The sequence below is a fragment of the Neolamprologus brichardi genome, chromosome 14 (assembly GCF_056152115.1).
Source record: "Neolamprologus brichardi isolate AB-2024 chromosome 14, ASM5615211v1, whole genome shotgun sequence".
Classification (NCBI taxonomy): Eukaryota; Metazoa; Chordata; class Actinopteri; order Cichliformes; family Cichlidae; genus Neolamprologus; species Neolamprologus brichardi.
In genome coordinates this window covers 2,634,471-2,922,828 of record NC_142117.1, presented here as the reverse complement: position 1 = coordinate 2,922,828, position 288,358 = coordinate 2,634,471, and the positions used below count along the sequence as shown (strand labels likewise).

At 42.0% G+C, this 288,358-nt stretch overlaps 12 protein-coding genes across 19 annotated transcripts in view; 8 read left to right on the top strand and 4 right to left on the bottom strand.

The window, feature by feature from the left end:
* Nucleotides 1–6,723, top strand: part of exoc3 (exocyst complex component 3) — a 15,673-nt gene extending 8,950 nt beyond the window's left edge. For both annotated transcript variants that reach the window (XM_087850632.1, XM_087850633.1), the window contains exons 12-16: nt 721–862; nt 1,493–1,615; nt 1,739–1,900; nt 3,328–3,449; nt 6,140–6,723. In XM_087850632.1, coding sequence (XP_087706758.1) covers nt 721–862; nt 1,493–1,615; nt 1,739–1,900; nt 3,328–3,449; nt 6,140–6,344 — 754 coding nt within the window. In that variant the 3' untranslated portion in view covers nt 6,345–6,723. The remainder of the gene's footprint in view (nt 1–720; nt 863–1,492; nt 1,616–1,738; nt 1,901–3,327; nt 3,450–6,139) is intronic.
* Nucleotides 6,724–9,637: 2,914 nt separating this feature from the next.
* dnajb6a (DnaJ heat shock protein family (Hsp40) member B6a) lies at nt 9,638–15,426 on the top strand. The gene is made up of 7 exons (XM_006806182.2): nt 9,638–9,744; nt 10,139–10,248; nt 10,417–10,482; nt 12,142–12,252; nt 12,364–12,507; nt 12,619–12,823; nt 14,606–15,426. The coding sequence occupies exons 1-7, from the start codon at nt 9,680–9,682 to the stop codon at nt 14,709–14,711; spliced, it is 807 nt and encodes a 268-aa protein (XP_006806245.1). The 5' UTR covers nt 9,638–9,679; the 3' UTR covers nt 14,712–15,426.
* Nucleotides 15,427–24,525: 9,099 nt separating this feature from the next.
* On the top strand, nt 24,526–46,343 carry kcnb2a (potassium voltage-gated channel subfamily B member 2a). Its single transcript, XM_006806181.2, has 3 exons — nt 24,526–24,764; nt 25,843–26,611; nt 41,086–46,343. Exons 2-3 carry the CDS (start codon nt 26,027–26,029, stop codon nt 43,081–43,083), a joined length of 2,583 nt encoding a protein of 860 aa, XP_006806244.2. The 5' UTR covers nt 24,526–24,764; nt 25,843–26,026; the 3' UTR covers nt 43,084–46,343.
* A 1,176-nt stretch (nt 46,344–47,519) lies between these two features.
* rnf31 (ring finger protein 31) lies at nt 47,520–90,779 on the top strand. The gene is made up of 25 exons (XM_087850630.1): nt 47,520–48,656; nt 50,065–50,263; nt 52,336–52,482; nt 53,678–53,833; nt 57,337–57,393; nt 58,925–59,108; nt 59,452–59,620; nt 60,793–60,926; nt 61,485–61,657; nt 63,841–64,074; nt 64,161–64,346; nt 64,428–64,595; nt 64,671–64,856; nt 66,716–66,922; nt 67,020–67,193; nt 69,979–70,077; nt 72,556–72,645; nt 74,760–74,874; nt 77,732–77,844; nt 78,757–78,867; nt 79,239–79,287; nt 82,758–82,854; nt 86,683–86,848; nt 88,817–88,969; nt 89,150–90,779. Exons 2-24 carry the CDS (start codon nt 50,066–50,068, stop codon nt 88,865–88,867), a joined length of 3,264 nt encoding a protein of 1,087 aa, XP_087706756.1. The 5' UTR covers nt 47,520–48,656; nt 50,065; the 3' UTR covers nt 88,868–88,969; nt 89,150–90,779.
* A 4,632-nt stretch (nt 90,780–95,411) lies between these two features.
* Nucleotides 95,412–117,689, top strand: xkr4 (XK related 4). The gene is made up of 4 exons (XM_087850629.1): nt 95,412–96,513; nt 110,971–111,170; nt 116,068–116,422; nt 116,698–117,689. Exons 1-4 carry the CDS (start codon nt 95,819–95,821, stop codon nt 117,299–117,301), a joined length of 1,854 nt encoding a protein of 617 aa, XP_087706755.1. The 5' UTR covers nt 95,412–95,818; the 3' UTR covers nt 117,302–117,689.
* An 8,606-nt stretch (nt 117,690–126,295) lies between these two features.
* tmem68 (transmembrane protein 68) lies at nt 126,296–144,395 on the bottom strand. 5 transcript variants are annotated; one of them, XR_015719966.1, is made up of 11 exons: nt 144,228–144,395; nt 143,724–143,863; nt 142,808–142,978; nt 134,493–134,592; nt 133,520–133,687; nt 132,011–132,204; nt 131,104–131,164; nt 128,441–128,580; nt 127,785–127,962; nt 127,106–127,191; nt 126,296–126,996 (listed from the first exon to the last, which is right to left on the bottom strand). XR_015719966.1 is itself a non-coding variant. In XM_087850627.1 (9 exons), the coding sequence occupies exons 2-9, from the start codon at nt 143,775–143,777 to the stop codon at nt 127,858–127,860; spliced, it is 993 nt and encodes a 330-aa protein (XP_087706753.1). In that variant the 5' UTR covers nt 143,778–143,863; nt 144,228–144,395; the 3' UTR covers nt 126,296–127,857. The 5 variants fall into 5 exon arrangements, 2 of the variants coding, with proteins under 2 accessions (XP_087706753.1, XP_087706754.1); XR_015719965.1 differs by having other exon boundaries at nt 127,106–127,962; XR_015719964.1 differs by having other exon boundaries at nt 126,296–127,191.
* Nucleotides 144,396–144,786: 391 nt separating this feature from the next.
* Nucleotides 144,787–158,764, top strand: tgs1 (trimethylguanosine synthase 1). 2 transcript variants are annotated; one of them, XM_087850626.1, is made up of 15 exons: nt 144,787–144,991; nt 146,332–146,393; nt 146,532–146,656; nt 146,753–146,822; nt 147,586–147,660; nt 149,186–149,680; nt 151,555–151,681; nt 151,766–151,852; nt 153,474–153,624; nt 153,914–154,220; nt 154,309–154,452; nt 156,465–156,611; nt 156,693–156,911; nt 158,244–158,320; nt 158,532–158,764. In XM_087850626.1, the coding sequence occupies exons 1-15, from the start codon at nt 144,879–144,881 to the stop codon at nt 158,640–158,642; spliced, it is 2,310 nt and encodes a 769-aa protein (XP_087706752.1). In that variant the 5' UTR covers nt 144,787–144,878; the 3' UTR covers nt 158,643–158,764. The 2 variants fall into 2 exon arrangements, with proteins under 2 accessions (XP_087706752.1, XP_087706751.1); XM_087850625.1 differs by having other exon boundaries at nt 153,914–154,229.
* A 1,120-nt stretch (nt 158,765–159,884) lies between these two features.
* On the bottom strand, nt 159,885–206,691 carry cntnap2b (contactin associated protein 2b). The gene is made up of 25 exons (XM_087850624.1): nt 206,259–206,691; nt 196,154–196,264; nt 195,336–195,529; nt 193,697–193,844; nt 189,907–190,110; nt 189,624–189,808; nt 187,195–187,338; nt 185,194–185,452; nt 184,916–185,065; nt 183,674–183,836; nt 183,457–183,563; nt 182,728–182,847; nt 182,209–182,321; nt 181,739–181,823; nt 181,413–181,569; nt 179,616–179,743; nt 179,350–179,520; nt 178,235–178,453; nt 175,352–175,588; nt 175,016–175,249; nt 174,566–174,699; nt 170,673–170,766; nt 168,329–168,556; nt 167,936–168,010; nt 159,885–162,552 (listed from the first exon to the last, which is right to left on the bottom strand). Exons 1-25 carry the CDS (start codon nt 206,335–206,337, stop codon nt 162,353–162,355), a joined length of 3,939 nt encoding a protein of 1,312 aa, XP_087706750.1. The 5' UTR covers nt 206,338–206,691; the 3' UTR covers nt 159,885–162,352.
* A 7,629-nt stretch (nt 206,692–214,320) lies between these two features.
* ccr12a (chemokine (C-C motif) receptor 12a) lies at nt 214,321–220,927 on the bottom strand. Its single transcript, XM_006806178.2, has 2 exons — nt 220,863–220,927; nt 214,321–217,134 (listed from the first exon to the last, which is right to left on the bottom strand). The coding sequence occupies exon 2, from the start codon at nt 217,118–217,120 to the stop codon at nt 216,038–216,040; it is 1,083 nt and encodes a 360-aa protein (XP_006806241.2). The 5' UTR covers nt 217,121–217,134; nt 220,863–220,927; the 3' UTR covers nt 214,321–216,037.
* A 3,371-nt stretch (nt 220,928–224,298) lies between these two features.
* Nucleotides 224,299–237,195, bottom strand: coa1 (cytochrome C oxidase assembly factor 1). The gene is made up of 5 exons (XM_006806177.3): nt 237,089–237,195; nt 234,722–234,829; nt 227,515–227,666; nt 227,188–227,264; nt 224,299–225,479 (listed from the first exon to the last, which is right to left on the bottom strand). Exons 2-5 carry the CDS (start codon nt 234,813–234,815, stop codon nt 225,314–225,316), a joined length of 489 nt encoding a protein of 162 aa, XP_006806240.2. The 5' UTR covers nt 234,816–234,829; nt 237,089–237,195; the 3' UTR covers nt 224,299–225,313.
* A 19,237-nt stretch (nt 237,196–256,432) lies between these two features.
* LOC148098742 (tripartite motif-containing protein 16-like) lies at nt 256,433–258,577 on the top strand. The gene has a single exon (XM_087851453.1). It carries the CDS (start codon nt 256,433–256,435, stop codon nt 258,092–258,094), a length of 1,662 nt encoding a protein of 553 aa, XP_087707579.1. The 3' UTR covers nt 258,095–258,577.
* Nucleotides 258,578–278,321: 19,744 nt separating this feature from the next.
* Nucleotides 278,322–288,358, top strand: part of blvra (biliverdin reductase A) — a 22,725-nt gene continuing 12,688 nt past the window's right edge. Inside the window, exons 1-3 of one of the 2 annotated variants that reach the window (XM_087850622.1) lie at nt 278,322–278,504; nt 286,856–286,975; nt 288,066–288,185. In XM_087850622.1, coding sequence (XP_087706748.1) covers nt 286,857–286,975; nt 288,066–288,185 — 239 coding nt within the window. In that variant the 5' untranslated portion in view covers nt 278,322–278,504; nt 286,856. Of the gene's footprint in view, nt 278,505–286,855; nt 286,976–287,535; nt 287,745–288,065; nt 288,186–288,358 lie in introns of those variants that run through there. The other variant, XM_087850623.1, reaches the window with a different exon arrangement.

Sequence of the window (288,358 nt, the reverse complement as noted above, 5' to 3'; positions counted from 1 at the left end):
ACAGCAGCGGCTAACAGAAGGGACAAAGTGTGTGTCGGGTTTTCAAAATAAAAGCCCTCAGTTTCCTAATAGAAGGAAAATGTGCTTCAGACATTTTTGGCTTTTCAAAATATAAGCCCTTAGTGTTATACAGGAAGTTATTTTGTTGACCACAGGTATGTGTGTTGATTTTCAAAATAAAAGTAATGGGACAGTGATTATAAGAATTTCACAGGATTGTCCCTTTTTCATAATAAAGGCCTCTGCTTATTGGTTGATGCTGTCAGCAATATGTGCTACTCAGTCCTTCGTTTACTCTTTATGAACTGCAGCTGGAAGATGTTGCATTATGTGTTTTTATTGTTGCACAGGTTTTACCCAAATTCAATTTAATTTAATAATTAAATTTAAAAAAATTGTTTCTGCATTTTAGCAATGACTGTACTGTTTAAAAAATTATAAGGTTATATGTCTTTGTATTATTTATTATGTTTTAATTAGTTTTCGAAACTTTGCATACTGTTTTGTTCGTGTTTAAAAAGCATCACAAATTCAGAAGTGGTGTTCTGGAAGTTATGGTGAGGAAACAAAAATATGCCAATATTAATATAAGTCACGAGGGTGTGATATGTTCTGTAAACACAGGCTGGCTCACCGCTGGTGCTGTCTGTCAGTGAAACTGATTCATGGGTCAGTCGTGTTATGAGGATTCATTTGTAAACAGTCCCATCTGTCACTCAGGGAGTCCATCAACAGTCTGAAGAGGAAGTACTCTCAGTCATCAGAGCCCACTGACAGTGACGCTGCCATAGAGAGGACGCTCAATGAGGTGGCAAAGGAGGGTTGCCAGTTCCTGTTAGATGAAGTTTTCCTTGATCTTGAGGTAAAAAAACAAAGTATATTTTTAATAACACTGTAGTTACTACATGTTTATGTTTGTTGTATTTTTAGTTTCATTTTCTATAAAAAAACAAAACTCCAGTCTGATATTGTCATCAGATTTTTATTAAATATATTATAAAAGGATACCAGAGGAAGTACTTTCTCTAGTCTTGCAGCAAAGCATTTAGCTACTATTGTGGTGTCCACTTCAAAGGAATATAGGTGTTTATAATCAAATTTAAATTCATTCTATATTTCCTGTTGATCAATAAGAGACAGATGAATCTGCTGTATGTTAGGTGTTGTTGCTTCGTGTGTCTGTGAGCGAGTAAATGACCGGCCTGCTCTCCTTGCTCACACGTTGTAATAATAATAACACAAAAACTTTACAGATTTATCAGCTGAAAGTGAGTCAAACTGTTATTTAAGACAAATTCTCTTATTATAAGATTTCGAGGGTGCAGTTGAGTTCCTGTGAAACAGCTGCACCAGCTGTTTATGAAACCTCTTAAACTCTGCAATAAAGTAACAAAAAATACAAATGAGGATTTATTTTACGAATGAATAATAAGAATTTCCTCTCAGATGTTTATATACTGATTACAAATGATTCTCTCATTGCATTTTCCAGAGTCACTTGAACGAACTGCTGACCAGGAAGTGGCTGACAGGCTCTCATGCTGTGGATACCATCTGTGTGACGGTGGAGGACTATTTCAATGACTTCAACAAGATTAAGAAACCTTTCAATCAGGTAGAAGTTTTGCAAACAGTCATAGAGTCCAGTGAAAGTGCATAACGATGTTTTCAGCTGTTTCCGTAGCTTCCACAGCTGTAGTGTAACTCTACTCTGAGGCCGAACCTGCTCTGTGTGCAGGAGATGACGAGCGAGGCCCTGCGCAGGGTGGTCGTCGAGTACATTAAAGCAGTGATGCAAAAGAGGATCACTTTTAAAAACCCTGACGAGAGAAAGGAGGGAGCTGAAAGGATGATGAAGGAAGCCGATCAGTTCAAGTTCCTCTTTAGAAAACTGGCTGCGGTAAGTTCACGTGTGCAGTGGTGTTTGGTGTGGAAACATGTGGACAGTGTGTGGTTCTTCTCTCATGTTGATAATTACAGCTTATAGCTCATGAAAATCAAAAATCCAGGATCTCGAATGACTACAATGTTTCAGATTAGGGATGGGTATCGAAAACCGGTTCTTGTTGAGAACCGGTTCCCAGTGTTTCAATTCCTTGGAATCGTTTGCCATTTTTGCAAACGATTCCCTTATCGATTCCAGTCGCCCCGAATGACGTCACCACGTTGCGGAGCGTCATTTACCTGGCAGGAAACACGGCGCCTAAGCGGCTCAAACGCTCAAAAGTTTGGTTTTGCTTTACGAGAACGGATGACAACAGGACAACTTGCAATACTTGCAAAGTAGATATTTCATTTAAGGGAGGAAACACTACGAATATGCAAAAGCATTTGCTTACAAAACACGCGATGACCTTAAATGAATGTCGTGTTTTTAATTCCGCTCCGGACTCGTGAATCTCAACCCAGCAGCAGCGGTAACGTTTGCACGTCCTCTCCCGTTAATGCGGCAGGTAAATAATCAACAACAGTGCATATTATGTTAGCGCGATCTGCCTTATTACAAAACCTGCCATTACTGTGCGTTTAGGTGACCATGATGAGAGACAGAGTCTGGCTCAGATGCTGGCAGTTCTCGCTGCAGTCTACCGGTAGCGTCTCCTTTCAGGCAGGATAGACGAATGTCGCCAAGCAGTGACTCAGTTTGTGGTCAAAGGCTTGCACCCATTTGCCACAGCAGATGATTTTCAGTAAGTGAATGTGTTTAATTGTAGGCAGGGACATTACTGGATATTCTTGTGTAATTGCTACAGAATAATTGATGTTATACTTTGTTATTGCTACAGAAGAATATTTATTTTATTATTTTACATTTACAATTTTTTTTCCTGGGGACCCTGTGACACCCCATTGAAGAGCCGTAGGCTGTGGATCTCTTAAGATCTCACTGTTGGGTTTGTAAGGCCATGTTACTCCTAAATTTCTATCTTGTTCAAAGAGAAGATATAAAACAAAGTTCTAAGCTAATCGACCTTAGTGTTCTCCTTTTTTAAAAAGAATCGATAAAGAATCGAATCGTTAAACAGAATCGAAAATGGAATCGGAATCGTGAAAATCTTATCAATACCCATCCCTATTTCAGATTAATCAAAAAAAAAAACTACAATAATGTCTGAATGTATATTAATTTAACATAATACCTCATTCATTCTTATATTGACCTAAATGAGCTCAGACTTGACTCTTTAAAGTTTTGTTTTCATGTGGATTTTGTACCCAAACTCTAATTAATGTGAAGAGTTTAACAGCCAAGCAGATGATGCACACGATCCTCACGCAGCAGCACATGAAAGTATTCTTGGTTCTCTTTTGTTTTTCACCATGTAGGGTGAGGACACAGACTGGCTCTGTGGTGCCATCACTGCTATTGCAGAAGTGTTCAAGCTGACTGACCCCACGTTGTTGTTCCTGGAGGTCTCCACGCTGGTGTCTAAATATCCTGATATCAGGTACACATGCTAACGCTCACTAGCATTCCAGCTGTCGTCAGCATCATTCCCATATTTGCAGCATGGTACTTTAGACATATACAAGAACTGAAATGATGGGATCATTTTTTTATATGGCACATTTACACGAAACATTTTTTTCTCTCTGCTGCTTTCATGGTCATTTGAGGAAATAGCACAAGCTTTAACTGCAGTAGTTACCCTGAAATAAACGCTACACAAATCGTGTCACCAGTCAGATCTGAGTTTTCCTTAAAATAAGCTTTTTACCCACCACAATGCATTTCTACTGTAGTTGCACAGTGTCACATGACATTTGTGGCCAAGGAGTTGCTGACAATAATTAACAGTTAAAAAAAAAAGCTGTGAAGTCTGCTAGTAAAATGAAACAGGACAGTTTGCACAGAGAGGACTTCCTGCTCTCAAACTGATACAGATGTAACGCTGTCTGTGAAGCTGGATTTATCTGTAAGTATTGAACGTGTCATCAAATTCATTCCTAAAAATCAAAGTACTTATTGTTAGTTTAGTGTAGGAGTAATGCAACATACTCACATTCATATAGTATTCATTTATTTTAAGCTTAACCAACTCTTTATTCTATATATCTACCTTACATCCATTAGAGGTGGGAATCACCATACATCCCACGATACGATATTATTGCAATTTTTAAAAATATTTTGCGATATTCAGATTCTGTACATAAAGGTAAACTTTATCAATATTCATTTTCTCTAATATCAAAGTCTCACACTCAGTCTTTCTCTCATTTCAGTTTGATTGTTGACAAACTGAACGGTTTGTATTACAGTCTAGTCCAACTTAACTGAATCAACCATCTGGTACAATTATAGCTATTCTGAACTATGCAGTTTATGAAAACTATGCAGCCCCTTCAGCAACTGAAGAATTTGAAAGTCAATTAAAACAAAATATAATTTTACATTAAATAAAAAAGTTTTAAACTTAATTAAAATAAAACATGTCTTAAATTAAAATAAGTAAACTGTCATGTTTATTGCTGCCAAAACAAGTTAAACACATTTGGACAGTGAAGGAATGTCAGGATTCTTGCTCAGAAAAAGGATCAACATGCTCTGAAGTCAGAGCACAAAAACCTTTTTGTAACAAAATATCGATTTCTGCTGTCCCTGTATCCATACATTATTAGCAAACAAAATATCACCATACTACACAGTATCCATTTTTCCCCCACCGCTTACATCCATGCACGCCTTTAGACTGTGGGAGGATGTACCACACGCTCACAGGGAGAACATAAAAACCTGACATAGAAAGGCCCCAGCCAGGGTTCAAGACACTTTCGCTGCGTCAGTGCAGCCATTAGACCACCACGAGTGATGACCCAAACGCAGGATGCAGGAAACAGACTTAAAAGAAAGACTCCATGGCAGTTATAAGGAACCACAATGGAGATCCAGACCTGGTGCTAGGAACCAGGGGAAAGAAATCAAGCAGCTTCTAACAAATTTATAGTGGAATAAATATTCAAGTGTTTGCGTCTCGTGTGCAGGTATAGTTTTTTAATTTGATACATTTTAGTTATCAGTTTTCTTGTTCTCGATGTTGTGTGTTCACTGATTTGGAGCTTTAAGTGCACGTTAAGCACTAAGTGTATAAAGCTCATATATTGAGCCCTGCTCTCCAACACTGACAGCTGTAACAGTGTCTGTAGCGGATTTAAGACGTGCTCACATTTTTGAGTGTTTGGCGCCATCTTCTGTCAGCACAGAAGGTTACATCACCAGGTTATAAACTTTAAGCATTTATTTCTTAAATCCAGCTTCAGAGACTGAATCACGTCTGTGTCAGCCTTTGAGAGCAGAGCTCCATGATGTAACATGTAGTGCTTCATGTCCACTTTGAAATGCTTCTGGTTAAAGTGGAAAACATACAAAGTTAAAACAAGAAGAACTGATTAATATTCCACTCTGACTCCAGGTGGGAATTTGCTCCTGACGTCGCAGCATTAGGAAAGAGAGTTTTCACGCAATCTTTTTAAACATCTTGATGAGGGCGTGCACGCTGAATCGTGTTTTCTGTTAAGCATGACCACGCCATGAGAAGAAAGCATTTCAGACTTAGTTTAGAAAGAGAGTGCCTTGGGCTTCACTAATGTTGGAGTGTGCCTGATCACTGAGTGAGCCGTGACGCACGATCTGATATCGTCGTGTTGGTGTTGTTCCCAGATCATCATACTAAAGGTTGTTCCAGGATCAACATTGCAAGTGACCAATCAGAATGTTGTGATGTCATACTTTTGCGACTTCGGGAAAAACCGGCGTAAAACAAAAAACTGTACTTAAGCTGCGAGAAACCGCCTTTGTCCGCCGATCAACGGACCCTAACCCTAACCCTAACCCTTTAATAAACGCTAAGCAGAATTGATATTGTCCTTGCAACATTGGAATTTCATTAATGCACGAATGGGTTGGTGCGCAAAAGAATAACGTCACAATAATGTGATTGGTCACTTGCAATGTTGAACCTGGAACAACATTTTCATGATGATCTGGGAACAACACCAACACGAGGATATCAGATCATCCGAGCCGTGACAGTGCTACCAAGGCCATCAACTGCTACACCGCGCAGAATACAGCATGTGTCTATAACGAGTTTGCCTGTACGTGGCTGAGGTTGTTTGTCCCTCCGGCTCTCTGTAGGGAGGAGCACATCCAGGCGCTGCTTGCCGTGCGTGGCGACGCCAGCAGGGAGATGCGGCAGATGATCATCGGAACGCTCAGCGAGAATAAAGTGTCACATTCTGGTGTCACGCAGTCCATTTTTAAAGACATCGCTGTGCCCACCATTGCCATGACGACCATGACTACAATGACCTCCATGGCAACCTCAAAGCTGCTAAAATAAAGCCTATTTCCATGTCCTGCTCCTTCGGTCACACTAGCATAACAAAGGATACTTTATTTTCACTGGTTCTTGCAGCCTGTTTTCTGTATTCACTCATTTTGTTCCTGATCACACGCCTGCTTAAACAAATACAGTTTGTATTGTATAAATGGACTGCATCACGGCTCTAATTAGAGGTGCAAAGCATCACAAGACTTTATGTCCTCTCCTTTTACTGAACTTCCCTGTGTTACTTTGTTTCTTGTCAGTCATGTTTCTTTACCTTCTGTACAGCATTCAGTTAATTTACAGTTTCATTTTTAATAGCCGATACTTCAAATTACATGTATGGACTGAGCATTAAAGAAATGGAACAAAAGCAGGATACCTTAAGAGAAAATAACTCAAGAGGCCGTGGTATTCAAGTGTTTGTTTTTTAATATATTTCATAGAAAGTTCACATGAAAAACACCTGGATCAAAAAGTTCTGGTAATCACCAGAAGCTAAAACCAACCAGACAAAGGTCCCAGAGAATCAGGTGATGCTCTCCTAGTGTAATTCATTCAGTGTCATATTTCGGCCGGACCCCATCCTAGATGTTATGGGACAAGAGGTGGGGTTCACCATGGACAGGTCACCAATCTGTTGCTGAGAGACAACTGTGCACACCTACAGCCAATGAACCTGACATGCGTGTTCAAGAAGTTTGTGTCCAGTTTCTGTGCAGTGCTGGTGTATAATAATGGCACATTTTAGACACGGAACATGCTGTAAATCCTGACAGTGGGTAAAAGTATACAACAAACTAATTCCCATACGTCTGTTTGGAAATGTTTAATGATTTCCAAGTCGTGATCCTGGACGCTTCCGCTAGTGGTCAGCAGCTATGCCGCCTGTGTCCGGTGGGCGGCGGTAGAGAGACGCTAAGCTTGTTGTTAAGCGTCGTAGCTAAAGAAGACGCGAGGCGGGGAAGAAGAAAGAAACAGGACGTTGTGTTAAATCGGAGAATGTACAGATTGCTGAAGATGAATAAACCTCTTTAGTTTCTGTCACGGGCCGATTATCAGACCGTGTGTCTGCTCGACAAACCGACTGAGAGCGCAGACTGCTGATCCTCCGCTGGGTAAGACTGATAGCGTTCACGATATGGCGACTTTTGTTTACTGCCGGCCAGAGCTAGCTTACTTTAGGTTCGCCAAGCAGCTACTGGTACGAGTAGTATTTCAGTGAGATTGCTTTCTGTTGAATATACTTATGTTTAGTCTTCTCGCTGTTACCATTAGCGGCTCTTTCAGCCCTTGTTAGCCGGGTAGCAGCAGCTACTCTGGGTTCAGAGAAGTGAAGCCCGGAGAGTTTCCGTCCGGTTCAGATGGTAACTGAAAGGCATTCTTCCATTTTACGTTTAAATCTTCTCAGTCTGCCTGTTTTCAGACTAAATATGTAACTGGCAGATAAAAGTGCGAGACACAAGCTGTTGGTGTTCATGTTCAGGCCACACGTCTGCACAGGAGCGGCTCACAGGGCTGAGCTACACCTTCATGTTCAAAATACTGAAAGGTGGAGCTGGAACAATTAAAATCTTTCACAGTTGTTTTTAATTTGAAGAGTGGCGCTGCTTTCAAAAAGTTCAGTTTCTGTTGTAATACCTGCACTGATTTTTCTGAATCACATATGCCCTCCATACTTTAATAACGCTCATATAAAAAGACTAATACTAAGGTTGAAACTAGTAAAGTAACTAAAATGAAACATTTAGAACCAATAAAGCTGAAGCGAGCGAGCCCACTCTCGAAATTAAACTGGATTAAAAAGAAAAAGTCCAAATGAAAACTAACTATAAAGTACAACATTATGACTGATCCACAGAATTAAATTCAAAATGATCAGAAGACCTCATAACCTGCATACGCTGAACCAGAGGGGAGAGTTCCACCTACTGGGCCAGTTACTGTTATTTTAACAAATTCTCACCAGGTGGGACCTTAAAAAACGTTACTACAAAGGTTCTTGTTGATAATGTCATTTTTATTTTAATCCTTTTGTATCAGAGCAGGGCGTCAGCATAGCCTCTGTACTGCTCACTGCACTATCGCTGCCCGTGGTTAAGGTGCAGGACGCCTCAGATAATATCACCACATGAGTGCTGATATTGGAAGAGAAGAAGTCGAAACTGGAAGCAAGGACTTTGCCAAGTTTTTGCAAACTTTTTAAACTGTTCCCCTTTAACTCCTGAGCTGGAATGTCATTAAAATGTCAATAAAAACCAACACGATCGTATCTTCAACCCGGCTGCTGTGGCCATGGCGCAACGTGCCAGGTTACAAAAGTCAAGAGGTCGAAGCACCACAGATGGCACGCACCAGGTGATGTCACGTCACGCTCTGTGTACAGTGAGCATAAAAACACCATATCACACAGTCCCGCCCATTACCCCTGGAAATGCCCCAGTGCCAGAGAAATGCATAAATGTTCATTTTAAAAAGGTTTTCAATTTCAGTTCAATTCTGTTTTATTTCTAAAACATCAAAACACAACAACAGCTTCGTATTGTGGGTAAAGACCCAACAGTCACACAAAAGACGTAGTTTCCATCCTGGAAACCATCAGTGAGCCTGCAGCCTGAGAGCAAACTGCTCTATCAGGCTCATACGGTGCTGTGAGGTTTTCAAGACCTTGTATGTGAGGATCAGGGTTTTAAATTCAGCACTGAATTTAACAGGAAGCCAGTATGAGAAGGATGCTCTCCCTTTCTAGTCCTGGTCAGTACTCTGAGTACAGCTTTTTGGATCAGCTGAAGACTCTTCAGATAATAACGAATTACAGTAATCCACCCTGGAAGTAAATAAATCACGAGGCAGCATGGTGGTGCACTGTTGCCTCACAGCAAGAACATCCTGGGAACCAACGCCACTATTCCTGTGTGGAGTTTCACAGAATTCCCTTCAACTGTTTATACTTTTGAAACATGATTCATCTTTACTTTTATTAAAGCATTCGGTTTCTCTAGAAACGAATGCAACACACGCTTCACTTTGGAAGTGTTGAATGAGGTAATGAAGGAGCCAGTGTAGTTTCTTATCTGCTGTTAAGAGAATCTGATCTAATCTTATTACAGCTGCCACGCAAACACATCTGAGGCACTCGGCTCAGTCTGGAACATTTCTTAACAAATTGGTTGTTTGACTGCGATCCCACAAAAAAACTTCCTGGAATCCAAAGTCTTCCAGAGAGGCGTGAATTCAATATTTCTGCAGACGCAGTGATTTTGATACTTAATGATCAAGCTAATAAGTGGCCGTCTTCACTGTTTCAGGTTCACCAGGCTTTCTGAAGTGTCTCCAGTCATCCACTCATCATGGTGGAATACTACCAGGTTTTAGGAGTACGGAAGGATGCGTCTGCAGATGACATAAAGAAAGCGTGAGTTGAAGTTTTAAATGTGGTCCTAGCTGAGAACCTGCGCAGAGATGCCATCGCCTGCAGTTTTCTCAGGCTCTGTCTGGTTCTTTATTAATAAACTGCTGAAGGAGTTCAAGCTAACAGGTAAATGCTGCAGAGCTGCGTCACATCTGCACCACGTGGGAGCTGAATGATCCTTTATCTGAATTGGGAGTGAGAAGAGTAATAGTTTCCCCTCTGACATGAACATAGCGCTTTGCAGCGTGCTTCGAGGCTTTAGCCGACACATAGCGTCACATTTCACTTTGAAACCTGGTCAGAAAATTCAGATCAGAAGTGCTCATGTTTTGCTCTCTTACATCTGTACTTTTTCATTGTTTTCACTGCAACAGCACCTTTTACTTCTGCTGTGCAGGTACAGAAAGCTGGCCCTGAGGTGGCACCCAGATAAAAACCCGGAGAACAAAGAGGAGGCTGAGAAGAAGTTCAAGGAGTTGTCAGAGGCTTATGAAGTCCTGTCTGATGGTTTGTATCACACCTGTGTGCGACGGTGTGTTTTCATTGAGTCGACTCAGTGAAAACACACAGTTCTGTCTCTTCGGTGATCCTGGTATTTCTGTATTTTATTGCATTTATTACTGTTTTCCCACAGTTTGTTTTCAGCTTTTGAAACTTGTCACTTCCCTGTTTTAGCAAACAAGAGGAGTTTATATGATCGCTATGGCAAAGAGGGGCTGACAGGGAGCAATGGTGGAAGAGGTAAGCATCTCTTTGTAAATGCACCTGTAACTTTGTGAACGTCTTTGTTTGTGTGGTTTGAACACTGGCACTAGAGCATATTTGTAGCATTTTTACGATGTGTGAGGGCGTCATCGCGTCCACTTTAACATTTTCCATGGAGATTGTCAAATCGTGCACATAGGGATGGGAACTTCCACATGCTGTGTTTCAAATGTTTGTGCATGTTGGAGGTGCTTCCCCTCTTTGTTGTGATCAGTTTTGGGCCCATTACTCAAAGTCATTATTGCACATATTACACAACACTTTTCTTAAAAGTAATGCAGTACACTACTTGTTATGTAAAATCATCTGACACACAGGCTGCAGTTGTTCCTGTCCCGCAGTCTCCACGTCACCATCGCGCTCTCATCCTTTTTTATAATAAAAATAAAATGTAGGGATGCAACGATACCAATTTTTTCAAACCGATACGATACCGATACTTGGATCTGAGTACTTGCAGATACAGAGTACAAAAACCGATACTTCTACCACACACACACACACACACAAATGCAATGAATTGGAAGACAGGTTTTATTTTATTCTCTGCCGATAAAAAATAAAATCTTAATAAAAATGACCACAAAAACATTTCAAGTGAAAAATAAGCACTTCTGTTAAATTATTGCAGAGTCTCCACACTGTAATTTAACAAAATATCACTGAACTATTGGCACTGTCTCGAGCTTTCAGAATAATAAATAAACACTTCTGTTTGGAATAAAATAAATACAAATTAGGTTTGAGAATAAAATAAACTTTTAAATTGTTGCAGAGTGTCCATATTGTAAACAAACAAACAAAATAACAAAAGTATTTGGCATTGACGAACTCCTCATCTGCCTGTGGATCATCAGTCCACTGTGCCGTTAAACCAAGGACTGACATCGCGCACACTGCTTGTCTTTACCTCTTCAGAAAGTTTTGGCACCATTATCTCCCTGATGTGTGGGCGGTTGGGAATTTTATATCGCAGCTCGAGTATGCTGAGAAGACGGTGCAATCCTATGTTTTCCACGGCCGGCATTGGCTGGTCATCCAGAGCGATAAAATGAGTCGAGCCTCTGTTATTTTAACTGCCCGTGGATTTTCTCTTGACATTTTTCTTCGCTTTTCCAAAACCTGAGTTAAAGTTGGCTGTTCCACACTGCTGACATTTTGTTTAGCCTAGCTACAGCAGCCTCCAGTTTCTCTTTTTTATCTGGAGCCGCCAGTCTCACTCGCCTAACCCTGTGCCTGTTTAGCGTGGGATGTCCCCCTGGTGGCCAATCTAAAAAACTACAACAAAAATGACAAGCCACCCTCTGATTAATGAAATAAGTTGGTATCGGTTCATGGTATCGGTTAACTCGTAAAAGTTAACCGATTTTACACATTTTACACATTTTACAGTATCGGCCCCGATACCCGATACCAGTATCGGTATCGGTGCATCCCTAATAAAATGAATGTCCACGCTGGAGACTGCGTCACTATTTCCCTCCACCGACACATGAAATCAGCTGATCGTAGCGAGAACTGATAAGCGGCACCGTTAGGCAGGCAGATTTAACGATTCCAAGGAATTGGAATTATTTTCCGCCTCTGGTCAGATGTACACTTCTTACATCACTTTTGACTGACTTGATATTTCAGGGGCGCACTTCCACAATGGAGAGCATTTCCATGAACCTTTCACGTTCCGTAACCCAGAAGATGTTTTCAGGGAATTCTTTGGTGCCAGAGACCCATTTGCAGACTTTTTTGGTAAGACCTCCATTCAGCTGAACAAAGCTGGTACATCAACTGCATGTTTGAAGACTGGGCCTTTGCTGTGGTTCTCAGCTATTCTTGCGCTCTGACTCTTTCTCCTCTCAGGTCCAGATCCATTTAGCGATGACTCGTTTTTCGGTAGTGGCCGGCGGCACCAAGGCCGGGCAAGTCGTAGCCGGTCAGGCGGCCCTTTTTTGGGGGGCTTTGGTTTCCCAGCCTTCGGTGCCGGCTTCTCCCCTTTTGACCCAGGTAAGCTGTTAGCCAGCGTAAAGCACACGCTGCTGCAGAGCGGCTCCACAACTGTTGGCAGTGTTGATCTTTTGCTTAAATGAATTAAACACATCAACTTTTTACTTTTAGCCTTTGGTTCTTTTGGCTCCATGAGCGCCGTGGGTCATATCGGTCACATGGGTCACATGACAACAATGGGCGGTATGGGAGGTGGCGGCTTCACCTCTTTCTCATCAACCTCTTTTGGAGGAGGAGGTGGAGGAAGCATGGGCAACTTTCGATCTGTGTCTACCTCCACCAAGACCGTCAACGGCAGGAAGATCACTACTAAAAGGTACTGACCTACCAGATAGCATGTGACAAAATCTTCACTGCGACTCCCTCATGTGCACAGAGCAGCGATGTGCATCGTACGGTTAATGTATTCTCAGTTATTGTGCACAAATCTTTATTCCATCCCTGCGGTGTCATCAGTGAGCTCAGCCTCCGTGTCGCCCAATTCTAAACCAAACAGTCGCTTTAATTTTAACTTTAATGAAAGATGAACACAATCATCGCGTCCTGGTGTAGCAACACAGTGAGTCCTTTCAATGCATAACCCATCCAATACATCACTTGTCAGGGAAGCAGCTCTTTGAGCTTTTCACAGGTTAAAAATGAAGCGAGAGCAGCTGGCAGATGCCGATTCTCAGAGGAATTCTCAGGAATTTTAGGAATGTCCTCAGCTGGATGTGCTGTATGAAAACTGAATGCTTTTTAATCAGAGCTGAGATCACAGTCAGATTAGGCTGAAGGTTTTCAGCTTTGCAGACGTCGGTTGAGGTTTTGCTTTAGTACAGCGGCGATCTTGTAGTAATAGTCTCATCACATGGCGGCCATCTTTGTAATGTCCATGTGTTCCTGGTCTGTGAGCGGGAAGAAGCCCATAATCTTTATACTTATAGTCACTTTGATGTAAACAAACCGTTCGTTCTGTAACCCAGAAGATTTCCAGTGTTTCCAGTGCAGATAACCTGCTGTGTGCACATGTGGATGTCCAACAACATAACTGTTCTGTTCTGGACCCTTGAGTGGCACATTTGTCACTGATAGTTGTGAACTGCTGTGCAAATCGTATCAATCAGTCAATCAGAAAAAGGTCTAAGCTTTCTGCCACAGGGTTTTCCTGACTGCTATCATGCAGCGTGTACGGATGTTTGCATCGCAAAAGCCAGATGATCGGCGATAATATCAATACATGCTTCATGCTTTCTGCCAGTTTAAGGTCGCCTTGTTACTTACCGTTATTTAACATTTTTTGTTTCTTACCTTTCCACAGAGTCACAGTTTAATCAGACTTGGCTTATTGCATTTTGAATCCCTGATGTTTATAAAATGATCTAAATGTGGTCTGGATAGATGATGGATGATGGATAGTGAATGTTTTAGTCTTACTGTGAATTTAAAATCGAGACTTGGATCAGTCCTGTGCATTTGTGTCTTTAACTCTTCACGGTGTTCCTGTGTACAGGTTAGACCTTCCATACAGGTGCTCACATTCACAGTTTCTTTTTTTATTGGTTTAAATCAATTCCAACTTCTGCCTGCAAACGACACATCGAATCAGTGCATAGCTCTTCTGTGAAGCAGAGGACAAATGGATGGTTTCATTTCAAACTGAACCAACATGAAACATTTGTCAAATTGCAACCTCAGAGTGGAAAAGATCTGTTGCTTGAATCGGTGTATCGAAGCAGCCAGAGGTGTTCTGTAGCTTTGTGTGTCCTTTGTTGATGATTTTTCCAGTGTAATTTTCAGCCCTTTGTTCAGTACAACAGCATCAAGAAGAAAAAGCCAAACACACTTTTGCCATTTAATTTTGAGGGAAGTTTCCAGAAAATCCAGTGTGCAAAAAACAGCTCTTTTTTGAAGTGTAGGCAGGAGTTAAGGAGAGTAGGAAGGAAGTAGGAGGTGAGGCTTAGTTTGACCCATGTTTACACCTGCCTAATCATCATCTCAGCAATATCTCAGCAGACTAAACACTGCACCAGCAGACGAGCGGTACGAACGCTGCTCCCATTACGTGTAAAAGGATTTTCACGATTCAGATGGTGTCAAATGCTCTCTGTTTCTGCAGAATTGTAGAGAACGGCCAGGAGAGAGTTGAGGTGGAAGAGGACGGACGGCTACGCTCGTTAACCATTAATGGCAAAGAGCAGCTGCTGCGACTGGAACACAAGTGAAGACACGCAAACATCCTCCACTGGAGAAGTGTTACCTCAGTACCAAGATCCCAATAAAACTTGAGCTCACAGTGGAATAAACAAAGCAACAAAACGATGTAATAATAGCTGTGTTTCATTAGGTTACTTATGTTGTGCTGTTCCATTCATGTCCTTCCCCTGCTGACTCTCATTTGTTAACCAACACTTTGACTCCAAGGGTTTTCTATGCATTTAGTTGTTGTCTATGAACCGAAGCCGTCCTTTATTTTTGCTCAGGGTGGTGTTATTTTAACATTCGGGACCACAGTATTGTTTTGATGTTCTGATATGACCTTCCCCATTTCAGTACTTTGAGCTTCGCGTCATTCACAACGAGGCGTGACTTTGCTCCTTCATCTGAATCGGGAAAAAAATGATTTTCATTTTGAAACGTGGGTCAGAAGTTTCTATCCCAGCACCCCACGTTTGTTGCTTGTCTACCCGATTCTTAATATTTATTTATTTTTATTAAAAACACAATGCTGGTAGGATGTGTTTTGCAATTTTATATGTTCTAATACCGGTGTGTTTCTGTTTATTTAATGACGCATGTATACCTGTTGATGTCAAGTCTTAATGTCAAAGCTTTTGATGGAAGGCGTTCCATAAATGACAAATGAATATGGAAGGAATTTTGTGTACTTTGTAAACCAATAAATCTTGAGTTTCATCCTGTTTTCAGGATGTTGAAATATTCGCTGCCTCTGGCTTTAAGTTTTCAGGGATTTAGATGAACAGCTTTCAGTGTCCATCGTGGTTAAAAACTCGTTGGTCTCTTTATTTATTCAGTCTGTGTTGAAATACTTCTTCTTTGGCTCTCGGAGGAGGCGGACGCACTTTTTCTCCTCTCCCTTATCTTCTCTGCTTATGTCCTTGTCTAGTCTCGTGTTTTTTGTTGTATTTTCCCTGGAACACTCTCTCTAAAACCTAAAAGAGGAATTATGGATTGGATCAACTGGTCCCTAAATGCTATTGACACCCCTTTCTCAACGAGAAGTCTGGGCTTGGGTGAGCCTGAGTGCTGAAGATATCTACCTATTCTGAACCATGGTAACAGGGTTCTGGCTGATCGGAGTTGGCTTGGCCCTGACTTATCGAAGAATTAAGAAAGTGGAACCGGCTGTTCAAACCCCCACAAGGCTGCCCGCTGGGATTGGAACGATGGGAGAGGCGTGAGTTTCTCAAAATGGGCTCATTGAGTGCAGCACGGATAAGATCTTGGAGAGGCTACGGCTGCTGTGAATACTCAGAATAAGATCTCTGACTGCAGACTGGATACATCTCGGAAGGGCTAGCCCGGAATAACATCTCTGTGTGCAAATTGGATGACATCTCGGGGAGGCACACTGCCGTGAGTTCTCAGAAGTCGGCTCCTTGAGCACAAGAAATGACAACATCACAGAACGCAAGTATGGCGAAGCTCGCGGCTCTCCAACGGGACCAGTGTTGGACTGTAGAACTGCTTTGAAATTCATATGAGCTGTTCGCACTAAAGTAAAAAAAATAACATCACTTCATGTGGATACCCTCTCGGCGCCAGCTGCAAGGCCGGACCTGAACAAAACACCCTGATAACGACTGTTTAGTCTGTTCTTCCCATTCCATGCGAGGCCACCTGGGTTGGCTGGAAGACTGTTTACTTAGCCTGGCAGGGCGAAGGACACTGTCTCAGCTGAACTATGGACACGCACACACATACATATACACTGATAAGCACTCACTGACGCATCACCCTCCCTACCCCGGATCCAACGCCACCTCCAACGCTTACCTTCCCTCTGATGTGGACATCGGGTCAGTTGGAGGCGCAGTCGAAAGATTGCAGCGGTCCCAGATCAGATACACACTGGAACTCTTTCCCATGTTGCTGTCTGTGTTTATTGTGCTGTGGTGTGTTGATATCTGTGCATTCCTGTATTATCCTTTTGTGTTACACATTTCAATGTTTTTTTCCTCGCTACCTAGCCTGACCTGTCTCCCCAATGTGATGTTTGTATTGTATGTACGGTCGGCAAGGTCTGTCATCTCGGTTGTGGGCAAAAGACCTGCAACTGACAAATAAAGGCTATCTCATCTCATCATCAAATGAATAGTTTCTCAGGTGTATCAGTCAGCAGTATTATAGCGGTTGTACCACCATGAAATATTTTACAGTAGTTTAATTCCTTGCTTGCAGATTTAGTGATTTACTCGTAGTTACACCGGCCTGGATTACATCACATCTTTGGCCTGAGAACCGAGGAAAAATGACTCTTCCCATTGAACTTTGTGGTTTCCTTCCTCTTTGGAGCTAAAACAGGCCACAAATTGAGTCTTGCCTGCAGAAGACCAAACCTTAAAGGGGTATTAGTGACCACAGTGAAAACGTACATCAAGTATTTTAATATATTTAATATATTCCCACCACATTTTCTCTTTGAGCTGACTCAGAGTTGACTATTTATTTTATATGTTAGAACTGTTTGCACCAGCACCTTCAGGGGAAGATCATTTTCTTTTAACTGGCACATCAGCAGGTGTCCAGAACTGTCTTCTTCATCGTAAGCATCCTGTGTGACACTGAAAAACATTCAATGCATTGGTCATTATGCATCATCATCCAGGTAAGTAAATCCCACGAGGTCGATTTTGTCTATCTGGACGTCTTCAGTGGGAGAAACGTTTCGTCACTCATCCAAGTGGCTTCTTCAGTCTCAGCTGACTGCAGGTTTCCAACCTTATAACAGCACATTTGCACAACTGGTCCAGCCCACTGAATCAACAATGGGTTGTGAGGTCAGTTTATCATCATTAATATACAAATTGTCATGACCACTGATCAAAGACGATGAGTAGCATTCACAGAGAGTTGGGGAATCACAGCATTGTAGGATGGTGACAGATGGACCCTCGGGTACATCTTCCTCGTTTCAGAGATGGTCTTTCCCTTTTCACGTAAATGGCCTCCTTGATTCCTCACTCAAACCAGCGTTCCTCCCTGTCCAGGATTTGCATATTAATGATCAAGGAACTGACCTCACAGCCTATTGTTCATTCAACATGCCACATTCACCCAAGCACTTTCTTCTATGATTTTAAGTGCTTACTAACATTTGCAGACATTGATACTCTGATGGATGTGTTATGGCCCGTCTAGGCGCGGCCAGACCACAACATAAAGGGTGATCCATCCCCGTCCAACCCCAAGCAGCACGTCACACACTTAATATTTTGTGACAGTGATTTATTTACAATAAGTGCAGTTAAACCAAGGAAGGGAGCATATCGTAACGTCAGGGTGAACCCAAGGCCAAAACAACAAACAAAAGGTAACCTATCTCAGGAATAAACAACTTACCTACCCAAAAAGAACTAAACCAAACGACAATCACTTTCCTCCTTGCCTAACGAAAACAGGAGAAAACTGATCAAACAAAAAGGCGGTCCACCCCTATATGCTCTTACATCGAGTAACATATCAACACAGTGACACAGTGAATGGTCTGCCGGTTGGGTTGGGCTGGGCTGAGGATGAATCACCCTTTATGTTGTGGTCTGGCCGCGCCTAGACGGGCCATAACATAATTGGGGGCTCGCAAGCGAGAATCATACGCCTAGACCAAGATGTATCCCAGAGCAACTTAGGGTTGGTATCTTCCCCAAGGATATTTGGCATGCAGACCAAGAGAGCCAGGGATCACTGATGTCAGACAAGAAACTATTCTCTGGATCTGTGTCTTTTTCAAAGCCCAGTACATTATGGTCTGTTTATTGAAATGATCCCATTTAACATATACATATATTGTTATTGTTGCCAGAGGTGGATGACGTTCTTTCAGACGGTGCCCTGTGATTGTTGTGGTCACGTCAGTTCAGTATTCATCATTCCAGCAGTAGCAGTTTTAGATACGGGCGACACGGGCGGTTGCCCGGGGCGGCATCGTGGTGGGGGGCGGCATCACGGATATCGGCAAAAAAAAAAAATTGCTCGTACTCATGCTGCCCCGACGTCAGCCAGCGCATACTGGGAATGGCATAGGCACCAATCGGTTTTCTATCGCCCATTTGCTGGGAGTAAGGGCGCCCTCCGTTTGCGAGGTGCGCCTGCTGCTTGCGGCACAGGGAGGAGAGGGCGGGGCAGCGGGGGATTCTCTGGCTGGTTTGAGCAGCATCTAATAACCAACTCGCAAAATAAAACAAAATAAAAACAAAACAACAAACACGAAAACACCAGACATCATGATACAGACTCATAATTTGAAATTCGAAATTCTATACAAGAAAAGTGAGCGCGAGAGCCCTCGGTGCGCCTGCTCGCTGCTGAAGTCAAAGTAAACTTTATTGTCATCTCCGCTACATACAGTCCAGTATATAGAGACGAGACGACGAGGCTCCAGTGCAAGTAAACAAACAATAAATATAAGAAGAGTAAGAAAATAAATCTACACTTTAGGACTCGGGGTAAAGGATCAATAACAATTTATAATTTACAGTTTGATGATTTAATCCAGGGGCGATTCTAGGATCAGAGCTTTGGGAGTGCTGAGCACCCAGAGAGCTGCCCATCCAGGCAAGGTAAACTTTACTCATCACAATGAGACTTCTTCCCCCTCTCTGTCAGTCCCTGCATCCCTAAATGTCTCCAGTTGTCCCGAGTTCTCTCTGACTGCCTCCTTGGTGCATTTAAACCCCTGTTCCTCCCTGTCCTCATCATCTGTTGTCTTCATCTCCATTATCAGTCATCATAATTTTACCCTCTCTGTGCAAGTCTGCAAATTTCTTTATTAAATCATAAGTTTCTTAAATTCATCAAGTCTCTCTGTGCCTGGGTCACAAAACATGACATCACTGTTTTGTACATTTTAACACAATTTAATCCCACATTTTTGAAAGAAAAGCAAAACACTTTTTTGAAAAGTCTGTAACAAAACTATCAAATCTGATCAAGGTTATTAAAATGCTGCCAAAGAAGAATGGATTGGAATTAAAAAAAAAATACATATCCTAACCTTAATTACTGGGGAAAATGATGAATGATGCTCATAGTGAGTAAAAAGTAAACTGTGTGCATTTTTTGGACAGAGATTCACTTCTAAAGTGTATGTATAATACAATACAGATACATAAAAAATACACTCCAAAAATAGAAGAGTCCTTGAAATATACAAAATATCATTAGAAAATGGAGACACTTGGCCTTTGGTACAATGTATACAATGTATGAAAAGATCTTTACTGCAGATACTACTATGGCTCTGCAGATTTTTTCTTTTCTTTTAACCTATGTCGCCTCACCTTGAGGTTGGTAAATCTGTCAATCACATTTTGGTGGTCAAGTCTCTCACGCATCTCTTTCTCAACTGACATCACAGCCAGGTGCTGGAGTCTGCTTTGACCCATGGTCCTTCTCAGCCAGGTATGGAGCTGACTCAAGACACTAAAAGACCTTTCACAGCTACAGCTGCTAACTGGGTTTGTTAGGGCAACCTGAATAACAGTTTTCAGTGTGGTGAAGATCTGATTATCCAGAAGATTGTACAATGTTAACATATCTGGAATGGCACCAGCCTCACTCTTGAGCTTTATAAAGTCTTTGGCAACCGTGACTTCCTCTGACTGAAGCTCAATATGGTAATGCAGCGCCAGGGCTGACAACCCAGTTTGTTTTGCAGATTCTGTATAGCAGCTTTAATATAGGCAAGGCAAGTTTATTTGTATAGCACAATTCAACAACAAGGTGATTCAAAGTGCTTTACAGAGACATTAGAAACAAAAACAAATAAAAAGCATGATTTAAAATTGATTAAAACAAGCAAACTAACTAACTAATTAACAAACAAACAAACAAACAAAACAGTATATAGAATCAAAACATAAAATCAGAACAGTAGATAAAATCAGTAGTTAAAATGTAAGTTTTGAGTGCGGATTTGGTGCTTTATTCAAATGCAGCTGAGAACAGGTGAGTCTTCAACCTGGATTTAAATAAACTGAGTGTTTCAGCTGATCTGAGGCTTTCTGGGAGTTTGTTCCAGATATAAGGAGCATAAAAGCTGAATGCAGCTTCTCTGTGTCTGGTTCTGACTCTGGGAACTGATAAAAGACCGGATCCAGATGACCTGAGGGATCTGGAAGGTTCATACTGGGTCAGGAGGTCACTGATGTATTTTGGTCCTAAACCATTCAGAGCTTTATAGACCAGCATCAGAACTTTAAAGTCTATCCTCTGACGGACAGGCAGCCAGTGTAAAGACCTCAGAGCTGGACTATAGGGAGAACACAACTTCCAGATTGTATGAGTTGTTTGTCTTTCTTTTTCTTTGCCAGTTTAACAGTTCCTGTTTTGCCTGTTAGTACTCCCTGTCTGTTTTCTTACCTGGTACTTCCTGATCTTGTACTTTGACCTCATGTTCCCCTCTTTCCTCTCTCCCTCTTTGGACTGACAATCTGTACACACACACACACACACACACACATACACACACACACACAACAGGAGTTATAAGGTTAATGGGCATCCAGTCAGTTAGCTAGTTAGTACCTTGGGTTCAATATCGGCACATATGACAAAATAACCAGTTTCTCTCATTACATTTCAAACAGGACAGTGGTAACAACAGCAGGCTACAGACAATGTTAAGTTTTACATTTTAAATAGGCTGTATACATTTCAATGAGATCAACAGGGCAGTCAAATATCGCTAATTTTACTACGGAGCAAACATCGTCGGAAAACACGTTTTCAACTAGGGCTGCCACAAACGATTATTTTGATAGTCGACTAGTCACTGATTAATTTTGCGATTAGTCGACTAATCAGATCATCATCCATTGGACGTAAAACGTACAGCTTATTGCACCAGCAGCATCTGCTCTTATATAACTATCATTAGCTTACAGCTTGAAGTGTTTAAGGTCTGTGCTAACTAAAAATAAAGACAAGATGATAGTTTATTAAATTTTAATGAAATTTGCAGATTGTTTCGGTGAAGTTTAATAAACTCCTTGCTATCTAAAATATAACAGGACACCGGAGTAAATTCTCGAGCATCTCACACTTCTGATAATCAGCTGTCTGCTTGACGTTTATTCAGCTGTGTAAAAACTATAACTTTAATCTCAGCCAAACCGATTTACTCAGGAACAAATAAAACACTAAAAAAAGGTGGTCTCAGCCACCATCGCTCTGGCAGCAACAGCGCTAGAGCGAGTAGGAGAGAGCCGGGCTGGAACAAACCATTTTGGGAGGGGGGATATCTATACTTTTGTTGTTTAAATGTTCCATCTCAATTAAGTACTGTATGCTTTTTATACTTTTAGTAGTGTGTCCCACAAACAGCAAATATTTTCAAAAAAAGTAAGACGTCTTTGGGGGTGCTTTGATTCATTTTGGGGGTGCTGAAGCACCTCCAAAACTGGGCTAAAATCGCCCCTGATTTAATGTCTCACACACAGCCCTTCGAAAGGGGAGGGGGGCTGGCTGCTTCCAAATAGAGCACATTTCGTTCATAATGATGTAAATCCAAGCCCATTATATATTCATGATTTGAATCCTGGGTTGTGTGAAATCTCAGAAATAAACTAGACAAAGCAAATCTGTGAACTAAGGTGTAGGTGTGTTAGGTCATGTTGTGGTGATCCTCGAGTTGGGGGATTTGTGTTCATACTGGAGTGCAAAATTAAAACCAAGATGGACAAGAAAAGTTCAAAGCCATCAGGTCCTCAGTTTAGAAAAAAGAGAAAAGAAGAGGAGGAGAAACGAGCAAAAGATGCAGGTAATCAGATGTGTGATTGGATAATAGCAGGTCATCCTGAAACAATCAGAATCAGAATCAGAATACTTTATTAATCTCTAAGGAAATGATGTGTGTTACAGTTGCTCCAAGAAGAAATGGTAAAAATAGTAACAGTAACAGACTAAACTCCAAACAATACATTATGTTACAGATTTTAATATTAATGAGTCATTGTTGATTGTTGATTTGTCCTGTTCTCATTGTATGAGGAATTATGATGGCTGTTTGGTAGCTGTTTGCATACAATGCATACTCTCTCAGTATGGTTCCGACAACAGTTTCATGTTAATGTATAATCCTAAATATGTTTTATGTGTGTGTGGGGGGGGGGGGGGGGGGCGCCAGAGGGAGTGTTCGCCCGGGGCGCCAAATGGGCTAGGACCGCCACTGCATTCCAGTATACGATGGACAACATTGTCCAGTTCCTCCATGCGGCTGATGGATCCATTGAGTTTAATGAATACTTCACAGTTTGTGGTTCAACTGTGTTGAATTTTCCCTGTTTCCTGTCCCCAAATATCATTCTTATGTATTTGTAGCAAAAATGTACGTAACTTTGTGTTTGTGTGTGTTTGAGTTCAGAGATCTGATTAGTATCGAGGAGTTCGTCAATATCATCTGCATCACGTTGGCCGTGCTCGGCATTATTTACTGTTAGCACTAACTGGCTTAAGGGTAGATCGCAGAGAAGAGGGCAGCAGTGTGTCAGAGCTCAGCCACAGATTGTTTGCTTTCCAGCTGCTCTCAGGTGAAAGAGAAACTCGCCACGCTTGCATCACACAACTAGTTCAACCACCAGTGCAACGAGCTAACTAGGTAGCTCCTCCAGCTTCAGGAAATCACATCAACATCTTTTGAGGAAGACGTTCATCTCTGTCTGCTGAGCTTCATCCTTTCTGTTAAAAATGTGATGTTCTGTGTGAGTATTCAACATCATCCTACTGGTGGTGATTACATGTCAGTCTTTTGCCATGAATGACCTGTTAATCCGAGTTACTGAAGGAAAGGCTCACCACACACACACACACACACACACGCACACACACACGCACACACACACACACACACACGCACACACACACAGAAATAAACAATAAAAGCTGAGTTTTTTTAGTCAGTCCAAAGAAACTACAGCCCAGACTAAGATGTGATCGTCCTGCATGATTCATGACATAATTAGTGTTGAATGAATGTTCTCGTGTTATGAGATATAGACGCACTGCTGCTTTTTCATGATTAATATTCATTCATTTACCATGAACAGTGAACATGAAACAGTTTTTGAAGCCATACGACACCTCAACCACAACACTTAAACACACACAACACACTCAGAAGCTGCAGCTTCACAAGTACTCTGTTTAATCTGCACTGGTCACTTCACTTTATTGATATTTATATTTATATTTAAAAGTGCAATACTGTAATTTTCTGCTGCTCATTCTTGTGCAATATCCCATCTGCCCTCCCGTCATATTTCTTCTCAAGATTTTCTTATTGAATCACTAGTGTACATATATTTATATTTATAGATACATATATATTTAGTCATCTTTTCTCTTTTACCACGTCTCTCTAATATTTTGCTCCTTACTATTTTTATATTTTATTATATTTTATTATATTTTCTCCTACTGTATCATGCTGCTGAGTGACTGCTGCTCGTCAAACACATTTCATTGCAATGTTGACCCTGTGCTAACTTGCATATGACAAATAAAACTGAAAACTGAAACTGATGAAGTGTTTCTGTGATGTGTGTGTGTTGTAACTTTATTTCGTGGATCCCTTGTGTTTGAGCTTCACGTTCCTGTAGAAAAACCAGCAGCTTCTCCACAGCGTCTCAAACACTGAGAGAAGCTCAGTGACGCTCCGAGCAGCAGTTCAGCTGCAAGCCGTTGATCTGGAGCTGTCCTTGGTGCTGAACACCTCAATCCAATTACCCCACCCCCAACCCCACCCCCCTCCGTCCCTCTATTTCTCCTCCTTCAGTCCGGCGACGCTCGCAGACCGCGCCGCTTCGCGCTCCTATTTGCTGATGCTCCGTGGGCGCTCGGCTGCTCCCCTCCTGCTCTGACGGTGTGTTTTGGGGCAAAATGTGGCCACGGGCCGGTCTGCGTGTTCTCGACGGGATTCACGAATTAACGGCCGGCGGGGACATGAAGCAGCAGCTGGGGTAACTCACAGGGTACTATGGTGGGACCTCCCGGGAAGCCAAAAGTTGGACTTCTCCGCCATGTCAGCTTGCTCCACAGAGGTAAGCTCGTGTTTTATGAGCCATAACTGACACGAGGAGCGCAGTTTGTCTTTCTTTCTGTGCTGTGGAAACTTGCACTCGCGCATAATCGCGAGTTAAGCCTGACAGAAAGGAGCGTCCTCACTTTGGACGTTAACTTTAGCGTCGCGGTGTCCAAGAAAAGGACGAGAAGAAACGGAAGCAGATCAAAGTAGTTTACGTGATCATTAGTGAGCAATCTCATCATTCTAATGAAGTGAGTGTACCGAGCCAAGTGCTTGTTTGCAGACGTCAGCCGGACTCTGGGGGGAAACACGAAAGATGCTCTTCTAGTCGTGACGTAGCAGCTCTGTGTCCTGTGAGCGTCCCAGGAGAAGATCGACGGTCTATAATTAACTAAGGTAGACTTGAGCCAGGGGAGACGAGGCCTTATGCCGCTGCTGGGATTTGTGGAACTCCATTACACAATCAGATAAGAGTCAAAGGACTTCTAATGGCAGCATAAGCTCCACAGACTCGCTGCACAATGGCTCCGTTTACTAAAAAGTGCTGTTTAGATTCCAGATATTCCCCAGAGGTGGATTCAAATCGCTCTTCCCTGTTTACTGATTTTATCAGAGAACTCTTTGTAATTAAACAAGTAAAAGTCCAAACTAGCAAATATTAGATTATGTGATGTGCTTTTCAAAATAAAATATTCTGATTGACTTTAATTTGCTGTAATTTGCGATCTATCTGCTTTCAAACAAAGCAGAAGCATTTACTGGGAGCACATAAGCTGCTAAATTCTACAATCCCACATTACATATGTAACACACAGTGTGTTTTTATTTCAGAGAAGCAATTTTAGATTCCAGCTGACCAGACACGAGATAAAAACAACAGCTCGGCAAAGTGTCTGCAAAACACCTTCAAACCTGGTGCTCCAATTGTTGAGTTGAATGTATATGCACCTAAAAAGCGTGTATTCAATTTTATTTATACTGTGCCACTTCAGAATAATTCTGTATTTATTAATTTAATCTAATCTCCCATGTAGGAGATCTTCTGTAGAATAAGCTGGTCGTCCTTGTCTAATGGCTCGTGTCTCTTTCTCCAGACATGGATCTTACCAGGACTTCTGCTGGCCTGAACACAGAGAGGTGGGCCTGGTGGGCCTGGGCAATCTTCCCCTGACCAGCCGCCGCCATCATCTTATCGAGCTCCACACACACACACACACACTGCAGAAGCCTGTGTTTGAGGCGACCCACCCCCACAGTAAGACAGCAGTCAAAGCAAACATGACAGACAAGGTGAGTTTTAGCACGCCCAAAGTCAACCCCCGACCCGCTGTAGCTCCTTTCCTCCCCCCTGAGCCAGTGGACATCATCCGCACTAAGGCCCGTTCGCGGCGGGTCAGGCTCAACGTCGGCGGGCTCACACACGAAGTGTTATGGAGAACACTCGACCGGTTGCCCCGAACTCGTCTGGGACGGCTACGGGACTGCAACACCCACGAGTCACTGCTGGAGATCTGCGACGACTACACCCTCGCCGAGAACGAATACTTCTTCGACCGGCACCCGGTGGCCTTCTCCTCCATCCTCAACTTCTACAGAACAGGAAAGCTTCACATGATGGAGGAGATGTGCGCTCTGTCTTTCGGACAGGAGCTGGACTATTGGGGCATCGATGAGATCTACTTGGAGTCCTGCTGCCAGGCGCGCTACCATCAGAAGAAGGAGCAGATGAACGAGGAGCTGAGGAGGGAGGCGGAGACGCTGCGGGACAAGGAGGGAGAGGAGGAGGACCAGGGCTGCTGTCCTGACAAGAGGCAGAAGCTGTGGGATCTGCTGGAGAAGCCCAGCTCCTCGATAGCTGCAAAGGTAACGAGCTAAACACAGCCGGCACACGTGATTGGATGCTAGAGCGTGAATGAAACCTGTGATAATGTCTCAGGTCACATCCAGGTTTCCTAAAAGTGCACAAGATGATTTGTCATTTAGCTTCAAAGTCGCTGCACCACACGTGTGCTTCATGTGTCGAGGGAAAGATTTCTGTTTAATCAGTGAGAGCAAAGTTTCAATCGAGCAGATGTTTTTATTAATCTGATGAAAAGATTCAATCATTTGTTTTCAGGAGGTTCACAACTGTGTCTGCGCCGTTTCTGTTCAGTGATGTTGTTCACTGAGTGTTGGACACACTGCAGGTTTACTGTGCCTGTTTTATTGTCTGCAGCAGAGACAGCACATACACAGCTCCTCCAAGCAGAGCTTCAGTTCATTACTAACGATGTGACAGCAGAAAACTGGTCTCTTCTTCAGTTTAAGAAATACAATAAGAGTCCAACAGTTAGGTCTTTATATATTAGGAGACTGACACAAGTTTAGTTTTTTAACCTGTTCACTGAAACATTTTCCAGTTATAGCTCTATAACAGACGTGGACATGATGTGTAGACTCCCAGCTTTCATTTCGAGGGAATCCACATTCAAATTGGATGAAGAGTGGTTAACATGTGGTACGCTCTTTTTAAAAGGACCAAAAGCAACTGGACAATTGGCTCAAAGGCTGTTTCAGGTAGGTGTGGGCAGTTCCTTCGTTATGTCTTTGTGCCTGGAGCTGATTTGAGGTGTGGTGCTTGTATTTGGAGATTTTGCTGTGAACAGACAACATGTGGTCAAAGGAGCTGTCCATGCAGGAAACAAGCCGTCCTGAAGCTGCGAAAACAAACAAAAAGTCCATCAGGGAAAATTCTACAATAGTGGAGTAGGAAAATTTACAATCTGGGACATCCTGAGGAAGAAGGAAAGCTCCAAATGTCTGTGATGATGATGTCTGTGGAAGACAACAGTGCTGGAAGTAGAATAGAAGTAGAATATTCTTGAATGACCAAGTCAGTCACCTGATCTTAACCCAACTGAGCTTTTCACGTGTTGAAGACAGAAACAAACAAACAGCAACTGAGAGCTGCTGCAGTAAAGGGAGAGTCAGGAGGAACCTGGATCTGCTGATGTCCATGAGTTCATGACTTCAGGCTGTCATTGTCAGCAAAGGGTTTTCATCCCAGTATTAGAAATGAACATTTTATTTTTAGTTATTTAATTTGTCTGATTACTTTTGAGCCCCTGAGATGAAGGGTGATGTTAAATAAATGCTTTAGTCTTTTTGTTCAACCCGCTGAATGAAAGCTGAAAGTCTAAAGTTCAACTGTTTCATTTAAAATCGATTGTGCTAATGTGCAGAACCAAGATCAGAAACAACATTGTCTCTGTCCTGATATCTGTGGACCGAACTGTACGTGAACCTGCGAGAAGAAGAGACAAGAACACAACAGAAGAATTAACAGAGATGTTGTAACATCACAGTCACTGTAAGCTTAGGAAAACCCACTCAGTCCAAAATAAAGATATAAAGATGGTGACAGTGGTTCTGCAACACAAATGAGCTGTTGTGGGGTAGTGGTAGGTGAGGTCCATGGAGCAGTAACTCAGCTTGAACCTTTCTGGAAAGACTTCAGATGGAGCCACTCTCACAGCTCGGCCTCTATCAGCGAGTCCACGTCTCTCTGACGTCTGCTACACTTTAAAGTCATCCACACAGCAGCTGGTAGTTTGTCATGACCTGTCTGAGGGTGTTAGGGTGGTGGGGAAAGGATGTTACCTTCACATATGGTGACATACCTCCAACTCTATATTATTATATATATGATCTAACTGTAGGAAAATGGGAAGAAGAAACGGCTGTAAGTGAAGAGGAGCTCACAGGGAGCCAAGAAATCAGGGGGTGGATTTTATTAGTGAGTCCCAGTTTCTGTCTGACTGACTGAAGAGCTTTGCGTGCCAAGAGTGAGCAAGCAGGACAAAGACAGACTTTTCGTAGATACAGCTTCAACAAACTGCTTTATTTGCTTCCGTCAACATGAGCAAACCCAACGTGTACGTCACAGATACGAGGATAGAGACAAGGCGTCGCTGGTTGTCATAGCTGATCAGATTTCCCGTGTTTAGATCGTATCGAGCAGATGGAGATGGCTACTTCTAGCAGATGGTTTCATAGTTGGACTCAGTGAGAACGTCTTTATCCTCCACAGCAGGAGGAGGTCATGATGGAGGCAGTGAGACAGAAACTGTCGTTATAACAGCTGAGTCGCTGTGACACGTGCATTTTACCTGGGAAGACTTTTTGTTTTCATGTTTTTACCCGACAACGAGATTTTGTGCTCATTTTACAAACAGTCTTGTTACTTTTTAAACTGATTTCCATCAATCAAATAAAAGTAACACACATAGTGAGTTATAGCTCACATCACTGATGCAGGACGAAGTGAAAGTTGTTTCATTGCATGGCGATCAAACAAACCAAGCTTTATGTCGCACATGTTTGTGCGGGTGCTAATGGCTGACTGTGCACAAAGCAGCAGCATTAGCAACAATCACAGAGTATTTTAATCTGTGCTCCTCAGTGCTCTGGACGCTCGAGCACTTTCAAAGCACCATCCTCTGTCATGTGGAACAAAAGTGTCTCTATATCACTGCGACCTGGAGCTGCAGCCTCCATAAACAAAATCCAGCCTCAATAATTTGATGATTAACTTTTAGGACCGAACTCTTGTTCTTTTTATTGCCTTCAGTGCAGATATTATATTCAGATCTCACTGCGACATCACAAACGTTTAGCTGATTCGTTTCTGAAGTTTAAGACTTTAGGTTAGGAAACATTTATAGTGACCAAGATAATCTATGAACTGATTATTTCTATTAAATTAAAAGAACAGAAACATTCAATTTAATATCCTCGTATCCTTTTCTACACCATATTTAAGCTGTCTTATATATAATCATTTCCTAATCACCTAACCAAGTTAGTAACAGCTAGTTCTTCCTTCTAAAAATACAACGGCGCTGGCCTTTAGCAGAGCCATGTGACCCGGCTGGAACCGTAGTGTCAGCAGGAGGGAAGCCGCTTAGGCCGCTCTGCAGTGACACCGGCCATGTAGCCGTGATGCAGCAGCGCTTAACCAATAGGAGGGCCTCTTTCCGGTGACGTGAGCGGCTCAGTGCTACTGCTTATTAGAAAAGAAGCATCACCTGGCTATTTGTAAACCACTGCGCACAGTTTGTCGTGTCCAGATGGTCGGCTGTACGTCCACCAACAATAGTTGTACTTTTATTGGATAATATGAGTATTAAATCTTTAAATAATAGAGATTAGTTTCATAAACTTTACATAATCTGTATAATCTTCTTATTTTTGGCAGAGATGTTTTAGCATGTCCTCTTTGCATCCTTTGTTTGACGCACACTCAGGCTGTAGAGTTGGGCTTCCACATGTATTTAAAGCTTTTTGTGCTCCATTGTTATATGATCAGCTGTGCATGCACTTATCCTGCACACAGTTTTCTTACGCATTATTATTAGTCCTTTATTTATCCAGGTAAAACCTCACTGAGATTAAAAGACAGTTATGACAGCACACCTGTAACGCAACTGTCCATGAACATGAATGCAGAGTCTGACTTAGGAGTCTGGCTTAATCTCCTTTGGAGCTTTTACCAGGACTGCTGCTGCTGCAAATAGACTCACTGTTGGCAGGTTGGGTAGTCTGTCCTGTCCACTGTCTGAGCTGCAGTGGGGAAGGTGGTGGAGCTGGATCAGGAGAGCAATGAGACAAAAAAGGCTGCAGGCCGATCATGTATGCAGCACTGAAGTATTGAATGTATGTAATTTTATGCAATTATACAAACGATATAATGTTTTTGCTTGTGCAGTAACGTCACAGACTGAATCTGGCTGCAGTTTCAGCATTCGTCCATTTTCTTCTGCTTGTCCGTTCAGCATCACTGATGACGCTGATGACGCTGAGCGGTGCTCTGCCAGTCTGTCACAGGCTCACACAGATGTAGGCGACCATTCGTTCAGACACGGGAAGGCCTCAGCTAGCCCGTGGATTCAAATCCAAACCTACTCTGGTCTCCAGCCTGACACTCAGAACTGGTTGGATGAAATCCAGTCTAGAAAAACTGATTGATAAGAAGAGCGAGATCTTTTTTGGAGTGGAGAAAATGGTTTGCTCACTTTGTAGTCAGGACATTTACTCATTATCATCAGATAAAGAGACACCGCATGCTGTTTAGGCTAGTGTGTTAATGCTTTACATGCTGGCTTCACCTGTTCACACAATACCTGTCTCTCTGATAAACCACGGGTCCACACCTCAGCACTGTACTTTTTGACCTTTTGCATGCTTGCTGGACCACACAAGGGGAAAGTCTCTGATCCCAAAAGTTTTTTACAACCTTTATGTTCAACAATGACCTTTCACAGTCATGGCCTACTGCAGGGAGCTTCAGTGGGCTCAGCTGTCCAGCCTTCTGCTCGTTTGCCTGCAGAATCACTTTGTGTCACTTTGACTTAAATGTGTTCTTTATTTAGCAAATTTCATGTATTCATGCATTCTCTCACCCCAACCAATCACAGCAGATGGCCCCGCCCCTCCCTGAGCCTGGTTCTGTTGGAGGTTTCTTCCTGTTAAAAGGGAGTTTTTCCTTCCCACTGTCGCCAAAGTGCTGCTCATAGGGGGTCATATGATTGTTGGGTTTTTCTCTGTTTCTATGAAGCGCCTTGAGGCGACTTTTGTTGTGATTTGGCGCTATATAAATAAAATTGAACTGAATTGAATTGAATGTAAAGCTAATTGGTTGCGTGTTATATCTCAGCTTGAAGAGTTGCAGCGTTTCTGCTCAGGACTGATGTGCCTCACTAGCATATCAGCTGTTTATACGTTGTATTGTGTGCAGAGGAGGAAAGTCCGTCGATGATATGACACGGAGGCTTTTTAAGCCGACGGGATCAGAGACAGAATTAAAAGACTGTCCATTAGACTTTTGACAGCTGCTTCCTGCCTCATCTTTGACTGTGTCCTTGTATTTTTCTATTTAAACCTTTAAACTGTGTTTGCTTACATTTAGGTCTCCATTAAGTAGATTATATAATAATAAAAATGATGGGATTAGTGTCTGATCCACATGTCTTAAAGTGAGACAAAGGCTGTAAATCCAGTTCGCTACAAAAGGATGCATTCTACTTCATGGGTTTGTTTGTGTGTTTCTGTGCACACAGTTTGTTAATGATGTGTGGACTCGTGTAAAACGCTGTAGAAGTGCAGGAATAATCCACAACCAGCTGTGAGCTTAAAGAGAAACGAGTCATAACACACTCACAGCCACTTTGCATGGGATACCTGTGTGCATGTAGCAGTTAGTCATCATTTCAACACTTGAATGAAATGTAATATTCACAGTGAAATGCAGGACAACACTGAGTCACTGCTCGTGTGTGTAAAGTGTCTGGTTCAGCTAAATAAGCCTGGCAGCTATAAGCAGCTACTCAGAGGTCTATAGTTTACTGGCCGTGTGCCTTCACGTAGGAGCGGCAGAGTGATGTGTATTCACTAATGTAGCTTTCAGTTTGAAATGCTTCCATTCAGATGGGAATTTATGGCTGTGGCAGCACGGAGCCCAAAAGCCAAAGTGGTTTTTCTTCAGCAAAGTTCAGCCTGTCAGCTGTAAATCTTTGGCACACATCTGCACAGTGAGTGTGCAGAGCTAACGTGCTAGCAGCCTGTTTCTGCAACTGTAGTTTCATCAGTATACAAAAGCCACGAGGCATTACTAATCTGTCCTGTAGTAGTCAGGTCTTTTATTTAGAAATGTTTGGTTTCAAGTAAAAGTACTGCTTACAAAATGTTACTGCAGTACAGAAAAAATAGATCAAAGTACTTCCAGAAGCTTGCTGGATTGTTATTCCGCTTTATTGCACATAATTTATGGACTTTTTTAGATTTAGATTTCTTTGTATGTGTAGACTATTTGGGCCCATTAGAAATCTTTAGATACAGTTTACTGAGAAAATGTTGATGTATTCAGTCCTCATGTTTCCTGCTGTAGAGTCGAGCAGTGAGTTCAGCAGCAGCCTGTTCTGAGATGTGGTTATCACAGTCTGTCATGATGATATGATACGATCCACCAGCTCAAACTAAGATTTACAAATGCATATTTCTGGGTAACAATCTACAGAAACACACACCAAGGAGGACTTTACAAACGCATACATCCAAACCTCGAAACATACGCAGCATATTAAGCTCACCTTCACACGTCTGACATTTTCTCTTTCAAAACACTTTCTGTGTGTACACGTCCAACACGACACCAGAGCTGGGCTAGGACTTTTTTAAAAAACGTAGAACTTTTCATAATGCTGACAAAATAGTAAAAACAAATAAATGAATCCTCTTACAGAAACATGTAGTTTCAAAATGTGGAAAAATGGGAGCTATTTGGGCGACCGTGGCTCAGGGGGTTGGGAAGCGTATCTGTAACCGGAAGGTCGCCGGTTCGATCCCCAGGCTCTCTGTCCTGGTCGTTGTGTCCTTGGGCAAGACACTTCACCTACTGGTGTTGGCCAGAGGGGCCGATGGTGCGATATGGCAGCCTCACTTCTGTCAGTCTGCCCCAGGGCAGCTGTGGCTACAACCGTAGCTGCCTCCACCAGTGTGTGAATGTGAGAGTGAATAGTGGCATTGTAAAGTGCTTTGGGTGCCTTGAAAAGCGCTGTATAAATCCAATCCATTATTATTATTATTATTCCTCTTTCTTGTTACAAAGACAAAGCCGAGACGTTTCTTCAGCCTGAGCTTCATATCTGTGGTCTGACTGGGCTACATTCACATCAGCATCACGGCCAATAAGTAATTATTCCAAAACACCTGAACTGACTTGAGTTCAGTTATGTTAAACGCACAGCACCGTGGTCAACAGTTGCTTTAAATGTAGCTGGTTTGTGGCAGTTTTGACTCTTACTGTTTCACTTATTTAAGATGTCGAGCTGCAGGCTGGACAGGGTGCCTGATGGCGAGAGGCCCCAGATATGAACCTCATGGAGCTGCCCACTGCACAGAGTTTCCCTAAGACGAAATGAAGCATCACTTGTTTGTTCACAAAATCACGTGCAAATAGAAACATTGTTTTTATAGTTTTGGATTTCAAATGTTCAGTAAGACTGAGAAGAATCAAACGAGGGCTGTAGAACATCTCGAGTAATGAACGTGGAAACAATGAAGCTCAGAATCAACTTCAGTGTAACAAGAGATAAAAACAACGTGAGCCATGAAAGCAGCGTCTTTAAATATAAACCCTGTTGACCTCTGCAGAAACAGCCACTATCCAACACATCCTGCGCCTGTTGTTCCACAAATAACTCCACGTATCGATCACAGCTTGGATTTCTCTGCTCAATCACTTTATCCAGTCTTTCACTGCAGCTCGTCTTCTTGTTCTGTAAACTATCAGATTTCCATTTTGGTCACAATCTGAGAGACATTTCTCCTCTTTGTCTCCTCGTTTTTTGTCGACCCCTGCCGTGAACATTTTTCCCTCGGACAAAAATAAAGTAAATGGTCTGTATTTATACAGCGCTTTACACATCCAGTCATCCACCCACAGGTGATGGCAGCTACATTGTAGCCACAGCCACCCTGGGGTGCACTGACAGAGGCGAGGCTGCCGGACACTGGCGCCACCGGGCCCTCTGACCACCACCAGTAGACAACTGGGACTGTCCAAGCCGGGGCTCGAACCAGCAACCTTCCGATTACAAGGCGAACTCCCAACTCTTGAGCCACAATCGCCCAAAAAATCTATGCAGTATTACTGAACGTGTGTCAATTCTGCAGCAGAATTTAGTGATGTCTTCTCATGAAACTGGTCTGGTAATTCTGTTAAAAAGACAATCAAACGGCAATCAACACAGGCTCTTGCCTCGGTGTACGTCTGCTGTTAGAGGGGGAAACGTTAACCGACAGCTGAACGTGCAGCTGAGTATCTGAGTCCATTCACAGTCACTGAGCTCAAATTTGAACTGGAGTCAGAATCTTTTGTCCAGCGTCATTGTGTCCTTTCAAATTATAAATCCTGTTTTGTTTCCTTACTTGGAATCGTTCTTAACAAACAGACTTTTTATCTTTGTGTTTTGTTAGCTTCACAATCATGAACCAAATAGAGATGACATGCAGTACCCATTACACCGACTTTTCATACGTTCACTTAAAGAGATTCATTGTGATGCGTGGAGTCCATTTCTTTGTCAGTTTCTGAGCAACTGAATGTCAAACGTGGAGACTCACTATATGGCTTCTAAAGCAGCTTGTCTGTTCTCGGTACTGCTTAGAATCTTCCCTGAGTGTCAAGGTCGCAGCATTTGGCAGCTACTAAGCCATTAAGACGCTGCAGGGTGGACACCGTTTGATATATCTGCCCTGTGCTTTGTCCCTCTTTGACTTTCTATTCATCTCCTCTTTCTTCTTTCTCAGTGCTTCGTAGTTTATTCCCAGTTTTTACTTTTGTCTAAAATCTGTAGTGATGTAATGCTCGGTGTCTTTTATCGTTACCGTGATTGGCCAGAAGCTCCCCCACTGAAAATAGCTCAGATAATCCATCACATGGTGTCACAGACACCAGGACAGTTGTGGTGGTGGAATAAGAACAAAACTACAGATACAAAGATTAATGATGTTCCTTTTTTAACTGATCATTTCCTGCTCATCAGTCACACAGTGTTAGCTGTCAGTAGAGCGCTCAGTCCATGTTCCAGTGTTTAAATAAATAACTCAGCACGTCTTTAGTCTTAAAATTTGTCTATGTGGCCCACACACTTTTAAGTTTAAAACAACTGCACAAGCATAAAAACTGTTATATTTATCGGGGTTGGAGTGCTGCTGACCTCCGCTGAGTATCTCGTCATGCTTTGGGATTGTCAGGCCTTCCATAGAGGCTTCTCCAAGGTAGTTACAAGATGTGCCCTCGTCCAGGCCCCTGATGAATGAGGCTCGGCCTGACTCTGATAAAACTCTACATGTTGTAGCCTATTCTGGTTAACACACATCACACTGAAGTCACAAACAGTGCAGGAGGATTAATTCAATTCAATTAATTTTATTTATATAGCGCCAAATCACAACAAAAGTCGCCTCAAGGCGCTTCATAGATACAGAGAAAAACCCAACAATCATATGACCCCCTATGAGCAGCACTTTGGCGACAGTGGGAAGGAAAAACTCCCTTTTAACAGGAAGAAACCTCCAGCAGAACCAGGCTCAGGGAGGGGCGGGGCCATCTGCTGTGATTGGTTGGGGTGAGAGAAGAATTAGGCTCTGCAGCCGTCCTGGGAATGTCTGTTTCAGAGTACTGAGAGGAATTCAAGCATCGTTGATAATCAGCATCATTTCCACACACCGTCCAGCTGCAAGGCAAACAGTGCAAGAAGTTTTAAATGTTCCCAAGACAAAGTTTGGTCTTTGCAGAAGCTTGTCTCATTTCAGCACTGTTGCAAGTGATGTTAAACACAAGGATGGATGACAAGCTTCTATTTAATGTACATGTTGCTCATCTTGTTACCAAGCTCACATTAAAGATAGTTTATATGGTCAAATTAAATTTGATCTTTGAAGGACTCTGGTGACACTCAAGCCTGCTCAGGTTTACAGAACTAGTGTGCTAAGCATCTGTGACTCACCATCTTTGTGAGTCGGTGGGTTCCATCATTGACCACTCTCAGAAAACAGCACTGCTATATGGCTGTATCCCAATTCAGGGTCTGCAGCCTTAAAGGTCGCATTTTAAGGCCGATTACGTCACAGCGACGCAACGAAGGCTGTCCCAATTCGAAGGCTGCTCGAAATGCGGCCCTCAAATGCGTCCTTCATTTCCCTGAATTTTAAGGACGTGGCGGTGTAGACTTCGTGGCCCAACATATCCCAGAATGCATAGCGCGGCGGTGGGTGTGGATATAAAAAAAAACTAAAAAGTAACTTTGTAAACTAAGTACTGAATATTATGTCACTTATTTATGTGCAAATGTTTAATAACGAAGAACATTAAAACATTACTGTTGGCCACATGTCGGCAAAGTCATGTGACATTAGTGACGTTTGTACTAACTTGGTTTTAAAGCCTTTACTTTAAAATATACGCCGTTCAATAGCTGAGCTTAATCAGAGAATGATCAAAGCTCATGTAGAAACAAACAAATGAACAAAAGATTTTCTCCTTCATTTCTGTCAAACAAAGCTGTATGAAACATTTCCAGCTGTTAGTATCATGGTTGCTAGGCAACCTGGGCAGCGCAACGGAGGCTAGACCGTCCCATTTCACAAGCCATCGTGAGAGCTGCAGCTCTGTGAGCAGCAACCGTGTGAGTCAATAAAGTTTGCTGCAAAGCATGAACTTCCACCCGGGTCTGCCGTGGTCATTTACAGTGGTGCCGAAACCCAGGAGTGGGCCAGCAGAGGGTGGAGCTGGTGCAAATGGTGGCCGAGCTGGCGGCCACGCAGCAGGAGCAGGCGGCGGTGTGGCGCCGCTGGTGGGAAGAGCTGCAGGACCAGACTGAACACCACCTGCAGAGGATGGAGTATCTGGCGGCGCTGACCCGGTCCTGCCCGACACCGCCGCCACCCCCGCCGGCGCTCCCCCAATGGCGCTGGGGTGGAGGAGATCCAGTCTGTTCAGGCGCCCGTGCCGGCCCCCAGGTTGCGACCGGCCAGGACCCAGCTTGCCATCGCACCCATAGCCGGACTGCCTGGTGGGCCGATGGTTTTTTTTCGTTTTTATTTCCGATGGTTTTGGGGGTTTTTTCCGTAACGCTATAAACAATGAAAGGTGGTGGATTGGCCAGATGCTGGCAGATGTGTAAAAATAACTCAGTTGTTTGGTGGTGGCTATGGCAGAGCTTCCACAGATTCAGTAACATTAGCAAGTGGTGGAGGCCAGCAGGTGCAACATGCTGGCAGGAGGAGCAGAGACCCGAGGTGGTGAACTGAAGAGGGGGTCAGATATGAACCAAGTTTAGGTGAAGTTTATTTTCGTTGACTTTTTACAGTCAGTTACAATAACTCGTACTGTGTACTATAGCATGATGGAGTTTCTATACTGCTGGGCGGGTGCTTTTATTTTATTTATAAGGTTATTAGAGTTTCCAACCGTCCCGTAGAAAAACAGAATCGTCTCGTATTCAGAGAAAATATTGCGCGTTTGGTATTGAGGTGAAAAGGAACAGTTTGTCCCGAACTTCAGCTACAATGAAAAAAGACACAAAGCTGGATTTATTCTGTCTTTGCTGCACAGCTGCCTCTTCTTCTCTCATTCTCTCCTGTTTCTACTTCAATCATGAAACTGATCAATGATCAGCTGATCGTCTCTCTCGTTTGTTTATCGCCCACTTTGCACCAGAAAGAAGAAACCAGCGGATGTCGCGTTAAACAGCAGCAGCGCCTTTAAGCTTGATCAGCTGTTGTTAGAATTGATTTAATATTAATTTCTAGTATCAGCTGATGTTTGCTGGAGCCACAGCTGTAAAGCTGCTGGTCATGATGTCGTTTGGATATGTGGTGAGAGGGAAACATGAAGATGAAACCAGGAGATGTCCTTACTGAATCATCAGAGCTAAACAGGTGATGGAGAAACAGGTTTGCCTTTTAGGTGACATGGATGAGTTGAAGTTATGAACTGTTTCTGAGAGACAAATAACACCAGGATCTTTTTCTAAGTAGCTGACAGCTGGTAACTGTGCAGGGGCGGGTCTAGCAAAGTGTTGCCAGGGGGGCAGGTAGGGCATTAACAGGGAGAGGGGGCACAAAGAAATACTTTCTTATTCTCATTTAAAATTTCTCGCTTTTAACAAATAATTATCTGAATCTTACAACAAACGTTTTCATCTGATGTAAAATGTATAGAAATCCATTATTGTACATAATTTTTTTTAGGGTCCCATCATAATTTCTTCAGAAGTAACTAAGTACTGTACATGATGCCAGTATTTTCCCACATTTTCTAGATACTGCACCAGTACTGTGTGTAAAATGCCATCAAAAAGTCAGTTTTATTCTTTCTCACCTGTCTTTCTGTCTCCTTTCACTTTTTAAAGGTTGCCATGTTAGAAAGAGAATTTTGCCCTGCCATGCTGTTTATTGATGTGGCAAATGAATGGTTTATGAAAATATATCTAAATCTGTCATCAGTAATCAGTAATGATCATGTCTCACCTCTATTTCAGGTTTCCACCATGTGTTGTAGATAGTTCAGGAGGTTAACTCGACCAACAGTCTACTTTCAGGTACTGTTTAAATACCAGAATAGGGAAGATGGTGTAGGTTTAAGTTTATTAGACTGATACATATATACCAAGAAGACAGTGTACATCACTGTGACAACAGTGTTTGTTCTCATTCAAAGGCTTTATGGTTTTTCCTGTAATACCTGGTGGGCTGGTCTCTAGTCAAAATGCCTGGGACGATTTTTTTTGACTCCACTTTTCTGTCACAGTTCTAACAGTTACCGTGTTTATGCTGCATTTTTTATTGTGTTCTGAGTTTGTATGGCTGCTATACTGGCCTCACTGGTCTCCCTGTGAAAGATTTGGTCCCAGTAGAACTCCCTGGTTAAATAAAGGTCAGATAAATGCAGGAGCAGTGTGGGAGTTATTCCAATCTTGGAGCACTTGGAGCAGTGCTTCAGGAGGATGGCTTCTTGGGCTCATTATTACAGGCTGTTGGGTCCCAGTAAAGCCATAGTGAGGGCTGATTCTGATCTGTTTTTTTGGAAGACAGAGTTTCCAGGTACAGGTGGAGGTGTTGGGTTTGGTGGCTTTAGAATCACTTCCTAACTGTTCAAACACACTAACCCTGTCAGTAAATGGACTGGTTCTTCTATAGCGCTTTTCTACATGGTTCATTCACTCGTTCATACAAGCACTTTTTTCCTACACCTCAGTGCTTTCTGTCTGACAGTCACACACATTCGCACTCCAGTGGAGTATGAATTGCAGCACTCTTGGGTTTAGTACCTTGCCTGTACTTAAACATGCTAGCTGCAGCAGCCATGGCTCTGCTGCTGACAAGCGTGGAATGAAATCTTTGTTTTGTTGTGTTTCATTTGGATGCAAATACTTTAAAAGTAATCAGTTTTTTCATGTGACATTTGTATCTTTTGTTGGTTGACCGTTATCTACTCCACTGACACACAATAAGTTTTATGTGTTGAAGCCACGGAAATGTAAGCTAACAGGAAATTGAGTTGTCCCCAGAGAACAGTGCGGTGGTCTTTTGTCAGATGTATTTAAAGACAAATTTTTTTTATCTTGCATCGTCTATTTCCGACTGTTGCTTGATTCTTCCTGTTGGGGGAGGAAAGAATGAGTAACCAATTCCAACCTCTCTCTATCCTTTCTATGTATAGCAGCGCAATCCTATTACAATAAACCTGAAATGTCCTACCAAGGGCTACACTGAGAGGACTCAGCACACACATCCTTCAGCTTCATTACTCTGCTTTCCCAGTTAGAGTTTTTAAATTGGCTATAAGTAATAGTTGAATCTCCTCGGTCACTTTTTCCATTCAGTCATTCTCTGAGAAGAAGGTTTTATCTTTAATCTGAATTAAAAAGGCGACAAAAAGGACAAAATTGTTTCAAAACCAAGTAAATCAAGTGTGAAGCTAAACACGCAAAAACTAACTTTTGTTTCCATTTTCCACTCCAAAAAAGAAAGGCGAGTGTTTTTCGGTGTTACTCACTTTGTTTTGCATCTATAGTAGTGCTTTGTCAGATTTTGGAATCATTTCCAGTTGCAGTTAATGTCTGAAGGTTTGTAGTCTTGTGTGTTTTTGTGTTCTCATTAAAATACAAATCTAACATCATGTGAGCACATCGCCGTGATTTTCTGAAGAGACACAGGAAACACTGTAAAATGTTTTTTGGGGTTCTTTGCAGGTTGAATAAAAGCTGTTGTCTGTTTTGGCAGGTCTCCTACATGACAAGTTCCACGTGAAAGTGTCCGTGCCAGAATTTTTCACAAAGCTGCTTAAAACGTTAAAGTCAGCGTCTGTTTGCTGTAACCTTACAAAGAAAAAAGCAGAAAATGCCAATATATGGTGATGTGTAGATCATAAGAGCTTTTCATTTCTGCTTGGACGTAATGAACAGATGAAAGTTAAGGGCTGACTGTCACTGTGGATGCACAACTTTCAAAGCTAAATCCTCTTAAGGGCCTTAATCAAAGAGGCCTGACCTTTAGTAGCTTTTCAAATAGCACCACCTTCAGGACAAAGTTGGTACCACCATGAAGGGTAACAAAAATGTCTCATTTAGTCTAAGAAACCTTTACTCTAGGATGTACACTTCAGCGATTAGTAGCAACAAACAGGGTTTGTCTTACAGGCACAGAAACAGATGTAATAGACTTTTGTCTGTAGACATGTATGAAGCTAACGCTATGCCCAGCTAATGTAATAACCTGCTTTTGTCTTGCAGATCCTGGCCATGATCTCCATCCTGTTCATCATCATTTCCACAATTTCACTGTCCCTCAACACTCTGCCGGAGCTGCAGGCTGTAGATGAATTTGGCCAGTTCAGCGACAACCCCAGTTTAGCCCACGTCGAAGCCATCTGTATTGCCTGGTTCACCATGGAATACATGTTACGGCTGCTCTCAGCACCCAATAAGTGGGTCTTCATGAAAGCACCACTGAACATTATTGATTTGCTGGCAATACTGCCTTACTATGTGACCCTCTGTCTAACTGAATCTAACAAGAGCGTGCTGCAGTTCCAGAACGTGCGGCGTGTGGTTCAAATCTTCCGTATTATGAGGATCTTGAGGATTCTGAAACTGGCCAGGCACTCGACGGGGCTCCAGTCTTTGGGCTTCACTTTACGAAGGAGCTACAACGAGTTGGGCCTGCTGATCCTGTTTTTAGCCATGGGCATCATGATTTTCTCCAGCTTGGTATTCTTTGCTGAAAAGGATGAAGATGCTACAAAATTCACCAGCATCCCTGCTTCGTTTTGGTGGGCAACCATTACTATGACGACTGTCGGCTATGGTGACATTTACCCACAGACCCTGCTTGGTAAGATTGTCGGAGGGCTTTGCTGCATAGCAGGCGTGCTTGTCATTGCTCTTCCTATTCCAATCATTGTGAACAACTTCTCAGAGTTCTACCGAGAGCAGAAGAGGCAAGAGAAGGCCATCAAGAGGAGGGAAGCTCTAGAAAGAGCGAAACGGAGTGGAAGCATTGTTTCTATTAACCTAAAGGATGCTTTTGCCCGCAGTATGGAATTAACAGATGTGTTGGTAGAAAAAAGAGAGGACAGTAAATGTCCCGTTGAAAATCACCTGTCACCCAGTCGCTGGAGCTACCACAAGCACTACCACAATGCAGAGACAGGTAGCCCTGGCAAGTCTCAACAATACCAAGAAGTGGCCCAGCAGGGCTCCCCAGAGCGATTCAAGCCCACGTCGAATAAAACTACTCCTCAACACCTCAGTGCAAAGCGGCTAGAAGATACTTACAACAAGACAGCAGCCATTCAAGAGCAGCAGGAAAAAATTCAAGAAGAACAGATTGAGATGAAAGAGTTCTCATCCACTCTGGCCCAGCAAACATCACCTAAAGTCAGTCGTTCCAGGGAATCTTCAACGGCAGCGGATAATTTTGCACTGGAAAGAGGGGAACGAAGCTCACTGCTCCCCAGTGTTGAAGGAGGTCAAGCTGGTACTCGACATCAGTGTATTCCACCTCCCTTGGACCTAAGTCAGATCAGCAATATGGAGGTAAAGCAGGGCCCTGATAGCATTCAGCCAATGACATTCATCAAAGAGGGTTTGTATGAGTTCACGTCTAACCCCAAAGGAAGGTTGACTGGGGATCTGAATTTGTTGTCACAGAGTGCAGAAAGCTCTGGGATGACCACAGCTTTGGAAGATCATGGTAGCCCTCAAAACACAAGAGCCCTGAAGCTTGACTTCATTGCATCTAAAGATGATGTCCTCGTGGCAGTGATGACACCTGTGGCGACACCCGTCTCCACTGGCTCTGCAAAGTGTGCTCAACTACTTACTGACGAATTGGTTTCCAGGTTTTCCCCGTCTCCCAGTTCTACAACACAGGAAACGAAGTCTCCGCTGGCTATCCTGCAATCTCCGTCCCTGGCTCAGCAATATATCAGTCCCAGCACCCCCAAGGGGGGAGGTGAAAGCTCAGCAGGCAGGAGCTTAGAAGGTGAAGGGCAGCTCAGTGGCTTAAGCCACCTCGGGAGGAATCACATGGAGACATCTACTGCTGGCTCGGGTGGTGGTGCTAGTCCATTGTCAAAAGCATGCTCACTCAACAGCACCCAAGACCTAGTAAGTAAGGAAGGAGTGGCCGATGGAGGATTAGAGGAAGCAGAACAGAGAGTAGAAAAACGAGAAAATCACATTGTTCTGGATGGAAGCCGAACGCCGCCCTGTGAAACGAACATGTGAGCTTAAATTTAAAGAAAAATGCAGACAGGGCCAAGGCAAAGCAAAGGCTGATGGGATGCTTGACAGGAAGTACCAGGAATAACCTATGACAGATGCTGTGTGTGTGAGCATTGGACTTTTTGACAAAGACTTTAAAGAAATCTATCATAAAAGCTGCAACTCTTCTTGAGTGCAGCGCGTCCGATCTCACGACACATTCGGACGGTCGTTCCTTTTTTGACCTTGGTGCTGCTGTCATGACTTTATTACTGGAGGACATTCACAAGCACACGCATGCCTGACTGGGCACTGTTTGAACTTGAGTTTAAGTGACACCGTGTGGTGTCAGTGTTACTGATTTATTTTGTTTAAATGAGACATGAACAGTGGCAACCTGACCTGTGTTTTAGGCCTTGTCTGAATGATGATATTCGGGACTATCCTGAAGAGTTTCTTTGTACGTCACTGAGTCAGATATTCAGTTTCCTGACACTTGTTTCCCAAGGCCTGATTTGAATGGACGGTTATACCAAGTAAAAACAGACCGTGAAAGGAAATTATATTTTTTATATTTACAAATTTTAAAAATCTATCTTTTGCAAGACTTGCAAGAAAAATCAATGATCAGTCATTATTCTGTGTTGTAGATCTTGCTTACTCATCATTACACTCTTGTAACGGGACAACCACAAGCACATGATACAAGACAAAAGTCCCACATAGTACTGCATTGTCCAAAAGAACATATGTATCTGCTATTGAGCACTGTGATCTATGCTCTAACTTTAAGTATTTCTATATATTTCAGTTTTATGTTGTTTTTGTTCTTGGTTACTTTTTGTTGTATTTTTCTTTTCATTTTTCTTGTTCCTCAATATGTGAAATGGAGATAAAATCTCTACTATATTCACTGATGGAACACTGTTCGCACAAATTTCCATCCATCCATGTTCTACTGCTTGTCGCGGGTGAGAGGTCGGGTATACCCTGGACAGGCCACCAGTCTGTCCCAGGGCTTCCACCAATGTCCAGCATGAAATATCCTAACAATGAACATTAGTCAAAAACAATACAAAGCCATAATGAGACACACGATTTGAGACAGAAAGACAGAAAGGAAAGCTCACACAGACTGTGGGCAGTTTCCATGATTACTCACTCGTGGTTCATCATACACTGCTTTAATTCCCAGTTCCCACACATACTGTGTGTGAAGGTTTGACGAACCTCAGATCTGACTTTGTTTTTGGCTTCTTTATCAACACAGGCGCATAGTGAATTCAGGAAAATGAGTTGTGGAAGTAGTAATAGAGTTCATGAAAAGCAACCATTGTCTTCTTTCTTTATTTTTGTCTCTGTGAGACTAGTGTCTTATCATAACATCAGCCCTATCTAATCGTTTTAATCTCGCTAGTGTACTCACCAAGCTAAGAATGAGATCTGGTAACATGGAGACTTTCATAAAAGAATAAAAAGGCCAACAAGTCAGCCATCAGGAGTCATATTCAATCGCCCTTGTTTACTTACCTAGTCTTAGCATGTTTCAAAGAATGTGTCTGGTTTGAGTGCCGTGCAGCAACAGGCTGTTTCTGGTCACGCTGTTAAAAACTGTTCACAGCAAGCCGGAGTAAAAGCGGCCAAAATGTGACTTAAAGTAAGAATTTAGAAAACTGGAAGCTGTTGGTTTACAGTGAGACGACTCAAATGGCTTGTCTGATAGAAAACACCGTGGCTATTAACCATTTGTTTTCCATGCTTTAATAAATATGACACAAAAAAGCATGTTCCAATACATGGAACAGCATGTCAGAGATAACTAGATATCTTTCTGCAACAGGTCACATTTTGCAGCATGCAAGCTAGCATGCAAGCTAGCATGCTATTTTGACCACACTTCTGAAGATCTCTTGCATCGATGTCAGCATGCTAGCAGAATTCAGCAGCTGTACTCGTCATGTCACGAGTTATACAACAGCTGCCCGAGTAAGACCATGTGGAAGGAGACAAACGAGGTCTTCTTAGTGAGAGGAGGTGCAGGTTCAAGCATCTGGACTTCAGTTATTGCAAAGACACATCACTTTAAACCAAGAATAATTGTAATATGATGAGTGCAGAGAGATAAATAGAGGTGCTGACTGTATTATAAAGGTAGAACAATAGTTCCCTTTGCAGGGAGTCACTTGAGTAAAAAGACCTGACGTCACTTTAAGCATTATCTTTGGGAACCTTTGACATTTTTCTTTTGTGTTTTTAAAGATCAGATTTGCATTCATGTGAATGAACCTGACCGATTCAAATGCACATTTAACTGTGTAAATAGAGCAGCGTGAGCAGGTGGTGATTAGGTCACATGCTAACAGGGGAATGGTACTGTGTTATCTGTGTTCCCTGATGTGCTTATCAGTTGTTTCACATTTTTGTTGTTGGTTAAAACTTTGAGCTGTGTGTTGTTCTTAACATCTCAGTACATGAAGTTTTTAAAAATATGTGCCTTTTCATAAATAGATAATTTATGAGAAGGTGAAAAAAACTGTTAGATGTGGCCCGACTTCTTCTTTGTCTTCTTTTCTCGTGTTGTCTCTTTGTCCTTGTGCAGTAGATATATTTCAATGAAAATCCTCACATTTTCTGGATTTGCGTAACTTTACAACTTTGCATTATTATCTCATCAACGTTATCGCACCCCATAGCTCATAGCTCCAACCTCGCAGTGCCACACTGTCATTTGATTTCATCAGCTGAAAGTAGCACGTTCGGTGTGTGACTCGAGTGCAGCAGCCGATTACTGACGTTGTTGGAAACTGACGTGATATAACATCTAAAAACACGGCTTTTTATGTCGTGCAAGTGGACTCAGCTGGATTTATGTTATGATAAATTGCACAACATTAACTAAATGTTAATTCTTCCCAAATATATATCCAGCCTAACATGGATCAAAACAAACTCAGAGAAGTTTAAAAAGAGCACCGGTTCTAACAAACGTTGGTTTGTCGCTGCTGCAGGTCAGGAAGCATGAGAACAGTGTTATGGCTTTCCACAACCTCATCTCCACTCATTTGAATTGTTATTTATATTTGTTCATTCAGATTGTGTACAGTAAACATACAACTGTAAAGCTTCTCGATCTGTCCTGCCAGCTCCACTCTTCCATCCTCATATACTTTATTGAATTGTAGCCTGTGCAATGATTAGTATGAGTTATTATATATAGCTCAGTGTAATGATAGTAGTTTTGATTCAGTTATCAAAATGCAAAACAAATAAATGTGTTCATGTGACCTCATCTTGTTGTGTGTATTTTTGTGTCTGTATTTGTGAACGCCACATAGCTGCAGCGTTGTCCGGTAGTTTTGCTGATATAACCACTAATCAAAACACTTCAATTTTATTTGCTCAAACATAGTTTTACTTTTAGATTAATTAAATGTTTCTGCAGCATCACACAGTAACTCCTACGGTTTTCATGTGTTGGCTGAGTCTTTCTGAAACGATGAAATAATGTCCTCAAGTTTCTAATCTTTCAGTTTTTATTGTTTGCCAGAAACAGGCCAGACTTTTTGCCTTCCACTAAAATGATCGTTTTCATTACATAACAACAGGTAATTCAATATTCAAAAACAACAAACAAACAAACAAAAGTCAGCTTTCATATATCCTGTACTTTCATTACATGTAAAATTGATTTAGAATTTATTAAATACTACTAAACTAAAATGAATGTTTTAATAATTATATGAGATAACCAGTGTTGGGAAGGTTACTTTTAAAATGTATTCCATTACAGATTACAGATTACATGCCCCAAAATGTATTCTGTAAAGTATTCCGTTACGTTACTCAATGAGAGTAACGTATTCTGAATACTTTGGATTACTTAATATATTATCATGCTGTTTACAACTACATGAATGTACTATTGCTGTGATTTATTACTGTTACTGAAGGTCCGCGGCTCCGAACCGTAGTAAAGGGACCTCTGGCTAATACGGTGGGTTCTGTGTCGGGCTCGTAGCCGAAAACTAGCTTTACTTTGTTGTCTGGGTCAACTTTGCTAGCAGAGACAGAGAGAGGCGTTGAAAGGCTGCTCCAACAGAACTTATTGTTTTTGGAGGAAAACACGAACACGGTGTACAGTCGAGTCTTAATAGCTTACTTACAACTGGGCTCGTCAGGCTCTCTTCTTGGCTGCAGTGGTTATTATTATATTTACATGCTTCCAGCTCCCGTTTCTGCTCGATGACAGCTCGTACTTTTCCTTTTTCTCCCTCCCTCGCTCACAGACACATAACGGGTATGGCAGTCCATTCTCCCTGCAGCACGGACTACACTGCCCATGATGCTACATTCTTTAGAGCTATACCTGTAGCATTCTGCCTGTTAGCTTAGCACAACAACAACAAAAAAAGGCGCTCTTTCACCCTGTAACCATGGCAACCGTAACTGCCGCCTGGAACAACAGAACGTAGCTGTCAAACAAAACCCAAACAGTCCTGACCCGCCACAATATGAAACAGGGAAGTACCGCCGTGTAATCCATTTATTTCAACAAAGTAACTGTATTCTAAATACCACCTTTTTAAACGGTAACTGTAACGGAATACAGTTACTCATATTTTGTATTTTAAATACGTAACGGCGGTACATGTATTCCGTTACTCCCCAACACTGGAGATAATGATCATTAAGACAAAAAAGCGTGGAATAATATGTGGGACACTTTACCAAGAGGCCTGAAAAATGCATCATCACTCTTTTTCCATGTTGGACAAAAAACAAGAAGGAGCCTGAAGCTCTCTGTTTGAGGCCCATACAGCATCGTAGCAAACAGGAGGAGCTGTTGGAGACAGGGCGCCGGAATGATGGTGCTGTCCTTTGGGAAAGTTGAAAATAGATCCACTGCATTATCCTGTTGAAAGGAGCCAGCTGAGGTGTTGGAGCACCTAAATGCCACCTGATACCTCCCTGAGGAAGTACTCCACGTGTATCCAACTGGGAGGAGACAGATGCGCATTCCTTCTGCTCTTTAGGAAGTGGCCAGTGTGAAAGAGGAAGACCAACTGCGCAGAGAAAAATGTAAATAAAGGGAACACTGACCATCCATCGTCTCCGACTCCCATCAACAGGACTGAATATTTAATGTTACATTTTTGCCTTCATGAAAACGCTGATTGTTACATCTTACCGGATCTCATGTTTACAGCCTGGTGCAACAAAAACATTTGACAGGATGATCACTTAACATTTCCTTGTGCAATTATGCAATAACCTGGAGACATCAGGTGCAGTATCCTTAACGTGAATGTGAAAGCGGCTGACGCTGCCGCGTTTGCGCCGCAGAGGGTCCACTGGTGACGTAATCTGCGCCGCTTCCACGCTTTGCCCGAAGAGGGCGGGGGAAAGAGGGAGGCCCTGCCGCTGTGTTTCCAGTACAGCAGTTGCACACCGCGCTGTTGCGGGAGTGTTTTGCCGTTTCTGCGGGGCTTCCTTCGGCGGCACAAACAGACATTTGTGCCGTAACGGTGATTCCACCGCAGTGCAGCTGGACAGCAGCACAGGTAGGAGGCGGGCTCACCGACCCTCGCTAATAACAGGTTTGCTGCTTTAATCGTTAATAATGAATCATCTACAGGACATTGTGCCGCTATGAGCTGATCATAGGCGTACTTGCTGCTTTGCACTGACTACTGGAAATAGCGCATCGTCCTTCTGCGTCTTTATTTTGTAACCAAGAGGTCTGCAATCAGACAAAAAGCTCTTCGAGCAAAGTGCGCTCAATTGTACTGCACGTGAAACAGATTTAGCAGCTCTGCATGTTCAGCGACTTGTTCCAGCTCACGGATGGAGCCGGAGCTCAGGGATGCAGTGAACACCTGCAAACAGAGTCACCTGGAGTCTGATAACATCATGTGAAATATACTTTTATCATCAGGACCGTGTAAAACTCCTAATTTCTTTATATTTAACTAGAAAAATGGGGATTCAGTGATTTACTGAAACGTGTCAACACATAATGCAGCATATAGAGCAAAAGGTTAGTTTGTACAGTTTGAACCATATTAGCGGCTCATAGAAGTTTCTAGGCTTCTTAAACCATATTAACTGATGTGTCTGCCTTTGTTCTGTTCTCTGATCCCACATTGTTTCCACTGTGTGGGCTTTTTCAGTCCATGCATGCTATGAAAGCTGTTCCCAGTAAGAACCTTTCAAGAGGGCAGATTAAAAGTGGACAGTGCTTTTCCTGCATTCATCATTCCATCACATATTTAGACCAGATCTCCAGCACAACCGGTTAAAATGCAGCGCCTGACCATGACAAAGCCTCCACCGTGCTTTACACGTGGCTCTTACTCACTGGTGTATTTGTATACTCAAGATGTGAACCAAAAATTTGACATTTGGATTCATCATTCCAGTTTCTGTGTAAAAAAAATTCCCTTTCTCAAGAATGGTGTCTTGACAGCCACTCTTCCAGTTCAGAGGCTTTAAATAATACAAAAGTGAAAATGGTCAGGTACAAGGTTGGACTGCAATGACTGAAAAAGGCCAAAAGCCTGAAGAACTGTTGCTGAGCAAGTCTGTCTCTTTAGAAGTCAAATATAAAGAAATCAGAGATGAACAGCAACAGCAGAATGTTTGGATTCACATTTCAATGACAAATGTAACTTACTTGGAATAAAGAGTTTTTACTCCATTATCTAAACGACTAAATCGAAAAAGGACTCTTTAGGAACACTCGAGAAAATTAAGTAATCTGATGTGGGCATGGCAGCACAACAGCATTTCAATTACAGTAATTTGTGCTTCCAGAGAAGAGCGTTCCAAAAAAAAGTTCACTTTAAACAAAGCAAAAGTGCCCATTTGTGCAGTAATATGAGACCAAAGGAATTCATATTTCTCGTAGATGTTGAATACACTGATCTGAGATACTGTGCATGCATGTCGTCAGATTTATTTGTTGTTGTTTTAACTAAACGGCATGCATCAACCGTGTGTGTGCAGAATGGCGTCCCTCTCTGAGATGCTGCAGGATGTGCGGAGTCAGGCTGAAGTGTGTCTGTATTCTGGGGGCAGAGTGGTGGATCTGCGGGCTGGCGTAGTGGCCATGGCGAATCTGCCCTTACCACCCTGCTCTAAATACCACCACGTTGCTGCAGAAACGATGGTCATAGAGAACAGCTTTGGCAGAAACAGGAAGGAGGTGAGAAAGATCAAATGCATGTTTATTAGTCCCATCTGGAAATATGTCTAACCTCAATCCAGACTGAGACCAAGATCTTCAGGATTGTAGGTAACATTTGGGTACATCTCACACTCTGTTGTTTGGATCGTGACTTGATCCAAAGTATGGGTGGGTGATATAAACGATATAAATTTGGCCAACGATAGAGATTTTGACTATATCGCTATATCGCGATAGCGCATGTTGATGATGTCATCAAGCTGCGCCTGTTTTGGTTGAAAGCATCGCAGCGGCTAAAACCATTATCATCTGCAGATTATGGCGACAGTCATAGCAAAGAGATGAAGCACTTTTGAAATATGGGGAAAGCCAAAAACCGCGCTTCCTCCACTTCTGTAACATTGATTCATTAATGTTGAATTCTCTCGCAGCTGCTCTGTTCCCATGTTGTTGCAGTATATTAATAACTAACCTTGTATTGTGGATTAATAATCTCAGTTGTTCTCCTGACTGAAGTTTGGCCCGTGTACAGCATCCTGCTATGTGATTGCATTTGTCCCTGACCACCAGAATCCCTCACGTTAACTTTTATCGAGTGGAAAAAAAGTTGGCGTTCATCCTCCAGCTTCACTGTGCTAATGTTATGCTAACATAGCTGTGTCGCTAGCAATCACATAGCACAACATTATATACCAGGTAGTCCAACTTCAGTAACCCTACAAACGTCACTGCTGTTTAGTTTTCTGTCTTCATTTATGTTGGAAGTGGTAGCAGAGCTGTACGTTTTAATTAGTTTCAAGAATCTCTCAGTCAGAACATGGTATGAAATGTTTAGGTGGAAGCTAGCGAGCTAACTTCCTGTTAACTTCTAACTCCGTTAAACTTAATAAATTCTGTTTTCATGGATGCCTGGATGTTAAACTTAATTGTTACACCCGATAAAGCAGCAATTCTGATGATTTAATTAAAGATGAAAGTATTTAGACAGTTTTTAACTCTTAGTGTTCGTTTGACTTTGGGACCTGAAGCTGACGGAGTTTTGGACCCAGATTACTCCGTGAAGCTCCTCACTACGGCAGCCGTAATGCTCTGACAATCCATCATGCAGTGCGGCTTACCAAAGTTGTACTAAAACATTTTTAACAGATTTCTGCAGCCAAAATCGGTTCGAGGTCAGTAAGCACAACCAGAATTCATACATAAGGCACACTCTCGATTTTTGAGAAAATTAAAGGATTCTAAGTGTGCCTTATAGTGTGGAAAATATGTTATACAGAAGAAAAGAATATATCGTGATATATATCATTATCGCACATGGTTCAAATTATATCGCGATATGAATTTTAGGCCATATCGCCCAGCCCTAATCCAAAGAATAGCAGGTAGACAACACGATGAATGAAAAAGAAAGTAATCAAGATGTTGCAATGGCCCAGGCCTCAGCCTGATTGATATGCTGTGGTGGGAGCTTAATAAAAGTTTTGAAAACCTCAGTGAAGGTTGAGGGTGACCAGAGTTCCCCCAACGTGCTGTGAGAGCCTGATAAAGGCATGCACTTCAAATGATTGCTTTCAAAGAGGTTTATACTAAATCATCAGGTTTACTTCTTCACAAGGCCAGAGTCCCAAAAATGAATGTGTCAAAGGTGTCCTGAGATTGTCTATGATTGTATGATCCTGTTGGTTTAATGATGTTCCAGCTGAGCAGCTGAGAGACATACAGACAGCTGGGTTTATGACCTGAACACTCTGAACACTCGACAAAGGCTTCTGGTTTTGACTTCTACCACTCCTATAGCACTTATGTAGCAAAACTGTCCGAGTGACGATGCTCAGTAGTGGTGATGCTGAGTACTGCAACGGCCCCCACACACAGGCAGTTAAAAATGTGATGTAAGGGTCGACAGGAAGATAGATGTTTGAATGTGTTCAGTGTTGTAGTGTGTCACACCAGTACAACTGAAACACTGTGGGTTCAGCTGTATTCTTCTATGACTGGATGTGTAAAGCACTTTGGGATCCTTAGGGACGAATAAAGCGCTGTACAAATACAGGACATATTTCAGATTAAAATTGATGCTTCCTTTGCAGACTCTTGGATCTCTTCAGCGCTTATCTACAGCGCTTAACATCCTCGAAAAGTACGGCTGTAATCTGACAAATCCCAACAGGCCCAAGTACTGGAGGACTGTAAAACACAACAACCCAGTGTTCAGGGCCACAGTTGATGCTATCCAGGTAATGATAAAGTATTATCACTCACTGTCCCTCTTCCCCTCCCTTTCCTATCCCGTCTGTAATAACTGAAAATAAAATAAATAATAACAACAAAGGCTGATCAAATGGACCAAAACGGCGAGGCTGTGCTGATCCACTTTGCAAAGTAAATCCGTTGGGTATCTTTGTTGGCTTTCAGACATTAATTCTGACGGCTAAGAAAGCAAACAGGACAGGCAACAAAAAGGGAAGGAATACAAAGAGCTCATTGGCTGTCAGGCTGCTGTGTGAGACAGATACAGACATTTTTACCCCTCACATGTAAAAGGCTGATGGGGTGGCGAACGGTGTGGTTTCCCGAGTTGGTGAATTAGTTTCAAATCAATACCATCAACAACAAGGTTGAATTACAATGGCCTCGGTTGCCAGGTTTAAAGGTCAGAGGTCAAGTTTTACTGAAAGAGGAGTGAAAATTGGCTGTGGTGAAAAGCTGACAGATCGGTGGAGTAGTCCAGGGAGCATGTGAGAATTAGATGCAAATAATGACGTGGGAAAGTGGCAAAGAGGCAAAACAACATAAAACGTTGATTATTATGTGACCGACAAAGCTTTAGCTTCACTCGGTGACAGGAAACTTGAATGGATGCAACAAGAAACTTGCCAAAGTAGAGCACACGCTCTCAATCACGGAGGGTCAAAGAAGCGAGTATGAGACATATGAGTTACTCCAAAAGGAGAACGAAGAGTTAAGACAAAATCTCCACAGATCAGCAAATAAACACAAACACAAGGAAGCAATTTCAACAATGACCACGGAGATGAGAGTAATGAGCTTCTGAGGGCTGCAGGTGCACATTTTCAAAAGCCAGTCTTTACCTCCTAGTTTCTTGTTGGTGTGTGTGGAGGAGGTGGTTGGAGCCACCCACAGTGAAAGTCCACCACCAAAGATGATGGCAAAACAAGCATTTTTTAAGGTGCAAAACCTCGTCAGCAGGCGCAGTTCCTTCCCCAATCACAGATTAATGGCAGCATCTTTTTCCTTCACCCTCCATCTGTCCTTACTCTTCTTCAATGTAGTGACAGTTCCCGTGCCAACAGACTGCTATGCTAGCTACTGATGCAGACTAGTAGGAAGTGACAGAAATGTTCCAGTTACCGCTGCTGGTACTAACCACTAACATTTCATCACCTTCTGCCCTGTCTGTTATATTCCCAGGGAGGACGCGCTGTACTCTGTCTCTATGGTTACTCTAATCAGCAGCCGGATGGACTCAGTTTCCCTGATGATGTTACAGATCCTGATGTGGGCAGAGTTGCTGCAGTAACTCTGGAAGTGATGAGCCTGAGGATGGAACTAGAAATGCTTATCAAGGTTTGTGTAAACTTTCTGTGTGCGTGTTACTAGTTGTCCCTGTGCCGACGTGAGTTTGCTGCAGAACCAAAGACAGTTTTAAAAGGTTGGCTTTGACCAGATCTGTCAGTGTAGATCAGGTCATCCAGTAATTGGAAGGTTAGCGTTTCGATTACTGGCTGCTCCAGCCTGCATTAAGTTTCCTTGGGCAATGAACCCTCCTCAACCCATCACGGATGCATTCACGGGAGTGTGAATATGTGTGAGTGTTAGATATAAAGTCTGAATGACAATGTTGTAAAAAGAGTGCTGAAGTACATTTGAAAGGCACCAAATATGAACCAGTTTACAGTAGGGCTGCCACATTGATTATTTTGATAGTCAACTAATCAGATCATCATCCATTGGACGTAAAACTACAGCTTATTGCACCAGCAGCATCTGCTCTTATATAACTATCATTAGCTTACAGCTTTAAGTGTTTAAGGTATGTGCTAACTAAAAATAAAGACAAGATGATAGTTTGTTAAATTTTAATGAAATCTGCAGATTGTTTCGGTGAAGTTTAATAAACGCAGCCGTCTGCTCCTTGCTATCTAAAATATAACAGGACACCGGAGTATATATGACCACCGGCTCTAGTTAGCCTAGCCCCCGGCTAGCTATCGAGCTAGTGGGTAACAGACGTCTCCGAAAACGTCGGAGCGCTTTTGAAAATATGTGGTGTCTTGATAAACTGAGCAGATATTTGAGGTTTACACAGCTACATTCTCGCCTGAAAATATGTTAAACGTTTATTTTGTGACCCAGAAAGAATAATAAGAGTCATATTAAAACTAACTAGCTGCCGCCATTGTTGGAAACTGAGCTGGGCTGCGCTATGAATTCTGGGACACAGCTTCTTCTTCTTCGGGTTTAACGGCAGCTGGCATCCTTGTACATGCAGTGCTGCCATCTTCTGTTTCAGTCCGTTATTACACTCTTAAATCCTACTACTTATTCCTGCGTCTTTGGGAGGACCGTCGACTATTAAATCAGTCGTCGACGATTGTCGACTAATCGTGGCAGCCCTAGTTTATATGTAACAAAGTCTCTTGTTGCATTTTCTTGTTTGTGGTCAGTGTGAACTCTTTGCTTTTTCCCTGAGGAAACAGTGAGTGTTCCTAAATATCGGGAAAAGTTGAATGTTGTATATGAATCTGTACTGGGTTTATAATAGGAAAACCTTTATAAATTCTACATTTATAAAACATTTATAAATTCTGCATTCATTGCAGGTAAAGTGAAGTATTTTAAGCCCTTTTTCCCAATTTTTTTCAAACCTCATACTCCACATGTGTAATAAGGGGGCCAATAATGGATCATAGAATCATGCTTAGGTATCAAGTTTCTATGTGGATAAATAGTTTGTGGTGGTCAACAAATTCTAATGCAGTCAAATATTGTCATTGTGATAGAAAGTGGAAAAACTATGTTCATTATTTGAGGTAACAACAACAACAAAAACAAATTCCAGTTTTCGTGTCCTGCAAGAATAATAATGTCACGAGACACTGAATAGAACTCAAACCGATGCCACTGCCAGCACTCTCCATCATCACTCCATCATCAAAACCCTAAATCCTGGGAAGCAAGTCTTGTTCTGATGTTAAGTGTTGCGTGAGATATTCAAAGAGCTTTTTGATCTCGTACTGAGCTGCACCCTCAAAAAGATCATGCATTATATCAAATAAGTTGGAATTACAAACATGGAAATACTTAAGTGTGAATGTTTTTCAAACCATATAAAAACTTCAATTGTGGGTTTTCCTGGAGAGACTGGCAATGAAGGATCATCCTCACTGTATACGGTTTAAGAATCACTCAGTTAAACAAAGGCAACAGAAATGACGGCTCCTGAATGACTCGTTCAAGCCGAGACGTTTGTGTCTCCCTAGATTATCTCCAGTGATCTGTGAGATTGTACCATAGAACTGCTCCCCAGATAATGGAAGACTTAGCTTTTAGCTTTCCAGTGTTTATATCATTGATCAATGGCTCCAGTATAACATAAAAACCGTACTTGTGGAGATCTCACCTGTGAAAAAGTGATCCCAAATGAATGTTATTCAAAACCAAATTAAATTTTGGAGGCAAGTGTCTTACAGCAGAATAAACTCGGCCGTTTTTGTGAATCCCACGTCTGGAGCCGAGAGGACTGGCTCTTTCCAATGTTCAACTCTTAGATGTGAAGTTGACTTCTGACTGTTGGGATACAGACACATGAAACAGGTCACATACATATAACTTCTCACTCACTGCAGGGCTCGCAAATTTCAAAATCCCTGGTAGCCCTTCGGGCAGGCACTCTTCAGCTTTTGGTAGCCAAAATAAATTTAAGTAGCCTAAATTTAAAAAAAGAACAATTTTTTGATTGATGTTTTGTTTCCTTTACAATGTTATACATTAAAGTATAATATTGTAAAGGAAACAAAACACCAATCAAAAAATAGTTAAAACACAAATTACAACAACTGTATAAAAATTACAATCATCAACTCAAATATTTGGTTCTAATTGAACAGAAATTTCTATGAACTTGTAAGAACTGTGTAGAACATGAATCAGTCTGTGTTTATTGTTTATTTTTACTATGTTTTTTGCAATTGTTTTTTGAAAGATGGTTCTGGGAGCATGAGACATGGATTCACCACAGAATCCAGACCTTTACCCCATTGAGGATCTTTGGGATGTGCTGGAGAAGGCTTTGCGCAGCAGTCAGACTCTATCATCCTCAAAGTTCTTGGTGAAAAATTATAGATGGAAATAAATCTTGTAACAGAGCAGAAGCTTATGGAGACAATGCCACAGCGAATGCGCGCCGTAATCACAGCAGAAGTATTAGAGTTTGTGACCTTTTTTTGGCCAGGCAGTGTATATAGCTATGAAGATGACGTAACAAATTATTATAACCACCTTAATATTTGAATTACCTCATAAAAGAGCAGAAGTATATCCATCAATCTTGGCTATCCTGTGGTCACTGACTAAGAGTGACGCGATTAACTGGAAACTGTTGTTATAGTTATGCCAAAAGTCAGTTCAATCTTTCAGAGATGCACAAATCAAACAAATTAAATTGAGGGGAAAAAATCTCATTTCCTATTAATCATATAGTAAAAATCATGAATGAAGCAACTGCACCCAGAATCATGGCAAACACTTCAAAACAAGAAAAAGAAACTTGGTTGTTGACTCGTCACCATCACTTCCTGGAGGACTTTATACTGACTGCATCAAGTGAAGCAACTCTGTGGATGAAATGAACCGCTCGACTCCTTTTATGATGTTTGAGAGTGGCTCGTCATCAGATAGGAGAATGAATGTTCCATCTTTGGGAGAGAATATATTAACAGGACATACTTTCAAATGTCAAGCTATTTCAAACATGTATATGTATATGTATATATATATGTGTACACACAGACTACTGTACATGCGCTGTAGTTTTTTCATTAATTCTGACTTGTCTGGTTTGATCTCAGGAGGCTCATCCCCATCCTGAATTCTATGAGAGAATCATTCCTACACTCAGACACAAGGTGAGTCTCTTCTCTTACATTTAAGTGGTTAAACTGGTGGCTCTCAAACTGCGGGAAATAAAACCGCTTAATAAGCTTAATAATTCGCATTCAAACAAGCAGTGATCAAAAATTATATATGCCAAGACAGCACGAGGCATGTCATTTGGAGCAGGTCGTGACTGGGATCATACCATTATGTGAAAGTGCTGTGTGTGGGCAGGATGTGGACTCAAATGCAGGAGTTAACTGAAAGCCCAGCTTTATTTGCTGGAACACTCTTTGTTAGAAGTAAACTTTACAAAAAACAAACGAAGAACCTCAAACACAAACTAAAACTAGACTCAGGAAACTAGAGCTAGGAAGCATAGACTAGGAGAGCAGAACTGGGAACTAGAACTTCACCAGAACGTGGAGGATGAGACACGGCACGGAGAAGGCGTGGATGACGTTGACGATGTGACACAGACAGAGAGAACCACATGGTTCAAATACAAGAGGATGGAGAACAGGTGATAGCACAGCAGGTACAAATCAAAGCTAATGAGACAGGAAGCAACGCAGACTCAACTCAAGACGCGTAAGACTAACACAAAGACATCAGACATGGCAACAGGGAGGGAACACAGACGTGGGACCAGGGCCGGCACAGAGACACAGAACCACAGGCGCTCAAAACAGAAACCAAACCCTAAGAACAAGAAAACCTTAAGAATGAACCTGAAACATAAGATAATAATAATCAAAACCACTGAGTCAACAGACTCAGGACTGTGATAGAAGGAAGGCAAAAGCCGTAATGATCCACTTGGGAAAATACATTTTTCGGGCATTTATCTTGGCCTTCACACAATATTTCTGATTGCTATAGATCATACATATAGATCATAGATCGAGTTCTAAGAGCATTTGGTGGAAAGTCCCAGATTTTTAAGACCTATTGGGAGTATCCCTAAGAGGGTCGAGAACCCCCATTGTTCCTCTGCCTAATCACACGAGCCAGGAGTGAAAATGGGTGTCTGTTAACTCCTGCATTTAACCAAGATTTCAGGTGAACCCATTGTGAGACCCTGCCCCACCCTATTGTGGTACTGAGATGAAATGTGAGTGGGCTATAATCCAAAATGACAGACAGTTGGTGTCGTAACGACCATCATTAGGCAGAGGAACAATACGGGATCCACGGCCCTCTTAGAGACACTCCCAGTAGGGCTAAAAATCTGTGACTCTCCGCCAACTCCTCTGAGAACTGAAGAAGCTTCTCGGATGAGAGCTGAAACATCTTCAAGAAACTTCCAGACGCTTTTCTTCCCAAGCTCCCAGGACAATCTTGGGGTCTTGTTCACAAGTGAGGGGAGGAATTCTGTCCATACATCCACAGTTTAAATAGACTTTCAGATTTCCAGCTTTATTGGCCTCCTCTTATTATCTACATACGTTGTCTTTATGATTGCATTTTCAATGAAGCCATGTTGATATTAATATACTGTCAGACAGAGTGAACCAGCTCTAGTTTTAAAGCCAGCGTTCAGCCACTTTTCTCTTTTCTTAGGACGTCGGACTCAACACCGATGCTGTGATCTCGTCATGCCGTGCAGACAGCCAGACCAAGTCTCTAGCTTTTTCCCTGTACCGTCGATCCTCCAGGGAGAGCAACCGTAGCCACTCGCTGTCTGCCAACAACCAAAGCCTCAGGTCCATTCAGGTCTTTTCCACCTTCTCAAGCAAACATCCAGGTTAGCTGAGAAACTGATGTCTGACTTCCTCAGTGATGCTAAAGACTCTCAACTTCCATCAATGTGTCATCATAATGTGGATGTGAGTGTGTGACATATGAATGTGGAAATGTAGCTTCAGTCTGTAGGACTAGAAAAGCAGTCCACTTACCCTGAAGGCCAGATGTGCGAATTGAGCCTCAACTTCTGGAAGGAAAGATTCCAATTATTATGAATTTTTATGTTGTATTTTTACACTTTCTAAGTCTAGATTTAACAGTGTATTATGTGCTACATTGTTGCTGTGAGTGGGTACAAATTATAGCAGAAAGCAGTGTTGTGTCATTGTTGTTTTGTTTCACAGAGAACTGCGCTATTTGTGGAATATTTCGCATCTCAGCCCACTGCCTCACCTGCCTCCAGGGGCTGTGCTCAGACTGTGACAGACTGTATCACTCCTACCCTGAGAGAGCCAACCACCATCGAACAGCTGTCACGTCATCAACTTCATCCAAAAACAGGAGCAATGAAAGGTCAGGATAAGCAGTTCTTGGCAAAATGTACTTTGTCTTACAATAGTGCAGTAATCCTCAGAATTTACAACTATATATGTGTGTGTATATATATATATATATATATTAGGGGTGCAACGATACACAAAATTCACGGTTCGGTTCGATACTTTGGTGTCACGGTTCAATATTTTTTCGATACAAAAAAAATGTTCATGCCTTTTTAATTTGTCATTTATTAAAACTATAAATATATATTTTAACTCAAAAGTACAGTTTTTAAATTTAATGTTGCTGAAACAACAAAGTAATAAAAAATTAATCTACCTGATGGAGAAATCACTCATCTTTGGAAAAGAGAGTTTATTACAGAGAAATGTCTCTTTCCAAAATAAAAGCTATACTATACGCTTCTTCTGGGCTATATTCTCAGCAGCATATTAAACATATCAGGTCCCCATAAGGAGAATCATGTGCTAACGGCTGTCTAAATGACTCGGGTAAAGTTTGTAGCATGCATGCTTGTTGTTTTTGTCTGCTTCCACTTGTCTTTGCACTAGGATGATGTCGGAGTAAATGTGCAGTCATATTCGTTGTGTTCCCACTAGTGCTGTCAGCGTTAATCTGAAATGACGTTAACGCCACAACACGGCAAATCTCCGTTAACGAGCTACCACGGATCGCCCCGTGCGTGGGGCTGGACGGCCAACACGTTAACGAGCTAACTGCGCTAACGCACTAGTTCCCACCAATGTAATTGAGCATTGCTGGCACATCCAACATACTGTTTTACTTTAGTCCGTGACGCGCTTACCTTCAGGGTCATACGTCACATGAAAACCAAAATAGTTCCAAACGCCAGATCTGAATGAGGGTGGGGGAGGTTCAATTTGCCATGTTGCAACAGCTTAGCTTGCGCTGCGCTCAGTGAATCTGTGTTCGACTACTCCGCCTAGGCTGCACTGTCGAGCGCAGATCCACTGAGCGCTCAACACAGACAGCATCGTCAGAAGGAAAGTTGATAAAATAAATTAAAAATTTTGTATTGTTCATACATATGCGTACCGAACCGAAAGCACTGTATCGAACGGTTCAATATCGATACGAGTATCGTTGCACCCCTAATACTTATATATACGACTATTGCTGGTTTAACTTTTTTCATCTTAAACTAGATCTTTTTCCTTTTCAAGTTCTTCCACCTGGCGTTGCCTTCACTGCACTAAAGTCAACTCTATCCAGGATGTGCTCTGTGACGAGTGTGAGCAGCCTCGCTTGGAACCCCTCGGCTCTAAAGAAGAGGAATGTCAGCCTGCTACTATCATCGGTCTGTTATCCTTTGGTGTATCTCAGGCTCTAGCAATAGCGTGTTTTTTCCTCAACATAGAAACTGATGGCTGGCACAGTGCTGCACTGTTTCCACATGACACGGAGCTTCTTGGTTTGAACCATAGCCCGGCCAATAGTCAATATATTAGTAACTGCATAGAGGAAACCTCCTTCAACCATGTTACCAGTGTTATTATAACATAGTTTGTCCACCAGGGTGCGCTCTGCAGCCTCCCTGCTGGCAGTTCTGATCCGAGTTGTCGGGCAGAACATAAACAAGTAATCTACGACTTGTTGAAGCAGGAAAACGCCATAATTATTATACTACGTTGTCATTATCTTAGTTGGTATTCATAAAGAACATAAAATATTCATAAAAACTACACATAAGATCTACATGTACATCTGTTTATGTTTAGTGTGTATTAAAAACGTCCATTATTTAATTTGTCGTGATCATTTTTTTTCTTTGTAATTCTCACAAAGGCTTCTGTAAGAATGTTGTTGTAAAGCTCAGTTTGAGTAATAACGTGATGTGTTTGTCGCTGTTTCTTAGAGTGGCAGTGTAAGAGCTGCACTATGGTGAATGCAGCCAGTAGTATTCTGTGTGAGGTTTGTGAACGACCTCGTTTGGCGACGCGACCTCCAGTGACCCCGTCGCACCCACCCATAACCCCACCCAGACCACCAGCACCAGTATTGGGGATGCCCGGTGACCCTGACAGTCAGGTTAGGTGTGTGAGTGTGGTCACATTTCTGCACTTGTCCTGCTAGCTATCTGTTGCTAATAACATTTCATTGCAGCAATTAGTTGCTGTAATTATTACAGGTACTGCGCTGCAGTGGTTTAAGTCATATCTGTTTAATGATGAATGTTTTTATAGTGCCAAATCACAACAGCAGTTGCCTAGAGGCACTTTATGTTGGCCAAGACTCTACAATAATAGAAAGAAAGCCAGAAAAATCACATGACTTGATGAGGACTCCAATTTATTCATCAAATATCAAACCACCAACCTTGCCAGTAGATGACCTGCTGTACCTCCTGAGTTACAGCCACCCCAGTATACCAGTATGAAGTGCCACATGCTCACACTGTAGACATGAGCTTCCCTACTGGGGCCCCACCCAGGCCCCATAGTGGGGCTTCCAGGCAGGCCCCACATTTCATGCCTGTACCGAGACCCACACTACAGTACAATAATTTACATGTACAGAGGTGAGTGATCACTGTCAGGCTTACGTTTTAATTTTGAGGCTTTAATAGTGTGAGTTAGATATGATTATCGTTCCTGATCATAACTCTTCATCAGCCTTTTAATGCTCTGGCTGTTCACCGCATACATGCCAACCCTCCCGATTTTTCTGGGAGAATCCTGAATATCAGTGCCCCTTCCAAAAATTTCCCGGAGCCACCATTCCTCCCGATTTTCCACCGGGACAAGAAAATTAAAAAGCCATATCCCAGATTTCATAGTGCGGTCCAGCCAATTCCGATTTCCAACAATGGCGGCAGCGACTTAGTTTCAATATTACTCTTGTTACTCTTTCTGGGTCGTAAAATAAACTTTTAACAGGTGTGAATGTATCTGTGTAAACTAGGGATGCAACGATACCAATTTTTTCAAACCGATATGATACCGATACTTGGATTTGAGTACTTTCCGATACAGAGTACAAAAACCGATACTTCTACCACACACACACACACACAAATACAATGAATTGGAAGACAGGTTTTATTTATTCTCTGCCGATAATAAATAATATCTTAATAAAAATGACCACAAAAAACTTTCAAGTGAAAAATAAGCACTTCTGTTAAATTATTGCAGAGTCTCCACATTGTAATTTAACAAAATATCACTGAACTATTGGCACTGTCTCGAGCTTTCAGAATAATAAATAAACACTTCTGTTTGGAATAAAATAAATACAAATTAGGTTTGAGAATAAAATAAACTTTTAAATTATTGCAGAGTGTCCATATTGTAAACAAACAAACAAAATAACAAAAGTATTTGGCATTGACGAATTCCTCATCTGCCCGTGGATCATCAGTCCACTGTGCCGTTAAATCAAGGACTGACATCGCGCACACACTGCTTGTCTTTACCTCCTCAGAAAGTTTTGGCACCATTATCTCCCTGATGTGTGGGCGGTTGGGAATTTCATATCGCAGCTCGAGTATGCTGAGAAGACGATGCAATCCTATGTTTTCCACGGCCGGCATTGGCTGGTCATCCAGAGCGATAAAATGAGTCGAGCCTCTGTTATTTTAACTGCCCGTGGAGTTTCTCTTGACATTTTTCATCGCTTTTCCAAAACCTGAGTTAAAGTTGGCTGTTCCACACTGCTGACATTTTGTTTAGCCTAGCTACAGCAGCCTCCAGTTTCTCTTTTTTATCTGGAGCCGCCAGTCTCATTCGTCTAACCCTGTGCCTGTTTAGCGCGGGATGTCCCCCTAGTGGCCAATCTAAAAAACTACAACAGAAATGACAAGCCACCCTCTGATTAATGAAATAAGTTGGTATCGGTTAACTTTTATGAGTATGAGTACACACACATTTTACAGTATCGGCCCCGATACCCGATACCAGTATCAGTATCGGTGCATCCCTAGTGTAAACTTCAAATATCTGAGCCGGAGAGAACAGTGAACTCCCAGCACATCGTTTTCAGACCCCCCGCAGTCTACTCAGGTTAAACATGTATCATCATAACATGTAAGTCACTTAAGATAACTTTAAAAAGTATTTTTAACTTATTTAAGTTATTTTCTCCGATAAATAAACACTGTAAAATTCATATTTTTTATATATATACGCCCCCCTCCCCAATGTCTCCCTAATTCTGAGGTTTCAAGGTTGGTTCACGGTGGTTAGTGACTGTCTCTCTGTAACCTGCTCCAGTGGGTGTGTCAGTTCTGCACATATCTGAACTACTCTCCGGCTATGGTGTGTGAGATGTGTGACCTGGCTCGCCCAGAGCCTGCACCGCTGCCAGTGAGGCTCCGCCCTCCCTCTCCTGTTAGACGCGTCCCTGCTCTGCCCATCAAACCGAAGGAACCTGCTCCTGAAGATCTGGACTCCTGGAGGCAGAATTTGATAAAGGAGGAGGGGCTAAAGCTGATTCAACTAATCAGAGCAAGTCACCGTACTGTCATTATATCATATACAGAATTCTTTTCATGTCTTAACACGAGTTCGTTTGTTCTTCATATCTGCGTCAGCATGGGGAGAAGAAAGGCGTGAGTCCAGAGGAAGTATACACAAGCATGAGGGTAGCTGGGGACAGCAACATCCTGCCCTGCAAGTGGTTAAAGACTGAACTTCCCCTGCTGTTAGACCAGATCAGGATGTTGGTGGCGACATCCTCCCTTCAGTCATTCTCTGATAAGACCCCAACTGAAGACAAAGTCAGTAACCTCCTGTTAAACCTGACAAATCGCTCTGACTATAGTTCTGTTTTCTGAAAGTGAAACTGTCCTGCTGCACAGAATAACATAACACAGGATCTCGCCACGGAGGCTGGCGAAGTGGTCGATCCTGCAGAAACAGAAAGTGTGATCCAGCTTTCCAGAGCAGAAGCTAAGCTAGCCTGGCTCACAGCAGGGGGCGACACAGAGAGAGCTGCCAGACAAGCTCTGAGAGATAGACTCGCCAAGGTGATGTTTGGTCAAACGTTTAGCATTGTTCCCTGTGTAGACATTCAGTTATATTTCTTCATTCTATCCTATCAGGTAAAGGAGCTGTGTGCGCTCGGCTTTAGTGACGAAAGTCGCTGTCATGAGGTTTTACGGCAGAGTGGCGGTGAGGTAAGAGGAGCCTTGGCGTTGCTACAACGACCACTTCTGGAGCCCTTCCACAAACGCATCTGGAGTGAGAAACCTGAGCCTCCTGTCGACATCCACCATCCTGACAAGCAGGTAAAACCACAGACGTGTGATGTCACTCACTGGTTTACGCTGGGGCCAGTTTAAAGCCCAGATCTTTTTATGGCCACATTTTCATTTTGGAATGTGTAGGTTTTTTCCAAATGGGTCATCCTCATTTCTTTATATTTTGCTTCCAAGGAGTCGGGATTTCTTGGCATTTTTTTAAAGTGGTCATTGTCTTTCTGATTTAAAGGTTTTCTTTGGACATTTTCAGTCCTGTCCTTGTTCTTGACCATTTTCAGTGTTAAGGTCCAGTTCAGTTCACTTTCATTTATATAGCTCCAAATCACAACAACATTTGCCTCAAGATGCTTTATATTGTTAGCCAAAGACCCTACAGCAATACAGAGACAGTGGGAAGGAAAAACTCTACAGCGTTTTTTTTGTCTCTATTGTGAGCGCATGTATAAAAAAATGCAAGTGCAAATGTTGTATTTTGAGGAGAAAATTATTTTCAGTGCAGAAAAGTTCAATTCGAGCGAACAAAATTAATTTCTGCCTGCAAGACAATAACAGCCCCTCACACTCAGATCTCTGCTCTGTGCTCACAGACATCTGCAGACCTGCTCTCAGTGTGTCGCTCTCACTCTCAAATATTGATGTGCGAATCATGAACGAATCGTTCAATACTCGAGAATCACTTTACTGACTCGTGAATCATGATTCACAAGCCCAACTGCTCACCGACTCATCGCTGTTGCTGTTAGCAAACTAATTTCATTAGTAGAAATATATCTAGCTTATAATTAAAATTGTGTGGAAAAAAACAGCCAGTTTCTTAACAAAAACATTTCTGCTCTGAACTGGAAGAAAAAACCCTGAGTAGAAGCTCACATCAAGACAAGCTCCTTGGTTCACAGTAGCATCGCTCTGCTAGCATGCTAACAGCACATTTGAGCTACTCACCCCCTCCCTCCTGGCTCACAGCTTCTTCTTCTTCTTGGTTGGCAACCAATGTTCAGGAGCATTACCGCCCCCTGGCTCACAGCTCAGTGGACATTTAGATGAGAAAATGTACACATTTGAGGAAAATACTAATAAAATAAAATTAAAATAAATAAAATAAATGTTCCCTTTAGAAATCTTTTTTATGCTCTATAAAATAGTTGTTTTCTTTTTCAATCATTCATCTTATCAGTAGGGTTTACATGAAAACAGAAACAAATTAAGTTTGAGTGAAAATGTACATTTTTTGCACTCTCTGGTCAACTGACTCAGTGAATCAATTGACTCAAAAATCCGATTCACTTTGGTGAGTGACTCTTTCAAACTCGATTCAGTAAAAAGAATCGAATTTAACATCTCTGCTCCGTGCACGCTCAACTCTCTGTACACCATTATAGGTGTGCCACAAAACGAACCAATCACAGACTTGGATGCAAACAATCTGATTGGCTGTTACAGTCTCCAATCAGCTCGCTAGCTACTGCATTCTGGAAACGCGATCCAGAATGCAGCTAAATCCATTTTCGGTTAGTATGTTTCATTATTTTATTTTAAAATATAGAAGTTTTTAAGACCATTGTTGGCTTTAATCTAGTTTAAACCAAACCACTCCACTGGATTTAGCTGCATCAGTCAGCTGAGACTGAAGAAGTCATTTAACAAATTATTTCTCCCACTGAAAACGTCCAGATAAACAAAATCCACTTTTGGGGATTAGTTATTTAAGACTCCAGATTTAACAGGAAGCCAGTGAAGAGAAGTTGCTGTGCTCACTTTCCCAGCAAAACATACAGAAATGAGGAGTGACTTGCAGCTGTTACACAGTACTTTACAAAGACCCCATGTTTGACATTACTGGTAGAAAATGTGACGTCTATTTTAACGTGATTTTATTGTTTTTTCAGCGTGTATGTCGGTGGCTTCTAGCAGTCTACGATCTACCCAGCTGGGGTCGCTGTGAGCTGGCCCTATCGCTTCTTCTGGAGCACAGCGCCCCCTATTCCCTAGAAGATGTGGTGCAGGCAGTGCAAGAGTCCCACGACAGGGAATTTATCAAGCGAGTGCTCGCTAAAGAATGTCCCATCTGCCTCTCGGTTTTCCCTCACAGCAAAGTTAGGGTTACTTTACAGATGCTTTTGGGTCACTAAATATTTTTCTGAATGATTTCCATCTCTTGATTTTCTGCTTCCTCCCACCTTCCCTTCTCAGATGCAGTCTCTCACGTCGTGTCAGTGCTCTGTGTGCTGTGGTTGTTTTCAGCAGCACTTTACCATCGCTGTAAGGGACAAACACATCAGAGACATGGTGTGTCCAGTCTGTTGGGAGCCTGACATCAATGACCCCGAACACCTCAACAGCTACTTCTCCACCCTGGACATCCAGGTAGGCAAGCAAATACATGAGAATGTCTCCTCTCTCTGCTACATCGTCATCATGTCAGCCTGCCATCACTTACAGTTCAGTGAAACAATTAACTGCATTTTTTTGTTTTTTCTTTGCTCAGTTGTTGTTTCTCTGCAGAGCTTTTCTAAAATGGATTAAATGTCTTGATGTTCTATTAATGAGCAGAACATTGGTTTCACTCTGTCAGCTGTTAGCTGAGCAGGGTAAGATTTAGTGTCTCCACTTCTTTGAGTTTATTTCCAATCCAACAGTTTGGACAATGTACAAAATATACAAGAAGTTAATGTACCAAAATTCTTGTACACAAACTTTTGGTTGCCAGAAAATTCAATTGACAAACAACATGAATTACAGGCTGCTGAGCAGCAGTTTCAAAATGCTGTTTCCTGCAAGTTTGGAGGGACTGATTATGTTTTTTCTCCTGTTTAACAGTAAAACATATTTTCATACCTTTCTCAGATTATTAAATTCAATTTTCAATTCAATTCAATTCAATTCAATGTTATTTATATAGCGCCAAATCACAACAAAAGTTGCCTCAAGGCGCTTCATAGATACAGAGAAAAACTCAACAATCATATGACCCCCTATGAGCAAGCACTTTGGCGACAGTGGGAAGGAAAAACTCCCTTTTAACAGGAAGAAACCTCCGGCAGAACCAGGCTCAGGGAGGGGCGGGGCCATCTGCTGTGATTGGTTGGGGTGAGAGAAGGAAGACAGGATAAAGACATGCTGTGGAAGAGAGACAGAGGTTAATAACAGATATGATTCAATACAGAGAGGTCTGTTAATACATAGTGAGTGAGAAAAGTGACTGGAAAGGAAAAACTCAATGCATCATGGGAATCCCCGGCAGCCTACGTCTATTGCAGCATAACTAAGGGAGGATTCAGGGTCACCTGGTCCAGCCCTAACTATATGCTTTAGCAAAAAGGAAAGTTTTAAGCCTAATCTTAAAAGTAGAGATAGTGTCTGTCTCCTGAATCCAAACTGGAAGCTGGTTCCACAGAAGAGGGGCCTGAAAACTGAAGGCTCTGCCTCCCATTCTACTTTTAAATACTCTAGGAACAACAAGTAGGCCTGCAGAGCGAGAGCGAAGTGCTCTAATAGGGTGGTATGGTATTATTTATGTCATCAATTATCGTTCGGCCCATAAAATATCAAAAACCTGAACATGTGCACGATATGTATCTTTAGTTATTGCAATATTGTTTTTCTAGGCTTACTAATTATACAGAACTTTAATTTTTATTCAGAATGTTTTACATTCATGAGAGTAATATTGTTAGAGAGGGAGGGGTAGTAATCACTTTCATTTCGGTCATATCATTATGTCCTAATGCAGCGCATGTCCAGGTCAGTCTGTGGAGCAGCTGTGTTAGAGTTAGTGTGAGTTTATATTTCTATTACTGCAGACAAAGGGTGAAATGAAGTATTAATATTATATTAATACCTGTGATTGTGACTGTCACCAGTTTTTATTCACAGTGGTGTGAAAAGGTGTTCGGCTCATTCCTGAGGTCCTATTTTTTGTATGTTTGTCACACTGAAATATTTCAGATCATCAAACACATTTAAATATTAGACAAAGATGACACAAGTAAACACAAAATGAGGGTGTTAGTATTATTGTTATGATAATAATAATAATAATTATTATTAAATAATAATAATAATAATTATTATTATTTATTATTTATTATTAAATAAATAATAATAATTATTATTATTATTATTATTATTATTATTATTATTATTATTATTTATTGTTAAATAATAATAAATAATAATAAAAGCACTTTAAGAAATCTCTTAAATAAGACTTAAACAGGACCTGCAGTAGACAGTGGAGCAGACCAAAGATCCTCAAAACCCAGACATCGTGCTGTGATCATCATGCAGGAAATTCAGGAACAAATAAGAACATAAGTAATTGATATCGCTTGTATAAAAAATAAGTATAAAAACATATAAATGGTGAAAACATGGAACAGTGGTGAACCTTTCCAGGAGTGGCCGGCTGACCAAAGTTACACCAGGACTGACCCAATAGGAACATAAAGGCTCGTCTCAGTTTTGCCAGAAAACATCTTGATGATTGATGAATATTCGCTGGACTGACAAAACTTTAACTTTTTGGAAAGTGTGATGTGCCATTTCATCTGGAGTGAAAGTAACACAGCATTTCAGAAAAGGAGCATTATACCAAGAGTATAATATGGTGGTGGTGTGATGGTCTGGGGCTGCCTCAGGACCTGAAGACTTGCAGTGGTAAATGGAACCATGAACTCTGCCGTCTACCAAAACATCCTGGAGGAAAATGTCCAGCCATCTGTTCATGACCTCAAGCTGAAGAGCACTTCTGTTCTGCAGCAGGACAATGATCCGAAACACACCAGCAAGTCCACCTCAGAGTCGCTGAAGAAAAACAAAATGAAGACTTTGGAGTGGCCCAGTCACTGTTCTGATCTGAACACGATTGGGATGCCATGGCACGACCTTAAAAAGGCTCATTCTCAAAAACCTTCCAGTTTGGCTGAATTGCAACAATTTTGCAAAGACAAGTGGGCCGAAATTCCTCCACAGCGCAATGTTTGCAGTAAAACCTGGGAAAGAGTGACCGACACCATACTTGGTGAAGATCTTCCAGAGATCTACTCTGTACAAATGTTTTTACAGGAGGAACAGGACTAGTCGTGACAGGTAAATCAGTCTTTACGTGTACGTTCTGTGAAGTTAACGTTCTAACACTTGGTCTTCACAGCTGCGAGAGTGTCTAGAGCCAGAAGTCTACGAGCTTTTTCACAAGAAGCTGACAGAGCAGGCTTTAATCAAGGACCCCAAATTTCTCTGGTGCTGTCACGTGAGTACAGGATCAATATTTGCAACAAAATCTCAATGAACAAATTACTTAATGTAATTACTTAATTTCTATTTAAAAGTGATGCAAGTTTGAGTACACGTTTGTGGATTATTGATGTGTTAAAGATTCAATTTTCTTTATATGAAACAATAGTGCAGTAAGTAGTTTTGCAAATTTTGAAATTGAATTGGTGACCAGTGAAGAGCTCACTTTTCCCAGATGGAAGCTATAGTCTTTAAGTCTGACGTCGTTAGCCGTGCCTGGGCCCAAACTCTGCTGCAGGTTCAAAAGTCAAACGATAACTGCGGCATCACTGAGAGTTAAAAATGGTCTAAATTCTTCCATCTGTAATAAAAGGATCAGTGTTGCTGCTCTACCAGGTGTAACAGTTTAACATCCAGGCATCCATGAAAACAGAATTTATGACATTTGACAGAGTTAGCAGGAAGTTAGCAGGAAGTTAGCTCGCTAGCTTCCATCTAAATACAACATAGCATGTTCTGATTGAGGGAATTCAGAAACAAATTCAAACGTACAGCTCTGCTATCACTTCCAACATAAATGAAGACATTAAACTAAACAGCAGTGACGTTTGTAGGGTTACTGAAGTTGGGCTAGCTGGTATATAATGATTCGCTACATGATCACTAGCGACACAGCTATGTTAGCCTAGCATAAACACAGTGAAGCTGGAGGATGAACGCTAACTTCAGAGTCTGTGACACAGATGCAAAACAGACCCAACACTCCCATCACAATGGTTCTATATGTAACTCCAGTGCTGGGAAAAATATTTACCCAATTTTCCCCAATTTCACACGTTTTTGCATATTTCTCACACACACGTTTTAGATCATCAAACAAAGTTTAATACTAGACAAAGATAACCTGAGTGAATACAAGATGCAGTTTTTAAATGAGGATTTATTTAATTAAAGGGGAAAAAGCTATCCAAACCTATCTGGTCCTTGTGGAAAAGTAATTGCTCTCCTTATTAAAATCATGAATTAACTAAGTTCATTTTTACTAACACTTGATTACTGCCAGACCTGTTGAATCAAGAAATCACAAAGGCTACGTTCACACTGCAGGTCTTGATGCTCAATCCAGATTTTTTGATCAAATCTGATTTTTTTGTCTGCTCGTTCACACTACAAATAAAATGTGACAGCAAACGCGCTCTAGTGTGAACGCTCAAAGCGGCCGCATGCGCAAAAGAAGACGTCACACACAACGCGCTCTGTTTAGACCCAGAGCAACAGTATTGTTTGACTGATGGCCGTTAATATAAAGACTTCGGACTTCACGTTTCCCAATTTTTGCTTTAAGTTATTTTGTTATTGACATAATAATGTAAATAACCTAATAATGATCCTTATTGCTGTTTTAGAGGAGCGGTGCTTCAAAGGATAGTTGCAGATTTCTGTCAGAATCTGCAGATTATACAGAACAAATAAAATGTTCACATTGTCTTCCCAACAGTTTCACTGACATCTACACGGGATGGCTGGGAAGCGTTCACGATGTCTTCTCCGGCTTGCTGTCTGTCTTGTGTCAGTGACGTAAAAGACTGATTTAATGCGACATGACCATCAAACAGCAGCTTTCTAAAACATCGGATATGTATCTGATTCAGGACCACATACAAAAGTGACCCAGATCGGATTTGAAAATATCGGATTTGGATATGGGTCGCATAGGGTCAAAAAAATCGGATTTGATGCGCTTTCGCCTGCAGTGTGAACGTAGCCTTAAACTGAACCTGTGTGACAAAGTGAAGCCAAAAGCAACACGTTCTCCCGCACATTTATAGAAACAGATTATGATGCAATCTTGAGTAATAACAGAAATGAATGAATAGAGAAAGAAAGAAAAAGATAAACACAAACAATCGGAGTCGATACAGAGTAACATAGAGCTCATCTCGGAAACACAAATGTTGTTTGGCACAACGGTGAATTCAGATCTACTAGACATGACAGGCTTAAAAACGAGAAGCAAAGCAGGTGAGAAACAGTCTGGGACAGGGCGCAGAACCATTTCAGAGGCACTGGGACTCCAGGAAACCATAATGAGAGCCAACATCTACAAATGAAGAAAAATGTTGGCATAACCTTTAAAATGTTAACACACCCCAGTGTGGCTGAAATAAAACAATTCTGCAAAGAGTGGGACAAAATTCTTCCACAACAATATGACTGACTCATTGCCAGTTATTAGTTCAGCAATTTATTTTGAAAAGGCTATAATGAATTAATTAATCTTGCTTGCAGAGTGCTTGGTAACTACATGAGAGTCTGTGCACTCTGTATGTCATGGAGCTTTCAAGATCCACTGAAATGATTGAATTAAAAATACCTTTTTACTTAAACAACTCAAGAAGTCATTTTCATGGACTATGATTGCGTTATAGTGTTATTGTACAATGAAATTTCTATCTTGTCCTCTCCTTTCCCCTCTCGTGTTTGTTCTCCTCAGTGCTCATATGGATTCATCTATGATGGAGACCAGTTGAAGGTCACCTGTTTTCAATGTCGAAACAGTTTCTGTGCTCACTGTAAAAAGCCTGTAAGTGTCTCTTTGTGTTTCTTGTTTTCTTACCACTTTATGCTCAGCCTCTTCCATTTGTTTGGTTTCACTTTTTCTGCAGAGCTGCAGTCTTATCCATTTGTTAAGCCATAAAAATATGACATCCCAAGCACGTCTGCTCTTCACAACTCTTTTAAGAACCTTAACATTAAAGTTATGTCGTAACTGAATAGTCCAAAAATACGAAACTGGAGGAATCATTACATTTCCCCCTCAAAGTGGGGAAAGCGTAATAACCGTGTGCGTCTGGTATGAATAAAGAAAGAAAAACGAATGCTTGGGCCTTGCTAGCATAATGGACGGGTTTTGACGGGGATGAAGCATCATCAAATTTGCTTCCAAGCCAAAGACTATAAAATATGATAAAGCATATCTCGCCTTTGGCTTCACCTGCACAGCAGTGGGTGATGAGGAGAGGCAGCAGTGTGCCGTCTGTCTTAAAGTGCTAGCTTGTGACAGTTTAAAGCCTAACAAGCTAAGATGCCACTTGGAGACAAAACATCCAGAGCACAAAGACAAGTCAGCTGACCTTTTCAGACATAAACTGCTCAACAGTGTCTCGTTACTAAAGCTGCATCTGTGCTGGCAATGCTCAGCTCAGCTCCTATAAAGTTGCCACAGTTGCGGAGGAATTAATACTGTTTGCTGATAACGTACTGTATGTCCGAAGATGAAGATGCTGAGGGAGGAATTGCTTTTCTGCAAACAAGTTCCTGCCAGAGCCAGCGCAGAGAAACTATTCAAACACATCGAGGACTGTGTGGGGATCTGCACAGACGGCAGTGGACGCACTGTAAGACACCGCGAAGCACTAGTGTCTAAACAGCTGAGTCCTGAGCTGAATGACATAATGGGTGATGTCGTCGCCACAGTCAACTGCATCAAAACACGACCTGTGAACCTGGATCGGTTGAAGAAACGGCCACAGTTCTGCATCACAGTGAGCTCCACCTGCTGTTACGTGGGACGGTGCCGTCCAGGCTCTTTGAACTTGGACAGGAGATCTGCATGTTTTTGAATGAAGAAGGCTGTGATCTCACCAACAAATTTAACTGTAACAACGTTTTCATGAAACGGGCATACCTCAGCGACATGTTCCTGAAACTCAATGAACTGAATGTGCAGATGCAGGGCACAAGGATTATCTGATGTCGTCGTGTTGGTGTTGTTCCCGATCATCATGAAAATGTTGTTCCAGGTCCAACATTGCAAGTGACCAATCACATTATTGTGACGTTATTCTTTTGCGCACCAACCCATTCGTGCATTTATGAAATTCCAATGTTGCAAGGACAATATCAATTCTGCTTAGCGTTTATTAAAGGGTTAGGGTCCGTTGATCGGCGGACAAAGGCGGTTTCTCGCAGCTTAAGTACAGTTTTTTGTTTTACGCCGGTTTTTCCCGAAGTCGCAAAAGTATGACATCACAACATTCTGATTGGTCACTTGCAATGTTGATCCTGGAACAACCTTTACTATGATGATCTGGGAACAACACCAACACGACGATATCAGATCGTGCAGGGCACAAACGCTCAGCTCCCACAACTTGAGATGTGGCAGCAGCGAGTGAAAGATGGAAATGTGGACTCATCTGAGAATCTGAAATCATTCACTGAGACAACAAGCTGCAGAACAGTGATCTCATGCACGACGCCTGATTCAAAGTCCTGGCTGTACCACTATACTTACTCCCCCCCTTCCTTCTTCCACCTAATGGTATGATCCCAGTCTGTCTAGGAATGTAATGGGCAGCACGGTGTGCCCATCAAAATAAAGTCTCACCCTTGCCTCCAGGCTGTTAATAACTGACACGTGAAGTGATCTGGTGGGATGTATATATAATTATATCATGGGCTGGATGGGGCTCATAAGTTTGACACCCCTGGGCTAATATTTTATTTTGTGAAGTAGTCCTCGTAGACTTGTGCTTGAGTGCAATCCAAGCCTTTATAAATATTATAAATGTTTATAATTTAAAAGAGAATGAAATATTACATGATTATAAATATCTTTCTATGTAACTTTTACAATACTAATTCATTTTTATATGCTCTGTTGTGTACTCATTGGTAAACATTGTTTGTGTGCAGTGGGAGTCTCAGCATGCTGGTCTGTCCTGTGAACAGTTCCAGTCCTGGAAACGAGAGAATGATCCAGAATATCAGAGACAGGGCCTGGCTGGATACCTCAGAGACAACGGCATCAGTAAGTACACACACACAACCTCTGATTAGTTGTGTAAACATGGAGTCCTCTTCACTAAAGTCCTGTGATGCATGGGCAGCCAAGTTTGTGAATGTGATAACTTGAAAATGAGGCAAGACAATCCTGGTTACCTAAACCTTAAGGTTAAGGGCAGAGGTCAAGTTTTCTAAAAATCTTGCAATAGCAGGCTTTTTGCTGCTGCCGTATCTGGGGGTGTTGGTACTTAAGAGGTTAAGATTAGGGGTGCAACGATACTCGTATCGATATTGAACTGTTCGATACAGTGCTTTTGGTTCGGTACGCATATGTATGAATAATACAACATTTTTAATTTATTTTATCAACTTTTCTTCTAACGATGCTGTCTGTGTTGAGCGCTCAGTGGATCTGCGCTCGACTACTCTGCCTAGGCTGCACTGTCAGCGCAGATCCACTGAGCGCAGCGCAAGCTAGCAAGACACGCACGCACGGGGCGATCCGCGGTAGCTCGTTAACGGAGATTTGCCGTGTTGTGGCGTTAACGTCATTTCAGATTAACGCTGACAGCACTAGTGGGAACACAACCAATATGACTGCACATTTACTCCGACATCATCCTCGTGCAAAGACAAGTGGAAGCAGACAAAAACAACAAGCACGCATGCTACAAACTTTACCCGAGTCATTTAGACAGCCGTTAGCACGTGATTCTCCTTATGGGGACCTGATATGTTTAATATGCTGCTGAGAATATAGCCCAGAAGAAGCGTATAGTAGAGCTTTTATTTTGGAAAGAGACATTTCTCTGTAATAAACTCTCTTTTCCAAAGATGAGGGATTTCTCCATCAGATAGATTTTTTTTATTACTTTGTTGTTTCAGCAACATTAAATTTAAAAACTGTACTTTTGAGTTAAAATATATATTTATAATTTTAATAAATGACAAATTAAAAAAGCATGAACATTTTTTTTGTACCGAAAAAATATCGAACCGTGAATTTTGTGTATCGTTGCACCCCTAGTTAAGATATTTGTATGCTGGGACCACTGCATACTACATATCTTAACGAAAGGGGAGGCATAATTAACCAACTGGCCAGAGCTGAGGCAGTTGAGGTGGTATTGGCATCTGACAAGGATGACTCCTTGTGCCTCCTGGACATGTTCTGGGCGTGTCTCAGTGGGGCCCCAGGGCAAACTCAGGACACAATGGAGAGATTATATCTCTCGGGATTCCCCACCGACGACTGCATCCACCCAGGGTCCTCCATCCACCGTAGTAGTTGGTTGTCCACCAAAGTCACTGCTGCATCAAGGCTCCCTGGCCGATGGCCGAGGACCCATTCTGCTGTCTTCTCAATGAGTTGGTACTTGACGACAAACTCCAGCAGTCACCTTTTCCTCCTTCCCAGGGTGTGACTGCAGCTACCTGGCTGCCATGTCACAGAGCCTCCAAGCGTAGGCAAACGTGTGATCCTTTGCCTCTGACAGCCCTTGAACCGGCGGCGCTGATCTTGTGGAGCAGATGTTTCCAAACTCTCCCCACGAGGGCAACAGCAGCCTCCCCAGAGAGCAGAGAGAGACCCGCAGCCCTGCCCTCAGTCACTGCCATGGCTCGACGTAGCTTTGACACACCTCACAGCGATGCCTGGACTGGCTGTACATGCTGTGGGTCCAACATCTCTCATCGTGTAGTTGATAGCGCCACTATGGCGAGCTTTGTGCTGCTGGTTAACACAACACAGGGGTGGTCACAAACACTTCTTCTGCTGTATCTTTTGTGTTTCCGGGCTGTTTTAGGGTTGTGTCCTTCTTACACACCACTGGTACCAACAAACTACTTAAAGACGGGGAGGCAGCTGCGTTAACCAGCCTCACCTAGAACTGCCCTGAACCCACTGCACCCCCCCTCCTGCAGTGCAGCCACAAACGAAACCCTGCTGCCACACTCAGCTCAAGTCTTTCAAATTGATGCCATGTGTGAACTTCAGTGTTTAGTCCTGGCTTCTGCCAGTGTTTCTCTGATAAAAGTGGAAAACTAGAGCAAAGTTTACAGTTTTATCATTAAAGCATCATAACTACTATATGATGACATGAGCCTGTCACTGTGGGGCATCATTGTGATGTCATAGGATGTTGTATTGAAAAAATAAAATGCAATTTCATATGATATTCATTTGTTTTCACTCATCGTGAAGTTTGTTTCATCCACGACCAAAAACCCATCATGAGAAGCTTTCTGTGGGACGTACAAATCTGAAACCAAACACACAGCTGATCTCTATCTTAGCATTACGATTATGAACAGCCCATAATGCACTCTGTGTTGTGTTGCTGCTCTGCAAACTATGTCTCATGATGTCTATGTATGTTTCAGACAGGTCTGTTGTGTAAGTACACAAACACGCACATTTATGCATGCGTTGTTATCCTCCTGTCAATGCTGTGTAACCGAGTAAGGTTACAGTATATGAACAAAGGTATTGGGCCGCACCTCTGTTTGAATTCAGGTGTGCTCCGTCTGTTGCCACAGGTATATGACACCTAGACATCCAGTTTGCCTTTGTGTTATTCTGAAGAGCTCCCTGCATTTGAGTGTGATGCTGTAACATGATGCCACTGCTGAAACGAGTCAGCTGGTCTCACTTAAATATTCCACACTCAACTTTAAGTTATTATTACAAAATGAAAGCGTTTAGGAGCCAAAGCAGCTCAGCCATATAAACTTACAGAGCAAGCTCATCAAGTGCTGAGATCCGTAACATTAACTGTGTAACAAGTTCAACGTTACCAAGTAAAGTCAACTCATTTATGTCAGACTGAAATGGTTTTCTTGAATGTAATGCTGCCTGTGTGTCCTCTCCTTCCTCCTTCTAGCTTGTCCTAACTGTCGCTTTCAGTATGCGCTGTCTAAAGGAGGCTGCATGCATTTCTGCTGCTCACAGTGTCGTTACCAGTTTTGCAGTGGCTGCAACAACCCTTTCCACACTGTAAGTCTGTCACATACAGTCCTCTTCATGGTGTCGTTTTCCAAGGAGTCATTTGAGCCATGTGATACTCTAGCTAGGATACATGTGTGACCGAGAGGTGTGGGGTAGTCATCTACTAATGCTCAGGCTGGTTTAGTCCCTGGCTGCAATAGTCTGCATGCAAGGTGCTAACCCCGCTGCTCTCCGATGTACACATTAGAGTGTAAATGGGTGAATTAGGGCAGCTCTATAAAGCACTTTGAGTCGTCAGGTAAAGTAGAAAAAGAACCAGTCCACGTCTGATCATTTCACACAGACTGTGGGGAGTGAAAACACGTGTACAACTTCTATTATTATTATTATCCCTAAAAAAGGAGAGCAGCATGTGATCATTAAAACACTGTTTTTGATTTGTTTTGTGTGAAATCTTGAACGACTGAAACAAAAGTAAGCACTTCATAACGATGCAGACGAGGCGTGATCCTCATGTTTGATCTGAGCCACAGCATTTCTTGTTCAGAAGGTGGAACCTTTGACATCAGCAGCTTTGGAAAAGGCTCCGAGATAAATCCACTGATGACACACGAATGCAGCACAGATTTGTTTTCTTGTTTTTGGCTGTTTCACATGAGACAAACAGCTGTTGGCAGCTGTGGTGTTTGTTCAGTTCATTGGTATTTGGTGCAACAGTTCATCAACATCTTTCCAATAAACAGAAACCAGTATTGATGTATTTATTACAATTTAGTTTTGCGTGTATTTCATCACGTGTGAAGTTCAGTTGCACATTTTTATGTCCTGTCTTTTAAAAACAGTATTAGTGTTTAGTGAAAGGTCACAGTTTCCTTTTTTTAAATTTTTACTAATTTCAGTGTTACGTGAGCAGACTGAGGGGAAAAATAAAAATGGCTTTCTCTTCTTATTTCCCATCAGACCTGTGCAGTGGACCAGTGCACGGTGTCTGGACTGCATGCCCATCATCCCAGAGACTGTCTCTTCTATCTGAGAGACTGGGAACCATCCAGGCTGCAGGCTTTGCTCCAGGTAAACACACATGTAACTGTGGAATGACACACAAGGATGGGAAGAGGGAAACAAGAGACAAGGACACACAAACACAGACACAGAGAGGACACAGAGGACAAAGGCACAAAGGGAGCCTAAATGTGCAAAAAGCTAACATAGAAGAAACTCAGGACTACAAAATGAACCTTAAACCATAACACAAAATGACATAAAAACACAAGAAACTCAAAACACAGGGTCATGACAGAGATGTGTGTTTAGAGCCGTTACTCGTTTTGTTTTGTCTCTTCTGTATTTTTGCTGTGATCCTAAAGACTCTTCGTTCTGTTTCATTTGTTTATCTGGTCAGTGCCTGTTTTGCGTCTCATCATATCTTATCTTCGTGACAGAATAACGGAGTTGCCTTCAACACTGAACCTCCTCCTGGAACCCAGACAGGTAGGCTGTTTCTTCCATCAAAGGTTTCTGTTTCAATACTTTTGATGATGCTGTGGAGTTGTGCTCTTTCTAATATTTTCTCCATGGCATTCATATTAGTGAGGGCACACTAAACGGCCCCACAAGTACATGGAAAACAGCACAGAGAAAGACACACTATAGGAGAGAGTCCAAGTTTAGTGATTACTAATGATTGAATACAGCAGAGGTGAAAGGGAGTGAAAAGAGGTGCAAGCACAGGAGAATCAGAGAGTTGAGTCCACTGTCAGAGGCCACTGAAAGATCATTCTAAAGTAGTCTGCGTATAATATGCTTTTGTGTTGTTAACGTGTTTAATGTTTTGTATTTTCTTCTATTTAATCTCAAAAAGCTCCTAAAACAGTCAGTAATCACTGTTGACCTCCCTCGGTTTTTATTATCGCTAATCATTTATTTAAGCTCAGTTTTTAAAACCTTAGCATGTAGCTACAGCCCAGCCCATGCAGCAGTATATGAATGACTAACCTCGTATTGTGGATGGATTATCTCAGTTGTTCTCCTGGCTGAAGTTTGGTCCTTTTACAGCATCCTGCCATGCGATTACATTTGTTCCTGACCACCGAGAACACTCACGTTAACTTTTATCGAGAGGGAAAAAAGTTAGCTTGTTTATGCTATGCTAACATAGCTGTGTCGCTAGCGGTCACGTAGCACATCATTAGCTACAGCTAGCCAAACTTCAGTAACCCTACAAACGTCACTGCTGTTTAGTTTTCTGTCTTCATTTATGTTGGAAGTGATAACAGAGCTGTACGTTTGAATTTGTTTCCAAAACCCCGCAGTCAGGACATGCTATATTGTATTTAGATAGAAGCTAGCGAGCTAACTTCCTGCTAACTTCTAACTCCGTTAAATGTCATAAATTCCGTTTTCATGGATGCCTGGATGTTAAACTCAATTGTTACACCTGGTAGAGCAGAACGCTGATCATTTTATTAAAGATGAAAGACTTTAGACAGTTTTTCAACTCTCAGTAATGCTATAGTGATCGTTTGATATATGGACCTGCAGCGGAGTTTAGGCCCAGACATGGCTAGTGACGTCAGACTTAACGACCGTAAACTTAAACCAGTATCTCAAAATGGACATTGTTCATCCATCCATCCATTTTCAATCACTTATTTGGGTTTGAGTCATGGGGACAGCAGACTGTGATAATATAATCTCTCCAGAGGGGAACAGAGTCCAACCCTTCTCCAGGAAGCTTGTTCAAGGGCTCAAGCTATGCTTTGAGGTGAGCCCGACTATATCTAGTAAGTAGTTCCTAACCTCACCCACCAGCTAAGGCTCCATCCCCACCAGCAAGGTGACATTCCATGTGCCAGTGTCAGAAGCCTGGATCGGAGCGCCAGGACCAGTGCCTGTGACTGACACACAATCCACTCCCAGTAACTCTATCCCAGGCAGAGTGCGCTGGACCCTTGGGTCGTTATAGTAACTAAGGGTGAAATACAAATAAGATTTTTTGAAAAAGTCAAATCCAAGTAATCAGTGTTTTAAATACAGGCCATTTACCATTTGTATTTTAGGGGATTTGGTGGGCTCTGTAAATCCAAAAAGCTTTCTTATTGCAAAGAAACTGGGTTTGGTCCACCTCCGACAAACTTACTCCGCATTTGTCTGTTCCTCTTTGTACAGGAAGAGAAATGTGGTTCATCAAATGTCTTTTTCTTCTACCAGTTTAAAAAAGTTTGCAGCTGGGACGCTTTGGCCTATAGGTGACAGCTAAGACTTTAAATTTAATGAAATTAAATTGAATAAACTAATTAAACCCCAGCTTAATTAATATTCTGTTGGATTTTCTCCCCTTCTGAATTGTATGTTGTGTCAAGCACTAATCTGTCTTTTGTTGGTTTGGGAGCATTTCTTTCTGTTTGCCTGTAGCTTCTAGGCCAGGGGTGTCCTGCAGGTTTTAGATCTCACCTGGGTCAACACACCTGAATCACATGATTAGTTCGTTACCAGGCCTCTGGAGAACTGCAAGACATGTTGAGGAGCTAATTTATCCATTTAAATCAGCTGTGTTGGTTCAAGGACACATCTAAAACCTGCAGGGACACCGGCCCTCGTGGACTGAGATTGCCCTCCTCTGTTCTAGGCGCTGGGACATGCTTTCTGTAGGGTAATCTTTCTATATTTGCGTTCCTGAAAATGTAACCTGTTTCATTATACTGTTGGGCACCGGGCGGTTATTAGGCACCTGGAGCCCTGGGATTGTACGGGGGTGGGTGGCCTGTAGCAGGGCTGGTTGCCGGTCACTTCTGGCCCTCTGGGACTGACAGCCTTTGGGCTCTCGCTCTTTCTCTCTTTCACACTCACGAACATTTGCATTTATGCTCCATCCTTTTATCATTAAAATTTAAATTTAACTTATAATGTCACAACTGTAACTCTATTATGTCTTGATGAATAGAAATGAAGAAATAAACAGATAAACCCTGAAGAGCTGATCTTGGAAAAGCACAACAGTGCATTCAGATCAAAAAGCTGGCAGACAGGATAAATCACTACTCTGTCCTGGAAAGTAAACATATTGTTAGTTAAATTCAGTTTAGTCGAGGTGTCCATGGTTGCTCCAAATGTCTTTGTGAATATTTACTAGTTGTTTCATCTCTTTGAGCAAATCAGTCATAAAAATGAAACCAAAGAATACATTAAAATGGTTTTTATGATGGTCTGCATAGTTCCAGCTGTGATTTGTAAAGCACACCGTTCTACCCAACACCAATACTAGTAATTCTGAATTGGGTTCGTCTGGCCCGTTTCCACTGGCTTCCAGTATGTTTTACAGTTGATCTCATGCCATTTATCACAGATATATATCTGAGCGTTACATATTTCTAAACATTAGCTTACCCTTGTGGATAATATCTTACACATTTGTGTCCCTTTTGAGACCATTTTCTCTCTGCATTTCTCTTTTTCTGTGCTGCTTTCTTAACCCGACTCAATGCTACGAAGGTGTTTTTGTCAACCGTGGAACGAATTTGTCCACTTCAGTTGTCTTCTGTGATCTTTTAGGCCTTTAAGTGTTGCTGAGCTGGCTAGCTTAGTCGTTCTTTTTAAGAATGTAACACATTGTTGTTGATTTGACACCATGACTGGCTGTCTTAGGAAATGTACATACAAATTAATACTAATACATTTGAATTGTTTTATTTATACAGCCCCAAATCAAATCAACAGTTGTTGTTTCAAGGCACTTTATATTGTAATAATACAAAGAAAACAAAACCCCAACAATCATATGACTCCAAATGAGCAAGCACTTGGTGACAGTGGGAAGGAAAAACTCCCTTTTAACAGGAAGAAACCTGGCTGAATTAATGGAGTTCTGAATATTATAAGGAATTTTTCAATTAAGGAATTTTTGTATTGATTTTCACAGATGTTTTTCTATATTTTTAAATGGGTACCTCTCTTCCTTTTAGATCTGTGTGGAGTAATAGAGCAAAAAGATGAGGGCGGGCAGCAGTCAGATGCAGCCTGTGGAGCTCAGACCCAACCTGGACATGCTGGACTCTGCGAGTATGGAGCTTTTAATGAGTAGTATTTGCTTTGTTTGTAATATGTTCCTTAGATCCCAGAGTCTCTGGCAGTCCATAAGGAGCACTTGTCTTTAATCTTGTGTGAACCTTGTTGGTTGCTTCAAATAGCTTCAAAACACTATGTGGGGGTCTGGAATTACCTGGACTCTTATGACTCGCATGAAGAGTTCAATATGATGTCCATCTGCACAACAATTATATAACAACAAAGTCACACTGGCCACTGTGCTAAAACCTTTTTTAACACAAACAGAAATAAGGGAATTGATAATTAAAATAATTCACAGTTCTTTGTCCTCTGTCTGTGTCCCAGAATACTTGAACTGCTCTTGTTAAACCGTGCATAAAAATGATTCAGTTAAGTTCCATTTTATTTTTATAGTTGCCTCAAGGCGGTTTACATTGTAAGTTAAAGACCTTACAGTTAAAAAGAAATCCCAAAAATCACATAACCCCCAATGAGCAAGCACTTGATGACAGCAAAACACCAGCTCCTGGTAGATAGAGCAGTCACCCAAGACTATAAGACTCGACTGACCAACCTCTGCACCGCCTGGAATGACTACAAGAAAGCCTGTTACTCAATGCATCACACATCGATCCTGAATCCCGAGAACTATACAAGATTAAGAGAAGAGCATTCATCAGGAATTCGTTGGGGATGTGCTAAACAACACTAGAGGCCAACTTCGAGCCGATTGCGCAGGTCACCATCAATTGTGGGATCTACCAAGGAGATGCCCTCACTGCTATTCTGCATAGCCCTGAACCCCATTGGTGAATTCCTCTACATAACCTGCTAGGAAGACTGACTACGAAATGAGGCAATCGTCAGCAACCTCCTCTACATGGATGGCAACAAGCTGTATGCTAATAGTGAATGAAAGAAAAAGAATAAAAAAGAATAGATAGATGGAAGCCACTGACATCAAGACAATGATTTTACTACCAGAAGGCAACACTGCAGATACTGTGGACATCTGCAGGTACCTAGGACTCTCACAGGCAGACTGGAACCATGAAGAGGCCACCAGGTAAGCTGCAACCACTGAATACCTGCAGAGAGTAGGGTGAGTCCTGAGGAGTCAGCGTAATGCGAAGAACAAGATCTGGGCAGTCAACACCTACGCCTGTCATCACATACCCTGCTGGGATAATGCTGGTCAAAGGAGGAGATAGAAGCCACTGACATCAAAACAAGGAAGCCCTTATCATGCATGGAGGGTTTCACCCCAAGTCCAGCACCCTGAGACTGTATGCTAATCACAAGGAAGGAGCCCAAGGACTAGTGAGTGTCAGAATCCCTGTCCAGGATGAAACAAACAATAAGTACATCAAGAAGATGACCACAACTGATAGTCTGCTTAGTGAATACCTCAAGCAGCAGAAACCCGAGAAAGAAGAGGAGCAACAAGAGTAACCATCATGGAAGTACAGGCCCATGTATGGTATGTCCAGATAGAAGAAATGGCGGACATCCATAAGTCCTACCAGTGGCTGGACAAAGCTGGACTGAAAGACAGCACAGAGGCACTAATCATGACAGCACAAGAACAAGCTCTGAGTACAAGATCCATAGAGGCTGGGGTCTATCACACCAGGCAAGACCCCAGGTGCAGGCTGTGTAAAGATGCCCCAGAGACAATCCAGCACATAACAGCAGGGTGCAAGATGCTAGCAGGCAGGGCATACATGGAACGCCATAACCGAGTGGCCGGCATAGTGTACAGGAACATCTGTGCCGAGTATAACCTGGAAGTCCCGAGGTCAAAATGGGAGACGCCCCAAAGGGTGGAACACGAGAAGCTGGAGAAATACCAAGGGCTCAGAGAAGAGCTCGAGAGGATGTGCAGGGTGAAGGTAACAGTGGTCCCCGTGGTAATCGGAGCACTCTGTGCAGTGATTCCCAAGCTAGGCGAGTGGCTCCAGCAGATCCCAGGAACAACATCGGAGATCTCTGTCCAGAAGAGCGCAGTCCTAAGACACTGTGCGGACCCTCAAGCTCCCAGGCCTCTGGTAGAGGACCGAGCTTGAAGGATTGTCCGCCCGCAGGGGCAAGCGGGGAATTTTTATATATGTATACACACAAAATGAGCAACTCTGGTTGGCTTTGGCATATTTTTTTAATCCCTCTTTAAGACTCATTGATCATTGATGTCACTTGATATATACAGTGGGGCAAAAAAGTATTTAGTCAGCCACCGATTGTGCAAGTTCCCCCACTTAAAATGATGACAGAGGTCAGTAATTTGCACCAGAGGTACACTTCAACTGTGAGAGACAGAATGTGAAAAAAAAATCCATGAATTCACATGGTAGGATTTGTAAAGAATTTATTCGTAAATCAGGGTGGAAAATAAGTATTTGGTCAATAACAAAAATACAACTCAATACTTTGTAACATAACCTTTGTTGGCAATAACAGAGGTCAAACGTTTACTATAGGTCTTTACCAGGTTTGCACACACAGTAGCTGGTATTTTGGCCCATTCCTCCATGCAGATCTTCTCAAGAGCAGTGATGTTTTGGGGCTGTCGCCGAGCAACACGGACTTTCAACTCCCGCCACAGATTTTCTATGGGGTTGAGGTCTGGAGACTGGCTAGGCCACTCCAGAACTTTCAAATGCTTCTTACGGAGCCACTCCTTTGTTGCCCGGGCGGTGTGTTTTGGATCATTGTCATGTTGGAAGACCCAGCCTCGTTTCATCTTCAAAGTTCTCACTGATGGAAGGAGGTTTTGGCTCAAAATCTCACGATACTTGGCCCCATTCATTCTGTCCTTAACACGGATCAGTCGTCCTGTCCCCTTGGCAGAAAAACAGCCCCATAGCATGATGTTTCCACCCCCATGCTTCACAGTAGGTATGGTGTTCTTGGGATGCAACTCAGTATTCTTCTTCCTCCAAACACGACGAGTTGAGTTTATACCAAAAAGTTCTACTTTGGTTTCATCTGACCACATGACATTCTCCCAATCCTCTGCTGTATCATCCATGTGCTCTCTGGCAAACTTCAGACGGGCCTGGACATGCACTGGCTTCAGCAGCGGAACACGTCTGGCACTGCGGGATTTGATTCCCTGCCGTTGTAGTGTGTTACTGATGGTGACCTTTGTTACTTTGGTCCCAGCTCTCTGCAGGTCATTCACCAGGTCCCCCCGTGTGGTTCTGGGATCTTTGCTCACCGTTCTCATGATCATTTTGACCCCACGGGATGAGATCTTGCGTGGAGCCCCAGATCGAGGGAGATTATCAGTGGTTTTGTATGTCTTCCATTTTCTGATGATTGCTCCCACAGTTGATTTTTTCACACCAAGCTGCTTGCCTATTGTAGATTCACTCTTCCCAGTCTGGTGCAGGTCTACAATTCTTTTCCTGGTGTCCTTCGAAAGCTCTTTGGTCTTGGCCATGGCGGAGTTTGGAGTCTGACTGGTTGAGGCTGTGGACAGGTGTCTTTTATACAGATGATGAGGTCAAACAGGTGCCATTCATACAGGTAACGAGTGGGGGACAGAAAAGCTTCTTACAGAAGACGTTACAGGTCTGTGAGAGCCAGGGATTTTCCTTGTTTGAGGTGACCAAATACTTATTTTCCACCCTGATTTACGAATAAATTCTTTACAAATCCTACCATGTGAATTCATGGATTTTTTTTTCACATTCTGTCTCTCACAGTTGAAGTGTACCTCTGGTGCAAATTACTGACCTCTGTCATCATTTTAAGTGGGGGAACTTGCACAATCGGTGGCTGACTAAATACTTTTTTGCCCCACTGTAAATAATTTTTTGGTGGTGTGCTGGTTTCTAGGAAGCATTACCGGGAGTACTTGGTGAGCCTGATCAATAGCCACTCCATTGACCCGGCACCGCTCTACAGCTCTAACGAGCTGCTGCTGGCCTGCAGGAGGTACAAGGTAGATGACACCCACAGGGACGGGGAGGACACCTTCACCTACTACACCAGGCTGCTTGAGGTGAGGATCATTACCTATATACATTTCACTGCTGAACATCATTTCATTTCTATGCTGGCCATCTTTAGTTCAGATGTGGATCATTATTCTGCTATTGTGTAGGTCCATTGGTTTCTGGGAATGGTCACTGTAAATAACTTATCACCTTTACAATATAAAACATTTTTATCCTGACCGCAGCGGCCACGTTAACCATAAAGATGTAGAATTGGCTTCACAAAAAGTCTGCAAAGTTCATCCCAACCTAACTGAGCAACTTGGGAAATGTAAGACTGCCCTGTTAGACGTCTACCACCATCATGCAAACACTAACTGGTAGAATGTTTTCATTAACCAACTCAGACTTCAGACAGAAATGGGGACACTTCACAGTTAATGGTGAAATTTAATATCCAAAATTAAATGAAAAAATTAATGACATCGAGTTAATGAGGAAGTGTAATGGTTGTATAAGTAGCACAGTGAGTTTTCCCCCTCTTCCTGTTCCCTGTTAACTGAGTGGTGGGTTCCAGGTGACACACCAGTTAGACGTTGGCTTTATTTGAAAGGTTTTGGTCTAAATATTCTGTTTTAGTGAGCGTGTTGGTTCAGGGTGTGTTTGACTTTTGTTGTGTTTTTTGTATATAGCCGTAACACTCATGATATTATTGATGCTGCTGTACTTATGTCATCCGTGTGTATTGTATTGGTTTTTATACAGTATGCTTTTTTGTGTCTGGTACAGATGCTGGCCAGAGAGTGAATCTTTAACTGGCTTATTGAGCTTTGTCTCACAGCAGCTGTAGCCCAGAAATATGATTTTGTATTTTTATTACCTACATTGAATACTAGGGATGGGTATCGTTTAGGTTTTATCCGATACCCGTACCAAACCGGTACTTTTGAAACGGTGCCGGTGCTTAAACGGTGCTTGAAGAATGGAGAACACAAAATTGGTCCAAAAACCTCTCATGTTCAGCTGTTTTTTTGTAAAAAGATAACAATGTTAGCCTTTTCTGCAGCTATGGGGCATATATGGTATCACTCTTGGCTGGAAGCAGCTTAAACAATGGAAAAAACACAAACTTTGTCCAAAAACCTCTCATGTTTAACTGTTTTCCACTTTTTCTTTGGTCATTTTAGCCTTTTTGTCCAGGGTGAAGGGAGTATCTGCCATCAAACAAGAAGACAGCCGCATGTAGCTATGATGGTGTTTGCTAGTTCACCTTACATGCATTAATGTAATAACGTGGTTAGCCTACTCAACGTAAATTACACACGAACAACATTAAGCTACTCACGCAGAGAAGAACGGCTGCTGCTGCATCATCATCCTCATCATTTCTGCTACACTGGCAGGGCTAGGGGCCAGGACTCTCCTCTTCGGGTTTTTGGGGGATGTTGCTAACTCCAGGTCGATAACAGGCACCACACCCGCAGTAGATGTGCTCGGTGTGAGGTCTCGTAGCAAGCTATCAGATACGGCGCATTTCTCTGCTTTAAAAAAATGCTATGCGTCGCCAGGTGTTTCATCGGATTTGAGGTGTTACCTCCTTTGACAGTATCACAGTATCAGCTTAAAGCACTTGTTGCAGCTGCTGAGTTTGCATCTTTTGCTGTGAAGTACAGCCAGACTTTGACCGCTTCGCCTTGGGCATTTTTAATCTGTAGCTCTGCTCTAAAAGAACGTACGTACCTGGACCCGCCTACTATCCTCGGAAACGTAAAATGATTGGCTAGAATCCAAAGTGTATCACAGCTCAGGAAAAAAAAGCACCGAAGTGTGCGCTGCTTTTCGGTCTGGTTACTACCGTTTATGTCAGAACCGTTGCCATCATGGCACCGGATACCGGTACCCATCCCTATTGAATACTGACTCTAAAGACATTTTGCGTGTTTCATAGAGCATCTTTGCTTCACCAGAATGTATTTTGTGTTTTCTGCATGACTATACGGTATGTTAACATCACCGCTGTGGTGTCTTTTCAGAAACTGATGGATGAAGTACCGCTCGGTGATAAGGTGCCACGAAAGAAGTAGAGGATGCTCAGTTCCTGTTTTATATCATTTGTAACTACACTAACCGTTCAACTTAAAACTCAGCAACAAGACAAGATGATCAAGAAGATCCCTGTTTTTCAGGTGGACGATTTATTAGTATTCACTTATACCTCTGTGATAGTGCGAATAAATAGTTTCAAAATCAGTGTATGTGGGCTGGAACACGAGACGAGCTCTGACAAAATCATTTAAATCAACTGAATGTTCTTTTGTGTAAAATTGTTGAGCAACAACTCATTTCTTTACATTTTTCTTCCACAGAGACAGACGTTCTTGAGCAATCGTTCTTCAGGTTTTCTCGAGTTTTTTCGAAGTTTGGATGTTGCCTGCTTTTCACTCATTTTCAGAGGAATATTTGTTTGCTTGCTAAGTTATTTAACACTCACCTATAACTCATTCAAGCATAAAAAATGCTCCTAACTCAAGAGATGAACCAGTGATGTGTCCTCACATGTCAAACTACATCACAAAGACATCAATTTTAAATCATATTTGTAGGCACACTTGCAGCCTTCCAAAAACACACAGTGTGTTTCCTTTTCTTTAGGTATGTCTGTGAAAAATGCCAAAGATATCACATTTTGACAGGCATAGAATAATATGTCTGTACCAACAAGGTGATTGCTAAAGAACAGCGTCATGGCCGAGGGAATTACAAAAGAAGAATTGTATAAAGAAACTGTCTACAGCAGATAAACAACATCTACAAATCACGTCCTAAAAAAGGAAGAAAAATCTGTCAAAGCTCCGACACAGGAACTGAGTGATTTACGTGATTTGTTTCTCTTAAGGAAGGGAAACAGAGAAAAGGCCAAACTACACAAGAACCGGACTGAAATGAGTGGCAACAGATCTTAAATCATCATCAATATGGACGAAGGATATCAGAGAGGTACAGTCGTGAATATCAACAGAGTTTAGTTCCAAAAGCCGCGTTTCAGCTTTTGGACTTTAGGATTGTACAGACGTTGTTTTTGGCTTCCATGTGTGTTTAAATACGTTTCAAAAATCGCTGCACTTGCTCCCATTTTCCTCGCAAAATTCAAAGAAGTGAGAGTTGGTTTGAGATGTTTACACAGTTCTGTACACTGAGGCTTTGCTTCTTTTTTCCTCAAATGAACAGCCATGATTTCAGCCTGATCTTTTTATTGTGCCAACCAAACAAAACAAAACTTTCCTCTTTTCTCAAACTCGCTGTTTCACTCCCCAGCTGTGAAACGCAGCCTTATATAATACACAGATATGAATACAAGGGCAAATACTTTTATTTTAAATTGGCTTCAGCAGCAAATGAATCACTAAGGTAGCGATATATATTTTTGTTTTACTACCAAAGTTCATTGAAAGATGTATTGAAATCAGTTTGACTGTAACATTGGATTTGTTTGGAGCAAATTAACATCTTATTGAAATTATAAGTGCATCACAAAGTAAGCTCACATAAGAGCTTACTTAGTGATTAAGTAGGTTAAGTAAGTTAACCTACTTAATCTTAAGTAAGTTAAGAGCCAAGAGAATAAAAGTTGTCCACTCTGCAGGGATGAAAAGAAATGAAGGACTGTAAACTCAGAATCCACCGGTGACTGCATGTTTTGCAAAAGCTGTTACGGCAGAAAGTAAACAAGTTGTTTTGATACATAAAAATTCATCTTTTATTTCCTTTCTTATAAAATGCTGTACTTCAATGAAATTTCCACAACTTTGTTTTTACTGGCCATTTGAGATTGGTAGGTTGCATGTAAAAATCAGAATGCTTACACTCGACAGACAGATAATGACCAAATTAATAACATACTGAGAGTTTAAAAGCCACCGTTTGTAATAAGCAACATAAGTCCCTGTGAAAGTGTGTTCTGTGTCATGTACTGTGTCTAATAAAACATTAATAACATGACTGATACCCTTTTTATACAGTTTGGTAATGTTTATGCTGATCATCTGGTTAATCTACACACGAAGCAGAGGAACCCTACAACATATACAATATGATGTGGTGTGTAGCAACAGTCACAGACATTACTCTAAACAGGACATTCGAGGAACCGTATTAAATATTGCCTGGAATGGAAATAAATATGCAGAGCCAATATTTATGTGATTTTACAACAAATCCAGTTCGGAAACCGTGATCAGAAGAATCGTTATCATTTTCATTCATGCTAAGAACATGTTCTGTAACATGGGTGTGTCGTATGTCATCAATACAACCCCATACCATTGAGAATATAGGGTATGAGCTCTGTGCTAGACCGGAGATGTAGTGTCTTTGTCCAAAGAAGGCTCCAGCATTTCTAGGTCTTGCATATATGATGTTAGGCTGGAGTACTAGCATTTGGTAGTCCTTCACTGAAACTCTCACTATGACATAGGACGCATAGTTAAGAAAACTTTTCACAACATTTTGATGTGGAGGAGTGGAAGCTCTACTCTGAGCCCCTCGTTTATAACCAAGTTCCTCACCCCATCATTAAGGGAGAGCCTACTCCCTCACCCTTCGAAAGAAGCTCATATCCACCTCTTGTATTTCAGTCTCATTCTTTCAGTTACTACCCAGAGCTCCTAACCAACTTAATAACAGCTACGATTAGTTCAGTTATGTTCCTACTCCACAGTTGAGGGTAGGAACATAGATCAACCAGTAAATTGACAGTTTCACTTTCATGCCATTTCACTTGTCATCCCCAAGATACCTAAAGTCTTCTGTTAGGTCTATCCTTGTAGACCTCGCTGACTCAGAGACTTATTCCCGTGAACAAAGCAAGACAGAGCTCGATCCATTTTAACTTGCAAGGGGAGCCGATCGGACCAGGGTCTTGGAGCTGCGAGCTCCTCACCTGATCCCAGACAACTCCAAACTCCGGCCCCCTCTCGCAGCTCTTTTATTAACTCAGTGGTCACACAATCATCTCATTAATCCTGCAACAGATAAAACACTCACATGTGAACATGTGTTGTGTGTGTCTGTGTAGGAAACAGGTGAGCATCCATGCTAAACATCTAATCATCTTGCACAATGACGATCATATTGATCCACAATTCTCTAACATCTTCCACTCGGGGAAACAACTCATCAACAACCTGGAATGGGCACTTCACTCTTTCTAGCTGATAACAGTGGTTGGACCTCCTGATTCCCATCCTGGGTGCTTCACACTTGCCTGCAAACCAGTCCAGTGCAAGCTGGAGGTCCCTGCCTGGAGGTCCCCCACAACCAGAACAGAAACCACATCGCTCCTGCTGAGTCTGAGGTGCAACTAACAAATGGATCCCTCTGCTGCACCCTGGCATAGCCCATCCAAGAAGGCTGAAAAGTGTGAGCCCTCGGAAATCAGAGCACATGCTCCAGTCCCCTTTCTTGGAAAGGGGTACCACCACACTCATCTGCCAGTCCGGTCACAGGCGTTGTGACCAACTTCCATGTGATACTGAAGAGACATCTGGCTTCATGGACACATAAAGCTGGGTATCACCTGCACAATGAAAATGTATGCTATGCCTTTTAATGATATTGCCTAAGGGAAGCATGTATAATGTAAACAGAGCAGGAAAACTATTTCTGTGATGATAAACAATCACAAACATAGAAAACATTTAATTTAATCTTTCAAAGCAGAAAAACAAACACTGCAGTTTTTAGCTCTTTCTACACCGTAAATTTCCAATCCTGGCTCGATAAACAATCATGATTGTTTGAATGATTCTACTCTCATATTAGTTACAGTAACAATGTTTCATCAAACTAAAAGGATTATCTTCAACTTTTGATTTTGAAGTTAGCGCGTGGGTAACTTCCTGAAACTTTACGAGTCACTCAGAGGACTGAAAGCGGTGCTCTCTAGCACTGACCTGTGATATCTAGTTTTATTGTAACTGAGGAGACTGTATATGTATTTTATTGTATTGTAAGCATACAATACTTTTTAAAACTACTACTGTGAATTGCATTTCTTTTGACTATCCATCCATTTTCTTTCGCTCATCCGGGGGCGATTAGAGGAACAGCAGCCTAAGCACAGAAGCCCTGACCTCATGTCTGGGGGAACATCAAGCCGTTCTCTGACCCGAGGCCTCCTCCCATTGGGAACACCTCACCAAGGGGGCATCCTTGGCAGATGCCCGGACCATCTCAGCTGCCACCTATCAATTTGGAGGAGTAGGAGCTCTACTCTGAGCCCCTTTCCGATGGTTGAACTCCATTTTCGTTCTTTCGGTCACTACCCAGAGTTCGTCACCGTAGGTGAGGGTAGGAACATAGCTCGACTGGTAAATCAAGAGCTATGCTTGTACGTTCAGCTCTCTCTTCATTACGATGGGCTGGTACAGAGTCTGCATCACTGCAGCTAAGCACCAATACATCTGTCGATCTCCTGCTCCCCTCTCTCCTCACTCGTGAATAAGACCTCAAGATATTTAAACTCCTCCACTTGGGCCAGCAACTCATCCTTGACCTGGTGTGAGCACTCCACTCTGGATGAGGACTCAAACTTGGAGGTGCTGATTCTCATTCTGCCACTTCACATTTAGCTGTGAACCACTCCAGTGTGAGCTGGAGGCCACCACCTAATGAAGCCAACAGAAACACATGATCTGTGAAAAGCAGAGATGAGAATCTGAGATGATCCAAGTAGAAGCCAAGCCCCACTTGGCTAAAAGTACAAATTCTGTTGTCTTCAATAAAAATGAACTGAAATAGTGACAAAGGGCAGCCCTGACGGAGCGAAACTTATTGCTGACAATGTGAACCAAGCTCTTGCAACAGTTGAATAAAAATGCAATGGCTTGTAGCAACAGGCCGAACACCCCATACTGCTGAAGTACTGCCAGTAGAATTCTCTGACATGTAGACTGGTTGGGCAAACTCCCAAATATCTTAGACTGGATAAAGAGCTGGTCCTGTGTTTCACAACCAGGACAAATACCACATTGTTTCTCCTGAACCCTAGGTTTGACTAACAGACAGACTCACCCCCCCTGTACCCTGCTATAGAGAGGCTCCTGGAGAGGCTGAGGAATGTGATTCCCCTATAGTTGGAGCACACCCTTCAGTCCTCCTTCTTGAAGATGAGAACCACATCCCCAGTCTGCAAATCCAGAGGTACCACCCTAGATATCCATGCTACATTGTAGAGGAATGTCAACCAGCAACAGCCTGGTTTAACTGCCTCAGTGACAACACCCCCAGTGACGAATGAGCCCCCCCCTTATCCCCTCATCCTGCTGCAGAAGATGTGTCAGTGGGATTAAGAAGGTCCTCAAAGTATTCCTTCCACTGCCCGACAACATCCTCAGTTGAGGTCAGCAGCACTACACCTGCACTATACACAGTGTAGCTATGACTGTCTACAAGGGCTAAGTGCATACTCTGTTCAATGTAAGCATGGTTAGCTTTAAAAAAAAGAAAGAAGAAGATTTGAGTAAGATAAACATAACTTAGCTCATTTTTCATTAAGTTGCTCCAGTGCAGGGGTAGGCAACTCCAGGCCTCGAGTGCCAGTGTCCTGGAGGTTTTAGATGTGTCCATGATCCATCACAGCTGATTTAAAGGGCGAAATGACTCCTCAGCATTTCTTGAAGTTCTCCAGAGGCCTGCTAATGAACTAATCATGTGATTCAGGTGTGTTGACCCAGGGTGCGATCTAAAACCTGCAGGACACCAGCACTCGAGGCCCAGAGTTGCCTACCCCTGCTCCAGTGTATTTCAGTGTGTTCTGTCTGATGTTTCATTGTAAAATATCACTCAGCAGTGACTCCATGACACACAAGCACCTCCACTCAGTGACCATGGGATGTTTCTTTTTAGATTGAGCACTGACGCATATTTATTGTATTCTTAATTATGGTGTTTTATGAGAATTACCACACCAGACTTTGAATGTTGTCAAAATCAAGTGTCTTTTATGTGACCCTGGCTCATTAGTCAATGTGTACTTTAAGTCTTCCTTATATGCATTATTTTTATTTTAGGCTACCTTTTTAACAACTGGTAAGGAGCAAGAGATTAAAAGATGAAATGTTGCCCTTACAGTGCTTTCTGCTTACTAGGTCAGTGAGAACTCTCCATGTAAAGTAAACATTGGCTTTGCCCTGTCCATGTTTCTGTCCTTGTCAGTTGGTTTTGTTTAATGCTACATTTTTTTAAGCAGCTTTAAAATAGTGTTCTTCCAACTTTGTTGCCACAGTATGTGGACGGTTTGAGTGGGAGGCAAACCTCCCACGTTGGGAATCCCGTGAGCATGGACCGCAACGTACTGCAGATGCTGCTGAGTTAACAGCTGGATCTGTCCATGGTGCTGAAAACGTGTTCAGGCCTCCGGATGTTTCTATCCTGGTTTCTATCAGCTGCATACTTTTAGTTACACTGAGAGGAACATGTTTGCTCTTCATGGCTGATTTAGGAGAGTCTTTGTGTTGTAACTGCGCTCAAATGATAAGGAAACTGCCGAGAGACGGAAAACAGCAAAGAGAGGGAGAGTCGAGGGGGTTGGGGGAGATGATGTCATAGTTTTTAGTCGGTGCCAAGCAGATGGCTGCAGCCGTCCTCCTGTCGCTTAGCTCCAGCTCCCATCTCCATCCCAAACATCAGCCTCAGCTCCAGTGAGTTACCAGCGCTGGAAACGGAAGCCGTTCAGAAGGACACAAAGCGGAAACGTCCTCGTGTGCGCCGTATGTGAGCGAATGATCCTCGAAGCATAGGGCCGGTCCACATCTGACATGGACGAAAATACTGGACCAAGCGCGGCGCTTCTTCTCTTCACGTTTGTCTTCATTCTGTATTATGACCAGACGACCGTGTGGACGAGCTAGTCCTGCCCAGAAAGGAGGAGGCGGAGTAGGAGACACACGCACAAGGGTGTCGACGGCAGGAGCAGAGGAGAAAAGGCGGGGAGCAACGGGGGGAAATAGACTAGCTAATAAATCAAGATACTGATAATGGCTGCTAAATCGGACGGGGTCCTGAAGATGAAGAAGAGCGACGTGGCCTTCACCCCTCTGCAGAACTCGGAGCACTCTGGCTCGGTGCAGGGACTCCACCCGGGCGGCCAGCTGGACTCTGCGGGCACCGGGGACGGGGATTTTGCCAACGGGGAGTCGCGGTGCTGCGGTGCGGGAGGCTCAAACTCGGCGTGCCTTCGTCTGGGGAAAGGGCAGCAGAAATATACGGTGTGGGACTGCTTGTGGATCGTAGCCGCCGTGGCCGTTTATCTGGCCGATGTGGGCACCGATGTGTGGCTGTCGGTCGACTACTACCTCCGCCACGACTACTGGTGGTTCGGCCCGACGCTCTTTTTCGTTGTGTTGGGCTCCTTCTCGGTCCAGCTCTTTAGCTTCAGATGGTTCGTCCACGACTTCAGCACCGAGGACGGTGCCGATTCTGTCACCGACTGCTCCCTCGTGGATGGGAATAAATTGCTCAGCGGCTCGGCCTCGCACGGTGATGTTACTGCTCAACACCACCCGGCCACGCCGCAGAGGCAGGCGTCGACCGCCAGCAAGAACACCACCACTAACAGCACGGCGAGCACCGCGCTGGGGAACAGGAATAGGAAACGCTCGGCCTACTACTCCTTCTGTGTTTGGTTCGGCCAGTCCGTCATTCACATCATGCAGCTGGGCCAGATATGGAGGTAGGACGGAGGCCTTGGGCTGGCGTGCAAATGTATGTGTTTAAAATATTTAAATGACAGAGCAGAGGGCTGCTTTTAGGAACAGCTGCCATCTTTAGGTTATTCCCTCCACACACACACATGTTCCTGTGTTTACCTCCCACCCTGTGTTAAAAACACAGGAAACTAGCCCAGGCCTCCCAGTCACAAAGGTAGTGGTGCCTTTGTGGTACAACATAAAATGTTGGGGCTCCTTTCTGTTGTCCTTTAAAACAAATATAGATATATAACGACCAGACGCCACAATATTAGCGAGAAAGCACCATCAATCACACAAGTCCCTATGAGCAAGCTTTTGGCAACGGTAGGTAGGAAGAACTCTCCTTTTATAGGAAGAAACCTCCCGCAAAACCAGGACAGGGAGGGAGGGGTTTCCATATACAACAATCAGCTATAGAAGAGAAAACTGGAGCACAGAGAAGGGAAACAGACTGTTGATGCTGGCAACATTTTACATATTTTAAACAAGAAATAATTAATACTAACTAAATAAAAAAGCAAATAAAACAGAAATAAGAAAAACTTTGATTGCAAAGAAAGTCTGCGATCAACTGTTCCTGTCCATGAGAGAGTTCACACCAATAAGATACACGCATGGAAGGAAGATTTTGAAATGTAGTAGAAGTACGACTGCTGCAGAAGCAGATTGGAAATCAGAAGCTAAGAACAGCTAAATCCAAATAAGAGTAAATGATACCTTGAACAAATTAACATTCTTACAACTGCATAAAACCATCTTTTGCAGGTAATCCTGTAAAGATGTGGGACACGTGTTAAAAGCGTAGGTCAGCTCACAGGGTCAGCAGGTTTGAGTCCAAGCTCAAGTCTTTGCTGTGTGTCTTTCTCCCATTTCATCGTCCACTCTCCACGACTACACTATCTACTAAAGGCAAAAGGCTGGAAGAAAAGACCGCTGTAATATACGTTCACAGTTTGAACTAAACTGAATCTGTTGTACACGTTTTAAGGTTTGCACCTGTAGACCTGAAGGAAGAAGGTGTTTTGGCACTTTAATCACCTCTGACCAACTTTATTCCCGTTAACATTTTTCCCTCCTTTATTCCTCTGGAAAAGCAGAGAGATTCAAACGATGCAGATTTACAAAATGTGCAACTTGTGAATTGGTTTATGCATTTTCAGCTCAGATTGAAGGATATGTGTAAGTATATAGTTTGCAGCATAACTATGCTGCAATAGATGTAGGCTGCTGGGGGATTCCCATGATGCATTGAGTTTTTCCTTTCCAGTCACCTTTCTCACTCACTATGTGTTAACAGACCTCTCTGCATTGAATCAGTATTATTGTAGGGTCGACCTTACAATAGAAAGCGCCTTGAGGCGACTGTTGTTGTGATTTGCTGCTGTATAAATAACATTGAATTGAATTGAATGTTTGTCAGTTTGTGAGGCTCTTTGCCTTCTTCCTGACACCAGTCAGAGGAACACCTTAAAATCTGGACAAATCATTTGTTGAGGTTGTTTGGTGTTTGTTTATTCACAGTGGATTCTAAGTAATCTAAATAACAAATATCTACAACGACAAAGGAAGAAAGAATTCTTTCTTTAAAATCGTGAACTATTATACTGGCCTTGTCAGAAAAGGCCCTGTTCCATGGTGAGATTGCTCTCTCTGTGTTTGTGCAGGGCTGAGCCCTTACTTACAGATCTTTGATGCACAGCTAGGCTAATGCATCTGTTTTGTATTGGAAAAGTAACCACAAAGGAAAGGTTATATTTTGGACACACTTTTGGATATCAGTTCTCTTTTTTTGTTTTGTTTTTTGCAATCCTTGACCCAAACTTTCAGGTTAAAATGAACATAAAGTTCCTTTTGAAAATGTGTGAATCTTTTATTTGAAAAAAATCATGCAGTCCGGTTTGTTTGAAGGCGGCCGTTTCTGTGCCAGACCCATAAAGACGATTAGCATTACAACGTTTAATGTGCAGGACAGACACAGGGCTGTAAGGCCAAATCTCACACAGGGTTTGGACTTTGTGTTGTTTGATATACAAACAGTTTGTGGGACTTTATCATTTTCAACGTCTGTTTGAAAAGAACAAATTCAGAAAGAATTACTGTGACTTACATGAATCCTTATGTAGAGAGTATATTAGCCTGTCATTATAAACACAATGGTAACTTTAGATGGGAGGACCTAAGGTGTTATTCACCATCCAATAACTTTATAAATAGTGCACACACAGAGGTCCTTAAGGTAAGATAGAGCCTGATTCTTCAAGAGCTTTAAATGCAGAGATAATTCTGGATTTAACAGGAAGCCAATATAAGAGATATATGCTCTGTCTTTATAGTCCCTGTTGGTTCTTACTGCAGCATTTTGAATCAGTCGAAGGCTTTCGGGGAGTTTTTATTTAATAATGAATTACAATAGTCTAGCCTAGAAGTAATAAATGCGTAAATTAATTTTTCAGCTTCACTGTGAGAGGACACGTTTCTGATTTTAGTGAGCTTGAACAAATGCCAGAAAGCAGTCCTGCATATTTGTTTAACGTGTGCATTGAATGACAGAGTGTCTAGTTAGACACCGAGTACAATAACCTGAGTTTTATCTAAATTTAGAAGCAGGAAATCAGAGGTCATCCAAGTTTAACTAATTGTGTTGTCCTGTGAAACACCCAGGACCATGACATATCTGACTTCATGGATAGATAAGATTAAATGCTATGCTATGCCTTTTAATAACACTGTGAAAGGGAAGCATATATATTGTAGCATAGAACTCTGTGGAATGCCATAATAAACCTGTCTGTGTGAAGAGGACTCCCTGTTTACGTGAACAGATTTGAATGTATTATGTAGAGTTTAAAGCTCGACCACCTGAGCTACAACCAGCCGCAGCTCAGGTGGTCGAGCAGGTCACCTACTAATGATTCCCCATCTCATCCAGTCTGCATTAGAGATGGCACGATACCACTTTTTTATGTCCGATACCGATATCACAAGTTTAAATAAACAACAACACTAAAGCTATTCTGTTAAACCTGTATGTAAAAAATACACTGCGCCCAAAATATTTCATAGTTCAGCAAAACTGATCAATCTAATAAAGTTAAACCTGCTCCATCCTCCCTATTCTGGTATTTTAAAGAGTACTTAGCAGAAATATTAAGCAACCTAACTAACAGGGTTGCAAACTCCCAGCAAAAAAAAAAAATAGGGAACCCCCCCCCACCACCACCACCTCACCTCATGATGCTTAATCGACCTAATCAACTTTAATTTGATGCAGTGTGGAAAAAAATGCACAGAAATCAATTATTTTTCAAGAATAATTAAATAGATTCAACATCTTTCTTCAACAGAACTGCAGACTGCACAGATGGTTCCCAAAGGAAAAAGTAGTATAGCTTACTAGGGTATATTAGACTTAACAGTTACTATATACAGTAATGGACTTCTATATATTTTACATCAGATTAAAACTTTGTGTGTAAGAGTCAGATAATTATTTATTAAAAGCTCGACATTTTAAATGAGAACAAGAAAGAAAAGTATGTCTTTGTGCCCCCTTTTCCCTGTTCATGCCCTATCGGCCCCCCTGGCTAAACTTTGCTAGATCCGCCCCTGCACAGTTACGTCAGCTGTAGAAAAAGATCCTGGTGTAGAAATAATATTAAATAAATTCTAACAACAGCTGATCAAGCTTAAACGTGCTGCTGTTGTTCAGCCGCTGGTTTCCTCTTTCTGGTGCAAAGTGAGACAAAAACAAAGAAGAGAGACGATCAGCTGATCATTGATCAGTTTATGATTGAAGTAGCAGCAGGAGAGAGAGAGAGAGAGAGAGGCAGTCGCTCCATATATCTGTTGTTAAGCTTAACGCTGGAATGCTTTACAAACATTCAGAGATGAACTTACACACTTGCTTTACTTCTCTCTGGGAAAACTTCCTCGGAGATGAAATGCTGGTTTGGTAGCAACGCTACAAATACACACAGCCGCTCTATCACGTGACCACACTGCTCCGACGCGCTACGGTTATGAGCTGAGTTACGCCGTGTCGCAAGTTTTGTGAGGTGCTTTTTTTATATTTAATGGATCGGATTACATTTTTTATTTCTCTCCGATATCTGATCCAGTAATTTACGTCAGTATCGGACCGATACCGATACGTAATATCGGATCGGTCCATCTCTAGTCTGCATAACAAATATGCCTGAAAGAACTTACAGGGCAAAGAAAAAACTGAAGGGGGCTGGTTGTGTAAAGCGCTTTGATGCTCAGATGAAGTAGAAAAGCGCTGTACAAGAATCAGTCCATTTAGATGAAATTCAGACCATTGCAGCACATTTAAAATCTCTGGCATGCTTTTATCTGCAGTTTTGAATGCTGCACTGAGGTCTAGCAGGACCTAGACCTCAGTGCTTACAGACCTTTACATAGTTTTCAGTGCTAGAAGTTCACTTTTTAAGTAAATTACTGCCACCTTAAAGGCTTGTAATACGTATCCCATTCACAGAAACAGGTTCATCATATTTACAATTGAAGCATATGAAAAGTTACCACAATTAAAATGAAAATAAAATACCGTCTCTCATTGATCCCGTACAAACCCTCCACTGCTTGGTTTAAGTTACCAGACTCAAACATCCGAAAATGTTTATGGAAAAATAAACCATCACAAATAAGTTTGAAAAGTCTAAACTCAGTGGTGGTCTAGAACTGCCAGGTTTTTATCATTGCTTTGTAGATTATTGTATGTTTCAGAAAGATTAAATCAGGCTGCTCATACATCCCCCTGGCTGGGCCTAGAACAAGAACAGAATCAAGCATCATAATTGATTTATGGCTTAACATAAACCCTCTCTGTTCTGTCTGCAGTTATCTCATGTAAACTAACACCCATGTGGAACAATCCAAATATTTATGAGTGAAATGAGTCAAAAAACATTCTGTCATGGCACGAGGAGTGGATAAAAGAAATCTAGAACACGTTATTCAACTTTATCAGGAACACATTTTAAAATATGGAAACGGCAACAACAGGTTTCTTTTATCTTTTATACAGGAAAGATTTAATCAGCTGAACTTAGAAATATCTGCAGATCAAAGCTTGTGGTCACAAATATGCTTTAATACCTTCAGAATGACTAAAAGTGTCACACTGTTTCTGTTTGTTTGTTTGTTTGCTTTTTGATCCTGTGCTATGTGACAGCTTTTGCAATCAGAATTATAGATCTGAATGCTTTTTATTGTCACTACACATGTACAATGAAATTCAGAGCAACTGTGGAAAAAACGGGGGTTCGGTGCACAGTTCTGTGGCAGCTTATACATCTGAACAGCTTCAATATCAAATGTATACATATAAAAAATATTATATATTTACAGTGTAGGTGATTGCACGTAAATTCACTCTTACAGAGTAGTGATGGTTGTTTGTGTAGTCTGTGTAACGAGGAAGTCCTTTGATTGGAGGTGGAATGATCTGGATCCACTGTTGTGCCAAGAACAGCTCTTTAGATTCTCTACAGGCTCCTCTTGTTCAGGGCTTATCTGGTTATTTTGTCATTTCTGTGTTATTTCAGTTATTATACGTAATATGCAGTGTGACCATGTCTAAGGCAGGAAGGCAGTGAAAGGATAGAGTAGAAGTAGAAATGCACAACGTCTCTTCAACTACGACACCTGTAAGGAAAGCAAACATACAGCACCTGAAACACAGACATTTGCACAGGTACATAAATCAACAATCCTTTCGTTGTGTGTGTGGCTCACTAGGCCTTGGTCCCTGTGGGACACTCTTCTTGAGTGTGGGGAGGTTTCCATCTCCACTGGTTGTTGGATGTGGGTACTTGCTGGCTCCACGGCACCAGGCTGGGCGCTTTGGCATTGTTGCTGGCCCTCAGGCCTGTGGTCTGAAGTGGTTTGACCTCTTTGTTGCATGGTGGGGCTCCCGCCAGGTGTCAGGCAGTTCTTGGGCACCTAGGGTCCTGTGGCCCTGTTCTCAGCTCGTGCTGGGAGGCCGACTTCGGCTGGAGTCTGCTGCCTCCTGCCTTTTGGCTGTGGGCACTCCATCTGCTCTTCTGGAGTAGATCTTCTTGGCAAAACTGTCAGACAGGTCAGGTTTTTTAAAACGGATATTAAAAGAATGAGTCTTAGTCTCTAGTGTTTGAAATTTTACTTCTGAAGAATTTTATGAAGTCATTACTAGTTTGGGTTAAAGGGATGGTTGGCTCAGAGCTCTGAGTGTCAGTCTGGCTACAACCTGGGTTGTTCTTATTTTCTTCAATCAGTGATGAACAGTTGGATGTTCTGGCTTTACAGAAGGCCTTTTTATAATGCAACAGTTTTTCTAGGCTAAAAGATTTTCTACATTAGTGAGATGAGCCACAGTATCCAGACTTCCATGCAGCGAGGATCTAAGACTATTAACAAGATAATCATCCTCAGTGGGAGGAGAGTTTAGGTGGCTGCTCTGCACTGTGGCATCAAGAAGACAACAGTGGAGGAAAGGACTTTTAGAAAGACATCAGCCACAGTGATGTGTTCCCCACTGCTGTGTAATCTGTTATTGTAAAGTTAAATACGCAGCAGTGAAGATAATTTCTTTGTTTAATTCAAGAGCACTTTGAAAAACAAACTGACCTGATACCAACTTATCTAAATAAAGGGAGCATGTACAAACAATGAAAGATACAACTTGGAAGAAACTCTAAACATCCCAAAGACGCCTTCCTGGTTACAGAGAGCAGTCGACTGTAACAGCAAAGCTACAGTTTGCACACGGACAGTGAAGCAGGCTGTAAAATAAACTGCTGGTTGATAGACCCAGTTCTATGTTTTCATGGAAATAAGATCGCAGTTATATGAAATCTTTGACAGCAGTTTATCCATAAACTACATAAAGTACATAACACCAGATGTACATATTTTTGTTATACTGCAGGCTGACACTTCTCTATTACAACTATATGACTCCAGGGGTTGAAATAGCTGTTAGGGTTGTTCTTGTGTTATTTGTTGATTTGTTTACTTTCTGAGGGCATAAATAAATACATGTTTATTCATGCAGTGATTGCCAAAAATATTCCCGACACCGGATATAGCAACCTTTTAAAACTCATTTGAAACTAAATCTTTGCACATTGACATACATTTTCAAATGGATACTATTGCAAATACAGAATGATTTAAATCAATTTAATGTTACACCTTCTTCACCCTGTTATGCAACAATTTAGATAAAGAAACATGTTTTTAGTGATGGTGCCCCCTGTGGACAGAAACATGCATAACTGCAGAGAACATTTGCTTTTTCTCCTACGATACAAATACAAAATAGTGGACACATTCACTGCATCGTGGCTGGTGGTTCGAAACGTTGCACCTTTGTAAGGGCCAATAGGCAGAGACGTCCTGTGATGGGCTGCGAGTTACCCATCAAACAATGTGACATCAAGTGTTTCAATGTTTGATTTAGTCACTTTTTGTGTCATTGTGGATTTGCACTGTCTTTACATCTTAGTTATAGACTCATACACCTGCCTGTTTAAGAGTATTCTTAACTGGCTCAGTGTTAGCAAGGCATTTCTCTTAACAAGCGAGAAATTCCTGCACTGTTCCTACCTTTTGTTGTTGAGTTGACCAGTGCAGTCCTGCTTTTTATGAGTATGATCACTGATTGATTGTTTGGCTTCGAATAAAGTTTATTCTGTCTCTCTGATTGATTTAGTTGGGTTTCTCATTCATTTGCGTCAACATTTTTCTAGACTTCATAGTTGGTATATTTGGAATTTGGTACCTTTTCACTATGATGAACGTGATGGACACCTTGGTTGTGTTCAGCATTTGGAATCAGCTCCAGATCTCTTATTCAATTCAATACAATTCAATTTTATTTATATAGCGCCAAATCACAACAAAAGTCGCCTCAAGGCGCTTCATAGATACAGAGAAAAACCCAACAATCATATGACCCCCTATGAGCAGCACTTTGGTGATAGTGGGAAGGAAAAACTCCCTTTTAACAGGAAGAAACCTCCAGCAGAACCAGGCTCAGGGAGGGGCGGGGCCATCTGCTGTGATTGGTTGGGGTGAGAGAAGGAAGACAGGATAAAGACATGCTGTGGAAGAGAGACAGAGATTAATAACAGATATGATTCAATACAGAGAGGTCTGTTAACACATAGTGAGTGAGAAAGGTGACTGGAAAGGAAAAACTCAATGCATCATGGGAATCCCCGTCAGCCTACGTCTATTGCTGCATAACTAAGGGAGGATTCAGGGTCACCTGGTCCAGCCCTAACTATATGCTTTAGCAAAAAGGAAAGTTTTAATCAGCCTGATTTGTCAGTGAGCAACAACATCAGTGTTGCAGCCAGGTGAAGTCGGATCACGTTTGAAAAGGAAAAAACTATGAAATTGGCTGTCATAACTGCCAATGCAGTCATTTTATTAAACCCCTGAAATTTACACTTAAGTCACATCTGTGGTGGTTGTGTAGAGGCAACATATAAAACCTCGCTCAGTATTTCCTCTACAGATCATGATCCTGTTGTGTTCCTGTATCTGTTAAAACTCAGACTCAGGTCTTGGCACTCAAGGTGGACTATGAGGTGCCACATGGGCACATCTTATTTTTGGAAACTGAGAAATCAACTGGAATCACAATAAAGGGATGTAATGTAGTACAGCATCTTTCTAGTCTTACTACACATTCTTAATACTACACATTCAAAACATCTAAGCTTACATTCATGGCCAGTTGTAGAATGACCAGCTGACCTAACATGCATGTGTTTGGTAAGCAAAATTGAATTGGATTGAACTCAACCAGAATGGAAGCAGTTGGCAACCAGCTGAGTCCTAAAGCAAAGACCTGTGGACCAGGCAAGCTGCGCTCATCATCTCAGGCTGACTCAGACTGCAATCTGTTACTGCAACCAGATGGTTTTAGTAAATAACAAATCATTTATTGAAATAAGTTTTTAATAAATGATTTGCAAATCTTTTTAAAACTTATAAATGAAGCAGACAGTATTCTTCTGTCTGTATGGAGAGATACATAGATACATACCTACGTCAGTGCTTGTTAACATACACTCATAGGTATTGCATTGGATGCATCAGAGAGCAAGTGGGGGTTAGTATCTTGCCCAAGGATATTTGGCATGCAGATGGGGGAGTCAGGAATTGAACCTTCCGATCAGCAGATGACCTGCTCCACCTCCTGACCTACAGCTACAGCCACCCCTGAAACAGAGAAAGAATAGACAATAGACTGAAACAGGAGCGGAGACAATGGAGATAAAGGAAACTGGCAAACCAGTCTCAGATGACAGGCTATAAAATAAAAGAAATGAGTAAGTTGACATCTCTGTAGCAGAATTAGAGGCTGAAAAAGGTTTGAGAAGACTGTTGTAGAACATGACGCTGTCTAGAAAACAAAATTGGAGAACATAGAAGTAGCATAGATGAAAGAGATCTGACAAGACGGAAATGAGAACAGATAAAAGCTTTAAAACAAACTTGGGAAAGATATATCTGACAATCTGGTGCCATATACATGGTGTCAAAAATGATGTAAATAACTGCACTGATTATTAGGGGGAAAGAGGAAAGGGATGGCAAAAGACTGTTGCACAGTTAGCTAATTGGTGCCATTTATGTAGCAGAATTTATGGAAGTTGAAGGCCCTAATTGACTGATATAATTCCCAGCTACACCTTGCTATTCATAGGTGGTAACATAGCGGATCGTGGCCTGGACCACACAGAAGGTTGCTCTGATTCTTCTGGTCTTGGATTGCAAACAGGAACCTTTGAGAAGCCAAGAGTGATCACCCCAGGGCATCTCTGTGAACTCAGTAAAATCATTCTGGTGATTTCTTGACTGCAGATTAACAGACTTGAACCACTGTTCCTGGAAATATGAATTTAAATGTGTGGCAAAGAAGGAAAAATGAACCAGAGGTTTTGACTGGAGCAGAGAGAAAGATTTGCTAGCTGAGGTTACTGAGCAGGTTATGAACTGCAGTGTAATTTTGTTAGCTTTAGCATCTCTGTGGAAACCTTCTAAAGCTCAATAGAATGGTTTGGAGAGGATCTGCAGGATCTGGGCTGGAAATATTTATAATTGATAGGCTGAGAGAAGGAGGTCCATGATAAGATGATTAAAGAAAAGCAGATAGAATATAAGACTTTAAAAAGTCTGGTTGAAAATGGACTGTGAGTGCCACATAATGTGGCAATGTATAAAACACAGAAATGAGAACACCATGTTTAGGGTGTGGTCCCAATCCTGAACTTTAGATAAAGCTTCATCATTTAGGACCAAAGAAGTGAGAAGGTCACTAGTACACAACCGTTCAGTCTCCTCTGGAGCCACAGCTTCACCATGTGTCTGGTCCATCTGACCATGAATAGACTGCAGCTTAAATGCTATCAGCTCAGATTCAATTCTAAAATTCTTTACTGCAACTTAATTTCACAGTCCATTAGCATGCTGCTAAATGACTGTGTGTTGGTGGTAGTGGTAATGGGAAAGAGACAATGGAAATGAATGATTCACAGACAGAGAGAGAATAAAATGATAATGTAATGATGCATTTCTTCAAAAGAGTGTTTGCTTCAGGTAAAGACAGGAAAGGTTGCAGTGTGCGTGCTTCTGTGCATGCTGCAACCCAACACAATAGATTTTCACTCTTTTTTTTGTAAAGTTAAATTGGATGTGTTATAATGCTTTATATCAAGAATTTATCAAATTCTAATTCAGAATTTCATATCTGTGGCTACATTTACTGTTTGACATGTTTGGTGTCCTGCGACCGTACTTTTCTTTCCCTGGTGAACACGTGGGTAGATTCAGGTTGTCAGAGGTTTCTTGTGTTGTAGAAAAACTTTCCTCCCTCCTGTGGTGAGTATCAGGTATCATCAACATATATACACTAATAACCTATAAAAGATGACACATCTCATTTACCCTGGTCAGTCTGTTTCTAGTCTGTTGTTGGGACCCAACCAGCACTGATCAGCATGAGACTGAGGCTGTGTCCGGTCAAACTAACGGTCAGTAAAAAACAACTTAATTATAAATACAATCAGTGTTTATATTTAAGTCAGGGCAGCTATGGCTACAGTGTAGCTGCCATCACCAGTGTGTGAATGTGTGTGTGGATGACTGAATGTAGTGTAAAGTGCTTTGGGGTCCTTAGGGACTAAGTAAAGCGCTATACAAATACAGTATCCACATCTGCACCAAATCTTCAGCAGTCTTCCACACCAGATTATTAAATATTAGGCCTCTCTGCTCCAAGTCTCTGTTAGTACATGACTTAATAATTGATCAACAAGTCGATTTACTCTGCCTTACAGAAACCTGGTTGCAGCAGGATGATTATGTTAGTTTAAATGAATCAACACCCCCGAGTCATTCTAACTACCAGAAATCTCGAAGCACAGGCCGAGGGGGAGGTGTGGCAGCAATTTTTCACACCAGCCTATTAATCAACCAAAGACCCAGACAGACTTAATTCATTTGAAAGCCTGATGCTTAACATTGTCCACCCCAACTGTGAAACTCAGAAACCAGTCTTACTTGTTATCATCTATCGTCCACCTGGGCCTTACACAGAGTTTCTGTCTGATTTCTCAGACTTTATATCTAATTTAGTTCTGAGCTCAGATAAAATAATTATTGTGGGTGATTTTAACATCCATGTAGATGCTAAAAATGACAGCCTCAACATGGCATTTAATCTGTTATTAGACTCAATTGGTTTCTCTCTAACTGTAAAAGAACCCACCCACCACTTTAATCACACTCTAGATCTTGTTTTAACATATGGCATAGAAACTGAACATTTAACAGTGTTTCCTGAAAACCCTCTCCTGTCTGATCATTTCCTGATAACATTTACATTTACAATAATTGATTACACAGCAGTGGAGAGTAGACTTTATCAAAGTAGATGTCTTTCTGAAAGCGCTGTAACTAAGTTTAAGAATATAATCCACCGACTGTTATCATCGTCAATGCCCTGTACCAACACAGAGCAGAGCAGCTATCTGAATGCTACTCCAACAGAGGTCAATCATCTTGTTAATAATTTCACCTCCTCACTACGTACGACTCTGGATACTGTAGCTCCAGTGAAAACTAAGGTCTCTAATCAAGAAACCAAGTATTTGACTCCGTGGTATACAGTGGTCCCTTGTTTATGGAGTTACATCCTGCCATAAACTTCGCGATAGGTGAAATCCGCAAAGTAGCCAACTTTATTTTTTACAGTTATTTCTGATGTTTTAAGGCTGTAAAAGCCCTCACTACAAACTTTATACACTTTTCTCAGACAGGCATGAATGCTTTCACACTTTTCTATCTTGTTTAAGCTCTCAAAGACCTTTGTAGAAAAGTAAGTCCAGTATTATAGAATGAAACCAAAGGCACCAGCAGGTGACGACATTTCGTCGACGTTGTTGTGTTTGTTGTGGAGAAAACTTACAAACATACAGCACTTCAGAGTCACACTGCTAACGATCGAAGATTTATGTGAATTTGACAAGCTGAATGCATTTTGTACTGTACAGGAGACACGGCACGAGAATGATTGGCAATGGTCTACCTACAGCCAATCAGGATGCAGAGCACAATGCACTGTAAAAAAAAAAAAGAAAAAGAAAAAAACATGCAAAATTGCACAACCAAAAAAATCTGCAAAACAGCGAGGCCGCGAAAGGTGAACCACATTATAGCGAGGAACCACTGTACTTCTCAAACACGTACCCTAAAGCAGATAATCCGTAAGCTGGAGAGGAAATGGCGTGTCACAAATTTAGAGGATCATCATTTAGCCTGGAGAAATAGTTTGTTGCTTTATTTTTTAAAAAAAAGGCTGGACGACTGTAATTCATTATTATCAGGAAGTCCTAAAAACTCCCTGAAAAGCCTTCAGCTAATCCAAAATGCTGCAGCAAGAGTACTGACAGGGACTAGAAAGAGAGAGCAGATTTCTCCTGTTTTGGCTTCCTGTTAAATCCAGAATTCAAAATCCTGCTCCTCACATACAAGGTCTTAAATAATCAGGCCCCATCTTATCTTAATGACCTTGTAGTACCATATCACCCTATTAGAGCACTTCGCTCTCACACTGCAGGCCTACTTGTTGTTCCTAGAGTATTTAAAAGTAGAATGGGAGGCAGAGCAGCATGTCTTTATCCTGTCTTCCTCCCCCAATCACAGCAGATGGCCCCGCCCCTCCCTGAGCCTGGCTCTGTCGGAGGTTTCTTCCTGTTAAAAGGGAGTTTTTCCTTCCCACTGTCGCCAAAGTGCTTGTTGGGGTTTTCTCTGTATGTATGTCAATACAATTACAATATAAAGCGCCCTGAGGTGACTGTTGTTGTGATTTGGCGCTGTATAAATATATTGAATTAAATAGCGTGGGTTGTCTATCGATTCAGTGCCTGGCTGTTTGAGTCTGTGTGTTGAGGTATTCTTGTGTAAGATACCGAATCCCAAGCTGCTTCATTGGGGGCAATTTGTATGAAAACATGGTGCTAAAGGATAAAAGCAGAAGGTGCTTGGGTGTTTGAACAATAGTAGTAAAATTATTTTTAGTGCTCAGAGAAGAAAAGCACAATATATACACTGTGTGTGTGTGTGTGTGTGTGTGTGTGTGTGTGTGTGTGTGTGTGTCATGAAGAAACAGGTGATGCACATCAGAGCATCCAGGAAACATTAAAGGCCAAGTGAAAAGTCTAAACTGGGAGAAACTGTTAGTACAACAAGATAAAGCAAAAGCACTGTGGAAAAGTGTTTTGTGCGCTCTGCTGAGAAGGTGATTGGCTGCAGACTCCCATCTCTGCAGGACCTGTACACCTCCAGGACACTGGGGTGTGCAGCTCGGATCACAGCTGACCCTTCTCACCCTGGACACAGTCTGTTTGACCTACTCACATGAACAATACACCACAAACACGTGACCCGATACTGTGTTCTCTGCATCTGTTACATTTTTGCACTGATCATCACCTGCGCACATGTATATATTAATCTACTTAGCACTTTTAATTTTTATTTTTATGTTTATTTAAGTGTAAACCTGCTCAACATTTGGCATTAAAACCCTGTCTGATTCGGATTCCCACAAAATCATTGAATGATCTGGATGAGACGTCTCAGTAATATTTTTGCCATGAAGTTTTATGCTATAGGACCAGAATAGATTATCAAAAGTAACCTTTAACTGTCTTCATATGTCAGTTGGCACCAGCCTTGTGTTACAGATGTTTCTATTGTTAGAAATTAATAGCACATTATTATAGACATTTGTCCAAATTTCCTTCCATTTGGTATTTCCAAGAGAAGGTGAGTGATAAAGTTTGGATGGAGTTGATGTACTGTGCTTGAATGTTTGAGCATGCATGGTGGATGTTCAAGCGCTGTATTTTTTCCCTCAGGTATTTCCATACCATCTACCTGGGTGTTCGGAGTCGTCAGGGTGCTGAGACAGAGCGCTGGCGTTACTACTGGAGGATGGTCTACGAGTTTGCAGATGTGAGCATGCTGCATCTACTGGCAACCTTTCTGGAGAGCGCTCCACAACTGGTGCTTCAGCTGTGCATTATCATCCAGACACACAAGCTCCAGGCTGTGCAAGGTAGTAGCCCCACACACATTCAAACAATGCTGCACAATTGTGTGACCATACTGATGATATGGCCTGTATTTGTATAGCACTTTACTAGTCCCTAAGGACCCCAAAGTGCTTTACACAATCAGTCATCCACCCATTCACACACACATTTACACACTGGTGATGGCAGCTACATTGTAGCCACAGCCACTCTGGGGCGCACTGACAGAGGCGAGGCTGCCGGACACTGGCGCCACCGGGCCCTCTGACCACCACCAGTAGGCAACAGGTGAAGTGTCTTGCCCAAGGACACAACGACCGAGACTGTCGGAGCCGGGGCTCGAACCGTCCGATTACAAGGCAAACTCCCAACTCTTGAGCCACGATCGCCATGATCGTAGCTGAAGCTGGTAGAGCTATTTGTTTGTGTGTAAATGCCATCTTATGGATGGAAACAATTCTTCAAAGCCACGTGTGAATTTGAATTCTGTCTGTAATTCTGTGAATAGACAGAATTTGTAGGTGCAGCCAGCGAGCAGAGGGTTTGTGGTTCAGTTGACTCAAGATCACAACTGTGGTTTTTGCAGATTACTTGATTTTGTTGGCTTCATTTAGCCATGACCTCAGCTTGCACTGAGGCGGTTTGCAACGCGGTGTGAAGTTGGTGGCTTAGAATCAGTACTTTAAAGTCAAAGGCCTTGATCCTCAGTCAGAAAAGAATGGAGAGTTTTAGTAGTTAGGTCTTGTTCATGAGTGTGGGGAGAGTGGAGTGGGAGACTGACAGATGCATTGACATGGCATCAGCAGCGATCTAGATTCTGTATCAGCCTGTTGTGGATTAGAGAGAGCTGAGCATGAGACCAACGCTGTTGATTTACTGGTCTTGGTAGAAATGAGCTTCTCCAAAGGGACTTAAAGTGGAGTCCTCCAAATCAAAGAAAGCTAGCTGAGGTGGTTCAGACATCAGGCACGGATGCCTCACAGGCACATCCAAAGTGTTACGGCCAAGTCCGACTGGGAACCTGCTTGTGAGTTTTACCAGTATTTCTGATTTGTTGCACTCTGAACTTTAATCCTCAATAATATAAATGAATAATCCTCTGATTCCATTAGCTTTCAAACCTTTTCAGTCAAATGGCTGTGGTTAAACATCCAGTTCTCTCACCCGGGTTTGTTCATCATCCTGGATGTGCAAGACTTGCTGCAGTGTCATGGTCATGTAATGTCCATTTCCTAATTATGCAATAACCTGTGAAGCAGATGAAAGATCAGGAGGTTTTTTTAGTAGCTTTGCACTGAATCTGGAAATATGAAGTCCAAAGAAAAGTGTGTGCTGTCACTGGGCTAAAAAATAACTAAAAAGAACAATCAAAGAACTTTTAATTGGTCGAGAAAAAAACATTTACGGCATCTACCCCATGACTAGAAAAGTCTGGAGGAGAAACGCTTACTGCAAAAACAACCAATGAGTTTCTCTAGACAAAGACGTTGGATACTCTAGGATATTCACGTGAAAATATCTTGTTATGTTGCTGAACATGACAAGATGTGTTACAGTTCAATTTTATATATATATATATATATATATATATAGATAGCACCAAATCATGAGAACAAAGGTTCTAATTATGGAAATGATTCAAGGTGGAATAAGAATGCCCTGGAGCAGTATCTGTACCTGCTGCATTCATCTTTCCAAGTGTGGTATCACTTCTACCTCTTCTTAAAGTCAATAAAGAGTTCTTTTACTGATGGCATGAAGTTGGCTTTAATGTTAGTTGTAAGGTCTTGGGGTTGTTACAGCTTCACCTTGATCACAAACTACGCCACCGTCGAACTAAAACATAACATAAAATTCAATGAAATAGTAAGACGAGTGAAATAAAGACATAAAATGATCTATATAACATACAAACATACCTCGCTGGCTGACCCATGCTTTGAGGCAGAAATGAGCACTTTACAGATACTTTTAAGAAACAACTTTCTCTGAATTAAATTGGCTTCGCTTGCTTCAACTGGCCATGGGCGTGCACATCAACATGGGCGTGCACATCAACATGGGCGTGCATCTCAACAAGTGCACCAGTGGAACCAACATGCAGTACAATAGTTCCTACATGAGAATTTTCACAATAAATAACCTAATGGCATATAAAATATGCATAGTGCAAAACAAAATACATTAACTGAAAGTAAGGCAGTAAAATGTGGTGTTAGGTTTATATTGTTGATCGTCATTTATGGTTAGAAATATTTACTCATATACGCTTAGAGTTTTATAATCGATTGCGTGATGATAGAGGTCTGATCCGTCTGCAAAGACTCTGTGACAAAGTGGAGGAGCAGTTGCTCTCCGTTTGTCCCATTTGTGTTTACCTTTTTTTGCACATTGTGCACATTATTCTGTTTCTATGTGTTTGCTATGATTTGCTATTTGTCAAGTAACATAGCTTCACTCACTATCCCGGGTTTGTTTGTGGAAGCGTTCTGTTGCCGGCAAATCAAACATTCTGCAAATTAAGACAAATACTCAGTTATGTTTCTTTATATTTTATTATGTTACAGATTAAGTTCATACTTACTTTGTTTGTCTTTTCAGTCGTCATAAGGGTCAGGTGTGGGGAAACGCCCGCCTGGCATTTCCTCATTTTAAAGTCCTGATGATGTCACACATGACATCAGCAGGTCAAACCAAGTGGAGGGGTTTCTTTGTCCATAGAGATGCTTCCTTTTGTTTGTTAAGGTTTAAAGGGATTTGAATGTTTTTCCTTTCGTTAATACTGCCATTTAGTTGTGCAAATGTGCGTGTTAGAAGTGTGTAGAGGTTTTGTGTTTTTAGATCATCTGTGTAGAGTTTTAGATCTCTCAGTTGAGTGAGTGGTACTGGCTGGGCAATTGGAGGGAAATTGATGGCTATTTAAAGCCAGTCGCTACCAGATGCAGCAGAGAGCAGAGGTGAGCTGAGTTACCAGGGCCATGGTCTGTTGAGGTTTGTTAATTGAGTTGATTTGGGGGAAGTTTTGTTAAGTTACATTAAATTAAGTTCACTGTAAATAAATTGCTCACCTCTGGAAATCTGAAATGTCTGCTTCCCACCTCCTTCCTTGACGTTCGAGTCTGACTACTTCACAGCCTCCCAGAGTGCTCTGGCATACACACACATCTTAAGGTCATGAGAGAGGTCGTACCTCCTCTTACTGATTTATGGTATAGGAGGACACCTGCTGTGTATCTGTATAAGTGCCTTTTGTTTAGGTGGACCGCTGGACTCCTGGGACCAGCTTTGGGGAGTCATTCACAGGATCACATCTTGACACGCGCACACACACACACACACACACACACACACACACACACACAGACAAGGTACTCTTTGTTCTCATATATGCCTCTGTAAGACGTCATATGTTAATGAACCTATGCATATTCATATAACCACAATAGAGATCGACAGACCACAGATGACTTTCGCGCATTGCATTGTGGGTACGAGTGGCTGCAAAATCAAAACACTGCATCAAGCACTAGTATTTCCAGCACCGCTAATCATTAATTCTGCAGTTTTAATCCCTACTTGCTGCCCAACTTTCATCACGCACATATTTATTATTATATGGTCCTAAGTGTGAGTGCACACACTCACAACATGTTTAGTAACTTCAGATCCTACAACAAGCCCAGCTCCAGTTTACTTTGGTGATTTGGACGATTCCATCTCACAGCTGCTGTTACAGGCCAACACATCTGTTTATTGTTTCAGGTTGTAGTGTTACACAACATTTTCAGATCTAATAGAAATAAAATGAGTGTTTCGTAATTCATTCAATTTATTGTCTTTATTTATAACTGGCATCATTGTTTCGTTCTGTTAGAGAATCTTACAGGAAAGAGGCAACATTGTATTCCAGTATGCTTTATTAGCTGCTTCAGTGAAAAACAAATAAAAAATGCAACATATCAAAACAACAGTGGAAAACAGTTATTCATCACTTGATTGCTTCCCTTGGGCACATATATGCGGACTTTTCATGGCTGTTTCGATCTCGCTCTCTCTCTTCACCAATCAGATCTGGCTGTGGTAGCAGCTTTAAACTCGGTCTGACCCAGGTTGATAGAGGGGCCCAATCACATTCCAGCATTTTGTTGGCTGGTTTTCCTACAAAACACAACAAACATTAGCCCGCAAAGCCACAGTGAACAAAGCAGCAAAGCAACGAATTCAATTCAAATCAATGTAAGACTTATTTGTAACCTACATCAACAATTATGTTGTGACAAACTACGTATTACAACAGAAGACTGACCTTTGTGGGAATGCTTGGAGCAACATGTGAGCTGGATGTTCTGGGACGTTATATTTGGTCTTTGAATGGCTGCAATCCAGACCATCCGTCGCCTCTTTGTTACTTCGGAAACACGACTTGAACAATTTCTCTTCCACGACGGAATCCGATAAAAACTGATCTCTTTACCGTCGGCTTCCCGTGGCTGTCATGCGACTGTTGCAGTTAATAATACAACAGCTTGTTGCCATTCTGTGTTTCTTTTTATCGCTGTGTGACTGTTTTCATATGAAAGCCTGCGTGCGCTAGTACCTCTTGCCACTCGTACCTACAATCCTTTGCGGTTTTACCCCAGAAATGACGTCACATTTTCAGTCTCTATAAAGAGCAGTGCTACGAGGGAGCTGACGAGAGCGACTGGGGTTCGAGCAGAAGGAACGGCGCCCGTTACAGTTCTCTCCCTCGTGCACGAGTAACACAAAGAGCTCTGGTGACTTGTGTCTTGCTTTTGCCGTTGTAGTAGAATTGTGTCGTTCCAGCGGGGGGCCTGTGCCTGACAGATCCATCATGTGGTGCTTCTGTAATCCATCCGTTATGTGGCTGTAAAAACAGTTGTTTTCTCTCTGTCTCTTTAGGAATGACAGCTGCAGCCTCCCTCGTCTCCATGGCCTGGGCCCTGGCCTCCTATCAGAAGGCCCTGCGAGAGTCTCGGGATGACAAAAAGCCCATCAGCTATCTGGCAGTGATTATCCAGTTCTGTTGGCACTTCTTCACCATAGCAGCCCGAGTTATCACCTTTGCTCTGTTTGCATCTGTATTTCAACTCTACTTTGGCATCTTCATCGTCCTGCACTGGTGCATCATGACCTTTTGGATTGTCCACTGTGAGACAGACTTCTGCATCAGCAAGTGGGAAGAGATTGTGTTTGACATGGTGGTGGGCATAATCTACATCTTTTCCTGGTTCAACGTCAAGGAAGGACGGACAAGGTGAAGACGTTCTCCATCAGTGTGATGTGGTTCAATTTTTAAACAATGCTTTAACTCTTCTGTCATTTTTAAATGTATAAGCGCTTGGTTGCAGTAAGTGCAGTAGTTGAAACGTACTACCATGCAAAAGAAATTCAGCCATTCCTGTTTCTCGAGCTAGTTTCAACTTTAGCATTTAGTACTGACAACAGTGAGACCTTCAGCTTATTTTACTGATAGTTGCTTGCAAATACTTGCATTTATTTGTTGTTATTATGTCTCATGTCTCTGTGCAGGTGTCGGCTTTTTATCTATTACCTGGTAATCTTGATGGAGAACACTGCTCTCAGTGCGTTGTGGTATCTCTACCGATTTCCTCAAAATACTGACGCCTTTGCAGTGCCAGCACTCTGCGTCATTTTCAGCAGTTTCCTCACCGGCATTGTTTTCATGCTCATGTACTATGCCTTTTTTCACCCGAACGGGCCACGCTTCGGACACTCGCCAAGTGGCCAAGGCCTTGACCTGGACCCTACTGCTCAGTTCTCCACTCTGCCATCAGAAGGTGCCACCAATTCACTGCGTTCGAACCGAGGTGCTACCACAACTCTAGAACGACACGACGCGGGCAAGTATTCTGAGCGAGATGGCTGCATGCCAGTGTTTCAGGTCCGATCCACAGTGCCATCCACGCCATCTTCTCGTGCTCCACGCCTAGAGGAGAACGTCATCAAGATCGACCTTTGTAGGAACCGCTATCCAGCCTGGGAGCGTCATGTTCTGGACCGCAGCATTCGCAAAGCAATTTTGGCCATAGATTGCTCTTTGACTCCTCCACGGCTGCAGTACAAAGATGATGCTCTGGTACAGGAGCGGTTGGAATATGAGACCACTCTATAGTCCGCTCGGCTTTCGGAAACCCTGCAGGGGCACAGCAACAGAGTGGTATCCTGTGATCACATAAACAGCAACAGGAACTGTGGCAATAAGAATTTGTTACTGGCATCAGTTTCAATATCTTCATCTCCCATTGCTGTCGTTCTTTTTCTATTTCCGGGTATCAGAAGTGTCGAGAAGCAGTCGGGACTGTTGGTAATGGCTGGAGGACCAACTCGGCACAAGTTCAGTTAGTGTCACTGGTGGGATTGCTGCTGGTCAGATTGTTGCTATTATTTTTACTAACACTTATCTGGTAAATGCTGTCTTCTATGGACTAAATACTAAATGACACTCTGCTTAGAACAACAAGAAGCGAGTGCGTTAAGGGGTGTTAAGCTGTAAAATAATAAAACATACAGACAGCTTTTAAGTCACCAGATACTCCCATAAAACAAAGGAGACCTGAACTCAAACTTGTCCAAATGTGTTGGTGTCCTAATATATCAGCCACAAGCAGGTGGGTACTCTCAGTCATTACTCTCTTTCTCTTAGTGCCAAAAAGGGTCATTGGGAACATCCTTTAGATTCCTCTAGAAACAACTTAGGGGTGCCTGCATAATCCAGAAGGTTCTTCTTTGAGCTGACTGATATTTCAGTGTTATTGGACATCTGTGATCAACACTGGAAGATGGCCAGAAAGTGACCTACGAGAAGACAGTGGTCAAAGTAGCATCTATGAGCAGCGATGGTGTTTTGTTTGGGCAAAACATACTAAATGATGTAAATGAAAAGGGGGCAAAGGTTAAACACTAGCTAATGGTCTCGTTCAGAAAAGGAAGCATTCAAACTTACCCAATGCCAAGAAACAAAATCTTCCTGGCAGCTCAACATAACTATTTGTAGTCCGGCCTCAGAAACACAGCTGCAGAATTATTCGAATCTTTGCTTGTATGTGGAGGGTGAAAGCATGTGGCAGACACCAATGAACCGAAGAGAGGAGAGAGAATGATACCGGAAATGGAAATGAGTCGAGGATCGAAACACAGACAAGCAGCCAACTCAGCCATTCCAACCAGGATGTACAGTACTCATGCAACATGCAGCATTTTTCTTTTAGAGATGAAGTAGAGGCTACTGAAGTCATGTGTGTGTGTGTGTGTGTGTGTGTGTGTGTGTGTGTGTGTGTGTGTGTGTGTGTGTGGTTTACACAAAACAAGTAAAGGGACGTGTGGTTAGTCTGTCTGAATAGAATCTTTGCTGTAGGTATGCAGGTGACACGCGTCACCTTTCGAGGAAAAATTGCCCTTTTTAAAAACACTTTTTACATTTTGACTCAACACATTTACCAACCAAACCACACAACATGGTTAGCATAGTGCTGGAAGTGTCCACTGGCAAATGAGAAACCGAGACGGGAAAAAGCTTGATCCTGATCATACTACATATCATGCTCTGGAAAATAAGCGATGGAGTACAAACATTTTCCATACGTAACTTTTAATGTGGGTAACAAAGACAGTAAGTGTAAATAACAGAATTCAATCAGAAATGCAATGCTGTGACAGGCGGTTAACCAAAAATGACTATTGGACTACAGCCACGGTGGTGTTAAATGATGAAACTGTGAACATATACAAGCTCCAACAGATGGCGTTTGGGGCCAAAGCATTTTTCAAAGTCCAATCTAAGTATTAAACACACACACATAGTGTTGTTATATGGAAATTACAGTTATGAAAATACCTCAAACATTTATTGTTTGAGGTATTGTTATTTTCCAAAATGTTTATGCTTACTTCCAGTAGCTTGTCATGGATGACCTGGATCAAGATGGTGCCTGTTTTTCCCAAAAGTTTGTTCCAACCTTGTAGCAAGTGTCAGGGGAGTCAGGGGGTCTTACAAAATTCAAAGGTTGCTATAGTGCATTACGATGTTGTGCAGTGCACTGTAAAAAATATGAACAATACTGTGTAAGTCTGTGTTTGATGTTACCAGTTAAATTGTCCTGGCCCGGTTGGCGTAGTGTGTATCCCAAACCTTGGAACATCCCTGAAAGAGAGAACCAGAGACTGAAGACATAAGGAGGTGCTGTGCCATCCCATTTGCACCATTCTGCTTACCCTCAAAACCCAAATAACTTTACTTCAAGAAACGCTGGGCAGCAACAGACAATATCACCTCACAGACTAGTTGTCTGTTAGTCAAGAATTTTAGCTCTCTCCCTGCTTTTCCTGTGCTAAGATAGTGTCCAGATAAAAGGAATTCTAGGTGGTCTTTTGTCCAAAGTCTTTGTTTTAAAGCATGGAAAGAGAAAAACACAAAGCGAGTCAATGATAATCAGGATATTCTGACCGGTCATTGCAGTTATTTGAAACCACAGCACAATGGCCGTCATAATCTTGTTTAAACAAAGATATAAGTGAAAAAAGACTCATTACATACAGACCACTTAGAGAACGTACGGTTACGTTGTAACCTTGGTTTTCTGAGTGAGAGACTATCTCTCCACTCCGTACATATGGAACATGTAACGGAGTTGAGAGATATGATATGATAGAGAACCAGGATGATGTGTATGCAGAATATACTATGCTGGTAAGTGCTGGCATATTCCCACCATTTTTTGTGGTTTCTATTAGATAGAAGTTTCAATTACATACTGTATGTTAGGGTTTTTTAATAATTGTGTTTTCTTCGTGGTGACAAGTCAAAAATGTTTTCTGTAAAAAAAAAAAAAAATTCAAAGAAGCAATCTTGAATGATACAGAGATATTTTTGTGCTTACACCAAAGCCTCTGTGTTTTACCAGAGACATACTTTCAAAGGACTATAGCAGTGGTTTTGCACGTTTTAGAAAATCTTTTTGCAAAACCTTTTGCTGTATTTCTCGAGTTTCACTATAGTCTTTGAACTTTTGTTGTTGGTTGTTATTATTATAAAGTAATGCATTGGAGACTTCCTAAGTATCCGGTCGTTAAGTCTGACGTCACTAGCCGTGTCTGGGCCTAAACTCCGCTGCAGGTCCATATATCAAACGATCACTATGGCATTACTGAGAGTTGAAAAACTGTCTAAAGTCTTTCGTCTTTAATAAAATGATCAGCGTTCTGCTCTACCAGGTGTAACAATTGAGTTTAACATCCAGGCATCCATGAAAACAGAATTTATGACATTTAACGGAGTTAGAAGTTAGCAGGAAGTTAGCTCGCTAGCTTCTATCTAAATACAATATAGCATGTCCTGACTGCGGGGTTTTGGAAACAAATTCAAACGTACAGCTCTGTTATCACTTCCAACATAAATGAAGACAGAAAACTAAACAGCAGTGACGTTTGTAGGGTTACTGAAGTTTGGCTAGCTGGTATATAATGATGTGCTACGTGACCGCTAGCGACACAGCTATGTTAGCATAATATAAACAAGCTAACTTTTTTTCCACTCGATAAAAGTTAACGTGAGTGTTCTTGGTGGTCAGGAACAAATGTAATTGCATGGCAGGATGCTGTAAAAGGACCAAACTTCAGCCAGGAGAACAACTGAGATAATCCATCCACAATACGAGGTTAGTCATTCATATACTGCTGCATGGGCTGGGCTGTAGCTACATGCTAAGGTTTTAAAAACTGAGCTTAAATAAATGATTAGCGGTAATAAAAGCCGAGGGAGGTGAACAGTGATCACTGACTGTTTTAGGAGCTTTTTGAGATTAAATAGAAGAAAATACAAAACATTAAACATGTTAACAACACAAAAGCCATATTAAACGCAGACTACTTTAGGCCTGGAAGTAGGATTCGTCACGTCATCACTTAACGACTGGATATCTTCATTTAAACAGTCATACACTGCACAATTTTAAACTGTACTGTAATGAACAAAAATCCACAAAGTAGATATAAATCCACAAATCTGGCAGTCTATAGCCTGCATAAAAATGGCTGCAAAAATCTATTCAGACTGAGCAGTTAGACCTAAAAACATGCAAACAGTGTTACGGCTGAAGTTTGACAACAGATACTTTTATGTGTGTGTGTGTGCGCAGTGTGAGTTTCCATCAGATATTTCGAGGAGACCGATCTCTGTCGTGGCATTAATGTCTCTTCATTATTTTTCGGTTACTTTGAGATTTCCATGGACTTGTGTTTGGTGGAGGAATACACTTGTGCTTTAGTGAAATTGTTGTATACATAAAGCTTTTGTGGGTTCAGCAGAAGCTGCATAACATAAGACAGATGTCCTGAAGTAATACTACAGTAGCTGAATCAACGTTAGTGACAACTAAAAAGACTAAATGCTTTAAAATATACTAAACCTGATGATTTTCCATTTAAAGAAGGGACTTTTCCAGACCTATTATCTGGGAACAAACTCGGTGGTGAGTGATGTAGATGTAAAGCGTTTGTCTTTTGTCATTTTGTTTTTTTTTCTTGGGATAAAGACACAAGTTTCATGATGGCACAATACTGTTAGAGAAAGGCATATACTGTACAAGGCTGTACATACTGCCTGTTCAGGAAACCAAGAGCAGGCTGTGGAAAGAACTTTCATGATCCCTCAAATAAAAAAAAGTGAAATTACTGCTCGTCTTTTTTAATGAAAAAAGTGAATAAAATAAATCAGTAACTGGGCTGTCAGTGAAAAAAGTCTAAACATGTATATTTAATTAAAAATAGCACAGCATGTGTCAAACTAAAAAAATGTGAGGTGGCAAATGTAGAAATGGTTCTCAACCACTGCACCGTCCTGGTGCGCAGTTCAAACGCCAGCAGATGTGGTGGTATGCATTAATACGCATGCCATGCATAACTTGCACATCTCTGAAGAAGACAGTTCGTCCACAGGTATTTGGATAGTGACGTAATTTTAGTAAAAGTCGCTCCAGAACAGCTTTCAGCTACATTCATTGTTGTAGATATGGTTCCCCATTTGCAGACTTTTCATTGATGCTTTCTTCATACTGAGTTAAGCACCGAGGTTTCTCTGTTGTTTTGGAAACAGCGTTGCAAATGCAGCCTTGTATTTCTTAGACATCCAAGCAATTTATTTTTGTTTTCAGTTCAAAAATCAGCCTTAGTTTACTCATCACCATCAACACACACGGTACATTGATATAAATATGTGTGGAACATGAAGCTACCTCAGTTTGTCTCATGAACAAACCCTCACAGATTGTCTGTCAGTTCATTTTCTTCTGTAACACAGTTGACACTTCTGTTTAAATGAAAATATGTTTACCAAAATTAAAATGAATTCCAAATAACAATAAATATTAAACCCTATGAAAACCCTCCAAAGTATAACATTGATAGTATGACAGTTATGTGGCATTGGAAATGGGCTGATTGTTGGTTTTACGATATAAAGGTGACTGTTGTTGTGATTTGACTATATAAACATTTGACCTGAACAGAACTGAGGATTAGGGTTCAACTAAAACATATTACTTTAGACCTTGTTTGATTAGAACTAGAAAGAGAGCAGATTTCTCCTGTTTTGGCTTCTTGTTAAATCCAGAATTCAAAATCCTGCTCCTCACATACAAGGTCTTAAATAATCAGGCCCCATCTTATCTTAATGACCTTGTAGTACCATATCACCCTATTAGAGCACTTCGCTCCCGCTCTGCAGGCCTACTTGTTGTTCCTAGAGTATTTAAAAGTAGAATGGGAGGCAGAGCCTTCAGTTTTCAGGCCCCTCTTCTGTGGAACCAGCTTCCAGTTTGGATTCAGGAGACAGACACTATCTCTACTTTCAAGATTAGGCTTCAAACTTTCCTTTTTGCTAAAGCATATAGTTAGGGCTGGACCAGGTGACCCTGAATCCTCCCTTAGTTATGCTGCAATAGACGTAGGCTGCCGGGGGATTCCCATGATGCACTGGGTGTTTCTTCTTCACTCATCATGTGTTTATACACCTCTCTACATTTAATTATTAGTTATAACAATTAACCTCTGTCTCTCTTCCACAGCATGTCTTTAATCTTCCTTCCGTCTCTCACCCCAACCAATCACAGCAGATGGCCCCGCCCCTCCCTGAGCCTGGTTCTGCCGGAGGTTTCTTCCTGTTAAAAGGGAGTTTTTCCTTCCCACTGTCGCCAAAGTGCTGCTGATAGGGGGTCATATGATTGTTGGGTTTTCTCTGTATGTGTTATTGTAGGGTCGACCTTACAGTATAAACCGCTTTGAAGCGACTGTCGCTGTGATTCGGCATTTTATAAATCCCAGATGTGCTCCAGTGTTCATGACTTTGTTTTAGCTGCTTTCTGTGTTTAATTTGCCTTAAAATAAAATCTATTTCTATTTTTCCTTCATTTCGACGTCATCACACAGGAGACAATGAGGCTGTACTTTGGGCACAGCTTAGTTTTCTAGTTAAACTGGAAAGCATGCGTGTGTGTCTGTGTGTGAAAGAGAGAGAGAGATGTTTCTACACCCAATAGCAGAATATGTGGCAGTTACTGTGCTTATACTAGCAAAGAAGCTGTTCCTCAGTACTGCATCATCTAAACCCCTCAGACTGTGTTCATTTGTAACATCAGTCGCACAATACTGCTATAGAGGAATGAAGAAGCAATAGAAAATATAGAAAACTTGCAGTTATATTGCAGTTTGTTTCTTGGTTTACTCTTCCTCCTTGTTTTCTTGCACTTTTATTGACTCTAAGAAACACAATGATCCATGTGTGAGTAAGATGTTCCCAGTAACGCTTATTTATTAATCGCACAACATTTTTTTTGACCAGTCTGTTCCATAGACAAAGTCTACAAACATCAGGGACACATGACACGTGTTAAATATGTAATATAACAATCATAGAGCCATTGCAAAAACTGAATTTAGTTTGACGATCCAACATGTTTTTGACGCGAGACTTAACAGGATGTTTGGGGCGGTTGCTATTGGTGTGTAACGGGAAACAAGGCTACAAAGTCTCCATCCACTAGAGTCAAATGTTTGTAGTTGGCTAAATGTAACCAAAGCACAGACACGAGACTCATATCTGCATTTAGTCTTAAAGACTTGTTGGAGTGGTTCCACATGACGAGCACATATTCTACTATCACTATAAGATGAGATAAATAGATTGTGTTTTTCTGTTAGTATTGTGGTCCAGCGACTGTCTCTATTCATCATCTATAACAGATCAAATTGCTGCTGTGGTCTAGACACACCTGCCAAGCACAATGCAGAATTTAGCTATTGAACCAGGCAAAAACGATACTATGAAGTTTGAATGGTCATTTGTGCAGCAGCAGCAGCTCCAGGCGGGATCGTCCAGTCTTAGTACAAGCACAGTAACCAGCAGGTTAAAACAATCCTGTATAATCATTCTGTACAGATGTCTGTTTAGAGTTGGTTAAACATGGAATACCACAGATAGTGAACTGAACAACTTAAATGCTTATCTGTAAATAAATGTATGCAATGTGTACATGTTAAAAAAGAACATTCCTCTCTTTTTGAGTTCTGACTGTGAAGCGTGTCTCCAGAGGTGCGATGCCACCGTGATGGCTCTAAATATGACAGTTTAACACAGAGGAAAAAAAGATAAATGTGGTGTATGTGGTGTATTTAACAAAAAGAAAAAACATGTTTAAGACAAAGTAATATTGGTCTTATCAGTACGTTGCATTGTGTGATGAAAGCATTCAATGGGGGAAAAGTACGTTTTATTGTAAAAAGAATAATTCAAGAATAATAAAAAAAATAATCAAAAGGAGTTTTTTGTACATATGAGATTTTTGTAAATTTTTATTTGAATCTAATGCAACACAAACTACCAAAATTCAGTTAATAAAGTACACTGTGGTCATTTATCTGGCCTCGCGTTTGTTCATTTCATTTTCGAGTCAAAATCTCATTGGTGGTAGATTCTCCAGGAGGAGCCACGAATCAAATCACCATCACAACTAACCTCCTAACCCAAGGGGCTGGACAGCACAGGACCGGGCTGCTGTGTGCAGAGTTGCTCGGATTCATTGCAACTAAGATATGACAAAAGACATTTTACAAAAACAATAAAAGATCTCAAACACTTCCACGTGTCTAAATGTATGTCTGGCTCATGTTTTGAGCCAACCTTGAGAAGCGCTCGCACTGCAGCAGATGGATGCACAAAGTTATCAAAGTATTTCCAAGTGAGAAGAATCATCAAGAGATTCAAAGAGAGCCACACAGTACAGAACAAGCCTGGCAGGGAACCAAAGAGTCACTCTCAGCCTGCACAGAGAAGGTTGCACACAATGAAAGTCTCCACGTCTGCAGAAGAGGCTCCTTCCAGCCAACCAGAGATGGATTATGCAGACAGGAAGCGCGTCCTCTCAGATGAAGATCTTTTTGGCCGTGTTTGCAGAAAGAACATCAGGGGGGCTGATGATATTGATCCTGGTAGGTTTTGGTTTTTGTTGAAATTATTTGTTTGTTTGTAAAGTTAAAACAATGTAAGCATCAACAACTCTGTTTACACATCTGTATGTCTTCTTCTTTATAAGCACGGGGGCAGTGATTAGGCCTGTGGATGTGGATGGGGGGGTTCCTGGTGTGAGCAGTGACTGATGTGGGTTTCAAAGCCCTCTGTTGGAGCCACAGAAAATGTTTTGCTTGTGATGGTAAAAGTTGTGTTTACCCTTTAGGAGAAAGCTTTGTGTCATTCCCGAGGGAAACCTGTGTGGACTGGATGCTCCCATCTGGATCTGTTGCTGCTCCTGCACAGATTACGCTGTGGACCTTTTTGTAGGACTCTAACCTAACAGGTAACTAAAAGCTGGGAGTAAAGTAGGAGGGATACTGATGCATGCACTGCTTTTCCCGTCACTCACTGTAGAGCAACACAACTAGTTTCATAGTAATTTGCTTCTTTATTGATCTGTAATAAAAACTCTTTCTGTGCTATGAACTCCTCTGAGCACATTCCTCAAATAACAAACAAAGCAACATCTCAGTAAAGACATTTATTAACAGGCTGGAGAAGCTCTCAGTATTTAAAAGTTTAACACATACTTTACACTGTCATACATTAAAAATACACGTTAGACCTCAACACCAGTGACATCAGTATGGGAAAAGGCAACCAGTGTGCAGACATTAATGCTGACATGTCTCTGAGCTGGCAGTGACACCAGTGTGACAAAAGACCTGCTGAATCACAATATTCACGTTTAGATATTGAAAAATACAGCAATTACACACAAACACACTGTAACTGTATCTCCAAACCACAACCAAATTTGACTTTACGTTACAAATGAGTAGTTAATAACACAACAAAGCACCCAGGGGTAAAACTGACATGCAGTGTGCACACGGATATGATCAACAGGCTGTTTTTAGCAATCAAACACAGTCATGTTCAACATCATCGTCTTTAAACACTGTCCTTTGTTTTCTAATGATCAGTCATTGCTTTGGGACTTCAGCACAGTTTTTCCAGTCTAACCTTTCCTACTCTGTCTTTGGGAAGCAGTCAGGGAGTCAGAATTCAAATTTCTACTTTTGTCCAATCAGAAGTCTCAGATAACATATTTGTTGTCTCAATACTAAACAGTGAAAATCAGCTGGTCACTGATCTCCAGCTTCAGAAAAAGCTTTTTGCTCCACACTGTGGCGTTTACATGTCATTTGTTAGGCCCATAAATCCAGGCCTGGACATCGGGCGCTCGCCCCCTCCACATGGATCCCCGATTTGTCATTTCCTGTGAGGTCATCCAGCACCAAGACCTATTTTCCCATTAACGTTTTTGGGGGAATTAAATCATTAGGGCTTTGTTTTTTTTAACTATTCTATTTAAAATTGAATAATAATAATAATACAAAGTAAATACTGTACCAGCCTCAGTAAGAAACTAAGAACTCTTCCTTGCGTCCTTTCTTTGTATATCCAGACTCGCCTGTAGCTAGCAGTGTTCAGCTGTACTGAAACATACAAAACAAAACAGCTTTCCTCAAAGAGCCGCATGTTACTGTGGATCCTTCACATCTTTACACGTTACAGGACATCCTTCAGTACCTGAGTGTTTGAGAACGATACAGTACTTCAGTGGTTGGTGGACGTGTGGACTTGTAGTGAAACATTAATGTTCAGCGTTTCTTGTCATCATAAAGCACCCACCCCGTACCTTTTCTATAAGAAATATTGATCGATTGGTCTAAACTAATCACTGATCAACTCAAAAGGCATCGACAACAAAACACATTTATTCATTAAAAATCATTATGAATCATGATTATGATGTAAATGCACTTTTAAATAAACACATTTGCCTTTTATCCCACACAAACACAAAAAAATTACATCTGCGGTCACAATAATGTGTCTGAATTCAAATAAATATTTGCTTTCCGTCCTTTGGGAGATATCATTATGAAACCTGACTGCATCTTATAAAGTCTTAATTTCAACAGATTCATCTTGAATACGAATATATATAAAAGGGAGTCTATGTAAACAAAAATACATATCAGAGTTGTGCAATAAAAACATCTTCAGATGCACATCAGCACCAAACCTGTGCAGACTGCAGCCACCTGATGCGTTTGGTCACATATGGACAGTTTGTCTCTGTGGTAGTGTCACTGGTGTTAGTGGGCTTTGTATTTGCTGTGGAATCTCTCCAACAAGGCTCTCAGGATGCTCCCTGGGATTTGCTGATGTGTGTCTATCAGAGACTGGACTGCTTGCTGCACCTGCAGAGTAAAAACACAAACAGATTGTTTGAAGATCAACGTTTGGTGGAGAAGCAAAACATCCTCCACTAGTTTAATCAGTTATTAACCAATGAGTTCTTTACACTCAAGGACACTGTTAAGTATCCTACGGGGGGGGGGGGGAGGATTATTCTTTTTCATTTGAAGATTATTGGACCACTGCTACGTTTATTTACTTCCTGTGAGCTTAAATAGAGCTGCTTTCAGTTCTTAAAAGGTCTTCTTCTTATCAATGGTATTATTCTTGCATTACGTGCAGCTGCACTTCCTCCGTGTCCTGAGGAGGAAGGACCAGGACCAGGAGGTGGTCACATGCATACCTACATCCAAGTTTGAATGACCAACCGAGTACCCAGAGTAGATCACACAGTGAGGCTCTGATAAGGTCCAGAACCTTGCTGTGCAAACCAAAGCACTGCCGTGCTGTCACAGTGAAAGGAAGCAAAAGCTTACTCACTTTCTGTGCTAGTTCAGCAGCATCTATGTTGGGGTCATATGGGATGGGATCCCCGAGGAAGGTTCGAAACTTCACAGGAAATCCACCGTAAACAGGAGCTATAGGGAGACGAAATCTCTCATAGATCCAGCGGAAGAATCCTGGAGAGACACATCAGAGAAAGTTAGACATGAGCTCAGACAGCAGTGCTTTGTTATAGAAATAAAATGTATGAAAATACATTATTACACAGGACAGCATCATTAGTGTGATCAAGCTGAGCTCCACAGTGTTGTTCTAGGTTTAACTCAGACGCTTCAAACAAACATTCACACTTATTTTGATTCCCCGAACCTGAACAACAGAACACAGCAGCAATACAAAAACTACGATAAATGACTTTTAGTCTTTTTCATAGTGTCATGGTCCTGGGTCATGTGACCCAGTATTCTGAGTTTCTTGATGTTTTTGTTCCTTTCAGTCTAGTTACATTTCAGTTTGTCTAGTTCTTCAGTTTTCAGGCCCCTCTTCTGTGGAACCAGCTTCCAGTTTGGATTCGGGAGACAGACACTATCTCTACTTTCAAGATTAGGCTTAAAACTTTCCTTTTTGCTAAAGCATATAGTTAGGGCTGGACCAGGTGACCCTGAATCCTCCCTTAGTTATGCTGAAATAGATGTAGGCTGCCGGGGGATTCCCATGATGCATTGAGTTTTTCCTTTCCAGTCACCTTTCTCACTCACTATGTGTTAACAGACCTCTCTGCATTGAATCATATCTGTTATTAACCTCTGTCTCTCTTCCACAGCATGTCTTTATCCTGTCTTCCTTCTCTCACCCCAACCAATCACAGCAGATGGCCCCGCCCCTCCCTGAGCCTGGTTCTGCTGGAGGTTTCTTCCTGTTAAAAGGGAGTTTTTCCTTCCCACTGTTGCCAAAGTGCTGCTCATAGGGGGTCATATGATTGTTGGGTTTTTCTCTGTATCTATGAAGCGCCTTGAGGCGACTTTTGTTGTGATTTGGCGCTATATAAATAAAATTGAATTGAATTGTTACATTCTGTCATGCCGAGGTTACAGTTTTAATTCATGATTTATCAAGCTCCCCATTGGTCTCATCCCTGTGTGAAGTTTTCTGTGTTTGTCTAGTTCGAGTCATGTCTGGGTCTCGTTCTGTTTCCTGTTTTATTTTGAAGGATCCTTGTGTTTTTTGTTTATTGTATTTAGCTTCACGTCCCTGTCCTGTCATTATGTTAATTGTTGTCAGCTGTTTTCCCCATGTGATTCCGCTTCCCCTGATCATTCCTTATGATCCGTGTGTTTCTGCTCAGTCGGGGTCAGATCGTCTGTTATCCTCACCTCATCTTTTCATAGTTTCCGTTATTGTGTCACTGTTTCATAGCCTGCCTACTTACTCTGTGTTCATAGTGTCTTCATAGTTCTTTCACAGAGTGTCGTAGTCTCTTTAGTTTTCCCAGTTTCAGTGTTCTCCAGTGTTTTTGTCACGCCATCAGCCACAATAAAGGCTCGCTTTATTTTTGGAAACCTAGTTCTGTCTCCACCGTGTCTGCATCTGGGTCTACCTCTTCTTCACACCGGCGCACCCCGCCGTGACAGATAGGTTGCAAATATGTGCTGTGTTCCCTTGAACATTCAATTTCAATTCAGTTCAATTTTATTTATATAGCGCCAAATCACAACAAAAGTCGCCTCAAGGCGCTTCATAGATACAGAGAAAAGCCCAACAATCATATGACCCCCTATGAGCAGCACTTTGGCGACAGTGGGAAGGAAAAACTCCCTTTTAACAGGAAGAAACCTCCGGCAGAACCAGGCTCAGGGAGGGGCGGGGCCATCTGCTGTGATTGGTTGGGGTGAGAGAAGGAAGACAGGATAAAGACATGCTGTGGAAGAGAGACAGAGATTAATAACAGATATGATTCAATGCAGAGAGGTCTGTTAATACATAGTGAGTGAGAAAGGTGACTGGAAAGGAAAAACTCAATGCATCATGGGAATCCCCCGGCAGCCTACATCTATTGCAGCATAACTAAGGGAGGATTCAGGGTCACCTGGTCCAGCCCTAACTATATGCTTTAGCAAAAAGGAAAGTTTGAAGCCTAATCTTAAAAGTAGAGATAGTGTCTGTCTCCTGAATCCAAACTGGAAGCTGGTTCCACAGAAGAGGGGCCTGAAAACTGAAGGCTCTCCCTCCCATTCTACTTTTAAATACTCTAGTAACAACAAGTAGGCCTGCAGAGTGGGAGCGAAGTGCTCTAATAGGGTGATATGGTACTACAAGGTCATTAAGATAAGATGGGGCCTGATTATTTAAGACCTTGTATGTGAGGAGCAGGATTTTGAATTCAATTCTGGATTTAACAGGAAGCCACATGTGTCCCTAACCCTGGGAACAGACTGGCTATCATCCCAGTGCCAATCTGGCCAATCACGTCCACCCACAGCACTCAGGGCACATTTGATGACACAGTGCTTTAGTCTGCACACTTTAACTATTTTATCTCATTGTCATCCAACTTATAATTACCAATAACTGAACCTAACCACAGTCTTTGGACTGTGGGAGGAAACCAGAGGAAACCAGACGTCTCTGAAACACTCCTGGGGTGATGCGAGACACCAGCAGAGTTTTCCTGGAGGAATACTGTAAGTGTCAAAACTTACTGAGCGTTCCCAGAGATCTGAAGCCTTCCCGCACATTCTGAGTAAACATTGGAATTACTGGCTGAAAAACAGAGAGTGCAACACAAAGAGATGATTAGAGAGACGGTACCACAGAGTTATTAGCATCAAATGTTAGAAATGTAAAACATTTTATTAGAGTTTATATATATAGTTATATTGAGATGGCTGTTCATAAACACCAAACACATTAATAACAGAAGCTACATGTTACAGTCACTGTTAGCTGTACGACGAACAGCTCACAGATATGCATGTATTTGCAAACAAGAGTGTACATGTAACGGCTGCTACACATAATATATTTAATTTGTTTCAACAGGTTTCACTATAAACTTGTCTGGGGGGGTGAGAGGATCTTTATTTCGCCTGGGAAAGACTTTATAAAAAGCCCTCCGTTAAGCTGCAGCATCTTACTCATCACTGAGTGAAGAGAGTAAAACAAGCCTTGCTGCAGCAGGCTGACAGGAAGTCTGAGCTTAGAGCCTTCCTCTAATGAGAACTTCATGAACGTCTTCACAAATTACATTTAACCATTAGAGACAAACTTAATCACAACCATCTCACAGATGTAACATTAAATACAGCAGCTTTCAGTACCACTGATGCTTATTTATTCTGATCGAGCTAACGTCTGTAACGACTTCCTTCAAGCCATCACATGTGTTTTAGACCACACCCCTACAAGACTGCTCAAACACGTCCTGAGCATCTGAAGAGTTTCAGTCAGGTTTTAAAGTATTAAAATAATGTGACAGTCAAATGTTGTAAGTTTAGTTTCACTTGTAGGGCAGGAATGTACTGCTGTGGCCTGTTGATGGTTCACAAACACTTCAAACATTACCCGCTCTGCACTTAAATGTGACTAAATTAAACGGAAACAACGCACCACTCCAGAATCAATGGCGACCTGGGCAAAGCCTTTCCGTTCGCCCCAGAGGAGAGGGTAGGTCTCGTCACTAAACAGAGCTTCCCGGACTCCTCCCGGAGAAATCGCCAACAGGTGACCGTTCTTCAGAGCTCGAACACACTCCTCCTGAGGACCGTGGATCACGCTGAACACCTCCAAGAGCAATTTGAAACCTATAGTGATGAGACAAGACGACAGAGTAAGGAACAGGTCACAGGTAATCACCGATATTTTACCATTTTTGTAGCTAGCATGACCCAGAGTACTGAAAGTCTGAGGTATAAAAGGCCAACAGCAATGAAGACAGCAGTCTCTGTCTGTGGAGCTCCTGTGTTGTACATCAGCCAATCACAAAGGACCACCTAGTCCAGCGATGTAAACATCACATTTCCACCTGTGGTTCTACCTTCTATGCATGTCATGTAAGGGCGACTGACTAACAATCATGTGCTCGGTGTTGACTTCTTTAGTACAGGTTGTTATTTACGGTATCATCTCCAGCTTCAGACCTCGGTTGGAAATTTTGATCAAGAACACAAATTTTATCTCCATCATTTCTTCTTCTTCTCGATCTGCAAAGATTCTGGTGATAGCTAACATAATTTCTTTCTTTGCATGTTGAATGAAAATTTTCTATTAAGAAAATGATATTAGGGATGCACCGATACCGATACTGGTATCGGGTATCGGGCCGATACTGTAAAATGTGTGTGTACTCATACTCGTAAAAGTTAACCGATACCAACTTATTTCATTAATCAGAGGGTGGCTTGTCATTTCTGTTGTAGTTTTTTAGATTGGCCACCAGGGGGGCAATTATTATTTTATTTATTATTTATTTTATAATAATTATTTTGTTTGTTTGTTTACAATATGGACACTCTGCAATAATTTAAAAGTTTATTTTATTCTCAAACCTAATTCGTTTTTTTTTTTTTTTCCAAACAGAAGTGTTTATTTATTATTCTGAAAGCTCGAGACAGTGCCAATAGTTCAGTGATATTTTGTTAAATTACAATGTGGAGACTCTGCAATAATTTAACAGAAGTGCTTATTTTTCACTTGAAATTTTTTTGTGGTCATTTTTATTAAGATTTTATTTTTTATCGGCAGAGAATAAAATAAAACCTGTCTTCCAATTCATTGTATTTGTGTGTGTGTGTGTGTGTGTGTGTGTGTGTGTGTGTGTGTGTGTGTGTGTGTGTGTGTGTGGTAGAAGTATCGTTTTTCGTACTCTGTATCGGCAAGTACTCAGATCCAAGTATCGGTATCGTATCGGTTTGAAAAAATTGGTATCGTTGCATTCCTAAATGATATGATTTGGGTTGTTTGTTTGTTTTCAGCTAAAAAATAAAACAAAAACTGAGTGACTGTCCTACAAGTGGTTTCATGGTTTAAGAGCATGTGGAGAATAATGATTACACAGTAATTCTGTGTTTAGTGTGTGCTCCGTGCTAACGTTTGCACATGGGTCGGTGTGCACAGTACCTGGGATCTTAAAGAGGAAATGGTCGGCTACGGAGTGGCAGGTCCGTCCCTTCTGAATGATAACGTGAGCGAGGAAGTAGTAGTAGTCGACTGGAATGGCTCCGTGATAGTACACGATCAGAGCTGGTCCTTCATCAGGAATCTTTTCCATACCGTGAATCTCATACCCTAGTACACAGGCCAGATAACATTAGGGATAAATCAATTATGCATCGATGGTGCTGCATTAAACACTTTATTGTCATCTTCAGAGTTTGTGAAAAAAAGACTTTTTGATTGGTGGAGAGGTTTCACCACTGCAAGGCGATTCTTCAGTCCTAAAACAGCTGATGGAGAGTCTCAGGTGAGGGTTGGTGACCCACTATTAATCACACGAGTCATTGCGTGAGCCGAGGTATCGACCAGGGTGTGGTCTATTATGCCACACCCTGCTATCATGTTATTGAGGTCATATGAGCCAAGGTGTGGACAGGAAGGGATCTCACGACTGCCTCATCTGCAACGCCACCACGTGGCCTCAACAACGGTTGTTCACAGCGTCTCACAGCGATGTTGAGTCAACTGCTGTGTCCATAATTCAAACACTGGTAATCTGAACAGACTGTATGTGTGCAGCTATGCTTGTCCTGTTACGATGGCTGAACATTTGCAGAGTGGTTGTTTGCTGTCGCTTCTACACAGAGCATACACTACACTGTTTAGCTTGTGTTTGGGTGTTTTGTTCTTGGGATTCACGAGGACAGAAAGCGAAACCTGCAGTTTGATGTCCACGAGAGGCTACACGAAGCTCTCCATCAGCTGTTAGCATTGACCTCGCCTGTTGGATGAGGGGTGACAAACCCAACAAACCAAACAAGCACGACTAAGAACTTACACACATGTACAGTGCTGGCTTTAACCAAATGGAGGCTGTTACTGATAGCAGTGGATGTAGAGCATTGTGTCAACGTAATGAAGGACCTTGGTGTCCTACCATGCCAGATGGCTCCATGTCCGTCCCACAGAGTAGCTAAGGTCTTCCTGGCTCCGTCCCACAGGTTGTTACAGTAAGCTTCTTTCAGCTGATTCTTCCTCTGGTAGAAGAAATGAGCAGAACTTCAACACCTGCTCACACTTTCAGGAGATCACCAATATTCACTTTTTATAACATAAGTGAACATTACCTACAATGTAATGAAATTATCTACAAATAAAGACATAAATTGATATAATTAATAAATGCTTGACATTTATGAATCAACAAATAGGCTGCCTACAATGACCTCATCTGCACAAGACACTCCAGCGTCCTAAATAACACTAGAACCCATGAAATCAGCTGACCTGTTCATCAACTTTACCACAAACACACAAAAAGCATCATAAGCTCTTTAGCACTAATTTTAATCGTTGGGAACAAACACTGCGTTAATGTTATAAAAAATAAGACATCATGAAAATACAGTGAAACACATTTGAGCTTCACCTACTTCCAACTAGGGCTGCCACAAACGATTATTTTGATACTCGACTAGTCACCGATTATTTTTGCGATTAGTCGACTAATCAGATCATCATCCATTGGACGTAAAACGTACAGCTTATTGCACCAGCAGCATCTGCTCTTATATAACTATCATTAGCTTACAGCTTTAAGTGTTTAAGGTATGTGCTAACTAAAAATAAAGACAAGATGATAGTTTATTAAATTTTAATGAAATTTGCAGATTGTTTGGTGAAGTTTAATAAACTCCTTGCTATCTAAAATATAACAGGACACCGGAGTATATTCTCCAGCATCTCACACTTCTGATAATCAGCTGTCTGCTTGATGTTTATTCAGCTGTGTAAAAACTATAACTTTAATCTCAGCCAAACCGATTTACTCAGGAACAAATAAAATACTAAAAACAGCCAAACAATAACATTTTTAAGTTATCTAAGTGACTTATATATCATGTTTAACCTGAGTAGCGAAAGACAGCAGTGGGTTTGAAAACGATTAGCCGGGAGTCCGGTGTTCTCACCGCTCTAGTGAGCCTTGCCCCCGGCTAACTATCGAGCTAGTGGCTAACAGACGTCTCTGAAAACGTCGGAGCGCTTTTGAAAATATGTGGTGTCTTGATAAACTGAGCAGATATTTGAGGTTTACACAGCTACATTCTCGCCTGAAAATATGTTAAACGTTTATTTTGTGACCCAGAAAGAATAATAAGAGTAATATTAAAACTAAATAGCTGCCGCCATTGTTGGAAACTGAGCTGGGCTGCGCTATGAATTCTGGGACACAGCTTCTTCTTCTTCGGGGTTTAACGGCAGCTGGCATCCTTGTACATGCAGTGCTGCCATCTTCTGTTTCAGTCCGTTATTACACTCTTAAATCCTGCTACTTATTCCTGCGTCTTTTGGGATCTTACAAAGCTTCAAACGACGCGTCGACTATTAAATCAGTCGTCAACGATTTTGATAGTCGACGTAATCGTGACTAGTTGACTAATCGTGGCAGCCCTACTTCCAACATGCACGAATAAGATCTGAAGACATTAAAGCAACAGTTGTAAGCAGTGTAAAGAACAACTATTACTTTAATGACATATTTGGTTTCGCGGCTGTTATCTTGACCTTGACGAAGGCCACAAGCTGAAGCTTTGCAGCATCTTGGGACGCGGACTTGTTGGGACTTAAATATCTCGAAAATGAGAAAATAGGAAATGAAATCAGCCACAGAGCAAAGGTGACGTCAGTGCTGAGCTACAGAGCAATGATGTGAAAGAGCAACAGGTTGAAATCTTCATTATCAAACGTGCTTATCTGCTTATGATTAAATCAAAACTTTTAGATAATGATATTTCGTATTCTGTTTGTGGCTTAGCCACAGTCTCTGATCGCCTCCCCACTGACAGGATGTTCGATATCGAAGCTTCGATACTGAGCCGAGCTTCTGAAGTGCTCCAAACACCCAGGTCATGTGACCGTGACTAAATGAGACTTTGGTGCGGTTCAGCTCTGGTTTAATAGAGTTGGGTTTGTGTTGCTTCCATTTCTTACATTCACATGTATAAACAACATCCAATCTCTCCTTATTATTTCTGCTGTGGATTGTAAAAGCCAGCAGACACGACCAGTCAAAAGTTTGGACACAGCTTCTTATTTAATAGTTTCTTCTATATTTTTACTACTTTCTACATTGTACATATAAACCACCGCCTTTCCATATATGAAGCAACATGTATGAAATTATGTAGCAAAGACAAAAATTATAAATAATGGTGTTGGGACCATCATCTGTGTTGTGCAGCAGTCAGGTTGGTGCACAGCTGACAGCCATGTTTGACAGCTGTTAGAGTTCATATTATGGCAACAACCAATGAGCTAAGTAAAGAGAAACAACAGCCCATCATTACTGTAAGAACTGAAGGTCAGTCAGTCGGAAACTTTGAATGTGTCCCCAAGTGCAGTCAGAAAAACCATCAAGACTACGATGAAACTGTCTGACATGAGGACTCCCCAGGAAAGGAAGACCAGGAGTCCCTCTGCTGCTGAGGATACATTCATCCGAGTCACCAGCCTCAGAAATCACAAGTTAACAGCAGCTCAGATTAGAGCCCAGATAAATGCCACACAGAGCTCCAGTAGCAGACACATCTCTACATGTTCAGAGCAGACTGTGGGAATCAGGCCTTTATGGTCAAACAGCTGCTAAGAAACCACGACTAAGGAAAAGCAACAAGCAGAGATTTGTTTGGGCCAAGAAACACGAGGAGTGGACATTAGACCATCTGTGCTTTGGTCTGATGAGTCCAAATCTGAGACCTTTGGTTCCACTTTGTGTATGGATGGTCTCTACATGCATGGTTCCCACCGTGAAGCATGGAGTTGATGGTTTGCTGGTGTGGGGGCTTTACTGGTGACACTGTTGGAGATTTATTTAAACTGAAGGCACACTGACCCAGCATGGCTACCACAGCATCCTGCAGCAACATCCCATCATGTATTGTTCAACAGGACAATGACCCCAAACACACCTGCAGGCTGTGTGAGGGCTGTTTGACCAAGAAGGAGAGTGATGGAGGCCTCCACAGTCACCTGACATAAACCCAATGGAGATGGTTTGGGATGAGATGGAGCGCAGAGTGAAGGCAAAGGACCAACAGGTGCTCAGCATCTCTGAACTCCTTCAAGACTGTTGGAAACCGTTTCAGGTGACGACCTCATGAAGCTCATGAAGAGAACGCCAAGAGTGAGCAAAGCAGGAATCAAAGCAAAGGGCGGCTGTTAGGAAGGATCTAAAATATAAAACATGTTTTGAGTTGTTTCACACTTTTGTATAATAATTAATAACTAAATTCCATGTTTGTTCAATCATACTTTTGATGCTTCAGTGAGAATCTACAATGTAGATAGTCAAGAAAAATAAAGAAAAAGCGTTAAATGAGAAGCCGTGTCCAAACGTTTGACTGGCAGTGTAGAGTACCAATCACCGAAACAATAAAATCCAAAGTGTAAGACGGGGCAGTAAGAGAATTTATCATAAGAGTTGGTGCATTTAATTATTCGTTTATCATCCCTGGCTCTCTTCCACAGCATTTCTTTGTCCTATCCTTCCTCCCTCACTCTGACCGGTTGCAGCAAACAGCCTCCCTTCCTGAGCTGGAGGTTTCTTCCTGTTCAAATGGTAAATGGCCTGTATTTGTATAGCGCTTTTACTAGTCCCGCCTAGGGACCCCAAAGGGCTTTACACGTCCAGTCATCCACCCATTCACTCTCACATTCACACACTGGTGGAGGCAGCTACAGTTGTAGCCACAGCTGCCCTGGGGCAGACTGACAGAAGCGAGGCTGCCATATCGCGCCATCGGCCCTTCTGGCCAACACCAGTAGGCGGTAGGTGAAGTGTCTTGCCCAAGGACACAACGACCGAGACTGTCCGAGCCGGGGCTCGAACCGGCAACCTTCCGATTACAAGGCGAACTCCCAACTCTTGAGCCACGATCGCCCCACAAAGGGAGTTTTTCCTCCCCACCTTTGCCATAGTGCTGCTCATAGGGGGTCATATGATTGTTGGGGTTTTCTATGTGTTCTTTTTTATTATTATAGGACTTTTACCTTACGATATAATGTGCACTGAGGCAACTGTTATTATGATCTGGCGCTATATGAATAAAACTGAATTTAACTGAAGTGGTCCATGAGCCAAGGAGCTACAGAAAAACCTGGAATCAGCAGGTACTATTGTTTCAAAGAAAACAATGATTAATGGACTCTACCACCATGGCCTGTATGTATGCTCACCACACCCCACTGATAAAGACAAAGCATGCTGACAAGCCTGGGAAATAGTGGGAAATGCTAATAGTTTCTCCATACAGGACGTGGTCTGAAGTTGTCATTATCAACTTTTATACAAAGTATTAAATAAATTTCCCTGTGGCATTTTTCATTATCACACATTACTTAATTTATAGACATCAATGGTTGGATTTATTTGCATGTGTGGATTGGATGGGTAGTTACTAGGGGTGCAACGATACACAAAATTCACGGTTCGGTTCGATACTTTGGTGTCACGGTTCGATATTTTTTCGATACAAAAAAAATGTTCATGCCTTTTTAATTTGTCATTTATTAAATTTTCTCGGCACATTCTGCACCACCTCTCTGTGCGTTCATCATTTGTTTGAAGCCAGCTCACCTCCTGCAACCACTTTTCCGAGAATACTCGCTTCTTTTGTGGTTCGGACTCCTGACATTTCTTTGGAGGTGGAGGAACATCACAGTAATTGCTTAAAGGAGCTTCTTCGACATCTTTAAGAGTTCTAAACAAATGTCTGTCCTCCTCCTGAAAATCTTATGTACGCAAACACGCGTTGCAACTTCTTATCTTGTGCGCGTTTTTTATTTTGACAGCGAATGCGCACCTGCGGACCACTTATGTGCAGCCCTGGTTATTTAGCTCGTCATGTTGCAGCCACAGAAATTCTTTTGTCCATGAAACCATAAAGCTGCTCTTTCTTTTTGCCTTATAGTCTGATTTGTCATAACTTTTCCGTTTTGTGGTAAGCTTTTCTTTGGCTGTCACTTCTTCACGCTGACCTGTCTTATTTGTCTCAGCAGAACTAAAATATATATCCTGCTGCTTTTACACAGGCACTCACATAACGCTCAGCGATTCTCTGCGCGATCAACCTCTCACATGTTTAAGCTGCGGGAGATTTCACTTGTCATGTTTGCATAGTAAGCTAACGATTGATAAGTCGATGTCAGAGGAATTGGTGCGCAAATTATCATCACTCACCAATCAGTGCTGTCGCTCTCTATACACAGTTCGCGCGATTGCAAAGTGAAAGCAAAAAACAAGCGCAAATTCAAACGCGATTTCAATATGTCACATATTGACAGTGGCCGATGCCAATGACATAATTACCCAGCTACATTTCCGAAAGAATGCAAAAGCATTGACATAGATTTTTCCTTCCTACGATAGGCCGACGAGCAGAGCAGGGCAGCCCGACTGGAAAAATCGCTAGCGATTTTGCGAGCCCTGTATCTGATTGAGGAATCACTCATCTTTGGAAAAGAGAGTTTATTACAGAGAAAATCTCTTTCCAAAATAAAAGCTCTACTATACGCTTCTTCTGGGCTATATTCTCAGCAGCATATTAAACATATCAGGTCCCCATAAGGAGAATCATGTGCCAACAGCTGTCTAAATGACTCGGGTAAAGTTTGTAGCATGCGTGCTTGTTGTTTTTGTCTGCTTCCACTTGTCTTTGCACGAGGATGATGTCGGAGTAAATGTGCAGTCATATTCGTTGTGTTCCCACTAGTGCTGTCAGCGTTAATCTGAAATGAGGTTAACGCCACAACACGGCAAATCTCCGTTAACGAGCTACCGCGGATCGCCCCGTGTGTGGGGCTGGACGGCCAACACGTTAACAAGCTAACTGTGCTAACGCACTAGTTCCCACCAATGTAATTGAGCATTGCTGGCACATCCAACATACTGTTTTACTTTAGTCCATGACGCGCTTACCTTCAGGGTCATACTTCACATGAAAACCAAAATAGTTCCAGACGCCAGATCTGAATGAGGGTGGGGGAGGTTCAATTTGCCATGTTGCAACGAGCTTAACTTCTGTCTCGCTAGCTTGCCCTGCGCTCAGTGAATCTGTGTTCGACTACTCCGCCTAGGCTGCACTGTCGAGCGCAGATCCACTGAGCGCTCAACACAGACAGCACCGTCAGAAGGAAAGTTGATAAAATAAATTAAAAATGTTGTATTGTTCGATACATATGAGTACCGAACCGAAAGCACTGTATCGAACGGTTCAATATCGATACGAGTATCGTTGCACCCCTAGTACCTATACGTAATAAAGGAAAGTGTCTTTGTGGTTCAGATGTTGCTCAGAAGAAGATGATTTAAAAGTGTATCAGTCCACAGGCATGAAAGGAACTGTTGCGATTGGCCAGAATTAGCCCATAAAAACGTAACAAAGATTTTTAGTTAACAGTCTTTTCAAATAAACAATTTTTTTTGAGTAAATATGAAAAATAATGGCATGCCAGCTTTGTTTTATAGGACAAACCTTACGAGATCAAAAGCTTAAAAGTGAACAAAACACTTCCAAACTTGGAGAAAACCAGTGTGGTTGTTACAATAAACACAGTATCTCAGGATGCTTTACTTTATAAATTCATTTCTGCTGAGCAGCTTCATGAGTGTTAGAAGAACCTTTCTGAAGCACATTGCTCTTCACCATCACAGTTTGCTGTCTTTAAGAGTGTCAGTATTTTTCTTTTGATGTTTGTGGGGCAATTTCTCCAAAACTTGTGTTGATCACAATTATTGACAGGCTGGTATAATAAGTGGGTTTGAAATTGAGCAGGGCTTCTCTGCATCACTTCACTGCACCATCGAGATGTGGGGATGGCCAAGTTGGCCAGCAGGTGTCACTGTGGAGAGAGGTTTCAGATTGTTTCAAAACTTCGATACAATTTTGGCACAAATGCTTTGAATGTTTCACAAAGCCTTGCTTTCCCAACATTCCCAGTGACGTGTTTGGCCACATGGTCTCCTGTTTGGCTGTCTGAGTGTCGTTCAAAAACGATGTGCGTTTTACAGATAATTGGGAAAAAAACAGTAAGTAGAGTTTCAGTCTAACACGTCTCTCTGCAACAAAGAAAAACGAAGAGACAGCCTGACTGTCAGAAGTGTGACGTCGGTTTAGCTCAGCGGGTGAGCAGGCCAGCATATGCTGTACGGCCCGAGAGCAGCGGCCCTTTGCTGCATGTCTTCCCCTTATTATTTATCTAAAGTAGTGTTGGGGGTCATCGTGGCTCAAGAGTTAGGAGTTCGCCTTGTAATCTGAAGGTTGCCGGTTTGAGCCCCGGCTTGGACAGTCTCGGTCGTTGTGTCCTTGGGCAAGACACTTCACCCGTTGTCTACTGGTGGTGGTCAGAGGGCCCGGTGGCGCCAGTGTCCGGCAGCCTCACCTCTGTCAGTGCGCCCCAGGGTGGCTGTGGCTACAATGTAGCTGCCATCACCAGTGTGTGAATGTGTGGATGACTGGGTGGATGACTGGATGTGTAAAGCGCTTTGGGGTCCTTAGGGACTAGAAAAGCGATATAAAAATACAGGCCATTTACCATTTTGAACACTTTCCCGAGTGGATTAGAGAAAATCCAAAATAAATTCTAATTTGTGCATCCAATTTTTATTTTTTTAAGTAATGAAAGATGCTGTACAATCTTTCCAAACCTGGAAAAAGAACAGTTCAAAGAAATCATTACTTTTAAGAAAAGTGTGTAATATGTGCAATAATGACTTTTCTGGAGTAATGACCCCAACACTGGTCACAACAAACCATGCATGGATTTAATGTCTGTGACATACTGCTTAGAGTTTATCTCAATGAGAATCGATTATGAATTTGCTAAATTCTTATCAATTCCCATCCCCACTTAGGCCTCATATATAAAACTATAAAATACAAACTCAATACTTTGAATCAACTTCAACCAATGCCTGGTTTATTTTTTATAAACTGCTTGCCAGTCAGCTGTCCTGTTGATTTTGAACCTCTAAAACGAGGGAACTATGTAAAAAATAGCTGTGGACTCCTTTACTTAAATCTGAAAGTTTGCACTTCAATCAGACAGTCTCACAAATACTGCATAGACGTCGAGAAGCAAAGCTACTAACATGGTGTTTTTGTCCCAAACATTATGGAGGGAACTGCAGACGATAACTAAACAGTGAAGGTTACTCTATTTGTGTGACTGCGAGTGTAAGCACTGTTTACTTACCTTGTAGACATGAAGGAAGAGTATAGAGAGGTAAAGCAAGATAACGATGAGGAAAGGCACAATGAAGACGATGGCTAGGGGTGTGAAGACCCACAACAGGTATTCCAAGACACTCAGATAGTCCTCTTGATCGAGACCTGCCCATTCCTCCCATGCATGAAACAAACACACCTGTCGACCAGGACCAGAATGTCAATACTAACATCCAGGTGAAAACATCTCAATAATTACTGGATGGGTAACTTTAAAATACGTAACACGTTCTTGTGTTAGCATTGGTTAACTGTGTTATGTAACATTACAGTTGGACATCAAATACCACTGAGGGAGAATCTAGAGTTTCTATAGAAGCTCCTTTCAATACTTAACATGTGACGCAGTGATGGTATAACACTCTTACTGATACCAGGTGAGATCGTAATAACAAAAACATTTCAGGACAAATGATCTACATTTAAATTTAGAACGGCGTGGGGCCGAAATCTGAACGCCTCCTCTGTGGAGGAGTGGGCCTCAAAGAGGGCTGGAGAGACATCCCATCATGCACACTGTGGGACTTATTATCCACTTGTTGCCAACATATTGTGAAAAATCCATCCATGCATTTCCGCTTCTCCTTGAGGCGGGCTGGAGCCAATCCCAGCTGTGTAAGGGCACGAGGCAGGGTACACCTGACAGGTCGCTAGTCTGTCGCAGGGCCAACACTATGGGCGATTTAGACTCACGAATCTCTTTGGACTGTGGGAGGAACATGCAAACAAAAAGATCTGATGGTGCAACAGTGTTAACCCTCTATTATGGAAAATGTTATTCAAATAAAATCATGCATGAACACCAAAGCTGATGCTAAATAAATAATACATTTCTTTCTAGGTGAGCTCGGTTTCATTATCACGTCCTTGGACAGGGTGCATACCAAGAGAGAGAGCGTGTCCTCCGCGCCCGTCAGGCATGACTGGTTGCCTGACATGGTGCTCTGCTCTCCGCCACGAGAACTCCAGCTCAACCGACTGACGCTCTCAGGTCTCAGGCAGACTGCATAGAGAACACCTGCTGCTACGTAAGGAGGAGGTAAAGGAGGACACCGCTCACTCAGTTCTGTGACCACATTAACAAATACACAGTCGCAGTGGATTACGCAAACGTATTATACCAACTCCAATTTCTAGTAAAAACCAGCAGCTTTTTAAAATAAAATCAAATGACAGCAACTTTACATAGCATTAGTATCTAGAACACCACCACCGTGTTACTGGAATAGGAAGAGGCTACGTTTGATCAGCAAAATGACAACAGCTGGGGCTACGGTATAATAACTGACTGTGAGCTAAGTCTCATTGAAGGAGCTGGAAAATCTGACATTTCTCAATAAACCTCATAAAGCCAACTCCGCGGTTACAAACATAAAAACGGTACCTACCGACTGCTTACTCGGTAAAGCGCGCCATTAAAATGTAGCACGACATTCAGTATGACACCAGCAAAACCTATGCTTCTTAGAGCTATCAACTATCCTGTCCATCAACCCGGAACGTCGTCGGGCAAACACAGAGTCGCAGATTTCTATCCTAAAACTGTGAAAGAGTTCTACTCGCTAACAAGGAAGCGTTTCCGGGTCGACTCGTTCGCTTCAAAATAAAAGCAAAACTGAATTGCACCGGCTTTCAAACAGTAACTATATACAGTCATAGTTTTGAGAATAAAACCCTCAAAAGTAAAAGCGGAAAATGTCAAAAGATGCCATTAAATTAAACAAGCGCAATAAAATCAGTAAAAATAGATACATTAATGTAAAAATAAAGCAATTAAAATGAAACAGTTGGTGTTCTAATGACCATGAGATTTAGTGATTTTAAAGGGAAAATTCTGTTAGAATTTTTTTCTATAAAAAAAACAAAAACAAAAACAAAACTAAAATTTTGCAACTTTTACTTTGAAAAACAGCGGAAATCCGCTGTTAGCTTATAGTGCGGAAATAATCAATAATAAAGGAAAGAGTTCCACGCTGCTTAAAGACGCAAGCAGCTCGTCGGTAAATGAAAGTGTTTCTTGTTGCAGCGAGCTAACCGCTATGATGCTGGAAAGGAGAAGAGTGGCCCTGGTGGCGGAAATCATCTTCACCAAGAAGGAGCCGCTGCAGGAGGAAGAAACGATTCATTGTCGTTGCTCCAGAGCCTTCGTACAGTGAGCCTCCACCACCTTTCCTCTGTCCGCTAGTCTGATCTAAACCGGTGTTTGACATCTCAGCCGGGCTGACGTGGCAACAGCCAGTGTGGATCATTAAAAGACGAAGCAAGAAACGAAATCCAGTCAAATCTTTGAAATTTCGTGTAATAAATGTCGTTTTAATGAATAGCCGATTTACTGTTGTATACTTGAGTGAAGACAACCACAAACCAGTGTTTTAAAAAGCTATCATATCAATCACAGTTGAATGAATCGCAGTTATTACAAGGCTACTACTGTCACTAGTATAATAGTGTGCTAAAGGTTAGCAACTGTGTGCTAGTGGCAGTGCGCTATGAGCTGCTGTCTTGCACACAGAGCGGTGGAAACTTATCAGACACTATAGTGCCAAACGTATTCACTCGTCTGCCTTCACACACACATGAACTTGAGTGACATCCCATAATATTGTCCCGCCCTTTGCAGCTATAACGGCTTCAACTCTTCTGGGAAGGCTTTCCACACAGGCTAGGAGTAGTTTAGGGATCTTTTACACTTGTGAGGTCAGACACGGAGGCTGGAGGAGAAGACCTGGCTCACAGTCTCTGCTCGAAGTCATTCATTTTCTGAACATTGCCATTAGGCTGTCAGAGAGGTGTTTGTGTTAAAAAAGGTATTTATGAGGAAAATATTGGAGGTTATCAAAACCTGGAGCTTCTGAAAGGCAGGAGATGTTTTCCACAGAGTGCTTTCAGTTCCAGGTCTAGTAATAGCAGCACGCTTTACATCACTGCATTCGATGCTTTGTGCGGCGCCTGGTCGTGTAACATGAAAACATGCAGCTGTCTAATCACTGTTTCAGCTCATCTGAAGGCCATGTGAAGTTTGGAGTTCAAAAGGTTGGTGACCTGTGCACTATGCACTTCGTGGCTGAGATGGTGTCATTCCCACTCACTCCGTCTTTGCCGTAACACCACCAACAGTTGACTGTGGAATATTTAGTTGCGAGGAAATTTCACGACTGCGCCACGCTGGAATTCGCCGAGCTCCTAAGAGCACGCCGTTCTTTGACAGATGTTTGTAGAGTCGGTCTGCATGTCCAGGTGCTGATTTATACACCTGGAACACCTGGATTTAACGATTTAATGAATACTATCGTGTCATGTCACTCGAATGCTTTGAGTGTTGAATAGCAGTAGAAAAGCTCCGTATGAATACAAGTATATTACTTTATTTTCTCACAGTCGTTTAGATGATGTTGTTCTCAAAAACCTTGAGTTTTAGCGGATACGCTGATGTATACAGATGCATCTATGGGTTTCCTACATCTGTCCTTTATGTCCATCGCCTCTTTACAGGGATCGGGAGTTGTATCGTTCTGATAACAGACTTCTGCCTGACCTGGAAAACACTGCACGAGGTATATCCTACCATGATATTTATTAAAATAATCATCGATGAAATGTTTCAGGCATTGGGGTAGAAGAATCTCTCTTAACCTGCTGTACTGTCTGGTTTTAGTTGCCATCATTTAAAAAATAAATTTCTCAACTCATACACGTAGATGATGGTGAAGAGGAGGAAGAGGAGACTGAGGTGGAGGAGCTGGATGAAGAGACTCAGATGATGGCCAGCATGGGCCTGCCTGTAGCCTTTGTGTGCTCCTCTGAGCGGAGGAGAGCAGTGAGTCACAGTTTTGTTGTGCTGTGTTATTAAAGTCGCCGTTTTTAAATGAAAACTAAAAAGAAGATTTGGTTGTTATTTTTTGTCATGTCACAGGAGTGCAGGTCTAACAGGAGTTCCTCAAAATACTGTGAAGATACAAGTGAAGAAGAGGCTGATGAAAAAGGTGATGCGATTATCTTTTTGCTTTTATTGTTTTTATAATAATATAATATTGTTTTTTACGAGTAATATTGCAAAGGTTTGTATGTGTTAGAGTATCCACTTTCTCCACGGTGAGTTTTTGTGTCAGCTGCTGCCACAGCTGCACTCGGCTTGTAGATGATGGAGCTGACAGGTACCATCTGGTACTGGGATTACTGTGACAACATGCACTAGTGAGCTTTCAATGGCAACATATTAATGATCAAGAAACTGATCAATATACTGACCTCACAGCCCATTGTTCCCTCAGTGCTGTTAGTTTCAGTCATTGTGCAGATGTCCTGGTTATAAGGTTAAACACCTGCAGTCAGCTGAGACTGAAGAAGTCAGCTGGAAGAGTGACGAAAGGTTTCTCCCACTGAAAACGTCCAGATGTACAGAATCAACTTTTGGGAACACCATCCCACTGTTTGTAAATGGGGTTATATTCCACTGTTGGGAACATTTAACATTCAACATGCTAATTAAGGCCTGTTAAATGTTAACAACGTCTGCGATATAGCTCTTGCACAATCAGACCTTTGGGTCCACACAGCTGAATGTTCCAGACCAGCAAATTGCCAGAAGTTCTCCTTGTAGGCCGTCAGCTTACAGGCTTTGATCAGCAGCACATGGCTCCTTACCTTCTTAATTACAATGGAAGTATTTATTGTTTCAGAGGATTGCATGTGGTCCTTCTTTTTTCATGCGACTGTGATGTCATGCATGATGTTTTTATGTCATAGCTGATGAGGAGGTGTTTGATCCACAAGTGGAAGTATCAGGAGGAATCCAAGATGCTGGCTGGGAAGCCTACTGGGGTAAGATTGGTCACATGACGTTTATAGTGAAATCTATGAAGACTGTTTTTGTCTAACACTGGACTGTGACACCGGGTTTTGTAGGAAGACAGAGATATCATGTTGGGTCAGTGGATACTCGATGTGGCTCAGGAGGTAGTGGGTCAACTACCAGTGGCCTCCTCCCGTCTGCTGGGCAAGACTTTCGTCTACTTCTTCATTTAGGAGTAGAAGTCATCCAGGTCATCAGGTCTTTAGGTCTTGCAGACGTGTCTCCTGATGTCGAATTCATTTGTGTCATCTGACTTCATAAATAATTATAAGTGTTTATCGTGCTCCTCACAACCTGCAGAATTCATCCAAAAGTCTGACTTCACGCGTCTGTTTAGACCAACACAGACAGGAAAGCAGTACGGATTGATTATACAGCGCTTTTCTAATCTCCCGGAGTACTCGAAGCGCTCTTTACAACATGCCTCATTCACGCACTTACAAACGCAGGTGCAAACTTAATCTACATCCACACTCTGATGAACGCATCGCAGAGCAACTTGGGGTTAGTATCTTGCCCAAGGACACTTGGCATGCAGACTGGGGAAGCCTGGGATCGAACCACCAGCCTTTCGATCAGGAGCTGATCTGCTCGACCACCTGAGCCACAGACACCTCGAGTATCCACTGACTAGGGCTGCCACAAACGATTATTTTGATAGTCGACTAGTCGGCGATTATTTTTGCGATTAGTCGACTAATCAGATCATCATCCATTGGACGTAAAACGTACAGCTTATTGCACCAGCAGCATCTGCTCTTATATAACTATCATTAGCTTACAGCTTTAAGTGTTTAAGGTATGTGCTAACTAAAAATAAAGACAAGATGATACTTTATTAAATTTGACTTATATATCATGTTTACCTGAGTAGTGAAAGACGGCGGTGGCTTTGAAAACGATTTGCCGGGAGTCCGGTGTTCTCACGGCTCTAGTGAGCCTAGCCCCCGGCTAGCTATCGAGCTAGTGGGTAACAGACGTCTCCGAAAACGTCGGAGCGCTTTTGAAAATATGTGGTGTCTTGATAAACTGAGCAGATATTTGAGGTTTACACAGCTACATTCTCGCCTGAAAATATGTTAAACGTTTATTTTGTGACCCAGAAAGAATAATAAGAGTAATATTAAAACTAACTAGCTGCCGCCATTGTTGGAAACTGAGCAGGGCTGCGCTATGAATCCTGGGACAGAGCTTCTTCTTCTTCGGGGTTTAACGGCAGCTGGCATCCTCGTACATGCAGTGCTGCCATCTCCTGTTTCAGTCCGTTATTACACTCTTAAATCCTACTACTTATTCCTGCGTCTTTTGGGATCTTACAAAGCTTCAAACGACGCGTCGACTATTAAATCAGTCGATGATTTTGATAGTCGACTAATCGTGGCAGCTCTACCACTGACCATTTAAAAAAAGAAGTTCCACCATATCTTCTTCATGTTCTTTTAATGCAACAACTCCACACATGAAATATTAACTAATGTTTCGACGCTTCTGCAGCACAACAGGGAGAAGCTCTGATGTGGAGCAGCTGGCTGGAGAAACATTCAGAGGATGAGCTGCCGTCTTCAGAAGATCCAGGACGGCCTCCTTGGGACAACCCGGATACAAAAGCTCTCTGGGACAAACACGCTACAGAGACCTACTATTCTTACTGGGAACAGTACTCATACTGGGCGGGGCAGGGCTGGACCTTTGACCAGTCTGCCTGTAATGGGAACGCTGGAGGGGAAGAAGAAACAGGAATCACGGACAGAGGTTTACAGAGCCAATCAGAGAGAGACGGCCCTACTGGAGCTGAGAGTGAACACGAAGAAGATGATGCTGAAGCTTTGCATGTTCTGTTTGGACAGAGCTTCACAATGGAGGCAGGTGGACAGTGTGGTTCAGTCATGGTCCCGTCAGAGGGAGCGTCCTGCAGCTCTGATGATGCTTCTGATGATGGGAATAACCGCAAGAGACCAGCTGACTCTGTACAGCATCACAGCACTACAGGTAATAATTGTGTGTATGAGGTGTGAGCAAGGCTGCGCGATCAGGCAGACGATTGGTCTGCTGAGTTTTAGTCATAAGATTTCTCATTGTTTCCTTTTTCAAGCTCCAAAGCTTTTTGAGTGGAACTCGTTTCAAAGGAACGAGACACCTGTAACATAACCTGAGGTTCTTCCACTTGGTGCTGGCGGTGTCTCAGCTAACTGGGCAACACGTTCTCACTCCCAAAGCGTAACATTTTACGCTAGGTGACAAATCGTCAACATATTACGTTTTCGGCTACCCGCCACGTTCCTAAATGACGACCTCGGAAAAATGAGAAAATATGAGAACCGTATGGACTCAATCTACACATGTTCGCTCTTTTTCTTCAAATCACTTAGAAACACGCTATTTAACATCATTAAAGTCCTGGTTAACCTCAGGAATAAGGTTATGGTTAGGGCTAGGGATAAGGTTAGGTTTAGGGCTGGAATACAGGGCTGGAACGTCTATTACCGCGGGAGCGTCATTGCACTGGATTTCGCCCATAACCCGCCGCGTACCATAAAAACACTGAAGGTCTCCTTTTGCGTTCATCAGGAACGCCGCGGGACGTGACAAAACGTCGGCATGTTACGTCTCGGGAGTGAGAACGGGCTGAACTGGGACAACGAGACACTGACCTCAGTGTTGAATGTCTGTCCACCAACATGTTCTGTCCAGCAAAGTGTCCAGGGGGACAAGAACAAAGTGCCCACAGGAAACAGCTTTCACACCCCATACACAACAGAAATCAGTTATGTTGAGAAACATTAGCTGTTCGATAGGTCAGGGGTCGGCAACCTTTAACACACGGAGAGCCATTTGGACCCAGTTTCCACGGAAACGAAGACACTGGGAGCAGCGAACACGTTTAGACGTCTAAAATGAAGATAAGACTACATCTGTTTTTTTTATAAACAACAATAATGTGTTGCTCATGAAATCTACAGAGAAAAATACATTTATGTAACAAACACAATCTTAACAAAAACAAACACGATTAAAAAGCTGAACTTAAATGATCCACGTAACAAACAAACCTGAGCGTGCAGCCGAGCCTCCACCTGAGTTTACAAATAAACTGGAAACAGCACGATGTCACCAAACAATGATGAATACATTTTTTTAAATCCCAGCATAGATATTTCTTTTCCCTGGTTAACGGGACGTCTGCTCCTGAACGTCTGCAGGTCGGGGCTGTGAGGCGTGAGCGGCGTGGAGAACAGCTGCTCACACACGTGTAGATCAGAAGATCGACAAGACTCCAAACGCATGTTTCTTCATGTTTCTGCGTCGGGATGGCGTTCCATGTTTCAAACACGAGTTGGTCCGGATTCTCATCATCACTCCATCTGTGATCCTGAACACGAGCGGCCTTATTCTGAGCGTCAAAAAAATAATGAAATATAATTTGATTTTAATGTTTCAACATCACAGTAATCTTCCAATTTAGAACTAAAACAAATAGAAAACACTTCAATTAAATACTTTAATTTATTTTCCCAAACCACGCGGGAGTATAAGGATGAAATGGTGCCTGTGGCTCTGGAGCCGACCCTGGCGTCGGTCTTCACAACCACTGAAAACAAATGTCTTCAGAAAAGTGGAAGAAGCTCACATCCCGACAGTGTCAGTCGACCTTTTGATCTCACAGGAACTTGTTACTTTGTGTTTGTTTACTGAGCTGTGGATGAAAATGAGTCAAAGGCTGAATCTTCAGAACTTGTTTGGTTAATCCTGTTCTTGTTGGTCTGTCCTCTGGTTTCCACCTTATGCAGTTTTTCTCCTTTGTTCAATAAATGGATGTGTGGTTGCTCTAATAAACATGTAGCGTTTTGTACGCTCTCACACAGGCTTCCAACTGGCTGCTGCCGGGAATAACGGACGGCACGGATCGAGGAATGAAACACCCGATGGAAACGATGATGATGACGATGATGACAAACCTCCAGGAAAAGGAAGCGCTAAAGTCAAACGGAGGTAAGTTTGATGTTCTATCACGGAGGCCGTCGTCTCTCCAACAAGCCCAGGAATAATGTTCCTGCTGTTTGTCCTCGTTGTCAGTCATGAGCTGGATGTGGACGAGTGCCCACGTCTGACAGCCGAGGACGCCTGGAGTCAGCTCGGCCTCAAACACAACCCAGAGCCTCAGTAAGTTCCTCTGCTGCTTTGGGGATCTTGTCTCGGTCACGTCTGCCGACTCCACCTCAGATATTTTGTGATTGGTCGTTTATGTTGTTTATGATATAAAACATGCAAAACAAAAACACTCAGATGAAAACATTGATTATTAGAAATGGGCCTAAAGCTGAAGTTGTTATTCAGTCGCTTTGTTTGTGGGTCACAAGTCCTCAGTGACTGCGTCCACGTTACCTGCTAAAAGACATGATGGTCTTCTACTCAGAGACAATAAAATAAGAAATGAGATTAAAAATATAATATATTAGTTCCAAAAACATAAGATTGGTAAAACAAAACACAGTTGGGGTAAAAAAGTATTAAAGGACAAAAAATATTCATCGTTGAATTTTGCAGCCTTACGCTTTAGAGCAGGGGTGGGCGATCTCAGGCCTCGAGGGCCCTGCAGGTTTTAGATGTGTCCTCGAACCATCACAGCTGATTTAAAGGCTAAATTAGCTCCTCAACATGTCCTGAAGTTCTCCAGAGGCCTGGTAACGAACTCATCATGTGATTCAGGTGTGTTGACCCAGGTGAGATCTAACATCTGCAGGACACCGGCCCTCGAGGCCTGAGATCGCCCACCCCTGCTTTAGATGGTTAACATCACTGATTGGATCCATTTTCTCATAAAACAGGGAAAGTTAACTGAAATAAACATAAGCCAGTATGGATCCAACTTCACTGAACTATCTCCAAATCAGATTAACTGTCGCCTCAAGGTTTATATTGTAAAGCAGCGGTCCCCAACCCCCGGGCCTCGGCCCGGTACCGGTCCGTGAGTCGTTTGGTACCGGGCCGCGAGAGTTGAGGCTCAGGTGTGAAATGTATAGTTTTCAGGGTTTTATCGGTTTTCAGCGTTATTTTGTTATCGTTTTTATCGTTTACTCGGTTTTCCTGGGTCTTTTCACGTGTGTTATGAATAAATCTTCTTTTTTTCGGTACCGGTACTAGTTTTATTTTGTTGTATTTATCCGCGACACCTTAAAGGCCGGTCCATGAAAATATTGTCGGGCATAAACCGGTCCGTGGCGCAAAAAAGGTTGGAGACTGCTGGTGTAAAGTACAGACCCTGCAATGATACAAAGAAGAGCCCAACAGTCAGACAGCTGCGAGCAGCTCTGGGCAACAGTGGGAAGAAAAACCATTTAAACAGGAAGAAACTCCCAGTATCTTCTGCTACTGGTTCAGGTTGAGAGGAGGAAGATGGGAGCAAATACACACTGTGGAAGTGTGGAACAACCTTTCCCAACAGACCTCTCACAGCAGGGAAAGCACAGGACGAGTGATTGTCCCTGTAGTACACAGGAGATGTGATGCTGCATTGTGTGCTGATTTTAACAGCAAACATCTGACATGAAAGCTGTTAACTTCACCAACATCTAGAACACAGAAAGCCTGCAATGCTGCAAATTGAGAGTTTTTATGCTTGAAGTGTTGCAGGTTTCGGCTCCAGTGAGATGAATGAAGCCAGCCTACATCTGAGCCCTGTTTCTCTGGCTGTTTAGAAACATAAAGGTTTATGTGAGCGCGGCTGTTTGAGTGTAAAAATGTTTTTAAATGTCTAAATTGTTACAATGTGTTCATGTCTCAGGTTCAACAGTGTGTTAAGCTTCAAAGGAAGCTCAGCTTCAAAGTGTCAGAAGCAGCGACGGACCAAGAGAACAATCAGCAGCTCCAACAAATGCAGCAGGTTCTCAAAGATGGGCAGAGACAGCACACAGAGCAGCTCCGCCCTTTGTAAGGTACGACCTGCAACATGCTGAAGACTGAGAGCAGCAAACTAATCTGATGTAGCCTGATCAGCTCGCACAGATTAGATGTTTCCAGTTTTGTGAGCATGAAAGACGAGGTTAGAAAGAAGCATCGCAGTGGAAATCACTGAAAGTCACGTCCTTTATCTGTCATCCTGGCATGTCCGTAGATTAAAAGCATGGGGGACTGGAACAGGTTAGACAGGAGGAAGTCGAGCAGAGCTTTGTTTGTTTGAACGTTACACAGAACGCTTATGAAAAAAGTCTTTTTGTTTCACAGGTTCAAAGTTTCCTTGAACAGGTCCAGCGAGAGAGAGAGGGTGACCAGAGTGAGGTGGACAGAGAGAGACACCCTGAGGACAAGCCTCCATTTTTAAGAGAAGCTCAAGAAGAAAAAGACGAGAGGAAGAAGGAGGTGACGAAGTCTGCATCCAGTTTAGATGCAGAGGGCAGCAGTCAGCCCAGCATCACCTCCAACTCTGTCACAGAGGAGAGTGAGGTGGAGGAGAGAGAGGAGCAGCCGGGCAGACACTTACCCTGTCTTCAGATTCCTGACTTTCTCCTGCCCGATGAGCCTGAAGTTCACAGTAAATCAGGTTCATACATAGTAAGGTTGTGCTGTTTAAAAGAAACGAACGAAAAACTAACTGCCTAATATTTATGTCTGTGTGAAAGACACAAAAACACCAAAGAAGAAGAAGAAGAAGAAGAAGCAGCAGGTCCCAGCAGAGATGGCAGCTGAACCACAGCTGGCTAAATACTGGGCTCAGCGCTACAGACTCTTCTCTCGCTTTGATGAAGGCATCAGACTGGACCGAGGTCAGTCTGCACACTGCACTTATGTCACATTATTCCAGTGGAACCAACAACATGTGAATCAACCTTTAAATGATTGAGAGCCGGCTCTACATTACAGTTCAGTTCATGTCAGTGTTCTGGGGATTTACTCACCTGGATGACTGAGCATCCAGGTGAGTCAAAGCTCCAAAGATCATTTTTATAAACTACATTTAAAGAAGTGTTTGATTATTATTCTGTTAGGCCCTGAGACGTGTCAGTGACCGGCAGCAACACTGATTTTCCTGCATGTCAGATTTAAACAAAACAAAAAGCTGACACTCGTGACGTCAGCCTCGTCAGCTGCTGTATAACTATTAGAGAGTGATATTTCTTTTACACTTGATGATTCAGTGTTACTCATCGTTTACTGTCACTGAATTAGCTTATAACTAACGTATAACTAACGTATAACTAGCTTATAACTGACTTATAACTAGCTTATAACTAACTTATAACTAGCTTATAACGTATAACTAGCTTATAACTAACGTATAACTAGCTTATAATGTGTAACTAGCTTATAACTAACGTATAACTAGCTTATAACTAACGTATAACGAGCTTATAACGTATAACTAATTATAACTAACATATAACTAGCTTATAACGTATAACTAGCTTATAATGTGTAACTAGCTTATAACTAACGTATAACTAACGTATAACTAACGTATAACTAGCTTATAACTAACGTATAACTAGCTTATAACGTATAACTAACTATAACTAACATATAACTAGCTTATAACGTATAACTAACGTATAACTAACGTATAACTAGCGTATAACTAACGTATAACTAGCTTATAACTAACGTATAACTAGCTTATAACGTATAACTAGCTTATAATGTGTAACTAGCTTATAACTAACGTATAACTAACGTATAACTAGCTTATAACTAACGTATAACTAGCTTATAACGTATAACTAGCTTATAATGTGTAACTAGCTTATAACTAACGTATAACTAACGTATAACTAGCTTATAACTAACGTATAACTAGCTTATAACGTATAACTAGCTTATAATGTGTAACTAGCTTATAACTAACGTATAACTAACGTATAACTAGCTTATAACTAACGTATAACTAGCTTATAACGTATAACTAACTATAACTAACATATAACTAGCTTATAACGTATAACTAACGTATAACTAACGTATAACTAACGTATAACTAGCTTATAACTAACGTATAACTAGCTTATAACGTATAACTAACTATAACTAACATATAACTAGCTTATAACGTATAACTAACGTATAACTAACGTATAACTAGCTTATAACTAACATATAACTAGCTTATAACGTATAACTAACGTATAACTCAGAGTGCAAAGTACAGTAATAAGTTTCTCTGCTTATCTGAAGTCGGTGATTGGGCAGCAGTCTGAGCAGGAAACCAGACCTGCCGCTCCCCGCCCGCCTCCTCCTGAGTGTCTGGAGAAATACCAACAACTAGTTTTACTGATGAGTGACGATAGCGACTGTTAGTCATCTAGTCGCACACATTACTGCTGCGAAGCTCGTTCAACCTTTGGTTTACAACTAAAGAAGCTTCGTGGAAGAGACGTGAAACAAAGTCGCTTCCTAGCCGAGCTCCTTCGACAGTAACAGTAACTGAGAGCAGCAAACTGAGGAATATACAGAGAAAGAAATCAAGAACCAGACACATGGCTTAGTGAGGAAGGAGAAAACTCTCAAAATATAAAGACTTTGAGAAGAGCATCAGAGTAACACAGATGCTCCTTCTGGGCTCTGCTCACATACTGAGGAGAACCAGCCTCGTGGCAGCCTTATAATTTCCTTTGGGATTAATAAAGTTTTCTGATTCTGATGTTCAACAAGTACCTTGAACAGTAGTCGTGATTTGGCGCTAAATAACTAACATTGTATTGAATTGAACTGAGAAGGAATGGGTGATGAATACAACAGGAAGTTTGCCAGGGTCGTCTCACACATGTTCATAACGCCGTTTCAGAGGGCTGGTTCTCTGTGACGCCAGAGAGGATCGCTGAGCACATCGCCCTCAGGGTGGAGCACAGTTTCTCTGAGGCTCAGCTGGTCATAGACGCCTTCTGTGGTGTAGGAGGAAATGCCATCCAGTTTGCCCTCACTGGAAAGAGAGGTAAGTGTTTATAAGTTCATGAGGTGTTTTTAGAAATGCAGCACGCTGAGCTCACAGTCGGTCCTCTGCGTCATGTTTCAGTCTTAGCCGTTGACATCGATCCAGTGCGGCTGGACATGGCTCGGCACAACGCTGCAGTTTACGGTGTGGCCGATCGAATCGACTTCATACAAGGGGACTTCCTTCAGCTGGCCCCCCACCTCCACGCTGACGTGGTCTTCCTGTCGCCACCGTGGGGAGGACCTGACTACCTAACTGCTGAGGTGTTCGACATCAGGACCATGATGGAGCCTGATGGATATCCTTTGATGAGGAAGTAGAGGGATGTTAGTGACTGACAGCAGCGGTCTCCAACCTTTTTTGCGTCACGGACCGGTTTATGCCCGACAATATTTTCATGGACCGGCCTTTAAGGTGTCGCGGATAAATACAACAAAATAAAACTAGTACCGGTACCGAAAAAAAGAAGATTTATTCATAACACACATGAAAAGACCCAGGAAAACAGAGTAAACGATAAAAACGATAACAAAATAACGCTGAAAACCGATAAAAACCCTGAAAACCATACATTTCACACCTGAACCTCAACTCTCGCGGCCCGGTACCAAACGACTCACGGACCGGTACCGGTCCGAGGCCCGGGGGTTGGGGACCGCTGACTTACAGGATTCATTTGCAGGAGGGAGCGAAAACTGAAAGGAGAAAATTACAGCTTAGCTTTGAAAAATGTTTTTGCTTTTTCAATTTTACAGAAGACGTCAGGAGTCGTCTGTTCATCTGTTAGTATAATAACGTGCAGAAGCCATATTTATTTATTTATATTTTGTTTCCAGTCAGTCAGACTTTCTTGTCAGTTTTGAACAGTTTTCAGTTTCTGGACGTTGCTGCTTCCACATTCAGTTCAATTCAATTTTATTTATATAGCGCCAAATCACAACAAATGTCGCCTCAAGGCGCTTCAGTTGCAGTTCAGTCGTTATCTCAGCTGCAAACATCACACTGACAGGCATGTGGCACAGACACCCGAGTTTTTAATACATCGACTTGAGGTGGTGTAGGAGTCCTTAAAGAATCTGAGGAATTTGAGTGAAAATGAGAAGTGCCAGGGCTAAAAATATCTACAGCGGGTTGTCTGAAGGTCATGAAAGAAAGAGGAAAGAGATCCAGCAAAGACCGACAGAGGACCTCAGAGAAAACCCCACAATCAGACGAGCAGCTGTGAGCAATGTGGCGACAGTGGGAAGGAAAAACTCCCTTTTAACAGGAAGAAACTTCCAGCAGAACCAGGCTCAGGGAGGGGCGGGGCCATCTGTGGCGTCTGCGCCTGCAGCTGATTGAAGTCAGAAATGGTCTCAGTGGTAGTGAAGAAGCCAAACATCACCAAACCAATGTGCAAGAACTGAATAGAGCAAAAGGAAGATATATTAGGTGCAAATAAATAAAATATTTATATGTGGTGTCAGAGGGCTACGTCACAAGTGCTTTATATTGTAAGACAGTCCCTACAATGAACCCCATTAAAGGTGAACTTTATTCAGGCACGTTGCAGCATGCAGTTAACACAGTCACATCTGTTTAATCTGAAAGTTTCTTTTTTTGAACAGTTTTCATCCTTAACTCTCGGCACATTTGAGATTTTCCGCCTGGCCAAACTGATATCAGACAACGTTGTGTTCTTTCTTCCGCGCAATGTCGACATGGATCAGGTCAGTGTGTTCAGAGTTTCTCAAACATGTAATCTGTACTTTGATATATTTATTGTGACCGTGATGTCTGAATGTTCATGTCCACCTGGACTGGCAGCGGTGGGATCGTTCTTTATCTACCCATACATGAGTATTGTGTTGTAGTAATGTGTGTTAGCTCTGGTCAGCTTGTGTTGGGACTGTCTTACTGAAATCTGTCTCTTTGCTACAGGTGGCCTCTTTAGCCGGCCCAGGAGGGAAGGTGGAGGTCGAGCAGAACTTCCTCAACAACAAGCTGAAGACAGTGACTGCTTACTTTGGCAGCTTGATAAGCCCGGGCTGAGCCGCGCACCAGATCCTGTGTGAACCACATCCACACAGGATCTTATTCACTCTGCAGACCAGCCCAGCTTACCCACCTGGCTTTTTATTATGGTTCATAATATCTGTTTATATTTTGTCCTTTTATTCTACATTTCTAATAAAATGTTTTTCTCATTGTTTTTATGCGATGTTTTGGTACATTTTAGTTCAAGACTGGTAGACGACAAAGACATTAACTACATCAGATTTATTAACATCTGCACAGCAAAACCGTCTTTTAAAAAGCTGTTTTATGTATTTGCTAAAGAGGTGCAGTGTGGGGGGGAAAGCTTTGATAGCTGCCACTAGGATGGTAACCGGACTGGTTCTGATATAGCACCTTACTGTCGCCGTCGCAGGCAGGCGGGCAGGTCTTGCAGATCTACGTTTGTGAATGCGATATCTTGAAAACGAGGCAGTCTGATAGCACAGGTGCATCTATTACTAATCTCCGATCAAACGTCAGTTTTTTTGAAAATCTTGTGAATGCGATATCTCATGAACAGTGTTGGTCAAGTTACTTGAAAAAAGTAATCAGTAACTAATTACTGATTACTTCCCCCAAAAAGTAATCCCGTTACTTTACTGATTACTTATTTTCAAAAGTAATTAATTACTTAGTTACTTAGTTACTTTTTAACAACACGATTTACAACCTGAATAGGTGATAAAGTGATAGATCTTTCAGCCCAATTCTACTTTTTCTGCATAATCATCATACAAAATGTAATCAAATGGAAAAGTCTCTTTTTAAAACTTGTTTTATTAGTTTTAACCTTTTAACTTTATGCATCAAGCAAAAATTTAATTATCTGCAACATTCTCTGACTGGAAGAAATTAGTTTAACATTTAAACCTATTTTCTGCACATTCCAGCACATAAAATAAAATATTTTGTGTGTTTACACTCAGTCTTTCAAATAGATGCAAGTAAAACACAGCAGAAAATAAATAAAGTCAAAGACTAGCGGTCCTGTTGCTCTATTTTCACCTGTAAAGCAGGAGTGGGGTAGGCGGAGGTTTACCCTGGTGCAGGTGTGCAGCGGTCAGTGGAAGAATCTGCGAGTTTCTCTGTGAGTTTCCCATTACGTCGTAGCTACTCGGTGCTTGCTCGGAAGTTTAGGGGTTTTTTCGCTGTAAAAAGAAGTTTTCTTCCCACGCACAACGGACACTAATGTTTTTGTCACTTTTTATGGAATCAAACTCAAAGTAAGGTCAGTACTTCCTCGCTTTAAACGCTGCACGCTCATACTCTCTCTGCACTCGATATATGATCCATTGTTGATCTGCACACAGCTGTTGTCACGAACGTCGCGCTCGCTTACGTCACTGTCATGAGACATTCTCGCAAAAAAATCACGGTTTTAGTAACGCAGTAACGCAGCGTTCCTACGGGAAAGTAATGGTAATCTAATTACCATTTTTGCAATAGTAATCCCTTACTTTACTCGTTACTTGAAAAAAGTAATCGGATTACAGTAACGCGTGAACAAGGTGGCGTAGAATTTTGAAATTGATACCATGGGTGTGTCTACTGCAAATCTCAGACATCCTGAGTTACGGCTACAATATGTTTATCTTACAGTGACCTGATGCAATTAAAATTGCAATTATGTATCCATGTAACTATTTTCACAAGTATTCAGTTTCATTCCGTTTTTTCATATAGTGCTAAAGCACAAGAGTCATTTCAAGGGTCTTTATAGAGTCATCGTCATCGTGATGAAAGTGCGTTTTGTAAAAACTGAAATATCATTGAATTATGAGTCATACTTGTATTTTCCAGGCTGCTCCAGGAGGCGTCATAGTTTCCAGCACAAAGAATGAGAAATCAGCTATAAATGATAATCATTTATACACAGAACAATGAAGAGAAAGCCATGTGATGCTACAGTGGTTCATCAACAGAAACGTGTCATTCAGTGACAAATGGCATGCCAGTACATCTCAATGCAGTCAAATGAATACAAACGCAGTACAATCAAACGTCAAGTGTAAGCCGTTAGCATGTGACGGACAAACATTCCTCTGTAGAAACATATTTGCAGATAAAAGAAACAAAAACACTCATCACCAGCCTGGATCCGGTCAGCGTAGCTGCTCTACTGGACGGAGCAGCTCATGATCGGACCTGTTCTTCTAGTTTCAGGGACTCAGAGGAGGCAACAACACCTCTGAACGACTAAATGAAAAGAAGGATTTCTCTGAGCGTGGAAAACGTCCTGCTGCCACAATATGACCAGTTGCTTGTTTGATGATCTGCTTCATGTCACATTCATCTACCACAGAGATGGTGTTTAAATGTGTTTAACTTTGGAGTCGAATGAAAGAATGAAACCAACTCTGCAGCCTAGTTCAGTCACAGCAAGTCTCCACGAGGCTTCTGTTCACCTGAACTTGTTCTGCTGTCCGTCCACTCTATCCTACATTACAGGGGGGGCTCATTGATATAATAACACTGTGCAAAATTGAATATTATCTCAGATAAGAGTTCTTTCCTGATCCATAAGCCCAGTGCAGTGAAGGCTGCTGCTTTTTCCTACTTTTGCTCTTTGACCTCAGATTCAATGTGTCGCAGATCTGCCACCAGCTTTGTGTCACATATTACCTTCAGCATATGAAGGTAATGAAGGGGCTGCTGTTAGAGTCACAGTTGAGTCTAGATTGTGGAGTTTGTGGCTCTCAGCAGCTGACAGTGAATACATCTGCCAGCTCTGGGAGCTGTTGGAAGGTGTTTGGTTCACTTTAGGGAAGTTAGAGTATTTGTTTGCTACAGTGCTGTACTCGTCCCTCACCAGCCTTGGTAGTGGAATCACTAACTTAATGCTGCCTCACTGTGGATTTGAAGGTTCATGTAACGTTTAATAAAGTTATTTGTTATGTTTTTGCAGTCTGGCCCTGGACAAACGGCAGCTTGAGACAAGCTGAGTGAGTTTCCTGAACTCACGTACAAGTATCAAGAAGTCTTTGAAGACACATTCAGATGCAGGAATCAACAGAAGCTCAGATGATGCAAACAACGTCATGGCTACATCTCCTTTACAGACGAGCAAGCCAGCTATGCATGCACGTGGGTGTGTCGCGCACACACACACACACACACCATAGTTTTTAGTCTGAGAAGCAAAATTAAACTACCAACATACAGAATAAATTATTGTATAAAAATAAGGCAAATTATAACGTATCACACTTAATATACAAAAACACTCTAGAATTGTTTACTTTCGCTATACGCACGAAGGCTTATTGGGACTAATTCATAATTATTATAATTCATGCCAAAGTACCAGAAGTGAAGCACAAACACAGGAAATAAAAACACAAAGAAAATTAAGAATAAATAATATAAACATTTGAAAAAATATAATATCAATAAATAAATACATTACATACTGAAATCAAAGTCAGAGCGATAGATATAAAAATATAAGACAAAAGCAAACGAACACTGACTGATCCAAGGCCTGAAACGTTATGGCACCGTACACTGAAGCTGTCCTTCCATCATATGAATCACTGTCGCTGCCAGGCACTTCTGCGCCCTGTGCTTTAATACCCAAGCTAAAATACCAATGGTTTCCACCGTCTCTAAAGTCCTCCGCTCCTCCAGGGTGAGTAGGTCGTCACCTCCAGCTACTCCCTACGCCTGCAAACTACATCCTAACGTGCGTCCGTATCGACGAGGGTTCAGATGAACCACTCTTTCTTGCTCTCGTCAATGGTTTCGGTGAAGGCCGGATCGTTGACAATGATCGCTGCGTCGGCGCAGTCTGCCGACTCGGCTCCCTTTGCCTCGTTAGTGTGGTAGGAGCCTTTGTGACGAAACATGTGACGGATCACAAACACCATGATGCACAGGACGCTGAAGATCACCATGGAGATGATTCCTGGAAGAAAGCGTGAGCAACGCAGTGAGCACTTCCTTTAACACAGAACGGACTGAAGACAGCATTGTTCCTTATGTTGAGCTAGTCGTTTTTAACCCTTTAAGACCTACCACAGAACCAAGTCCGCCAGAGCTTATATTATATGTTTACATGCTGTGGAGCCATTTTTGGGAGCATTTCAAGTTGCTATACATCAATACAACCATTATAGCCCAGATTTTAATAATATGTCTGCATTAAGTGCATAGTAATTATATAAATTGCAAAAAAGTGCAATAAACTACAAAAAAATTGAAAATCGTTTTTGTTTTTTTAACATATATTTCTAGTTAGAGAAATTTAAGAGGCTTATCCCTCAAAACTGTAAATACAAAAAAGTTGCACAAAATAGTTTCCCACCACAGGAAATTTATTTTGAGTGTCTTCATAGTTTTATTTTTGAAATACACCAATTTTTATACACTGCAGGAAAAACGAAAATAAATATTATAATGCAAATTTGCAAAAAAGCAGCATATGCATCAAAATAAACTATTTCCAGCAGTGCAATATGAGTCCTAAGCATCCCAGAAACCACACAGAAAGTCATAAAGTCAAAGATAACTTTTAAAAACACCAGTATAGGCTCATGAGGCCCTGATGGTAAAAAAAAAATACATTTCCGCGAAAATGACGTCACTTCCTGTTTCGGGCAGGTCATGGCGGACATGCAAAAGTTCGCGCTGACGCCTACACCAATGTAGGAAGTGTTACAAACAGCTGATCGGATCGGCAAAGCGTGTTTCTGGAATATTATGTTTTTGTTGCTGCAAGTGCTTTTTATGCAGTTTTTGCAAAGTTATATGTGGAAGGAAACTGTGACCGAGGACAAGCTGATGGCATAAGATGTAAGTACAACTCCTCCGGTTTCATATGCAAAAAAAATTATTGCGCTAGTTTACGTGGTTGCAGAGCTACCGGGATTTAAAAATAGTTACGCAAAACAGAACGTGCCCTCTCCCACCGGCTTTAAAGGTTTAATGGCATGCTAACATTGCCAGAAATGACTAAACTGGTAAGCTATGATCATTTTGGAAAACGGCTCACTGAGGACCAGTCGCGGTTCCAGGAACCAGAGATGGAATTAAGGTTAAGAGATCCGTTGTCTTCCACTTATCCTTCTCAGGGTTGTGGAGGGGGGTTGCCCTGTGGTTCATACCATAGGGTAAGATGCGGGGGACACCCTGGACAGGTCGCCAATCTGTCTCAGGGCCAACACAGAGACATACAACCATTCACGCTCACATTTACCTACAAGCGATTTAGAACCACCATAACTGGTGAATATTTTGCAGCTCTGTTTCCTGATTATTACAGAAAACTACCACAGCTGGTTCCTGATAATAATCACTTTTTAAATGAGCTTTAATAGCTTAATAATGTGTTATTAAATGGAAACAGGCAGTATTACATTTTGCATCTCTCTTTCCTGCTTATTACACAGATGCTACCACGTAACTGAGTGGTAATAACTTAGAAGTTACCACATTATTACACTCCTCTTCCTTCCTTGTTACCCTACTATTACCACTTTATTACTGAGCTGTATTTCCATATTATTACCCCTAGTTTTTGGGCTCTTATTAGCCTATAACATATATTTGCTCATAGGGGGTCATATGATTGTTGGGTTTTTCTCTGTATCTATGAAGCGCCTTGAGGCGACTTTTGTTGTGATTTGGCGCTATATAAATAAAATTGAATTGAATTGAATTATTTCAGAGTAATATTACTCAACTTTAACCACTGTTACTACCATGATATTACTTGGCTATTTAGTGGCTATTACCTTGGTAATTGCATAGTAATAACTTAGAAACACATTATACTCGTTTCCCCCTTGTTACCCTACTATTACCACTTTATTACAGAGAAAGTGTAGAAAGTGCCACCCTTTATTCTTAATTCTTAATCAAAGACAAATTGAATTGAATAGATAAAATCAAAGATAGGTCTAATTAATACGTTGAAATACAGTATATTAAGTATATATATGAGAAATACAGTTTGAGTAATGGAGATTTTTCTGTCTAGATTCTGTGTAGACACGATGCAGACCTTGACAGATAAGTGTTTGTGTGGCTGCAGGAATGTGGACAGATAAGAAATGTGACTCTGAATAAGAGAAAAGTATGTTGTAAACAGAATCATAGCTGATAGTAAATCAAGCTTAATACTGATGGGAATCAGGTAGAAGTTCAACCACTACAATGAAAACATTATAATGATGTAGGCGTCTCACTGAGTGTAGAGGCGGCCTGTGAGGCTGTGTGATCACATGTAAGCAGGATGGAGTGAGGGCGATACTAAGGAGCCACTAATCGAAAGTAATGTCTGACTTTGATATCATGGAGTCATCTTCATGTTCTGAAACGAAGATTTCACATCTGTGTTTGGTTCAACCACAGAACTTTCTGACGTCTCCCCCCATAAAAATGAGACGTCCTGGCCCTCACCACAGCTAAGGGGATTCTGCTAAGCCTCCCTATGAAGAATGGTTAATGGTTAAAATAGCATCGCACAAAAAAGTGACTTGTGGCCTATTAGACAAACTGTATTTGGTCTCCTTTTACTAGCTGGCTCTCTGCCACCTGAGGTGCAGAGGTGTGTGATGGGGGGAGTGGTAGGTGAGTGTGATAAAAGTTATTTCTCTTGTTTTATGTCTAAAGTTTAATAAAAAAAGTTGAAAACAAGAATGTCTGACTTTGAAATGCATGACTTCATAAAAGGAATCGTATGTTGTAGTTGACCAACACAGAGTTCAAGAGAAAAACTGATAAAATAGTATCCCTGTGTTTTTGAATTAAAAAGATTATGTAGAAATGCAGAGTCATGTTTGACTGTGGGGCGATCGTGGCTCAAGAGTTGGGAGTTCGCCTTGTAATCGGACGGTTCGAGCCCCGGCTTGGACAGTCTCGGTCGTTGTGTCCTTGGGCAAGACACTTCACCCGTTACCTACTGGTGGTGGTCAGAGGGCCCAGTGGCGCCAGTGTCCGGCAGCCTCGCCTCTGTCAGTCCCAGGGCAGCTGTGGCTACAGTGTAGCTGCCATCACCAGTGTGTGAATGTGTGGATGCCAGGTTGTGTAAAGTGCTTTGGGGTCTTTAGGGACTAGAAAAGCGCTATATAAATACAGGCCAGTTACCATGTTTGAATGAGCTAATGATCCATCTAATTAACGTAAAAGTGCACAGATGCCAGATGTCATCTCAGAAGATGTAACATCAAGCAAGAAAGGCGGGAGAAAGGTCGATGAGGTGTGAACGTTGTGTTATGAAGAGTTCTTCCCTTTGATTAGCAGTTCACACGATTTGAACTGAGAGTTACACCAGAGACGTCAACCGCGGCTCAAACTGGGTCGATGTTTTTTGGCTTTTTCTCTGCTCATTTTTGCCATGTTAGATTATAAAGAGCATTTGAATTCTCACTGTTTCCTACAGTGAATGTGTGGATTAACTCATGCAGTGAAAACAGTGACTTGGATGTTTCTAACCTCTTTCCTCTCAAACATCAGAACAACGCCAACATTAGCTCAGAGCAAGTTTATGAGAGATTTTATTATTATACACGACCAGTCAGAGGTTTGGACAAACCTTCTCATTTAGTGTTTTTCTTTATTTTTACTACATGTATCTACAGAATTATGTAGAAAGAAAAAAATGAAAAATAGCTCTAAATATGTTTTATATTTTAGACTCCTCAAAGTAGCCACCCTTTGGTGCAAACACTCGGCCTTCTCTCAGTGAGCTTCATGATGTAGTGACCTGAAATGGTTTCACCTCACAGGTGTGTCTGTCAATTCAGTTTTATTTATATAGCGCCAAATCACAACAAAAGTCGCCTCAAGGCGCTTTATATTGTACAGTAGATCGTACAATAATAGATACAGTGACAAACCCAACAATCATATGACCCCCTATGAGCAGCACTTTGGCGACAGTGGGAAGGAAAAACTCCCTTTTAACAGGAAGAAACCTCCGGCTGAACCAGGCTCAGCGTCAGTCTGTCAGGGTTCGTTTGTGGAATTTCGTGCCTTTTTCGTGGCGTTGGGACCATCAGTTGTGTGCAACCCACTGGACGCCACGGCTACGCTTTAAAGATATCTTTAAAAGAGACATGAAACTGTGCAGCATAAACTCCACCACATGCGAAATCAGCGCAACTCTACTCAGTCACATCAATGCCTGAAAGATGTTTCCACAGCGGTGTGGACGCTACACCATTGCGAATAAGTGCAAACTACATTCAGGACCCGTTCAGGGATACAAGAAAATCCATCCCTGGCCACTACCTGTCACCGAGGGCAATAGCAGCCTGGAACAGAGTCTAGCCTCTCTCTAGGAGATTGGTTCCAGAGCCCAAACGTTGCATTGAGGTGAGCCCCACCATAGAAAGCCGGTATCTCAGTCTCATGCACAAGACTCCTTTCCCTACCAGAGATGTGACCTTCCGTGTCCTGACAGCCAGCCTTGGTAGCCGAGGATTGGACCCCTGTCTGCTTCCCAACACACATTGCACCCAAACCTAACAGTGCCTCCTGTGGGTGGTGGGTCTACAGCAGGGCAGGCCCATGTCGCTGCTTCAAGCTGTGCCCGGCCAGGTCCCATGGGCTAAGGCCCAGCTCCCAGACACTCTCCCTCCAGCTCCATCCTCAGGCCTGGCTCCAGGTGGGGTCCCAGCAATCCTATTCCAGACAGGGTACACTCATCCGTTGGTCTTCTTTATTCGTCTGGCCTCTCACCCAGGGCCAATTTGCCTTGGGAGACCCTACCAGGGAGCAACAAAGCCCCCAACAACATAGGCCCTGGGATCACTGGGACACACAAACCCCTCCACCACGGTAAGGAAGCGTTTCATGGAAGGACTTTTACTTCTCTCATTCCACATTAATATTCCTGGTATCAAATATCACACACATATCGGGTGCAAAATAAGACACTTTTTCATAGAATTTAGTGTAATGCACAGTAAATTTCGCTTTGAGTCAGAATGAGACAGGTTAGGTTCCACCAGGTGACCTCTGGGCAACCTTCAACTTGTCCCAGACAGCATAAAAATTCAATGTGACCGCCCAGCGGCTCCGGGCGTTCCCCCTCAGCCTCCTGGTAGGCGCACGTATGGTAAGAAATTTCCTAGGCAGTTTTCAGAAAAGTTGACCTGTGACCTCGACCTTGAAGACAACATCACTGAGACTCAAACTGCTCAGAGATTTTTAATAGATACACCAATGGTATCAATTTTAAAATCATACATCACCTCGTTTTATGTGCATCAATCTGTGCATTTTCCAATCATATAGACAAAAACAGCAGCTCAGAATCCTGGTATACTTAAAACTAAACATACCTCCTATGACAGCCGAGTTGCGATCCACACCATCACCACTGAACTTGTCCTCATTGAGGTTGAAAACAGCTCCAGCTGTGAACAAAGCAAACATCTTTTATCTATTTGAATCCTGAGAAACTGTAGAATTTTACAGTGGCGTGCCCCATATATGCTGAAACCCTATGTCAGGGGTGTCCAACGCCAGGCATCAGGGCCGGTGTCCTGCAGGTTTTAGATCTCACCCTGGGTCAACACACCTGAATCACATGATTAGTTCATTACCAGGCCTCTGGAGAACTTCAGGACATGTTGAAGTCATTTAAATCAGCTGTGTTGGATCAAGGACACATCTAAAACCTGCAGGACACGGCCCTCGAGGCCTGGAGTTGGACTTCTAAGTTATTCTACCACCTTCTATGTGCCAGGGGTCTCTGGCTGAAGCCATGGGGGAGATGGTCAGGGGGGAGGCTCCACAGTTTGAAGGAACCAGTATCCCATGGGTGCTGACAGGTGCTGCTATGCTGGAGCGCAGGGCAGCTTTCAGCGGTGCTACACTGTTAAACTGAACTCTTGACAGGCAGCCCATGAAACCCGGTGTGTTGTAGCGCTCGATCAGGATGGGGTCAATCTGGCCTGTTTCTAAAAGAAAGACAAAGCAGCTTTAATTGTTTTTTCTGGAAGCAATGCAAGTAAGCAAAATTAATTTATATAGCACTTTTTAAGACAAGAAGCTATAACAAAGTGCTTCACATGGGAATATAAAAGCATATCAAACAAAACAACATATTACACACAAACATTACCCAAATGTGTTTTAAGCTGTTTTTTAAAAGAAGCTACAGAGTCGATGGAGCTGGTGGGGGAGGTAAACAGTTCCACAGTACTGGAGCTAGGGTTTGTTGTTAAACGTCTCCGTGGAATAGTCAGGAGACCACTATCATTGGAGTTGGAGAGTAGGGTTGAAGAAGCTCAGTGATATAGGCGGGGGCCTCGCCCAATGAGACTACGACTGAAACTCTTTTTTGGGCCTAAAAGCATGTTAGTCTTTAAATATTCACTGTGAATAAATATTTAAATATATTAAATAACAAAAATAATATAATAACAATGTTTTAAATGTGTTTATTGTTCACAATCCAATAAACTTACCTTTTAAGGTTAGGTTTTAAAGTTAAACCCTCTGACTTCTAGGCCACCCTTACATCACTGTACTACTAAGTGAGATTGTCCTTTTTTTGATCTACAGGGTGGGCCATTTATACGATACAGCGTAATAACATGGGAATGGTTGGTGATATTAAAGTCCTGTTTGTGGCACATTAGTATATGTGAGGGGGCAAACTCCTCAAGATGGGTGGTGACCATGGTGGCCATTTACAAGTCGGCCATCTTGGATACAACTTTTTTCAATAGGAAGAGGGCCATGTGACACATCAAACTTATTGGTAATGTCACAAGAAAAACAATGGTGTGCTTGGTTTCAACGTAACTTTATTCTTTCATGAGTTATTTACAAGTTTCTCTTTGTTCACAGCCATTGACATGTCGAAGAGGTTAACACGTGAGGAGCGGATCGAAATCGTGTTGATATCTGGTGAACGCAGTAACCAGGTCATTGCAGCAGATTTCAATGCAAGACACCCTACGAGACCACCCATCTCCCATGCTACAGTCAGCAAACTGCTTGCTTGCTGTTGGAACAACAAAAGTGATGGTTTGGTGTGGTATATGGGGTACAACGATAGTGGGTCCATTCTTCATCAATGGAAACCTCAAGGCCACTGGATATTTGAAATTGCTACATGATGATGCGTTTCCCTCTTTATGCACTGAAGCTGGCACGTTCCCTGAGTTTTTCCAGCAAGATGGTGCACCAACACATTATGGGTGCCAGGTCCGAGCATTCCTAGATGAACAGTTTCCTGGAAAGTGGATTGGTCGTCATGGGCCAGTTGAATGGTCCCCAAGGTCTCCCGATCTGACCCCCTTAGACTTTTATCTTTGGGGTCATCTGAAGGCAATTGTCTATGGTGTGAAGATACGAGATGTGCAGCACCTGAAACTACGGATACTGGATGCCTGTGCTGGCATTTCTCCTGCGGTGTTGCTATCAGTGCGTGAAGAGTGGGAGAAGAGGGTTGCATTGACAATCCAACACAATGGGCAGCACACTGAACACATTTTATAAATGGTCAGAAACTTGTAAATAACTCATGAAAGAATAAAGTTACGTTGAAACCAAGCACACCATTGTTTTTCTTGTGACATTACCAATAAGTTTGATGTGTCACATGGCCCTCTTCCTATTGAAAAAACAAAAGTTGTATCCAAGATGGCCGACTTGTAAATGGCCACCATGGTCACCACCCATCTTGAGGAGTTTGCCCCCTCACATATACTAATGTGCCACAAACAGGACTTTAATATCACCAACCATTCCCATGTTATTACGCTGTATCCATATAAATGGCCCACCCTGTGGTGTTGCTCTAATGATATTAGAAACAGTAAAAGCTAAATGCCATTTCAACTTTTTACTTCATTTTTATTTTATTTTTTTCAACACAAAACATATTTGGATTCTAAGAACTAGAAGCTCATCATTTCAGGTAGGAAAAAAAGGCACACAAAAAAGTTAATAAGTGACTGGTACAAGAATAAATAGGACAATATTCAGATCATAGAACATCACTCAGCATCCCTTCATGGAGTCAGCCTTATAAACACACGCACACGCACAAATCTCTAGACTCACCAAAGACTTTGCCAAGAAAGATACTTTTGACCAAAGTGAACTGGGTGTCAGAGGCCTCAGGCAGCGTATATGTGGACACTGGATAATGGTCCAGCTGGATAATGTGGACAGAGAAAAGCAACAGTCAAGTTTAACTGATAAACTGAATCTTCTTTAAACTTTGTCAAGTTTTAAGACTCCTGTCCTTGATTTGGTGAAAAGAAGTTTGTTTAAGCTAAAAACTAGTTTTTTAATATAATTTGATGCACTTTTTATAATAGAATTATTCTTTCAGCAGATGTAATTTACAATTGCAACTAATTACAATTTGCAATTCAATGTTTAAATACATTTTTCTACTCTGACTATCAATATGTCAAACTAGCACCTTTAGCAGCTTATCTCAAAGTAGTGACTTCCAGAAATATACACTACCAGTCAAGGGTTTGGACACACATTCCTATTTAATGGTTTTCCTTTATTTTTACTACTTTCTTTTTTATTATCATGATAATAATAATTATTATTAGGATAAGATATAAGAGTTGGAAGAAAATAATACAAGTGTGATTGTGAGTAGTGAGAGTGAAGTGAGCGTGACGTGTTAATGTATTCAGTCCAGGATTAATGTAATTTAGGAGACAATTATAACAATAATGATAATAATAGTTAAAGCAACATTAACTCAGACACGAGGAGAGAGGGAAAAAAATAATTAAGATATATCAGGCAGTAGCATACATTATTTTAGTGATGAAAATGGACCAGTTTTTATTGAACTCAGCTGATTTCTGTTTGAGAGCAGGTCACTTATTTTTCTTAGGATATATAATCTAATAGAAGGTTCTTTCCCTGTGAAATGGACGGATGGACAGATGGATGGACAGATGGATGGACGGTTGGACGGATGGATGGACAGATGGACGGACGGATGGATGGATGGATGGACAGATGGACGGACGGATGGATGGACGGATGGATGGATGGACAGATGGACGGACGGATGGATGGACGGACAGATGGACGGACGGATGGATGGACAGATGGATGGACGGATGGACAGATGGATGGACGGACGGATGGATGGACAGATGGACGGACGGATGGATGGATGGACAGATGGACGGACGGATGGATGGACGGATGGATGGATGGACAGATGGACGGACGGATGGATGGACAGATGGACGGACGGATGGACAGATGGACGGACGGATGGATGGACAGATGGATGGACGGACGGACAGATGGACGGACGGATGGATGGACAGATGGATGGACGGACGGATGGATGGACAGATGGACGGACGGATGGATGGATGGACGGACGGACGGATGGATGGATGGACGGACGGATGGACAGATGGACGGACGGATGGACAGATGGACGGACGGATGGACGGACAGATGGATGGACGGATAGACGGACGGACGGACGGATGGATGGATGGACGGACGGATGGACAGATGGACGGACGGATGGACAGATGGACGGACGGATGGACGGACAGATGGATGGACGGATAGACGGATGGACGGACGGATGGATGGATGGACGGACGGATGGATGATTCAGTGGTTTAAATTCTTTTGAACCAATTTAAGCAAGGGGGTGAAATTCATGCTGAACAGGATTTGGTCAGCTTGGAGGAAACATTAATATTTAATATTTAAGATCTGCCCCATCCTCCTCATCCATACAGAGTGGCAAAATAGTGGATTTCGACCAGGTTATAGAGAAGCTGAGACTTCTGAAAGCAAATATATAACCCAAATGTTTGCTGCAAAGAGTGGGGATCCTGAAGGAGCAATAAAACATCTACATAAAGAAGAATTTTGTTGTGTATTAGACAGTGAAATACCTTTAATATTGCCATTTTGTCTTATAGTAGCAGCTAGCGGTTCTATGAATAACGCAAATAGCGATGGAGAGAGACATATTTGCCTGGCACCAGTGTGAAGAGTAATGCTTTGTGTAATTAACCCATTGGTGGTGACTGTGGCCACTGGCGATGTGTAAAACGCTCTTATCCAACTGATAAATGATTCTCCAAATCTTTCTTAAATATTGCAAACAGAAATTTCCAGCTTACTTTGTCAAATGCTGCATTGAGTGATACGATTAGTGCCAGTGTTACTTTTTTGATACTGTGAAAGCTGCGTTAACTTGAACATAAGCAATACTAAATATGTCTTATATTTTAGATTCCTGAAAGTAGCCACCCAGCTGCAAACCCTCGGCCTTCTCTCAGCTTCATGATGTCGTCACCTGAGATGGTTTCACCTCACAGGTGAGCCTGTCAGGGTTCATTAGTGGAGTTTCTTGCCTTCTTAATGGTGTTGGGACCATCAGTTGTGTTGTGCAGCAGTCAGGTTGGTGCACAGCTGACAGCCATGTTTGACAGCTGTTAGAGTTCATATTATGGCAACAACCAATAAATTAAGTAAAGAGAAACAACAGTCCATCATTACTGTAAGAACTGAAGGTCAGTCAGTCCAGAAAACTGCTAAAACTTTGAATGTGTCCCCAAGTGCAGTCAGAAAAACCATCAAGACTACGATGAAACTGTCTGACATGAGGACTCCCCAGGAAAGGAAGACCAGGAGTCCCTCTGCTGTTGAGGATACATTCATCCGAGTCACCAGCCTCAGAAATCACAAGTTAACAGCAGCTCAGATTAGAGCCCAGATAAATGTCACACAGAGCTCCAGTAGCAGACACATCTCTACATGTTCAGAGCAGACTGTGTGAATCAGGCCTTTATGGTCAAACAGCTGCTAAGAAACCACGACTAAGGAAAAGCAACAAGAAGAGATTTGTTTGGGCCAAGAAACACGAGGAGTGGACATTAGACCATCTGTGCTTTGGTCTGATGAGTCCAAATCTGAGACCTTTGGTTCCACTTTGTGTATGGATGGTCTCTACATGCATGGTTCCCACCGTGAAGCATGGAGTTGATGGTTTGCTGGTGTGGGGGGCTTTACTGGTGACACTGTTGGAGATTTATTTAAACTGAAGGCACACTGACCCAGCATGGCTACCACAGCATCCTGCAGCAACATCCCATCATGTATTGTTCAACAGCACAATGACCCCAAACACACCTGCAGGCTGTGTGAGGGCTGTTTGACCAAGAAGGAGAGTGATGGAGGCCTCCACAGTCACCTGACATAAACCCAATGGAGATGGTTTGGGATGAGATGGAGCGCAGAGTGAAGGCAAAGGACCAACAAGTGCTCAGCATCTCTGAACTCCTTCAAGACTGTTGGAAACCGTTTCAGGTGACGACCTCATGAAGCTCATGGAGAGAACGCCAAGAGTGAACAAAGCAGGAATCAAAGCAAAGGGCGGCTGTTAGGAAGGATCTAAAATATAAAACATGTTTTGAGTTGTTTCACACTTTTGTTTACTACATAATTTCATGTGTTCATTCATAGTTTTGATGCCTTCACTGAGAATCTAAAATGTAAATAGTCATGAAAATAAAGAGAAACCATTAAATGAGAAGCTGTGTCCAAACGTTTGATAGTGGTTAGTGTATATTTTCCAATACTAAGTTTTGAAGCAGCGTGTGTCTCCAGCTAAAGACAAATTCCTAGCTTCTGTTATTTCTATTTACACGTGGAAAAAATATGTGAAAGCGACAAAGAACTTGCACATACATTTCACAGTAACACCGGGCTAACAGCATGTAAATAATTATTCTATATAATAAGTCTTTGTTATAAATTGTGTCTTTGATGACATTCCAGCAAAAAGTGCTGCATTAAATCACTCCTAATACAAACTTAATACTCACTATTAAATATTTGCTACAGCTTCAAACTAAAAGAATTTTCAGCTGAAGACTTTTATTATTAACTTGACTGCATTTTGCAATTCATCGCGTATTGTAGTGGCAGGATTCACTAACCTGTAGCCGTATCTCCCTTAAGTTCCTAGTTATGTTGACAGAATGTGGCTGACCGTTGGCCATGTTACGATGGTCAACGTCTATGGTATACGGTTCTGCGAGTCCTCCAAGGCTGTAGCGGATCTGGAGAGTGCCTGAAAACACAAAGAAATACGTACATTTCTTACAGTTTATAAATGGTAAAGGGACTGGTTCTTACATAGTGCTTTTTTACTCTGAGCATTCAAAGTGTTTTCTACAACTTGCATCAATTCACACAAGCACTTTTTTTCAATTGTTCTTCTACAAAGGTGCTTGCTATCTAACATTTACACCGACACTCCGATGCATCAGAGTGCCACTTGGGCTGAGTATCTGTCCCAAGGATATTTGGCATGGAGACCACCCTAGATAAAGTTTATAAAGATGAGAACACATTAAATGTATCAGATACGACACTAATAAGCCTACCATTGTGTCTGAGCACCACAGCCAAGTAGTCCTGAGTTCTGGAACTGATGTAGACAAGAATGCTGGGAGCACTGTAGGTGCTGAAGCTGAACACAAGCTCCTCCTGAGTCAGGTTGGCCTCACTTGAAACACCAACACCTGACAGACTCTTCACGTCCCTCAATGCAAAAGGTCCCCCCTCTGGCAGCAAGTCGTAACGCACCAATGTCCCCGTCTCAAAGTAGCCGCCTACATCTAACGTATAATTAAAGAATAAAGAACATTAAAACATAGCGGAAATTCTTATTGATTATTAAATCTGAACCCATCTAATCTCAAACAGGGTGTTGGTCATACCATCAGTGCAGAAGGGTCCATCGTACGCAGTAAGGGAGCAGTCACAGGAGTAACCATTGTAATGCTCTACACACTTTCCTCCATTTCTGCAGTGCATCCTGTAGCTGTTGCAGTGGCCCTGGCAGCCTGGATTCACACCTGGAGTCCCTTTTGCCCATTCCTCCAGGTCAAAGGTCACACCATTAATCTTCAGAGCTCGCATGCAGCCCAGAAAACCCCTTTGACCACTTGAAGCACCTGGTATAGAAGTAAGGCAGAATAATCAGGAACAGCATTAAGAACACCTTCAAATAACGAGTAATTCAATGTGATATGCAGATTAGCACATTACTGTTGAACGAGTTTCTTGTTTTTCGTGTGCTCCAGTCTGCAGTGGCTTCCAGCTAACGGTACAGAAATCAGAAAATAATGACATCTCATGCCCCACTTAGACTGGAGGTGCCAGGGATCAAACCACTAACCTTCTGATCAGTAGACAACCTACTCTACCTCCTGAGCTACAGCCACCCCAATCGACGTCAGCAGCGCTCCACCCACACACAGTGCAGGTAGAGCACCACTTTTCCTTTCTGAGTCACCTGACAGTTTGCCAGAATCTCTTCAAGGCAGTTTGGAAGTCTTTTTCCATTGTCTTTCCTCCCACACCCGAGTTTTTGCTTCAGCCACTGCCGTCACCACATTCCACTTGGCCTGTTAGTACCTATTGGCTGCCTCCAAAGTCCCACAGGCTAACCAAGCTTGATAGGACTCCATCTAAAGCCTGATGGTTCCCTTCACCCCTAGTGTCCACCTCTGGTGTTCAGAGTATACCATCACAACAGGCACCAACAACCTTGTAGCTGCAGCTCAGTGCAGCAGTTTCAGCAATGCAGGTCCATTTAGACTCAGTGTCTCATGTCTCAGAATGCTGTAGATCAGGGGTGTCCAACTCCAGGCCTCGAGGGCCGGTGTCCTGCTGGAGGGCCTGGGTCAACACACCTGAATCAAATGATTAGTTCATTACCAGGCCTCTGGAGAACTTCAAGACATGTGTCCTGCAGGTTTTAGAAGTGTCCTTGAACCAACACAGCTGATTTAAATGGCTAAATTATCTCCTCAACATGTCTTGAAGTTCTCCAGAGGCCTGGTAATGAACTAATCATTTGATTCAGGTGTGTTGACCCAGGCCCTCCAGCAGGACACTGGCTCTCGAGGCCTGGAGCTGGACACCTGTGTTGTAGATCTCGTGGCGTCTGCCAGGCATTCCCAGCGCACCCTCACTATACATTTAGGTCTAGCATCCTCTCCCATCACCTGATCCAACTCACCACCCTAATATTAGCATTAGAGTAGGGTAATTAGTATAAGTACATAAGCATAATTCTGGTGATTTGATTATTATTTTGTGATTATTATTATTATTTGAATCTACTTTGCTCAAGTTAAATTGCGTTATTTATATATTGCGTTAAAGTCTCATTTAGTTTGAAATGTTCTGCAACCAATGCCATCAACATCTTTTAAGATTGTGAAGGTTTAAAGAGAGGTCACTGGCTTTACCATCATGAAGTGTTTCTTGTGTGATGCCATGGTAACGAGATGCCTGTTTATGGGACTGAACCAGCTGATATTAACTTGCACTAAGTGACAGGACTGCTTTCTAATAACTAACACAACAGTTCAAAAAAATCGTTAAAAACTCAAAATGTTGGTAATTTGGGGCCTTTAATGATTTCTTTCAACTGTTCTTTTTCCAGGATGAAATCATTGTACAGCATACATCTTTGATGAGTTAAGTTATAGTTATATTTAATAGTGAAAAATAAAAAAAGTATTGAACAGATGAAGAAAGAGAGTTATGACACCAACTGAAATCATTCATGCTCACGGTGAGGTAAACTTTTAAGCAACTCTAAAGCACCTTTAGACATCTGTTGCTGTGAATCAGCACTATATCAACAAATCTAAATTGAATTAATGCACTACGTTGGACTGTGCTGCACCATGATACCAAGACAGACTCCTCTTTTGGTTACAAACTTGGTAATAAACAAATCTGATACAGGGTAGGCTGCAGGGTTCGAGGTCAATCCTAAGTGACATTAAAGGTGCAGAAATGAAATAAAATTTAAACTGATGTTGCTGATTAGAGCCATTCACAGAATTCTAGCTTTTGTACAAGCATTATACTGCCTATGTGTCAAAAATAAGCTGTGACACTTCATGTAACATCTGCTTATATTGTGATGAATTCCCGCACCCAAGAACATTTGTCTGTCGGTCGGGCATTGCTTTGCAGCCGTAACCCTTTAATGTATTTACCACCGAGTCCAATGTAATTCAGTTGTATTCTAGGCTCTAACTGTTAGTTACTTCAATTGCTTACCTCAAGCCCTTTAAACTTAAACTTTTGGTTCCCCACCTGTCAAATCTCACTTTTACCACTAACCAAAAGTCATGAAGTACAGCATTAGCTAAGATACAAATTTCACAGTTACTCTTATACAACTCAGTGAATGAGATCCATTCAGTGCAAATACAACAGTACAGATATAGCACTAATAATTTATCGAGAATATTATCTCAAGCACCTTCTTACCCTTTGGGAAATTTGTCGTCAAAGTCAGGACCATTAACATTTTTTTATATTTGGATGACCTGCAGCCATTAATAAATTCAGACAAAAACTTAAAAAATTTTTTATAGTTCAGACTCTGATGATCACAACATAACATTTTAAAACATCAGACAAAAATAAGACCAAATATACTGAATGAAGCACACATGCTTTTTCTAAAATGAAACGGTTTGTTCATCGTGGTTTGAAGACATATATGAAGAAGAGTAACATACTCATCATGAGTCCAAATGGGACCATAAACATATGTGGCGCACCAGTCTTACCAACATAGAGATCACTGTAGAGCTCTGGTTTTGCATGGCCCTGTACGGTGGTGGGCCTGACCATTCTGTGCTGTCCATTAAGTTGCAGCACGGCCTCCTTGATGTTTTTTTCAGCCTCCACACGATGCCACTGGTCATTATTTAACGGCACTGGTGAGCGGACACTGAGCTCCATCTTCTCAGTGCCAATGCCAAAAGAGAATAAAACCACTGAGTCGGCTGTGGAATCAAACATGTCAAACATTGGAAATAGTTAAAATTTTCATCTCCTAGAGACAGATAGTAATAAATACTGATGATTAAGTTATCTCTGTTTACAAGCTACATACCACAGGCTTTTAAATCCTTATTCAAAAAGCTCTTACTTGATCCAGATGTTTTAACTAAATATTTCCTTTCATTTCAAAATTTTTTGAAAGACAAGTCGCCGAACACTGACCATTTGCATTTGCAAAGGAACGGTTTATTTAACGGTTAAAGTGCATCGTAGCACAGGAGCAGCACTAGTGAAGGTTATGAATTATCTACTTATGGGCTCTGATAGCAGACTCCTCTCCATGGTTGTCCTGACAGACCTCAGTGCACAATGTTTTACTTCAGAGATTAGAAGTCACCACTGTGCTGGTTTGAATCATATCTGATAGACTCCAATTTATCCATATAAACGGGAGTCTTCTTCACATTTAAAAGTTATGGAGTTCCACAGGGCTCCATGCTGGGACCAATATTTTTTACATTATACATGTTTCACTTAAGGAATATTATTATAAAACAACACAGATATTTTAAAACGTTTTCAGTGGGAGAAACGTGTCGTCACTCATCAGGTGACTTCTTCAGTCTCAGCTGATCAATGAACTGACCTCACAGCCCATTGTTCCTTCAGTCAGCTGGTTTCATTATGCAAATGCAGTGTTTATGAGGTTGAAACCTGCAGTCAGCTGAGACTGAAGAAGTCACCTGATGAGTGACGAAACGTTTCTCCCACTGAAAACGTCCAGATGAACAGAATCAACCTATTGGGGATTATATCTTTAAAAAGGACCTAATATCTCAGCTGCACATGCTCAAAGGTCTCAACAGTGTTACAGTGTTACACACACACACTGACCCACCTCTGAGCTCAATGTGAAGGAAGCTGGTGCTTCCCAGGATTTCTAGAAAGACTCCATGAGTAGAGGACGTCTTAAAGTAGAAAGAGATGTCAGTGCTGGTTTCATCTCTCAAAGAAGGATAGTGGAGGTTAGAGGCGGGGCTTGTAAAGGAGGCTGCATTCCAGAAGTTTGCTATAGAAAATAACCACAAGATATAAAATATATTTGTCTATGAAACAACATGAAATACGTGTGTGTGTGTGTGTGTGTGTGTGTGTGTGACTCACAGTCCCCTCGGCATCTGAGTGGCCCTATGGTTAGTTTGGCCTCAGATGCAGCTCTGCTTGTATCACCAACCACAACCTGACTGACGGGCAGGTGGTCTTTGTAGACCAGCAGGCCTGAGTCCTCCTTCCTACATACACGGACACACAGGAAGAAGACGACAGTCAGCTCAGGGTTATGTCAGCTAAAATATTTCCTTTACTTCAGATTTGATTTTTTAAATCAATCTTGTCTAATTTGTGTTATTACATCATTCACATATACATTTAAGAAAGTACTGAAGGGCTGATCAGGGTTTGGCACAAGCGTTCATTCAAACACTGAGTGAGGATAATGAGGATTATAATCTATGGCAGGGGTCGGCAACGCTGGGCAGCTTCACGCTGTGGCACGTGAAGGGTTAACTGATGGCACGACCACAGCTGGACTGGCCGTGTGATTTTTCGTTTTTATGGGCCGATGTTTTTTGTTGTTTTTTTGTTTGTTGTTTTGGGGTTTTTGTAACGGTATAAACAATGAAAGGTGGTGAATTGGCCAGATGCTGGCAGATGTGTAAAATTATTTGGAGCTTCCACTGAGGCCAGCAGGTGGATGAGAGAAAGGGGAGGCAGGAGGAGCAGAGACCCGAGGCAGCCGCCGGTCCGAGTGTCAGGTGAGCTGAACTTCAGGTAAGAAGTTATAACCTGCAGTCTGTCTGAGTCAGATATAAACCAAGTTTAGGTGGAGTTTATTTTCGTTATGCTGACTTTTTACAGTCAGTTACAATAACTCGTACTGCTACTAGCTAGCATGACGGAGTTTCTATACAGCTGGGTGGTGCTATGATGTTACTGATGGTGAACTTTATTTTATTCATGAGGTTAGTTAGTAGAGTTGCCAAATGTTCCGTAAAAAACTGAATCGTCTCGTATTCAGAAAAAATATTACGCGTTTCATGTTGAGCTGAAAAGGAACAGTTTGTCCCGAACTTCAGCTACAATAAAAAAGACACAAAGCTGGATTTATTCTGTGTCTTTGCTGCACAGCTGCCTCTTCTTCTCTCATTCTCCCCCCTCCCTCTCCTGTTTCTACTTCAATCATGAAACTGATCAATGATCAGCTGATCGTCTCTCTTGTTTGTTTATCACTTTGCACCAGAAAGAGGAAACCAGCCGATGTCACGTTAAACAGCAGCAGCACGTTTAAGCTTGATCAGCTGTTGTTAGAATTTATTTAATATTAATTTCTAGTATCAGCTGATGTTTGCTGGAGCCACAGCTGTAAAGCTGCTGGTCATGATGTCGTTTGGATATGTGGTGAGAGGGAAACATGAAGATGAAACCAGGAGATGTCCTTACTGAATCATCAGAGCTGAACAGCTGATGGAGAAACAGGTTTACCTTTTAGGTGACATGGATGAGTTGAAGTTATGAACTGTTTCTGAGAGACAAATAACACCAGGATCCTTTTCTAAGTAGCTGACAGCTGGTAACTGTGCAGGGGCGGGTCTAGCAAAGTGTTGCCAGGGGGGCAGGTAGGGCATTAACAGGGAGAGGGGGGCACAAAGAAATACTTTTCTTTCTTATTCTCATTTAAAATGTCTCGCTTTTAATAATTAATAAAGTTGTTCTACATAGTGTGTAACTGTTCATATAGAGCGTTATTAAATTTATTGCTAATGCAATCATATGGCACACTGACGTCTGAGGGTATTTTAGATGCACTCATCATCAGAAAGGTTGCCGACCTCTGACCTACAGGATGAAACTATAAACTCTAGTCTGTAACACGACAGCTCAGCTGAGCGGCTGTACACTCACCAGGCACGCAGGTCTGCATCACAGTTGCAGTAGTGTTTGGAATCAGTACAGTTGTGTTCAATTCCACAGGCACACTTCTGGATCCCTGGTCCTGAACCCCCCCAGTAAGAATGCTTTTCATTGGCTCTTCCTAACCACCAGGTGAAAGGGACGCCATCTGGAGGTCGAACCAAACACTGCTACTCAGAGTACTGCTACTTAAACACTTCTGAACACCATTCAAGAATATCACTTTAATGTTTACAGTATGTGTTATGATGATAATGATGAACAGAGTAAACACATTCTTCATAGTGAGTGAAAAGCTCGATAACGGGCATCATCACCTGGACCGTTGAGCAGGCGGGACATTCGGCAGGCGTAGGCGACGTACTGCTCACAGTACTCTGCACTGCTGGTTACTGACAACATCTGGACACACGAGACAGACACGAGGATTCGGATTTGTCTGCTAAGAACATTCATTAGTCTGTGATATTCACGGTGTGTTGGAATGAAAACCAACCGAACAGCTGGGTTCCAGATGTTGACTAATTAAAGCCAACTAGTCCTGAACAGATTCAACTGTTTAACATGACCATAAAAAACCTGTGACTCAAGCAGCCTGTACGACCAACACGATTCTGCTTATGAACCCATCGACTCGTTGGACTTTCCCCCAAAAATATCTGTAACGCTGAACAGTCGATTAACAACGCTCAGAAGATGAACTTTGTTTCTACAGTTTTGTGTCTGCATGTTTATTGTTAGCAAACTGTGCATGTAGGAAATGGAGTGTGTAACATTAAGTATGTACCTGTTCCTCAGTCATATTGTAAGAAATCTGCAGCACCGCGTTGCCCTTGTCTGCGCTGGATACTGACGTCTGAGGAGACAGGTCGTTCCTCAGCGTGGTCCAAACCACATCCTCTAAGAAAAACAACCAACATGTAAATATTCTCTGCTCCTACATCACAGATTTACCTAAACACAATCAGTCACATGATAAACACAGAGAAAAGTCATTTGTGCTGGAATATTCCACAGCATGTCTTTATCCAGTTTTCCTTCTCTCACCCCAACCAATCACAGCAGATGGCCCCGCCCCTCCCTGAGCCTGGTTCTGCTGGAGGTTTCTTCCTGTTAAAAGGGAGTTTTTCCTTCCCACTGTCGCCAAAGTGCTTGCTCATAGGGGGTCATATGATTGTTGGGCTTTTCTCTGTATCTATGAAGCACCTTGAGGCGACTTTTGTTGTGATTTGGCGCTATATAAATTAAATTGAATTGAATTGAATATATTCTTCATGCTGGTTTAAATAAAGATTGAATATCTTACCTGTCATGTCACAGTGGACTCTGAAGGGGGTTATAGAGCCGCTGCCATCCGGGTCTATCCAGTAGCTCCCCGAACTCTTGCCTTGGTGCTTATACTCCTCACATGACTGCTGATACAGTGCTATCAGGGGAAGCAAGGTATATCTGTCTGTGTGCATTTTCACCAGAGAGTCAGACGCAAAAGCCAAAAAGTTGGGACCAATATGACACAGTGAGCAGCCTGTCCCAGAGTTGGAAGTACCTGATGAGGACTTTTAGATCAAACTTCTGCTTTTCTCTTGGAAACGTCTAGAAAAGTAACCCTAGTCACAGGAATTTACTCTACTGGCTGCTACCTTTCAGTACTGTGACTTGTGTCTGCAGCCGTGTAAGGTTGCATGGAAAACATTGGTAGTAATAATAATGGTACAGTATTCGAATAAAGGGAGGAACAGTGTATTTGCCTTAGATAAATGCAGAAGCCTCAGAACTAGATGATAACAGGATCTGTGAGGTTGTCCTGACTGTACCACTGAGTGGGCAGAGATTAAAAACACTCATGTTCAGCGCTACCTTCAGCCTGAAACAATGAACTTGATAAAGAACGCGAGCATCTTTAAAAAATCCAACATTTTTCAGGGAACCTGAGCAAATAGATCATGAAATAATCAACTAACTAAAAACTAGTCTTATGATTAACTAATTAGGATTAGCATTAATTAAACAAATGCCAGTGTATAGCTGCACTTACAGGTATGGCAGGTAGCTCCAGTGTAGCCGGTGCCACTACAGTTGCAGGTGAAAGCGTCCCATGTCTGAGAACAGTGGCCGCTGTGCTCACAGTAGTTTGGAACACACCTGACAGGAAACAGGAAACTCAGTGACAACACGACTCCAACCCTCCACCCTCCAGACTGATGGAGGTCCCAACAACAATCCACTGTGCTTTTAATTTCTGGGATACATACCTGTCTATAATGGCACACATATCTAGGCTGACATTTTCAAAAGTTCCAATGAGGCCCTGCTCCACCGCCTTCAGGTCCATCAGGTGATCATCTATGTGGATCATCTGCATGCAGCCCTGGAAGGAGCGCTGATGTGATCTGGGGTTAGTTTGTAGAAAATAACCTAGACAAAGACGGAGAGCAGCAAAGGCGTTATTATCACCAGCAGAAGTAAACTGGAATGAAGCTGGTGAGGACTGCACAGTAGGATTCAAACATGGAATATTTCAGGCACCAGAAATCGGGTCTTGAAGGTCGATGCAAGCTTCTGTGAAAATAAAGTCATTGTGCTTCAGGACAAAACATCTACTTTCATTTTGTTTGATAATCAAGAAACTTGGACTAATTTTACCCACACGGATGTAGCACGCAGTCACAGCCCACCCTGTTATTCCACGTTTTAAATTCACACTTGCATCAGTTTATCACACTGTTTTTAGGAGAGAAGAGAAAACGTGGACACACTTGATAAAACATCAAATTACTCTGGATCATGTTTACTCCCATTTCTCAGTAATCACCTTGTTGATCACGCTGGTTTAGAGACGTATTCCTCATGAAGAACACGAGACAAGACAGAACATCTTCAACCGGTCTCGCTAACGAGGGAACTTTGGTCAGAACCAGGGGGTGGAGCTTAATGCTCATCAGCTGTCTGTAGCCTGAATCCTTCAAAGAGCAGCTTCCTCACAGCTGTTTATTCCCATGACAGTTACAGTTTACACAACACAACACAACACAACACAACACAACACCTCCCAATGTAAAACCCCCCAATGGTTCTAAGACAAGGCACTGTGTGTGTGTGTGTGGACGTGTGTGTGCACGTGTATGTGTGTGCACGTGTGCACGTGTGTGTGTGTTTGTGCACGTGTGTGTGCATGTGTGTGTTTGTGCACGTGTGTGTGTTTGTGTGCACGTGTGTGTGCACGTGTGTGTTTGTGCACGTGTGTGTGTTTGTGTGCACGTGTGTGTTTGTGTTTGTGTGTGCACGTGTGTGTGTGTGTTTGTGAGACCTCCTGCTCACCTAAAGGGTCATAAAAGCAGGAAGTTTACAGCAGATCTGTCAGGATGTGTCTACAATAAAACCTCCTCAGCACAGAGAGGCTGGAGAGGTGCTCAGGCTGCTTGCCTGCTGCTTGAACGAAGACTTTACAAATTTAAGAAACACAATGACAACATTCAACAATCTGACTAACACACCTCCAAAGTAATAGGTTCCTCCAGTCTGGATCTGGATGGGGATAGCTGTTCTAACTGTGGAGGCCTCGTCTCCATCAACCGTCAGCATTGCATAGTTTTCCAGTGCGTTCAGGTGGACACTGTGCCACTGTCCGTCATTCAGACCTGAACCTGTGAGGAAACACATGCAGAAAAGTTTAACAGGAAAACAAAACAGCGATCGAAGACAAAGAGAGCAAAAAGGACCTCGAGATAAAAATTAAACAACCGAAGACTAAAAACCAACGAGCTGAGCTCACCTGATGAAATGTCTATGCGTGTGTTCTTCTTCTGTGTCACGTTCATGTAGACGGTGATTTTTCCCTCCGTCAGGCCCAGCTCCACCCAGCCATCCACCAGGGCGGTGAACATCAGAAGGCCGTTGGGATTCCACGTCCTGAAAGACAGACTGACTGACAGGGTGTCGCTGTCAGTCTGACCCGGCAGCCGCAGGAAGGATGTGGAGTTGAAGAAAACTGGGGAGGTGTTGGATTCGGAGCAGGAAAACGTCAGGTTACGCTACAGTGGAAGAAAGAAACCGATAAAGAGATTTATGGAGTAGACAGTACCTAACAGACTTTTATTTTGAAACGTCATTTCATTTGGCGATTCTAAATTGAAAACGGTTGTCAGGCAGTTTAGGTGCTCAGAGTGGAATAAAGACTTGATGCTATAATTTCCACTTCTGTGAGTCCTCTAGGGCCAGCGCAGGTCTGAGTAACATGAACGTCATCAAATGTTGAGCGGATCCATGTGCATGTCTGCTTTTTACATTTCAGACATTTTCACAGTGAATACGTTACTAAAAGCCAGTCTATTCACAGACTGCACTCACATGTGTGATATAGAGGAAGTCCACTGAGTCTGAACATCTGAGCTACAAACACAGTGGTTATTATGGAGAGGAAAAAAGAACAGCAATCAAAATGAGCTCTGACGAATCAGACAAGTTTCAGACAAAAAATGTGCCACCTGAGGAAGGAGAGATTCAAAATCCATTCTTAGAGGACAACCACAGTCTTAGTGTGGGAAGTAGGCTACAGTATTCTGGTTTTAGTTTCAGATAGCAACTGTGATTAGTTGGGTGCTGCCAACTAATCACAGATTCACTGTGGTTAATCATGCTGTACTTTATCAGCTGTTCTGAGTAGTGACCAAAAGAAAGAAGCTTCTGGTTTGTCTTCCTCTTAGTGAGGTTCGTTTGTGTAGACGTGAGCACAGTAGTTGCACTTGGGCACGCACCAAAACAACTGCACAGACCACCTCCTTCAAACAGTCTCGGTGTGGTTGTTGTGGTTCCTTTATGGTAGAAATGTGACCTCAATCCGAATCAACTACCCAGTGTACATTTCAAAACTGAGCTAAAAAGCTTCCTCTAGCAACGCACGCTTTGCATTCTGGGAAGTAGCACAGACGTGCAAAGGTCTACACAGGCCAGCAACCAGCAGTGAAACAAATATTCTCCCTAATGCTCCAAAACACAGCACCTTCTCGCTGTATTTACTTTTATTGATCCTGCCCAGATACATCTATCACGTGGTTTGTAGTGATGCACTGGTTCACCTGGAATTTTCTCTGTGTGAAAAGAAATCAAATCATGGGACAAAGCTACAGCTGATTCAGACCACAGGAAACTGGTCTACAGGTATGAGAATGCCTGAAATCACTGCTGCAGAACAGCCACAGCAGCCAATGACGACAGCAGAGGCAACCTCACGGGCATAAGTGTTACTTTGCTAATCTGCTCAGGAGGTTGAGCAACAGTGAAGAAACTACCGGAGCTCCTTTTAATCTTCTGACAGGTCGAAAGTGTTTTCAAAGACTGAGGCTTTGACAGGTTAGAGACTGTTTGGGACACATCAACAGGAGCAACTTCTTCTCTTCCAAGAGTTTTCTGTCCAGCAAAAACAATTAAATCCACTCAATTAACTTTGTTATTTAAGAAGATCCCAAAAAAGAAGAAAAATATTTTACATTGTCTAGCACTTCAGTCATTTTAGTAACAGCAGCAGAGGTTAGCACAACAACAGTAATATATGGTTTAAAAAGTACGTTTAGAGCTGTCACGACGAATCGAGGCATGTTACTGAAGAAAAGAAGAGTTTTCCTCCACAGACGTCCACGACAGATTTAGTTTAGGAAAAGATGCAAACTGCCAAATAACAGAAAAACTGCGAAAGGGTTTTTAAGATCATTGTAGCACTGCAGTCTACATTTACACGAGGCTGGGCACATAAACTCAAAGAGAAGACACTTCTTACAAAGCTGGTGGTGTCCACCTTCTTCCTGCGCACCAGACTAGTGATGTTCTCCCCGTTGTAGGTAATTCCCTCCATGCAGCCAACAAAGTTCTCTTTGCCTCCTGAGGTTGGCTTCACAGACACAGGAAGTCCTCCAAAGCTGATCTGAGGAACACAACACAAAGCAACACTGGAGGATACTGCATCTCTGCAACCAACACAGAAACCATTCACTCTTTAAGGTCTACTAACAGACAACAACCACGTCACTCAGCTGTGAGAGTAAATGAATATTTCACACAGATGAACCGCAGTAATGTTGTAAACTGTAGCAGGAATAAACCGACTCTTTCAGGATTCAGACATCCAATAAGTGTCAAATATACACAGTGAGATGAGCTGTTGTTACAAAGTGTTTGCCTCCTTCCTGACTTCAGATTGTTTTTGCATGTTAAACAGAAAACAAAGACTTGACTGCAGTCGTTGCTGCGTGGCCCAACCAGTCACTGGGTTTAGGGTCAATCACTGTCACGTGGGGTCGTGCAGGTTTGGATTTCTTTTACCGTTAATAACAAACAGCTTCATTTAGAAACTGCATTCTGTGTTCACTTGCACTCTTGCTGCAATCCTTCTGTTACAAACACACTCGTCTCGACTAGGGATGCACCGATACCAATACTGGTATTGGGTATCGGGGCCGATACTGTAAAATGTGTGTGTACTCATACTCGTAAAAGTTAACCGATACCATGAACCGATACCAACTTATTTCATTAATCAGAGGGTGGCTTGTCATTTCTGTTGTAGTTTTTTAGATTGGCCACTAGGGGGACATCCCGCGCTAAACAGGCACAGGGTTAGACGAGTGAGACTGGCGGCTCCAGATAAAAAAGAGAAACTGGAGGCTGCTGTAGCTAGGCTAAACAAAATGTCAGCAGTGTGGAACAGCCAACTTTAACTCAGGTTTTGGAAAAGCGATGAAAAATGTCAAGAGAAAATCCACGGGCAGTGTGTGTGTGTGTGTGTGTGTGTGTGGTAGAAGTATCGGTTTTTGTACTCTGTATCGGCAAGTACTCAGATCCAAGTATCGGTATCGTATCGGTTTGAAAAAATTGGTATCGTTGCATCCCTAGTTTCTTGGGTTATTTGCCTATTGACAAACATATTGAGCTGATCTATACTAGAAGTTATCCATCTTCTTTGGGGTCGTGCAGGTTTGGATTTCTTTTACCGTTAATAACAAACAGCTTCATTTAGAAACTGCATTTTGTGTTCACTTGCACTCTTGCTGCAATCCTCCTGTTACAAACACACTCGTCTCGACCTTTGCTGCCTCTCCTCACACCCTTCTTCATGCTTTGTGTGCACGTCTGTCCTTGGATGGTTGACCAGGTATTTAAGCTCACTTACCTCTACAGCCTTAACTTTGTACCTGTCTCACTCTCACTAGAGTATCAGAAGTATCAAAAAACTCTTGAGTACAAGAACAAAAAAAACACTGGATAATAATCTAAATATAAGCAGTAAACAAAGTAAACACAGGACAAAAATGCTTCATTTTAACAAGTATTCTGATTTAAAACATGAACACAAATGTTGGCTAACAGTAGCTCTTAGACGTGATCCTGAGGTCATGCTACGATGTCCACACAAAATATTCTATTTTTAAAACTGAGCTCCAGTAATGTTTTTGAAATGATGAAGTGATGTGAATTTATGTAGCCTAAACGATTAAATGCTCAAATTCTTTTGAAAGACAATATCTTAAATATTGAGTGAAAGCTTTATCACGACAGTGTTGCTGCCAAAGCAGGAACTGTGTGTGAAACATGAAGAGGGTTCATTTCTGACACAATCTTTACTTTTCCTGTCAAAGGTAAGTTTCTTCCTCCAGCTTCACCAACAATCTGTTCAAGCAGTGATTGCAGAGTTACTCGTGTGCACAGTGCCCTGAATATGACTGAACGATGAAACCTGTGCTGGCTGACAGGCTGATGGATAACCAGGACGTACATTAGCAGCAGACATGCGTACCTGTGTACACATGTCCTCTAAACACTGAAGCCTCAGTTGAAGTCATTAAAAGGAAGCAGCAAATTTCCCTGCATGCCTAACATAACAACAAACATCAGCAGAACCTGAATCATGCTGGAGATGAGGACCTGAAACTACCTTCATATAACACAGTTTATATGTGAACAAACATCGTGTGTCTTCCTTTCGAGGTGACATCCAAACTAAGAAGATATTTTCCTCTTCAATTAAGACTTTGGAGAAGATTCTCAGAACCTAGCAAGTGGTTCATTAAATAAGTACATAACAGGATCCAAACCCTGACAAGGATAAGCAGAAGAGAGCGGATGGCTGGAAGCACATCTCACTAAATGAGAACACACACATTCACAGTTTAAGTCAAACGTACGATAAACTGAGCCGTGTGGAAGCTGTACCTCGTAGTCCAGGTCCAGGTGATCAAACTCTCCATTGGTTCTGAACTGCTGAGTGTGGTGGTCCAAAGTAAAGTTGACATTCCTGCGGTAACGCTCGATGACAACAGAGTGCCAGTGGTCATCATCCAGCAAGCTCCCACTGGTCACAGCCGTGTGACCCTGAATCGAACCGTTCTGGTTGCTGCCTGCAGACACGTCGCATCGTTCATGAAATCAGAGGTGAATAAAGTCCAGTTTAACAGAACACGCTCTGATACAAACACCAGGAAGATCAGAAGGATACCTAAGTTGATGCTGAGCAGCAGTCTTGCTCTGTGAAGCTCAAGGGAAATGTAGTCGCCCTGCTGCCCCTCTCCGTGGAGCAGCACCCCATTTCCTGCTGTGGTGCGAAACTTCAGAGAGATGACGTCCTTCACAATTTTTAACTTTTTACTCCTGAAGCGGTAGGAGATGACCCCATGCCCATCAAAACCAATCACATCAGCCCCTGAAAGATGCAAAAGTATGAACTCATTAAAACTTATTAAATGAAAGTTAAACACTAACATATAATTCAAAATATAGTAGATTTGTGACTTGTTATTTCATCAATACATAGACATCAGCGATAGGAATACAAAGGTTTTGTATTGTGCTGGCCCTCAGACTTTGTAACACAACTACATACATTTGCTAGCAGACACAATTTGTAACTATAGTTGCATATTAGCAGACATCCGGCTGCATTCTCAGTAGAGCTGCCACAAACGATTATTTTGATAGTCGACTAGTCACCGATTATTTTTGCGATTAGTCGACTAATCAGATCATCATCCATTGGACGTAAAACATACAGCTTATTGCACCAGCAGCATCTGCTCTTATATAACTATCATTAGCTTACAGCTTTAAGTGTTTAAGGTCTGTGCTAACTAAAAATAAAGACAAGATGATAGTTTATTAAATCTTAATGAAATTTGCAGATTGTTTCGGTGAAGTTTAATAAACTCCTTGCTATCTAAAATATAACAGGACACCGGAGTAAATTCTTCAGCATCTCACACTTCTGATAATCAGCTGTCTGCTTGACGTTTATTCAGCTGTGTAAAAACTATAACTTTAATCTCAGCCAAACCGATTTACTCAGGAACAAATAAAACACTGAAAAAAGCCAAACAATAACATTTTTAAGTTATCTAAGTGACTTATATATCATGTTTAACCTGAGTAGCGAAAGACAGCGGTGGGTTTGAAAACGATTAGCCGGGAGTCCGGTGTTCTCACCAGTGTTGCCAACTTCTCAGTAAGGAAAATCGCTATTGGTTGTCCTAAAAGTCGCTAGAAGTCGCAAAATGACGTCATCACCTAATTTGCATAATTGGTCATGCTAATGTAATTGTAACCTACGCTGCTGGAGAGAGAAATAACATCGTGGACGAGACATAAAGTGAGCAAAAAATGTCCTAAATGCATTTAGAATTTATTTAGAACTACAAATTAAATTTCTTTTAGCAATTATTGTTTTTTGTAATGTCTTTCACGTCTTTTTTTAGCGACTTTTTTAAGAAAAAAAGTCGCTAGGGGGTCTGAAAACTCGCTAAATATAGCGACAAAGTCGCTAAGTTGGCAACACTGGTTCTCACGGCTCTAGTTAGCCTAGCCCCCGGCTAGCTATCGAGCTAGTGGCTAACAGACGTCTCTGAAAACGTCGGAGCGCTTTTGAAAATATGTGGTGTCTTGATAAACTGAGCAGATATTTGAGGTTTACACAGCTACATTCTCGCCTGAAAATATGTTAAACGTTTATTTTGTGACCCAGAAAGAATAATAAGAGTAACATTAAAACTAACTAGCTGCCGCCATTGTTGGAAACTGAGCTGGGCCGCGCTATGAATTCTGGGACGCAGCTTCTTCTTCTTCGGGGTTTAACGGCAGCTGGCATCCTTGTACATGCAGTGCTGCCATCTTCTGTTTCAGTCCGTTATTACACTCTTAAATCCTACTACTTATTCCTGCGTCTTTTGGGATCTTACAATGCTTCAAACGACGCGTCGACTATTAAATCAGTCGTCGACGATTTTGATAGTCGACGTAATCGTGACTAGTCGACTAATCGTGGCAGCCCTAATTCTCAGCCATCAGCAGCTTTTAGCAAAGATCTTTTCCTGCACTCTCTCAGTCGGTCTAAATCTCGCCCTTAACAAATGCACTGCGGACACTTTCCACCAAGTGCAACTTCTTATGCACAGAGATAATTTTCTGCTTGCAGTGTGAGCTTGTTGTGTGTCACAGATCCTGTTACTGCACAGACTTTGCAGCTGAGCGTAATGTAACCATGCAATCATCATCTGTGGCCTGAGAAGCTGATCTGATTAGCAAAGCCTCTGACATCAACTTACTCTCAGCTACACTTGCATGACTGAGAGATCCAAAGAAATCCTAAACTTAACTTTCTACAATCTGCAGTTAGAACAACAGTTTGCAGCTGAAAGTCCAACTGCTGCATCTCACATGGAAAGAAAAGAAAGAGAGCGAACTTCAGTCAGAGATGGAGAAAGATGAGAAAGAGGAGAGGAAGAAGAGAGCTTAGATTTAAAGGGAAAGACTGCTGTTTGATAAACCGGAAGATTAAAGCTAACATGTAAGTCCTCCTGTTTTTAGATCACACATCTGTACACGTGACATTGTTTTTGTATAGAAGTTGCCGTGTTTTAAACATGAGACCATGATCACAGCTTCTCCTGAACTACATTCTGCTTTTCTGACCTCCTGCTGAGCCAAACATTCGAAGTAATACTGGATTCTTCTCTGGGCCTTAACTCACATGTAAAATCTGTTTACCAGCCTGGACAAATCGTCTCTTTTTTTTTTGCCTGACCCGTTTGGCTCTTTTGCATCAGAATTATTGTCTAAAGGTGAAGAAAGATGCCCAACAGATTTACCAAATAGACCATCCCAGCCCTATTGTTTATTTTATTCTATTTTAACCTGCTAAATATGGGACAGACTTGACTGGGGAAAAGAAAGAAAAACAGCGGGGACGAGGGACAGTGACAAAAGAGCAAAAAACAAAAACAAACAAAACAAACAGACAAAAAAATCCATCTATCAATCAGCTGGATCACCTGTTGAGAAAAAAAAAGAGAAAACAAGCAGAAGAAAAAACAACAACAACACAATAAACAACATCACGATGATCTATGTGAATATAACAGTAAATACTAAATATTAAACATTATTGTGCAGCACGTAAGATCGACAGCGCACAGTGAGCTTTGAGGTAGGAGCCAATAAGGGTGTAGTTTGTGTGTGTGATCACCTGTGTGTACACCTGTGAGCATGGACACGCTTGTTTTAAAGGTTCCTTCATGTAACGATCTGCTAATCGTCTCTTTCTGCCTCACAGCCAAACAAAACGCAGCAGCCAGACGACTGACACGTTCCAGCCAACGAGCTCACATCACTCCTGTTTTATATTCTTTACATCAGCTTCTAATAGATGTTAGAATTCGTTTAAAAAGTCTTGTTTTAACATCAGAGCACTAAATGGCCCCAGATTATTTATCCCAGCTGCTGCTGCTCGTCTGCGCTCACAGAGTTCGTTGGTTGTTCTCTGAACACTGCAGAGTAACGAGGACCGTCTACCACCACGTCTGCTTTACTCTGGATTCTTTTAAAAAGCAGTAAAAACTTTTCTGTTTAAACGAGCTTCCTGCTGAAGGTTTTCTTAAACCACCTGTTAATCTCACTGCGTTTCACTGAATTGTCGTCTATTTTGGTACCAAACGTTCAGTTTATTTTAGCCTTTGTGTGCGGTGCAAAAAATCTAAATAGTTCAGACAGACAGACGCAAAAATATTTGCAAAAACTAAACTGTCTGGTGCACTGGTCAGCAGCACCAGAACATCTTCGGTCCACAGCGATGTCCACGGGTTCATGAGTCTGACTCCTGCAAAGGATCATCCAGGTGTTAAAATCCTCATTGGGTTTTAAATCCCTGCCTATCCTGTAGTGCCCACAGGTCATGTAAATCTACATCCACTCCTCCATCACATGCACGCTGTTTCAATCAGGCATCTTCAGCTTGCACTTACAGTATGAGCAGCCGTACAGCTCCAGGCGCACCCCGATGCGACCCGCCCTGCTGCAGTCCACTGGGATGAAACGGATGTAGCGAGCCAGGATGGCAAACTGCAGCTCATGGCGAACGACACCCTCGCTGTTTACATTCCCTTCAAACGTCTGAAACAACATTTGTTTGAAAGAGAAAATCAGATGTAAATGTAGTTTTTATTCATTAGAAAATGAATCAAATAACATTAAACCACATGTTTTTTTTTTTCATTGGTTAATTAGAAAAGTGAAAAACACCTTCAGGCAACTGTTGATGTGATTTGTAGGGGTGCAACGATACACAAAATTCACGGTTCGATATTTTTTCGATACAAAAAAAATGTTCATGCTTTTTTAATTTGTCATTTATTAAAATTATAAATATATATTTTAACTCAAAAGTACAGTTTTTAAATTTAATGTTGCTGAAACAACAAAGTAATAATAAAATAAATCTATCTGATGGAGAAATCACTCATCTTTGGAAAAGAGAGTTTATTACAGAGAAATGTCTCTTTCCAAAATAAAAGCTATACTATACGCTTCTTCTGGGCTATATTCTCAGCAGCATATTAAACATATCAGGTCCCCATAAGGAGAATCATGTGCTAACGGCTGTCTAAATGACTCGGGTAAAGTTTGTAGCATGCCTGCTTGTTGTTTTTGTCTGCTTCCACTTGTCTTTGCACGAGGATGATGTCGGAGTAAATGTGCAGTCATATTCGTTGTGTTCCCACTAGTGCTGTCAGCGTTAATCTGAAATGACGTTAACGCCACAACACGGCAAATCTCCGTTAACGAGCTACCGCGGATCGCCCCGTGCCTGGGGCTGGACGGCCAACACGTTAACGAGCTAACTGCGCTAACACACTAGTTCCCACCAATGTAATTGAGCATTGCGTGGCACATCCAACATACTGTTTTACTTTTGTCCATGACGGGCTTACCTTCAGGGTCATACATCACATGAAAACCAAAATAGTTCCAAACGCCAGATCTGAATGAGGGTGGGGGAGGTTCAATTTGCCATGTTGCAACGAGAGCTTAGCTTCTGTCTTGCTAGCTTGCGCTGCGCTCAGTGGATCTGCGTTCGACTACTCCGCCTAGGCTGCACTGTCCAGCGCAGATCCACTGAGCACTCAACACAGACAGCATCGTCAGAAGGAAAGTTGATAAAATAAATTAAAATTTTGTATTGTTCGATACATATGTGTACCGAACCGAAAGCACTGTATCGAACGGTTCAATATCGATACGAGTATCGTTGCACCCCTAGTGATTTGGTGTTACATTTAAAAAAACAGAAATCGGAGGTTTTGTCCTGATAATAACGTGGTTATTACCCATTAATCCAAAAATACTCAAGACTCTAAACGGAGCAAACACACCCCACAGGTCCAGACCTGTGAAACTGTCACTGACTCACACTGCAACATTAAACACAGGCTTATGTCACAGTGTGAGAACGAGGAGCAAAAGTAATAGTTTCAGTAATGACATCGTGCCACAGATCGAAACTTAAAATATTACAGCTGTCAGGCTTTAGTCTTCCTAAACCCTGACAGCTGTAATATTTTCACACATGATATTTGTGTCAGTCGGTCCGACTGAGTTCCTCACCCAGATGTTTTCATCCTGTAGATAAGGTCTCCAGTTTCTCTGTGTGTCGCTGTAAAGTAGCCGATACTTTGTGGTCCAATCAGAGGTACTATAGCAACCCTGTGTTGCTATGGCAAGCACCTGCTTCTTAGAACCAAGGTCTACTTGAAGCCACGGGTAACGGTCTGTATCCAATGGCGACCACCCTCCAGAACCTAGATTTTGGGATGTTGTTTGGGAAGAGTTAAAGATGTCGGAAAACAAAGTGAGTAGATGAAGAGAAAACAAATCGTCTTCAGTGTCCTGCAGAAGCACGTCTGCATTACTTTATCTGGATGGTTATTCTGAGGCTTTGCCCACACTGCACAAAAACACTGCACACATGAACTCACATGCCAAATGTGATTTTTAAAACCAGTGAAAAAATGCCCACAGATGATTTACAGCCTAAAGAATAAATATATCGATTCTCATTTATATCTAATCGAATCATCTCTTAAATTAAATGGTCGCTGGTCATTATTATTTTATACTTTTAACATTTACATATGCTCTAGAAGCAGCCAGATGTTTATAGTCAGGTAAGGTAAAACTTCACAAAGTTCAACAAACACGTTCAGCTGAGGGTCCGAGTCTACAAACCACTTTCTTCTTTAACATAATTATTTAGTCACAATTATACATCTAACACATGTCGGCACTGTGAGCTGCAGCCTGAACAGAAGCTGACATTTAACACCAAAGCTGTAGAAATGCAGCCATGAATGAACTGTTTTAATATTAACCCTCCACAACCCAGGAATACAAACAGCATCACCCTCCATATTCCCGAGGCATACCTTGTGTCCGGCTGAGTTTGGCATAACCAGCTCCGTTTCCTCGGCTGTATAGAGACGACCCGGTGAAGGAGCTGTATGGGAGAGGAGTGGCCAAGCTGTCCTCGCACCTCCCTGAAACAGAAGCCCACACATGTTTCCTTCAATGCCACCAACAGTGTGCTGCACTTCTACATCCTCACCACGTCAGCAGGTCACAATCTTACTGTGAGAACAGCAGCTGCTGAATTTAGTCCAAAGCAAAAAGACGCACACACACACACAGCTCTGAACTGTTCCTGGTGCGTGTGTGTGTGTGTGAGTGTGTGCATGTGTGTGCATGTGTGTGTGTGTGAGAGAGAGAGACAGGTGGTGAGCATAGTGATGAGTTTGCTCATATGCATAACAAAACCAGCCTCGCCTGCATTCAGCAGCATAAAGGAACGAGACAAACACGTCGTCAGACGACCTGAAATCAGCGTCTCCACCTGATCTTTCTGACAACAGCACGTCTGAGCTCCTGCTGAAAAACCACAACGATGATATTCCTAAAAATTCAGTTTAACTGCTTTTTTAATCACATCGAAACATAAGCAGAGTGGTGCAGAGTTGATCTGGGTCAGGGGTCAGCAACCTTTAACACCCAAAGAGCCACTTGGACCCGGTTTCCACGCAAAAGAAAACACTGGGAGCCGCAAATACTTTTTGACATCTAAAATGAAGATAACACTGTATATATTGTTTTTTACTTTTATGCTTTGTGTGAACAACTAAAGTAAGTAAAGTTTATTTATTAAGGGCTTTTCACAGACAGGCAGTCACAAAGCGCTGTACACAAATATTAAAATAAACAATACAATCAACAGACATTATACACAATGTAAAAGATCAAATGTAAATAATGTAAAGAATATAAAATACGTAGATCAACAAAAGGCTTGTTTGAACAGAAAAGTTTTTAACTGCTTTTTAAAAGAATCCACAGAGCAACTAAGGTGTGTTGCTTATGAAATCCATGAAGTGCTACAGAGAAAATCACATGTTATTTATGTAATTAACACATTTTGAACTCTTAAAGAAATATAACAAAAGGAAAGCTGAACTAAAATGATCCAGCAAACAAAAACTGCTGTGAGCCTCCACCCTTATATCACCTTTGGGCTTTTGGAGCCGCTTATTTTGAGCGATGAAAAAATAATAGAATATAATTTTATTTTTATATTTCAAAATCACAATAATCTTCCAATTTAGAACAAGTTAAAAAAAACTAAACACAAATAAAATACACTTCAGCTAAATACTTCTGTAATGATAACAGCAAATCCTTATTTGCCTAGTATCATGTTTTATGTTGTTAATACTCCTAGACTGTAGGGGGAGCTAGAGAGCCAGAGGGAGTTACCTCGGAGTAGACGGTGATGGCGAAGCTTTGTTTACATGTGAACCACAGTTCGATAAAATACCTTCTCTTCAAGTAATGGTGTCATTCTTAAGAACCCACAACAACATAAAGAAACAAGACAACTTCTAATTTATTTTCCCAAACCACCCGGAGCCGCAGTATCAGGACTAAAGAGCCGCATGCGGCTCCAGAGCCGCAGGTTGCCGACCCCTGATCTAGGCTCTAATTTAGTTTCCCGTGTGATGACAGCGCTGCTGCTTCTGGAAGCTGAGCAGCCTGCTGTTCACCCGACCACTGAACAACCTCCATCCATGCTTCTGTTCTTCATCATCATTTTAATATGCAAATGCTAGAAAACTGTGAATGATTTCTGATGTTTTTTCTGTTTCTGCACTGAACTGAAGTCTACATAGTTTTACATGAGGGATAAAGAATGAAACCAGACGACTGCACTGGGGCCATTTCCCTTTGAATCAGCACAATTTGTCAACCGACGTCATCAAGACAAACATTTGGTTCACTTTAGATCAAATATTCTTCACCAACTTTTGACCATATCGTTTTTAACCAGCTGTTGTGAAGCGATGAACATCGATGCTCCAATCATGGCTGACAAGGTCAAAGATGTTGACTCAGCTGACTTTTTTCAAATGGAAACAAAACTAAATGTTATTTGAGCATCGACAGGAAAACCCAGCAACCTCAGCAATGACCTAAAACACCGTTTTAAAAATAACATGTAGGGAAAATTAGCCAAAAAAAGCAACAGAAAGATTTGCTGAAAGGCCGTCAGCAAATTTATTTTGACATGATTAGAAAGGCTGAAACAGTCTGAGTGTTTCACTGGCTCCAGAAAAACAGATACAAACATAGGAATGCATGTACGTACAAAGAAACATATTAGAGGTCAGAATCACCAAACACCCCACGGTACTGTGTTATTACTATTATATTATTACTGTGTTATCACCACACTGTGTTATCACCACACTGTGTTATCACCACACAATATTATTGTGATTCTTTACATTTTCAATATGCTGAGTTTCAGATTACGTCCTCTAAGTTAAACTGTTAGTTTTCTTGCTGCAGAATCAGACGATCGATCACAGAAACACTGTGACATAAATGTTGCCATATCACAGAGTCAAGCTGCTACTTCTGCTTTAAGTTTGTGACTAACTGGGGTAAAGTTGGCAATTACAGGCAATCAGTTTCTGATAAAACACCAATAAACTGATAAGTCATCAACAATCCCGTGTTACTGTCTGCTTAGACATAAATTCACATTTAACTCTTACATCTGCACTCAGCGAATGTCCTGATTTATACAAATACCAAATAAAGTAACTTGTTACCAACCAAAATACAACCAGCTGCTAGCAAGCTGAGCGCACTCTTGTAGAGAACCAAGCGTTAAACACCTCGAGGCGACTGTTGTGATCGGCTGTAGGGGTGGGCGATATAAACGATATAAATTTGGCCATCGATAGATTTTGACTATATCGCTCTATCGCGATAGCGCATGTTGATGATGTCATCAAGCTGCGCCTGTTTTGGTTGAAAGCATCGCAGCGGCTAAAACCATTATCATCTGCAAATTATGCCGACAGTCATGGCAAAGAGATGAAGCACTTTTGAAATATGGGGAAAGCCCAGATGAGATGAGAGCTTCCACAGATTCAATAACATTAGCAAGTGGTGGAGGCAGCAGGTGGATGAGGGAAAGGGGACGCAGAAGGAAAAGAGACCCGAGGCGGCCGCCGGTCCAAGTGTGAACTGAACTTGAGGTAAGAAGTTATGAGCTGCAGTCTATCTGGGTCAGATATAAACCAAGTTTAGGTGGAGTTTATTTTCGTTATTCTGACTTTTTCCATACTGCGTACTAGCTAGCATGATGGAGTTTCTATACAGCTGGGTGGGTGCTATGAAGTTAATGATGTTGAACTTTATTTTGTTCATAAGTTATTAGAGTTGCCAACCGTCCCGTCTGGTATTCAGAGAAAATATTACGCGTTTCGTATTGAGGTGAAAAGGAACAGTTTGTCCCGTAATTCAGCTACAATGAAAAAGGCACAAAGCTGGATTTATTCTGTGTCTTTGCTGCACAGCTGCCTCTTCTTCTTTCATTCTCCCCCCTCCCTCTGTTTCTACTTCAATCATGAAACTGATCAATGATCAGCTGATCGGCTTTTCTCTCTTGTTTGTTTATCGCCCACTTTGCGCCAGAAATAGGAAACCAGCCAATGTCGCGTTAAACAACAGCAGCACGTTTAAGCTTGATCAGCTGTTGTTAGAATTTATTTAATATTAATTTCTAGTATCAGCTGATGTTTGCTGGAGCCACAGCTGTAAAGCTGCTGGTCATGATGTCGGTTTGGTTATCTGGTGAGAGGGAAACATGAAGATGAAACCAGGAGATGTCCTTACTGAATCATCAGAGCTGAACAGGTGATGGAGAAACAGGTTTACCTTTTAGGTGACATGAATGAGTTGAAGGGAAGTTATGAACCATCAAAACAGTGAACATCACTGTCACAACAGCGTTTGTTTTCATTCAAAGGCTTTATGATTTTTCCTATAATGGTGGGCCAGTCTCTAGTCAAAATGCCTGGGCTGATTTTTTGTCCCCGTCCAGCCCTGTATGCAGCTCATCTGCAGTCTGGTGTTACCTACATCTTCCTATTCAGAAGGCAGAATTTCTGAGTTCTGAGTACAATCAAAGCACCACGACTGCAGTTTTTGTGTTGGATGTAAAAGGCGCACATGACGCTGTGACCTAGGCTAGAATCATGGCAGCAGTCAATGACGGTCCAGGCGTGGGATTTTTCTCGTGGAAACATGCACATTATCTTTTCCTTTCTGTTGGTAGGTGGCACAGTGCACTTGTGGCAAGTAAGCAAGCTAGAAGACTGGCAAAGTTATGGAAGCAACACATTAACAAGAGAATTCTGAGTAAAACCAAAGTTACTTTCCCTAGTAACTAGTTACTCTGAAAGTAACGAGTAACTTGAAGTAACTGAGTTACTTTTGATAGAAGTAACTTACCCAACACTGGTGGCAGCCCTATCCAGCTTATCCTTGTTAAGTTTCTCTACTACAGGGATAAGGACAAAGTGACAAAGGGACTGTATACCTGGATACTAACCGAGCCTCCTTTTACCCGGACTACACCATCGAGATGATCACTTTCAACGAGGTGAAGAACAAACACCAGCACCTACCCTACCAAACTGTGGCTCCATCTGAGGTGGAACCTTTCCTGTCCAGTGTGGAAGAGGCCTACAGTAAACCACTGTTACACAGGATGATGTAAACGTTAAAACTATCAGCTGCGCCTTAAATGTCTAAACACTGTTTTTATCATGCTACTTTTTACTATTTTCTGTGACCTGCTTTGGTTGTTCCTTTATGAAGCTATGACAGTACTTCTGAATGCTCCGCTGAGGCGCTCAAGGTTAGAGATGGAGTTCTACCTGCCCGCGTTTTTTGTCATGAGGAGATTACAGGATGGTTTTTTCTTTGTTTTCCTCTCCACTCTCTCTGTACCATGTTTGACTCTGTAAGTGTTGGAAATCGTAAACATTTGGCAACAAGTTGCGGGTTTAGTCAGACTCTGATTCGGTCTGAGTCAGAGTCATTTGCAGTGTGTAAACTGAACAGGACTGGACGGTTCGACTGTGTTTGATTTAGAGGGAGTAACTCCCCCATCAAGAAGAAGAAAGTAGGGCTGCTCGATTATGGCAAAAATAATAATCACGATTATTTTCACTGAGATCTCGATTATTTGACGATATTTATTTAACAATAACAATGTGTTGAATAATGACTTTAAAGATTGTCAAAAATAATATAAAATAGTGCAAATACTAATAACAGTGCAAATGTTTGCAATATAAAAATAAATGAAAAATGTAAACATCTATGTTTAGTGAACTTTGCAGTGTTGCTCTGTGGTGCAGCTACGACACTGTAGCAAAGTTTACACACTGTGTCTACTTGATCCACGTCTGACTCGAACCCATAATGTTTCCACACCACTCAAGTTTTTTTACCTCTCTTTTCAACCAACAGCAGTCACTCTCCTCTCCAAATAACTTCTGCTGAGCTTTCCGAGCTTCCCTCGGGTCCTCTTAATCAGCGGTCCCCAACCCCCGGGCCTCGGACCGGTACCGGTCCGTGAGTCGTTTGGTACCGGGCCGCGAGAGTTGAGGCTCAGGTGTGAAATGTATAGTTTTCAGGGTTTTTATCGGTTTTCAGCGTTATTTTGTTATCGTTTTTATCGTTTACTCGGTTTTCCTGGGTCTTTTCACGTGTGTTATGAATAAATCTTCTTTTTTCGGTACCGGTACTAGTTTTATTTTGTTGTATTTATCTGCGACACCTTAAAGGCCGGTCCGTGAAAATATTGTCGGGCATAAACCGGTCCGTGGCGCAAAAAAGGTTGGAGACCGCTGCTCTTAATTGTTGTGACACGTGTTCGAAATGCAGAGAGGTGCGCTCGATTTGCCACACGGAGCAGTAATAATCGGCTCAGTCATTTTTAATGATCGTTGAAAGCCCAGATCGTAATCGAGATTAAAATTCGATTAATTGAGCAGCCCTAGAAGAAAGCATTAACATATCTTAAAAAACCACCTCACTAATAGAGAACATTTGCAGAGACTGGGTCGTCATGTTTTTTATTCGTCATTCTCATCCAAAGCTAGAGGTGTGGCTTATTAATAAAACCATAGACATGGCAGGTTCATTTTGATAGACTGTGGACATGAACAGAATAGTACTGGTATCCTTGTATGGCCCAAATTTAGATGACCCACAATTTTTTAATAGTTTAATACAGCAGGCAAAGTGTTTGTGTGGTGATTACAACCTAGTTTTGAACCCGTCAATGGATCGCTCCATGGAAAACTAGTTTGGGCCTAAGTGATGTTGAGCAGCGAATATTCATTTTATTCAACTGTTCCTGACACTTACTGAAGAACTGACATGTCTTTGGCTCACAGACACTCCTCTACTATTTCAGATCACAGTCCTATAAAAAGGGAATTGAAGCTTTACCAACCTGAGCCTGTTTCTCCTCCTTCTGGGTGGAGATTTAGAGGATATTTGCTACAAGACCTCAAAATTATTACTTGTATGAATACTAAACCGGACGTGTACCCAGAGGTAAACCTAAACACCTCCACATAAACATATGAGAAGCACTTAAAGCTTATATGAGAGCTCACATTATTTCATGTCTCATATACAAACAAACATAAACATGAACAGCCATGTGCTTTGGAGTTCCAGGCTTACTGGAACGCTGTGATCACAATGACCTCGGAGCTGTGTGGATTTCAGTTGTGGATACTTGGAGATGTTGTGTCTCTAACACTACACCCTAGTCGGAGACAGTTTGTGTTGCTTACATCGACTGCAGCAAAAAAGTGTGTGCTTAAAAACTGGAAATCAGCAGAGCCTCCAAACCAGGAACACTGGATAAACGAGCTGTCATCATACTGCACTCCCCAAAAATCCTCCATTCAGTCCGGAGGAAATGAACAGAGTTTGAGTGGACGTGGATCCTAGGGGTGGGCGATATAAACGATATACGATAGAAACGATATAAATTTGGCCAACGATAGAGATTTTGACTATATCGCTCTATCGCGATAGCGCATGTTGATGATGTCATCAAGCTGCGCCTGTTGTGGTCGAAAGCATTGCAGCGGCTACAACCATTATCATCTGCAAATTATGCCGACAGTCATGGCAAAGAGATGAAGCACTTTTGAAATATGGGGAAAGCCAAAAACTGCTCTTCCTCCACTTCTGTAACATTGATTCATTAATGTTGAATTCTCTCACAGCTGCTCTGTTCCCATGTTGTTGCAGTATATTAATAACTAACCTCGTATTGTGGATGAATGATCTCAGTTGTTCTCCTGACTGAAGTTTGGCCCGTGTATAGCATCCAGCTATGCGACTGCATTTGTCCCTGACCACCAGAATCCCTCACGTTAACTTTTATCGAGTGGAAAAAAGTTAGCGTTCATCCTCCAGCTTCACTGTGCTAATGTTATGCTAACATAGCTGTGTCGCTAGCGATCACGTAGCACAACATTATATACCAGGTAGTCCAACTTCAGTAACCCTACAAACGTCACTGCTGTTTAGTTTCTGTCTTCATTTATGTTGGAAGTGATAACAGAGCTGTACGTTTGAATTAGTTTCAAAAATCTCTGTCAGAACATGGTATGAAATGTTTAGGTGGAAGCTAGCGAGCTAACTTCCTGTTAACTTCTAACTCCGTTAAATTCTGTTTTCATGGATGTAAAACTTAATTGTTACACCTGGTAAAGCAGCAACGCTGATGATTTAATTAAAGATGAAATAATTCAGACCGTTTTTAATTCTTAGTGTTCGTTTGACTTTGGGACCTGAAACAGACGGAGTTTAGGACCCAGATTCCTCCGTGAAGCTCCTCACTACGGCAGCCGTAATGCTCTGACAATCAATCAAGCAGTGCGGCTTACCAAAGTTGTACTAAAACATTTTTTAACAGATTTCTGCCAAAATCGGTTCGAGGTCAGTAAGCACAACCAGAATTCATACATAAGGCACACTGTCGATTTTTGAGAAAATTAAAGGATTTTAAGTGTGGAAAATACGTTATACAGAAGAAAAGAATATATCATGATATATATCGTTACCGCACATGCTTCAAATTATATCGCGATATGAATTTTAGGCCATATTGCCCAGCCCTAGTGGATCCCTTTCTGAATTTTCTAACACGACTGGACTCGAGGGACTGGTCAGTACTACTCTTCACTGGTTTGTCTACAGCACAGGTGTCGAACTCCAGGCCTCGAGGGCCGCTGTCCTGCTCGTTTTCCAACTAACCTGCCCTTGAATATTGTCAAAGCACACCTGATCCAGGTAATCAGCAGCCGGTAGGGCAGGGAGATCTCAACAACAAGCAGGATGCTGGCGCTCGAGGAGTTTGACACCCGGGGTCTACGCTTTTACTTATTTATTTTATTCTATTTTGTGTCTGTGCCTTTTTTATTATCTTTTTAAAACAAAAACAGAACGTCCTGCTGTAAAGCATACTGGATGCAAACCTTTGTTAATTATTGTATGTACTTAATAAAAAACACACAGTAAAGGCAGTAAATGTATGACAGGGCCTAGAAAGCGGGAACGTCACAATACCAGAAAATTAGTAGTGGGAACAGTCCCAGTACAATTATGGGATTCCCATTTTAAAATCAGTGACAGGATGGTGATAGAGCACGAGTGGACACAGCCTGATGTTAGCGTGGCTGCTGTAGCCTGTTAATGTTACTGTAAAACAGCAGTTATGTTAGCTTAAGCATTTCTACAACATTAGCCATGAAACCTGTAATTCTTTGAACAGATGCCAGACTTTCAGGTGCTCTGCTAAACTGGAAGCATTTCCTCTCCCAGTATAAAAAGCATGATAGCACTGGTTGCATATTATCCGTTGTTAACCTTTGGTCACTGACTTTGAATGCAACAAACTTTCATACCCAGCTCTGCCCTTCTCATCACTGAGCTGGAGCAGAGCTGCCTAGCTGTAGTTTTCAGTGCTGGGTCCTTATTCTTCTTCGTCACCACCAGCTGTTTGCATGTGCTGCCCCCTGCAGGTCCAGCAGAACTGGAGCCTCGGTAAATATGCTGCTCACAGTACCTTATACTAAATTATCCATCCGTTCATTTCTTCCATGTATCCACTTCAGAGTAACTATCGTCATGTTATCAGAATTTCTGTGTCAAAATCAACACGGGCTCTGGTCACAGCCCAGTAAAAGATCACAGTTCTGTCATATTCAGTTACTCTTATTGGCTCCTTATTAAATCCAGAGTCAAATTTTAAAAAGCTCTGATGCCCATAATGTTTGGGTTGGGTCTGCTACTGGTCTCAAGTGTAGATACATGGGAAGGTTGTATGAGGAAGAGTGGCTGAAAAACCTGTGCCAAACCAAACATTCGACTGTTACGTCACATGAATACTTTAAACAGATTAATAAGATTATCCATGTTTCCAGAACAAGTCAAAAACACTCAAAAAGCCAGTGGATCATGTTGGCATTTAGAGTTTTCTCAACTTTTTCTTTATTGTCCTGTGTGCATTGATGATGCCTTTCTTCCCCCTCAATGTGTTTATAAGTCCCTAAAACATGTGATTAGTTCTACCTGCTTTACACTGTGTGGTCTTTGGGGGTCTCCCGATGCTCCTCTTTTCCCTTTCCCATCACTGCCCAGCCAGTCAGCGGCTGCAGCAGATGGCTGCCCTCCCTCAGCCTCATTTGTTGGAGATCTCTTCCTGTTAAAGGGCTCTGACTGCTGGGCTCTTACCTTCAGCAGCTCCATAAACAGCTGCTGTGATCTAAATAAATACGCTACACTGAGACTCCTGCTATTTTTAGCTCCATCTGTGGAGCATGCATGGATGTATTACACAGTCAGAGATGGTGTGTATTTGTCACGCTATTATTCTGATGTGCTGCTGAGATTCTGTGTAGAAGTCCACGGTGGACCGAGACACGAGTGTGTCTCCACGCAGAGCTGCTATTTCTACTGAAGCCCAATCTTTTACACGTTAGACAGAAATATTGGTACGAGCGTAATTTTCATATGAATGAATGTTTCCAAATTAACCTCGGTTGCTACGGTGGTGTGCGTGCGTGCGTGCGCGCGCGACAGCCTACTTACGGGATGCTGAGGATGCGGCGCTGGAGTTGCTGATGATGTTACAAAAGAGCAGCAGCAACAAAGCGCTGCGATGAAACATGTTATCCGCGCGCTGAGCGACACGAGCACAGACAACAAAGCAGGTGCAGGCGGGATCCCGCGTTCCCTCCGCCGGGCTGTCTGTTGTTCCAGCGACACGCAGCCGAGACGCGGTTTTCCTTTATTAGCAGCCAGGAGCAATGGTTGTCCGCCCACTGCGTCGTGTACGTCTTCGCTTTCTCTCCTGTCCCATCAATCTGCCCAGCGGCACCCCAGCTGGCTTCAAACGACACCCTCCGGTACCGGCCTGTGAGCGGGACGCGACTGTGCTGCGGGCCGGGCCTCGAGCTCCAGGTGCGTGCTCAGACAGTGCGATGGAGGAGCAATCAATACACCGCAGGAGCAATCGATACACCCCCACTCTCCACAATACTTGGTACGGTCTGATATGTACAACAATACAGGGTTCTTTGAAAGGAGGGGGGACAGAGGGGTGACAGAAGGGTCCGCACGCGTCCCGGAGGGAAAACCCGAGAGAGGGGACACAAAGCACAGAAAGGCCTGGAACAAAATATCCTCTTCAGTTTATTTTTAACATAAAAACATGGAAATTAGCCCCCACGACAGACTCACAGCACAAATTCAGACTAAAAGATACGTTAAACACACAAAAACAAAAGGCCTGAATTAATATATAGAAAGAGTAAAAACAGGCCAGTTTACACCACAGCAGACTAAAGACCTCAGTGCGCTCACACCACAGATGTGTTCCTGCTCGTGTAAAGAGCAAAGAAATAAACATAATGAAATATTCTTTATGAATGATCATCACAGAGCAGCTCTTAACGAGGCTTCAAGGATAAATGAATGATGACAACTTCTTTGTCTTATAGTCAAATTTCAGGACTTCATGAAATCCTTTTTACAATATAAGCGCATTTTTGGGTGACTTCACTTCATGATCAGAAACAAAAAACAAACAGAAAACAGCGTAAACAAGTATTTACACTTGGTCCATCAGGTTACTCTCACAAAAACAGGATTTAGACGGAGCTTAATGATGGTACACTTTAAGACACTGTAACTCTTGGCAATGTAACTAAATGACACATTTTCAGGTGTAATGTAGTTATTTTTTATGTAACATTATTAACATTGTAACTATTTATATCTAATTAAATAAATAATAATTAAACATAAATAGTTACTAAACCCACTTCTGTTGGTGTTTGTTTCTTTAAGGAAGAACAGGAGAGTGATTTTCTTTTAAAAGATTGAACGGACCAACGGTCTGCTCTACACAAAGGATGACCCTGTAATACAGTTTTATACCACAACAAGAACAAGTGTGATTATGACTGTGTTCTTCTACGATGTGGCCGGTCCTGCCATCCTACGAGTGGATCTTCTCCTGCACTTCATCCTCGTCTCACCTCGTCTGCATCTGCTCCTGTTTTGGAAAAAAAATAGACAAAGAAAAAACACCTCCCTAACCTAACCTTGCTATATTAATATTATCTAGCAATTCTCAGCCTGTTGTTCTCTGCTTATTATCTGGGACATTCTGTTCGGCCTCTCTTGGCACAGAGAAATATCGCCCTGACTTTAACTAGTTATGATGTTTCAGCATGTTTGCAGTTCCTTCTGCAGCTCAACATGTCAGTCTCAATATTCAACTCAATCGTAGTGCTGAATCGATGCTTTTGACGCTTATTACACAGAGTTAATAAGCAAAGTTCCAACGTGTTTATAAAAATCACAAAAAAACTTAATCGTTTCATTCCTAACGCGCCGTCAGTTTCTATTCAGTGTGAAATCCAAACATAAGCCACCTTGAAGTATTTTACATAGTAAGGTTATATATTAATCTAAGGTTGCTATAGACAGAAACCTAATGATTACATTCAAACAAGCGCTTAGCAACAGTGGGAAGGAAAAGCCCCTTCTCTGTTCCTCATGTTCCTTTTTATTCCCCTTTTACGGCGGATTTCACAGTTTTTGTGTGTCTAACACTTCACAAAATGCTTGTTACCGCTTTAATTTCACTTCCCATTGTCTCCCCAGCTGTGACCTGCTGAAAAGAAAACATGGCACCTGAAGACGGCACACTGAAGGAAACGTGGTGAACCAGTCACAGGGCCATGGGCGGTAAAGGCTCGTTGAGGCATGCGAGGAGCGAGGGCTGGCCTGTGTGGTTTGAGCCAACAAACGAGCTACTGTAGCTCAAATTGCCAAAAAGTTAAAGCTGGTTCTTATAGAAAGCTGTCACAGCACACCGTGCACTGCAGAGCTGCTCCATGTTGACCTCTGTCCACCACCAAAAGCACCAACGATGTAAAGGTGAGCATCAGAACTGGACCACAGAGCAATGAAAGAAGTCGGTCTGGTCGGATTGCTTTTTACACTGCATCGATGGCCAGGTGTGTGTATGTCGCTTACCTGGGAACAACTGGCACCAGGATTCACTATGGGAAGAAGGCACGCTGCAGAGGCAGTGTGATGTTTTTGGCAAACCTTGGGCCCGTCCCTGGGGTAAATGGTAAATGGACCGGCTCTTATATGCACTATTCTACCTGAGCACTCAAAGCACTTTATGCCTCATTCACCCACTCATACAAGCTCCTTTTTCCATAGTTTTTTCCTTGGTATTCTCACATTCATACTGCATTGGAGATTAGCTTGAAGTTAGTATCTTGCCCAAAGATATTTGGCACGCACACTGGGATCGACTCACCATTAGGGATGGGTATCGTTTAGGTTTTATCCAATACCAGTACCAAACCGGTACTTTTGAAACGGTGCCGGTGCTTAAATGGTGCTCGAACTGGGGCTTAAAGAATGAAGAACACAAACTTTGTCCAAAAACCTCTCATGTTCAGCTGTTTTTTTGTAGAAAGATAACAATGTTAGCCTTTTCTGCAGCTGGAAGCAGTGCTTAATCAATGGAAAAAACACAAACTTTGTCCAAAAACCTCTCATGTTTAACTGTTTTCCACTTTTTCTTTGGTCATTTTAGCCTTTTTGTCCAGGGTGAAGGGAGTATCTGCCATCAAACAAGAAGACAGCTGCATGTAGCTATGATGATGTTTGCTAGTTCACCTTACATGCATTAATGTAATAACGTGGTTAGCCTACTCAACGTAAATTATACACGAACAACATTAAGCTACTCACGCAGAGAAGAACGGCTGCTGCTGCATCATCATCCTCATCATTTCTGCTACACTGGCAGGGCTAGGGGCCAGGACTCTCCTCTTCGGGTTTTTGGGGGATGTTGCTAACTCCGGGTCCGATAACAGGCACCACACCCGCAGTAGATGTGCTCGGTGTGAGGTCTCGCAGCAAGCTATCAAATACGGTGCATTTCTCGGCTTTTAACAAAACGCTATGCGTCGCCAGGTGTTTCATCAGATTCGAGGTGTTACCTCCTTTGACAGTATCACAGTATCAGCTTAAAGCACTTGTTGCAGCTGCTGAGTTTGCATCTTTTGCTGTGAAGTACAGCCAGACGTTTGACCGCTTCGCCTTGGGCATTTTAATCTGTAGCTCTGCTCTAAAAGAACGTACGTACCTGGACCCGCCTACTATCCTCGGAAACGTAAAATGATTGGCTAGAATTCAAAGTGTACGACATCTCAAGGGGAAAAAAAGCACCGAAATGTGCGCTGCTTTTCGGTCTGGTTACTACCGTTTATGTCAGAACCGGTGCCATCATGGCACCAAATACCGGTACCCATCCCTATTCACCATCCTCTGATTAGTAGATGACCTGCTTTACCTCCTGAGCTACAGCCACCCCCCTGGTGGCTGGGTCTAATTGAGTCCATGCATCAACGGGTCAGGGCTGTTTTTTGGGGGGAGACCAACACAATATAAGGCAGGTGATGATAATGTTATGCCTGATTGGTGTATATTTACTGTATAGTTAGCAGAAAGGTCAGGTGATGCATTAAATAATGATATCATCATCATCTGTGAACTGACATAATGATCACTTCCTTTGCTAGCTACACTTGATCAACTATAAGCGACCGAGCAGCTCAAAACATAACTAAATTAAAACTGAGGTCTACTTAAATTCTTTTGTGCTCTTCAAATGCATTGATACATTATTGAGGCGATTTGTTTTTCCTGTCCTTTCCGACACTGTAGCATTCACAGTGTTGTCTGAAGGCCCAATAAATGCCCAACAGGTTTATTTTCCCAAGTAGAGCATTAAGCCTTTTGCTATAATGGTCCACTTGATAGTCATATTTCATTAGATTTTTTATTAGCATTTATTTTTTATTTTTGAGTTATTATAATCAGAACAGATAAGACCAGGGGATGGAAAAGGAAAAGGAGAAGGGAAGATGAGTTGGGGAGAAAGTGAACAGAAGGAGAGAGAAAAATAAAACCAACAACAACAAAAACAAAAACACTGAAAATCCACCTGCTGAAACCAACCAACAAGCAAACCTCAGCAAGGAACCCCAGACCAAAACATGAGCAAAAAGAGTCAAAAAAGCCTAACTTTGAAGGTCCAACGTACAAAGTTCATAACAAAACAGTTCTAGAGGTCAACCTGGAGGTTGGCAGCACAAAAACCGGTAATCTAACTGTTCGGGAGATCAACCTGAAGGTCGGCCACACAGCCATTAAATATTCCTTATTTCAGGAGGTCGACCCCTCAGGAGTCCATGGCAGAACAGTTCAGGGCGCCGACCTCTGAGCCAGCGGCGACAATGGAGCAGTTGAGGATGTGGAAGATGGCGGCGACAGAGTTCAAGAGGCCGTCCATGACACTGAAGATGCCCAGGCGCTGGCCTGGAAAGTGGCCGGTGACGGTGAGGTACTAGATGTGGATGTGCGGGCTGAGCAGGACCAGGAGGCAGGATCAGACGGTGGTGTGGCAACGACAGGCGAGGTAGCTGGACCAGATGGCAGCGTGGCAGTTGCAAGCGATGGAGCAGGTGGTGGTACTGCAGGTGACACTGAAGGCTGGATGGACTCCTCGGGACCTCCAGTGGAGACAGAAGACAGTTGGACGGGGACCTCGGATCCTCCAGCAGGAACGGATAGCTGGAGTGTTTCTCCAGAACCTCCAGTGGAAACATGAGGAGGCTGGATGAGCTCAGCTGATTTCATAACTGACGCAAGTAGTTGCTGGCTGGGTCCTCGTCTGTTTTTTCTATGTAAAATATAACAGCACACTGGAGTAAACTCTCTATCATCTCACACTTCTGTTTTATCAGTTTTCTGTTTGAAGTTTATTCAGCTGTGTGAAAACTATAACTTTAATCTCAGCCAAACCGATTTACTCAGGAACAAATAAAACACTGAAAAAAGCCAAACAATAACAATTTTAAGTTATCTAAGTGACTTATATATCATGTTTAACCTGAGTAGCGAAAGACCGTGGGGGGTTTGAAAATGATGTGTCGGGAGTTCGCTGTTCTCGCCGGCTCTAGTGAGCCTTGAACTACCGGTCAGCTATCGAGCTGGTGGGTAACAGACGTCTCCGAAAACATCGGAGCGCTTTTGCAAATATGTGATATCTTGATAAACCGAGCAGATATTTGAGTTGCAGAATGGTACTGAGAAAGTCTCTGTCCATCGGGGGTAGCCCCTCCCATAACCAGGGAAAGACTGACACGCATACCCACATCTGGTGTACTAACCCTTCCCATTCCTCCTTTCTGGAGCTGTGCAGTCGATAGTGATTCCACAGCCTGAATAATTTCTCTTTCCTGTGTCACTGGGTCCGGCATGGTCAGGTCCTACTGGCACGACCTGTACTGGCAGACTGTGTGGAGGGAGGAAGGGGACCCAAAAGCAAACACTGAGGAAGACTGTGCTAAGGTTGCAAAACAAAAGCGAGCCTTTATTTGGGCTGATACATGAACTACAAAACCAAAAAGTGAGAACTAAGAGCAGACTATGACTTTATAACTTTGACTGTGACTCTAACTATGACTGTGACTGCATGGGGGGAACATAAGTAGGCGACCTGACAACTAACAGTAAGAGACGCAAGACTTAAATACCCAGGAGGGTGATGGAGGGAATTGAACACTCGTGGGGAATCAGCTGACACAATTGACCATAATGACACCACAGGGCAAGTGTAAACGAAGCACATAGAACATGGAAACAAGACTTTTAAAACAAACAGGAAACATGACGAGACGCAGACATGCCACAACCACACAGGCATCAAACATGAACCAGGGAGACTTATAAACAATATACATCATTGTTTATATACGTTATATCGTGGCTCAAGAGTTGGGAGTTCGTCTTGTAATCGGAAGGTTGCCGGTTCGAGCCCCGGCTTGGACAGTCTCGGTCGTTGTGTCCTTGGGCAAGACACTTCACCCGTTGCCTACTGGTGGTGGTCAGAGGGCCCGGTGGCGCCAGTGTCCGGCAGCCTCGCCTCTGTCAGTGCGCCCCAGGGTGGCTGTGGTTACAATGTAGCTGCCATCCTGGACATCGTGGAGATTTACTAGATAAGCTGAACTGAAACTAGACAAATGAATAACAAAATACAGAGAAACTCAAAAACGCTGTGTCCACACGACAGGGCTGCGGTCCCAGTACTGTGACGCTCTGCTGGTTTGAGATCAGCTGACTGACCTGCCTTGAGAAACTCTTTCAGTTTTGCTTTGTGATTTGGGTTATTATTCATTCGCACTGTAACATGCTGTCTGATCAGATTTGCAGCATTTGGTGTGCACCTCAGAATTCAGTAGGCTGGTTTCACTGGCAGCTATACATGCCCATGCCATAACGCTGCCTCTGAACTCGTTGACAGATGATGAGATGTGCTTCGGCCATTTCCAGTCATCGGGATAAAACTTCATTTTGGTTTCATCTGTGCAGTTTGCAGATGTTTCCTAAGTCTAATCTGGCCTTCCTGGTCTTGAGTGTAACCGGTGGGTCACACCATGCTGTAAACCTTTTCTATTTCCATCTGGTGCCTCTTCATTGTAGGCTCTTACATGATACACAAACCTTCTCTTGTTCTTGACTTGGTTAGATGTTGTGCAGAGGTTTTATTTAATGAATGGAGTCATCCATTGTAGCTGTCTGCCATGGTCATTCAGGGTTTCTGAAGTCGCCGAGTTGGCCAGTGCATAGCTTCCCTGCATCCATGACTAGGTAAACAAGTCATAGTTTAGTATCTATGAGGTTGGAACTCACTGCAGACCAAGTCTACCTACCTACCTGCTCAAAAGCATTTAACTGTTCTTCTTATAACCATTATGAACTACAGTCAGAGTGATATATTAAACATATCCAATATTTCAGAAAAATCATTTGTGAATTTGATGGCAGGAACACAACTCCAAAAATATATTATAAAAATGTTATACCTTCATCTAACATCCATGGCCAATTTGGAATTACTAATGAATTGCTGCAGCACAGGGAGAACGTCCAAATGTGGCGGGGCGTGGTCCGTGGCGTGGCTGTGGGGGAGGTTGGCGCACCTGAATCAGCACATCACTCCTCCCCTGCACATAAATGAACTCGGGCCTGTTGTTGTGTTGCTGATGTGGATGTCGAGCTGTGAGCGGAGAGCTGCAGCTGTGTGTAAAGATGTCACTGAATGGTGAATCGTGGTCGTGTCCTGCCCCCTACCTGTCACCATCCCAGTATCAATGGGCCACAGCTGGGTTTTTAGCTACGAACCTTCTTGCTGTAAGTGCTGGAGCATGCCAGACCCAACCCAGCTCAGTCGATACGGCGTGCTCAGGGTGACGGCCATCCAAATCCTCAGGCCAGTGTTTATGAAAATGACTAACAATATTTGTAACAACACTGACTCACACTGTACAGATAACCAAGCCTATTTCATCATTTCAACAAGTTACTGCAATATATAGTTATTTTGTCCTGTTGCATGAGGTGATTCACTAGAACATGCGTATGTGACAGGAAGCAACAACCAGATGTTCTGTTAGAAAAGGGAACTAATCCGGTCGTTTGCTAAGACTGCCAAAGTGGTACGAAATGTTTCCATAAAAGGACAGACGGCAGTGAGGAACAGTTTAAATCATCCACACAGTTTATTTAAAAGATGCATCACAAACATATACATTATGTTACAATACAAGAACAGTCAATATAAAAACCCTCAAATCATAAAGCAGAATACAGAAATATGCAGCAGGTGCAGAAGCGTCATCATTCAGTAGCTTTAAACTGTTGAAATCCCAGTTCCAAAAAGCCTGTGTCAAATCAAAAAGTTCATTTTGAATTTGATGTCTCAGTTTAAATGTGCAATATTTTCTGTATTGTGAATAACATATGGGTTTATAACATAACTACATATCAGCCTGGTAATAATACATGTTCCCAGAAGCATCCTGGGTTGATCTTTTCATTCAGCTTTTTGGCTACAACCACATAACACCTACAAACGATTAATACCAACATCACTTTATCCAGCAAACATAGAGCTGTTAGCTCGCACTTTCTCAAATATATGATCCCACTCTGCTCTGCTGCCTGAAAATCACAAACCAGAGACTGACCACACAATCAGTTGTTTCATTTCGGCAACACATAATCATAATTCTACAGCATGGCTATGGTAGATATAGCTGTAACGTAACACAGGAAGTATGCACACCAAAAGTAATAACATAGCTGTTCTTGAATATGAGTCTAATACATGTTAACACAAATAGAACATTATTGGATGATTTCAGTTGACAAACATGAAGCAGGTTTAAAACGTAATCTGACAGAGCGGCGCAGCAGGAGACGAGTATTTTAAGTCAACTATTATCAGGGAAAACTGATAATAACAAACACTGATCATCTGTTGAGAGCCGTGTGGAGTGAAGACTATTAGATTAAAACGTTAGATTATCCAGTTATAAAACTTTTCCTCAAACAAAGATTCAGAATATCAAAGTTTCACATGCATTATAATTCAAGGCAATATGATTTTAAGTAGCCTAATAATTGTATCAAATAAAAGTACACTTCAGCAGTATTTCTACAATGTTTATGTTTAATAAGAGAAGGATTCGTTGCACATTAGGCTACCTATATGATTTCTTTCTAGTATTTACATATGAACACAAAGCAAAGATGAAACCAGAGTTCAAAGCGGTCGCCACAGGACACTGGAAGTTTGACTGCTAATCACTTTTTGGTACCTGTTGCAGTTCAAGTTCTGTCTGCTGAGCTTGGGTTGGCAAAGACTCGGCTTTAAAATCCCTCTGCTAGCGTTGCATTAGCATGCTGTCTGAGCCGATGATTGAGCCAAAGTTGTGTTAGCAGTATAAAGAGTTTTTTTCTGCCCTGGATGCAGTTTGCACTGTGCTACCACGCTATTATACAAGAAAAATAAATGTTCACGTTTCCCAAAAGCTCCAGCATTTTCCTCCACTCGCACATGAACTGAAATCAGTTGTTCAAGTAGCAGGAAGAAAAAAACATATAAAGATGAAACAGATTTTGTTTTTGTATCTGCTTGGTGCACAGATCTGACATCTGTCTGTGAAATGTGCTGGAAAAACCAACTTGTACTTACTTAGACAAGAGAAGAACCTTTGTAAGTAACAACATAATTGTAACTAATGTAATTACTGAATTTGCTACAGTAAAATGTTACATTACTGCATTACTGAAAAATGGAATGTAGGGATGTAACAAAATGATTGTAGCCATCATCTCGGACCTTTGCCAGTTAATTGGTGACAGATGGCCTAAAGAACGCATCAGCGAGAGACGTTACAACAATAGACCAACACACATGTGGGTGTTTAGTACTCATATAAAGAGTGTGGTGTCCGCTGTGACGTTGTCCTGGTGCTCTGGCTATTGAAGCTAATGTGTCTCTTCAAACAAGGAATCTTCTTACCCACCAGCCTCTTGAAGTGGCTCTGAAACTTCTTTCCTAGAAAGGTGTAAAACACAGGACTAATGCAACAATACAAATAGGCGATGTTTCGGGTCACATAAAGTGCATAGTCCAAGCTTTCTGCGCTAGAACACGACTCTTCAATGGAACTGGAGATCTGTATCGCTCGAAGAAGGATGACGATATTATACGGAGTCCAGCAGGCGAAGAAGGTGAAGATGATGACAAATATGAGCTTTATGGCACGGCACTTCTCTTTCATGCGGGTGGACATGATGCGTATGGTGATGCTGATGTAGCAGTACATCACCATGAACAGGGGGAGAAGAAAGAAGAGCAGAAATTGCTGGTAGTAACTGAAAAGACGCCAGTGCTTCATGGTGACATCTGAGAATCCGGACTCCTCGCACATCAGTCCAGTGACAGCGTGCTTCCAGACGTTTCGAAGAACCAGCTCTTTGACGCTCGCTGCAACACTGATGCACCAAACGATCACAGATGCAATGATAGCATATAGCTTTTTCCTGCTCTTGGCAGCTGCCACTGCATGCACCACTGCTAGGTATCTGTCAAATGTCATAAGTGTAAGGAAGAGGATGGAACTGTAGAAACCAATGAAGTAGGCACTGCTGACCATCTTACACAGGGCATTTCCAAACATCCACTCAGAGAGATGGTACGTGGCCCAGAAGGGGAGGCTGGCGGCAAACAGGATATTGGACAGGACCAAATTCAGGAGGAAGATGTTTGTCACTGTGCTGAGCTTCTCATACTTGTAGATGATGAAGAGGACAAGCCCGTTGCCAAGGTAACTCAAGAGGAAATTGACGTAGTAGAAAACTGGGATGAATTTTGCACCAAATTCATTGACACCTTTCTTGTCACAGAGCTGGACAGTTTCACTGACCACGTAGCTTTGGTCAGTCGTCTCCGTGTTGTTAAACAGATACATAAAGAGATTAAATTGGTCGTCTCCATCGTCCATGGCTGCGGTTTACCCTGTGGCACAAGAAACATTAAAGACTTGTTTTAGTCAGGAAAAACATGCTCTTAAAACACAAGAAGGAACATCTGATGAGTTTAGGCACCTTGTCCCTTAGTGTGAGACTGCCAGACTGGACCTCAGGGACAGCATGACATGCCATTATTCCCATAGCTACATAACTAGCTATGACACTATATTTGTGCACTAATGTAAATCAGCGCACAAGCAATCATTCCAATGTATAACGATTCCTTCGGACACGTGTAAAATTCACAACAATAACCGGTTTCTCAGGAGCAACGGGCTCCAAAGAAGTTTATTCCAACTTCTCACAGGTTGATGAGATTAGCAAATTACTGCATTCTGCTTTCATTCCTATTTCACAGAGCATCCCAACTTTATGCTATATATTATCAGACACAGTTTGACGGGTACAAAAATGGCCAGGTCTATTGAAGATCACTATAAGGCACTCCTTTCAAAGCTATAAGGACAGAGTAGCATTATGAAATAACTAACCCAATCATTGCACACTCCATCCTGTTGGGTTCATCTGTTTCAAAACTGAGAAGAGAAACTGCTGACTTAAACAAGTCCTGCTCCTCTCCACTGGTGTGTAATAGTTCCACCAAAGAAATGACTCATTTCCAGCAAAACAGGCTCATTTACATTTGAACTTTAGGCTGTTGTATTTGCAATGTAACAATCTGGAATATTGTTACATTAACCAGGCTCATCCCAACATAACGTGATTATTAAAAGTTTTGCAAAAACAATAAAATATTTATAAATACCTCAGATGTTTAACTTGCCACTGCAGTCTCATCAGACTGCAAACTGAAACTACATTTCTTCCTCTGAATTTTTCCAGATCTCATGCTGATCCTAACATTTGTCAAACACATGACTCCAATATAATCTGCTGCGTGCATGTAAGAGAAACCAGACAGCGAGCTGGCAGGTAGCAGAGTTACAGTAGACTTGGACCTTGTTGGGATGTTTCCCTGTCGATGGTTGTCCTGCTCGCTACATCCATGATAGAACATTCTGTATATACACGTTATTTACCTCTAAAACATTACATCTTTATTAGTAGAAAAATAAACGATGTTGGCAGTTTTAGAAAGATGCTCTACAACACTGTTTAAGTACCCCGGAGTATCCCAGGAGGCGTCATGATTAGATTCCTTTAACTGGGTCTTTTAGTGCAAAGAGCTAAAAGTCATGAAACAGAGTGAGTGTGACTGGTAGCTTGAAAGCTTTGGTTTCTGGGTCAGCCGCCTCTCCAAAGTAATTAATTATAGTTACTAGTTACTTCTTCAAAAAAGTAACTAAGTTAGTAACTGAGTTACAAAATTCTAAAATACTTGAAAAGTAACTATTGCGTTACTTAAAAAAATGTTTAACCCTCTGGGCTCCAGGGTGTAATCGGCCATTTCCCTCCACCTTTAAAAACTGTTTATTTGCCTTGTTTGGAATCATCAGCACAACCTCACGTGTCTGAATTTACAGTTCAGACACAAATCAGACAAAAAACATAAAATCAGAGTAGAAACTTATATTAGAATAATAGAAAAAGTTATATTTTTTACTATAACAACCACAAACATGTTTATTGAATCATATTTCATAACTTTAAATGCAAATATAAATGGTCAATTTTAAAATCATGTGCACAAGTTTTGCAAACAACAAAATTATTTGCAGCCATTTACCTTTCTTTAGTAACCATTTCAAACTATTTACAGAACAATCAGCTGTTCTTCAGTAAGATGCCACAAATTATTTGTGCCACTTCAAAAAATAATTTCTGTCCACTATAAAGGAAACATCACAGCCTGATACCTGCAGGTCTGACAGCAGCAGGTGTGTCACTGCTGTTTCTACCTGGAGACAGCAGTCGCCTCATTGTTCTGACACACAACACAAAACTATCCACAACACTACACACTAACTACACAAGACAACACATTAACTGCACACTCCAAACACGCTAAACGTCACAAATCTCTCACATCTCAAAACTCGCTCTCTCTCTCTCTCTCTCGCCGTCACTCCTCTCCCTAAACAACCAAATGTTATGGTGCCATATCATATTTGATTGGTCGACATGGTGCATTTTTCCACCAACAGGAAAGGGCTGGTTTTTTGCTCATAAGCTGTTGCGGCTCGTAGGATGAGCTGTGTGGAATTGTTAAATGACCCAAAACGCACCTTTGTGACTTATTCTAATCGACATTACATTCAGGTCACATCACAATAACTGTTAATACCTTATGTTACTGTTGCATTTAAGTCCATGGGAATTATGTGTTTTCCAAAATTCCAATCTGGACTACACACAAAAATATAAGATAAGGTGGAACATTGTAACCATTTGCATTCTAAGTGCGAATCAAATGAAGTTTGTGCAGGTTTACTGACGTGGACTTCAACAGTCAGTCGAGGAGCAAATTTTGTTGTTTTATTTAAAAACTGGTTAATAAAACGCAGCATGATAACTAGTAAAGGTCATCGCTATCCAGATCTTTACGTTTCTCAATAGCAGAAATCTGCAGGTCTTGCACAATTAAGTATTCCACGTAACGTTTCCCCTTCATTGAAATGAATAGATTTCAGTGTTTTGTCATTTAACCGCAGCAGGCATCAGCAGAAACCATGCAGCAGCTTTGATCTTCAGACTGCGATAACATACCAAAAGAAAAGCGACGTGGAGTAATATCACTGCTGGTGCAGCTCTCAGTCCAACACTGCATTCAGTTCTTATTGCAGGAGAGTTTACATTAAAACATCGGTTTTACTATTATTGTTAAGAATAGTTGAGGGTTGATTTAAAGTTAAACGTGTATTAAAAGGGTTATATGCCATGAGTCACAGTCCTGTGCAAAAGTCTTGATCCAGCCCTAATTTATTTAAATGTTGCTTTCAAAGAGTCGTGGTTTGAAATTGTTTTTAAAAAGTGTTCATCAGCTTTCTGAAGATCCTTAAGAGTCGCTGGACATCGGATGTCTTTTCACTCACTTTCAGTCGAGGCTTTGTGCTATTTTCAGAGGAAAGTTTACACTGAGTGATGAATCATTCACACATAAAAACACACAAGATATGAACCGGCTCCGTCTACACATAACAGACCAAAAAAACTATTTTAAATTGTATCTTTAAGCAGTTTGTTACTAGTAACCAAAAACAGTTACTTGTGCTCATTACTTAAATAAAAACAATAAACAGAAACATTTTGATGTGTGTAAGAAAGAACCTGCACATATAAATCATCTATTACAATATTAACTCATAAATCAGTTAATACCTGCACAAGCTTACTGTAAACTTGATATGATTGTTAAAGGCTCATTATCATTATCAGTGTATATTATTTTGATCAGATGTTTTAGTTCCCATGGAAACATCTGTTTCCACAACAGTTGCCTGGTTATTCATAAATAGTTATAAACAATAAGCAATAGAAGTGTGTGTGTTGATTTACACGTCATCATAAATGTTAATGATACTTTAGACTATGAGCAGTTCAGTGTGTAGGTTTCAATCAGGTTACTGTGATTAATATCAAAACTAAAACTGTGGTTTTCAGTTTTAAGTGCAGCCCTTCATCTTCCTGCAGTTATTCTGCATCTCCAGCTTTGAATATTTAGAGTTAATAAAGAAGTTTTAGTTACATATTAATATTACACCTATTTTTGAAAAAATATAATCCTTGATTTAAATGTCTTAAAGGCAAACTCACCCGTGGAGAGAGTGCAAAATGGACAACAAGGAACCCAAGAATGCTGAGCCTCTGGAAGAGTCACGGCAACTGAGTGTGTCAGTGATCAGCGAGTGTTTAAAGGGGCCGTCTCAGAGTGTGAGGGTGGACTCCAGCAAACAATCGGATTCACTTTTAAAGAGACAAAAAGAAGACTGATGCAAACAACGATTTCTTTCTTTAGACTTCAGTTGTAACTGTGTTTATGTTGGCTTTAACCCTTTAAGACCTACCATAGAACCAAGTCCGCCAGAGCTTATATTATATTTTTACATGTTGTGGAGCCATTTTTGGGAGCATTTCAAGTTGCTATACATAAATACAACCCTTACAGCCTAGATTTTAATAATATGTCTGCATTAAGTGCATAGTAATTACATAAATTGCAAAAAAGTGCAATAAACTACCAAAAAATTGAAAATCGTTTTTGTTTTTTTAACATATATTTCTAGTTAGAGAAATTTAAGAGGCTTATCCCTCAAAACTGTAAATACAAAAAAGTTGCACAAAATAGTTTCCCACCACAGGAAATTTATTTTGAGTGTCTTCATAGTTTTATTTTTGAAATACACCAATTTTTATACACTGCAGGAAAAACGAAAATAAATATTATAATGCAAATTTGCAAAAAAGCAGCATATGCATCAAAATAAACTATTTCCAGCAGTGCAATATGAGTCCTAAGCATCCCAGAAACCACACAGAAAGTCATAAAGTCAAACATAACTTTTAAAAACACCAGTATAGGCTCATGAGGCCCTGATGGTAAAAAACTACATTTCCGGTTTCGGGCAGGTCATGGCGGACATGCAATAGTTCGCGTTGACGTCTAATCCATTGTAGGAAGTGTTACGAACAGCTGATCGGATCGGCAAAGCGTGTTTCTGGAATATTATGTTTTTGTTGCTGCAAGTGCTTTTTATGCAGTTTTTGCAAAGCTATATGTGGAAGGAAACTGTGACCGAGGACAAGCTGATGGCATAAGATGTAAGTACAACTCCTCCGGTTTCATATGCAAAAAAAAGTATTGCGCTAGCTCACGTGGTTGCAGAGCTACCGGGATTTAAAAATAGTTACGCAAAACAGAGCGTGCTGCTCCGACCGGCTTTAAAGGGTTAAACACTTATATGTGTGGAAAATTGTGTAATTATCGATACATCTTGAAGCACGGTTTAACCTTTAAAAAACTGCCCTGAAGCACAGTAAGGACCATGTTAGGTTGCAAAGGTGTAAAACTTCTGTGTAATAATGATAGTTGATCATATCTGACACCACTTCCTTTCTTCTTCCTCTTCACACATATTTCAGTTTTGGTTCTCTTTCCAATAATAGGAAAGAGAAGTTAAAGGCAACTGCAGTCATAAGATTGCTGCCACTTTGGAAAGAATAAGATCCAAACTAAACGAGCGATCTGAAACTGATGTTGTTTTATTAGCACGATGTGTGAGGATAAAAGAACTGTGTGATGGGGACAGTCGTGTGTTATACTAGTTATATTATAATACCACAGAACTATAAACAGCAGTTTGACAGCCACATCAGACAAAACCGATGGGCCAAGAGGAAGATTAAGAAAGCTGCTGGTGAAATGATTCAGATTTACACCCCCTCCACTCACGCACACACACACACACACACACACACACACACACACACACACACACACGCACACACACACACACACACACACTTAACAAGAACATATGTGCTTCTTTCCTGGAACTATAACAAAAAGAAAAGGTGTGAAACAGCTGCTAATTTCCTTGAACAATCATTTCTCTTCATAGCTGATGTCTGTCCCTGCAGGGACCCAGACTGTGTGCAGAAACAGACGAATCAAAGCGTTGTTACGGTTGCAGATACAACTGATGTTGAAAAAGATATTGTTTATATTTATAAAATGATTATGACGACACTGACTGCTGAGACACGTTTCTTTAATTTCAAACGTTTCGATATTATACGTGAAACAATTTAACTACTGTAATGATTAGTTCACAGTCCCAACGGTTGATTTTCAGTGTTTCGTCATCATCAGGTGACGTCTTCAGTCTGAGCTGACTGCAGGTTTCCAACCTTATAAACAGCACATTTGCACAATGAGTGAAACCAGCTGACTGAAGGAACACTGGGCTGTGAGGTCAGTTCCTTTAATTAATTCAATAATTGATAAACATAATAATAATCAAAGCCCACTGATCAATAACCATGAGTACCATTCACAGAGAGTTGAATGGCTGCAATCACAGTAAGATGGTGACAGATGGACCCTTAGGCCCCTCCTCCATTCAGAGATGGTCTTTCCCTTTTCACGTAAATGGCCTCCTTGACTCCGCCCTCAAACCAGCATTCCTTCCTGTCCAGGATGTTACATCCTCATCATTGAAAGAGTGTCCACTGGCCTGTAGGTGTAAACAGACTGCAGAGTCCTGGCCTGACGAGGTAGCTCTTCTGTGTTGTAGCCAGAGGTTGTTTGGTTTCGATGTATAAATCCTCCTGCACGTAACAGCTACACTATGTTACTGTTTGTGTCGGGGACCCGATCCTTGGGGTGGACCCGTTTTTGACGCAGCGTGTTTTGTGGTTTAAAAGCTACCTGGATAATTGAGCATGCATCATGAGTACAGAGTACAGAGTCTATCACTGATGAACTCCTCACCCCATCTCTGAGAGGACAGTCACCATTCAGAGAAAGCTCATTTCCTCCACTCGTATCTGTGATCTCATTCTTTTGGTCACTACCCACAGCTCATGACCACAGGTCGCTTTTCACCGTGATGGACCGGCACAGTGGCTGCATCACCCATCCATCTGTACATCTCCTGCTCCCCAAGATACTTAAACTCCTCCACCTGGGGCAGCCACTCCAACCTTTTCCGGCCTCAGACTTGGAAGTGCTGATTCTCATTCCCGCCGCCTCACAAATTGTCTCAGTGCCAGCTGGACATAAAAGTAGAGTTTTCATGTTGTCATATACATCTGCTATAGAATGCTAATATATAATGAGATGCTAATAACTATGTAATAAGCAGAAGGGGTTACATGAAGAGGATGTGGGATGTATGAATCTTTGAACCATCGACACTAAAGTCGAAACAACTCGTTGTTCAACACACACTCCACAGCAGGAGGAAGCCAGGATGTCAGATCATCGTGTCATTTATTTTTAAATATAGAAACAGACCAACGTGTCATTAAACTGAACCTAAATGTGTTTTCCAGACCTGAAATTTTAATATGAAGTTATGAACTTTGTTCTTTCTTGTCAGTAAGCTTTTGCAGGCAGAGCTCTATAAATGCTCTACAGCAGGGGTGTCGAACTCCAGGCCTCGAGGGCCGGTGTCCTGCAGGTTTTAGATCTCACCCTGGGTCAACACACCTGAATCACATGATTAGTTCATTATCAGGCCTCTGGAGAACTTCAGGACATGTTGAGGAGGTCATTTAGCCTTTAAATCAGCTGTGCTGGATCAAGGAAACATCTAAAACCTGCAGGACACCGGCCCTCGAGGCCTGGAGTTCGACACCCCTGCTCTACAGGCTCCTCTTGTTCCCAGGTTTCTTTTATCTCTTTATGTGTTCATTTCTATTCGTGTTATTTCAGCTGTTATAGTTTAAGTGCAGTGTGACGATGTCTAAGCTGACAGGCAGGAAAAAAGGAAGAACTTCTGCACCTGCACGAAACAAGAACAGAAAACTGTATTTGGTGATGTTCATGGACTCTGGACTGCAAATTTTCATCCAAGTATTAAACAACAGTTTCTGTTCTTTTGATAAAACTAAAACTCTGTACTTGAATCACATGCTGGTTGAAGTAAAATCCACTGTGCAGAGACAGAATTACAAAAACGGTGTCACTGTCCTAAAATGTAATGATTGAGTGTACATGTCCATTTCCATAAAACATTGTCTGAAAATCTTTGAGACAAAAAGTGTTATGACCAAATAATACTGCATCCACACGCACACACAGCTTCAAGCGTTGTTATTTTGGAAATTCTGACTGAGACCGAGAGCAAAAATAACAGGATAAAAAGCTGAAGAGAAACCACAGAAAGCCGAGCACGGCAAACACGCATCCTTCATATCGGTGGTTGTGTTCGCTCTGCATCTGCACAGGAAGCAGAAGGTTACGGTAAAAGTGAAACCACAGCTGTACGTCCTGTTTTGTGAATATCACACCGTTTCCCCTGAACACATGCACACACACATCTGCAAGTCTGCGTGAAAGTCAATTATGGATCATTAGAAACTAATACATTTGTAACATTTATTGATTGGTGCATATTTGTGCGTTTCTAATGATTTGTGAGGCAGCAGCGAGTGCACGAGTCTACTCAGCTCTGACAGTCTGCAGCAGGCACTGACAGAGCTTTTCTTCTTGATGCTTCCCCTAAAAGATGACCAAACAATAAATGTGGAGTAAATATAGTTCAGCGCCTGCTTCTAGCAGGCAGAGTTGTTTGTTCGTAAAGCTGGTCAGCGTCTACCCCGTCTGCGTGCCCTGCTGCGTGGCTTTGTGCTGTAGTTGATGGAGGACTCAGCAGGTCAATGACATTTCCTTCCCTGAGCTTTAGCACGGCTTGCTTCAGATTCCACCTGTAAGGAGTAACAAACACGGGTGAGGAACAGAGACCATCAAGCTTCCACATCAGTCCCTGTGGTTAGCATTCACATCCTGCTTCATTTGTTTTTGACGGCGGTTAAAACAATTATGGACAGTTTCACAGCAGTCATCATAAAGTGTGCTGAAGAGTGTTCAGCTGCAAATGAGACTCAAGGCCTAGAAACCCGCAGATGTTATTTCAGCTTTGTTGTTATTTGTGTGGTTTTTAGTGTTAAAGCTGAAACCACGCCTGAGACTACTAACACGGTAAAGAGTTGTTAGTCAGTTACAAAGTGAATATAAACTAATCACTGAATGTACTGAAAACACATTACATGTGATTTATATCAGGACATCAGGTCATAACGCACAGCTCTGAAACACATATGGTCTTTACTATCCGGTCGTTAAGTGATGACGTGACGAATCCTACTTCCTGGCCTAAAGTAGTCTGCGTTTAATATGCTTTTGTGTTGTTAACATGTTTAATGTTTTGTATTTTCTTCTATTTAATCTCAAAAAGCTCCTAAAACAGTCAGTGATCACTGTTGACCTCCCTCAGCTTTTATTACCGCTAATCATTTATTTAAGCTCAGTTTTTAAAACCTTATGATGTAGCTACAGCCCAGCCCATGCAGCAGTATATGAATGACTAACCTCGTATTGTGGATGGATTATCTCAGTTGTTCTCCTGGCTGAAGTTTAGTCCTTTTACAGCATCCTGCCATGCGATTACATTTGTTCCTGACCACCGTGAACACTCACGTAAACTTTTATCCAGTGGAAAAAAGTTAGCTTGTTTATGCTATGCTAACATAGCTGTGTCGCTAGCGATCACGTAGCACATCATTATATACCAGCTAGCCAAACTTCAGTAACCCTACAAACGTCACTGCTGTTTAGTTTTCTGTCTTCATTTATGTTGGAAGTGATAACAGAGCTGTACGTTTGAATTTGTTTCCAAACCCCCGCAGTCAGGACATGATATATTGTATTTAGATGGAAGCTAGCGAGCTAACTTCCTGCTAACTTCTAACTCCGTTAAATGTCATAAATTCAGTTTTCATGGATGCCTGGATGTTAAACTCAATTGTTACACCTGGTAGAGCAGAACGCTGATCATTTTATTAAAGATGAAAGACTTTAGACAGTTTTTCAACTCTCAGTAATGCCATAGTGATCGTTTGATATATGGACCTGCAGCGGAGTTTAGGCCCAGACACGGCTAGTGACGTCAGACTTAACGACCGGATATAAAGTGTCCTAAAATGTGTAAGCTCAACACAATACTCTACAATAAAGCATGTGAAGTGTTACATTATTCTTTGTGATATTTTCAAAAATAATGATTTTTGCTTTTTTCCATTAGTTATTCATTAATCGAGCATCTTTAGTCAGATTAACTTGAACTGTAACATTTAAATGTAAATACAACTCAAATATAAACGGCACTATATGCATGATATACTTAAAAGCTTGTCCCCATTTACACACACGCACACCTACCTGTCCTGGTTATGCAGCAACACCAACACATACACAATAAAATATAAAATGCTGATCACGGATGGCAGCGTCTGCAGGTCAGCCTAACTCTGCTCACCTACTGAGCTAAACTGGCGCCCGTCAGTCACTATGTCAAAATAAACCAAACACAAATTCATCAGCAGCAGCAGTTCAGTTCTGGCACAACTGTCTCACCGGTTCGTGTTGGGATCTCTCAGTGAAGACGCACACAGATAGCCTCCGGTTTTAATCCCTGTCACAGGAATCTTTATCTGCAAAGCAATTTACTCTCAGTATTCAATATATTCAGAGTTCTTTGCCATATGATTGAGTTTGTGATTTACATTTGCTCACTATGTGGATTCTACACCAAGTTTCTACACATCTAAATATTTCTAAAAAGCTACTTGTAAACAAATACTTTAATTATACGCAGAAGGAAAACCAGTTTAGCTGCACATGCAAAACTAGAAAAGAAAGAAGTCAGAGATGACAGCATATTGACCTCCTACAGGACAGTACCTGTGCAGTGTGCTTATCTACACGGTTGTATCTGTCAGTCAGATGGATGTTGTGGACCTTTAAAGGTGGCGCCCCCAGGCTTTCCATGGCAACTGGACACGCCTCCAACTCCTGTACAGCCAGCCTGTGGTAGTCTGACCCAGCAAAGGTCTCTAAGTAGACAGCAGACAGAATGATATGTGTGAGTGAACAAAAACAGGAAAGCTAGAACATAATACAACATTTTAAAGTATGAATGGAAACAGTTACTCGTTTTACTCAAACCTTAAAGTTAAAATAAGCTTCCACAGTGCACAAACCAAGAGTTTAGTACTCTTAAAAAGGTTCATATGGCGTGAGCAGGACTCGTGGTTTGGCAGGGATGTGATAGGACGAGGAGACAGTTGCTCCTCTCGACTTTTCCACTCCTCATTCTCTTTTATTCAGAACATAAGCGTCACACTTCTTGTATAGAAGTTAGCTGGTTAGGGAATTAAGAGGATGTCTGTTCCAGTTTTAGTGAAAGCAATGCTAAGCTGGTGGCTAGCATAAAGACCTGGAAAGCTGACAGAACATGCAGGTCTGGTGGAATCCATCGAAGGTGGGTGCAGAGCCCATCGTTCACCTGTTGCTAAGCCAACCTCAGAGGCCATGGCCTGTAATCATTCGCCTTTATCGCTATCAGATAAAGGACCTGATCCGCGAGGCTCGGTGGATGGCTTCGCTCAGCCGCTGACGCGAGGGATTATGTGGACAACCTATCCACTTCAAAGTCAGAGAGAGTCAATATGACTTAAGGGGAACAGATTTCTTTAAAAAAACAAAAAACAAGATAAGGACAAATATAAAGCAGAGATGTGTTTCTGTTAGAGGAGTTAACCTGTGGAATAGTTATGACAGTGATTTAAAAAGGTGGAGTTCATTTTCCTTGTTTAAAAATATGTTTAAAAATAGAGTATTAGAAAAATATATATATCAAGAATGAAAAGAGCAAGAAGAAAAAAAAACAAAACAAAACAAAAAAAAACAAAAACTCTTGATTCTTTTGCTTTGATGTAGTTACTTATCTAAGGTGGAAAGTTTTTTTTTTTCTTGTTTGTTTGTTTGTTTGTTTTGTTTTTGCTTTGTTTTATTATTTGCTTCGAGCCCTGTGTACAGGAGCTGCATGCAAAAAGATCTTTTGTTAAAGCGTAATAAGTAAATGCTTCAGCCAATACCTTTTGATTAGCCTTGTCTCACGTGTTCTTGCTTTGTGGTAGATCTTTGTTCTGTCTTCACTGAGATATTTGAATGCTAATCAATAAAACATATCACTCACTCATCACTGTATTTGTATCATCCTGAGCATCTGTGTTATGTTATTAACTACCTCAGTCACGTCTTCCTTTGCTGCCATGCAGGAGGCTAGATGATACCTGGCTGCTATGGTTACGGGAAGACTGTTCAGCAGTGGTTTTAAGTATTTGCTCATGTCAGCACTCTGCATATTTGTATACATACATGCACGTATTGGTACTGCTTTTATTTTACTTTATTTATATTTAAAGTGTATCTGGTGAGATGTTCTGTTCTGATACGGTTGAAGGCACAGCCACATCTAACCAGGAGCTTAGAGGTTTAATTATGAATCTATTCTACAGAAGATGGGAGCTTGAATTTTTGTTTTCTCTTTTTGAATAAGGTAGGAAGTGTTGAGCTCGCTGCTTTTCCTTTTGGCAGCCGTCATCAGCGGGGGGAAAAGTAGTGGGGGTGATTATAGAGTGGTGGGAATGATCTGATTCTCATAGTAACGTTTTAGGAGGCACAGAGGCCTCGGTTGTGTTGGTTTCATTTGTGTTTGCAACCTTACCCTATTGTATATGCATGGCTCTATCTGTGCACGAATCTCTGTCGAGGTTGGGTAATGCTGTAGACGAGTTAGGTGGAGTATTAAGGTGTAAACCACTCTGCTAAAAGGATGTTGTCACACATCAAACAGTGCAGCGGTGGTTTGTCATATATTTTTTTGTATTGTTTAAACAGGAAACACACATTTGAAGGTCGGATAGCACCCATCTTACTGGGGGAGGGGCAGCATTTCCACTCCACTCTTCAGGCCAAAGCCAGAGGTGTTTCAGTCGTGATCCAGATGTGCGCTTTGAAAAACACGAGGTCATTTCTGATACGTTAAACTCTACAGTACCAAAGAAGCACTGGCCAACGTATCGATAATGTTGATTTCTCTTTATTGCCTGATCTGAGCTCTGCTGGTCGATCCAGTGTTAGACTGACCCAACCACAATCACTAAATCTCCTTTTCCTCATACCTGTCCCAGGACTGATTATTTTCTTATTGATTATTCGTTGCTCTCACTAGTCAGTGACTACCAGAGCACAGTGGTGTTGGCCTCTCTTGTGCCAATCATGAATCTTCCCGATGCCCCAAAATACGGAAAACATTAGTGATTTAATTCAACTCTTCTTGCAGACAAGAATTTTCTAAAATTCATGGAAAAACGAATCTGTTTCCCCCCAAACGAATACAACAAATGAGATATTTAGCCTGACGATTTGGGATACACTGAAAGATTTTCTGAGGGGGCAAATAATTCCTTATTCAGCAAACAAGAAGAAAAAGGGAGTGACTTGAATTAGCTAACCAAATGCTTCAGCTATATCCAAGGATTAAAAAAAAAACACAATTAGATAATAGACGGTAATGCTGCAGACTATATTTGACATCCTTTCAACACTCAGTTTAATGTCAGCTTCTAAGAGTTTGTTCTATATGCATATAGAGCTGACAGGATGCTATCCAACCAGCTGAAGGGTATCCAGGAAAAACTGCATATTCCCAAAAACAGAATGACCAATGGCACCATCCCCTCCGATCATGTTAAGAGCAACAACACATCCAGGTCTCTCAATTCTCAACTTTATGCCTCTGAGCTTCCACAGAAGAAAACTCTGATGGAGAACTTTTTTAATTCTTTGAATATCCCATGCTCTCTGATGAAATTAAGATTTCATCAGTCTGGAAAGTCTCCGGGCCAAGATGGATTTCCTGAATTCTTTTAAAGCATTCTCAGTATTGCTTTCACCTCAACTATGTGTAGCTTTGCCATATTTAAAGGAGTCAGCCAAAGTCCCTTCATCGTTCTATGAAGCATGTATGACTGTTGTTCTAAAGGTAAAGATCCGAATGCTCATCTTACAGGTCGGTCTCCTCACTCACTGCCAAGATTTTGACCAGTTTTAGTGCATAGGCTGGAAATTGTTTTAGCATCAATCACATCTGAAACCAGCTTTATTAAAAACCAGTGTTTGTCATCTGTTTGATATATTATAGTCTCCTCGCACGGAGACTCCAGACTATCTGCTCCCTGGATACAAAGAAGGCGTTTGGTTGTGTGGAGTGCGAGTATCTCTTCACAAGCTTAGCAAAATTAAAGTTTGGACCCAAATTTAATTTTTGGATAAAATTGCCATATCTCTGCCCTAAACCCTCAATCCTCTCAAACTCCCAGCAGTCACAGCTGTTTAACCTCCAAACCCAGCAAGGGTGACCCTTAAGCCCGTTACTCTTTGATGTGGATATAGAAGCACTGGCCACGCTACGAGGCTGAGCAGATGTCTCTGGGAACTGGAGGAGGAGTCATAAAGTATCCCTGTATGTAGAGGATCACCTGGTCTTCTGGTCATGTGACTCTATACATCCTATTTTCTATTCAGTATGTTTTCAGGATGCAAACTGAACTGAATACACCGTAAACACTGCAACACTTCCACGCCTTTTTAATTTAATTTAATTTTTTTACACATGGAGGGACAAACACCTTGAGTGAAAGACTCTGGTCTCCACAAGTCTAAGCATAATTTCCAGTATTACTATTGGGCATCTAATATATGCTGGACCATATATGAAGGTAGTCACCTCTGCCCACTCTGCACCTTCTTTTGTTGAATCCACTTGACTTGATGTTTCTTATTTGTCCACTCAGTTGTCCTTGGCTTAGCTAAACAATGCCGTTTTCTATCCACTGTCTTCCCACACATCCCACATGCAGGTGGCATCATTAGTTCCTGAACTGAAACATCCTGTCATGAGCCTCAAAACGTTGATTCTCATCATCTGGACGCAGCGTTTTCAGCGTTTCGTCACTCATCCAACTCCAGACACTGTCATAACAGTTTGTGCCTCAGTGAGCGACTCTTTGGTTTACAGGGGGAGTAAGTTTTATTTATATCACCTTTCAAAATGCAAATCAAATAAAAACCATCTAAAAGGGAAATAAAATAAAATGCCAGTTTAAAAAAGCAGGCTAGTCCCATAAAAGTAGACCTATCAGGCTGACCATGGCTCTCCAAGGTAATGAGGTGGTGCAGATACGAGTGGGCAGAGGTGACTACCTTCAGAGGGCTGCAGATACAACAGGGAAGATGCAAGGAAAAGGGCCAGGAGCAACACTGCACAGTAATAACAGGTCAGACAAGTGGGACTCAAAGCCAAGGTTTCAAACCACAGCGCAAGAAGGCAGGAAGTGGAAGTAGTCCCTCTGAAGGCAGCAGCACGTAAACACACGTTGTGCACCAACAAACGCTAAAGTGAGCAGAAAACATAGAAAGGAAAGAACAAGGTGGACACAGCCAATCAGGTCGCCAAGAGAAAGGGAAGTGACTGTAGCTGCAGGACGACCTCAGCATCATCCTGAAGCATTCAGTGCATGGCCAGGTCGAAGCTAAGCTTAACTTCATGACGACATGTGCGGAGAAGAAGGGTCGAAAGAGCGAGACAGATCAAGCAAATGATGGTGAGGCTGGCAAGAAAAGCGATGGAGGAGCAGAGATCCAGCTCTGAAACTGCTACGATTCTCTTTGTTGAGCTGATGTGGGAGGAGGCTTTGAGGTTGGCAATGAGAGGAAGCGATCCAAGGGCTCGACCTGGCAGCTGAGTCTCGGGAGGCTGACTGAAATGCTGTAATATGCTCAGGAAGTCAGGTATCAGGGCTCTGTTGGCTCCTCAACTGCACTCCTCTGCAGAGGAGCAGCGCTGATGCCAACCACCAAACAACTGGCAGCAGAAGCATGAAGCCAGCATGTGGTTGTGATCACAGAGACAGCACAAGGTCTGGGGGCTAAACAACAGGGGATATACTTCATTGGCTGGTGGTCCTCAGCTGATGCCACCCATAGATGTTTACTGTGGCTCCCCCAGGCAAAGGCCTTCAAGGGGCACCTGAGCTAAAGGGCATCATTAAATGCCAGCAGGAGTTCCACCATCCTGCGTAGTGATGTGAGCTTTTAGCTGCAGATTGTGGAGTTTCTGCAAAGTCACCTTTAGTCTAGATTATCTTTGTCACTGTCAGTCAGCTTAGTTGCTCACATTTGTGTGGAGAGTCTTTACCCAATGAAAACTAGACAAACAGCACACTTGTTTTCATATTTGTCTGCTGAGTTTGCAGCAGTAACATTTTCTGCGCATCCTTTTGTGGCCATGGCCTTCCTGTGAAATATCCTGTTTCTTGGTTAATCCCCGTGCTTGTGGCAGCTGCCGGTTTTGCTCCAAACATCCACTTCAGCACAAATTTCATTGATGCAAAAGTCAGATCTGAGCAGCGTCCAACAATTTAAAGGTGAAAACTGAAGTGCACAGTTCCAGCTTGTGTTTGTGCATCACTGCATCACGTTCAGAGTCTCTGATGTAGTTTTCAGGTATGTTGTGGGTCTCTTATTATCTGTTGGTGGTAAGAATTGATTGATTCTTGATTCTTGTCTCGGTCACCGCTGTGCTGGATCACTTTCACTTTACTGGTGGATGTTACCACGGTTACTGTGGCTACAACAACAATGGTCCTCTCTGCTTCTCTTCACAGTAAAAGTGCAACTGAAATAATCTTTGTAGCCAAAACAGAAAAACACTCTGAGCTGCTGCCTCGTTCACAGGAGATCGCCCCGGCAGCTGTGCACGTTGGATTTCGCCTTTGTAACGGCCTTATGAAGCAGCTTCTCACCGTTTCAGGGCAACATGATAAAAATACAGCAAGAAAAGCTACAAATGATTTTCTCATTTCACCTGAAACATTCTGCTTCAACTCAGCACATTATAACAAAATCTACCCATTATTACGGGAAACTGTCGTCAATATTAATATGGGTTTTTGAATGTACACTTTAATATTTACATTTTCTAAAAGGCTCCTCGCTTTACTCTGCACATTCACTTTAAAAGGGTTTTCTAAGTTATCTTAGATTAGACATTAAATTAACAAATGATTTTGAATACGGCTTCTGGAAAAGTCGGCATAAGAGGTTCAGACTGACAGCTGTCAGAGGTCGAGGCAGAAGAGGCTCAGATATTAGAGCAAGAAGGGTTAGGCCAGGGGTGTCGAACTCCAGGCCTCGAGGGCCGGTGTCCTGCAGGTTTTAGATCTCACCCTGGGTCAACACACCTGATCACATGATCAGTTCATTACCAGGCCTCTGGAGAACTTCAAGACATGTTGAGGAGGTCATTTAGCCTTTAAATCAGCTGTGTTGGATCAAGGACACATCTAAAACCTGCAGGACACCGGCCCTCGAGGCCTGGAGTTCGAGACCCCTGGGTTAGGCTTTATCATTCACTCACTGCACACATAACGTGCAAAATATTTACCATTAGTAAAAGTACATTATCATGCACCTCTCTTTTATCATTTCTTTAACCTCCTAGGACCTGCGTCCACATGTGGACATCACATTTTGGGTTATTTAGACCAAAATACTCAATTTAGCTCTACAAGGGCCTGAGATCCACTTACGAGGACATTAAACTGCTACTGTTCTGTCAAAATTTTAAACTAATATCCTCATATGTTGCTCTGATTTTTCTTAGAAACAAAAATAAGGTAAATAAATAATCTGGTAATTGTTTGTTTTTACATTCATCGAGTCCCAATCAGCCCAAATATCAAAGAGAAATTAGGAGGTTAAACCCAACTTAAATGATGTTAAACCACCAAAACAGGTGATGACATTCAAACAGTAATTAGATCACCATGTTTTTGAACATGTGCAACAAACCACAGGGTGGTGCTGATTCCTGAAGCCAGCCCAGGTCAGCTGGAGCTGAAAACCTGAAGGATTCACTCTCAGCAGCTGAAGTTAACGTGTCAAATGACACATTTCTGCTAGCTACAGTACGTGATCGAAGCTGCTGAAACGAAAAGTTTCACTAACTGTATATGAAGCACTACAGAGCTTTGGTACTCACGCTGCAGCAGGTAGTACATCGTGCCGATGCCTCCACCCGTCAGCACGGTGGTGAAGATGGTGAGCTGCTGCAGGTGACTGTTGGAAACCCTCATGCTCGCTTTCTCTCCTGAAAGTAATGACGATGATGTGGTCAGTGTACAGACAGCATCTGTGTTTTAATAAGGAAGCATTCATGATTTACCGTGAACTCTGTGGTGACTACAGGACAACCTAAACGTTTCTGAGGCTTCAGTCTGAAACATTTCCTATTTTCTGATGTTTTGTCATTTTTAATAGCGAAACACATGGTGACCCACTGACCCCCCCTCCTACACACAGACAGTTGAACAAGTACTATTAATATCACCGCCTACGTCCATGAGACAGTTCAGCTAATGGTGCTAAAGGTTGCTAACACAGGCAAAGACACATACATGCACACTCCACATCCAAATAACTGAATGCATCCAAGTCTGGTTCATGCTTTGATTTTTCCCTTATTTTCAGTCACATGTATCCTGTGTTTATGGTGGATGCTAACATGAACGTGTCCAAGCCTAGCACAGGTAATCCACAGGGATGTGTGCTTAGCCCCCTCTTTTATTCCCTGTTCACACACGACTGTGTGGCTAAACACGAGCCCAACACCATCATCAAGTTTGCAGATGACACAACCATCAAAGGCCTCATCACAGGCAATGATGAGACGGCCTACAGAGAGGAGGTGATGGCGCTGTATGAGTGGTGCCTGGAAACAACCCAAACTAGAGAGCTGATAGTGGACTACCGGAAACGACCAGTCGGGGACACCAGCCCATCCACACAGTCACACAGTATGACTTCAACATCACCGAGGACTTCTCCTGGACCTTCACACAGACGCTGCTATCAGGAAAGCTCGCCAGCGACTTTACTTCCTGAGGAGGCTGAGGACGTTTGGCATGAACGCCAACATCACCTCAAACCTCTACAGGTGTGCGATTGAGAGCTTGCTGATGAGCTGCATCACAGTTTGGTACAAAGCTGCTCTGCCAGCAGCCGTAAATCACTCCAGAGGGTGAAGGCAGCAGAGCACATCACTGGCATCCAGGCCATTTATCTTCAGCGGAGCCTCCATAAAGCTCACAGCATCATCAAGGACCACAGCCACCCATCAGCTGTTCTCCTTGCTACCATCTGGCAGACGTAACAGGAGTCTGTGTGCTCCGACTACAAGACTCAAAAACAGATTTTACCACCAGGTCGACACCTCAACCACAACACTTCACAGGATGCACTCAGCTGTCCTGCAGTTTCTCAGGTACATAACACACTCTGCACTGGTCAGCCCATTTTTATTTGTTAGTATTTAAATAAAAATAAAAACTCTTACTGTACTGCTGAGTGACTGTCTCCTGCTCGTCAAATACACTTTGACCCTGTGCTAACTTGCACATGACAAATATAACTGAAGCTAATGAGCCAAAATGTTAGGCTCAGCCTGGCAGTATTATATCAGGATCCTCAGACTGAGGAAGAAACCAATGGCTGCACCACAATAATGGGGAAGTTTAACTGCAGCTGAGAGTCTGTTTAGCTGACATGCAGAGGCCTTAGAAGGTTCAACTCATCACGAGAGTTTTTCACAAAACAAACGATCTACATAAGAAACAAGTAAACAAGTATGGTTAAGTACACGGGGTTTTGAAAAGTAACACTTTTCTTTTTTAAATATCATTTTGCTTCTTGAGGGAAAGCAGGAGAGGGCTGAGGTGTGCCGGGTTAAAGAAAACTGCACTGAGTGGTTCGTTTAAAAGTGACATTTTTGGCTCTGATTGTTGTCAGTATGTCAGCAGAGCAGGGATCAGTTTCAATCTCATCAACATTGATGTTATTCTGACTGCAGAAGAGAGCTGTGGGGTTTTAATATGACCGGAAACAGCTTCACTGTCGGTGTTTATGGAGAGACGCTCGCCTTTGACCTGCAAACGTGTGTTGGACGTCCAAAGAGTTTTTGACCAGACTGTAGTACATGTTGGTTTTACCTATCACAGGATGTTTCTTGTATTAAACCTTGTTATGAGAACGTCTTCATAGGCCACCAGCGGGGCTGAACCAGCTGATACTAATTTGGAAGATTGCTTTCTAATTACTGACAGATTTACGACAGTGTCGTGACTTTTCGCGCCTCCCTTTCTTCGTATGTTCAATACTTTTCCCCTGCTCGTTTCTCATTATTGCACATCTGCGGTTTGATTTCGTTACATGTGTGGACTGGATGGGTTGCACCTGCATCTGGTCTATCACTGCCTACAAATACTGTTAGCATTGCACTAGCTCAGTGCACGAGTGAAACACGCAGCGTTAGCATGGAGAGAAAAAAGGAAAGGAGATGTAACAGCAGCACCGTTGTTGCTGCGCGGACTGTTGGTCGTTGTTGAGGGCAGATGAGCACCGGTGTGACGTACAGAGGCAGGCAGACGTGTTCTGTACTGGGTCCCAGTAAGAGTACTGCTGTAACTGTCCGGTTTGCTGAAACACGTGCAGCCGCAAACACCGCGCATGCGCTGCGTGTCCAGGTTATCGCTGCTCACAATGATACTTAAACAGCTGAGGTGCGTCCTTGGATACAACTACAACACCACACGCCGGTCACACATCCACACAAACACTCACTTTGCGTTACGGTGGACCACTGTATTCTCTCTACATCCGGCAACGTCACAAAACCCGTAGCCAATCGGTTGTGGGTGCGCTTTATCAAACAGCCGGTTGCGCCCGGTGTCGCTTGATCGCGCAGGCGGTGTTTATGGAAATATGATATTAGACCCTGTGGGGCGTGTTTATGGGGGTTCATCAGCAGCACAGCACGTCTCACCACCATCATACAGGCCCTGCATCACCTCACATGTCACTCCCGACTTCTTCATAGTGATGTGATCGATTCCTCCGATACCAATCATTTACCAATCATCTAGAATTGATTCTCATATTACAATATTGATATTTTAGTAATTTAGGGTAAATGTGTAGTTTATCATTAACAGGAACACAGTGGAAAGAAACTATAACATTCAGATCGTCTGCACTGGAAGGAACTACTTCCTCTTTCATAGTCATGTGTGAAACACAGCTGTATAAATGTGTGGCAGCCCCCACTCACGACAATAGCTGAGCGTAAATCGAGTCATGTGTGGACGTATTTTACCTCCACAAACAGCAAAGACATGGTTTGTGATACATGTGGCAAGACAGTGAGGTGCTGTGGCAACACCACTAACCTCATCAAGCACCTCAGAGTGAATCAGATCACAGAATATGACGAACTGAAGAGGAGGACAGGGACAGGTGCTGCTAGGGCGAGACAGACGTCTCTCACAGAGTCCTTTAGTGCTGCAGGCAGGCAACGTGTTCAAATAACGCACAACTTCAGGTTCTTATTTCTATATGTTAATTGTTTATTATTAAGTGATAAGAACAAGTAATCTGATGTCCTATAAGCATTATGAAGCTATAATTTGAGACACAATAAATAAAATAAGTTTTTGTACAAAGTATCGGATCAGTATCGTCGACATCTGAATATTACTTGTATCGGATCGGACAGGACATCGGTGGTATCGCACATCACTGCTTCTTCATGCCGCAGCTCCGCTCTCTGCGCTTCATCATCTGATTCATCTGATTTCTTATGGGGTTAAAAAGAAGCCAGTTTAAAATGAAACAAAAAAATATTGGCATTGAAAAATAATATTGTAAGTGAAAAAAAATACTCATTGAAACTCTAAATATAGACATTAAAACAAATAATTCCCAACCAAGTCGCCCTTTTCTCCACCGCTTGTGTCGCCATCGTGTTCTTTCGATCACCACGGAAAGCTCGTGACCATAGGTGAGAGTAAGGATGAGACTGGTCTGTAAATTGAGAGTTTAGCTCAGCTCTCTCTTCAATGGGACGGTGCAGCGTGTAGACCAGTATAATGGATTAGAGTGAAAATGTGAAGCAGAATTACAGAAACTGAATGAAACTCAGCACTGGTGTCGGCCCCACCAACCTCCTCAACCAATCCAGCAGAGTTCAAAAGTTCACAATAACATTCATATTTCCATAAGTTGAAGCTCTAAACCCAGTTTTGCTGTAAACTATCTGCATTGTGATAACAGATAATGAACATTTCCTGGGGAAATAATTATCCATGTTCCAGATGACTTAGTCTTGAAACCACATGCAGTGTGTGACCATGACTGTTCACTGACACCATGAACGCCACTTCGCTGAAGCATTCTTCTTCTTCTTGCCATCATACTGGAAGCAGACAGAGCACGAGCTGCTTTGATCTACTGAAAGGAAAAAGCAGAACATCTGAGCTGAAACCATTAAGACAGGAACAATCATTCAATGCAGTGTCTCAGGCAGCTTAGGCTGTTACAACTGTTGATACAAGCTAAATATGGTTAGCACACAGTGTCAGGAAGCTCCAGTGTGGGAACTTTAGGTTTGTAGTCATTTAACTTTCATCCATTCATTCGTTTAATTCAGGAGGAAGAAATGTCAGGTTGGTGCAGGCTGGTTACATGCATTTGGTCCCATGCTGTCTTTAACTTGGTTCATTTTATGGCTGGGCTGTATGTGGGGTTATATCATGTTATTTGGGCAGGAGTACCTGTCCCCTGTTAGGCTTAGAAGGTTTCTCCATAAGTAGACTCTTCTAGCTTCTAGCACATCTGTATCTGTGCAGGCTGACAGCTTTTTGGTGGCTCTTTTTACCCCACACTGGTTGTGTGTGTGTAAATAGCCCCACTAGTTCTTTTGGGTTGCAGTTAACTTGGGAGGAAGGGGTGGGTCTGCCATGACTAGATGAGTAACCATTATCTGGGATACATAAATTTCATAATGCATGCATATATCTCTATAAACCTGGCCTGAGTGCTGCCATTTTTTTACATTCAGTTATTTCTCTTAGAAATGTTGGATCTAAATAATGAATGTGTTACAGTTAAACTGACACTGGTCAGTGTAAATGGCTCATTGGGACAAAGAAACCTTTAAATTAAACCTGATATCGAGTGTCAAACAATATCAAAGCTGTAAAAGCTGTTTAGTCAGAATTTATAAAACTATGATTGTAAATAAATTCAAGCAAGTGAGCTTTTCTCTTTGTGCTGAATATCAACACTGAGACTTTAAGCTTTACTTCAGCACAGTTGTAGAAGCCGTCACTCCAAATGTCTTTTGATAACAAGAAAAAAACCCTTTTCAGTACACATACTTCTGCCATCAGCTTTGTCTGCTGGTTTGAAGACAATAAACCACAAAAAAGATGATTTAGTGACTTTGTCTGCATCATGCAGCTCGAATGTGTCGTGTGACGATGTTGAATAGCCGTCGTTATCCCTCTGCTGTGTCAGTTTGTACTGTACAGCATCTCATTGATATGTGAGGAATGCTAATGTAACACGATAACAGACTTACATCATTAAAATATAACAGGCAGGAAATATTTAGATATTTTTATATTTATATTACATTTTATAGCTGACAGATATTACTAAATAGATAGAATCTACTAAATAGCTGGATGAACATGAAAAATATGTCTATAATAACAAACGACCATGAGTGTCCAGTAGAATTAATTCAACTGGACACTCAAAAGACGTCCTTAAATGTCCTTTAAGTGGCAGAACAAACAAACAAACAGTTAATCGCTTACTTGAGATGAAATCGGCTCAGCTACTTTGAAAACAGCTTCTAACTGGTTCCTCCTTTAACAGGATGACTGCTCAGGGGTAAGGCCATCATGCAATCCAGCAACCTTTATGGTTCTGCTTTGATTCACCAGGAACTATTAGGGAAACCTTCCAGCGCCTCCTGTGAAAGACACAGGGATGAACACAAACATTTATTAACATGTTCCAACGTCTTCCAGTCTGATTTTCTCATCCTGTGGACAACAACATACAGGGACGCAGGTTTATTGTTAACTTTTGTGAGGTTTCTTTACTGAACATATCCAGCTGCAGCTCCACTGTGATCCTGAACTGGATCAACACTAAATGTGTCAATAAATGCACATACATCAGCTTACTATATTTATCCAAACAGACTGGACCAATAATGCTTCACTCAGTTAGAGACTTTAACAGTCTCTTCTATGTAAGAATGTCTCGTCCAAACTTGACAACAAAGGTTTTTCAGACTGCATGTAGCTGTCCTCTATGTCAGCTCACACATTCACATTCATGTCACACTTATTTCTGCTTTATTATTTTATCATTATTACTTACACTTTGATTAGATACCCTGAGTTTGTAAATGATCAGATTACATAATTGGAATACAATGTATCCAGTTCAGGGTTGCGGGAGCATGAAGCCTATCCCAGCTGATACAGGACAAAGACAGGCTGCCAGTTTATTGCAGGGCTAACACAACATGTGTAACAGAAAATCCACTTAAATGTTTGATATTTCTTATAATAATCATAATTATGACTATTATTTAAAGGTTTCTTTATAAATACTGTGAAATGCACTACACACAGGCACACACACGCCCAGGTCTTTGTTTTCAGACACCAAGTTTATTTATCGTTGTTTGTGATGACCGACCACAGTCTGACATCTGTCGGTCACAGCTGATCTCCAGCCCCCCTCCGCTCCTCTCCCGTCTCACTATAAAGGGGAAGGAAAGCATCATCAGTCCAAAACGCCATCAGCTGTTCTCACCTGCGTTTCCAGCACCGCCCCGTTGAGCTCACCGCACCACTCCTCCCCTGCAGCCGCGCCCGGGACCACACCTCCGCCACAAATACATTTCGATGTTTTTATAACCCCTAGAATATAAACCTGAGCTGTTTCAGATTCTGACCTCTGACCTCAGTGACCTGGCTGTGTCCTCACTGCAGCTCGATCTTGGAAGTACGTCTGCTTCTTGTCTTCCCCCAGTGATGACCGCCTGCCCTTTATATCACGTACTGTACCTGAGGAACAAAACAGGACAAACACTTGCCTTCATTTAAGAAGTACATTCATACAGAGGTAATCTATGGAAACACACTAGTTCACCCTTTGGGAGGAATCAGTTCCTGTGAAACATTTCTGTAAATGAACATCATGTGAAGAATGAATGAAACGAGTTCTTCAGGTGACTCAGCAGACCCACACTGACAGATGAAATCTAGTTAAACTATTAAGCATCTTTGCTCTTCTGAAATCTGTGTTAAACAACAACAAACATAAATTAGTAACAAAATACAGCTGAGTAGAGGCTTTACAAACCACCAGCAGCCATAATGCTAAATTTTAATCTTCAAATGATTCTGAGCCGTCTTCAACCTGCTTTTAACACAGAAAAGTCCCAAAGTCAATGCAGCCTGACTCAGTCCTAAATGTTCAGCACACAGAGACACAGAGGTACCGTTTAAAGTTTAGTGTTAACCTGAGTCACTGATCATTTGCAGTATTACAGAGACTGGCAGTCTTTGCATGATGTCCACGTCACTGTACGTTTCTAGCTGACTCTCAGGTGTGACAGGTGTGCCAGCAGGAAAGAGTAATAATAACCTGCATCCTGAGATTTGTCATGCAGGATTAAAGGAGCCAGGCTTTGTTCACACAGCTAGGATTGTATTTTACACTGACCCTGGGTCAGTATAAGTATTGTAACGATGGTTAAATGTTATTTTACAGTGACATGTTGGTTATCTCTGCACACTGTTGTTATTTCTTTAAGATACATGTTTGGTTGTGCTGCAAGAAAAGGGGAGTTAATGTGTGCAGGAAGGGGAGGGGGGTCCTTGTTGTTGTGTGACTGTGCGGGGCTGAAGTGAGGTGTTGTACGAGGACACTCTCCCTGGAGTTAACGGCCCGTTTGCCTGTGTTACCGAATAAATGGACAAACCGATATCCAAACGTCTGGTTCTTGCGAACGTTACACTGGTGTCAGAAGTGAAGAAGAAAAAAAAACAAACAAAACCCGAAAACGTCCGACACCCTGTTGCTGGCGACGCTGATCGTCACGAGACACGAAGATGTTGCCGGGCAAGATTAAGAAGGAGACGGAGGAGAGGGAGGTTCGTCCGCGCTCGCCTGCCCATAGAGTGAGGGAAACGGCGCTGCGGCTGTCTGCTGAAGCTGGATTTTCTCCAGGTTTGACTAGGCTCGGGAACTTTTCGCACAGCGGCGCGATTCTGGCGGGAAGGAGTCGACCTCGCTTGGCGCGCCGTCACGTGATGTAAACAAACATGGCGGCGCCCAGCAAGCTGCGGCGAATATAAAAACGCCTAAGTTCAGCGGCAAGACGCCATGGGAAGTGTTTATTGCACAGTTTGAGCTGTTAGCTGTTGCAGCTGGCTGGTCTGAGGAACATAAAGCTCTCCAATTGGCTTTGTGCCTGTGTGAGGATGCAGCTGCATGCCTGCTGCTGCTGACCGAGGAGCAAAGGGGAGATTATAATGCTCTGGTTGGGGCACTTCAGAGACGCTTCGGGCAGTATAACCAACCAGTGCTGCTGAGGTTGGAGTTCCACAACAGACGCAGATTGCCAGGAGAGCCCCTTCGCATTTTGGCCCATGAAGTCGAGTGTCTTTGCCGGAGGGCGTATGACAGCATGCCACCATCAGTGCAGGCGGAGTTAGCTCGGGACCAGTTCCTGTAGGCCCTGAGCCCTAAAGAGCTCCGTATGCAAACTCAGCTTGCTTGACCGGCCACACTCAGTGCAGCCCTGGAGCTAGCGTTGGAGAGGGAGATGCTTGCAGGATCCTCTGGGGGCGCTGATGACACACATGTGGTGAGGGCTATGTCAGCACCTGTGGAGCAGATGGAGATGCCAGCGGGCCTGTGCAGTTTGGTTCAGACGGCTTCTCTGCAGTCGCCTTCCCCTCGGGCTGGCCCACGCCGCCGACCACAGAGCTGCTAGGGATGTGGACAAGTTGGACACCTCATCAGGCAGTGCCCCAAGCTTGCAGCGGTTCAGGGAAACACCCCCGGGCCCGTGTAGGTGGGAGTACACGGGCCAGGGAGAACGACATCCCCACACCACCACCATTTCCGCCCGGTGCGGTCATCGCTGTGGGCTGGACCCAAGTTGGCGACTTTTGCCATGTTCCAGTGATGATTGCGGGGGTGTCCTGTACGGCCCTTCTGGACACGGGGTCCAATGCAACGCTGGTCCGACCCGATGTTGTCCCAGCCGGAGCTGCTGTGCAACCAACTAATGTGCGACTTAAGACTGTGACCGGTGATCTGGCCCCAATTAGAGGGAGGGGAGTGTTCCAGTTTAAGGTGGGGGACCTCGGTGTGCCTTAAGCTGCCTGGGTGGCTGACGTGCAGGACGCCTGCATCCTTGGGCTGGATTTTTTGCGAGCCATTGATGGTGTACTGGACTTAGGCAAAGGCTTCCTCGTACTCCCTGATGGGAAGAAGGTGCAGCTTATTCCTCCCCCGGTCTGCCCAGCATCTGCCGCGGCATCCACCTTCACCTCCACCTCCACCTCGGAGACCCCTGCAGACACGCCAGCAGAACAGCAAGCGGGAGAGGAGGAGACGCTCTCAGCAGTGAGGAGCATCTGGTCAAAGAACTGTGAGGGGCTGACTCCACAGCAGCAAGAGAGTCTATGGCAGGTACTAAGAGAGTTTAGTGACATTTTTGCCCTGAAAGAAAGTGATGTTGGCTTGACACACTTGGTAGAGCACGTCATTGAGACCGGGGATGCCCAGCCTATTAAAGTGCGCCCCCGTCGCCTGCCCCTGGCTCATCAGGAGGCTGCTGACAGAGAGTTGTGTGAAATGATGAAGGCGGGCATCATAGAGCCATCTGATAGCCCGTGGGCCTCCGCTGTGGTGATGGTGCCTAAGAAAAAAAGCCCAAGGATGCGTTTCTGTGTGGACTACAGGCCACTCAACAAAGTGACGAAAAAGGACTCTTACCCCCTTCCCAGGATTGATCAGTCTCTCAATTTAGTAGCCGGATCCTCCTGGTTCTCCACCCTGGACCTGCGGAGTGGCTACTGGCAGGTGCCACTGTCCCCTGAATCCAGACCGAAGACAGCCTTCTGCACTAACAGGGGACTATGGCAGTTCAAAGTCCTGAGCTTTGGTCTTTGCAACGCTCCTGCTACCTTCGAGAGGCTTATGGACAGTGTGCTGGCTGGCGTCCCACGGCAACGGTGTCTGGTCTACCTGGATGATCTTCTAGTGCACGGGAGCTCCTTTGATGCTGCCCTGGATGCCCTGAAACAAGTGTTGGGGAGGGTGGCGGCTGCAGGCCTGAAGCTGCACCCCAACAAGTGCCACTTCATGAGGAGGGAGGTAGAGTTTCTGGGCCACAAGCTGGGTCATGAGGGCATCAGCACTTTGGAGGAAAAAATTCACACCATTACTGAGTGGCCCACACCAGCAGACCAGAAACAGCTCAATAGCTTCCTAGGACTGGCGTCTTATTACAGGAGGTTTGTGAAGGGCTTTTCCTCTATAGCCGCACCACTCTTCCGCCTGCTGCAGAAGAACCGTGACTTCATCTGGACCCAGGACTGTCAGCAGGCATTCAACACCCTCCACAGATCGCTGACAGAGTCCCCAGTCCTCGCCCCCCCTGACCCCACCCTGCCTTTTGTCCTGGACACTGACGCTAGTAATGTGGGGCTGGGAGCTGTGTTGTCGCAGGTTGGGCCGGAAGGTGAGAAGGTGGTGGCGTACTTCAGCCGGGTCCTGAACAGGAGTGAGCGGCGCTACTGTGTCACACGACGAGAGCTGCTGGCCGTGGTGGCAGGGGTGAGACACTTTAAGTACTACCTGTGTGGCACATCATTTGTTATCAGAACCGATCATGCCACCCTCCAGTGGCTGATGTCTTTCAGGGAGCCAGAAGGACAGGTGGCTCGCTGGCTGGAGGAGCTCCAAGCCTTCAATTTCACTGTGGAGCACAGAGCAGGGACGCACCATTCTAACGCAGATGCCCTCTCTCGCCGCCAATGTGCTGCAGCTGGCTGCCGTTACTGTGAGAAGCGAGAGGAGATAGAGCGGGAACTCACAACAATAGACGGAGCAACACAGCTCGCCTGCAGGACTGTTCTGGTGGTGGATGCAGCGGAGTGGAGGGCATGGCAGGAACAAGACACTGACCTGCTGCCAGTCCTGCAGTGGCTGGAGAGGGAGGAGCAACCCCTTTGGGATGAGGTCACTGGGTTTTCCGTCTGTACCAGGGGGCTGTGGGCCAAGTTTGCAGCTCTCAGGCTGAAGGAGGGGGTGTTGGAGCGTGCCTGGAAGGATCCTGCCACAGGGGAGGAGAGGTGGCAGGTTGTGGTGCCAAGGTCGCTGAGGTCAGCTGTGCTGGAAGCCTGCCATGGGAGCACTGGCTCCGGCCACTTTGGGATCTCCAAGACCCTCCGCCGCCTCCGCCAAGGCTACTACTGGGGTCAGCAGCGGAGGGATGTGGAGGACTTTTGCCGCAGCTGTGATGCATGTTCCTCGCACAAAGGGCCACAGGACCAGTCCCAGGCTCAGCTTCAGCAGCAACCAGCAGGAGCTCCAATGGAGCGAGTAGCTGTGGACGTCATGGGCCCATTTCCTCGTACAGACAGAGGAAACCGCTTTGTCCTTGTGGCCATGGACTATTTTACCAAGTGGCCGGAAGCATATGCCATCCCAGATCAGGAGGCTGAGACTGTCGCTGATGTATTAGTGTAGGGGATGTTCAGCCACTTTGGAACAGCAGAGACCCTCCACAGTGACCAGGGGCGTAACCTTGAGTCCAAGGTATTTGCTGCCATGTGTGAACGTCTTGGGATTAAGAAGACCCGCACCACCCCACTTCACCCCCAAAGCGATGGACTGGTGGAAAGGTTTAACAGGACGCTGGCCCAGCAGCTAGCCATCCTTACCTCAGAACACCAGATGGTAGACTGGGACTACCATCTTCCCCTTATCCTCATGGCCTACAGGTCGGCAGTGCAAGACTCCACCCAATGTACGCCTACCCTGCTCATGTTAGGGAGAGAGCTGAGAACTCCTGCAGAGTTGGCTTTTGGGAAGCCCCCGGATGCGCCAGAGGCACCACCAGGCCGGGACTACGCAAGGAAGCTGCAGGACCGGCTGGATTCTGCACATTCCTACGCCCGGGAGCAGCTGGCGAAGGCAGGCCTGCGCCAAAAGAGGAATTATGACATCACCACTAAGGGGAGCCACTTCCGTGCTGGGGAGCTGGTGTGGGTCTACAGCCCAAAGAGAAAGAAAGGACGGTGTCCTAAACTGGATTGCAGCTGGGTGGGGCCCTGCAGCGTCCTGGAGCGAGTGGGGGAAGTTGTTTACAGGGTGCAGTTGCCTCCTAGAGGGAGGAAAGTGGCGCTGCACAGAGACCGGATGGCCCCCTATAGAGGGCAGTCCCTCCCCTCCTTCCCTGAGGGACGTGTACAGAGCTCCCATGACCCTGCACAGAGGGACTTCCCCGGCCAGAGCTGCGTTCCCCTCCTTCGGACCCTTCACCTCAAAGCCCCGAAGCTCCGTGTACACCCCAGGGGCTCAGGAGGTCAAGGAGGGAACGCAGGTTACCACCCCGCCTCAGAGACTGTGTTGTTCCCTCGGGGACGAGGAACTTATTGCTGGGGGGGCAGTGTAACGATGGTTAAATGTTATTTTACAGTGACATGTTGGTTATCTCTGCACACTGTTGTTATTTCTTTAAGATACATGTTTGGTTGTGCTGCAGGAAAAAGGGAGTTAATGTGTGCAGGAAGGGGAGGGGGGTCCTTGTTGTTGTGTGACTGTGCGGGGCTGAAGTGAGGTGTTGTACGAGGGCACTCTCCCCGGAGTTAACGGCCCGTTTGCCTGTGTTACCGAATAAACGGACAAACTGAGATCCAAACGTCTGGTTCTTGCAAACGTTACAGTATCATACAGTTTAAACGAAGCACTGAAACTTGCACATATTTATTACAGATGCACTGAAGCTAATCGAGATATTTGCTGTCAGTCTGTGGCTGCGATTAAACACTTTAGTGGAAACTTTATTAACTAGTAACTTCATCAGTCATGACAGAAGCTAATATTTCTGTGCTAACATTGTTTAAACAGTAACAGCTTTACTCCAATATAAGCTAACATTTACACCGTAACTTTAAGCTAGCACCATAAAGACGGTAAAACACGTAATAATATCTACAAATGCATCTTAAAGCTGTTATATTAGCACTCGGTGTATTACTAACATAACCACATTAACATTACTGACACTCGCTGACTTTTAATAGTCATTCTATAAATGCTGTCCGTTTAAACGGTCTTACCTGTAAACACTGCTGTATCCACCGGATTCCAGCCAGAGTGGATTCTGGAGTCTTCCCATCCTCCTGTTAGTGATCCTCCATCTGGATGGATGATAACAACCTTCTGAACAATCTAGCAGGAGATGGTCCATATCTATGTGACTGATTTCTGCTAATAACGCCCATTGTATGGACTGATAACAGCCGAAGCGGGTGAATAAAGTCATCGATCGCTAGCAGTGTGACTCTGAAGTGCAGTGCTGTATGTCCACGATGTCCACGAAACGTTTTGTACCGTCAAAAAATAAAATTGGCTACTTGATTTCACCTATCACTGGTTATTTTTAGAACATAACACCCGCGATAAACGAGGGACAGCTGAGAAATATAACATTTGAATCCCTTTTCTCTTTTGCTCTGAGGTGCGGGGGAAAAATATCGACAAGTCGATGAACATCATTTACAGATATATTGGGTAAATGCCCGAGACATCTATAGAAATGTAAATCGCCGCTTGATTCATTTATTTGCTTAACTTGTTTTGGACCGTAAACCAGGCGCGAATAGGACACCGGAAACAAAGCTCCCCACAGGAGTTTCCGCACCGGAAGTAGCATATGCTAACGTGCACATAGTCTATAGCCTATAATTAATTTATCTGCTGTTTCTCAGATAGTTGCTGACGTTATATAATTTATTGTGTTCAGTATACGTCACTACAATGTGATTTCGGAAATGTATAAATACACGGACAACAGGCTCTTCCGCGGCAATCTCTTGTCGACAATAAACAACGTTTAGGGAGCTCTATAGTATTCTATTGCTGTGTCCCAATTCAGGGTCTGCACACTTGAAGTACGCATTTTAAGTGCGATTACGCCACCGCCACGCGACGACGGCTGTCCCAATTCGAAGTGTACTTCAAATGCATACTCCAAATGCGCCGTTGATTTCCCCAAATATCAAGCGTGGTCCGCTGCACGCTTCGTGGTCCCATATATCCCACAATTCATAGCGCGGCGGTGGGTGTGGATAATTTTGCCGCAAAATACGGCAGGAGGGAGCGGCCGAAGAGTGAACTGTCAAAAGTAAGTACTGAATATGACGTCACTTAATTATGTGCAAATGTTTAATAACAAAGAACATCAAAACATTACTGTTGGCCACATGTCGGCAAAGTTGTGTGACATTAGTAGTGATGGGTCGTTCGCGAACGAAATGGCTCTTAGAGCCGACTCTTTGAAGTGAACGACGCGAGCCGGCTCCTTATTGGGAGCCGTGAGGTTTTTTTTTTTTCTTTCTTTCTCTCACCCTCTCTCTCGCCCTTTTTTCCGCTAAACTCCGCAAGCGCGGCCTGTACTTTGCGCTGGGCAGAGGGGGGAGGGGCGTTAGTTACACTCGCAGCAGCACAGGAACAGAGCCAGAGAGAAAGAGAGCGAGGGACAACAACGTCACATTAGAAAGGTATAGTAATCATCTACTATTTTCAGTTGCAGATGATAAAGGATTCAGAAATCATGCAGGCCCATATGACAGAGAATGTGCATCTTCTTTTTGTTTTAATATTTTAATTTATATCTAATTATGTTGTGGTTTGCAGTGTTTTATGTTGTTTCACGTTAAATTTGTTTAAAAGGAAAAGGCTGAAAATTTAAATAGTTAAAAGTTTAAAATGTAAATAGTTGTTTTTTTGTATTATATGATTTATTTTTTACATTTTATGTGGAGTGAATAAATAAAGTATATTTATGGTGGCCCTTAGAGACAAAGCACGTACAAACTCCAAAACACGTAAAAACTCCAAAACGCGTAAAAACTCAGAAGCACGTACAAACTCCAAAACACGTAAAAACTCAGAAGCACGTACAAACTCCAAAACACGTAAAAACTAAGAAGCACGTACAAACTCAGAATCACGTACAAAAGACAACAGAAGTGCTCCAGGATGCTGGGCGCAGTGTTGAGCTTTTGTTACCTAGTGGCTACACAAGCCAGGAAGTATCAACAACTGGATTTGGTGTGTGGTAGTAACAGGTAAATGAATTTTTTTTTAATTATTTGAATAAATATGAGTGCTTGTCTATAAATACACAAACAATACACACATGCTTTCAATTGTGTAATTTAAGGGATCTAGGTAGCTCTGTTTTGGAAGTTCAGTTAACGCTAGAAATGTGTTTTGGAGTTTGTACGTGCTTTTTGGAGTTTGTATATGCTTTAGAGTTTGTACGTGCTTTGTCTCTAGGGGCCATACATAAACATTAGGGGTGCAACGATACTCGTATCGATATCGAACCGTTCGATACAGTGCTTTCGGTTCGGTACGCATATGTATCGAACGATACAACATTTTTAATTTATTTTATCAACTTTCCTTCTGACGATGCTATCTGTGTTGAGCGCTCAGTGGATCTGCGCTCGACAGTGCAGCCTAGGCGGAGTAGTCGAACACAGATTCACTGAGCGCAGGGCAAGCTAGCGAGACAGAAGCTAGGCTAGTTGCAACATGGCAAATTGAACCTCCCCCACCCTCATTCAGATCTGGCGTTTGGAACTATTTTGGTTTTCATGTGATGTATGACCCTGAAGGTAAGCGCATCATGGACAAAAGTAAAACAGTATGTTGGATGTGCCAGCAATGCTCAATTGGTGGGAACTAGTGTGTTAGCACAGTTAGCTCGTTATTGTGTTGACGTCTTCCAGCCCCACTCATGAGGCGATCTGCGGTAGCTCGTTAACGGAGATTTGCCGTGTTGTGACGTTAATGTCATTTCAGATTAACGCTGACAGCACTAGTGGGAACACAACCAATATGACTGCACATTTACTCCGACATCATCCTAGTGCAAAGACAAGTGGAAGCAGACAAAAACAAGCACGCATGCTACAAACTTTACCCGAGTCATTTAGACAGCCGTTAGCACATGATTCTCCTTATGGGGACCTGATATGTTTAATATGCTGCTGAGAATATAGCCCAGAAGAAGCGTATAGTATAGCTTTTATTTTGGAAAGAGACATTTCTCCATAATAAACTCTCTTTTCCAAAGATGAGTGATTCCTCAATCAGATACAGGGCTCGCAAAATCGCTAGCCCGACGTCCTGGGGCTTTTTTCCAGTCGGGCTACCAAAATCTATCTCTGCTCTGCTCGTCGGCCTATCGTAGGAAGGAAAACTATATGTCAATGCTTTTGCATTCTTTCGGAAATGTAGCTGGGTAATTATGTCATTGGCATCGGCCACTGTCAATATGTGACATACTGAAATCGCGTTTGAATTTGCGCTTGTTTTTTGCTTTCACTTTGCAATCGCGTGAACTGTGTATAGAGAGCGACAGTACTGATTGGTGAGTGATGATAATTTGCGCACCAATTCCTCTGACATCGTCTTATCAATCGTTAGCTTACTATGCAAACATGACAAGTGAAATCTCCCGCAGCTTAAACATGTGAGAGGTTGATCGCGCAGAGAATCGCTGAGCGTTATGTAAGTGCGTGTGTAAAAGCAGCAGGATATATATTTTAGTTCTGCTGAGCCAAATAAGACAGGTCAGGGTGAAGAAGTGACAGCCAAAGAAAAGCTTACCACAAAACGGAAAAGTTATGACAAATCAGACTATAAGGAAAAAAGAAAGTGCAGCTTTATGGTTTCATGGACAAAAGAATTTCTGTGGCTGCAATATGACGAGCTAAATAACCAGGGCTGCACATAAGTGGTCCGCAGGTGCGCATTCGCTGTCAAAATAAAAACCCGCACAAGATAAGAAGTTGCAACGCGTGTTTGCGTACATAAGATTTTCAGGAGGAGGACAGACATTTGTTTAGAACTCTTAAAGATGTCGAAGAAGCTCCTTTAAGCAATTACTGTGATGTTCCTCCACCTCCAAAGAAATGTCAGAAGGAGTCCGAACCACAAAAGAAGCACGTATTCTCGGAAAAGTGGTTGCAGGAGGTGAGCTGGCTTCAAACAAATGATGAACGCACAGAGATGTGGTGCAGAATGTGCCGTGAAAATTTAATAAATGACAAATTAATAAAAAGGCATGAACATTTTTTTTGTATCGAAAAAATATCGAACCGTGACACCAAAGTATCGAACCGAACCGAACCGTGAATTTTGTGTATCGTTGCACCCCTAATAAACATATATAAATAAAACCACTTTTTTACATTAGTAATTCCTTTTCTGCATAATTTTATATTATTGTTAATGATTAAATAATTAAAGCAACAAAACAACCTGAAGAGCCGGTTCGGAGCTGAAAGAGCCGGCTCTTTTTAGTGAGCCGAGCCGAAAGAGCCGGATCTCTAAAAAGAGCCGGAAATCCCATCACTAGACATTAGTGATGTTTGTACTTTCAGCATTAACTTTGTTAAGTCTTTATATATATATATATATATATATATATTAGGGGTGCAACGATACACAAAATTCACGGTTCGGTTCGGTTCGATACTTTGGTGTCACGGTTCGATATTTTTTCGATACAAAAAAAATGTTCATGCCTTTTTATTAATTTGTCATTTATTAAATTTTCACGGCACATTCTGCACCACATCTCTGTGCGTTCATCATTTGTTTGAAGCCAGCTCACCTCCTGCAACCACTTTTCCGAGAATACGTGCTTCTTTTGTGGTTCGGACTCCTGACATTTCTTTGGAGGTGGAGGAACATCACAGTAATTGCTTAAAGGAGCTTCTTCGACATCTTTAAGAGTTCTAAACAAATGTCTGTCCTCCTCCTGAAAATCTTATGTACGCAAACACGCGTTGCAACTTCTTATCTTGTGCGGGTTTTTATTTTGACAGCGAATGCGCACCTGCGGACCACTTATGTGCAGCCCTGGTTATTTAGCTCGTCATATTGCAGCCACAGAAATTCTTTTGTCCATGAAACCATAAAGCTGCACTTTCTTTTTGCCTTATAGTCTGATTTGTCATAACTTTTCCGTTTTGTGGTAAGCTTTTCTTTGGCTGTCACTTCTTCACGCTGACCTGTCTTATTTGGCTCAGCAGAACTAAAATATATATCCTGCTGCTTTTACACACGCACTTACATAACGCTCAGCGATTCTCTGCGCGATCAACCTCTCACATGTTTAAGCTGCGGGAGATTTCACTTGTCATGTTTGCATAGTAAGCTAACGATTGATAAGACGATGTCAGAGGAATTGGTGCGCAAATTATCATCACTCACCAATCAGTACTGTCGCTCTCTATACACAGTTCACGCGATTGCAAAGTGAAAGCAAAAAACAAGCGCAAATTCAAACGCGATTTCAATATGTCACATATTGACAGTGGCCGATGCCAATGACATAATTACCCAGCTACATTTCCGAAAGAATGCAAAAGCATTGACATATATTTTTCCTTCCTACGATAGGCCGACGGGCAGGGCAGAGATAGATTTTGGTAGCCCGACTGGAAAAAAGCCCCAGGACGTCGGGCTAGCGATTTTGCGAGCCCTGTATCTGATTGAGGAATCACTCATCTTTGGAAAAGAGAGTTTATTATGGAGAAATGTCTCTTTCCAAAATAAAAGCTATACTATACGCTTCTTCTGGGCTATATTCTCAGCAGCATATTAAACATATCAGGTCCCCATAAGGAGAATCATGTGCTAACAGCTGTCTAAATGACTCGGGTAAAGTTTGTAGCATGCCTGCTTGTTTTTGTCTGCTTCCACTTGTCTTTGCACTAGGATGATGTCGGAGTAAATGTGCAGTCATATTGGTTGTGTTCCCACTAGTGCTGTCAGCGTTAATCTGAAATGACATTAACGTCACAACACGGCAAATCTCCGTTAACGAGCTACCGCGGATCGCCTCATGAGTGGGGCTGGAAGACGTCAACACATTAACGAGCTAACTGCGCTAACACACTAGTTCCCACCAATTGAGCATTGCTTGCACATCCAACATACTGTTTTACTTTTGTCCATGATGCGCTTACCTTCAGGGTCATACATCACATGAAAACCAAAATAGTTCCAAACGCCAGATCTGGATGAGGGTGGGGGAGGTTCAATTTGCCATGTTGCAACTAGCCTAGCTTCTGTCTCGCTAGCTTGCCCTGCGCTCAGTGAATCTGTGTTCGACTACTCCGCCTAGGCTGCACTGTCGAGCGCAGATCCACTGAGCGCTCAACACAGATAGCATCGTCAGAAGGAAAGTTGATAAAATAAATTAAAAATGTTGTATCGTTCGATACATATGCGTACCGAACCGAAAGCACTGTATCGAACGGTTCGATATCGATACGAGTATCGTTGCACCCCTAATATATATATATATATATATATATATATATCACTCATAATAATCTGACAATACTATAATATTGGCCATATTATATTTACATTACCACAGTGAGATGACTTTAGTCTCATGAACAACATTAGCTAATTGTTATTTACTAGCTAATCTTAAATGACTGTTCAGTACAGAAATGAAGCCCAACAATCATGTTTTACAGTCCTGTGGTCTCAGCCTCAGATACTCAACTGATCAAAGTGATGTCATGACAAAAATGATTGACCAACAAAACATTTTTTCTCCTTCATGTATGTAACGTTTCTCGCGTTTAGTATCATGGTTGCTAGGCAACCTGAACAGCACGACGAAGGCTAGACCGTCCCATTTCACAAGCCTCTCACTTCCGCACTTCTCGTACTTATAGTAAGCACCGTACGTAGTACTCGTAGTGCGCGTACTTCAAGCGTGCAGACCCTGAATTGGGACACAGCCAATGAGAGGACCCTGCGCCAGTGTTGCCAACTCCTCAGTAAGGAAAATCGCTATTGGTTGTCCTAAAAGTCGCTAGAAGTCGCTAAATGACGTCATCACCTAATTTGCATAATTGGTCATGCTAATGTAATTATAACCTATGTTGTTGGAGAGAGAAATAACATCGTGGACGAGACATAAAGTGAGTAAAAAACGTCCTAAATGCATTTAGAATTTATTTAGAACTACAAATTAAATTCTTTTAGCAATTATTGTTTTTTGTAATGTCACAATTCCAACCCTGCTCCTTTACCCGGGCTTGGACCGGCAAAAGTGACCCGAAATAGGCACTCTGGTGGAGTTACTTTGTGTGTGTGTTTATAAGTAGTTTTAAACCTGATCCACAAAACAGCATAAGAGTAAAAGAAGAACTGACTGCGTTACAGCACCCGCTGCTTGTTGAGAGTAAAAGCGATATGCGCTTTCACGTCTTTTTCTAAAAAAAAGTCGCTAGGGGGTCTGAAAACTCGCTAAATATAGCGACAAAGTCGCTAAGTTGGCAACACTGCCCTGCGCGTCGATAAGTGAAGCAGAGGGAGCCTGCATGCGTCACACATTTGACGAGTTGGGAGTGAGAACGTGTTGGAAGAGTAGACTGATATATGAAATATTCCTTTATTGGGTGAGAAAATCAGACCATGTCATAACTGCTTTAAGTCACACAGAATAGATATCAGAGCCTTAAACAGGCTGACTTCTGCCAAATGGGTCAAACTAGGCAGAAAGTAAACAAACACATAACATCCTTATAGAGTATGATGTAACACTATAGATCAACTTACCTGAAATCAGCAAGGCTTCCAGAGCCAGGAAAAAAGAGACTGGGAGAGAAAGTGTGTGTGCGTTTGTATATGTGTGCAGAGATAAGTACATGAATGGCTCTTAAAATAACCGTTTGTGTTTGTATGAAGAAGGAACCTGTGAAGGTGCTGCTCACAACAGGTGCTGTTTGAACAAGAAAAAGAAGGAAAAAAATTGCTATTTTTATATAAAGAACATGGTTATTTCTTTTAAGCTATTATAAATGCAAAACAAAAACAAAATGCAAGATTCTTTGGCGTTATTAACTTTTTGCAGGAATAACTGTAATTATCTGTGAAGACTGCTGACTTTAGACTGTTCAAAGCAATGCAGTTGCATTTATCTAGATCTCTTCTTGTTACAGCAAGATCTCTAAAAGCAAAAAAGAAAGTTTGGACAACCGTCATTAAAACAGGGTTATGTTAACCAGCATATGTCTGCTAACCCTGTTATATATGCTTTAATTAATGCAGCAGCCTCTGCTGTTCTGACAGTTACAAGTTTAGAATCTGAGACATTGACATTTATGTCCAGTCTTCATTAATGCTGGATTTTTAAAAATTGATTTATGTATATAGAAGAAAGGGTTAACAAGTTTAAAAGTTGAGGTGAGCAGTAAATAAAAAGGAGTATCGATCTCAAACCGCTCCTCTTCCTGGAGTGAAGCACAGCCTGATAACCCTCCCTCTTCTTCCTGCTCTTAAACACAGCACCTCCTCTCTGTCCACGTGTTTCCTCGTTCCCTCCCCTTCAGATCTGCACTTTGAAGATGGGTGTAACCAACATGTGGCGACGTGTAAGAGCTGACAGGCTCCATTCACTGCAGAAACACATGTTGTTGAGATCAGAGCTCAGACTAGTTTCGGTTATAAGGAAGAGAAACTGACACCGAGAGGAGAAATGGCGCAGAAAGGAGTTCAGCTGGACCAAGAAACCTTCTCTTGTTCCATCTGTTTGGATCTCCTGAAGGATCCGGTGACTACAGCCTGTGGACACAGCTACTGCAGGAACTGTATTAAACGTTTCTGGGATGAAGAGGACAGGAAGGGAATCCACAGCTGCCCTCAGTGCAGGAAGATGTTCACACCGAGGCCTGTCCTGGAGAAAAACACCATGTTAGCAGCTTTAGTGGAGCAGCTGAAGAAGACTGGACTCCAAGCTGCTCCAGCTGATCACTGCTATGCTGGACCTGAAGATGTGGCCTGTGATGTCTGCACAGGGAGGAAGCTGAAAGCCATCAAGTCCTGTTTAGTCTGTTTAATTTCTTACTGTGAGAAACACCTCCAACCTCACTATGATGTGGCTCCATTAAAGAAACACAAGCTGGTGGAGCCCTCCAAGAAGCTCCAGGAGAACATCTGCTCTCGTCATGATGAGGTGATGAAGATTTTCTGTCGTACTGATCAGCAGAGTATCTGTTATCTCTGCACAATGGATGAACATAAAGGCCATGAAACAGTCCCGGCTGCAGCAGAAAGGACTCAGAAGCAGAAGGAGCTCGAGGTGAGACGATTAAACGTCCAGCAGAGAATCCAGGAGCGAGAGAAAGATGTGAAGCTGCTTCAACAGCAGGTGGAGGCCATCAATCAGTCTGCTGATCAAACAGTGGAGCACAGTGAGAAGATCTTCACTGAGCTGATCCGTCTCATCCAGAAAAGAAGCTCTGATGTGAAGCAGCAGATCAGATCCCAGCAGGAAACTGAAGCGAGTCGAGTCAAAGAGCTTCAGGAGAAGCTGGAGCAGGAGATCACTGAGCTGAAGAGCAAAGATGCTGAGCTGAAGCAGCTCTCACACACAGAGGATCACATCCAGTTTCTACACAACTACCCCTCACTGTCAGCACTCAGTGAGTCTACAGACTCGTCCAGCATCAATATCCGTCCTCTGAGCTACTTTGAGGATGTGACAGCAGCTGTGTCAGAGGTCAGAGGTAAACTACAGGACATTCTGAGAGAGGAACGGACAAACATCTCACTGACAGTCACTGAAGTGTCACCACCAGAGCCAAAGTCCAGAGCTGGATTCTTAAAATATTCACATCAAATCACACTGGATCCAAACACAGCAAACACACATCTGTTATTATCTGAGGGGAACAGAAAAGTAACATTAATGAAACAAAAATGGTCTTATTCTGATGATCCAGACAGATTCACTGGATGTTATCAGGTCCTGAGCAGAGAGAGTCTGACTGGACGTTGTTACTGGGAGGTGGAGTGGAGAGGGGGAGGAGTTTGTATAGCAGTTGCCTACAAGAATATCAGCAGAGCAGGAAAGGGCGACGAATGTTTTTTTGGATATAATGACAAATCTTGGGCATTATATTGTGACACAAACAGTTTTCAATTTTTTTGCAACAAAGTCCAAACTGTCCTCTCAGGTCCTCGTTCCTCCAGAGTAGGAGTGTACCTGGATCACAGAGCAGGTATCCTGTCTTTCTACAGCGTCTCTGAAACCATGACTCTCCTCCACAGAGTCCACACCACATTCACTCAGCCGCTCTATGCTGGACTTTGTCTTTGGGATGATGGAGACACTGCAGAGTTGATTAAAGTCAAATAGAGAAGACAGGTTCACGTTGATCCCTGACCGTTATATGTACTTGTGTAGTTTCTAAATGAGGCTTTACATTTTAGAAGCTGAGAAGTTCAGTGAAAATAATATTGCACTGATTCAAACTGTACTTACATTTATATACCTTACATCAATATAAATCTGAATTTGTTCTTTAACCCTTTAAAACCGGTCAGAGCAGCACGCTCTGTTTTGCGTAACTATTTTTAAATCCCGGTAGCTCTGCAACCACGTGAGCTAGTGCAATAATTTCTTTTGCATATGAAACCGGAGGAGTTGTACTTACATCTTATGCCATCAGCTTGTCCTCGGTCACAGTTTCCTTCCACATATAGCTTTGCAAAAACTGCATAAAAAGCACTTGCAGCAACAAAAACATAATATTCCAGAAACACGCTTTGCTGATCCAATCAGCTGTTTGTAACACTTCCTATGTCCATCAGCGGGAACTATCGCATGTCCGCCATGACCTGCCCGAAACCGGAAGTGACGTCATTTTGCGGAAATGTAGTTTTTTACCATCAGGGCCTCATGAGCCTATACTGGTGTTTTTAAAAGTTATGTTTGACTTTATGACTTTCTGTGTGGTTTCTGGGATGCTTAGGACTCATATTGCACTGCTGGAAATAGTTTATTTTGATGCATATGCTGCTTTTTTGCAAGTTTGCACTATAATATTTATTTTCGTTTTTCCTGCAGTGTATAAAAATTGGTGTATTTCAAAAATAAAACTATGAAGACACTCAAAATAAATTTCCTGTGGTGGGAAACTATTTTGTGCAACTTTTTTGTATTTACAGTTTTGAGGGATAAGCCTCTTAAATTTCTCTAACTAGAAATATATGTTAAAAAAACAAAAAAGATTTTCAATTTTTGTAGTTTATTGCACTTTTTTTTGCAATTTATGTAATTACTATGCACTTAATGCAGACATATTATTAAAATTTGGGCTGTAATGGTTGTATTGATGTATAGCAACTTGAAATGCTCCCAAAAATGGCTCCACAGCATGTAAACATATAATATGAGCTCTGGCGCACTTGGTTCTGTGGTAGGTCTTAAAGGGTTAACTGATAATCATGTGAGTTTAAATGATACTACTCTTCATATTCAGCATGTTTGAAATCTTCCATCAGTCTGGTTAGTGGTTTTATTCTGTCGTTGCTGTAGTAGGTTGTCAAATGCAAAAATATATTGGAGCTGCAGTGATTCATCAGTTAGTCAATGATTAGAGAATTGATTGTTTTATAATTATTTTAGTCACATTTAAAGCTGGTTCCAGTTTCTGAAATGTGAAGATTGTTGATTTTCTTGATCATATACGACTGTAAACTTAATGTCTTTGAAGTTTGAACTTCTAAAATGTAACAAAAATTAAACACTTAATGTTTGACATTTAATGTAATTTTTCAGATGTAAGTTTGATCACACTTGATCATTTATACATTTAAATACAAACACTAAATGATAGAGGCCTGTATATTGTGGAGGATTGACATGTTTCATTGCCCTGAGCTGTGTCTGGCAGGCAGAGCGTCTCCACAAATCTGATGCTTCTGATTTGGAGTAAATGAGCCGAGGGAGACACCTGGAGTCTCAGCCTGGACACAAAGGGAATAAAATCAGCGTTATACACGGGGTGATGTTGAATGATTAGCAAATAAATGTCTTTTTAAATAACGGACAAAACTGGTTGAAATCGTTCCTCCAAAGCTTCTTTAGAAACTTGGCTTCAAAGAGGAAAACTGTTTGTTTGTTTGTTTGTTTAATCCAGCATCTGCTTTTACAAACATGCTGTTCTCAGGATCTCAGTGAATTGCTCCTAAAAATTCAACCCTGCTTGTGGTATTATAACAAACCCGAAGTAATTGGGAAAGACGGGAACTCAGCCAGTCAAATCAGGCCTTCTCGTCCAACATCAGTGTTTGACCTCACATATATGTGAAGAATGTTCAAAAAGTCTCGTAAACACTCCTGAACCTTGTGGAAAGCCGTCCCAGAAGAGTTAGCTACAAAGGGTGGACTGACATCATATTAAACCTTGTGGATTAAGAATGAGATGTCCCTCAGTTTTATATGTGTGTGAAGGCAGTTGTTCAAATACTTTTGGTAATATAGAGTACGTATCAACATACGCAGTTTAAGTGCTGACTCATGTCAGGTTAGTATGACTGTAGTACTCTAACTTGTCACACACAGTTTGAATTAGACTGATGACTCAGGTTTGATTTGGTAGAAGGTGAACTGAACGGGTGTTCAAAAGGACCCATTTTGTGAACTATAGGGTTGTTTTGATTGCACGAGGACGCTCTGTGACTATTTTCTGGAAGTTTGAGAAAAGTCACTTGGATAGAAAGAGTTCCACCTGAAAAACAGGAAGCCATGATCTACAGGAAAACATAAAAAAATGTTTTTTTCCACTTGCAAAAGTTCAGGGTCAGGTGAAATCAATGGCTGATTCATTTTTGTTGAATGGAAGCATTAAATAAATTATTTAATTTGTGATTAAAGTGAAAGTAAAGCGTTTCATAGGTATTTGTACTGTTGGTAAAATGCTTATGAGAACAGAGAAGGTTTGGGAAAAAGAGACTCAGAAAGTCCTTTGACTCGGCCTTTTGTGAATCAATTAGAAGTTTTCACTGTGCACTAATCAGCCAAGTCAGTCACACCACTTTAAAGTGAGATCTAGTGATGGGATTTCCAGCTCTTTTTAGAGAACCGGCTCTTTCAGCTCCCAACCGGCTCTTCAGGTTGTTTTGTTGCTTTAATTAATTTATTATTAACAATAATATAAAATTATGTACACAATGAACTACTAATGTAAAAAATGTCTTTTTTATTTATAAATGTTTATCATATAAATATTCTTGTATTTATTCACAGCAGGGTTTTAATAGTTTTGCAATTTTCATTAGTTTTTATTTTTATTTAGTTTTGGCTTCAGATTTTCAATTTTATATCAGTTTTAATTAGTTTTTACCAATTGTTTGCTAGTTTAGTTTAGTTTTTATTTTTTTGAAAATCCTTAGTTTCAGTTTAGTTTTGATTAGTTTCAGTTATAGTTTTAGTCGTGTTTGCAATAATTAAGTGTAACAAAATCACAGTTTCATCATATCAGTCATTCTGCTCATCCTTGGGTATGTTGCTATTCCAGCTACCATACTGCACCCTGGACAGGTCGCCTGTCTGTCGCAGGGCTAACACGCAGAGACAGACAACTCACATTCCCACCTATGGGTTCTTTAAATAAATAAATGAAGGCAGATGAACAACCATTGATACCAGGCAACTATAAAACGTATATCTTGGCCCCAATGAGACTATTAACTCTCGCAGCACCGGGTGTTCGTAATTTTGGTTCAAGTGAATTGATAAACTTTTTGAAGGTAATTGACTCACACAGTTGTGTAGATATCCCCGTCCTGTTGTCTCGGGATGCATCACGCTGCCTTGCCTGGGGTTAGCTTCTGTTTTCTGGGGATGAGGGTTGAGTGTGCTCCCTTACCTTCTCAAGGTAAGCTAGGTTAGCCTTCTTGTGTGAGCTTTTCAAGTGCACTTTAAGGTTTGTGGGATTTTTTTCCCTTTAGAAATGTCCCTCATAATTTGTCTGTTTCCACTACAAGACACTTGCTTTATCCAAAACACAGTCATATTCAAAGTAATCCCAAATTGGACTCTGGCTCCCGACTTTTCCTGACATGATTCTGCGCGTGGACGGAGCAGCAACACAGACGACTCGACTAACGTGCTGCCACCTGCTGGCATAATGAGACACAGCAAGAAAAAAATCTGGAAACTAAACTTCATTTTCACCCTTGACTGTTGTATGACACGCACACATCAATGAAAACTAAACACATTTTTGCTATAAATTCAGTTAATTTTATTTCGTTTTGTGAACACTCATTATAGTTTTAGTCAGTTTTCCTTTTTTTGTTTTTATTTTTATTTCCGTTAACGAAAATGTTTTTTCACTTCTAGTTTTCGTTATTTCATTAGTTTTCGTTAACGATAATAACCTTGATTCACAGCACACAAAATGTAAAAAAAAAATAAATTATAAAGTACAAAAAACAACTATTTACAATTCAACTTTTTTCCTTTTAAATTTTCAGCTTTTTTCCTTTTAAATTCAAAACGAAAGAACACAAAACACTACAAACCACAACACAATAAAATATCGATCACAATATGCAAAACAAAAAGAAAAAATGAACACCCAGATCTTTAATTAAAGGAAAGGTTGGCATTCAGGAATATCAAGTGCCTTAGCTGTGAGGAGCTGATCCGGTTTCTTCTGTCATTCATTATCTGTCCTGTTTTGGAGAAGATTCTCTCTGAGGGGACTGATGTTGCTACAATTCAAAGTCTCTGTGTCATCACCTGGGTAAGACGTGGATGAGTATAAACCTTTGTCTCGCACCAGCTCAGTGGATCTGCACTTCTCTGGCAAAGGGGCTCATCAATGTAGGATCTCACTTCCAGTATTGCATCTGCTGAGGGATTCCTTCTGGTAGTGTCTCTACTTGCTCGTTCTTCAAAGAACCTCCAAACAGCAGATGCTTGTTGCTCCTTTTGTTCATCCTCTTCTGCTTCTTCTCCCTCTTGGTTCCCTGGCAGTGGAGTTGGTTTGCTGGATCTTGCTGCTGCAGTTATCCTCTGAAGAGCTTCATCCACCGCTCTGTTGTCATTAAAGACCAGCTTCTTGAATCTTGGATCAAGAATGGTGGTTTCAGAGAGAACAGCATTATTTTCCATTCTGTGGAATTTTCTGTCCATGGATGCACAGAGAGCATCCACCAACTCTTTCACTTTTCCTGTAGTTACTCTGGTTTGGTGTTCAGCTGTCACTCTCTGCAGACCCTTGCACAGGATTAACATTTTGGAGGCTGTGACATGGCTGAAAAAGGGTACATAACAAGTTTCAAAATTATGCTTTTTTAAAATTCAGCAGTATATTATTATTTATGATCATGTCTAATCTAATTGTTTATTCATTTGCTTACAATATTTCACATTATACAATATCTCACTATAATGTAGCGTTCACTTCAGTGGCGTGTCTAGAAAAATTTTGTTGGGGGGGCCAGGTAGGGGCACAGATTTGGAGATGGGTGGCAGATGTAATTGGCAGATAATGTTTAAAAAAAATTCTACCAACCGTTAACTATAATTCAATAACCCTGTAAACCTAATAACCGAATGCGCTTTTAACTCTTATTAGAATGAGGAGAGCAATATTTGCATAGTATTTTTACTGACGTGTAGTGCACATATGTTTTGGGCAAAACCTTTTTTGAATATTAAAATACGAACATTTTTAACATACAATTGGCATGCAAAACTTTATCTGCCTGTTAAAAAAAGAAGATAATCTTCTCACAAACTGGTGTTTGATTTTGAAACAGGAAAAAAGTGGGGAAACAAATGAACAGACTAACATTTGAATGAAACCTGAAAGCAAGTAAATACTTTCTATGCTGCCTTATGGTAAACTTTGGTAATATTGATAAAGAACAACACTGGCTGATGATGAAATACAGTCAGCTGGCATGGTGACACTGCCAGTATTAACCTGCAGGGCTGGACTGGGACAAAAAATTGTACACTTGTTGTCTTGTTGGTATATGTATGATTTCTATACATTTTACGTCAGATAAAAACTTTGTTCGCAAGATTCAGATAATTATTTAATAAAAGCTAAATATTTGAAATGAGATTAAGAAAGAAAAGTATTTCTTTGTGCCCCCCTTTCCCTGTTATAGTGATGGGATTTCCGGCTCTTTTTAGAGAACCGGCTCTTTAGGTTGTTTTTTTGTTTTAATTAATTAATTATCAACAACAATATAAAATTATGCACAAAAGGAATTAGTAATGTAAAAAAACGTGGTTTTCTTTATGTATGTTTATATATAAATATTTATGGGGACCCTAGAGACGAAACATGTACAAACTCCAAAACACATTTCTAGCGTTAACTGAACTTCCCAAACAGAGCAACTAGATCACTTAAATTACACTAATCGAATGCATATGTCTATTGTTTTTGTATTAATACACAAACACTCATATATGTATATATATTCAAATAATTTAAAAAAAAAAACTTCATTTACCTGTTACTACCACACACCCAGTCCGATTGTTGGTACTTCCTGGCTTGTGTAGCCACGAGGTAACAAAAGCTCAACACTGCCCCCTAGCATCCTGGAGCACTTCTGTTGTGTTTTGGAGTTTGTATGTGCTTTGTCTCTAGGGGCCTCTGTAAATATACTTTTATTTATTCACTCCACATAAAATGTAATAAATAAATCATATAATACAAAAACCAACTAGTCACAGTTCAACTTTTAACTACTTAAATTTTCAGCTTTTTGCTTTTAAACAAATTTAAAGTGAAACAACACAAAACACTGCAAACCACAACACAGTAAAATATAAATTAAAATATGGAAAAAAAAAAAAAGGGGGGGGGGGGGGGGGGACGCCCAGATCTTTAATTAAGGGAAAGGTTGGCATTTAGAAATATTAATATCACACTCAACTGACTGCGTTTTATCTTCCCATTGCACTGATGGATGGACAATTCTCAGGTGCCTGTGCGTGTTGTTTGTGTTTCTATATGATATCCTTTTCTTGTAGACTCTACACTCTGCCTTTGTACTGTCAATAAGATTTAAATGGCTCCAGACTTTGCTTCTTTTCTTGGTGTCACTCATTTTCTTCACTGTACCTTTCCAATGTGACGGTGTTGTCTCTTGTTGCTCCCGGCTGTCTTTCTTTCCCTCTCCCTCCTGCTCTTGTTGTGTGCTACTGCTGTTGTGAGTGTAACTACAGTCCCGCCCCCTCAGCTCAGCGCTGAGCAGAGGGGGGAGGGGCGCAAACGCAAGGATCTGTTTGGCGTCTCTGCTCAGCGCAAACACAAGGGTGACTTGCAGCGTGAAGCGAAAAAAGTGAAAGAGAGGGCAAGAGAAAGGGGAAAAAAAAACCCCACGGCTCCCAATAAGGAGCCGGCTCGCATCGTTCACTTCAAAGATCCGGCTCTAAGAGCCATTTTGTTCGCGACCGACCCATCACTACTCTGTTAATGCCCTACCTGCCCCCTGGCAACACTTTGCTAGACCCGCCCCTGCACAGTTACCAGCTGTCAGCTGCTTAGAAAAGGATCCTGGTGTTATTAGTCTCTCAGAAACAGTTCATAACTTCAACTCATCCATGTCACCTAAAAGGTAAACCTGTTTCTCCATCACCTGTTCAGCTCTGATGATTCAGTAAGGACATCTCCTGGTTTCATCTTCATGTTTCCCTCTCACCACATATCCAAACCATCATGACCAGCAGCTTTACAGCTGTGGCTCCAGCAAACATCAGCTGATACTAGAAATTAATATTATTATTATTATTATTATTATTAATAATAATAATAATAATAATAATAATATTAATAAATAAATTCTAACAACAGCTGATCAAGCTTAAACCTGCTGCTGTTGTTTAGCGCGACATCTGCTGGTTTCCTCTTTCTGGCGCAAAGTGATAAACAAACAAGAGAGAAAAGCTGATCATTGATCATTGATCAGCTTCATGATTGAAGTAGGAACAGGAGAGAGAGGGGGGAGAATGAGAGAAGAGGCAGCTGTGCAGCGTAAGGACAGAATAAATCCAGCTTTGTGTCTTTTTTTCATTATAGCTAAAGTCCGGGACAAACTGCGTCTTTTCTCACCTCAATACGAAACACGTAATATTTTCTCTGAATGAGGGACCATTCCATTTTTAAGGAACATTTGGCAACTCTACTAACTAACCTTATGAATAAAATAAAGTTCACTATCAGTAACATCATAGCACCACCCAGCTGTATAGAAACTCCGTCATGCTAGCTAGTAGCAGTACGAGTTATTGTAACTGACTGTAAAAAGTCAGCACAGCTAAAATAAACTCCACCTAAACTTGGTTTATATCTGACTCAGATAGACTGCAGGTCATAACTTCTTACCTGAAGTTCAGCTCACCTGACACTCGGACCGGCAGCCGCCTCGGGGCTCTGCTCCTCCTGCCTCCCCTTTCTCTCATACTGTGGTCAAGTGAGCCCTCACTTACGAAGTCACAGTCAAGCTAGCCGCACCGAAAATGTTGTTGCACTACTCTTACGCATATTACGGTATGGGTGAAGCCCGGTTTAGAAACGCAGTCTTTTGTGTCCTGGCACTATTTTACTTCACAATCCACTCCCAGTTTTATTGTATCTCCACTTTTCCCCCTGTGATTCACAGCCCGAATTACTGTATGCTCCAGAGAAAATTAACAATAAAATTTACACAATTTACTGTACTGTACTCTATATATTCTCATCTTTGACCTCAGATTACAGGAAAACTGTAAGAGGTGACGCAGATATCTCACTGGATTCTGACTCTGGGTGACCCCCACTCTTCACCCTGTCATCCACAGCAAAAATTACTGTACGGTTTTCCAGAAAATTGATAGTAAAATCTTCCCATTTTGCTTTACTGTACTCTACATATTGACATCTTTGACCTCAGATTACAGGAAAACTATAAGAGGTGACGCAGATATTTCACTGGATTCTGAATCTTGGCCATCTCCACTCTTCACCCTGTGATCCACAGCAAAAATTACTGTACGGTTTTTGAGAAAATTGATAGTAAACTTAACACAATTTACTGTACTGTACTCTAAATATCCTAATCTTTGACCTCAGATTACAGGACAACTGTAAGAGGTGACGCAGCTATTTCACTGGATTCTGACTCTGGGTGACCCCCACTCTTCATCCTGTGATCCACAGCAAAAATTACTGTACGGTTTTCAAGAAAATTGATCGTAAACTTCACGCAATTTACTCTACTGTAATTTTAATATCCTCATCTTTGACCTCAGATTACAGGAAAACTGTAAGAGGTGACGCAGATATCTCACTGGATTCTGACTCTGGGTGACCCCCACTCTTCAACATGTGATCCACAGCCAAAATTACTGTACGGTTTTCCAGAAAATTGATAGTAAAATCTTCCCATTTTGCTTTACTGTACTCTACATATTGACATCTTTGACCTCAGATTACAGGAAAACTGTAAGAGGATATTTTCACTGGATTCTGAATCTAGGCCATCTCCACTGGCCTAGAGACCTGTGATACTTCTTGCAGGCCTTTCAGACTGATCTGGTAAGAGCATTTGGTAATCGGGCCTACAACAGGCCTGCCATGTTCATGTGTGATGGATCCCTGGTACTCCTCCGATCCATTTCCATGACATTCAGCAGAACAAGTCTAGAGGATCTGCTGCATAAGTACTATGTCTTACTGAGTGGCCAGCAATTCAACATTCCCATTCTTCATCGATGTTTGAGCCATGTCATGAAAAATGCCAAGGACCTTTGTAAAATAACATTTATATCAATAATTAAAAAAGAATACAAGATTTGTAATGTAAAGGTCTCACTAACAGTGATTTCATTCATTCATTTTCCAGCATTCCAGAGAACTACAGGCTTGGAATGCATGTGTTTGGGCTCCTTGCATGCTGTGATAACTTAAAAGACATGGATGATGTTGTCCATAGTGCAGCAATAGTGTTTTGCAGTCCTTGTAGTGGAAGGAACGTAACAAAACACTACAACAACTTGAAAATCCTTATGCAAAAACGGGGGACCCTGGATTTGGATGAGAAGACTGTGATTGCTGAAGATTACAAGGTTAGCTAAGATTTATTTTTTAAGTAACCATATTAATAACTTTTTTACTTGTGTCTGTTGCAAATGAATTAATGAATTCACATCATTTTAAATATATATATTTTAAACCACAATAACATTTTACATAATTCATTTTTCTTTGGTTTGATAACTTGCTGAATACAGATATAACTCTCCTGGATAAGATGGTGAAGGTTTGCTGCGTTTTGGTGAACATGTGCCCCAGTGTGGTAGTAAAACCAGGGAAAAATGCTCTTGTTAAATACTCTTAAAAGTCTTGTGCTGTATATGTAGTGATACATTTTCAAAAGAGACAGTAAATTACAGAATGCTAGTAGTGTGTGATGTTATTTAAATGCTGTCATGATTTTATGTGAACATTTTGTCATTTGTTAACTATACATGACATTGATTCTACATTATAACTGATGTGATGTTCTACAAAGTGCTTTTAATTAAAATAGGCAAACATTTCTTTGTTTCTTTATTCAACTTTGGTACTTAGTAAGTACATATTCAGTAAATGTAAATTATTTACATGGCCCCCTAAATACAACATTATGGGTTATTCAGAACAGAACTATGCTTGGAGAAATATTTCCCCATCAGTTGAGACAACTCCTCCACAGTAGCAGGTGGAATTTCTTTTTTGAGGACGGCTTCTTTTCCCTGTCACTACAGATGGTCTGTTTATGTTTTGATGGAGAGCCTTTTTTGGGCAGCTGAAGAAGAGAAGTCTATCTTATGGCCAACCACTGGCTGTATCTTGGTCATATTACCCAGCAAAACCCAGTGATAGCTTTGTAGCTTACCTGCTGGTCTGGAAGTCCAGCAGTTCATCTAAACAAAAGGCACTTAGACTAAAACAGATATAGATGTGTTTGCTATACCATATATCAGCAAGAAAAGATACGACCTCTTCCCATGTCCCTAAGATTGTGAGTGTGCATGCCAGAACACACGAAGTCTTTGCAGACTCCTAAGGATCACACATCCTATCACTACACAATCGATTATACACCTCTAAGCATATATGGTTAAATATCTCTAAGCATAAATGACAACCAACAATACAAATCTAACACCCAGTATTCAGGTTCATCTGTAACAGCCCTTGTGCCACAGATCAACACTGTGACATGGCTGCAGGTCTCCACGACTCCGGCCTTACAGCTGCAGTGGGCGGCTTCAACCTTCCCTGTGAGGCTCACAGTGACCCACGGCTGCAATGCTGGTTCATTCAGTCTTTGAGAGTGCAGGACCTGAAACACACACAGACAGAGTTCATTTAAAGACAAGAACTTTAATAAGCCAAGGCCGACATAAATGTGTTTTATCTACTTTCAAATCCATTTATCATAAATGTAACAAATAAAGTGCTTTTATGTATCCATCTATAGAACGCTGCATGTTATATTTTAAAACTGCCTGTTTCTTTTTAGAAACCTATCAGCAAAAAATGAACCTAAAGTATGTAATGCAAGGATGTCATCACTTTCAAGAGTGAGAAAGCATAAAGTTCGACTTTAAGTGACAATTATGGACACGTAATATGATAAGGAGATTCTGCAGGTCATTAATCGATGTATAAAACTAAAATAAAATGTATTTTTAGTGACACAGCAAAAACAAGGAAGCAAGATGTGTAATTAGGTTTATTTATAATAAATATGAATTAATTAGTGCAATTTCTTTAACCATAGAGAATGACTATCCTTCAATGTCACATCAATGCACTGATCTCACTATGTTATCCATCTAACAGAGCCTCCACGTGTTCTCACTATAATTTCCCCTCATGAATGAATTCATGCTGCACTAATCTGAATGTTCAGGGGGAATCAAACGCATTTTACTCGCAGTACTCAAGCTGACTTACCTTTGTTTGAATGACGACGTACTCACAATCTTGTACCCAGTCCTTGGTGAATTGGATGAGTCCCTCCAGAGATTTATAATTGCAAAACTGGTGCGCCGTGTATGCGCTGACTCCACAGACAAGGTACGAGAATATATCATGCTAAGTCAATAGCGCTTTGGTCTACTCCACGGCTGTATTTCATACGGGTCCACATTTCCAATGCACGCTATTTTCTGCAAGTACCGTCTCTTTACATCTGGACACAATCTGTCTCTATACCGTCCTTTGTCTTTTGAGCTGCTTTCCAGAATGGTTCGTAGCAATCTTGTTTTGATTCGTGGCCTGCCAATATGGTGCTGCGCTCCCACAATGCATTGCAGCGTTACGTCAACTCCAAAGCCCGTTGCGTGCAGGAGAGTATGCGCATGTATCCATTTGGAATTTTATTCCTCACTACATTTTCTCTAGGTTTGGTGGTCTAAGTTTTATCTTAGGTTACGATTATAATATAGATAAGCTCCCAGAAAACCTTTCGATGTTTCACAAACAAGTTCTATTAGCTCGGTCCCTTATATATAAACACAACTTTACACCCCATACATATTCAATTTGGAATAATAGGAACATAGTGTATAAAAATAAATCATTATTTTTTTCTGGGTTGAGAAACGGATTGTTTTAGTGAATCAGCTGTTTAATCCTAATGGGCAGCTTATGTCCTATTCAGAATTCTTAAACACCTATAAATTTCCAGCCACACCCAAAGAATATGCCATATTATTTGATGCAATACCTACAGGTATTATAATGCTTTTTAAAGGTATTCAACCTTGCATATCATCTGTTTCTCTCCCCAACCCTTTAGATTCACACATAGGAAGAATCTGTCTAACAAACCATAGTAAAAGTGATACGAATATTTGTGCTTTGTTCCAGACAGAATCTCTAACTATTCCACATGTGGTCTCTTATTGGAATTCCTTTGTCAGTGGCATTAACTGAAAAAGAGTATGGACAATTCCTAACAAGTATCTGGTAACGAATAAAGTGAAGGAAGTCTCATTTAAAATACTGCATAAATTTTATCCTGCTAATCATTACATGACAAAGTTCAAAAGGGACATAAATGTGAGCTGTGGATTTTGTGGAAGCCATCCTGAGACTGTGCAACACCTCTTCTGGATCTGTTCATACGCTGGAACATTTTGGAAAGACTTCAGTAGATTCATTGCTGGACATCTCTATAAAGACTTTACTGTGAAACGGGAAAATGTTGTATTTTTAAGATGTTTACTTTATAATAAACTTGTTAGTTATCTTAGCTAAATTTTATTTTCACAAATGCAAATACAGTAACAAAAAACCTAATTTTAAACATTACTATAATGATGTTTTATGTTACATAAAATTGATTCGTGGATCACTTAACAAAAAGGCTGTGAAAACGATTACTATTTGTAGTAATTACAAATTATTTGAACGTTTGTAATTCTTTGTATTACACCCCCTGGCATATGTTAATTTTGTTCTGATTGTATACATGTTCTGTATACTGTTTCTTAATAAAGTTTTATATTTAAAAAAAAAAGAAAAAAAAGAAAAAAAAAGAAGAAGAGAGGATGCGCATGCGCATTGCCATGGTGATTTTAAAAATAAAGATAAAATGAAAAGTGATTAATAAAAAGTAAATATTTAAATATTCCCACAAATGTGCAATGGACGTGCAAAAACTCTGTTTATTAGTTGTTGCTCTTTCTTTCTTTCTTTTTTTCTTTCTTTCTTTTTTTCTTTGAAAAATACCGACGTCTCTGAGGCGCGAATTCCGACAGTGAGAGGAACGGCCGGATACAGGAGACGGGAAGAAACAAGCTGATTATGTTGGCATTAATTAAGTGGTTAAGAATTAAGAATTCTCAATTCTGCCAACTGAACATATAGATTTTAATGAGGATGAATAATTAGCATGGAGGAAACGGACCTTTATTTCGTGGAGTGGCGACCAGGAGCCAAAAGGTGGGTGGCCGGTCTATGAAGCCTCCATCATCAAGATAGCAGGTGCCTTTTCTCAAATATAATATTACTTTATTCCCGCTTATTTGGCGCGGAAGCGTAGAGCTGCCACCCAGGCAAAAGAAAAATAGAAGTATATCACGTTATAACATGAAAAGTTTATCGTTCTAACAATATACTATCATGTTTGTACAATATACTTTTCACGTTTGAACATCGTAATATCACGTTATAATAATATCACGTTGTAATATCAACAAAATAAAACTAGTACCAGTACCGAAAAAAAGACGATTTATTCATAACACACGTGAAAAGACCCAGGAAAACCGAGTAAACGATAAAAACGATAACAAAATAACGCTGAAAACCGATAAAAACCCTGAAAACTATACACACTATGCTCACACCTGAGCCTCAACTCTCGCGGCCCGGTACCAAACGACTCACGGACCGGTACCGGTCCGAGGCCCGGGGGTTGGGGACCGCTGATTAAGAGGACCCGAGGGAAGCTCGGAAAGCTAAGCAGAAGTTATTTGGAGAGGAGAGTGATGCTGTTGGTTAAAGAGGTAAAAAACCTTCAGTGGTGTGGAAACATTATGGGTTCATGAGTCAGACGTGGATCAAGTAGACACAGTGTGTAAACTTTGCTACAGTGTCGTAGCTGCACCACAGAGCAACACTGCAAAGTTCACTAAACATAGATGTTTACATTTTTCATTTATTTTTATATTGCAAACATTTGCACTGTTATCAGTATTTGCACTATTTTATATTATTTTTGACAATCTTTAAAGTCATTATTCAACAATTCAACAATCATATGACCCCCTATGAACAGCACTTTGGTGACAGTGGGAAGGAAAAACTCCCTTTTAACAGGAAGAAACCTCCGGCAGAACCAGGCTCAGGGAGGGGCGGGGCCATCTGCTGTGATTGGTTGGGGTGAGAGAAGGAAGACAGGATAAAGACATGCTGTGGAAGAGAGACAGAGGTTAATAACAGATATGATTCAACACAGAGAGGTCTGTTAATACATAGTGAGTGAGAAAGGTGACTGGAAAGGAAAAACTCAATGCATCATGGGAATCCCCCGGCAGCCTACATCTATTGCAGCATAACTAAGGGAGGATTCAGGGTCACCTGGTCCAGCCCTAACTATATGGTTTAGCAAAAAGGAAAGTTTTAAGCCTAATCTTAAAAGTAGAGATAGTGTCTGTCTCCTGAATCCAAACTGGAAGCTGGTTCCACAGAAGAGGGGCCTGAAAACTGAAGGCTCTCCCTCCCATTCTACTTTTAAATACTCTAGGAACAACAAGTAGGCCTGCAGAGCGGGAGCAAAGTGCTCTAATAGGGTGATATGGTACTACAAGGTCATTAAGATAAGATGGGGCCTGATTATTTAAGACCTTGTATGTGAGGAGCAGGATTTTGAATTCTGGATTTAACAGGAAGCCAAAACAGGAGAAATCTGCTCTCTCTTTCTAGTCCCTGTCAGGACTCTTGCTGCAGCATTTTGGATTAGCTGAAGGCTTTTCAGGGAGTTTTTTGGACATCCTGATAATAATGAATTGCAGTCGTCCAGCCTGGAAGTAATAAATGCATGAACTAGTTTTTCAGCGTCACTCAACACATTGTTATTGTTAAATAAATATCGTCAATTTTAGTGAAAATAATCGTAATTATAATTTTTGCCATAATCAAGCAGCCCTACAGGTAGGGGTTCTTCCTTTTTTTGTTTTCAGCCATTTTCTAATGTTTTGTGGCTGGACAGGGAGCCCAGCTGTTGTATTTTGTTTTCTGATAGTGTGGGCTTAGTTTGTTTGTTTTTAGCTAGAAAGTGTGTTTTGTTTGTTGTTTTGGCCTTGGAGACCCTGATGCACAGAGCTTCCCTGTGTTTTACTTTGGTCCTAATTGGCTCATTCGATTAATTGTGAAATAAAGTGTTTTACTGACGTTAACTTTGTGCCAGTTAATAGTTTTCTTTTCACTTTGTGTAACACCCCTGACAATACCTTTCTTTTACTTGGGATGTAACAGAGGGCTCTGTTATCTAGGGTGACACTTGGCCCAGTCATGAAGAATTTTAATAATACTGTTTGTTTAAAGAAAATTTTAACATAATTAAAAGATGCCTTCTCTGTGTGGTTAATGAATGGTGAAATAAAAATGTCATATAGGCTTTTACAAGTCAACAAGTGCAAAAAAAATAACTTAAAAACCTCTTTTAAATTAAATAATGTTACAGAAATAACGCCTCATCTGTATAAGAAAAATTACCAGTGAGTTATTGTGCAATGGTTAATTAACTTTGTTTGCACGCCACCATTCGTCCAGTCAAAGTATGACTGGGAATATTTTCCCTGTTCCATGGTTACTCTGAGAAATGCCACAGTACTGGATTTCATAAAGAGCTTCAAGAGTGACTTCCACTGAATGTAGCACCATCACTGACCATAGCTTCAGTCTTGGTGCACTACTGAACCTTTTAGCTGTGTTTCTTTAGCAACACACTCGTGCGATCCATGGATCTGTAGCTATCGTGATGCTTCATAGCATGAAATGCCAACGAGCGTGGAACAACCACTTACAACACAGCAGGTCAGGGATGACGTTGCACGTATGGGCCCTCTGTAGGCCTGTAGGAAAACCCGGACATTTTCATCCATCTCGAAAATCCTCCCGGACGCCCCGGACAGAATGTGAAAAGTGGACATGTTGGGGGAAAAGAGGACGGTTGGTCTCCCTACTGTTATCCTACCCTGTAACACCACCAAGACATTGGTTCAGGTATGTGGACGACACCTGGGTGAAAATCAAATCTCCGAACATTTCACTGATCACAGGGAGGGTATGAAAAGATGATTTCCATCAATGCTGGGGGACATTTAAATGTTGATGTTTACTGTAAATCAAACAGAACACATGCACACACTAACAAGAAGCCCAACATCGAAGAACGGGTTGTGAAGCAGAATAAACACATTACAGCGTGGTCTTAGATTATAGGAGAGAGCAGAGCTTCACCTGATGGTTGTTGTAGGAGCCATTTGTGTTTGTTACCTCATGTCTGCTGCTAGGGGGCGCTTTTTGCTTGTCTGCTGCACTGTTGTGATGTATGTTACATGATGTTGAACACTAAGAGGAACTGCTGAACAACAAATGCAGCTACTGATGATCAATAAATGTGTTAAACCGACAACTCAAGTATGGCTGGAGTTATTGGACTTTCTCAAGCTTCATTCGTAACAGTGGCAACCCCGCCATCCAACGCCCCAGTGGCTTAGCCGCTATGTTTAAACCCCCCAAAACATTTCTACATTTCTCAAGAGCTTCTGGTTTAGTGAGACCGTGCGGGTGGTTCTACAGGTCTGGATGGTGAATGTCACAGTGTAGGGGAAATGGCAGATTTCAAACAGTTGTATTGACAAGTGAGACTCCAACTGGAAATGCAATTCTTATTCCCATCATTGTTTGGGTTGTGAACATTAAACCAAGTGTGATCAAGAACCAGAGGGGAGCTCAGGGCCTCAAATAGGATCAGACTGATTTACTCGGACTGTTTGCCAGACAGAGAGAGAGACAGGTTACGTTTGGTGATTTAATGTCAGGGAACCGTTCCCAGAGACTGGGATCCGGGCATCTTCTCCAGACAGAAGGAGAGGGATGGGCTCGGCCCGGCTGCGTTGGTTATGTTGCACACTTGGACAAAAAGACAATTCCAGGTGTGCATGAGTTTATAATAGTCTCCTTTAATTCTTTCATTCTGCAAACACAGAAGCACAAGCACTTCAGCTCGCAGGCCGCTCGTGCACTGAATGAAACAGGGCTGCTGTGACGAACTCTGAGGTCACCCTAGCTGCCCCACCCCCTCCCCCCCAGTACCTGCGTGAGGACCACTCATGGCAATCATACTTAAACTTCTAAAACGTGACAGTAGGATCCCAGTGACCCTCCCAGCAGGGAATCTTTGTTTTGCTTTGTTGCCAGAAAACCAAAAACTGAGTGAGAAATCCCCACTTTTCTCTAACTCACCAGTAAAAACTTCAGCTGTGGACGGTAACTTCTCTGGAGTCATCGTCATGCCTGTGCTGAGCTCTGAGGAGGATGAGGAGGGTTAACATAAGGTTCTGAATCATCAGGTTTTATCATCAGTCAGTTTCTGAATGACTGCTGTCCAGAGAGAAGTCTGAGCATTTGTTCGTGCCTGCTAAGGTGGACTTCATGAACACAGAAATGCAGTTTCAGTGCATTTTATTCTTGCTGTGTTGTGGTAGTACAGCACCTAGCCTGGACTATTCTTTCAGGTGTTCAATGGCCAACTGGTAGGGGTTTTGGGTGAGGTTGGTTCAGTAGCCACCCTGCTGAAATCTTGGAAGAACCTGTGGTGAAAGTTAACATCACCAAGAAAAGCCACTGAGCGTTCACAAACCTGGCAGGTCCCTGAAAATGATAGTTCTGCACTGGGTTAGAATCCAGTCTGCGGCGTCTCTGTGGGGAGTGTGGGGGTGCTTCCTCCCACGGTTCAAAGACAGATATGGGGTTAACTGGTGATTGTAAAGTGTAGGTGTGAATGGTTGTCTCTGTTTTTAGCCCTGTGACGGATCGGTGACCTTTTCTTATCAATAACTAATGCAAAACAGAGTTTAAAAATGCATACACGTATTCATTTTAAATGCACACAAGCACACAGAGTATGAGTGGAAAAACAGTGCTCCTGTGGGTTATCTTTCTCTTCAGGCCAGTGTCTATCAGCTCAACCCGAGGGCAGTAACTGAGAGATCAGGGTGGCTGTTCTGATAACTGGCTGGCTACATATTTAAGATAGGAGAGGTCTGGGATGAAGTAATTTGTTCGTTGGCTTGAATAGTTATGCAGGAAAACTCCTTTTTGTGTTAAATGGTTAAATGTTATATATCAATTAAACATTAACAAAGTCACAAGAATAACTAGGACAAGAAAGTCACCTACACCTCTACACCCAGTCTCACGATAAAACAAGGTCATTTCTTATTTTTGGGTTACAAACAAGTCTAGTTTTAGTTTCTGACAGCAGACTAAACGATAAAGATAAAAACAATGTCAACCATGTGGCAATGACAGTTTTTTTAAAGAGATTAATATTTCAGCCAATACAAGAAAGTAAAAATTCTTTCTTCTTTGAAAAACAAATGTGGTGTTCCATCGTTTGTAGTTGTATTTCAAACTGATTGTTTTATCATTTGGACAATAAAGTTGAAATTTCCAGATTAAAGTAAAAAATCTATTTTGATAAGAAAGTCGAAATGTTTAGCTTGGCTTTGTTCTTTCATACGGAGCCCCGCAGGGGACATGGGAGAAAAAAAAATTAAGACGGACTTTTGTGAGATCTCGCAAGTTAGTTTGCCTCTGGGGAACAGACCCCAGACCCGAGTTTGTTTTGCGAGATCTCGCAAAACCAACTCGGGATCTCGCAAAACTTTTGCGAGATTTTGCAAAAGTTGAATTCCAACAATGGCGGCAGCTACTTAGTTGTAATATTACTCTTTCTGGGTCACAAAATACACTTTTAAGATATTTTGAGGCGTGAATGTAGTTGTGTAAACGTCAGATATCTGACATCACATATTTGCAAAAGTGCTCCGACGTTTTCGGGGATCTGACACCCACCATCTCAAAGCTAACGGGAGGTCGAGACCTACTACAGCCGGGAGGAACACCACTTTCCCGGCACATCGTGCCTCGACCTCCCGGTCGGCTTCAAGCTGGCGGCCTCCGAAGAATGCGGCTAAAACTTTTGTGAGATCTCGCAAAAGTCTCCCATGTCCCCTGCAGGGCTCCGTACTTTCAAGATAAAATGCCACGTTTGCAAAATGCCTCCTGCAGATAAGTTGGGCGATGGGCCGTCGTGTGACACAGCACACATCTTCTTTATTGTACGAGGGTAAACTATTGATAAGCTTGCATCTGTCCACTGTCATTGTATTTTGTACAAATGCACTCTTCCAAGTTTGTTTTCACATGTGACCAAAAGCTTTTCAACAGCGTTACACTCATGACTGTGTTTATGTTCTAAGACAAATCATTTCTTTCCCTGTTACTAAAACTGACTCAGAGGGAACAGCAGCGTGCCTCTCCACATTTCTCAAAACAGAATTATGACTTCAATCTCAAAATGTGGTCGATAATATTTTGTTTTCTTAATGAGACCCTAATACTCTAATGTAGATTTTTCACAAAGTACAATTTTGTGCTGACCAACAATAGTCTAAAGAAATGCAGCCATTCAACATATAATGTGTAGCTCTGTGTAGCGTCCTATTGCATGTGTACCAAATAATAATAATGGATTGGATTTATATAGCACTTTTCAAGGCACCCAAAGCGCTTTACAATGCCACTATTCATTCACTCTTACATTCACACATGGGTGGAGGCAGCTACAGTTGTAGCCACAGGTGTGGCTGTGGTTACAACTGTAGGGGCAGACTGACAGAGGCGAGGCTACCATATCGCGCCATCGGCCGATAGGTGAAGTGTTTTGCCCAAGGACACAACGAGAGACAGAGAGCCCGGGGAACGAACCGGCGACCTTCCGGTTACAGATGCGCTTCCCAACCCCCTGAGCCACGGTCGCTATAACTCCGCTTGAACAAAACAAGCGCACCTAATGCAGGGCGGGGCTTTCAGCAGCTACGTCACACTCGGTGCTGCTCGCTTACTCGCTGCGAAGTGCTGTTATGTCAGGTCGGTATATGTAACTTGTACGTAAGCAGCACTTCGGTAATAGCTTCATTTTTGTGGGAATCACGAGGACATAAAGAAACTCAGGTAAGAGACAAACAGGATGCGGTTTGTTTTGTAGCTGAATGATCGGCGGCTCGTCACGGCGGCGCTGACTGAACATTTCGCGCCCTGCCGGTGATGGTCCGACAAAAAGTGATCTCCGGTGTTTCAGTGCGGTGATATCTTTCCTTATATTAATAAATAATCTACATTGAAAGGGGTTATTTGATAAAATAAAGAAATGAGCTGCTTTGAAAGTATTTTCATCGCTGAAGATACTTTATGTGTTATAAAACACAATGCTGTGTGTTTTATAACACATATATATCACTTTACCGCCCTCTGCTGCCCTCTGATCTCTCCTGTAAAAGACATTTTATAATTTTAATGAGCGTTTTACATTCACAAATAAAGGATAAAAAGTGAACTGGAGCGATTACCTCATAACAGAAATGATCTGTCTGGCTTGACGTCATTCAAGAGAGATATGTTTGACATGTGTTTTACAGATTATGGACCAACGCGTCACAGCTGCTAAATACTGACAGTCTGTTTGTGGCACAACTTTTTTGGATTTTCTGGTGAAGGTGAGCACAGGTTAAACTGATAGTAACCGTGCTCGTTTTTTAAATGCTGATGCCTCAAGTCATTGTCACCAGTTACCTAACAGGTTACATCACAGGCATGTAGTCTGACCATTGCTTGGTCATTTATGCGCCTTCTTAAAGAAGCTGAACTGAGCTCGTGTGGGATTCATTTCAGGAGCAAACACATCCAAAATCGTTTAGAGGCCCGCACCACGAAGACGAGTTTTGGCGTATCCAGGTAACTTCAGGGTTAACGCTGAGTTTTCTCTGCTGCAAAGGTGTCTGTGACACCAGATGTTTATGTTCCAGTTGATTCTCATATTTAAAATATCAATATTTTAGTAATTTGGGCTAAATTCATTTAGTTTGTCATGAACAGGAGCACAGTGGAGTTAACTGTATTTTTGGGGTCGTCTAAAGGGGCCAATATTACCTGCTTTGCTCACTGTTGTTGTTCATCATTTATACCTGCTGTTAAGGGGCAAGAAGATGCTGCAGTATTCTCCTAAATGACAGGCCTCGCCATTTAGACAATATTGCGTCATATGCAAACTGTTTCAACATTTGGACACACCCTCTGTGTGTCAGTCATTTCTCTGAGCTTGCAGGATTCTCATGAAAATGCTGGTTATTAAAATCCTGCTCCTCTTAAATAATCAGGCCCCTTCTTATGTTAATGACCCTGTAGTACCATATCACCCTATTAGAGCACTTCGCTCTCGCTCTGCAGGCTCACTGCTGGGGGATTCCCATGATGCATTCAGTATTTCCTTTTTAGTCACATTCTTCACTCACTATGTGTTAACAGACCTCTCTGCACTGAATCGTACCTGTTATTAATCTGTCTCTCCTCCACTGCATGTCTTTATTAGAGATGGACCGATCTGATATTACGTATCGGTATCGGTCTGATACTGACCTAAATTACTGGATCAGATATCGTAGAGAAATAAAAAATGTAATCCGATCCATTAAATATCAAAAAAGCACCTCACAAAACTTGTGACATGTCATAACTCGGCTCATAACCGTAGCACGTCGCAGCAGTATGCATCACGTGATAGAGCAGCTGTGTGTATTTGTAGCCTTGCTAGCAAACATTTTATCTCTGAGGAAGTTTTCCCAGAGAGAAGTAAAGCAAGTGTGTAAGTTCATCTCTGAATGTTTGTAAAGCATTCCAGCGTTAAGCTTAACAACAGATATATGGAGCGACTGCCTCTCTCTCTCTCTCTCTCTCTCCTGCTGCTGCTTCAATCATGAAACTGATCAATGATCAGCTGATCGTCTCTCTTCTTTGTTTTTGTCTCACTTTGCACCAGAAAGAGGAAACCAGCGGCTGAACAACAGCAGCACGTTTAAGCTTGATAAGCTGTTGTTAGAATTTATTTAATATTATTTCTACACCAGGATCTTTTTCTACAGCTGACGTAACTGTGCAGGGGCGGAGCTAGCAAAGTTTAGCCAGGGGGGCCGATAGGGCATGAACAGGGAAAAGGGGGCACAAAGACAAACTTTTCTTTCTTATTCTCATTTAAAATGTCGAGCTTTTAATAAATAATTATCTGAATCTTACATCCAAAGTTTTAATCTTATGTAAAATATATAGAAGTCCATTACTGTATATAGTAACTGTTAAGTCTAATATACCCTAGTAAGCTATAGTACTTTTTCCATCTGTGCAGTCTGCAGTTCTGTTGAAGAAAGATGTTGAATCTATTTAATTATTCTTGAAAAATAATTTATTTCTGTGCATTTTTTTTCACACTGCATCAAATTAAAGTTGATTACATCGATTAAGCATCATGAGGTGGAGCGTGGTTCCCTATTTTTTATTTATTTTTTGCTGTGAGTTTTAGAACCCTATTAGTTAGGTTGCTTACTCTGTAAAATACCAGAATAGGGAGGATGGATCAGGTTTAAGTTTATTAGTTTGATCAGTTTTGCTGAACTATGAAATATTTTGGGTGCAGTGTATTTTTTACATACAGGTATAACAGAATAGCTTTAGTGTTGTTGTTTATTTAAACTTGAGTATGAACTTATACAAAATGCAGCAAGATATTAAAAAACAGTTTTATTGATTAAAACACACTATATCAGATTCATATTGGTATCGGCCGATATCCAAATTTATAATATCGGTATCGGACATAAAAAAGTGGTATCGTGCCGTCTCTAGTCTTTATCCTGCCTTCCTCCCCTCGCCCCGCAGATGGCCCCGCCCCTCCCTGAGCCTGTTTCTTCCTGTTAAAAGGGAGTTTTTCCTTCCCACTGTCGCCAAAGTGCTGCTCATAGGGGTCATATGATAGTTGGGTTTTCTCTATATGCATTATTGTAGGGTAAATGGTAAATGGCCTGTATTTGTATAGTGTTTTTCTAGTCCCTAAGGACCCCAAAGCACACATTCAGTCATCCACCCATTCACACACTAAGGTCTACCTTATAATATAAAGAGCCTTGAGGCGACTGTTGTTGGGATTGGGTGCTGTGTAAATAAAATTGAATTGAAAATTGAAAATCCAGGCTGGTATCGATGATACTGATCTGATACTTTGTACAAAAAAGTAATGTGTGGAAACTCAAAAGTAATGTATTTCAGATTATTCTTTCATAAAGAATACAAGACGTCAGACTTCTTGTTCTGATTCTTTAATTAGGAAGAGTTATCAAACAAAAAATTAAAAACACCTGAAAAGTCATGTGACTGAAAATAATAATATAGCTGAGAAACATTTTATAGACACATGTTATTATCTATCTTATTAAATATTTTTCGAGTTGAATTTCCATTATCTTGTGTTTATTATAAAGGTTTTGCAATGTGGGCAACATGGTGGTTAGAGGGCTGGGCCATATCATACCGCTTACCGCTATAATGTTGGGCAACGATAACAAATTGAAATATGGCGATAAAATATGGGTAAAACGCGCATGCGCAGTGCCTTTGTTTGCATACGCACATGGCGGAAAAAGCATGGCGACGACGCAGAATGAGAAGAGTGAAAGCGGATCGTTGAATGAAACAGATGGACCTGAACTGGTTTGTAAAAATGCTGCAGCTTCAGTGGTGTGGAACTGGTTTAGCTTTCGTCCGTCAGACACACCACAAAGCACTATTTTTGGTAGAGCATGCTAGCGGGCCGTCGTTATTACCGTGTTGTTTGGAAAATACGGCACACTTAAAATCAATCCTTTGATTTCTCTGAAAGTCGACAGAGCCCCTTATAATCCCGTGTGCCTTATGTATGAACGCTGGTTGTGTTTACTGACCTCGAAACGATTTTATGTGCACGGCGCTCGAAAATCTGTCAGATGTTTCAGTATGACTTTGCTGAGCTACGAAGCCGCACCGCTTGATGGATTGTCGGAGCATTACGGCTATCGTAGGCGGAGCCTCGCGGAGTGATACGTACTGTGCTTCAACATAATGTTACCGTATTGTGTGTGTATAACCTCTTTTTAAGTTTTGTGGATATTATACATGGTTATGCTGAGGATATGTCGGCCAGTTTCCACTGGAAATGCCTTTTGGTTAAACTGTCAGCGAGGAATTTGCATTTGCACTGTTACATTTTTATATAACTTTAATGCACATAAAAACAGCTGCTTGTTTAAGAGAAAATTGATGGTTTTTTGCACTAATAAAGTTGAGGAGTTGTAAAGTATTTTGTTTAGTGTCAATTATATCGTCAGTTATATCGTTATCGCAAATTTTCAAATGTATATCGTGATAAATATTTTTGGTCGTATCGCCCTGCTCTGGTGGTTAGCACTGCTGCCTCACAGCAAGAAGGTTCCTGAGTTCAATTCCACCTTTAGGCTACGTCCACGTCGTGTTCTCTCCGTTTTGGCGTCCCGTCCACACTGAGACGGCGTCTTTGCTTAAGGAAAATGCAGCGTTTTCAAAACGCTCTTGAAAACAAATACATTTGAAAACGGTGCTTTCGCGTCGCAGTGTGGACGGTGAAAATGGAGACTGGAAATGAAGATTCGACTGGAACGTAAGCGCTTTCGGCCGTTTCAATGTGGACGCACAACTCTGTGAAAACGACTGAAAATGCTAGTGTGGACGCGGAGCGCTTTCAGATGAAAACGCCGTTTTCAAATCTGTCCGGGCTGGTGTGGACGTGGTCTAAATTAGTGCTTATGTGGTGAAATCATTTAACACGTCTCATCTGCAGAGTGCTGCAGTGGCTTCCTGCACTGTAACGGTGGCATAAATACAAGTTTCTGTGAAATGCGGTGGTGAGCGAAGCGACCATTACAGCAGGTGTACTATGGCCTTTATACCGGCCAATCAGACAATAATGCCACATAAGCCAGAAGCCAAGATTTGTTGTGTTTTTTTGCAGTTCTTTTCCACAAACTCTCAAGTTTTCAAACTTTTCCTACGTCTCCCCTGTAGATTGCTGAGCTGCTGTACTGGAACATTAATAAAACGGCAAAAAACCAACAGGCTCGTAAACTTGTGTCTTCAACCCAGTTGCCATGGCACAACGCACCAGCTTATATAAATTGAGAGGTGCACTGCCAGCTGACAACACATGATGTGATGTCAAACGTTGAACATAAACACAGCATTAACAGGCGGCTCACATGCGACCTAATTTCTCAATGGTGCAACTAAAAAAATCCGAGGTTGCACCGGTGCGACCAGCCGTTCCAGGTTAAAAAAGTCTCTGCAACTCTGAAAGTCTCCATGTGCCTCTATCGTGGTCTAAACCAATCAGAGACAGTCAAACAACTCTTTACGGCAATATTTTTTCATGGTCTTGATGGTCACTGTAGTGGCTATATTCATTTCTTAAAGTTCTCTCTCTTATATTTAATAAATGGTAAATGGCCTGTATTTGTATAGCGCTTTACTAGTCCCTAAGGACCCCAAAGTGCTTTACACATCCAGTCATCCACCCATTCACACACTGGTGATGGCAGCTACATTGTAGCCACAGCCACCCTGGGGTGGGCCCACCACCACCAGTAGGACACGACGATCGAGACTGTCAGAGCCGGGGCTCGAACCTTCCGATTACAAGGCGAACTCCCAACTCTTGAGCCACGATTGGGCCACACTATGGACGGACAAGCGACAGTTTTTATGTTTTTATGCGTTGTCGTTAGCAACCACGACGGTTAAACAATGGCGTGGCTCCACCGTCCGCTTATTAACATATTGACCTTTCACAATAAAGCTCAAGATCCTGTTGAGACTTTTAAAAATAAACAAAATCCAGTGAAAGAGTATTCAGAGTGTTTACGGATGAGAAGTATAAAAGAGCCGTCAGGTGCTAAAAAAATAAACGTCTATCTCTGAGCCAGAGCCCACTGAAAGTAAAAGGGGGACGTGTATACATTTCAAAGAGAGTGGTTTGACCAGTTTCCCTGGCTAAGATACAGTAAAGCTGACAACTTGATGCACTGCGTTTACTGTGATGAGTGTGGAAAGACCACAAGCGGCAATACTGCATTTGTGACTGTTGCTTAGGGCTGGGCGATATGGCCTAAAATTCATATTGCAGTATAATTTGAAGCACGTGCAGTAACGATATATATCACGATATATTCTTTTCTTCTGTATAATGTATTTTCCACACTATAAGGACTTTAAATCCTTTAATTTTCTCAAAAATCGAGAGTGTGCCTTATGTATGAATTCTGGTTGTGCTTACTGACCTCAAACCGATTTGGGCAGAAATCTGTTAAAAATGTTTTGGTACAGCTTTGGTAAGCCGCACTGCTTGATGGATTGTCAGAGCATTACGGCTGCTGTAGTGAGGAGCTTCACGGAGTAATCTGGGTCCTAAACTCCGTCCGCTTCAGCTCCCAAAGTCAAACGAACACTAAGAATTAAAAACAGTCTAAATTCTTTCATCTTTAATTAAATCATCAGCATTGCTGCTTTACCAGGTGTAACAATTAAGTTTAACATCCATGAAAACATAATTTATTAAATTTAACGGAGTTAGAAGTTAGCAGGAAGTTAGCTCGCTAGTTTCCACCTAAACATTTCATACCATGTACTGACTGAGAGATTTTTGAAACTAATTCAAACGTACAGCTCTGCTACCACTTCCAACATAAATGAAGACAGAAACTAAACAGCAGTGGCGTTTGCAGGGTTACTGAAGTTGGACTACCTGGTATATAATGTTGTGCTACGTGACTGCTAGCGACACAGCTATGTTAGCATAACATTAGCACAGTGAAGCTGGAGGATGAACGCCAACTTTTTTCCACTCGATAAAAGTTGACGTGACGGATTCTGGTGGTCAGGGACAAATGCAATCACATAGCAGGATGCTATACACGGGGCAAACTTCAGTCAGGAGAACAACTGAGATTATTCATCCACAATACAAGGTTAGTCATTAATATACTGCAACAACATGGGAACAGAGCAGCTGCGAGATTTTTTTCCTCAGAAATCTCTCAGTCAGAACATGCTATATCATGCTTAGGTAACTAGCGAATCTAGCGAGCTAACTTCTGCTAACTTCTGCTAACTTCTAACTCCGTTAAATTGAATAAATTCTGTTTTCATGGATGCCTGGATGTTAAACATCATAGTTACACCTGGTAAAGCAGCAACGCTGATCATTTTATTAAAGATGGAAGAATTTAGACAATTTTTAACTCTCAGTGATGCTCGTTTGACTTCGGGACCTTAAAGGACAGAGTTTAGGACCCAGATTACTCCCAGATTTATGAGCACCTTAGTACGACAAATACGGCAATAACGACGGCCCGCTTGCATGTTCTACAAAAAAATGTGCTTTGTTGTGTATCTGACGGACAAACACCAAACCAGTTAAGTTGCACCATTTTTACAAACTAATTCTGGTTCATCCGTTTCTCTCAACAATCTGCTTTCCCCATTCTCATTCTCCGTTACCGCTGTGCATTTTCGGCACTGCGCATGCGCGTTTTACCCATATTCTATGCGATATTTCATTTTCTTATCGTTGCCTAGCATTGTACCGGTATTACCGTGAACGGTATAATATGGCCCAGCCCTAGTTGCTTGAAGACGTTTCACCTCTCATCCAAGAAGCTTCGTCAGTTCTAAGGTCAAATGGCGGAGATGAATCGAGCAGATATTTGAAGTTTACACAGAAACATTCTCACATGAAAATATCTTTAAAGTTTCTTTTGTGACACAGAAAGAGTAATATTTCAAACTCCGCCACTGCCTCGTTTGAGTTTTGGACTAAATGCATTCTGGGATATTTCATTTCGAGCTGATTGGAGACAAAAACAGCCAATCAGATTTTTTTGCATCCAAGTCTGTGATTGGCTGGTTTTGTGGCACAAATATAACGGTGTAGAGAAAGAGCTGAGCGCGCACGGGCAGAAATGTTGAGAGCGCGAGCAACACGCTGAGAGCGAGCGCAAGTGCAAAAACTGAGCGAGAGGGGCTGCTGTTGTGTGTGTGTGTCTGTGTGTGTGTGTGTGTGTGTGTGTGTGTGTGTGTGTGGATAATAGCAAACACTGAAATACAGTTTTTGCACGCAGGAATGAATTTTGTTCACTCAAATTAAGCTTTTCTTCGCTCAAAATAAATTTCTCCTCAAAATGCAACACTTGCACCTGCAAACTTTTTACGTGCGCTCAGAATAGTGACACAAAAATAACGCCATACAACAGTGTAACCGTGGCAACAAGTTAGTCTAGAGCTCTGACAGGTGTACTGCAGTCTTTATGCTTGTGATTGTGTGTTTTGGATGACAATGAAACATGAAACTGTTCATTATATATTGTTTACATTATATTTGTTACATCCTGCACACAACCTGACCTTTTCTCACGCAGCATGCTTGGAGCAGTGGTGGTTGGCATCGGCACAGCTGGTTGTGTTAGGATCAGAGACATGCTGGTGCCACTACAAGGCAGTCCTGCAGAGAAGCTCGCTGTCAAAGGATTTGTATCCAGGTAACACACACATGCTGATGCAGCTCAATAATGATATGAGATATAGTGTATGTGGCAAAATTATTGTCATAGATCGTGATGAGTCCAGAGGTGAATGAAAATAAAGCTAACTGATGGATGTCACAACATCAGCAGCAGTGTCAGCAGAGACAAGTTGTCCTTATTCCTACCCAGGTCCTCCCAGAGTCGTTCCCAAGGGCAGCTGAGATATCTAATCTCTCTAGTTAATCTGCCCTGGGTTCTTCCATGAAGACATCTTCAAAACAGGAGGCGTCCCGCATCATGCAGAGGAACAGTAAAACTGCACTGAGCCCTTAACCAAAGCACGTGGATAGGAACGTAGGTCGATTGGTAAACCAGCAGATTTGTTTTCAGACTCAGCTCTGCACCAATCGATGTCAGTTTCTCACTTGTGAGACCCTGAGAAATTCCTTCACTTGGAGCAGCTACTCCCCTCCAATCAGTGGGCACTTTTTTTTTTACAGAGGACCATCGCCTCAGACTTAGAAGTGCTGGTTTTCATCTGAGTTGCTTCCAGCTGGGCTGTTAACCACGCTAGCTGAATGTTATCATCTGATCAAGCCAAAAGAAACAAATCATCTGTAGAAAGCAGAGGCCAGCCTGAGGCCATCAAACCAGAGATTCTCCATCGGAGCCGTCACAGATACAGTAGAGCACTTCTTCCACCTCTTCAGTTGCCGAACTGTTTCCCAGGATTGGAACGGATTCCAGCCCCATTCCAGGGTCTGGTTTCCCAAGCTGTGACGAGGTGAAGTCAGCTGTTTCCAGCTGGTATCTCAACCTCACACACTAATTCATGCTGTTCCAAACTGGAGGCATGATTTGCCATGTACCCATAAAAAGTCACAGTACACTAGTGTTCACTGTCCCGTGTAAAGTCGAGCAGGACTGTGTTTACGAGCAGTTTGTAAGACTGTTAGTGAATTAAAGTTCATAGCGTTTAGCATGTAAAGCTGTTATATTGACAATCGGTGTATGTTTTAATTTTTGTTGTTTGTGAATCTTCAGTCTCAGGATGTTGTCTTAACTGTGACTTCTGTATTCTTCCTTTTGCTTCGGTTTACTGAAGGAGAAGCCTGGAGCCTCAGCAGGGAGTGAGTCGGATCTCAGTGGAGGAGGCTTTGGGTAGAGACGACGTTCATGTGGCGTTCATCTGTACTGAGAACATGTCACACGAGGACAATGTCAGGTAAATGTCTGTGCAGCTACAAAATGTTGTAGAAAACATGTACAGGGAGTTGGGAATACTTAGATTACAAACGTGAACGAGGTTAAACATCAGATTTAAGGAAATATGCTGAGTCATTTTTCCTGGAGTGGAAACCCCTCAATTTTTTTTCAGTGAATCAGTAGCCAGACTCA

Excerpts from the sequence above, each read along its gene's own strand:
- kcnb2a (XM_006806181.2), top strand. The coding sequence starts at position 26,027 with ATGACAGACAAGGTGAGTTTTAGCACGCCCAAAGTCAACCCCCGACCC. Across the intron at positions 26,612-41,085 it reads GCTCCTCGATAGCTGCAAAG|ATCCTGGCCATGATCTCCAT; the intron begins GTAACGAGCTAA and ends TTTGTCTTGCAG.
- tmem68 (XM_087850627.1), bottom strand. The coding sequence starts at position 143,777 with ATGTCAGGCAACCAGTCATGCCTGACGGGCGCGGAGGACACGCTCTCT. Across the intron at positions 133,688-134,492 it reads ACATGGAGCCATCTGGCATG|GGTATGAGATTCACGGTATG; the intron begins GTAGGACACCAA and ends CCTGTGTACTAG. Across the intron at positions 132,205-133,519 it reads TTTCCTCTTTAAGATCCCAG|GTTTCAAATTGCTCTTGGAG; the intron begins GTACTGTGCACA and ends TCATCACTATAG.
- tgs1 (XM_087850625.1), top strand. The coding sequence starts at position 144,879 with ATGATGCTGGAAAGGAGAAGAGTGGCCCTGGTGGCGGAAATCATCTTC. Across the intron at positions 156,912-158,243 it reads CATGATGGAGCCTGATGGAT|TTGAGATTTTCCGCCTGGCC; the intron begins ATCCTTTGATGA and ends CTCTCGGCACAT. Across the intron at positions 158,321-158,531 it reads GCAATGTCGACATGGATCAG|GTGGCCTCTTTAGCCGGCCC; the intron begins GTCAGTGTGTTC and ends TCTTTGCTACAG.
- LOC148098742 (XM_087851453.1), top strand. The coding sequence starts at position 256,433 with ATGGCGCAGAAAGGAGTTCAGCTGGACCAAGAAACCTTCTCTTGTTCC.
- xkr4 (XM_087850629.1), top strand. The coding sequence starts at position 95,819 with ATGGCTGCTAAATCGGACGGGGTCCTGAAGATGAAGAAGAGCGACGTG. Across the intron at positions 111,171-116,067 it reads CAAGCTCCAGGCTGTGCAAG|GAATGACAGCTGCAGCCTCC; the intron begins GTAGTAGCCCCA and ends CTGTCTCTTTAG. Across the intron at positions 116,423-116,697 it reads GTCAAGGAAGGACGGACAAG|GTGTCGGCTTTTTATCTATT; the intron begins GTGAAGACGTTC and ends GTCTCTGTGCAG.
- coa1 (XM_006806177.3), bottom strand. The coding sequence starts at position 234,815 with ATGAGGGTTTCCAACAGTCACCTGCAGCAGCTCACCATCTTCACCACC. Across the intron at positions 227,667-234,721 it reads GATGTACTACCTGCTGCAGC|AGACCTTTGCTGGGTCAGAC; the intron begins GTGAGTACCAAA and ends CTGTCTACTTAG. Across the intron at positions 227,265-227,514 it reads TAGATAAGCACACTGCACAG|ATAAAGATTCCTGTGACAGG; the intron begins GTACTGTCCTGT and ends ATTGCTTTGCAG.
- rnf31 (XM_087850630.1), top strand. The coding sequence starts at position 50,066 with ATGGCGTCCCTCTCTGAGATGCTGCAGGATGTGCGGAGTCAGGCTGAA. Across the intron at positions 70,078-72,555 it reads AATTTCTCTGGTGCTGTCAC|TGCTCATATGGATTCATCTA; the intron begins GTGAGTACAGGA and ends TGTTCTCCTCAG. Across the intron at positions 72,646-74,759 it reads GTGCTCACTGTAAAAAGCCT|TGGGAGTCTCAGCATGCTGG; the intron begins GTAAGTGTCTCT and ends GTTTGTGTGCAG.
- dnajb6a (XM_006806182.2), top strand. The coding sequence starts at position 9,680 with ATGGTGGAATACTACCAGGTTTTAGGAGTACGGAAGGATGCGTCTGCA. Across the intron at positions 9,745-10,138 it reads GCAGATGACATAAAGAAAGC|GTACAGAAAGCTGGCCCTGA; the intron begins GTGAGTTGAAGT and ends TCTGCTGTGCAG. Across the intron at positions 10,483-12,141 it reads AGGGAGCAATGGTGGAAGAG|GGGCGCACTTCCACAATGGA; the intron begins GTAAGCATCTCT and ends TTGATATTTCAG.
- ccr12a (XM_006806178.2), bottom strand. The coding sequence starts at position 217,120 with ATGGACGATGGAGACGACCAATTTAATCTCTTTATGTATCTGTTTAAC.
- cntnap2b (XM_087850624.1), bottom strand. The coding sequence starts at position 206,337 with ATGTTTCATCGCAGCGCTTTGTTGCTGCTGCTCTTTTGTAACATCATC. Across the intron at positions 193,845-195,335 it reads TACAGGATGAAAACATCTGG|ACGTTTGAAGGGAATGTAAA; the intron begins GTGAGGAACTCA and ends ATGTTGTTTCAG. Across the intron at positions 182,848-183,456 it reads TGGAGCTACCTGCCATACCT|CACTGTATCAGCAGTCATGT; the intron begins GTAAGTGCAGCT and ends TTCCCCTGATAG.